Raw genomic sequence first — 288358 nt, 5'->3', positions numbered from 1 at the left:
TTTTTATTTTATTTACTCACCTTTTTATTGATAAGGTTTATATTTCTTTTCTTTTTTTTCCAATTATTTTTGGCTGAAGTTCTCATTGGACCTGTTAACTTTCTCACCCAAGCAGCTGAAATTACTCACCAAAATCTTGAATTGACAATTTTATTATATTCATCTGCCTAATGAATCTCTGGGGGTCACTGACTAGTCTCTTGTGGGATCACTCTCAGTATTGCTCAAAGTAAAAGCAGACAACCAGAACAACGCCACCAAGTCAAACTGGATTTAGAAACACAATTGCAATGGAGCCAATGAACCACCAGTGGGGGCGGGGAGTAGAAAGTAGAATAAATCGCGACATGGAAATTAGCAAAGGTGAAAGAACAGAGAAACAGAGTAAAGGTGGGGCCAGTAAGAGAAAGAAGCTGTGGTGTCAAATGAGAAGAAAAGGAATGAGAAGAACAACACGTTTAAAACATCAAATTACAAACTAATGAAAAATACGTAAATAAAATAATAGTAAGAGGAGAAAAAATATTAATACTAAAACATATTTTTTTTAAAAAAAATTAGGAGCTGGAGAGATGGCTCAGTGGTTGAGACCAAGTCTGCTCTTGCAGAGGACTCAGGTTTGACTACCAGGACCCACATGGTAGCTCACAACCGCCTGCAACTCCAGTTCCCAGGGATATGGTGCCCTCTTCTGGTTTCAGTTGGCTCCTACCTGCACATGGTACACATAAACTCATGAAGGCATACACATACGCCTTAAAGGTAAATAAATATTTTAAGGTTTGCTTTTTTTTTTTTTTTTTTTTTTTTTGGTTTTTCGAGATAGGATTTCTCTGTAGCTTCGGTGCCCATCCTGGAACTAGCTTTTGTAGACCAGGCTGGCCTCGAACTCCCAGAGATCCGCCTGCCTCTGCCTCCCGAGTGCTGGGATTAAAGGCGTGCGCCACCACCGCCCGGCAAGGTTTGCTTTTTTTTAAAGATTTAAGAGAAGCATCTTTCTGGGTCCTCTAACATTCTATTCTACCATATCTGGGATATAGTCAGTCGTAGCTGGAGTCTATTGTATTCTTCTCTGTCCCCACTATATAGACCGGGCCTGTTTATAGGCTGAGGGCTAGGTCTCGGTTATGTTGTCGGGGTTCTATTTACTTTAGAAGCTTCTCTTCCTTGCAAACCAGGAGCTACTGCAGACCTTAAGGAGCTTTAGTGCCTGCAGGCCAGGAGGGTTACCATTCACTGACGAGCACCCCCACCTCTATCTATGCACCCAGGAGTAGCAAATGTCCAAGTCAAATGTCCTGAGAAAATCATAACAGAAAAACATGTAGAACACTGAGTGCTACCCTGGAGGGGAGGACACAGGCACTCAGCCGGCTACTCTCATGCTTTCAGACCCTGGCCAGCGCGGCTTGCCGGAGGTATGAAGCTGTGCAAACGGAGTGACCCATTAGACCTGGGTTCTGTGCTCTAAAGCCCACCCAGCAACAAATTGTATTTGAAAAGAAGGGGCTCCATTCTCAAGGTGGTACCTGGCTAAGGCACTCTGAGACACCAAGAGCTGGCCTGCCACACAGGGCGTCATTGCCACCCCAAACCCTTCCATTGGATTTAAGACATGCAAGAACTGTGCATTTCTTCTGGATCTAGACTGGCTGGCTGTCGTCACCAGGGCTCACCTGGTGCTGTGACTTCAGCTTCCCTTCCCTGACAGGAGTCCTGGTTTAGAGCTGAAGTCTGTGATCTTAATGTTCTCGTTCACTCCTCCAAGTATCATGTATATTGTCACCCTGACTCTTTTTTTTGTTTTGTTTTGTTTTTCTTTTTTTATTTATTGATTTATTTATTAAAGATTTCTGCCTCCTCCCCGCCACCGCCTCCCATTTCCCTCCCCCTCCCCCAATCAAGTCTCCCTCCCTCGTCAGCCTGAAGAGTAATCAGGGTTCCCTGCCCTGTGGGAAGTCCAAGGACCACCCACCTTCATCCAGGTCTAGTAAGGTGAGCATCCAAACTGCCGAGGCTCCCACTGCCAGCACGTGCAGTAGGATCAAAACCCAGTTTTGAGACAGGGTTTCTCTGTAGCTTTGGAGCCTGTCCTGGAACTAGCTCTTGTAGACCAGGCTGACCTCGAACTCACAAAGATCCACCTGCCTCTGCCTCCCAAGTGCTGGGATTAAAGGCATGCGCCACCACTGCCCGGCTTACCCTGACTCTTCATTCATGGAATCATGCAGAGGAAGTTTCTAATCTGCCATCTTACCCTGGAAGTTAGATTCCAGCCTTTGAACAACATCACAACTATTAAGACTGAACACTTAGAAATAGACCAATTGTATTTTGCATTATGGGATGGCCATGAGGTAGAAGATGGTGGCACATGTCTGTTATTCCAAACTTAGGAGACAGAGGTAAGAAAAGACCAGGAGTTCAAGGCCATCCTCAACTACATGGCAAGATTAGAGGCCAGCCTAGACTATATAAGACTCTGTCACATAAACAACAGAAGAAATGGCCACAGTCTTTGGAGGCCAGGGGTAGACTATTACAAAATATCTTCCATAGGTTCATGTGCTGGATGCTGGGTGGCTAGCTGGTGGCACTGTTTTAGAAGGTTATAGAATGTTAGATGAGTCCTGACCAGAAGAAGTAGGGCACTGGAAGGGAAGGGGGGTACTTCTGAAGGTCATAGTGGAGGTCTCCGAAGGGAGGAAGGTACCCACTTCTTCCCTTCCTGTTCACCATGTGATGAAGGAAGAGCCTCCTCCATCACATACTCCTGCCACTTCTGTCTACTGTACAAGCAACCACAGCCTGAGCTCCGAAATCATGAGTCCAAATCAGCCCTTCCTCCTTGTAGCTGTCCTTTTGGGTATTTTGGTTACAGCTAAGCAAAGAAAACTGATTTGTAAACTGACTTCCGTCTCAGAAGCTTTTGTCCTCATCTTTGAGGATTCCTAAGACTTTAAAGACGACTTTCTTTTGAAGATAAAAGCTCTTTTTCCCATTGCTCTCTAATGGTTCATTCCTTTTGATTTTCCAAGAAAACATAGCACCAAGGACTTACCAAGTGCAAAGGATCATGGTAAACACGGGGATCACGCATAGTCTTTACCCTGGCAGTTACCGTACCCAGCAACCATAACACAAATTTTCATACTTAATCATTCGAAGAGGAAGAACAGACAGACTGTGAAAATACAAGACGACACACTGCCTATCCTAGTTTGAGGGACCAAGAGAGCTTCTGTGAGCAATTCACAGCTGAGAAAAATGTTGAAAAGGGGATAGGAATCGAGAAAGCCGTGACTTGGGTAAGGAGGTGGGAGGACCATTCTAAGCAGAGGAAACATCAGAAGTAAGGACTGTGAAGGACGATTCTAGGTTTGGAGTTTTTCCATTGTGTATGTGTGTTCCATACATCCATATGCGTATATTATTATATTTGTTTCTTTTTACTCTTCTATGTAGATTAGAACCATATGATTTTTCAAGACAGGGTTTCTCTGTGTAATCCTGAGTGTCCTGGAACTCACTCTGTAGACCAGACTGGACTCGAACTTGAACATTTGCCTACCTCTGCCTCCCAGGTACCGGGATTAAAAGCTTGTGCCATCACTGCCCAACTAAACCCAATGATTAATCCTAATTATTGGGGTGTAGGATCTGGAATGAATACCCTGAGGCCTGACATTTGGTTCAAGTTGAACCTTAACTGGACTATGTGTGCATACGAGTTTTTTGTTTATTTGCTTTGAATTGTTTTGTTTGAGGTTATGGTAGGGTTACATCATTTCCCTTCCTTTTCCTCCTTGAAAACCCTCTGTGTACTCTTCCTTGCTCTCTTGCAATTTCATGGCTTCTTTTTTCATTAATTGATGTTATATACATACATATACAACCTGCTCAGACTGTATAATTTACCTGTATGTATACATTTTCAGGGCTGACCACTTACTACTGAATAACCACGCGGTGTCCTCTTCTCGGAGGTAGACTATTTCTTCCGCCCAGCATGCCTTAAAATGTCTCTAGTTTTTTGTATAGGGTTGGGGTATCATGACGGTGTTTCCCCCATCCATATCAGCATGTCTGTTGTTTTCCTGGTTCAGCTCATGGTTAGGCAGTCACAATGGGGAGACTATGGGTGTAACTTCTGACATTCAAGTAACCTGAAGTCTGTCTCCCTGAGGACTAGCTTTCACGGTACCAGAAAGTACCACGCAGGCTTCAGAAGAAGGGAAGCAGATAGTGGTCCTGCCCAGCCAGGATGCCTGTGACCCACAGCAACAAGCAGGGCGCCATAACCCTAAGGGTGCAGCAGTGGCACTCATGCCTTGGCAGCAACCAATGGGTCTCTAACTGGACTTAAGACCCGCTCAACAAGAGGGAGACCATGCCTGGTACCAGAAACCTAGACCACTACCCAGGGCTAGTGAAGTCACGGCTCTTGGAGAAGAACCCACAACCATCACTTTATGAAACCAGTATCATCTATAAAATCAGGAGGAACTTACCTTTAGGGTGACTTTAAGGATCTCTCTGTAAGATTAATTGACATATGTTGGATGCTTGCCAGATTTTTCTGCATATGCTATGATTCTGGAGTGTTTCCCGCCCCCCAAACCACTGACTGACCTGTGGGAATTCTTGGTGGGAATCTGGTTGAAATTAAGACAATCAGCTTCTTGGATGTGGCAGATTACACGCTGTCTTTATGTGACCCAGTGAAAGACAGGAGACAGGAGTGTGTTTGTGTGTGTGTGTGTAAACACACATATCATATTTAATGTGTATATATTATACATATTATATACATATGTATTATATATGATATATATATGTTTAGCATTATTAGATGCTAAGAGACAGGAACAAAACAGATCTTCCCTCATTTGAACTTTTGACTTCCAAACCTGGAAGACAATCAAGTATTATAGTTTTAAGGCATCAATGAGGAGCACTTCTTTAGTAAACCGAGACATCCCCACACCATGAAGGCCTCCTGGGCACAGTGGGGACTATGCTGGCATCCCGTCAGGGTTGTGGTTTTATTTGGGTCAGAGCAGCTATCTCTAGCCATCTTCCACTCCACCCCTACACTCGCACAATTTGTTTTCATTTTGCTCTAAAGAAACTGGAGGCCTGGGTGGAAACTCTGATAGACCAGCCCAGTCAACACCTATGGAACTGAGCTCAGAGCCCAGTTGCCAGGGGACTCAGACATCCGAAGAAGACACTATTTGTGACTTGCTGTGAGAAAGGAAAAAAGGACACAATGACAGCCACACACTTTGGCAGAGCCTGCAGCAAGGCAGGCACTCAACATTTCTACGGTGTCTGGGCAGCGTGTGACAGCCATGCTGAGAACATGGGGACCGTCTTTCTTTCAGCCATCAACAGGACCTGGGAGGGCCAGCCCAGAGCACAGAAAGTGGGAGAGTGGAGGACATTCAGGAAGGGCAGCAAACAAACATACAAGTTTTTCCGGGGGTGGGGGGCTGTTTTTGTTTTTTGGTCCCCCAGAGAGCTGCACACAAGACAAGCCCCCAGCAAGGCTGTCTGGCCTTGCCAACAAGCTAATAGAAGACAGAGAAGATTGGCGCACTACCCACAGGGGCTAAGAGGCACCCATGCTGAGACCAATGCTGTCCAGCTGGAAATTGAGTCTCTGCGAGCTGCAGGAGAGGTCTGGGCGATGAGCTGGCAATTGTTCCCCAGCAGTCCTGCAGAGCTTCCCTTTGGTGAGACCGTGCACAGCCTCCTCACTAATCCCCCCAGCTCCAGCCTCCTGCCGAGAGGATGGAGAGGATCTGGACGCAGCCTCTGTCTCAGTGAGAGCAGCTGCTGGTTGCAAGTACAAGCCTCATCAGTGGACGAGCGTGCAGAAGGGAGGGAGCCGGAGTACCTTCCTCTGAGAAGTAACCCGAGGGCATGTCGGAACAACCAAGCAGCCTCCTTCTGCAGATGCTTGGCACTCCTGGATTTCCCAGCGTTCGGGGGGGGGGGGGGGGGGGGGTAGTTGAGATTACTGTTCAAGTGAGGCCAGCATCAAGAAGTGCACCAAAATGTAGTGCCCGCCTTTAGGAGAGCGGGGTTGGGATGACTGAGACTGCACAGGCCCCACTGAGTGGATTGGGGTCAGGCTGCTCTGTGCTCTATCAGGCTCCTTAGACCACCGGGCACCAGCAGCCACCATTCTCCCGGCTGCCTCAATCCTCTCACCCAGTCCTCATCAGACCCAGGGTCCAATCCATCCCCCACTCTCCTCACTCATCCCATAGTCTAAGCCATTGGCGTTTAAGAGCTGGACGTGGGAAAGATGGGCATGCTACCCCACAGGCTCATAACGCACCACGTTCTAGAACTTCAGACCATTCAGGAGCTCCGAGGCCCCCGGAGAGTCCTCCCTGTGAGGGGAAAGACATACAATTCTGGGTCTGGGATATTTGGCATGGGGGAACCATTGCTCTTAGTTTTGAATATGCCACTGAAGGGTGTGCAAAACCTGTTGTGGGTGAGGCAGAAGCCATACCCGTGCCCCTCCATAGCACACTTGTCACAATGGACGAGGGTCAGCAGCAGCTGCCAGAAAGACACTCACTTCTCTTGAGCATGGGAACAAGCTGGAGAAAAACTGCCCAGGCTGAGGAGACACGACCACCGGCTGGCTAGCTACAGGGTGTGTGGAAATGGCTAGAACAAAGCAGCCTGAAGAGATGGAGGCTGAGGCTGACCACAGGCACTCTGGGCACTTGACAGGCATCACCCTGCCACTGTCACGTGGGAAGTGCACTGCCGAGCCCGGCACTCCTGGTGACCAAGGTAGGCACAGTAGGCAGGGCCTTCCACAGCCCCTCAGAAAATCCCATCAATGAGAGAACAGTCCCCAGGACCCCAGAGACAAAGGCTGGTGTCTCAGACTAGAGGATTTGCAGCAGAAAGAGGAACTTCTCGCATAAAGATCTGTCATCAGGGCCGTGGAGACAGCTCATGGAAAAGGCAAATGGGGACCCGAGTTAAGATCTTCAGCACACAGCGTAAGGTAGGTATGTGTCTGCCACCTCGGCACTGGCAGGAAGAGAGAGGATCCCATGGGCTTTCTGGCCAGCCAGTCTAACTCAAATCACGAGTGCCAGATTCAGTGAGAGTCCCTGTGTGGTGGCTTGAATGAGGATGTCTTAGTTAGGATTTCTATTGCTGTGAAGAAACACCATGACCTTCAGAGTCTAGACTATTATTGCCATGGTGGGAACCATGGGGGCACACAGGCAGACAGGGTACCAGAAAAGAACAAAGAGTTCTACATCTGGATTGGTAGATAGCAGAAAAAGATAGAGAACCACTGAGCCTAGCTTGGACATTTTAATCCCAAAGCCCACCCCCAAATGACACACTTCCTCCAACAAGACCACACTCCCTAATGCCACTCCCTAAGCCTTCAAATACATGAGTCTATGGGGGCCATTTTTATTCAAACCAGCCCCCATAGGCTCACATATTTGAATACTAGTCCCAGTCAGTGACCTGTTTGGAAGGATTAGGGGTGTAGTCTTGGAGGAAGTGTGTCACTGAGAGTAGGCTTTGAGGTTTCAAAAGCCCATGTCATTACCAGGTCATTCTCTCTGCCTTGTGCTTGTGGACCAAACTGTAAGTTCCCAGATACTGCTTCGTTGCCATGCCTGCTTGCCTTCTTCCATACTCCCCGCCATGATGCTCATGGACTCTAACCCTTTAAACTGTAGCCCCCCCTCCAAGACATTCTTCTTTAAGTTGCCTTGGTCAGGGTGTGTAATAAGAGACCGCTAGTTCATTTCCTGACTGCCCAGCAGCTCAGACCCGAAATAATCACACAGAAACTGTATTTATTTATTTATTTATTTATTTATTTATTTATTTATTTATTTATTTATTTTAGGAGGCTGCTTGTTCATCCCGGCCACCCAGAACCAAAATAACTACACAGAAACTATATTATTTAAATCACTGCTTGACCCATTAGCTCTAGATTCTTATTGGCTAACGTTTACATCTTAATTTAACCCATTTCTATTCACCTGTGTATCGCCACGTGGCTGTGGCTTACCGGCAAGATTCCATCTGGCATCTGTCTCTGACAGGGTTACATGGCTTCTCACTGACTCTGCCTCCTTTCTCCGAGCATTCAGTTTAGTTTTCCCCACCTAGCTCTGATCTACCCTATCACAGGCCCAAAACAGCTTCTTTATTAACCAGTAGTATTCACAGCATGCAAAGGGGAATCCCACATCCAGGGTGTATCTTCTCAGCCACAGAAATGTAACCACGACACTCAGAAAATAAGGTGGAGTGCAGAACAGGAAGACATCTGATGTTGCCCTCTGGCCTCCATACACACGAGCACAGGCGTGTGCACTCCACTCCCCCACCCCGCCTATGCATATAATACACACGCATGCAGAACAAAGAAAAAGGAAATCCTTGTCATTAGGAAGGACGGATACACAGAGACTTAACTTGTTTGAACTACTGAAAGGAGCAGCCCGTGCCTCACCTGCTGAGACTGACTCAAAAGACAAGGCAGGGAGGAGCAACCACGCTCTCTCAGCTAGGAAGGAATATGACTAAGCCTCTATGATTTCTATTGCATTTTTTAAAAATATTTATTTATTTATTATGTATACAATATTCTTTCTGCGTGTATGCCTGAAAGCCAGAAGAGGGCACCAGACCTCATTACAGATGGTTGTGAGCCACCATGTGGTTGCTGGGAATTGAACTCAGGACCTTTGGAAGAGCAGGCAATGCTCTTAACCGCTGAGCCATCTCTCCAGTCCTCTATTGCATTTTTTTATCTTATTTTAATAACTGTAATTATTCTGTTGCTGTGTTTACATTTCTGTCTCCCCTGCGTACACCCCATGACTGGTCTAGTACCTTCTGTACAAGGATTTCTCCCCTGTTTCTGATCCCCAACCCATACCTTTTCCTCCGGCTCACACTTTACTTGCCATTTTCACCTCCTCCCATTTCCTCCTTATTTCACTAGGTAATTACCGACACCCTTCACTCTCAAGAGTTATGGACTGCATATCCCATCAGTACGCTGGTGCCACTGGCTCCGGATCACGACTGGGACACCAGTTCAGTCCGCAAATGGCTTCTACTGAAGGTTGACAGCCAGACTGGTGCCACATCGTTCAGTCTGAAATTTCAGTCAACTTCCCTCTAAACAGAACTGAAAAGAACTACCGATATACCCATTATATACTTCTGAGAAAAGACCCAAAGAACTCTCAGCCCCGCCACAGAGATCCATGCACATTCATATTTATACCATGTTATTAACAGCGTCTAGAAAAGGGAACCGGCCTAGATGACCACCAATGGAAGGATGAAGGAAAAATGATACACAAACCCAACAGTTTCTCATCCAGCCTTACAGAGAAAAAGAAGCGCTTTACAGGAAAATGGGCAGAATGGAAAAGTGCTGTATGAAGTGACATAGCTCAGATTTAGAAAAACACTTGCTTCTTGTTTTCTCTAGATATAGATCTCTCTTGATATAGATCTGAGCTCGCTCTCTCTCTCTCTCTCTCTCTCTCTCTCTCTCTCTCTCTCTCTGTGTGTGTGTGTGTGTGTGTGTGTGTGTGTGTGTGTGTGTGTGCATAGAAGATAGGTCATGAAACTAAAAAGGGGACCAAGAGTAGGGAGGAACCAATCTGGCAGGAACACACCAAACCACAGTAAGTAATGGAATGTATATGACCAAAAAAACAGAAATGGAGGGCAAGGAGTGTCTGAAAAAGGGGGCAAGGAGAAGAGGGGTGGGGAGTGAGAAAGGACAGCTAAAGTGCACATAAAATACCATACTGAAGCTCCTTACTCTATACACTAATTAAAAAAAATAACCAAAAGTATCCTCTCCACTATGACTTAGATTCTTAGCTGGCATCATTCTTGCATTTCCTGGGACTTTCCCTAGTACCTGGTTTCTCGCTAATCCCATGATGGCTCCCTCTTTCAAAGTGTCTCTTTCTTTGTTCTCCCTCTCTGTCCTTCACCCAACTCAACCTTCCCAATCCCCCATGTTCTCCCCCTCCCCACTCCCCTTCCCCACGCCCCTACTACCCTATATGGGAGTCAATTACATTGAAACTACCATGCCCAGATTGGCCTTGTGTTTGCAATCCCCCTGCCTCAGTCACCTGGTGCTGGGATTGCAGGCATAACATGGATTTGCACACTATTCATAACAGCAGTGGTTCTTGGCATTTGGATGGAAAATTCCACACAATACACATGGCCTATCCTGCACTCTGCCACACAGAATCCTGGCAAACAGAACAGACCATGTTCCACAGGGGACTAGAATGGCTGGCCCTCTCCTGTTCGCTTGAGTCCTCCTCCTTTTGCCAAAGCTATTTTTCATATTGTAATGAAGGTTCCTGCTATGCCTTCCCTTCTACCTGAGGGTATTTGCCATGTGTTCTTTCTCTCTTCTCAGGGAAAGGGGCGAGGCCCTCAGTGATTCATTCAGTTATCCTAGTCTGGGCTGTACAGGGGTTGGCTGAATCCTACACGCTCAACAGACAAAATTCAGGACTGAAAATAGCATCCACTTGGGCAGGAAAGAGCTCCAAGAGTGTACACACACACAGGAGTGACCGCTTCAAGAAGCACCCGTGTGAACTCTCCATTTTAGAGAACTCTCTTTGCTGGAGAGCCCATCCAGAGAACAGGCTAACAGCATTCACAACAAGAGCTCCTTTTACGTACAAAAGCATCTTTCCAGAAACCTACTCACAAGGCCCAAGCCCTCTTTCCCGTCCCCAGAAACCAGGTTGTTTGCCCTGAAAAGCCATATTCTTTCCAAGTTTGGTGGTACAGATCTGTCAACCCAGCTACTTAAGATGCAGAGACATGTTCAGAGCCTTCCTGGGTTACAGAGTAGGCTCAAAGACAGCCTGGACTTAAGAAGTCCCTGTCAGACACACGCACGCACACACATACAAGCATGCACACACGCGTGCACACACATGTACACATACACGCACATGCACTCACACACACAGAGGACTAGAGATGGAGTTCACTAGTAGAACACTTGCCCAGCACGCCCAGCTTTGTGTCTCAGTGACATGATAACATGGAACACACAAGTCAAGACTTCTCTAAAACACAGACATTTGAGGACTCAGAGTGACTTAGGTCAACCACAGACGTATAGTAGGCCTCCCTTTCTCCAGGGTTCCTTTCCCCAAGTATTTCTCCCTAACTTCTTTTGACCTCAGCTTGCCAAGGACTCAAAGTGGGCTCCAGGGGCACACTGATGAATAGTCAATGAGACTCTCAGAAAACTGGGGTCTTCGTAACAATCACACAATTGGAAAAAGAAAAGTCCCATCCTACACACACATCTGAATCTTCTAATTTCTGAAAGCCCAGACAAGGAGATATAGCTTGGGGCCTGATGGGGTAAGTAGCTATTGGTTTGAAACTCAGATAGGGTGGGGATAAAGCCTGGCTTTTCCACCTCAAGTCCCTCAGGCTGCTCAGTTTCTCAAAAACATTTCAGTCAAGAACGTGAGAGTTAAACTCATTGTGGTGACACATACCTGTAAATCTAGCACTAGGGAGCCTGAAGCTTGAAGACTATGAGTTCAAGGCCAGCCTGGGCTGCACAGTAAAACCTTGTCTCAAAAACAAAAGAAAAAATAAAATGTAACATTATTTATTTTTCTAAAACAATACTGTGCCAGGAACACCTAAATTTCCACCTTCAGAATAAAGCACTATGTGCCATCGTCTAGTTTTAGTATCTAATGCTGTGATAAAACACCATGACCAAAATCAAGTTGCAGAGGAAAGGGGTAATTTGATTTATACTTCTGCATTGTAGCCTGTTATTGGAGGAAGGGAGGACAGGAACTCAAACAGGGTTTGAAGCTGGAGGCAGGTCATGGAAGGGTGCTGCTGACTGGCCTGCTCAGCCTACTTTCCTATAGAACCCAGGACCATCAGCCCAGGGATGAAATGAAATGCTACCCTAATTAGTCTTAATAATAAAAACCTGGAGTCAGATATTGGGGTAAAAGCTGAAAGATCAGAGAAGCAGAGCAGCCACCACTAGAGTTCTTACCTCTACAAAATCCTCAGACCAAAGTGGGCTCCAGGAATCCTGACTGAATGCACTAAGCTCCTGTCTCCTCCCACACCTTATAGTCCTCTCTCCACCCAGTCACATTCCTTCCTGTCTGCACTTCCCAAGTACTGGGATTAAAGGTGTGAGCCACCACTCCCTGGCCTCTAAGGGTAACTAGTGGCTTAGTTCCCACACACTTTGTTTTTTATAGCATAAACAAAGTATCACCACAAAGGCTCATGAAATGAGTGCTTGAACTTCACTGCCTTTCGCAGTAGGGTTTGTTCATATCTTAATGGGTAAACTGAGGCTCAAAAAGACTCTGTGAAGTGCTCAAATGCAGGCCTCGGCTGTTAGATCCAATCTGACTCTTGGATTTGGCTGACTTCTTCTATTACATGATGTTTCATGAGGCACCAGACTGGCTCAGAAAGAAACATACTGACTTATGCTGTCTTAGAACTGCACACATAGTTTTCCTTCTGGGTAGAAATGGTTGTTCCTTACTGCTGTCTGGCAAAACGAAGAGGGAGCTTTAGATCTACCTGGCAGTCCTGAGCCAGCAAGGGCTTTCATTCTGTCTTACTGGCCGGAACACACAGAGCTTCACTGGGATGCCTGTAGGCCTCCTTTTTAACTCTGTCACCTTGTCACGGGGCAGTTTGACCTCAAGTTGCATGCAGGTGCCATAGCTTATATCCGGTCTGTTAGCTGAGCACATGCGAGGACTAGATGTAAAGATAAGCCCTGTGACTCATGTTGACATTAACCTGTTAGATGAAAAACTACTTGGAACATACACCGAGGACTGAACAGCCAAAAAATGATCCCAATCTCAGATCATTGCTTAATAAATGCTTTTTACACTGGTGTGGGGTGAGGCAGATGCTCTGTAGTTTCAGAAGAAACTAAGGGTCTGAAGGATGGCGAGGCAACCCAATCTCAGGAGCCAAAGGCTTCCCTCAAAATGACCTTTAAAAAAGGCTTAAACACCCCAAATATTAGAAGACATACCCAGCGCTTAATACTGTGAGTTAAAGATGGTAAGACAACTACCAGCATGGTGAATGCTACGTAAGGGGTCGAGGGCATCTGTGAAAACAGGGAGAAGAGGGTGTAGAGGAGCCAGGGCCTCTCCCAGGAACTGCTAAAACTGAGGAGGCCCAAAGAGAAGAGGGAAGGGCTCGGTTTAAATTCCTGAGCATCATCAAACAACACACTAAAATGCAGCCTCACTTCAAACCTCTACAACTTCATAGTTTTCCCTTTGCAAATTGACTGGGGGGGGGGGGGCAGACATTTAATTCCTTGACAATCAGTGTCCTTACAAATCCTGTGACCATGGTTTCCAAGGTTTTTTTTTTTTTATATTTTAATTTTTAAAGAAATGTTTTATGATTTAACTTTATTTTATGTGCATTGGTGTGAAGGTGTGAGAAACCCTGGAACTGGATTTACAGACGGTCGTGAGCTGTCATGTGGGCGTTGCGAATTGAGCCCAGGTCTTTCTGGAAGAACAGACAGTGCTCTTACGCACCAAGCCATCTCCAGGCTGCTTTCCAAGGATTTTTACAATTAAGCTGGAAAGCATTTATTTTGCTTTCTGGGTATTTAAGTATTTTTGCTCTTTGCAATTTGCCACCAGTATTACCCCCACCAACCACCATTTCCTGCCAACATTCTCTTAGTTATAAATCTTAGACATGATGCCTTCATTCCCCAGCGGGTAAAACAGCAGTGACCCACAGAGCTCAAGGCAGAGGGAAGCATGTGTCTGGGGAGGGAGTTCCAGGAACCAAACAGCCTCAAGTTGCTTGTCATAACCGAAGTTGGATCCCTTCACAAAGCAAGACAGGTAGTCACTGCAAAATCCATGGCCTCTAACATCCTTCCGTGAAGATTGACTGAGAGCTTCAGGATGGCGGGGCACACCCAGACACAGCAGCGGGAAACACAACTGCCCTTACTTTAAGACCAGCAAGCCACCCTGCTCCTCTGTCCTAGCCTTGGTGACCAGGTCATCAAGGGGACAGGTAAGAGCACCATGTGCTATCACTGGGCTGGGTACTTTCATGTTTAACAAGTACACCATTTCCTCCCAAACTGTAGCAGAGAAAAACTCACAATCTAACCAATCTTAATAGTTTTTGAATGTGAGGTTTCTTTGAAGGGCTGGAGTTTGTGGAGAGAGGAATAAAACCTATCCTGAGCCCTCCGGGAAGCCAATGTCTGAATCACCTAGGATGTTTTCCAACAAGTACAATCAGGACCTGTCCTCCAGGTTGGGTCAGACCGTCTTGACAAGCATAAGGCAAATATGACAAGGACCTAGAGCAGTCCTACACCCAGCACCCCGACAAAATGACAACTTCTGTTTGAGAAAGGAATGATGTGGCTTATCTGTCAGATGTCAAATACTGATAAATCATTCCGCTCAAAGGACTTCTTAGTTGTGGCCAACAACAGCACATAAAGGCCTGGCCTGCTTCCTGACATTGTCACTGTTAGTCACTTCTGAAGAACAGGCTGGGGTCACCTGAGTGTGTAGTTCTGACTAAGTCCTGGCCTCTGGTCGTTACCTGGATGAGTGGAAAACAATGGAGACGTAGGTTGGGCACAAAGACCATAGAGCTGAATCCCCGTTTCTCAGACCTGCTACAACCACATGCTAAATCCCCAAGTCTCCAACACAGAGGCAACTCTACATCTTCTCACATCCTTGATTAAAGCCCAGTAAATCCACGTATTCAGCCTACCCTGCTCCCTTCTCAGCCGGGTAAGTCATTCCTACTACATCACCAAAACTTCAGAATCCCTTTCTCCAGTGGACTCCAGTGACCTTCTGTACTTAAGAGTGGCCTATAATCTCAAAAGATAAACTCACTGCATAGCTTTGTGTCAACTTAACCAAGGCCAGGATAATCTAAGAAGCGCAAACTCCGAGTAAGAAAATCTCTTGGATTGATTGGCCTGCGGGCAAGTCTGTGGGGGCACTTTCTAGACTAAGGGCTCACATAGGAGGGTCCAGTTCACTGTGAGTAGGGCCACCCATGGGCAAGGTAGTTGGGAGTCCTGTAAGAAAGCAGGCTGAGCAGAGCCAGTAAGCAGCACTCCCCATGGTCTATCCTTCAGTGTCTGCCTCCAGGTTCCTGCTTGAGTTCCTGCCCTGACTTTATGACTAACAAAAACCCTTTCCTCCCCAAGCTGCCTTTGGTGACAGTGTTTTATCATAGCAATAGAAACCAAACATGATAGGCCAAGACAGCCAAATTCCCATCTGCCCAGACAGAATTCAAACACAGAACTAAGCACTTCCAAAACAACTCCTGGTGAGTAGAGCTAGACCAAGACCAGAGTGGACAGCAAGAGCCAAACGGCTCCAGACAGCAGCCGGCAGATGACTCCGGCTTTGAAGAAGGGCGCTGCTTTGAGAAACTGAAAAAGGACCAAGAATGGCTGTTTAAATAAACCCTGTGTTTGTGGGGGTGCAGCCTTGTGATCATCGTATTCCAGAAGCTGAGGCACTGCAGGTCTGGACTATTTACTAAGATCCTGTCCAAACTGGGGGGTGGGGAAGACCTTTCTTTTCAGTATTATATTCACCCCTGCTCCCAGATGTTCCAATTCCAGAAGTAGTTGTCACAGAGGGCTGGAACTCACCAGACACTCCAGTGTTTACAGACAGACATGTCCTCCCTGCTGCTTGCGACAATCTGCTCGGGCTCCTACCCACTCCCTGATACTGAGCAACAGTACTATTTCCAAAGCAATATGAAAAAACAGGAGGTCCCCATCGGAGAAAACCCGGCAGGTTCAAAGCAACATGGCTACTTTGTTCTGTTTGAGCAGGTCTGATTTAAAACAGTGATCTCAAAAATATACGGTAGACGCGATTCTAAGATGACCAAACACTAATTCAGAGTGTCATACTGCCTAACCATAGACAGGAGGGGTGCCCAGGTGGGGCTGCTGGACCACATACTGTTTCAAGCTAACGTTCTCTGATGGAGGAAGGTAATTGGTTAATTATAATAAACCAACTGCTTGGCCTCATAGCTTAGAACATAGGTGGGTGGAATAAACAGAATAGGATGCTGGGCGGAAGAGGAAGTGAGGTCAGACTCTGCTCTGCTCCCGGAGAGACCCAACAGCTCTGCTCTCTGGAGCAGAGACACCAGGATGGACAGAGGCTAGACTCTTCCCGGTAAGCGCACCTTAGGGTGCTTACACACATCATTAGAAATGGGCTAGTCCAGGTGCGAGAATTAGCCTGTAAGGGCTAGAGTTCATGGGCCAAGAAGTTCTTAAATGAATAGTTTGTGTGTTGTTATTTCGGGCATGAGCTAGCCAAGCGGCCGGGGTGTTGGGGACACAGCCCGCCGCTCCTATTTCAACAGTTCTCTCCAGCTGGTGTCCCGAGAGGAAGTCAGATGCAGCTTACATGTCAAGGATTTGACACAGCCTTGCAGGCTCGAAGACGAGGGGTCAAGAGAAAGCGAATGCTAGCAGAGCTCACAGGTTCGAGGTGTTGGCAGCAGCCAGAGGAGAAATGGACGTCAGTTCCACACCCTGAGATCTGCACTTTTCCCCAGAGCCTTCAAATGAGAGCCCGAGGGGCTGGCACTGTGACAAGCACCTTGTGAGATGTCCTGTAGGGACGCCAGCCGCACCTGCCACTCTGCTGACCTACCAACTCTGGGAGGGTGAGCGAGTATTGCTGTAAACCGTTATGCACCAACAGAACATGACTATAATAACATGGAAAAGTCTGGGCTCAGGGCCTCGCCCAGAATGTCCTGGTGGTGTTCCTCAAGGTCAGATCTGCAGCTCTGCGTCTTCAGTCAGCAGCAAAGGACACTGCCCTTTCAATGAAAAGGAAAGGGTCCTGAGAAAGAAGAGCGAGGCCAAGGCCACCCTGACTTCAGAAGCCTGTCCCAACAGGGAAAACGGCACTGGTCCCATATCGTGTACACATATAGAATCTACTGATGGGGGGGCAGGGATCTGCCATGGTCCTGGGACCCCTGCACATTCTCATTGGTCTCTGCCTAAGTCCCTTCTCAAAACTGTGCAGTAAGCAGTCTTGAGGGTTGAAAGTCTTTTCAGTGGAATAAAAGAACAGACCTGCTAAGAAAAAGAAGAGTCCTCAGCATCCGTGTTCCTTGCCTGTGATGCAAATTTTACTGCACACACACCTGCCCAAGCCCCTCTCCTTCTACAGCAGGATTTGGCAGTAGGAAACTTCAGATGAAATATATATGCTGCCTGTTATGCTATAAAGTTCTGTCTCTGACCCAGGACTTTGATAGCTAGGACTCTGCTGGCTTCCATGAAACAGGAATATTAGCTTAAAGTAGGAAAATCCCAGACCCTGCTTGTGATGTGATGTGGGAGTGTCATATATCAATCTGTTGATTTCATTGGTTAAGTTATAATAAACCAACTGCTTGGCCTCAGCTTGGAACATAGATGGGAGGAGTAAACAGAATAGAATTCTGGGCGGAAGAGGAAGTGAGGTCAGACTCTGCTCTGCTCCCAGAGAGACCCGACAGCTCTGCTGGAGCAGAGACGCCATGCTCAGCTCTCCCGGGTAGACGCGATAGCTCTGCTCTCTGAGGCACACGCGATGAAGATGGATGTAGGCTAGAATCTTCCCGGTAAGCGCACCTTGGGGTGCTTACACACATCATTAGAAATGGGTTAGTCCAGGTGCGAGAATTAGCCTGTAAGGGTTAGAGTTCATGGGCCAAGCAGTTCTTTAAATGAATACAGTTTGTGTGTTATTTCGGGCATGAGCTAGCCAAGCGGCCGGGGTGTTGGGGACGCAGCCCCGCCGCTCCTATTCCAACAGTGATGGCTTTAAACCAGATCTAAAGTTTTTGCATTATAAACATCAAATAAAAAATCCTTTTGAATTTTCTTATAGAAATAATTTACACTCTAGTGATATTAGAAGAATAAAAACAAAATTTATGCCATACCTGGGATACAGAAAACCTCTAAAGACACCCATAACTGTCCTCCCCCATCCCAACCTTGCAAACACAGTGTACCAGATGAAGTTCAGCATGTGCCCACACAACTTGTTCTCAAGATAAGAGATAAATGCCCCAGCCCCCGGCATCCTCAGGGTTTGTCACGATCAACAGAGGGCTTCCACACTCTCTGCAGCATTGATCCCGCACAAAACCACAGTCCAAAGACACAGGAGAGTTCTGGCTGCATGACTGCTTCCTGAGGCCCTCCTCCAGGTGAGCTGGGAGGCTCACAGCGTGGACCTCTAAGGAATGCCACTGTCACTGGAGAAGCAGCTGGAGGTCACATGGTAGAGATGTCTTTTATCTGCACATCAGTATTTTCAGTGGTAAATTAGTAATTCAGCCCTCAGCTTTACGAGGCTGTCCTGATCAGGATGGACACATCTGGACTTGTCCCTTTGGTCCTTCGCAGTTTCTGCTTCGTCCATACACAACGGAGCCTTATGCTGCAACAATGTCACTTGAGAGTCTTGCTGAGGTTAGAGAAGCCAATACCAACGCAGGTCATCAGCACTTTGTCCCCACCCTTGAGTTCTTCACCGCACGGCTTTGTTTCAATTTTAAACATAACCTGGAAAAAGCTCTTCAAGTGCCGCAAAAATTCTATCCTAAAAGAAAATAATGAAAACATTCATTTTAAAAGAAACTGCCCTCTTAAAAGCCAAAATTTTAATTTTTGAGAATAAGAAGACTGAAACTAAAAATATCTAATCAAAACTGCTTAAATATTCAAAGGCCGCCAGCTTCCCAAGAGGACTAGAGCAGCCTGCAGGGACACACGACCCAGCAAGGTTAAGTTGGCTGGAAACAGAGGCTAAAGGTCAGTGCAGACACCCAGCCGCTTGGTCCCACACGCTTGTTAGAGGGGACATAAATAGGGAGGTAACTTTGAGTGGTCCGCACAACATTTACCTCCACGAGTCACAGCTTCATAGGGTAAAAAAGATGAGCAGAGACTATTTCTGAGACTGAATTCCAGAACTGCCTTCCACTGTCTCGACGATATTTCCTGAGTGTCTCTATTAGCTACGGGCACTGGTACTAGGGCTCCTGCAGTCAAATGCAAGGATGAACAAAGAAATGCTTCCCCGTGACAGTTTCCATCTGCTGGCACACACTAGATAAGTAAGTTCAGTTTTAACAACAGTTACAGGATTTTAAATAAAGCAACAGAGGAGAAGGGAGGCTGTGGATGTGGCTTGTGGAAGAGCCCTCGCCTGGCAGAGGGAACAGCTGCATTTGTGCACAGTTAGCAGGAGACAAATGGAAAAGAAGGCACCAGGAAGGAGCTCACAGTGTACACTGTCAAAGATTCACGAGGCTTTCTTACCATTCCTGTAAGAGAAAGAACAGCGTTCCTGTCAAGGGGACCTGAGGCTGCAGTTTTTCAGGTGGGCTGCAGGACCTCAAACAGCAGCCCTGATAAGCTCAGTATGACCTGGCTCACCTGGAACATTCACCAAATACATAGGAGGTTCCTAGGAGTTGGAGGAAGTGTCCTCCTGGAAAAACCTAGACTCACAGCACACGCAAACACATGCTCTCCTCCGTCCTTTACTCTGTGCTGTCAGAGCAAAGGGCCAGGAATCTACTACTCCAAGCATCCCTGCTGGGTCTCATCAAGCAAGCTGAAGAAATACCGCTAAGAGAAACACCTGTTCATCTGCAATAAAGCAAAACGCCGCCTGTGGGGTGCTGCTTCCTGACCCAGCCAACCTCCCTAGCAGCCACACAGTTCTAAGTGCACATGGATTGCCCAAGGAACTTAAAAAAATACTGATTCTGGACGTGCACATCAGTGGAACAGAACTGAGGGTCAAGAAACAAACCCTCAAATTTAAGGCCAAGTTAACAGCTTGATCAGGAAAAAATTACACAAATGATATGGGAATCACTGATTATTCACAAGCAAAGAACTGTGCCTACCTCTTCCTCCCATCACACACAAAAATGAACTCAAGCACTTCAAAGGCCTCGGTAAGAGCTGAAACCATAGGGTAAACCTCATTACTGTTAGATACTGAGCAGTTTAACAACCGCTGCCAGAAACACCAAAATCACAGCAGTAAGAGAAAAGATAAAGAATCACTACATTTGAGGAAAGCAATTAAAACGACAGGCAAAAGATCCAAGTAGAATCCCCTTAAAGAAAAGTAAGCAGCAAGCACGTGAAATGAGGCTCTGGATCTCCTGCCATTCGGGAAATGAAAAGGCAAAACCGCTAGAAGAAACCACCTCATGCTCAGCTGGACGGCAGCGCTAAGAAAGCCACACGGTCACAAGCGTGGTGGAGCGGGAACAAAGTACTTCACAGGCTCTGAGAGCAATGTAAAGACCACTGCCCCTCAAAGTGAAGCAGGAGTTAGGTATGACCCACCACCTAGACACACGCCTGAGAGAGTGAACAGCCACACACACAAACATCTGTAACAGCACTGTTCATAAGAGTAGAAAGCCACCCACTGATGAGAGAATAAATGTGTTAAATTCAATGGGATGTTACCCAGCTTTCTATAAAGTGCTATGTTACGTAGATGCTACAACATGGACAAGATTTGAAAACCGTGCTAAGTCAAAGGTGGTCACTAAGTACCACATATTATATGACTTGTTTTCTATGAAATGATCAAAATAAAAACCCTATTTCTGCAGGGTTTAGTGGTACATGTCTTTAATTCCAGAACTTGGGAGGCAGCGGTGGGCGGATCTTTATGAGTTTGAGGCCACCCTGGTCTACAGAGATCCAGGACAGCAAGGGCTAAACAGAAAAACACTGTCTTGAGAAAGCAAAACAACAACAACAACAACAAGCCTCCATTACTGAGGCAGAGAGCTGGAAGAGTGGGCAGAGACCACAAATGTGTACAGGGTTTCTTTCCGGGTGATAAAAATGTTCTAAAATTAGACTGTGGTTATTCAACTCTATGAGCATACTAAAAACTGTTAAACTGTACACTGTAAATGGGTAGACTGTATGGCCATGTAAATTATACTAAGATATGGCTGTTTAAATAAATACAAATTTATGAGATTTTAAAAAAATGTACTGATCCTGGGTCTTAGCGCTTGTCAATTATGTACAAAAGTAAGGATAAAGCCTGCAGCGGTGAGTAATAAGCCTCCCCTGCTTCTGATCCCGTCACAGCAAGGGAAAGATACCAAGAGACTAGAGGGTGGCTGAACAACTCACCCCGTCTGAGCTACCTGGCATGTCACAAGAAAGGAACCAATCACTAAGCTACCTGGTAGAACCAGAGCTCAGGGAAAATCTACTTTGCTGTCCCTCCATCTAAAGACACAGGCTTCATTTTCATAATCCAAGCCCACTGTTAACTCTTCCATGGAGCCTTTCTCAGCAGTAACACCCATCTGTGTGATTTTTCCCTCCATGTGGACTTCAGTGTTCCCGGCTTACGAACTACTTGTTACTGTCACAACTGTGCCGACCCCTGCACACGTCACCTACGGTGCATACATGACGCTCTCTGTGCTACTGAAGGGACTGAATAACGAAGTACCAAAGAGAACTGAGGAGTTAGGTAGGAGTAACTGAGAAATGACTTCAACATTCTTGGTCACTAAAGGAAGTCAGTTCTCCCCCTGCTGGCTTTCTGGTCTTACTGACCATGGAAAACATTTTCTTTTTTTTTCTTTTTCCATCCCCTTTCTCTATCCATCGCACCACCTTCCTCTCTTAGAGGAAAAAGAAGACAAAGACATGACCCCCACAGATAAATAAGCCCCATCTGTGGCCAAACTTCCAGCTGGCAACAGCACAGAAAACAGCAGGCCCTCCCTCCTCTTCTGCACGCCAAGGGGAAACTTGTCCCTCACTGCTGTGGTGTACCAACACGGGCCTGAGGCAAGCATCCCTCTGGGTCTCTCCCAGCTACGTCACTCTGAATCATTCAACTGTGCTCAAAAAACCAGACGCCCTCACAAGCTGGCAGAACTCCTGAGGACTTCAGCTTGTTTGGTGTCTTGGAGGGTGGGCGGGATGCAGAACTGAGTGTGTGGGCCTGTGTGTGTGCAGCCCTGAGGGATTTGTAGCTTCTGGAACAGTTGAGAAAACAAAGGCTGTTTGGGCTTTCTACATGGTCTTCTGCCAACTGCTGAAGCTGTCTGAGGAAGGCTATACCAGATGGGATTGAGGTATGTATAAGAATGGCCTTCTCTCATCTCCAGCCTCCTCCCCACAGCTTCTGTAGCTGGGGTATTCAAAAGCAAAAATGAAGTTGAAAAATAACCAGGGATGGTATTAAATCCAAACAGCTTCCTTAACAAAGGGAAACCTGACCTTAGAGCAAGGAGCAGCTTTTCTTATAGTCAGCCAATCCGGGCAACTGTAGTTTTATACAACTTTTAAATGAAGAATCTTAATTCTTCACTTGACAACTGGATCTATGACTTGCAGTGTTATTTTTTTCCCCCAGAACTAAGTGATTCAGTGTCAAAACAAACAAGACTTTTCTATGAAAGACTCCAGTCTATCTGACAAGCAGGTTTCAGAGAATTCTGGAAACAGAGATAATTGTCTCTGTAGATTTCCAAAGGTTGGTTGTTCCCACTGCCACTGTCAACAGGTAAGGACCATCTGCCCAGAGAATCCCAACAAGCAGGACCGGACAGGTTCAGACACAGCCCCTCCAAGTGCCCTGGGAAGCACAAGGAGAGGGAGCAGTGACAGGTTGGCCACTCGCTAGAGACTCAGCAGAAAATCCTGCCTCCTGCTCCACCAATCCAGCTGGTTTCTCGAACCTGGATGGGGGTCAGAGTTAGCTTCAGCGACATGTTAGGTGTAAAGGTTCTCCCTGAGCCTGAGGGACAAGATCTGAGAGGAGGAAAGACTGCTTCCCATGGTCCCCTGCGGTCAGTACACGGAAGCTTCTGCGATCGGTGTGTCTGATGCCAACAACATTTAAGCTCTACTCAGAGAATGACGTTATTAAACTCGGTTAGAGGCAACAGGAAACAGAACCAGGCTGGCTGCACTGCTGGCACACAGGAACCCAGGCTGAGTTTAGCCAACCACTCTGCATAAGCAGGTGCCATTTTATTTTACTGTAATGCAAACACATCCTAAGGCTGAGATTTAAGAAGTATGCAGGACATTGCAGGGGCTCCCAGCAGGCAGCAACGCCAATAATCAGGAGACTGTCACACAGGTGTGCTTAGCCACACGCGCAAGAAGCCCTGAGCAGCTGAGGTTTAAAAAGGCTTTTGCACCTCAGCACTCCCACACGTAAAGGAAAGAAGTCATTATTACAGTTTAAAGGGGCATGGTCTAAGGTGTGGCAAAAGCTGGAGACAGTGGACGGGATCCCAGCTTTCATGAGCTAACAGTGGGAAGAGAAGCAGCACCCCCAATAGAACTGTCCCAGTCAGAACCCCACTTGCTTTCTGTGTGACCTCGGCAAGGGACATGTCTTATCATCTAAGACGATGCTCACAACGGCACCTTCCTTGTCACTCACACAGGGTTAGGCTGAAAACCACATGAGTTAAACGATGTAAAAGGACATCTTTCTGTCTAACACAAGAGAAACCATGCCTGGTCCTGGAAACCCACTCAACTATCCAGGGCTAATGAAGTTGTGGGTCTTGGAGGAGAGGCAATAACCACCACTTTCCTAAACCAGCATTAATTCCTAACTACATCCTAACTCAGAGATAAGTATAGTCCTCACACATCAAGGGAATTTCTCTTTGCAGCAGATGGAGACCATTACAGAAAACCATGACGAATCAAAGCGCAGAGTTGTGGAACCCAGTCCCAGCTGACAGATATGACTAAAATTCTAGTACCTAACGCTTGGGAAATGTTTTAGAGGTGGGTTGGGAGAGTAAAGATTTTAAGAGCCAAAGGAGGTTCTATCTTCTAGAAATGTCAGAAGCTACACCCATAGAGTCTCACCAACACGGCTGCCTAAGCATGAGCTGGACAAGGAGAACAGACACGGTAAAGTGGAAGAGCATGGGGAGGCCCCTAAGGCCTCAGCCCTGTACAAAGACTAAAGGTAACTATGGAACGCTGAGAACAGGAGAAATAGTCTTCCCCAGGGAAGGGTGCATCCAATACCAATACCAATTGTCAGCCCTGAAGACAGATATACAAGTAACATTATACAGACTGAACAGAGTACATTTATGTATTTAGGAATAGTGTGTACACATTTATGTATGTAACAATTCACGGAAAAAGAGGCCATGAATAAAGAGAGCAAAGAAGGGTATATGGGAGAGTTTGGAGGCAGGAAAGGGAAATGATGTAATTCTACTACAATCTCAAAAAAATAAAGGAAGTAAAGAAGTAGTTTTAAAAAAATTATCGGGAGGTTGAGGCTCTCTGGCTGAGTGGCAGAGCACTTGCTTGGCTGAACAGCATATAGTACCGGTAGGGTTTGCTCTCTAGTACCAGAAACAGAAAAGAATAAAAATAAAAACCAATCAAACAAGTGCTCTACTCACAGTAAACACTACGCCTGTTAAGCAAACATTCCCTGCACGATTCTGGGGAGGAATAAATAAGAACGCACAGTTTGCAAAGGAGTATGACTAGGAGTCAGCTGCAATCTTAAAATTAAAAGATTTAGAGACAGCTCGGTAGCTAATGGACAGCTGATTTTACCTCCTGGTGCCCAAAGTGCCATGATGGGGGACGAACTGGATAAGACAAGGGGGGTCCAGGCAGGATGAGCTCCTCAGGCAGTGCCATGAATGCTGCTAACACCAGACCATCCACGTTATTGACAGAGGTTGGGAGATGCTCAACATCAGCCTCCCTGGGGGCTGCATGGCACAGACAGAACTTAAGTCCAGACAGGTCGGACTCCAAGGCCTATGCACAGACTGCCGACGCCCAGCTCTGACCTTCTGCCTCGATTTCTGAGCGTTCTAAGACACCTGATGATTGATTGTTTATATATATATATATATATATATATATATATATATATATATATATACACACACACATATATATATTTGTTGATGTTACTTCAACTCCTAGATAAAGTATGATTTCTCCCTAAACTATAAACTAAGCTTGTGGGTACAGGGTAGAAATACTGTCACCAACTGGAAGCCAGCAATATTCAAATTCCAAAGAGATTTCCTTCACAAGTCTATTATATCCAATAATATTTATTCTACTGAGAAAAACTGTCTGGCCTCAAAAAGTTCAAACATCTAGACTTTTCAAACATGTAGACTATTTTCTCAAATAGTACAGAGAGATGGAAATAGCAACCTCCTCTAGCAATAGGGAGAACAGGGCAGGGAGGGACACAGCTCCCCTGACTTCACAACAAGGGCCTGAACACAGAGAAAACATTCTTAGTCCTGGTGCTCAGAAAACTCTCAACAGAGGAATCTAAAATGGCTGAAAGACACTTAAGGAAATGCTCAATATCCTTAGCCATCAGAGAAAGGCAAATCAAAACAACTCTGAGATTCCTGTAAGAATGGCCAAGATCAAAAACACTGATGACAACTTATGCTGGAGAGGTTGTGGGGAAAAGGAAACACTTCTACATTGCTGGTGGGAGTGCAAGCTGGTACAGTCCCTTTGGATATCAGTGTGATGATTTCTCAGAAAATTAGGAAACAACCTTCCTCAAGACCCAGTAATAATACTTTTGTGTATATATCCAAAGGATGCTCAATCGTGCCACAAGGAAATGTGCTCAACTATAGCATAGCTCAACACAGCAGCATTGTTTGTCACAGCCAGAATCTGGTAACAACCTAAATGCCCTTCAACCAAAGAATGGATAAGGAAAAATGTGGCACATTTACACAATGGAGTACTACACACCAGAAAAAAATAACGATGTCTTGAATTTTGCAGGCAAATGGATGGAGCTAGAAAACAGTAACCCAGAACCAGAAAGACAATTATCACATGTACTCACTCTTAAGTGGTTTTTAAACATAAAGCAAAGAAAACCAGCCCACAAAACACAATCCCAGAGAACCTAGACAACAATGAGGACCCTAAGAGAGACATACATGGCTGTAATCTACATGTGAAATAGAAAAAGACAAGATCTCCTGAGTAAACTGGGAGCATGGGGAGCTATGGGAGAGGGATGAAGGGGAGGGCAGAGGAAGGAAGGGGAGCAGAGAAAAATGTATAGCTCAATAAAATCAATATTTCTCAAGAAAAAAAAAAGATGTCACTTAAGACACTTCTACTGTGAATCAAACACACACAAACTGCCAGAAGAAATACATTTTTTTCCCCAAACGAATTCTCTTCTTTCTGCTTTCCTTGAGGAAAGCGAGGTTCAAAAACTGTATTACTATGACTTTAATGGCACAATAAAATGCACATGCTACTCCTCATCCCCACGATGAGTCATGGAGCCTGTCCCATTAACAGATACAGGCAATGATGCCTCTAAGGGCCCATACTCACCTTCATCTTTCTGAGATGCTAGAACTTCCCACAAGATTAAGGACAAAAGGGTCCTAAGCACAGAATGTCTTTTCTTAACATAACTCCCTTTCCTTTGTCTGTGCTTGCTTACACCTTAAGTGCTTGGGGCAGGTGGGGTATGTGTGGGGGGGAGGGTTTGTGGGGCACTTTCCCACCCTGTGAAAAGCCCCTGGGAGGAGCATGTGGCCATGCCCCAGGCCCAAATCTTCAGGCACAGATTGCTCCCATCTGGTCTACTCTTTTAAATCTCCACTCAGAGCAGACTACTGTTTTCCCAGGAGCTGCAGTAATTTTAGGTTTCTGGAAGAAGGAAGAAAATCTGAAGGATTATGTGGTGAAGGACATAGTGAGGAGGGAACAGTCACATCCTAGCTGTCTCCAGGGAGGCTGCAGACATTAAAAGATTACACAAGACCCCAGAGCCAAACTGAATCACTCCCCAGAAACAACTTCTTAAAAAAAACCTTCAATAAAACAAAAAGATAAAACATACATTCCATGTTCACATGATGTTCTGCCAAGGCCCAAGCCCTGGACCACATACATTGAGACAGTGCCTCTTGCTGTCTCCAGGAGAGCCACAAGGCCTCCACTGCCCTGGGGCAGAAGCTGAACACAGCACTGGCCAGCTAAGAAGCTGACAGCCCCGGGATGCTCACACAACCACCAGCTGCTTCATGCAGCCCCGATGGGAGGCGAATCCTGCACCGGGGTGCTGTGCTCGCCTCCTATCCCCTCTCTGAAGGCCCCAGCGCCATTCTCTTTGAGCAATGCTAACTACTAGAGTTAGAGTGCCACTCAGATTGCTCAACTCTAGGTTTCCTGGCCTGTGAAACACTTTACACACATTATCAGTGTGGCTTTTCAGGTCCTGCTCACCAGTCTCCCCTGCTGCTAAAACAGTGTATTCTCTCTCATCTTCTGTTCCAAAAAACTTACACTGCCAACTCGAAAAGTAAAAGAATCTCTTTCAAGCTTCCAGTTCCCAAAGCGCTGCCCCCAATGTGATGGCACCACCATTCTTCAGTTATCACAGTACTGTACCTTTCGGATATACAGCATCGGTACCATGATAACCGAAAAAGGACAGTTCAGTCTCAGATCTACCTGCACCCCCTCAATTTACCACCCTAGCTGACCACACACACACACACACACACACACACACACACACACACACACACACACACACACACACAGCCTGTTTCTAAACCTGATCATTTATTCCTGACTAGAAATGTTTCTTTCGCTTTGAGCTCTGTAAGTTGAGTCTTCTGGCTAGCTACTATTCTTGGAATGTGCAAATTTTTATATGTTAGCAGTTTATTTCTGCTAATATCCACCTGAAACTGCCTGAACTCACCTCTGTAACTTCCCAACTGGTTTGGTAACATTCCTACAAATTTATCTCTCCCAGCCAGCTAATATGTTATATCACTGGAAAAATAGCCCATCTGCCACAGTAAGAACGCTATCGAAAGATGGGACTGGAAAAACGTCAAGCTACATAAAAGTTTATCTCGAGAATATTAACGTAACATCAAGCACAGACACAAGACCTGCCCAATATATATCTGATACAGCTGTCACAGAAGGGCATGCCCAAACCCATGTGTGACTAAATAGACAGCAGCAGGCAAGCAGTCACAAGTGTGGCCGGTTAAAGATCAACACAAGCAGGCACACTGCTGTGGTCACAGGCTACACACTGCACACCTTGTCATTCTGTTGGTCAGAAAATCAAACTGAGGCCAAATGAAAAGAGCTTACGTGTAGGGGGAGAGTGGTCCCAGCAGCACTTTGGAAACGTCCTGCTGTCCAAGGGTCATGAGCAGCAGAACTAGACTTTGGTTGGTCGAGTCCACACATCCGCCCTGTAAACACAAACACCTAATGATTAATCATAGTACAAACCAGAAAAGGGGACCCAAGAGGTAGAGAGAGAGGAGCAGAGACACTCAGAATACCAGAGGTTCCAGAATAGTGGACTTAAAGTTCAAACACTCGTAGGTAGTTGGCCTTTTGAAAACCCATCCTGCTCAAGTTAATAAAGAACAAGAATCATTTTTCATTTCACTCAGGGAACTTTTAAGACAACAGCTCCTTTTCCATGCAAAACAGGAAATCTGATGAACAGAACTAATTGGTTCACGGCTCTTGTTCCATTTTCCTGAGCCTGACTAAAATTAAACTTTTCTCTTCCGCCTGCTTCCTAGACCGAGATGCTATTGCACCATCCTCAGCTGACTTGGATTAGGTACTGAAGAGATCTTAATACCGTAAATATGTCAGGGTCCATGTACAGGATACCATGGAAGGAGGGGTGGTGGTAGGCTACAAGATGTGAGGGCACAGACACAGGTGTTACTTGCCCAACAACAGAAGCAGGCATTTGAACCGGCCTGGAGGGATAGGCAGGCCTGGGAAAGAAGAGAAGAGCAGCATGGTGGAATGGCTCACAGCCAATGGGAAGCGGCCAGGCTCTACAGAGACACATGTACTCTCAGGATAAAGAGAGGTGCGCAGTACCTGAGGTGGGGCTTTTCTAACTGCTCACAAATACCACTGTATTCCGGGAAGGTAAGCAGTCAGAGTAGGGGCTCTGCTCACAGACAGAAAGAGACCAAGCCCAAGTTTGGAGGGAGAAACACAGACTCAGAGAGGGAGGCTGAGGAGGATGTGGGAAAGACCGCCCCTCTGAAGACAAGGAGAGCAGCTCCCACGGGAGTGCGAAGTGAGGTGAGGCGGAAAGAAAGCAGGGCAGTGGACAGGACAGAACCAGCAGGGCATGGTAACCCACAGGCAGAAGGAGCTGGGTCAGAGACTCACAATGCTGAATTTAAAAAAAAAAAAAAAAAAAAAGAGCATCTTCAGATGGGAGGGTTTTTATCACCCACATGTTACACCACAGACGTACAGAGAATTGGTCAAAAAAGCAGTGTATTTTCATCCTTTTACTAAAGACTAGAGACAGTCACACAAAGTTTTCTTAGTGACTAAAACAAATTTGGCTGAGGAACAATAATGGCTTTTAAAAGATCTCAATAAAAGATAAGAATCCAATATCTAATCCAGGATGTATGTTTTCCTCCTGGAACTGGTCGGCCATGTTTTTACTCCAGGGCTTGAGTCTGCTATTAATGAGATATGAAACCCAAACTCCAGCTGTGCCCATGGGCACCTGCTGAGCTTCTCTGGAACACAAGGTTTTTCATTCTCCCACACGGTCTACTAAAAAGGAACAGAAGTGTCCCCACAGTCAGAGAGGACAAATCAGCCACGAGGTCAGGAAATGAAGACCTATACAAGCCAACAAGTACTTTAAGAGACAGACAGACAGCTATCACCATACCTTTACCCAACCCAACATACAGACAGAACATTTAATGAAACCATGATTGAGTAACTGGTGAATCGGTGGCTCCATTACTTACCCACAAACATCTAATCATCACTTGTCTTTCAAAACCAATGCTGAAGCTGTCATCAAAAATGAGCTGATGTGGAAGAAAAAAAAAAAAAAAAAAACCCAAAGCCCTGCACCAGACCTGGCTACACAAGATTCCTGACAGGCCATGTCTTGAGGAGGCCCTCAACTTCCTGCCTCCCCTGCTCCCAGCAGCAAGCACAAGGCTATGCCATGCTCTTCAGGAGACACTCCCAGCTTTAATTAGGTTAGAAACAGCCACTAAGGACCAGTGCTTACTTAATTCTGAAGCAATTCAGTCCCCCTGATGCCACTGTGAGAATGCCGACATTCTGTCACATGACCACTGAGCAGGTTTCAATGCCAGGCTTGGCTCAGGTGAGCAACTGCAATGTTAAACAATCCTCTACTGTGTGGTCATTCTGGGGACTGTACCCATAACGTGCTCCCTTAGAAACAGATTTTCCTTTTCCAGCATCTTCTCTTCCCCCACAACCTCCTCCTTACTTTCAGTCACCTCAGACACGGCAGAGTGAAATGTGTGCTCACTTATGACTGTGTTTATTGTGCCTGTGATCAACAGTTTGTGGCCATGAAGAATGCAGTCAACCTGCGCTGCATCTACCCGGAGAACTGCAGATGCAAAATGGTAACTGGCTGAAGTCTCTCTTTCCCACTGCCCCGTTCTCACACAGCCTCCTCCATGCTGTGACGGCCTGGGTCTTCTCTAGATGGTCTTCAGTACTCTAGAAATACTGCAAATTATCCACGTACAAATCCAGATTTCTACCTTGATAAATCTGCAGGTGAGTCCATAAGAATGTTTGGTGCAGGCACAGGGGAAGGGGGAGCATAAAAAGAGAATGCCCCCAGGGCTAAAGAGGTGGCACGGTAATTAAGAACACTTGCTACTCTTGCAGAGAACCAAGATTAACCACAATACCCACACAGTGGCTGAGGGTCGTGTGTTACAGGGGCTCTGACAACCTCTTCTGGCCTCTGCAGGCACAGGTATGCATGTGGTACACATATATACATACAGGCACAGAAAATAAAAACAGATGAGGACAGAGAGAGGGAGAGAGAATGAGAAGCCGGTCTCCATCTCTCTTCACCTGCTTCTGTGTCCTGAACTTCACTCCCTTTCTCTCCTGTCTCCATTAAAACCTATTTGTTCTAGGTCCCAACAGATCTCTGCTCATGGACTAATTCAATGAACCCCTCAAACTAGTGCATTCTAAACACCTAGTGCACAAGCACAGGTTAGCTCGCTAGTGTACGTGCTTAGAAGGAATAGAGAAGGCTATAAAGACATCCGCTCCCTTCTTCAGACTGCTCCTTTCCCCGCATCTGCAGAGGCAGGGGCATACCCTGTAGATTTCTTCAAGCAGCAGCTTCGCACAGTTCCTGCCGAGGTCCTCAGGAAGAACTGCTGCTCCCTGGCCCTGGGGATTAGAGGCCAGTTCAGCGCTCAGGAAGGTACCGTTGGTAGTCTCTGCCACCAGTGACAGTCCAAAGCCTGGAGACCTAGTGATTCAAAGGCAGACACTGAGTAAGTAAAGGCACACATGGCAGCATACAGCGACGGGTATGCCTTCTTCATTAAAGAAATAAGACTACCGAGGCGCACAAAGCAGAACCAAGGCAAGAGACAAGTTTGCATTTCCAGTTAGTCTTCTAATCTCGTACTTTCTCTCTCCCTGCCCTTTGCAAAGACTCTCAATGTGTTTATAACGATCACAGAATATGATGTCAACAGGCTTCTAGGTACCGAGCATGCACCAGGGCTACTTCAGTCTTGTTGAGAAGTTACCACTGCCTTCATTTCACGAATGAGAATATGCTGGGAATAAGCAGCCTGAACCAGGTCCACTCTGTTCAAAAGTGACAAAGGTAAGTCTCAAATGCAGGCCCTACAGATTCCAGAGTCTAAGGAAGTTCTCCAGTGTCCATTCAACCCTGAACTACAGAGCCCATGCAGAACTTACTACAACCATCTGCCTTCAAGCCTGAGAAATACTAGATGTTTCCATAATGACAAGCATGAAACCAGAAAAGGCAAAGGAGTTCCACCTTTGCACTTTTGTCTGGAGACAGCACTAAAATGAGAATTTAACTAACTATGGTCAATGAGCTGGCATTGTGATCTCTGCCATGGTTTCTACAATATAACAGCTAAAACCTAATCGTCTTGTCCAGGACCACAGCTGGCTGACCACCCACTAAAGCCAAGGTTCCAGAGCATCTGACTCATATTTAACAAACATCACTCATCACTAGAGACACGTATAAAATTCTAGTGCGACATACAAGACGCCTCTGAGTCACGAGGCAAACCTGCACATCTAGCATGGAGGCAGTGCGCACACGGCATCACTGAGGATCGCACTGGCCGTTTGCAAAGCTCAGCTTCCCAACACAGAAAAAAATCATTTATTACTTCTTTTTTTTTTTTTTTAAAGTAATGACTGTGTAAGTCAAAATGTACCACACTGGGCCAATGTGCATGACGTTCTAAGTACTAACAGCTGTTACTAAGAGGTGCTGGCTCCCAGGGCTCCAGGTCTTGAACACCACATTGTAATGACCCTTCCTCCATGTGAGGCTCCATCACTTGATCAGATTGGGGCAATCCAGACATGATTTAACAATGATTTATGACCAGTAACTTGGAACTTAAAGACTAAACATAAATGAAAGTCGCATATTGCTTTTATACATAACTTTCTAAAGGACTTTGAAGCTAATGAACATCACATCCATACCCCGATCTATATGTATGGCCGCTACTCACAGAAACAGACATTATAGTGGGTCAGTGACACTAGAAAACACTATACTATAGTTGGTGGCAGGCAGCACGGCCTCCAGGCCTGCACTGTTTCCCTCCTGCCCACTCCAGTAAAGCGAGAGATCTGAGAACAGACTATCCTGGAACACTCAGCTTCGCTACCACTATCTTTCCACAGCCCTCCCAATGCCCTCCAAAATAGAACTGACCCATGGATTCCAGACCTACAGCTAAGGTAGAAGGCAGGAAGAAAAGGCCAACATTAGGAGTTACCATTTCTATCATATGCACTGAGTGCCAGACACATTGATAGACCACATACACTCTCTTTAAATATAATGTTTACAGTTATCCTGGGATACATCATTACACTCAATGAAGAATGTTCTGGTGGTTGAGTAACAAAAAGTATGGAAGTGTCAATGACCTTTCCACCCCCAGGGGGAAGGGCCAGCTCTGTGTACACATCCTTCCAGCCCTAACCTCTGACACCATCACTTTCCACTGGGCTGTGTGAAAGCCAGACTGCTCACTCATACTCATCCCCTTTCTTCACCTCAGACAGCTCTGAGGGGCTTGCCCTTAGAAGAAAAGCGACTTCTTAACCCAAGTAGATAATTGTAGAATCCAATGTTTTTATTTTCAGGAGAGAAACCTGAAAACTTTAGATTCAAACCAATAAAATGAGAAGTGAAAAAATAAATAAATAAAAACCAGAAGGGAGTGGTGCAGCCTTCTCCATTGGAAACCTCTTTTAAAGTGCACTCACTTGCCAGAGTTAACGCCTTTCATGTGGTCTGTGTAAATATAGATGTCGGGTATGAACTTGTTGAGGATGCTCCTGGCAGAGTCCACAATCCGGTTTGCCATCTGAGGGGATACGCGCACTGAGTACCTGAAGCCCAGGGTTAAGGAAGTCATGATACTTGGGTGACGGAGCAGAGGGAAGCAGGTTAGAAGGCTAGGGGGTTTATGTCATGCTGGGACTTATGATTCCACTGTCATCCAACTATTATTATTTAGCTTAATAGTTCCACATTCAATATTTCATTATTATAAAAAATGGTTAAAAGCCAAGATGAAAAAGAATCTAGACTCCTATAATGAAAAGTATAAAGTCAAGTCATATGGTGGTAGTGCACACCTTTGATTCCAGCACTCAGGAGGCAGAGGCAAGCGGATCTCTTGAGTTGAAAGCCAGTATGGTCTACAGAGTGAACTCCAGGACAGCCAGGATTACACAGAGAATCCTGTCTTGAATGTATCTGTTTGTTAAAAGCCAGCTCCCACAGCCCAACCCTGACTTCTGAACAACCCTTTCTCTGTAACTGTTCTACTCTACAGTGTGACGATGTCTGCTTCTTCAAACCACAGCCAGGCTCCCTGTGGAGACCAGAGGACACGCTGGTATCTTTGTGTAGCCAGACTGCTATAAGAAGCCTCTCTAGGAACATAAGGTCAGGCCAGATACCAGAGTGGGGTGGCCCTGGGTCAATCCCAGCCCACTGCCCAGGATGTCAACAGAGGGGACAGAGAGGCAGAAAGTCAAAGTCCAAGGAGTCTGCTGTTTGAAAGACCACAGGTTTTCCAATAAAATTTTCTATTACTTAAGAGTTAGTTACTGCATCTGTGAGGACAGAGGGGCCTCTACTTGCTGTTCTCTGGAGAAAACTACTACCCTGCTTCCTACAAGGAACCCCAGAAATGGAGGAAGAAATTAGCAGAAAGGGTCAGTGCTTGAGGATGTGGACCCATAACCCCAAATTAAAACTTTGTAACAGAGACAGACTCTCCCTGACCCTGCTTCCAAGTTGCAGTGTATCCTCTCTAGAGCTGATGTATAGATAGAGGTACAGGACTAAGCAATGAGAACAAAAACACGCTGTCTTCCCACCACCATGATAATCCATATGGACTCCAGCACAGTGTCATCTGCCCATTCCCATAAAGCTGTTCAATAATTACTATTAATAAGACACTCAATTTTCATTAGAACTAAGAAACAAATGCTGGCATGGGGCCTGGCCTGTCGCCAGCTCCTCTCCTTGTCTGGGTCCGAACACTGCTAAAGAGCAACCTCCTGGATCCTGCTGTCCAGCCTCCCCAGCCTGCTCACCCCCAACTGGAACTGCTGCCTATCTCCATCCACGCTGTCTTTACCTCAACTGCCTTCCGTCACTCTTCAGTCCACAGACGCCTCCTGAGCGCAGCCCTCCAGCCAGCACCTGACTTGAACGTACCACGTTTCCCTTCAGACACATCTTGTCCTTCATGAGGGCAGGGGCTTTACTGCTGTATCCCACACAACTCTCCACAGTTCCACTTTTGTACTCAGAAACACTCAATAAATATTTAACTTGACTCAAAGGACAAATCCAAAATGGGGAAAGAGCAGAAAAAGGGATTTTTCAGTACACAAAGAGCCCAGTTTCATCACCATGCTCTGTCCAGAATGCACTTTGGACAGTTTAGACAAACACTTTAGATCTCACAGTCTCTGGACTGAGAGGGTGCCATCTTTTTGGAATCTGAGCCTACCCACTCTCCCTAGGACAGCTCAGATGTCCCCACCCCGAGCCAACCCCAGAGCACTCACGGATCCCAAAGCTCTTTCACATACATTCTCCTTATTCTATGCTCAAGCCAACCCTGTGATGGGGCCTTACTACAGGGTACTTGGGATGTACAACCAAGAGAGACCCTTGCTCAGAGCTAAAGAGATCTGACTACAGAAAACCAAAAACAAATCAGTGTCCTCTTACCCCTCACAGGACAGGGAAAACAGAGGACAAGCGGAGGCTGTGTTTGGGCTGTACTGCATGTACATACATGTGTGAAAAAAAGACCAAAAGACTCAAAACTGGCTTCTCTACTGACAGGAGAAACAGTCAGATTGTGCCACAAATCCCAACCTCCCCGGCTCTGCCTGTCTTCCCAACCCAGCAGGCTCTCCTGCCTGCCCAGAGCTTCTGTACCTAACTCCTCCACACTGAACCATGAGCTCCGGATCAGCAGCATGAAAGAGAGAGCCAGTGGCCTCTCTCCTGTCAGGGTGGGCGGAAGGCAGCCAATAAAAGGGGACTACTCTGTAGTCACAGCTGCGGCCATCAGCAGCTCCTTCCCAGGACCTGTCTCCTTAGTCACGGACCTCAAAGAGGGAAAAGCAGCACTGGGGGTTGGGAGTAGGGGGATGAGGGGTACCAGTTAAAACCACAGATCTCCCAATGTGAGAACAAGGAGACGCTCAGTCCAAGCCAAACCAGCCCACAGAAGCAAAACCCACAGAATTAACTACAGCTTTTCCTCAGGCTCTGAAACAGGCAAGGTAGAGAAGCAAGCCTGCATTGCTTTGAGCGGCCTGGTAAATGACTGTTTGGATAACTGGGGGCTAAAGAGTTTGGTCTAGACAGGAATGTGACCCAGGGTGCCAGGAGTGCTTCCATGGGCAGATCTGTGCTAGGTTAGGAGTTCTGTCCGCTTCACTCAGGAGGAAGGGACATGGCACCTCACAAGTTATCTCCTGCCTCAGATTCCACATGGGGAAGGTTCAAAGGACATTAGTAGGGAAAGTCAGGGAGGACAAAGTTTCACCCTCAGCACTTCCCGAAACAAAACACCAACAGTTTTCTTCCATTCGATCCCTCATTCTTTAAAGCACACACACTTATGTCCGCCGGGCCTGACCTTCAATCTTGGGCTTCCAATCCCTTGACCTCTGCCTTCTCCAGAAAGTGTGGGTTCTGCCACCTTACTAAGTGATGCCCATCCTGGCAACTGCTTCATCCTGCCTCTCCACCTTCATCTTGCGCTACCCAAACCCCCTATGCCAGGTGCTCCATCCCTGGAGAAAACAGGCCCTCTTGCTCATCGGCATCTCCTGCCAGGCTGCCATCATGAAAAAAATCTCAACTTCACTGAACCCTTGCGGCTGTCACCTCCAGTCACCACCCCACACTGTGACAGCACACCTTTGCCATTCCTGTCACACCTTTATTCCAACCCCATCTCTTCCCACATCTCAATTTGAAAACTCATCCCAACCCTTCCTACCTACCTCCACAAAGTTCTACCTTGAACAAACCCTGCTGTGTGCTCGTAAATGTGAACATGCACTCTATGAACAAGAGAAGCTACCACCTACCAACGGCGTACCTACACCTGCAGTCCTTACACTGCACATGCCTACCTCAGTTAACTTCGTGACAGCCCATGTGGTAGACAGAACAGGTCTGGTGCATGAGTCAACCAACGAAAGGGTGAGCAGCAGCGAGCAGGAGAACCAGACTCCCCTCTCCTAAATTCACTTTTTCCAGCCTATAGAACGCTCAAATCACGAACAACCTTTCTAGTTTGTTTCTGCAGCAGTGCTCATGTGTGTACGTACATGTGGAGGCCAGAGGACAACCCCAGGAACACCACCACATTCCCCCTTTTACCTTAACCTGAAACTTATCCAACACTCCCTTCCAATCCCATCTATACCAGGAGCTGACCAGACTCATTAACCCTGGGCTACTTATTAGGACAGGCTGGCTGGCTAGCAAGCCCTGGGTACTGTGGAATATTATTTTAAGATGTGTTATATTTGTTCATGCTGTGGAACATTTGTTTTAGTGAAGCAAAGATGTGCTGCATTGTTTATGTTGCACTGGTCCAACTCTGTGAAGCTGTGTTACTTTGCCTGTCTAAAACACCAGGTTGTTCTAACAAAGAGCTGAACAGCCAGTACCTAGGCCAGAGAAAGGATGGGCGGGGCTGGCAGGGAGAGAGAATAAAAAGAAGGAGATATCAGGGAAGAGAGATCTAGGAGTGAGAAAAGACTTCAGGGACCAGTCATCAGCTACAGAGCAAGTCACAGAGTAAGACTCAATGTATTTATTTGTGAGCTGGGTGGTGGGCCTCCCGTAAGAGCAATGAGCCAATAAAGTGAAATAACCAACTACACCCAGTGATCCCGTGTCTGCTTTCCCAGTAGCAGAGCTATACACAGGCCACTACAACAGCTGGGGATCCAAACTCAGGTCATGTTTGCAAGGCGAGCGCTTTACAGCCCAAGCCATTTGCCTAGGCACAACCTGTCTTCAAAAGGAAGTGTATTCTGCATGCTCTCTTCACAGAGCCCTCCCCTCATCTTTCCAGTGGAGATTCTACACAGAACAACTCTAACTCAGCTGCTTCCCTGTCCCCCCCACAGCCCAGAACAGGTCATGTGTCTTCCACCTCCATCACCTCTAAAGAAAAGCTCTTTCCAGGCCTTCAGTTTTTCCCTGCCAAGACGGACTCCTCAGCGCCTTAGCGGGTGCTGGCTTGGGTTTCCAGGAGGTCCAGTCTTTACTTTCCAGTTCTGCAGGCCTCCTCTCTGCCTTCTTCATGACTGCTGACTTCAAAGCATTCACTTCTGGCCCTCATCGTGCCCCAGAGCTACAGACCCTCAATTCCAATGTCCTTCCTAGACTAGTTTCACTGGAGTCATCAAATCAGCATGTGTAACACGGAACTCACCCTCGCCCCTACTCCACCCTGCTGTAGCTACTGTCATAGCAACACCCCTACCTGCAAGCCTCGGTGTCTTCCGTGTGTGCCATGTGCTCTCCCTCTACGGCCTCTCAGTAGCAGCTCTCGCCCATCTTTGCTGGAGGGCACAATACTTCTGTCACCACTACCACTAAGTGGCTGCCATTAGGTGATGTTCCTCCACAACCATACTCTCCAAATATCCCACCCAAGTTCTTACATGACCACTGAAGGTGTCCTCCTAATATGCACAGTTGTTCTCCAGATGAAAATCACTTTTAAATAAAGACCAACTGCTGAAAATGGCCCTCAGTTCTTCACCGGCCCCTGCTCAATTCCTACCCCACTGTGTGCATCAACAGCCACTGATCACCCAAGTCCTGCTGGCCCGCATTACTAGCCTGCCCCAGAGTGCCACTTCCTCTACAAAGGCCCCCTTTATTGCCCTACCTTCTTCACAAGCCTCCATCCTCTAAGACTCTTTCAAATGTCCTTGCTTTTCTCCAGGAAAAAAATGTAGAGGTTAAAAGCCTGGGGTTACTGACAAGGTTTAAATCCCAGATGTGCCAATTAGCTAAATGACATTATTAGCAAAACAAAGCTTTTATACCACAGTTTCCCTTATCTGCAAAGCAGGATACAGTTAAGTGAAACATTCTGAAGTTTAACACTGAGGTGCATAAAGTGATCTTCCCCCAAAGGACACAGAAGAAGCACTTCACAACAGAACAGAGTGCTATGATTCCAGCCTCCCCACTGTCCACTCCATTGTCCTGGATCCCCAGCTTTTATGAGATTGTTGTCTTAAGATGCAAACAGTGGAAACAAGTAGAGTTGTTCACTCCACGAGGCAAGAAAAGACTTAGGATCCAACGGAAAGGATACGCCATCCCTCTGATTCGCTTGATTTTCCCTGGGTCTGTGAGCTGAACAGGCTTCAGGTCCTTCCTTACAGGGCATGAGAAAAGCACTTCACCTCCTCCGCCAGGAGGCATTCCCCGTCGCAAGATCTGCACAAAACAATTATTTATTATTGTTTAATAATTATTATTTATTAAAGGTCTCTCAGTTCAAGGTTCGAAGCATCACTCCTGTAAACCATCATGATATATGATGATTTGAAATGTGGCATGTTTCTTCCAAATAGTTAAATAAAAAAAAATATCTTAGGTATATACAGCCAGCCGCTCACACATTCTTACCTTTAGCTCAAATGACTCTCCATCAATCCCAAACTGTTTCAACAGAGGGAGTGCTGTTGCTTTAAGAACATCAACCTATAAGTTATTTCAAAGAAGAATTTTTAATTAAATTTTGAACGTGTACATAAGAATTCAAGAAGCAAACAAAACTCAAGAGACAGCTATGACTCACACAGAAAACAAACTGGGATCTCTGTTCATTTTCATAGGTATCACATGGCATTATTTATTAGTTTATTAATAAATATTATTGTAACATTAATACATTAATCTTTTCCCAATATTTATGTATACTCTTTTTAACACTTAGAGCCGTTGTCTCTCCAGGTCAGAGTGAACCAAATGAACTCCTCAATGTTGAGCTCTAAGAATTCTGATACAGGTGCTCACCGCACATGTGAGGGCTTAGGCGGAATATGAAGCCTAATTACAAAAGCACCGACAGTTTGCAGCAGGACTTTGCCAACTATTGTTATCTGATCCATATCCAAAGGGCCTGGGGAGGCTGCACTATGAGAGGAGGCAAGGGCGGTAGCAGAAGAAACCAGAAGCCCTAGTTCTGGTCCCAAGCTCAGTCTCTGATGAGCTACATGATCCCGGTCAAAAATATCACAGCAATTTAAATTCCCTTCCCTAAGACATGTGTCAAGCCTTGCTATCTCCACGACGCCACAGTCTAACAGGCTGATTCAATACAGTTATCCTCCAAGTGGTAAGAAGGAGAAAGATGTAGAAGGCCTAGCAACACATTTAGAATGGACCGGGTATACAGGGACAGAATCCAGCAAATTTATTAAAGGTTCGTTAATTTAATTAAATGTTAATGCTAAACACGTCCACAAATATAAGAGGCACGCATTACTTAACAAGGGAGACATCATAAGAAATGTGCTTGTGGGAAACTACATAGTGCCCTTATGCAAACCTAAACACCAGTCTCTTCCAGAGTTTCCCTAAAACCCAGTGACTGGTTTCCCTTCCTGTAGTAACTCTCCCTAATTGCCCTATCTTGACAGTCTCCTCCAAAACTTACGTTGAAATTTGTCATTGTAACACTTACAGGCCCTTTTAGACATGTTTAGTAAATCAGATGCAGCCTTCACTAACAGACAATGGTCAGTATCAGGAAAGTGGCTTATTTCTCTTTGAAACAAAGTTGTGATACAAGGTTAGGTTTGGTTCAATTTCTCACATGTCCCTCTACCACATTACAAAATGAGCCATCTCTTGAACTTCCCAGCTTCCAGAGAGAAGAAAGTTTTTAATTTACCGGCTACCTAGTCCCAGGTACTTTGTAGTAGCAAAGCCCATCGGAATGAGACAGACTCTCCACGCTGCACATCTCTGTCAGGGCCAGCTTCTGCCCTCCAGTTTCTAGCTACATACCCCAAGAGAATGAGGAAGAATTAATTACTCATGAAATCCATTCTTTGTGCAGAGAGCAGTGCCACAGGTGAAGAGAGTAGAGAAGATGCCTGAGGCTCCAGGCTGAAGAAGTTACTCTTCCCCCAAACCAGGCACCTCTGTTTTAGTCTAGTCAGGTAACAAGGTCATTATCATTATAGCTGGCAAAAATAAAGCATCCCCTACGAGAACAGATTTGCTTAAGCAGGCTGAGTAAAGGTTAAAGCACTGTTTCTGGGGAAATTAATTCATCAACTGATTGTTCTTGCTAATACATGAAGTGTTTTTTAAATCTTGTATAGATCAGTGTTTATGAGCATTAGCAGTTATAGAATGGGTATGAAACCGAGGGAGGGCACAGTGCGTTTACCATTACTTGAGACACTTTACCTACCTACACTCTAACAGTGCCAGTGCCTCCTGTCCTATTTAGCCAAGGGAACCATTTCCTAGACTTCCGGACAATGCGAGAGACAGGCAAGAAGCACTGACTTACAATTCTCCACAGGTGACAGAGCACCCTCACCCACAGCTGAAAACGGCAGATTGTGCCCTGTAGTCAGTGAAGAGTCCACGTAGCTGAGTTTCCAGGAACTGAGGAGTAAGTCCTCAACTGCCCAGAAACACATTACATAATGGGACCATAGTGGGAACCTGGGTAAGCATGAACAGTCACCATTAACTAACTGTTCCTTTCCAGTCAGGAGACTCGCAGCACCCTGCAGCTGCCCTCAGAAGACAGCGTGGCCTGTATCTACAGAGACGACAGATGCCTCTCGGTGACGACTGCATGCTGTCTGCTGTATGAAACCTCTTCCAGACAGCAAAGGGTCCTAAAGTGTGGACTCCTTCCCTCCCCACAAGCCATTAACACAATCTGTGTGACAACTGTGGTCAGCAAAATAAAAATTTGTTAGGTATTACACCACTTTCCTCCTATCTATGGGAAAATTAACATGTTTAGGGAGAAGCTTGCTATTTCCCACAACTACCAACACTCACACATTCCTCTGTCACCCTCATGTCCACTCTGCCTGAAACTTAAGTGAAAAGTCCTTGAGTTAATGGTCGAGGCCCAGATATTACAGGATTGTATGGTGGCAGAGCCCAGATGTCATTTCCTGCCCTCTAGCCTCAGTGCTCACATGGGCCTTACCCAGACTCCCACACTGCAGCCAGCGGAGCCATGCTTCATGTCAAGATGAGACAGCAAGCATCTGCTTTGCAGGTTCATAGACACAACAGAGAACGGCACCTGAATGTTAGCCATCATCTCTATCTTGATGATCACGGGTCTTGACCCAGCTGTGTCTTGGAGTAAATTAACCAACTCTGCATCTCAAGTCAAATGGCAAGAGAAATGCCCGCGAAAACAAAACTGTACTTACAAAAGACTTTCTTCTAAGAAACCGGGCTGTGACAACGGACAAAACAAAAATCACACTATGGTTTGACATCAATACTCACCGAAGGGTCAACCTGGTCATTGGTCACTCCTCGCAGGACGATTTTTAATGGGTGCTTCATAAATGGAGCCAGGCAAAGCAGAGCCTCAAGGTAATAGCCAATGCCACGGAGAACACTGCAGTCGTGCTCCACAGACCCACCATACAGGAGGCCAGGCTGGTAGTACAAGGTTGTTCCTTAAACCGAGAGGAAGAAAAGAACAAACGATGCAGCAGAAACAAAATTAATTATCAAGACAACAAACACAGTGACTTTCGAGGGGAATCTGATCAAGGCCTCCAGGAACCTCAAATGTCATTCCTGAGAGGCCACAGCTTATGTCAAGAGCTGACTCACCAGCACCTGGGCTCTGAACAATAATGAACTGTGGATACACTTTAATACCAGTAATATACAAACTCCTCCCTACACCATGTAAGCTGCCACAGTCACAGGGGAGCACAGCAGGCTCCTGACAGACACCACGCTTCCAGTACACTCAGATGCTGGCTGCATCCATCTGTGGATCAATGTCTCAGCGCACCAGTGGTCTACATCCTACACACACCCCTCAAATGAGGTCTGTCACTCACCCCGTTACCAAACACAATACGCACATAACCCAGGTTCTTGAGATATTGAATATCATTAGTGGTAGCTATTTTAATATTAGTTAGTAAAATATCTCAACTTATTTTGTCAGTGGACCCTCATCATTACTCTAGTTCAGTTTTTCACATATTCATGCAATCCAAAAATATTTGCACAGCATTTATCAAGGGAAGCACAGCTAGAAAGGGGCAGGTGGACATATCATCCTGGGCCTGTTCTCCATTAGGTGTGGCTGAATGCAGACAGAGGTCAGCACATCTACATGGTACAGTGACACCTGTGACTCCAAATTTGCCTTCTTCCTTAAGAGAGTGAGCATCCAGGAAAGGTTAAGAAGCCTTTATGGAATGTAGGTGGATAGTTCTTGGTGTCAACCAGTGTCTGCCCTACTTCCTACTCAATGTGGATAATGGTTCTAGAAACAAAAAAGGAAAAACCATCAAGGAACTCAAATGCAATCAAGAGGGGATAGTTAAATAATGACTACCCATCTATACAATAAAGTACTAAACCATAGCCCACAATAACACAGAGAGCCCAGCACAGGACAACACAACAGCAAAAGCACAGTCCCGCTGAACTGTGACATGACTACTGATGCGGGATGTCCTTCTGTATCTGTGTTGCTTTTATTGGATAATGAATAAAGCTGTTTCAGCCAATGAGTTAGCAGAGTACTAAATTCAAAATGCTTAAATATATGGCAAGTATATGCAAAACTGAATGCTCGCTTTTGTCTGAAATAGTTACTTGTCCATTACTCTAAATCAAGTGTATTTCCCTTATTTCTTTTCTTCCAGTGTTAAGAATTGGACCTAGGACCTTAAGCAAGGTAGGCATGCACTGTACCACTAACCTACAGCCTTAGTTCTATTATGCCTCTTAAGAATTGGGAGATTTCATACATTTATGCTTATATTTATGATATAATTGTATGTGTATACATATATATGTATGTATGTATATAAGTATACCACAAACATGCTGGGTCTTTCCATTTGAAACTAATATATTAATGATTCAGCATAATGAACTTTTCTTACAATCTCCACTTAGCACTCTCTTGGGTTAGTTTCAAAGGTCCTCTCTAAACATTCATGGTGATGATAATGGAAAATGGTTAGTAAAGTGGTTTCAACATAATCCAGCACTTATACCATTCAAAAGAGAAGCAGAGGAATGCCTATGTAGTACACGTAAGGGCTTTTAGGAACAGAGGGAAGACGCTTACCTGTTTGGTTGATTTCAATTCGAGAACCATTGGTTAATTTGTCCAACAGTCTTATAAAGCTTGCTTCAAAATCTGTGAGGGGAAAAAAAAAGATAAAATCTTCCATCAGGCACCATTTCTAGAGAACACGTCTCATCCAGGTCCTGAGAAGAGAGCCTTTGTTTCTGGCGTCACATCTGAGTTCCTTCTGGAACTGGCTGACATGGATTGAGGGACCTGAGGCATGAAAGGGCACTGACGAGAACAATTCAGCTCTCACATCCAACAGCAAATATGGGTGTATATATATACACACCCAGCACTCTATCAATCTAATAGGATGCTCATTTTATCCACGTAGAACCTATAAAAAAAAAAAAAAAAAAGCCTGGTATGACAGCACACAACTTTAACCCCTGCACTTGAGAGGCTAAGACAAGAGGATCAGAGTTCAAGGCCAGCTTTATCCACACAGTGAGCTCCAAGGCAACATATAGTGAGACTCCGCCTCAAAACTATCCAACCTGTAAAGAACCTTAAGGGGGCACACCAAATGTGGTGGTTTGAATGAGAAATGTCCCTCATATCCATACTCTTGGGCATTTGGACATTTGGACACTTATAGTCCTTTTTGGCAAGGTTTAAGAGGTTTGGCCATGTTGGAGGAAATACATCACTGGAGAAGGGCTTTAAGGGTTCAAATACTTGTACCATTTCTAGTTCATGCTCTCTACTTCCAGCTCAGTTCAGCGTGTGAGCTCTCAGCTTTCTGCCCTAGTCACCATGTCTGCTGCATGCTGCCATGCCTCCCATGACAAGAGGCTCTCACCGCTCTGGAACTGTTAAGCCCAAACACTCTGAATTGCTCTGGCCACACTGTTTTATCATGACGGTTGAAAAGTAATTAGTGCACCAAAGAAGAAAGAGCAGAAAGCACAGAATGTCTTAAAACCATGTTGTCCTTTCTCCAGAATGTCTAGGAAGAGATTAAGTAGAGGCCACCTTCAGTTTCACAGATGAGGAATTCCCCTTTTCCCCTCTCCCTTTCTGATCTACAGCTATCTGGATAGTTGAGTTTGGGGGAGTTGTTGTTGTTTTGTTTTTTTACTGAAGATATTTGAAGGTCTGGAGAGGTGGCTCAGTAGGTGAAGTGCTTGCTCTAGCAAGCACCGGGTTCAGGTCTGTTTGTGCAAATGGTGAGAACCCACCTGTAATCCCAGAGTGTGCAAGATAGAAACAGGTCACCAGAGCAAGCAAACTAGAATAGCCAAAACAGCTCTGGATTCAACTAAGAGCTCTGCCTCTATCTATATGTAAGGGGAAGAGTGAGCCAGGAAGACTCCTAATGTCAACCACTGGCCTTCACATGCAAACAAATGTACACCCATACATTGCAAAACTAAGTAATTCTTTAAAATTGTACTTGAACATAAAGTATTATTACCATCTATTTTCAAATACATAAAAGAATGTTAATGAATGGATTTCTATTGATAAAAGTGGGTAGAATTTAATTTTATATAAAATGTTTACATTTTATGCTCAAATTTTCTTTCTTTCTAAACATTTATTTTTATTTCATGTGTATGTGTGACTTTGACAGCATGTATGTACATGAACCAGGTTTGTGTTGCATCCCCTTGGAGCCAGAAGAGGATGTCAGATCACCTGGAACTAGAGTTAAAGTCAGTTGTGAGCCGCCATGTGGGTGCTCAGAACTAAACACCATTCTCTGTAAGAGCAGCAAGTCCCCTTAACTGCTGATCCGTCAGCCTAGCATCTCAATTTTGCTTGTATTATCTAAAACCAAGTAACTTGTCAAAAGCCAGGCACGGCGAGTTCACACCTGCAATTCCAGCACTTGGCAGGCTGAGGCAGGAGGACTGCTGTGAGGTTGGAGTCAGCCTAGGTGCAGAGTAAGTTCCAGGCCAGCCAACTCCTCGGTGAGACCAAACAAAGCCACCATCAGAGTGGAAGACAGGAAGAACTTTCTCCCTGACTCTCCTCTAATTTAACCTCCTACACAGACTCCACCCCTATAACGAAACAGCATCCCAGAAGTCACATGAACTGATCCCAAAAGGAGAGCAGGTCATCAATCTCAGCAGCTCCCATCGCCCTGTCCTGCTACTCCACGTGGCCCCACAGCGCCTCACATAGCAGATTCTGCAATTATACAAAGAGCACCAAACCAAAAGTCAGAAAGACACCATTAAATCTTAAAACAAACAAAAATGGTGAACACAACTTACTGGTATTACTGGAGGTTTACTTTCAACCATACATTGCCATTTAATCTTCATTATCACAAGGCAATGGCGTCATTACCACTTCAAAGAAAAAAATAGGCTGAAACCCAAGACTGCCAACTAGCCTAACCTGTTCAAATGACAGCAACCACAGAGCCAGGATTTGAGCCTGTCTGTCTGCCAAAGACTATGTCCTTAACCACATCATGACAAGGCTGCCTCTCCACTTAACACCTGACAACCAAGCCTTTCCCCTAGGAAACCTGAACTTGTACTTTAGAAGGAAGGATTCTGCAAGCAGTTGAATGGTCTCAGTCAGCACTCCCTTTCAGTAAGAACAGAATGGACTAGAGAAGACCCCAACCAACCAGTGGTTTAAGTTTCCAGTTTTTGTTTTTCAAGACAGGGTTTCTTTGTGTGACTCTAGCTGTCCCGTTGAGCAGGCTGGCCTTGAACTGGAACTTCCAAGTGCTGGGATTAAAGGAGTGTGCCACCACGCCAGCTTAATTTTCCAGTTTTATTACTACCAGTCAGGCCTGTGAAATCTCAGAAGATAAAGGCAATGCCACCAAGGCTGATAACTTGAGCTTGATCCCTGGGCCCCACCCACATGGTAGAGGGAGAGGACCAACAAGTTGTCCTCTGACCGCCACATGCACACATACAAAATAATTTTTTTTATTTTAAGTTTTTAAATATTACTACCAGTCAATGACAGTGAAATTATTAAATGGAAAGGTCTAGAAAAATCCCACATTTCTCTAGCATAGGAAGCCATATTGTCTACCTACCCACTGGTATAGTAAGTCACCTCAGCTATCATTACATCCACAGCTGCAGTACCATAGCACTTTGTTCAAGGCTTCCCTATCTTAACCAACGATGACCCTGAAGCACAAGGACAGTGATGCTAGCAATGTGCTTATGCCTAGGGGAAGCACATGCATACCACAGAAATCATGCATAGAGAAAAAATATTTAGCAAGGGATGTGGTGCATGCAGAACTAGAGAGATTGAGGCAGGAGGATCAAGAGTTCGAGTTCAGTGTGGAATACACAACAAACACCCTGAGCTACACAGTGAGACCCTGTCTAAAATAAGAACAAAACTATGCAAAACTAGAATTCAATACTACATGTGTGGGTCAGGCATCAACTGGGATGGGGAGCTTGGCGGGGAATGGGGCATATCTTAAAACAAATGTCTCAAGGAGAATTCAAGAATCTTTCGATTCAGTTTTATATGTATATGCAATAAGTTCTTCTACAGGTAGCATCACAAAAACTTGAAAGTGAAGGATGGAATTGGTTACTTCTATAGAACACTCTATTTCTAAAAACAGGTGCAATTTGTATTACAATGCCACTTCCTAGTTAGGTTTATAGTAAATGCAAAGTACTTCAAAAATAAGTAAGCATTTGATTTGCCCAAGCTTTCTAGAGAAGAGGCTTTCACGAATGAAGCCTAAAATTAAAACTTCCTTAGATCTTATAGATTAAGAAAAAGAAGGAAGAGAAGGAAAAAAATAGAGTGGCGGGGGGAGGGGGAGGAAGGGAGGGACTTGAAAATCATTTTGTTTTGCAATCCACGGGTGCCCTTAACCATGACCTCAGTCAGAAGCGATCACTTGGCAGGAACATGAGTAGGAAGAGAATGGCACCTCAAAAGACCTCCAGGCAGGATCATCCCAGGTCACTGCAAACACGCTTCAGAAAGCCAGACTCGAGCTAGTTTCAGTCTTCCCAGCAGTGAAGATACAGCTCCATCATCTGGTGCAGAAGATCAAATTCCCTAACAGCAGAGTCAATTCCCCAGGCACATAAGCAGATGCGCCCAGGAGTGTTCCCCATTCACCTCCCTGCCTGCAATCTTCCCTTTGGACCACTTCTTGATGTCTAAAACTTTAGGTGGCTGAAAACCTTAGAGGAAACATTTCAAATCCAAGCACAATGCCACTGCACTGTGTGGGAATATACAGCGTAACTCAGGGCAAGATGTGGTCACCATCAGAGACACACCAGTGCACAGATACTGACTAGGTTCTACTTCTTTATCTGGGTGGGGGTCACACGGTTCATGGTATAATCTCTTAAGCACTCTTTTATGTCTTAAAGTATTTCTCGGGTTCTTTTAAATGTTTTAAATTTACCACGTGTGTGTGCATGTACACCCTGGTGTGTGAAGAGCAGAGGAAACTGTTGAGTCGGGTCTCTCCATACCTTTATGAGTATTCTAGGGAGAGGGCTTGGGTCGCCAGGCTTGCTCCACAAACAGTTCTGCCCACTGAGCCATCTTGAAGACCCAGATTTACACTTTATAAACCAGGGTCATGCACATCCTCATCTGCGGCTGAAGGACTAGGACTTTAAGACTAATCTGAGATACACTGACAATCCTTGTCTCAAAAAATAAAATAAACAAAAGGTAAAAAGAAGGAGCTAATTCCCCCAGTCCCTTTCTGTTTTTCTCCAGACAGTGTCTCAATGTATATACACACAGACCCTAGCTACTATGGAATTTGCCGTGTAGACCAGGCTGGCCTCAAACGCGGAGATCCACCTGAAAGGAGCACTTGTCAATGAACTGTACTCAACAGCTTCAATTCAAAGGTATTCGAACCCAAGTGTCTGCAGAGAGCAGGCTGGCTAGCTCACAGCATGTTCACAGCACACTGCAGCCTGGGAATCAAAGACACCTCTGCTATACTCTACTAGCATGAGTCACCTCCGAGGTACAAAAAGGAAAGCCCTAAACCATGCAGATGGCTATGTAGAAGGGGGGGAGGGGTAGAGATTAGGAGACAGACTCTATTCCTTTCTTCTCCCTAAACTTTGAACCATGTGCATGGTTTTTTGTTTTTTGGTTTTTTTTTTTTTTTGATTTTTCGAGACAGGGTTTCTCCGTAGCTTTTTGGTTCCTGTCCTGGAACTAGCTGTAGATCAGGCTGGCCTCGAACTCACAGAGATCCGCCTGCCTCTGCTTCCCCCACCACCACCCGGCTATGCGTGTTTTTTTTTTAATGCATAAAATTTCACATAAAATCCAAATACTTTTTCACATAATTTAAAAGTTTAAAAATTATTTCATCCAATTTTTCAGTTATGAAGAATGTTTTAAAGCCTCACCTGCAGGATGTTATTATAATCTCTGAACTCAGGAGGCTGAGGCAGGAAGAAGAGTTCCAAGTCAGCCTGGGCTACACGATAAAGACTTTCTTTTAAAAATGGGAAGAGAAGAAAATAAGGTTTAAAGGAATATTCAAATGCACCAAGAAATCTTCAAACTATATTAAAAGAAGGGTTAAAAGGAACATATTCAATGTGATTTCAAGTTCTTTAGAAAATAACAGGAAAACAAGACAATAAATGGTTAAGTAAAGTTAGGAAGAAACTACAAACACACACTTAATTCTCAGTTAAGAGATGTATATAATTACTTAGAAAAAATATTTCCTTTATACATGAGATAACATTTTATAATTTCTTGACCTGCAAAATTCTTAAAGAAAATGACATTTTCCCTAGATTGTAAACAGGCAAAGGAAAAGCTACAGAACAGAACAGAATGTCCTCAACAGAGACACAAATCAGGAAAGTAGATGGAGTGTTTGCTATAGCAAAAGTTACCACTCGAAAATTTTATAAATTAGAAGAAGGAAAAGCAAGAAACAAGATGAACTGAGAGCTCTGAAATGGGAAAGAAGAGCTGGAGAGATGGCTCAACAGTTAAGAGCACGGACTGCTCCCACAGAGGACCTGGGTTCAATTCCCAACCCCACCTGGCAGCTCATAGCTGTCTATGACTCCAGTTCCAGGGAATCCAATGCCCTCTTCTGGCCTCCCTAGGTAGCAGGCATGCATACAAAACAACCATAATACACTCAGGAAAAAAAAGAAACATTTTCAACATCAACAACAAAAAGAAATGGTTAAGAATTATCGAAAAATCTGGGAAATGGGGGATGTTCTGTGGTCTACGAATTAAGGTGTGCAATCTACACCAATTATTTACATTTTGACCAATAAGAATAATTTCCCCAAAGTACTATTACTTTTATAACATAAAGATGAAACCACAACTTTTGTCTCACACATGCAAATTTTGTGTGTATTTTTATTTTCTTATATGAAAACCAAAGAAATAAAATAAAGAAAAGCCAGATAAATAAAATAAGATAAAATGAAAGAACTAAACCCAACAGCCCTGGTTCTGGATGCTGGGGATCACACTCATGCTCACAAGCACTTCACCAGGAAGCCAGCGCCAAGCTCCCCGAGGACTGAGAGCTTTTACAACAAACCAGTCTCTATCACTACACTTCTAATGAAGCTAGCACCCAAAACAAAACAGAAGACATAAAAAGATACAAAGCAAAGAGAAGGAGAAAATGTACCGATATTGAAAAACAGTGGTGAAGGCCTTGGACACTTTTCAACACTCAAAGAAAAATAAATTGGCAAATTGCATCTTCCAAAGTACAAAAAAGAACATATAAGAGGGCTTCAGCAAGACAATAACAAACATTAATTTTCAAAAATAAGTTAAAATATAAGCTAATCTCATTTAATGAAAGCAGATCAAACCCCCCAAATAACACCTAAGTAAAGAGATGCACAAACATCATCTGTATTTTTTAAGTTACCTATTGGGACTAAGGATGCATCTTAGTCAGCTTGGTGGGAAATGTCTCTTTTCTAGTAGAAAGAAACGCTGTCGATGAAACACAAGAACGTCTAGGTCACCACAGCACTGATCACACAAATAGCCTAGTGTGAAAAGAACCTGACAAAATTCAGATCTATTCATTCCGTTTTGAAAGGTATGGTGAGTTTACTAATTTTAACAAAAGGGTTATTTCTAAAATAGAAGCCTTAGTTCAACAACAGAGAAATCTTCCACAGCCATGGGGAAATCAGTGTAAAAACACCTAGGCGGTGCTGAGTTCTGAATGTAATAGATTTTTCCTCTATATATTATATATATCTATATTTAGTTTGCAAATTAAGTAAGAAACCAACAATAATGACTCATAAAACAATGATTTCAAGAAAATACTGAGGGCTGGAGAGATGGCTCAGTGGTTAAGATTATTGCCTGCTCTTCCAAAGGTCCTGAGTTCAATTCCCAGCAACCACGTGGTGGCTCACAACCATCTGTAATGAGGTCTGGTGCCCTCTTCTGGCCTGCAGACATACATGCTGACAGAATATTGTATACATAATAAATAAAAAAAAAAAAAGAAAATACTGAAAGTTCCATGAATGTGCTATCTCTCAAAATGTCTTCCCGTACCCTTCCCTCTCTGACGGTGCAGTGCTCACGTGGTATGGCCGTGGAGTGGCACAGGTCTGGGCTGGAAGGGGTACCTGGACACAAGTATTATGATACCTTTGTCATTGAATGTGGGAGCGGGGTCACAGTTGTTACCCAAGTCAAGTCCACCCACCCATCCTCAATAAGCCACTTAAAAGAGCCAAATTAGCCAGGTGGTTGTAGTGCACACCTTTAATGCCAGCACTTGGGGAGGCAGAGGCAGGTGGATCTCTGTGAGTCTGAGACCAACCCTTTCTAACGTGAGTTTCAGCACAGCCAGGGCTACACAGAGAAACCCTGCCTCAAAAAACAAAACTGAGCAAAAAGAGTCAAATTAAAAGGGACAGCAGAAAAGGAGATTTATTCACATGGCTACATTGGGAAAAGGGGTAAAATGAGATCAAAATTTAGAGGGCCAAGGCTATGCACAGCTAAGCATGCCTGGTCAAGGTGTGTCCCAACTAACACTGACCTACCACTGTATAGACTCTTATCAACAGAAAGTCTACCAACAACAGCAGAATATACATTTGTTCTAAGTGACCACAAAAGTAATACCAAAAGAGACTTAAAATTCAACAAATTTAAGAGTTGAAATCATAGCGATATCCTCATACCATAATAAAGTCAAAATCAGTATCACAAAGAAAGCAAGAAATAATCCAAACACTAGGAAATCCATAGGTCAAAGGAAGTTTCAAAGGAAAAATTTTAAAATCACACTAAACTGAAAGAAAACAAAAATATAACATACCAAAATGTGTGGGATACAGCTAAAGTACTATTGTATGGTACATTTTTTGTGTACTACATGCTTTTATTAGAAAAAAAGACATCTTTCTCAAAACTCCACCTCAAGAAGCTAGGGGGGAAAAAGCAAAACAAACCCAAAACTGGAGAATGAAATAAAAATACAAGCAGAAATTACATTAAAAGCAAGAGAAACTCACTGAAATTAAGACCTAGTCCACCCCCTCCCCCGTTTCTACAACCATAGATGCGGGGAGGGGGCGGGGTGAGTGTTGAAGACCAGAACCTCAAATATTCAGGGCAAATGCTCCATAACTGAGGTATATCCAGAAATCTCAAGAATACACACAAACAATTATATTTTAAAATGGGCAATGGCATGAAAAGACATTTCACAGAAAATATTAGGGATATGGTGGCATATGCAAATTAATACAATGAAAAATGACTACATAATAAGCATGGCCCATAATGACTAAAATAAAAGCATTTCAATTGCCAGTGAGAAACATTGCTGATGAGAATATAAAATGGTGCCCAGACTGAAAGAACCCGGCATCGCCTTAAAAGAATGAAAGAGGCAACTAGCATGCAAGCAGAAAACAGAAGACTGAGTCTTCATAAAATCTAGTCTACATGGGACTAGAGCGACGGCTCAGTGGTTAACAGCACTGGCTGCTCTTCCGGGGACTTTGGTTCAATTCCTAGCACCTACATAAATATTCACAACCATTTGTAACTCCAGTTCCAGATCTGATGCCCTTTTCTGCCCTCCGAGGGCACCAGGCATGCATGCAATACACAGACATACATGCAGAAAAGAAAAATACCCACATGTGAGAACAACAACAAAAAAAAAAAACCCTACCATCTTTCAACTGTGTAGAATAGTTCAAAATTAGGAGTGAGCCAGATGTTCTTCAAAAGTAATTTTAAAATGAGAACAAGAGAGGAATACTTTCATTTCATTTTTGTACTCAGGAATTTCTGTTTGGTTTTCTGTTTTTCAAGACAGGGTTTTTCTGTAAAACAGTCCTGCTATCCTGGAATTTGCTCTTGTAGACCTGGCTGGCCTTGAACTCAAGAGATCAAGCCTGCCTCTGCTCCAGAAGTGCTAGGATTAAAGGTGCGCCCCTACCACTGCCCATTTTAGGAATTTTTTTAAAAAAGTATCAAACTTGATTAAAATACTTAATGGTCATGCTACAATCCACAAGCTGTATGCTGCCAAGGATAATGAATACAACCCAACAAACTCATAAGCATCATGGTTTTTGTTTTAGATTTCAATTAGATTTTTTTAGATTTGATTTAGATTTCCATTCTAATAAAGTTCTAAGATATGAACTTTGCATATAACACTGTTGTATCAAAAAGAAACCCCTGAGAGGTTGTTGCTGAATGAAGTATGTACCCTGTATACTCTATAATTTCATTCATAAACCTTTTTTATATATTTTATTTTTTTGGTTTTTCAAGACAGACTTTCTCTGTTTCTGGAATTGCTTTGTAGACCAGGCTGGCCTTGAACTCACAAGAGTCCTACCTCCTGAGTTTTGGGACTAAAGGCTGAGTTTTGGGACCACACCAGTTTATATAACAGTTCTGAATGACGAAACTGGGAAGAGAGAATAGAGTAGAAGGAATGAGAGAAGGGAGACAAATAGATGTGAGCACAAAGGGGCAACCAGCAACTTCCCTTTCCCTCTGATCTGTCAGTTTCCTGGGGGAGGGGCAGCATGATGACCGGTCAGGTAGGTAAGGAGAATATACGCAAGGACGCAGTATAGTGAACTGGGAGCCAGGAGGATAAATCTCATGAGGAAGGATGTGGGTATCATTCAAGGCAGTAAAAATATTCTTTGTAAGAAGCCGAAGGAGTCTCAGTGGCTTCAGGGGAAGGCAGGATTGTCTTCTCAAACGGTTTCACAGCACTCAAGTGTGGAGAAGGGAGAATGGTAGCCATTCCACTGACTGGGAATTGCCTACCTCGTGTAGATTTTATCAGCGAGGCAGGGCTGCGGAGGCAGAGGTTTGATTACCAAGTACTGCATAGCAGCTAGGCCTCAGACCCTTCCATCTATACCAATGACTACACTGGCAAGGGCCCCCTGGGGCAGAGAAACATCTCAAGGCCGGTCATCTTCTGCGAACAGTCTGTTGAGATCAAAGCTTCTGTGTGACAAGTCAGCTTCACTTTGTACAGGAGGTGCTGTAGGCCATGGTGCTGCCCTGGTGCTGCCAAGTCCCACGGCAGAAGTTCAGCTAGCTGCCACCATGAACCTCAGGTGTGACGGCCACTGGGCAGCTTCTGACCAAACCAAAGCCATCCAGGTGACTGTCCCACCATTTGTCATGATGTTCTTTGGTTCCAAGTCTCAGTGAACCATGTAATCGGCATGAAGAAATCTAAGTCTTTTAAAAACTGGGGCGTTATTAGCTCCTTGATGGGTCTCAGCTGGCAAGACTGATGGGGTTCCTAGACCAGTCAACTATGCCTCAGATCTTGGTCTATGTGCCTCAGAAACCCCACCTCATGAACAGTACAGGGGTGGGGGCTGGGTGGGAGGAAGTCCCCTCTAGTTCTCATCCATTAAGAATTCTCATAACTCCCCCCACCCTTTTTTAATTGGTGGTAGTAGAGAATCTCACACTCTTGAGGTCCACAAAGTAGCTACTGTGTGAATGACTGGCCTGTCCCACAAGCTCTGGTACAAATTCAGACCCTGGTTCATATGAAGGGGTGTCATTCTCATACCAGGCCAAAAGCTCTGGGGTGGTCTGTATGGACATAGGAAAACCAGGTAATATGAGGAAGTTTTACAGCCGTGAAGACATTCTATAGCTCCCCATGTCAGTGCGCATACCCTGGTTGTGATACTATCGGTATGACGGTTTGAACAGATGGTCCCATTAGGAAAGTAGTACAAGAATCTTCTATTTATTACAATTGTTAATGAACCTACAATGATCTCAAAAAGAAAGATTTAGTTAAAAAAAAAAAAACAAGATGGTGCATACTCCCAACCAAATACAGTTCTTATAGCATCTAAGCAAGAATAGAAAACAGGCCGTTCAGATTCTTGACATGTTTGGTATGTCTTGTTTGGGGCAGCCAAAGATCACCACCTAGGAGCACATATTAACAACCAACAGAAGCACTAATTAACAGGACAACATGCAACCTCTACATGTCATTATCTGTCATCCGGCTCACTCCAATCCTGTTGTCTATTAACAATTCCAATTACCAAATCATAATGAAAAGAAATATATAGGTTCGCATTCCTTTTAGAAGATCTCATTTACAAGCAGCTATCCCCTAAATGTGTCCACTAATCAAAAACTGTTTTCCTTCTCCAAGAACCGCATGTAGCATTTCCTCGGCACATCTTAAAGGGTTCTTTTGATTAAAACTGTTTAACCTTCCCACTTCAGAATGTCTGCTCAAGCCATGTATAGCATTCCCACTGGCCCAAGTAACTCTTCTAACTTTCCAGAAGAGGACTCCGAAGCCGAACATATGATCAGCCTGGTAACAACAATCTTATCAGACCTACACTTATCAATTTTACCCAAACCAAGTGCGTCGTTTGGGAGATTCGACAATTACCTTTCATGAGGCTTTCTCTACTTAGCCCCCACATCACACAGAACTCATTAGACCAACTCGTTAAGCTCTTGTGAGATCCAGAGGTAAAGACCCCTGGACAAGCCGGACGTAATGGTATACATAGTAATTCCAGCGTTCAGAGGCAGAGGCAGGCAGATCTCCCTTAGTTTGAGCCCAGCCTGGTCTACAAAGTGACTTCCAGGACAGCCAGGGCTATACAGAGAAACGCTGTTGGGGGGGGGGGGGGTAGTTAGCTGTAACAGGTACTGTATCGTGCCAATGAAGAACATCCAAGTGTAGAACAGGAAAAGAAGCCCCTCAGGCTGGCTGGAGCTGGCTGAACACTTAAACCCATCACCTCACTTAACTATCCTGGCTATCTTACTTTCAATAAAATGACAGAAACAACAACAGAAATATTACTTCTTCTTTGACACGAAGAATACAATGAGACAGTGTAACTGGTTGTGTTCAAAAGTGAAATATAAGTTGAGTATAGTTATACTTTCATTGCTTTTGCTTTTTTGGTATTTTTAGACAAGTTCCAGCTACTTCGCTTAACTCAGTGGTTGTCAACCTTCCTAATGCTGCGACCCTTTACAGTTCCACATGTTGTGGTGACCCCCAACCATAAAATTATTTTCGTTGCTACTTCATGACAGTAATTTTGCTAGTTATGAACCATAATGTAAATATCTGTGCTTTCCAATAGTTTTAGGCAACCCCTGTGAAAGGGACGTTTGACCCCTACCTCCATGAAGTTTCCACCTACAGGTTGAGAAACGTTGGCCTAACTGACCTAAAATTCACCAAGAAACCCAGGCTGGTCTTTGACCCCACTAACCTCCTGGCTCCATTTCTGAGTGCCACCATACCAGGTGTATCTGAAGAGTTAACTGGAACCATTCCAGAACCACCTTTCTTTGGAGGCCAATTTCTTCTCATTATTTAAACTTCTATGCACAGAAAAAGGGCAATTTTATTTAACATATCAACTTCTCTGTCTGAAGTCCCAGGGCTTGGCATGACTCAAGTCTCATCTACTTCTGAAACCCAGGGTTTTCCTCTGCAGTCTTCTCTATGATAGGTTACAGAGATAAATACTGCCATGTCTAATTCCTTAGGCAGTTCTAATAATACCTGCTGTTACTCTTAAGAATTTGCAATATAACGCAAAAGCTTTAATTATTAATGTCTCAGAGTTTTTAAAACCCCAGTACTGACATTTCAGTAGAATTGCTACTAATATACAGAATAATTCTTGACTGTGAGGTCCATCCTGTACATTATTGTAGGGTATTAGCAGTTTCTTGGGCTCTCCTATTTGGAAATTCCCCTAGTGATACCCAAAAATGTCTCTAAATACTGCCAACATCGTAGAGGGCAAAGCTACCAACAGTCTGCAAATATGTAGAACTGATCACCTAAAAGAGAACTTCAAAGGAACAACATACTTCTCCTGAAATATTCGGAGTTTCCAATGTTGAGAGAAAGGCTTGGTACACCAGAGAGCACAGCTTTACCCACCGTCGTCCAGTAGAATCAGCACAATAAACCGATCAGCATCTGTTCCTCCTGCTCACTGGACCCTGCTCATGACAACCAAGTCTTAGTCCCCATAAGAATCCCACAAAGCAGGACTATTTGAGTCCACTTTACCGATAAAAACCCCGAGGCTCAGAAGTGGATCTTGCTTTAACATTTGTTTTATGTATGTGTGTACAGGGTGGGTATGTATATATGACCGCATGCTAACAGAGGTCAGAGGACAATCTGACAATCTGAGAGAGCACTGTGGCACACTCTTAGACACAGACAAATACAGAATGTTAAAAAAATAAACTGCTTAAGAGAACTGTTTCTTTCACCTATAATGATCCCCATAGCTACCGTTTCCACTATCACAATAGAAGGACATCCAGAATGTGTGTCCTCTTTACAACTTGGGCTCCAACAAGTCCCTCCACCTCACTAGACCCTTGCTACTTCATGCTACTCCACTCAAGTCCCTCCTGTAGAGAACAAGCTCCCTGAGCGACCAACTCCTACCTACATCTATACTCTGCTACCGCAAAGCCGTGCACATGAGGCTCAGTAACCTTCTGAATGGTTCCGAGGCATGCCTCCTCCAAAATGCACTCCTTTTGAAATGTTTAAGCAAGCATCTTTGCATTTCAGCTGGAGACTATATTGGTTATTCTCGAGTTATTTTCCAAATTCCATAATCCGAGTCAAGAAGAGGCAGACAGAGATAGATGAAGCTCCCATGGATTTGACTACCAAAACCATGTGTCTGAGGCTACATACATGTTTATGTTTATGTGTATATTATGCACACTTAATCTGTCTACGTACCAACATTCATGTTACGTCTACAAATAAAAGTAGAGGTATGTATCTGGGTCCCTCTGTAAGCAACCAGACAGACAAGTGTTATAGGATGTTTTACTCTTTTGGCTTTTTTGGGGGGTGGGCACCACCCAGCTCCCAAATAAATCACATATGGAGGCTTATTCTTAATTAGGAATGCGTGGCCTTTGCTTGGCTTATTTCTTGCCAGCTTTTCTTAACTTAAAGTATCCTGACTATCTTTTGTGTCTAAGCTTTTCTCTTTCTGTTTACCTTTACTTCTTTCTCCATGGCTTGCAGGGTAGCTATGTGGCTGGCCCCTGGTGTCCTCCTTTCCTTGTTCTCTCATTTGCTCCTTGCTCTCTCCTCCCAGAGTTCTCCTTCTATTTATACTCTCTGCTTGCCAGTCCCACCTATCCTTGTTCCTGCCTCGCTATTGGCCTTTTATTTCTTTATTAGGACCATCAGTTTTAGACAGGCACAGTAACAGCTTCACAGCGTTAAACAAATGTAGTGTAAACAAAAGTCACACACCTGAAAATAATATTCCCCAACAGACAAGCATCTAGCTAGAAGGTTCCTAAGCCCTTAAATCAGCACAAGGTCTTAGGTGGCGGTCTCTATTATACTAGTACATTGAGGAGGTGGCTGGTTAGGTTTTTCTGTCAATTCGACACAAACCAGTGTCACCTGAGAAGACGGGGCTCTGAATTCGGAAAGTGCACCCAACACATCGGCTGGCCTATCTATCAGTAAGCTTGTGGGACATCTACCTGATTGATGATAAATGTAGGTGGCAACCTCACTGTGGGTGATGCCACCCCTGGGTAGGTAGTCCTGTGGTGTGCAAGAAAGCAAACTGGGCAAGCCAGTAAGCAGCATTCTTCCTTGGTCTCTGGTTTGAGTTCCTGCCCTGGCTTCCCCTCCTGATAGACTACAACTTAAATTGTAATAAACCCTTTCCTCCCTGTGTTCCTTTCAGACATAGTCTTTTTATTACAACAGAACCCTAAGACGTGAGGTAAAGAGAACAATAGTCTACAGTGGCGCATCCCATAAAATAACCACCTCCCCAGGTACCAGATCCCCTACCCTTTCAGAAAAATGCCAGGGTCAAGTCCTGTTTTTGAAAGAAACGGGCTCCTATGCGAGTTCCATTCAAGTTTGTGGGAACATGAACACTGTACTGGGGCATAAGATACAACTCGGAATTTTATCTTATGAGCATTATATCTGTGAAAGAAAGCCCACCTGGGCTAAATTCTGTGCCCAATGGTCATGGTAGAAACAAGGTCTCCAGGCTAATCTGGTATTGAAAACACAGCAAAGCAGACCAAGCAATAACTTTTCCCAAGGACCAAATTTAAAACTGGGGGTGGCGAGAGATTTGAGGGAAAGAGCACTAACTCTTCAGTGCCTCCACCTCAACTTTGAGGGTTTTTTTTTTTAATTGTTTGCTTTCAGTTTTTGTTTGTTAATGTTTTTTTTGTTGTTGTTGTTGTTCGGTTTTTTTTTTTTCTTTCTTTAAACAGGGTCTATGTAGCCCTGGTTAGCCTGGAATTCACTGTGTAGACCAGGCTAGCCTCTTAACTCACAGAGACCCACTTGCCTCTGCCTTCCAGTTTTTGTTCGGAGACAAAGACTCACCTGTGCTGGCCTTGAACTTGTGATCATCCTGCCCCTCAACCTCCTGAGTGCTGGGATTATAGGTGTGGGTTTCCGAGCCCAGTGTTTTCTCCAGCAACATAGGGAGGACAGGAACTTAACCCTGACCTTACCAAGCCTTCTAGTGTCTTCCTTTCTAGCCTTCCGTTTCCATCACAAAACTTCAAGAGTGGCAGAAACAAAACTATCAAAAAAACAGATTCAGACAGATGATGAAATTGGTCTAGCCATCTATTACAAGAGGCTCTGCGAAGTTAAACACATCAGCCTGACCCAGAAAGTCTCCTGAACCAACTCCAGGCCCTCTCTACCTTCAGGATACAGGAAGGTTTTGATTCAATTGTCTTAATGTGTCTCTTAAGATTAAAGAGACGCTTTTGAACGTGTACCTAAATAGTAGGGGAACAGCTGAAAACCAAAGCCATTTAATGAGATGTGGGTCCAAATGACAGGTTTAACCCATCTACCTTTGTGGAGCAAATAAAGAAAGAAAAGAGATTGAAGCCTATAGCTTACTGTTTGGTGTTCCTTTTCCTGAAGTCAAGACAATTAGATTTATGAATTAAAATTTTCTCAGCTGAGCGAAATGTAGCAGGCCTGTAATCCCAGCACTCGGGAGGTGGAGGTAGAAGGAATAGGAGTTGAAGGTCAACCTCAACTCCACAAGTTTGAGCCCAGCCTGGGCAGCATGAGACAACGTTTTAAAAACAAAACAAAAACCCATCTCAAAGCTCCTCTACTGCGCACATCAGTCACCAATAGAAACAAGCACATCATTTAAAAATAAAATCTTGTAATCCACTCCCGAAGAGATGTGGGGGGCCGAGAAACAAAGGCGACAAGAACTGGTGTCCAAGGGGGGCAGTGGTTTCAGAGACCTGCTTTGGACGAGAACGGGGAACCAGCCAGGGATACTTTCCTCCCCAAACGTCTGTCCGTCCACTCACTCACTACTATATGTCGGTCCAATAAACTATTTTTTTCTCCTTTGAGAGGTTTGTGGCGAAAGCAAGAGTCTCAAGAGAGGGAAGTGCGTGGGTGACGCCTACGATTTGTAGCAACACGCCAGCCAGGAAAACGTGTAGCTGTTTACTACCCGCGTCCGGGAGCCGCAGGGAATCGTTCCACGCGTGGCGCAGCTCCGACCAGACCCGCCTCTCGCTCCGCCCGACCCCCAACCCTCCCACGCGCCCCGCGACGGCTCGAGACGGCGACCCGGGAACCACGCCCTCCACGCCCCCCTCCCCAATCACCTCGAAGGCCCGGGTTGTCGTCCCTGGCCCGAATCCTCCGGATCTTGACCGGGCGCCCGCTCAGGGTGGACAGGACCAGCCGCTGGCGCAAGAAGTTGCACCCCGCGTAGCTGAGGGAGTGCGCCTGGGTCGCCATGTGCGCGCAGTCCGTGGAGGGCCGGGAGGGAGCTGGGAACGCGACAGGGACCACGGCGGCCCCCGACGCGTCCACGTGGTTTGGAACAGGAAGACAGAGCGACTAGACACCGGGTCAGAGGGGAGCGGGGCGGAGCTAGCGACCGCCTGCCCGCCTCCTCGCCTGGCTGGGGCGGCCCGGGCGCCGGGGCACACTGCCATTGGTCCGTAGGGGAGCAGGGCGTTGCCCCTCCTGCGCCACCATTGGCCCGCTCTGTAGTTGGGCGGTGCTCTGGCCCCTCCGCCATTGGCCGGTAGTGAAAGAGGGCGGTGCCCGAGCCCCAGCAACAGCGCGCGGCAGCAGGACGCGTAGCGCTGCGGGAAAGCCCGGCGCCCAGACGGCGGTGGGGTCTGTCTGTCTGTGTGCAGCTTCCCGGGAGGGCCTAAGAGCTAGAGAAAGCAGTGGCTCCGCTTGGGTGCCCGCAGCTGCCTGGTACTTAGCATCACATCTGCGGCAGCCTCTGGGCGAGGATGCTAGCCGCTCCCGCGTTTTCCCAATGCATCCATGAGAGAACAGGGTTGGCGCGCTTACCCTGTTGTTCTTGCAGTCTGGGGCTGAGCAGTAATCCCGGGAGGTGCAGCCTACAATGTTTTTTTTTACAATCTTGCATTTACGGGAAAATGCAAAGCTGTCAGAGGCTGCCTGAACTAGGACCCAAGCCTTTAGACTAGAGGTCACTGCTTATTTTGTAATGAGGTGCCTCGCTTTGTCCCTTTCTTATCTGCCCATTCGTTTAACAGTCTTCGAGTTTGGTGTCAAGACTAATCCTTCACCTCGCGTGTCTCAAAATGGACAGTTGCGGCAACTTCAAGACATACATGAGCATGCATGCGTAGGGGGAGGGGTAGTCTTGCTTTTTCCATCTTTCCTGTCATCCAAGCCTGAGCTCCAAAACCTTCCTAAATATTGAGTTATTTTCACTCCTCTATTAAAAACTACCAAATGACAAACAATTTCGGAACCCAGTATCTTAATGTTGGGTTTGCAACCGTTTGTGGGCGGTAACACCAGAACTTGAGTCCCAGAAGGCACAGTGGAGGATGGGAAAGGGAGCTGAAGAGAGTGACCATCCTAAGCGGGTGAGAGTGATGAGGAAACCCCGGAGGAGCCGCCTCTGAAGGGTGGCAGTGAGAGCAAAGACACAGAGTTTAGGGATCAGCCCTGAAGTCTGCGGTGGCGGCTAACCGGCTTGTGGTAATGCCGTTCTGTGAGACTGCCTTAGGCAGATAGCGGTCTGGTGGGCAGCTAGGAAAAGCTCCAGGACCCCCTCCGGGGGTTCCTCTAAATGCTGTTATGTGGACTACTAAAGCATCGGGAGTGCGTTCGCACCAGGAATGGAGGTTTTTCTTTCTTTTTTAACGTTATCTCGTTTAATTATTCAATAATCTTAAGAAAACCACTATTATTCAATGAAGAATGTTCACATTCGTTCAGACCTCACTGCTTTCCTTGCAAACCTACTCAGTTTTGGTCCATCAGCACCTCATCTCTGCTTCCAGATTTTCTCAAGTCCACCTCGAATTTGCTGTCTTTAAGCAATGACTGACTAGAGTCGACAGGGAAATTATACCCAGGCGCCCTTTACTCTTCAACACAGCTGGAAAATACAACCAACGTCACATGGAGAGAAGATTGCTAGCTGTCCCTGTTGCCAGACAGGGTCTCCAGTAAGTCCTCAGATGATTTCATTTGTCACCTACCCTCTGACTGGTCTTTGGAGCCACCCTAACTAATGCCATCTGGGGCACAGATGAGCTGTTCCACTGAGCCCTGCCTAAATTGCATAGCCACAAACGAAGTATTGCCACTGTTTTAGGCTATGGGCTTGGGAAGTTTTGTTACACAATAATAAATGACTGAAAATGATTTACTGTGGTGGAAATGTGTTGTTTCAATTTACACATCCCTGAGCATTAGGGGGTTAGCAAGCCATAACAAATACTCCTATGATATTGCTGAGTGCATGCCCGCAGCCAATTTCCACAAGAAGAGTCTTGCATATGGGATCTGATTTTGTCTTCACACCAAGCTAGCTGGCAAGTTGGACTATGCATAGGCAGAAGCATATGACACAACTCTGCTGAATTTTGCCTCTATTTACATTGTCACGTACAGTTTATTAATCTGTTCACAGATCCTTCTGCCTAAGTAAAGGACAAATGGCACAAATCTCTCACTCTGTGGCCACTTCTATGCCAATAAGGACAGAACCTACCGGACTCCGTCATAGGGCGTTGGGCTTAGGAGCCAGGGTAGAAGTAAATTCTTCCTACTACACAAAAAAAAGTTGCTCAAAAACCATACTTCCACACCCACCCTGCTTTCTCATCATCTCCTTTCCTCAAGTCGTCATGGATCCCAGGGCTTCTTCTCTGCCTCTGTCTGGAACTAATGCTTATTCTATTCCAGTTTTAGGGTGAGTTTCTGTGTGCAGTCCTCCTCAAGCCCTTACAATGACTAGTTAAACTCTGTTTGGGCATATACTCTATAGCCCTTTATTATCACTTGGCCATGCCAGGCTCTCTAACACACTTTGCAGCCAGGGAAGGCACATCCTGGATTTTCTTACAATGAGACAGTTTACCATGACAAGAAGAAGGTCAATATTTTTCATTGTATTCTCAAAGCTTAGCACCTAGTAGTAGTTTAATGTCAGTATAGCTTGACTAGAATTGTAATATAATCAGTTGATTTAAAGAAAGGTAAATGAGTAAAATAGAAAGCATCAAAATCATTGATTCCTAAACTTTGGCCTTCGTCAATTTGCCTTGAAGGGAGAGCTGGTAAGAGGGCTCACCAGGGAAGTCTGGTGACCTGAGTGCACTTAATCCCTGGAACCCGTCTAAAGGTGGAAGGAGAGAAACAACTCAAAATTGTCCTCCGACTTCCTCATGCATGCTGCGGCATTTGTGCCTATGACACATATATCATGCACACACGCACGTGCACAGACACAGACACACAAGAAAATATATGCTTAAAATTTGCTTGAGGAGTTTTGTGTAAAAACAAAACAGGTTGTCTCATAACCAGTGGCTCTTCAGGATGTCTGAGTAGGGCCTGAGAATTTGTATTTACCAGGAGATATTGATGTTTCTGGCCTCTGGACTTTGCTTTGAGAAGTGTAAAAGAAATGAGGATTTATTAGGTGTCTTAAAATTCTAAACATTCCAACTTACACTTGAATGGAGTTGGGAGAGGGAAGTCAGGGAAAACGGAATAGCAAATGTATAAAGAAATCTGGGCAATGGCTTCCAATTTTGATTAAATACACGAATCTAAGAAGCTCAGCCAATTTCAAGTAGAATATACTCAGAGATGTGTGTCAAGATGTAATATCACCAAACTATAGAAAGAGAAAGAACCTTGAGGGTGGCAAAAGAAAAGATACTCACTGCTCACAGGTGGTCTTCAGTGGAACGAACAGCTGATTTCTTACTGGAACCATCAAGGTCAACCACAAAGGAGAAAGCTTTCAAAGTACTTAGAGGAAAAAATGTCAATTAAATTTATGTTCAGGACTGGAGAGATGGTGCAACATTGCTGAAAGGACTATAAAGTAGTGTGGCCACTGTAGGAATTAGTCTGGTATTTCTTTAAAAAGCTAAACACAGCCAGATGATGTAGTGCATGCCTTTAATCTCAGAATATGGGGACAGAGGCAGGTGGATCTCTGTAAATTCAGGGCCAGCCTGATCTATATAGCAGGCTCCAGGACATCCACAACTACATAATAGACACTTAAAAAAAAAAAAAACCCAAGCCACATACAGCAGGATACAGTGGCATATGCTCATCATCCAGCACTTAGAAGACTGAGGCAGGAAAATCATGAGTTGAAAGCTAGCCTGAGCTACAGTGTGAGACACTGTCTCAAAAAACCAAGAGCTGGGTCTTGGCTCATTGGAAGAGCAACTGTATGTATGCCAGGCCCTGGGTTCAGTCTCCAACACCATACACATGCACATTTGGTGTCTTTCTATATGTTTGGGACTTTTTGTTTGTTTGTTTCCTCTTTTTTAAAGTTTATTCTTCTCTCATGCAATACATCCAACTGAAATTTCCCCTCCTCCCGCTCCTCCACTCCTCACATTCCTCCCCCACCTCTCCTCTCCTCCAGGTCCATGCCTCATCCTTTTTCCTTTAGAAAAAGAGAAAGCCACCCAGGGATTTCAGCCAAACACCACATAACAAGATACAATAAGACTAGACACAAACCCTCATATCAGGGCTGGACGAGGCAACCCACTAGGAGGAAAGGGGTCCTGAGAGCAGGCAAAAGAGTCAGGGACACCCTCACTCCCAATGTAAGGAGTACCACAAAAACAACAAGTTACACAACCTTAACTATATGCAGAGGATCTAGCACAGATCCACGCAGGCTCCATGGTCACCAGTTCAGTCTCTGTGAGCCCCTATGAGTCCTACTTAATCGATGTCTGTAGACCATGTTCTCCCGGTGTCCTCTGGCTCCTACAAATCTTCCTCCCTTCTTCCATTGGGATTCCCAGAGCCTGAGGGGGAGGAACCTGAAGAAGCTCTCCAATGGGCTACCTCTCACGGCATAGACCTCGAATTAAACCAGTCATTCATTGGTTGGTCACTCCGAAGTTCTGCACCTACATTGCCTTAGCTCGTCTTTTAGGCAAGAGAGATTGTAAGTTGAAGGTTTTGTGTTTGGGTTGATATCCCCATCCTACTACTGTAAGTCGCCTGGTTACAGAAGATGGCCATTCAGGCTCCAGTACCCTCCCTTACCAGAAATCCTCACTAGGGTCACCCCTGTAAAATCCTGGGAGTTTATACTGCTAGGTTCCCACACCACTCCCCAAATGCCAGTTCCAGTTGTCTCTCCCTATATTCTCTCTCTCCATCCCCCTCCCCCTGTCCCATACACCTGATATGCAAGGGCCTAGGTTCAACCTCCATTACCACACTCTCATTTGTAAAAACCAAAACTTAGAAGCAACTCAAATGTTCATTGGCTGGTGAACAGACAGAATGGTGTTTCCACATAATGATAAAGGAATATCTATAGTAGAGATGAATCTAGAAAACATTAGGCTAAACAAAAGAAGCGAGACACAAAAGGTTACAAGATTTATGATTCCATGTATATGAAAGGTACAAAACAGAAAAAATACGGAAAGAAAGTAAAGTAGTGGTAGTAGTGCACAGGGGATGAAAGTTGAGAAAGATGGGAGGTGTGAGGTTCTAATCTGGGGTGACAGAATGCTCTGGAATTAAAAAAAACATAAATGTGATACAACATTGGGAATATACATTTTTAAAGCCAGGGACCACATGTGTACTTTGAAATTTTAAAAACGGGGAGTTGTATATGATGTGGCTTTAATCTCAATAAAGTGTGTGACTTGTGAGTTAGACATAAAGAAAATACTGACAACCATAGTCTAATAGTAGAAACCTGACAATTGGCACAACAACCTTGCTGATTAAGTCAGTAAGCCCTAAAGCACATTGGCATTGCCAAGGGCAGGAATCCTCCAGAAGCTGCGGCATTTGGTATTGACAAAGACATCCTGGACTCGGCTAGTATTTATGTGGTGTTGAGTCACATTAATTAGGCCATGTTTATTATTGTCTTATGATAAAAATGAAAAGAAGAACAGTTCTTCCTGTAAGTGGCCTGAGGTGATCTGAGAGGAATGTTCTCGCTACTCTCTTGACCCAGAAAACCCTATAAAATCATGCAGATAAAGACATTCAAATCTTTGTCCTCGCTTTAAGAAACCCATGAAACTGTTCGAGCCATCAAGCACATGCATATCCAAAAACTCACCAAGTGTTTCTTTTCTTTTCTTTTCTTTTTTTCCAACACAAGGTTTTTCTGTGTAGCATTCGCTCTGTAGACCAGGCTGGTTTCAAACTCAAAGATCCACCTGCTTCCGCTTCTGAGTGCTGGGATTAAAGGTGTGTGCCACCACTGCCCAACTAAAAGATTTGTTTTTGTCTTACATGTATGAGTGCTTGCCTGTGCGTGTGTGCACCACATGAGCTCTTGGTGCCTTTGGAGGTCAGAAGCAGACAAGGGGCTGTCACATGGGTGCTGGAACAGAACTCTAGTGCTCTTAACCACTGAGCCGTCTTTCCAGCCCTGAAAAAGTGTCTCTTTAAAGAAGCAATGTGTGCTGGCGATAGGATGGTGGAGTCGGTAGGTGTGTACATGCTAAACTGTGGGGCTGGACACAGGGTTGGTGGCCCAAAATAGAGTGCTGAATTTCTGTTGCACATGCTTTAAAATTCAGAAATGTAGATTCTCCAGTCTTTGAAGGTAGCCAGGTGAACAAATCATTCAAAATTTGTCATTGAACTTCCAGAGCTCATGACTGGATTAACCCACACATGAGCCACACTGAGCTGATCCTCGCTGAAAAGAACACATTGTTCCAAAGCTAGAAGAGGAGACTGTGAAAAAGGTATCCCTGAAGACACAAAAATGGGAATAAATTCATCATAAAATAAATGCAAATGAAAGTAAAAAGGATAGGAAGGAAGGAAAGAAGGAAGGAAGGAAGGAAGGAAGGAAGGAAGGAAGGAAGGAAGGAAGGAAGGAAGGAAGGAAGGAAGAGAAAGGCACAGTTGCCACATGCCCTTTGGATCAGAAGGCGCCAACACACTCCCACTGACAGAGAGAGCAACCACTATTAAAGCTGTCTATGGACATGGCTGGAGAGGTGGCTCAGTGGTTTAAGGTGCTTGCTGCTCCTGCAGAGGACCTGAGTTCAGTTCCCAGCACCCAAGTTAGATGGCACACAGCTACCTGGAACTCCAGCTCTAGGAGATCTCCATGGGCATCCACATACATGTGGCATACACTCACACACACACACACATTTGAAAGAAAAGAGATTGTCTATGGCTCTGCTTTTGTACACAGCCTTTTTTGCTTTTTTTCTGAAGCATCTTTTTATTAGATTGACAATCAGAAGTGCAACACAATTTAAATATTTGTGAGTTGGCTTGATAAGAGATGCAAAATATTTAGACTATGACTGTTACGTATTCATATAGTCATTCATCAGATCTTATCCTAATACATAACATTATTTATTAATTAAACAGAGCCCAAATCAGCTGGATGTGGTGGCTCACACCTGTAATTTTGGAATTTTGGAGGCTGCAATAGGAAGATTGCTGTGAATTCAAGGTCAGGCCAGTCTATGGGGAAAGGTTTAAGTCAGCCTTGGCTAGAGCACTCAAGAGGTACAGGCAGGTAGGTCTCTGTGTTTGAGGCCAACCTGGTCAACATAGAGAGTTCCATCCAGAATTACATAGTAAGATCCTGTCTCAAAAACAACACAAAACAAAAAGAAAAGGAAAACATACCACTAGTAGGCAGAGGCAGGTGGATTTCTGAGTTTGGGGCCAGCCTGATCTATAGAGGGAGTTCCAGGACAGCCAGGGCTACCCAAAGCAACCCTTGTCTCAAAAACACCAGAGAGAGAGAGAGAGAGAGAGAGAGAGAGAGAGAGAGAGAGAGAGAGAGAGAGAGAGAGAGAGAGAGAGAGAGAGANAGAGAGAGAGAGAGAGAGAGAGAGAGAGAGAGAGAGAGAGAGAGAGAGAGAGAGAGGCAGAGAGGCAGAGATAGAGACAGAGAAAGGGAGGAAAGGAGGAAGAGAGGGAGGGAGAAAAAAGGAAGGGAGGAAGAGAGAGAAAAGAAAGGAAGGAGGGAAGTAAGGGAGGAAGGAAGAAAGGAAGGGAAGGAGAGAGGGAAAAGAAAGTGCAGTGGTTTGAACAAAACTGTTCCCCAGAAGGAGTCACACTATTAGGAGGTGTGACTTTTTTGGAGGAAGTGTGTCACTGGGAGCAGGCCTTGAGGTCTCAGATGTTCAAGCCAGGTCAGTGGCTCACTGTCTGTTCCTGATACCTGTCCATCCAAATATAGAACTCTCAGCTACCTCTCCAGCACCGTGTCTGCCTCTGATCCACCACGCTTCCTGCCACGACAATAATGGACTAAACCTCATGACGATAATGGATTAAAACACCCCTAATTAAATGTTTCCTTCCTAAGAGATGTCGTGGTCATGATGTCTCATCAGAGCAATAGAAACCCTAACTAAGACAGAAAGGAAAAGAAAAGGTTAGGGGGAAAAAAAATAACCAAAGCTCTACAAAGCAAGGCATTGAATTTAGAGAAAATTCTAAGAAAACACATGACATAAAATGTTGAGTAGGATTGACCATTATTACACATGCAAAGCTCCCACTTAGTCATGATTCTGATGTTAATATGTTCCTAATGGATTTTGTAGAATTTGATCTGCTGGGTGCTATAGATAAAACCTGAGCACAGTTAGAGACTCGTCTCTTTAACATGTGGCTTCCCTAATTCTCCCAAAGTCAAACTGAACCTTCTTCCAATACAGCGTCCCAAAGAACTGCCCCGGGCCGGAAATGACGAAGGTCAGGCATGAGACCATCCAGACACAGGCACTTTATTTATGAATTTGATTCCTGCCCTATTTCTTTTACCTCAAGGTTTTCTGTGTCCAGCACACACGACACAAGAGCTCCCGTCTTCTCAGATACAAATTCGTCATTTGTACAAAAGGAAACGTGTTAACAGAGTCCTGCGTTCTTAGCAAATACCACAAATGGCAGCTCTCAGCTAAGAAGGGGTCTTGTTTTTGGCTGTTTCAACAATTAGGGTTGAGGTTACTCTCTCACGTGATTATTGCCTTGCTTAGGGTTTCTATTACTGTGAAGAGACACCGTGAGCATGGCAACTCTTACAAGGAAAACATTAAATTGGGGTGGCTAACAGTTTCAGAGGTTCAGTCCATTATCATCCTGGTCGGGCATGGTGCTGTGCTGGCAGACCTGGTGCTGGAGAAGAAGCTAGGAGTTCTACACCTGGATCCACAGGTAGCAGGAAGTGAACTGTGGCACTGGAGTAGGTGAGCACAGGAGAACGCAAAACCCACCCCCACAGTGACACATTTTCTCCTTTAAGGCTGCTCCTAATCTAACAAGGCCACGCCTCCTAATGGTGTTCCTCCCCATGGGAGCCATTTTCTTTCAAATCACTACAACTATCATATTTACTTTCACAAACATGAAACTGTGTTTTTCTAACAGGGCCCCAGACCTTGGTAGTCCCTTAGATCCTAGCACAACAGTCGGGCTGTAAAACTCAGCATGTAGACAGCACTACCTGCCAAAACTAAAACAAAGGTTTTATTCATCAAAGCCCATATAGTTCTGGAAAAGTGTCAAAATGTACTAACCTTGCCTTTTAGCTTCCCTAGTTCTAATTCTGACAAACCATTCTTGCTAACTGAAATATGTCAATTCAGAACGTGGTTTTTGGCTTAAACATTGATCCTGAGAAAGGCTCTGGGCTACACTGGGATCCCAAGCACCCAGTTTAGTTGCCAGCTCGCTAGAAAAGACTTACTATTGGCTTAAACCCATGTCCGAGATGAATACACCATGCCATTCCTAGAGACCCCAGTGAATTTCCAAATGTCTCCAAACCTTTTCAACCATTTGCCAAGGAAACAAAAGACAAAAGGGGCTTTAAACAACCTTTGGGGCCATGAAACAACCCGTGACATACCTGTCCAAACTACCAGACCCTGTCACCATAGGATGACCCACTGTCTAAGAGCTGTGGTAAAACAAGCTGACTCTGGATCAAGATCTCATACTCAAACACCCTCCAAAGAGCACCCATACACTGGCTGTCCAGTGACTGTGCATCCCAGCACCAGGCCCTATTCGAGTCCAGCTTGAGAAACCCTCCGCCATCCCTTCAGCTGCCCTCTTGCCCAATGACGCAGGAGCTCCAGCATGACTGTCAGGAAATGAAAACTGAAACCAGCTACGTGGGAGCTGCAATAATTGCTTTAACCGAAACCATTTGGGCCCAAACCAGGTACCTCATCCCAGAAGTCAGCCTGATCTGACCCAAGCTTTCAGACGGGGAAGAGGCAAGTCCACCACCATATACACGGACAGTTACTATTCTTTTACTACGGGGCGTGTCCACAGTGTGATCTATAGAGAAAGAGACTTCTCATCACTGGGCAAAAAGATATTTAAAAAACCTTGGCCCTCCTAGGAGCTATTAGACAAATGGCTGTCTTCTGCTAGGCTTCTGACCTGGCTGCCGGACAAATGGCCCTAAGATCAATGCCGTCTGTTGACATTCTGATATTCTGATAGCACACCATGACCCAGTGCTACCTGAGACTCCATGATTAAAAAAAAAAATGGACAACTCAAATCCACAGGTTGATGGAGAACACCAAAGAGAAAGATCTTTCTCCCAGAAACACCTGGCAGGACTCTGGGAATTGACCTTCACCAGGCTACTCATCTGGGGTTCACAAAACTTTCTGAGTTGCTCAGACCAAAGTATGCTACCCCTAGACTGGACAACCTAGCATGGGATGCCTCAGCCAGATGCCAGGTTTGTGCTCAAGTGAATCCAGAGAGTGCTTACTCAGGAAGGGGTCAAAATGAGAGATCAACACCCCAGCAAACTCTGCCAAAACTGGCTTCCCAGAGATCTGGCCTGCTGCGGCATGATGAAAATGCTTTGGTAGTTTTTATAGATTCCTCTTCCTGGTAGAAAGAAGCATTCCCACTGAAACTGCTCAAACAATAGCTAAGAAGCTCCTCCAGGAACTGGTCCCATGATTTGGTCTCCCCGTAGCATGGGGTCCAACAATGGCCTGGGTCTCATGACCAAAAACCTCTCAATTAATAGCTAAAGCTTTAGACAGAGACTAAGAACTCTATTGTGCAGAACTCAAAGCTCTGGTCAAGCAAAACAAAAACAAAACAAAAACAAAAAACCTCTAACAAAACTCTCATCAGCGTCCAACAAAGGATGGATAGACCTCCTTTTGGAGGACCTCCCTCACTGCTTCCCAGGCTCAGAAGCCAGCAGTTGGCAGAACTCTCTAACCAACCGTTGCTTTCTCAAGTCACTACAGCCCCTCCAGCCCTCCAGAAAGGCTATTCATCAAACAATCCGAGAGACCAGCTGACATCAGAGTCCATCACCAGTTTCCTCTTGCTCCGGTCCAGTGACACTGTCTGGGTCAGGCAGGTAGTCACAGGGGCACTGAAACCAACCTGGGAAATACTCTACATGATGATACTCCCCACTCCCACGGCTGTAAAGGGAGCTGGTATTACACAATGGATCCACCACACCCCGGTCAAGAGAGTGGAAGCCACAGACGCGGCTGGCAACTGGATGATCTCCTGACTATGGACCCATTGAAATTAAGGTTTCATTGGGCCTCAGGCCCTTTCACTCTCTGCCCTTCCCCAACCTCCTGAGACTTGTGTTTGGTATGAATACAGTGTTATGGTGCAGCCCCCACCACCCTCAGACCTGGACTGGAAAAAGAACACAGATACAGGGAAGGTATTAACTAATGTGACTACAGACCAGCAGCCCCATTCCATCTGCCCTTTACTTTTTGATACCAACTTTAAGTGTTTGTTACATAGAAAAAAAGAAAAAATATGGAAATCTATCCTTTAAGATAGAAATACAGAGTTTACAATTCTATGCATGCCTTGTGGGTAGGCCCCCTAGTTGTCAGACACAAGGGGGTTTCCCTTAAACAAAAATTGGGGTTGTAAAATTGAGGCTTCCAGAAAAATTCCTTGAAAAAGATTCTGGCCTTGGGAAACAAGAAAAACTGGGGGAATCAGACTCTACACCACAGGAAGGGACCCTGGGGATAAAGTTAATCATTCTCAGCCAAAAGTCAGCCAGGATGCTGGTTGTGCTTAGCCACCTGGACCCCATCCTACATAGTGATATGAACCAACCAGCCTGTTAGCCGACGGACTGACAAAACTCACTGTAACTGGGGGCAACCCAAATTAACGTTAGAGATTTTGTGAGGAGCTAAAACTTGTCTAATATCCAAAACCTTTAACTTCTTACTTGATATCTGCAAGTATGCCTTATGGGTTAATTCATCGGGATAACAGCAATTTTACTGAGCCCCTAAGACAACTTGGGGGGCATGTACTGATGGTTCTGACGCTTTGCAAACTAAGTAGACAGGTTGATCAGAACATAGAGGTATTAAAATTTTCCATTTCTAAATCAGGACGACAGATTTCCTTGCAAAAATGACCCTACAAAATCAGAGAGGCTTAGACTTGCTTCTCATGAGATAAAGGAAAGTTGGCTTTGAGAGAAACCTGTTGTTTCTATGCTAATTAATCAGGAGTAATTAGAAAAAAATCTTGCCATGCTTAAAAAAATTAATTGATAGCCGTCTCTGGTCTCTTGGTCCCCCTGGCTAACTGCTCTGCTGTCAAGGCTGACTAGGCCTTTCTCATTCTGATTGGATTAACAGCAGGACCCTGTGCCTTAAACTTAAGCAGGATGAGCCCATGATTTGACTCACTCAGTAAGACCAGTGGGGAATGTGTCCCAGCCCCAGACCTTAGCACAACTGACTCCATGATGGAACTGCCATTTAGGCTATAAAACTCAGCATGTAGGCTGCACCACCTGCCAAACCAGAACAAAGGCCTAATCCATCAAAGTCCATAGTTCTGGTAAAGTCTCAAAACGTTCGTTTTTTTTTTTTTTTTTTGCTTCTGGAGTTCTGCTTCTGGCTAACCGTTCTTGTTAACTCAAGTGTGTCAACCTAGAACATGGCTTTTGTGTTTCACCCTGAGAAAGGCTCGAGGCTACACTGGGTTCCCAAACACCCAGTGTAGTTGCCGGCTTGCTAATGAAGACTTTGTACTGGCTTACACCCATGTCAAGTGGTCTTCTCCGGTGGATTCCCCCACAACCCTTTTGTCTTGTTTCATTAGGAGAGGAAAGTGGGAAGGGGAGACTCCTGGAGGAGAGGTACAGAGCCAAACAGAGGACAGAGCACTGGCTCTCAGACTGGGTTGGGGTCACTTTCCCCGCATGGTTATTTTCTAAACAAGGCTATATAGTAAAAGATTTTGCTAAATCTTGAAGCTGGAGACATGGTTCCATTTGCTCTTGTAGAGAACCTAGATTCAAGTCCCAGAACCCACATGGGGGTTGAAACCATCTCAACTCCAGTTCCAGGGAATCTGATCCTCTCTTCCCACCTCCTTGAGCACTGCTCATACACTGTGCACAGATACACACCCAGGCAAAATACATACATATGAAATAAATAAAGAAATCTTTTAAAAGTGTTTGAATTTTTAAAAGATAATGAGAAGGCTATATATCAAAGCAAGTCAGACGAAGCATCTGCTTTCGAGTTCATAAAGACTTCTAACTCTACAATCTCCGCATTTACTTAGGTTTGGAGATGAACATAACACAGACTGGATTAAGTCTCTTGCCATGTAATAAATTTCACTCAGGTCTGACACTATCTCCGTTCATCTTTAACGAAACCATAAAGATACTGTAATTTTAAAAATCTATCCAAGTTTTAATGAAAAAAAAAGAGCAGTAACTCCTCCAAAATACAGGGAGAAAAGTCAATCTTCTTTTTTGCTTTTTGCTTTGTTCGAAAAACAATAGAATATCCAAGAACTTAACTTTAATAAATCGTGGGGTTTCCTTCCTCCAGTTCCACTTACTATCTAACATCAGCTGTGTTTGGTCAACATTCAGAATCTAGAGTAACAAACTCTGGGGTCTGGGCTATAAAATCACCTATGGTCTTCCATGGTGATTGGAAGCTGGGAGTTGGTGGCATCCACAGGGTATAAGAACACTTCAATCAAATCAACTCCACGCTTAAACATCAATGTCCTGTTGTTGTCTTACATGTTTATGGTGATTTGAAATGCATGCCACTTTTTCCTTTTCTGTATCGAATTTCTAGTACAATTTGGTCTTGAAGTGAAGAATCAGTGTGTTCATTCAAGCAGAGGAGTAATGTTCATCATTGTATTGATAAGATGCACTAAAACTCTAGATAAACAGAATTAAAGTTTCCATTGAGTGTATTTTGTTGTGTGCTACCTAGGAGGACTGGATAAAACAAATCCCCTGCTTCTGTGAAGTACTTTGCTGGTGAGAGGCAAAAAAGAGTCTTAGATCCTGTATACATGTACATGTGTATGTGTGTATGTGTATGTATGTGTGTTATATGAATGCATATACTCCTATTCATGCATATGTGAAGGCCAAAAGTAACCTTAAACACATATACACATGCGCACATGCACACATGTACACACACACGCACATATGCACAGAGCCTAAAACACATGATGTGTCTTTAATTGCTTTTCCACAGTTTTTGAACCATTGCCTTCATGTTAACCCCTGCCTTCGGGTGTCTGCCCTGCTTGAGTTCCTGCCATGATTTCCTTCAATGATGGATTATGATCTGAAAGTATAAGCCAAATAAACCCTTTCCTTCCTGTCTTAGTTTATGGTTTCTATTGCTGTGATGAAACACCATGACCAAAAGACAAGGTGGGGAGGACAGGGTGTATTTGGCTTACAGATCCATTTTGCTGTTCATCACCGAAGGAAGTTCCTCTTTTCCACTGAGGAAGGCCTTTTACAGGGCAGGCACCTGGAGGCAGGAGACGATGTGGAGGCCATGCAGGGATGCTGTGTTGTCAGATTTTTATTTGGGCTACCAGCTTACAAGTAATGACACAGACACTTATTATGAATTATTAAAGCTTTGCCTTAGCTTAGGCTTGTTCCTAAATAGTTCTCATAACTTAAATGAACCTTTAAAAAAAAAAAACCCTACATTCTTTAAGAGGCTCATTACCTCATCTCTGTGCTACCCATCCTGTTTCCTTGCCTTCTTCCCTCCAGAGTCCTCTCTGTCCCTTGAAGTCCCGCCCAACTTTTTCCATGAACAACTTAAGCCTTTATGTTTCCCAACCTTATATACTTTACACTTCTTATGTAAGTTTCTTTTCTAAATTTGGTGACAAGGAAAACTGTAAAACTATCTAGTCTTCAACTCCATCAAAGACCCAAGGAGGATCTAATATTTTTTGAGTAAACAGGAAGTGCAGAGCAAACAACTTCCAAACGACAAAGACAACTGTCTGCCTGGACAGCCACCCAAGGTTCCTCTGAAACATTCAGCCATCCATCTTTGACCTACAGGCCTAGAATATCTGACAGACTTTTTTGTGAAGCAGGAAAATTTGTGAAGGACTGTCCTACCTTGTCTTGGCAAACTTCAGCAGTCAACTACTTTTGTGTCCTGGTTGTCCATATTGTCCAATTTGTACAGCATATTGTCAGCAAGGCAAGGGAAGTTTATTGCCCAAGTGGCTAGCTTTGCCACATTGAAAGCAAACTCCACTCTTCTGTGTCCTGCTTGTCCAATTGGGACAACATACCATCAGAAGTCAAGACAAGGGCATTTTCTTGCCTAGTGGCTTACTTTTGCCACAAAGAAAGTAAACTCTTTGTGGAGTTTTTATGATGCCCATTATCTTCTCTGAAGTAGATTGGTACTTCCAGGAACAGACATTTCTCATTGTCATAAAAAGAAAAAGAACCTATGCTATTAAAAAAATCTTAAAAGCCATGTTCTGTAAATCTCTGAAGTGTTTGAAGATAACTTGCCTATCTAAAGCACATCTTTGCTTGACCTTGAAAACATATCTAATATGACTACAAGCTCCATTATAATAAGTGGCTAATTGCTAACCTGCATGTTCTTATTATCCTAAATAACGAGTAATAATGACTTTCAAGGGCTATAAATTTTGCATTACATTGCTAAATGATTTGCATAGGTACCATACTTGAACAAGATTAAAATATATGTATAGTATGCTCTAATAAAAATAATTTCAACTTTGTATCAATATATAAAAAGTCCACACTAATATCAAATATTTAAAACTAGTAGTTCTTTTTTTTGGCTTAAAAATATATTCAATAATATACCTTTTAATCCTATTTTATATCTATATCACCCCTTTTTAAAAATAAGAACTCTGAATCTAATCCCCTTTGTTTAGCTTTCTTCCCAACCATAACCAATAATAATATGTAATCATATGATATGACAAATATTTATAACCTGTTGAATGACCAAAAACCAGCCACCCCACCTCTTGGGAATGTAGGTGTTGTATTCTTAAATTTACTTCCTGCTGTCCTGGAAGATGTACCTGTATCATTTGTTGTCCAGTCTCTGTGTAATAAGAAAGCAGGGCTTGTCTCTAGTCCTGGCTAGAGTAGTCTGTTAGGCTGGATTATCTCAGCTAGCCATGTCAAAATTACCCTGAGAAATTCAAGTATGTACCCCTCATATTTCATACATTTTCAGAAAAGGTATTTCAAATCCTCAGGGAACAGGTATCTGTTACTACTGCATCAAATCTGCCTAGTCAGTGTTCCATCCTCCTAGCTTTCTGGACTTGTATAATGTGAGTAGTTGGTCGGCCGTGGGCCTTTCCCATGTATCCCTATTTCAAAATGCAGGCTAGAGAGGCATACCCTGTTTGAACACAGCTGGACAGCACAGGGCAAGCTTCTACTCAAACTAAATCTAAAAATAAGTAAAATTAAAAAAAAATCCCCCATCTAGGACACATGGCTTCTTGTTAGTTTCCCCCTCTGAAGTTTGCTTTTTCCTAGCCATAAATATTAAGTTAAGAGTCCACCTTCCCCTGGGATTATAACATCCTGTCCACCAACTGAAATAATGTTGAAATTACTTGAGAGAACAAAGGACAAATTGTTCCAAAGACCAGTGAACTGTTTCAAAAGTTCTTTTCATGAGGTTTTGAAATTTTATTTTTATTTTATATGTATGAGTGTTCCTTCTGCATCTCTGCGTGTGCATCGTATGTGTAGTTTATGTGTATGAGTGTTCCTTCTGCATCTTGGCATGTGCATGGTATGTGTATTTTTTATGTGTATGAGTGTTCCTTCTGCATCTCCGTGTGTACATCGTATGTGTATCCCAAATCATGACACAGAGATTTCTTATTAGTTATGAACGTTTGGCCTACCTTAGGCTCATTTCTGGCTAGCTCTTTTAACTTAAATTAACCCCTTTCTTTTTAGATACCTTTTGCCTCAGAGCCTTTTACTTTTCTTTCCTTCTGTATGTTTTACTTTCACTGTTTCTTGTGTCTGGCTAATTTCTTGCCTTGGGCCTTCTTACTCCATCATCCTCTTCCTTCTTCTCTCATTCCTCTTAAATTTATTCTCTCTACTTGCCAGCCCCACCTATCTGCCTAACTAACCCTGTCTTGCCTAGCTATTGGCTGATCAGCTTTTTTTTTTTTTTTAGACCAATCAAGTGCCTTAAGCAGGCAAGGTGAAACAACAACACATCTGCAAACAGAGACTACACTTTCATTTCCTAGCTGCTCAGACCTGGATAATCACACAGAAGCTATATTAATTATAACACTGCTTGGCCAATGGCTCAGGAATATTTCTAGCTAGCTCTTACACCTCAAGTTAATCCATTTCTATTGTTTTATATTTTACCACGAGGCTCATGGTTTACTAGTAAGGTCCTGACATGACTACATGGCATCTGACTGACTCCACCTTCTTTCTCCCTGCAATCAGTTTGGTTTTTTTTTCTTTTATACTTATATCGTGCTCTGCCATAGGGCAACGCAACTTCTTCATTAACCAATGGTAATAAAACGTATTCATAGCAGACAGAGGGGGGTTACATCATCACACATCTTTTCATAATTAAACAGCCAGCAGAAACAAATGTAACACATCTTTACACAGTTAAAGTAACATTCCACAGCATAAGCAAATATAGCATGTCTTTGCACGGTTAAATATTTCACAATAAAGACCCATCATAAATCTGGGGTGGCAATATTCAACCTAAATCTGTGTCATACCTTCTGATCGCAATTCCTTATTCTCCACCACCTATTCCCAACTCCACTGCCTTCCAAGATGGGATTTGGTGGGACGGAGCCCCTGACACAGTAATGCAGAGATCGTAAAAGGCATTTCGAGGTGACAGTCCTCCATGTCAGATGAGAACCCAGAAGAAGGAATAGTAGTTAAGCCTGGATCTGAAACAATAACCAGAAGAAAAAAATCACCAACATTTGCCTTTAGGGAGTATTGGAAAAATGGGCTGGTTTATTGTATGATTTTCAGCTGGGTGATTTTTGGGACAACCAAGACAGTCTGAAGGGCAAACAGCTGTGGTGAATTCCAGGAAATGTTAAAATGCACGTTTGTTGAAGGCTGTGTAAGATTTCTGAGAACAGTGGTAATTTCTGTGCTTATATATGTTTAGTGTATATAAGGCAACGTACTTGTCCCAAAGGTATTCACTCAGAACTACACACAAAAAAAAAATGAGTTTAGTTTTTGAAGTGTTCCAATGACATATGGCATCATAGAAAATTACTTAGAATTGGTATGGTGTGGCACGCCTGCAATCCTAACACTCAGGAGGCTGGGGGATTACCACAAATTCAAGGATACTTTGAGGTATACGGTGAGTGCCAAGTTAACTAGCAAGAGCCTGTCTTAAAAACTTAAAAAGAGCTGGGCAATGGTGGCGCACACCTTTAATCCCAGCACTCAGAACGCATAGGCAGGTGGATCTTTGTGAGTTCGGAGCCAACCTGGTCTATAGCGTGAATTCCAGGACAGCCAGGGCTATGCAGAGAAACCCTATCTTAGAAAAACTAAAAAGAAAAAGAAAAACCCAAAAAAGGAAAAAGAAAAAAAAAAGAGAAGTAGTTGGGAAACACAAGCCAGAAGGATCTCTGTGAGTACAAGATCCCCCTGTTCCTGAAACAGAGTGAGACCTGTTTTAAGGGGAAAAACAACAACAACCAATAACTTTTTTGAAAAAAAAAAAAAAAAAAACAGGGGAGGGGGGCAGAAATTTTAAAATGGCAAGACTTCTTAAATAACACACCTATTAGTGTTCATATTTAATTTTAAAATTTGTAATTCAAAACTCCTTTGGCTCTGTCCTTAAATTTTATTTAGCAGGCTTTAGAATTTTCAGAGCTTCAGGGCTCTCCTCTCTGGTGAACTTGAGGGGCTCATTTCCACTCGTTTGCTTTGGGACAAGGACATTACAGATAGGATGTGTAATCATCAGGGTCTTGCGAACTGCTGCGAGTGTTTCTACTTCCCTCTTTCAGTGGTCCACAGCAAACGCCTGAGTCACTCAAATTCAAAGTGTCTAAAAATGGAGCCCATCTTCAAACGCCAGGATCCTCCTTGTCGTGCCGTCTTTATCTAGAGAAGACACAGCACCTGTTCTGGTCTACCAAACTTAATCATGTCATTGTCAGTCTCTCTTCTCAACACGGTCAAGAAGATGGACGTCTGGGGCCAAAGGCATGGCTCCAGGGCCAAGCCCCAGATCCAAGGATGTGTGTGAGGCCCTAAATGCAACGTCCAGCAGCACACATATGGTATAAAAAGGTAGAAACTCTGGATTCTTCTTTGAACTGCCCTCTGTAGGATCCCATCCTGACTTCTAGAACTCTATGTCACCTGGAGAGTCATCAGTGAACGGAGACCAAAATGAATGTTCATTCAGCCTCCCTTTTCTCGATGTGTGACAGTTTCCTTAGCCTAATATAGAACAAAAACTAAAATAAATAAATAAACCTATCTATTAAGGTTGGTGGTACACAAACTTAATCCTAGCATTTAGAGGCTGAGGCGGGAGGATCTCTATGAGTTCAAGGCCAGCCTGGCCTACGTAGAGAGCTGCAGAGCAGATACAACTACATAAAGGGATCCTATGCAAAAGACCAAACCAAAATAAAATTTAAAAAAAAAAAACAAAACTTATTTATTTACCTATTCTGGTAGGCCAGAAAGATTGAAAGGTGAACAACTACGAATCCACATCCCACTGGGGCAGTCAGAGAACTAGGTGAATAATGACAGTAAAATAAATATATAAGTGCCCCGAAGAGGAGCAGAGGACTGTGGTTAGGATCATAGAGAAAGTCTACTTTGGCTCCTGGATGAAGTGTAGATCGGAAAAGGCAGAGAAACAGCTTGGGGAGCAGCAGAAAAAGGCTGTCCCAACTGTCTAGGCAGCAGCCCCTGGTAACGAGGACTATACGGAATTGGGAGCAGGGAAGGGTCGTAGTGAAGGTAGGGCCGCGAAGCAGACGTGACTGGACTCGCTGATGGACTCCGGGAGACTGAATGGCAAATGGAAAGGCTGGGCCAAAGACCGTGCCCGCTTTCCCAGTGTCTACAAAAGGCTCAAACAGTAGCACCAGTTACCGAGATAAGGAAAACTAGAGAAGAGCCACTTGGGAACCAAAATCAAGGGCTCCTTTGTTGTACTTAGTAAGGAAGGGACAATCCCGACTCCCTGAAGCCACAGTCTCCCGGAGTTGGCAGATAGCCTTTGAGGCCTACAGCTATCTACTCAAGCTTGCTGTAACCGCCTGCTTAGCAGTCCCACCAAGACATTTGAAAAGGGCCTTGATTTACATATGATTTTGTTCTTTATTCTGTTACTCTAAAAAAAAAAAAATTATGAAACTGCTTCCGTGTTGGAACAAGGAATTTGGGGAGACCTGAGTCGGTATTCCCAGGTCCTCGTCATTCACAGTTGGCACCAGAACAAACTCTATTTCCTTTGAGGTGAGGGTTGTGTTGATGTCAACACTCCTGCAATGGAGAAGATAGCAGCCACACACTGCGGTGATGCAGTTCTGTTCCGTTCCGGTTTCCTCCACTCTTTTTATCCTAGCCTCACAGGCTCGGTGCCAGTTCAGGAGCACGTAGTACATGTATCCAGGAGCACATAGTACATGGATCCAGGAGCACATAGTACATGTATTCAGAAGCACATAGTACATGTATGCAGGAGCACGTAGTACATGTATTCAGGAGCACGTAGTACATGTATGCAGGAGCACGTAGTACATGTATCCAGGAGCATGTAGTACATGTATTTGTTGTGCGTCTTTGCGTCTCCTCCAATCCTGGAAAGTCCTTGATATTTTTTTCTGTTTTTTTCATGACTTTGGTCATTTTGGAACCACAGTTTGACGTTTCCTCACGGTTAGACTCAGGGGCTGTATCTTTCTGTGGCTGAAGTACTAACATAGCCATGTTGTGCTCCTTGGCACCCATAGTTGCGCATGGCAGACCACTAAACTTTGCACTTCACTTACGTCATGAAGGTGGTATTTATTTATGTCGCCATATAAATGTGGATTTATGGATTATGAAATCGTTATTTTGATGTTCAGATTATCCCAACTTTGGCCAGCAGGAATATTTGAGGCTGGTTTAAGTGCCCTTCTCTCGGCACTTTCTTACTTTTTGGCATAAAACTTTTTAGACTCATCTATAGCTTATTTATGGTACTGGTGATCTATTTATTTTTACCATGCTGGGTCTTGAACCAAGGGCTTCATGTATGCTTGACAACCTCTCTACCACTGAACCAGACCCCTGGCCCTTGTTTTATTTTTTTGAGACCTGCTGTAGACCTGAAAGTCCTTGACCTTGCAATCCTCCTGCCGCGGTTCCTGAGTAGCCAGGCGCAGCTACTTTTCTCAGCCTTACCGCCAGTCATGACTCCTGTCTAAGGGATCTTGATCCTTTTAACGTTTCTGTTTAGAAACCAGGACATAGCAGTGCTGCTCTCCTTCCCTTCTCAGTGCACAAAACTAGGGACCTACGGATGTGAGCACGCAACCACGCATGTGTGTACCCGTAGGGCCCTCTAGATCTGTCACATGCACGCACATTGTACTTGATGTGTCTCATTTCAACCCCATGCTGCTTTCGTGGTAGTTTTCCCTCTAGTTACGTCTTAAACTTGTCAGTAAATAAGAAACTTTGCTCCCATTAGCCCCAACACATCTGTATGCACGGCCTCAGAGCTGTCCCTCTCTCCCCCACGTGGACTGTAAAACCCCACATGAAACTGTTTCTTTGTGGGGACACCCTTATCCCACCTGGGCTCTGAGGCTAATACCAGACGCCCCCCAATGTATGCCTCCCTGTGAATCAGTTTGGACAGTCACACTGGCTCTTGGCTGCCTGTCTTGCTTGACCCCTGCCTAACTACATCAGATTATTCAAGGAAGGGAAAGAGTAACTGCAGCTACTCTCCTGTTATTTAAAATGGTTTATTTTTAAAATTAGCATACAAGGTAGTAGTCATTATGGCTTTTTTTTTTTTTTTTTTTTTTTTTTTGAGACAGGGTTTCTCTGTGTAACAATCCTGGCTGTCCTGACACTCCCTTTGTAGACCAGGCTGGCCTCCAACTCACAGAGATCCGCCTGCCTCTGCCTCTTGAGTGCTGGGATTAAAGGCGTGCACCACCACTGCCTTACCATTACAGGATTTTTTTTTTTTTTAAAAAAAAGTGTGTTTTAATAGCTTCTCTTATCTCCTCCCCTCCCCTCCCCTTTCTCCCCCTTTTCCCTCTCCTCTCCCCCAACAAAATGCAAGTTCTGGTCCTCCCTTGTAAGTCCCTCACTAGTCTCTTCTAAACTTCCCTGTCCGTTTATTCCTGACCATCGCGAAGTTGATAGTTATTTCTGCCACGTGTGTCCCCCTAAACTGTTGACCCCCTTGAACTGTGCCCTACGCTGGGTCTGTGCTTTAGACTCCTGGCTTCCACCTTCAAGTCATCGCTATTTCTGCCTTTGGCTTGGAGCCTGGGAAGACCGCAAGTGCCTCAGGATGGTTCCTCCTTGAGCGTCCCGCTGAAGGTTTGCTTGCAGAAGAAAACGTTCAGCTGCGGCCATGGCCTTGCCTGATAGTGGCTCTTGGCCCAGAGCGGCCCTATCAGTCCATTGCACGCAGATGCCCTTTGGGGGAAGGGAAGGAGGCGTTGGCTTGAGGCCCCAGCCCTTCACTCCGCGGTGCCTTACAACATCTCCAAAGACAGCGCTCAGCCAAGACAGGCCTTCAGAAGGCTTTGGGACGAAAATGGTTTTTAAAAGGGTAGTCAAATTTAACGCCCATAAAGGAAACAGTAGATGACTAACAGAAATTACAGGCTAGCTGCCCTCTCTTGCTGAAATGGCAGATTCATTTGTGTCTTTGAGTAATTTCACAACAGGCACTGCTTGCTCACGGACGATGGAAGCGGGGACAATTAGGAATGTCTGTCAGCCCCTTCCTTACCTGCTCAGGCCTCTCAGAAACCAGCTTTATTCATACGAGTGAGAGTCGTAGACAAAAATAAGTACGAAAAAATTAAAATTCTATCCTGCTGCATTTGAGACTTCAATTCCAGTAAAGCGGTTCCTGGGAAAGCATTTACATTTACTCAGCGCCACCTGCCGGCCATCGGAATCCTAGCAACTGAGTGTTCCTTGGCTTGGCGCCGCCACCAGGATGGGGTGGGGTGTGATGGGGGTGGGGTGGGGCGGGGCGGGGCGGCTCATTTCACCCATTCATTCTGAACGCGTTGATCAAGTGCCAGGCACTGTCCTCGGTGGTGCCGTACAAGAAATATCACTACCTTGTCTACCGTCGTACTTCTTAGACTCGGCACAAGTTGGAGTCATCTCGGGATGAAATTCAGACTTCCAGGCTCTGCTCTGCAAAGCCTGTAGTTAATGGATTAGCGTAGATCCTGGGAGCTAGGTGATTCTGGGGAAACAGGAACTCCACGAGGGACAGTTTGAGGGGGAAAGTAAAAGTCAAGGAAAGCTGGAAAAGCTGCAAAGGCGACGGGGACTGTCTCTGCCGGTAGCGTGAGGACGCAGCGGTACCCACTCTCGAGACAGAGGGCCTGGAATACAAAGACTAACTAACTCTGTCTCCAAAGCACCGGTGATCATAGAAACTTTTTACACAAGAGAGTGACTCAACCAAGATTCCACGGGCAGCAAGGCCTACAGCAGGAGAAAGAAGGGTCAGCGTCCTGAGTGGAGTGAGGGCGACCTGTGAGGAGAAGCAGGCAGAAGTCAGTGACGGGTAAACGGGTCAGCGACCTCAGAGCACGGCTACAGGTGACCTGGCTTGTGCGGCTAGAGGACAGTGGGAGGGGACAGGACAGGAGGAGGAGGGACACAAAAGAAAAGTGAAAGTCCATAATGCGACTTTATAATTGCCAATGCTGTCCTGTGTCGTTTACTGCGTGATTTGGGATTTTCCTTTCACCTGCTGTGCCTTGGTTATCATCAAACTGCAATATTATCCCCCTCACAGTATTGCTCTGAGAATTAAATGAGTTCATTTATTCCAAGTATGTTTTTAAAGAGCCTGGCACATAAATATTAGTTGCCATTTCATTACTTCGTTATATTATTTATAATAAATTAGAAATATACTTTTAAACTCTGAATAATTAGGCATAATGTAATGATTATATAACCGCACGCTATATATTACATGATCTATAATTATAGGGCCTACCTTTATAATACATTATTTATAAAGCTATTAATTGACGTTTCTTTCACTAGCTGCATACGTCACCATCCAACTCTTTCACCCCCTACATGTTATGGACTGTTGCTCCCATGACTCTCTCCCAAGCCTTGCCCTAGCACAGCCAGAATACCTTCCTTAACACAGGAACACTCCATGGCTGCTGCTGGCCAGAATCATGTTCGTGGAGGTGACGTGGGATGAGGCCTTGAGCGTGCCAAGAAGGCGTGGCTAAGGTGCTTTTGCGCGTGACGTTCATCAGTGATGCCCTTGTCTAGGCCTAGACTGAACAGGTCTGCAAAGCAAGCCTAGCTGGACCTGCGGCCTGGGCGCAGAGAGGGCCCCTCCGGACGCCTAGGCTCGGTCGCCTGGAAACAGACGTTTGGTTGTGTGCTGCTAAGATAAGGGTTGCTGCCGCACAGCACTCCTGACAGTTGCTGGTGTTCAGGTCCAGAAACACAGACGGGAGCCTAGCCCCAGGGCCAAACGAGGTGTTCTTATTAGGACGTCTAGGTGGGAGATGCAGTCGCCGCCCCCCCCCCCCCACCAAGTCAGGGAGTGGCTTCCTGAAGAACGGCAGCTATCGCGTGAAGAGAGCTCCAGAAGGTTCCCACTTAGGTCCTCTGTGCGCCGGGGCAGTGGTTCTCTCCCTCCCTCCCGAACAGGGATTTGCTTTCTGCTGTTGTTTTGCTTTGTTTATTTGGGATAGGTTCTCACTATGTAGCCTCCGCTCATCCAGAACTCTTTATGTAGTCCAGGCTAGCCTGAACCTGGCCTCCCTTCTGTCTCATTTCATTCCGAGCTCCTCTATTGCTCCAAGTGTTCAGATGTTGCTGCTGGAGCTAATTAGGCTAACCCTACCAGGTTATCTCGAGGTGTTAATCTCTGAAAGTGCTGACGGAGAGTTCTCTAAATGATCATCTTTAACCCCTGATTCAAAGGTCAAGAGAGGAATGGAGGGCGGAGGGGGAAGAATTCTCAGTGGAGCGCACATTTGCCTGAGGTCCGTCCGAGCGGTCCCCCAGTCACAGAGTGGCAGGAGTGTCCGTGTGATGCGGCTGGACAGCCACGGTCTCTGACTTACTCTTGAGAGAATGGAGGCCCAGATGTGGTCAGCGCTTGCCCCGCCTGACAAGCAAGTTATTCATTGAACCAGGACTTGCCAGACTCAGCCTTTTCGTTTTGCACTGTGTCTTTGCACCTCACGTAGCTTGAGGGAATCTTGGATGTAGTGGAGGCTGGAATTATGGGGCTTAAAAGAGTTGCTGGTATTTGAAATACCTGCCCACGGAGTTTATTTTCCATCTCACACCCCCCCCCCATTTCCTTTCTCATAGCCCTCATTATTTCACTGAAGGAGAAGAAGGTAAGGAAAGGGAGGGACGAGAAGGACTCCAGGACCTAGGACAGAAGGGGTGCCTGGTATATGTTTAGCATTTTACATACAAGCCCTGTGCAAGCCTCCCAATGGCTCCATCAGCCCTTACCCCACTTCGCTGCATAGACCTGAAGACTGAAGCTCAAAGAGCGGCCTTGTCCTGCTCCAGGCCTCCCGGCTCGTCCTCAATGATCTAGGAATTTGAATTTCAAAAAACATTCCCTCAGAGGAATACATGGGATCCCCTCTTGGGAATCAGGACCTTGAGGTTATGTTTGGAACATTTTAAGAAATAAAATATTGTACGATTAACCAAACTTACTTAAAGATCAAAACATAGGGCTGGTGAGATGATTCTGTCCATCAGTGTAAAGACCCTAGTTTTTATCCCCACAACCCACGTAAGAAAAGCGACCATGGCGGTGCATGGTTGCAATCCCAGTGCCAGTGCTGGGAAAGTGGAGATGGGTGGATCCCTGGGGTCTGCTAGCTTCCAACTTAGGGAGTTTCAGGCCAACGAGAGACCCTGTCCCTCCCTCCAAAACCTGGGTAGTTCCTGAAGAACACCTGAGGTTGTCTTCTGGCCTTCATGTAAACATACTCCTTCTCAGAAACACACACACACACACACACACACACACACACACACACACACACACGCACGCACGCACACTCAGGCAAAGAGATCAAGGAAGTTAGGTTCAAACCTGTGCCTCATTTCTGTTCTCTCCTCTCCTGTCCTAAGCCACGTTTCGGGGGTGACTTCTGTCGTGGTCCAGCCACGACAGGTTCACACATTCCAGGGTAGGAGCCTGAGGATTAGAAGCGTTAGTTATGAGAAACAGAGACGTGAAAGAAACACAGAGACATAGGATAGAACCAGGAGGGCAACTCAGTGTATACTGAATACTGAATTCACCTGTGTTTAATTTCCATACGCTTTTATACCCCAATACAAAAGGGGGGTGAGAAGGCAAAAGACTGCTTTAACGTGACCCAAAGGATAATCAGAACAGTTACTTGCTTCAGTACTTGAGACACCAAGCCATCGTTTCCTGAGTAAAGGTATTTGAAGTTGGGGGTAGGAATATGCAGTGAACACTCCCTAGACCAAGTCTCCTGTAGGCAGCCACTCCCTATGTCAAACCTCCTATCTTAAAAGAAGGATCAGGAATAGAGTGGATCCACCTCTGTGGCCATCTTAATGACCAAAACACCAAGTCACCACACCCTAGGTCAGGGTTTCTAGTTTTAGCCACACCCCTATTGTCAGCAACTTCCAGAGAGCAAAAACAAGCTCAGAGTCTCTGACCTCCAGTCAAGGTGGAACAGGCTCACATCTGTGGGTCCCCACACTCCCAGGCACCAAGCTCTAATTTTGTCCTATTTTTATTTTTAAAGATTTGTTTATTTTTTTATCTTATGTGTATAAGTGCTTTACATGCATGTATGTCTGTGTTCTACTTGTGTGCCCGGGGGCCAAAGACCCCCGGAACTGGAGTTACATTTGTCTTTGAGCCACCATTTGGGTGCTGGGAATTGAACCCAAAAGAGCAGCCAGTGCTCTCCGTTCTGTCTCCTATCCATCCAGCTCCTATTTCACTTTAACTTTGGTCCTGGAGATTGAACCTAGGGCCTCACACAGGCTAGGCATTTGCTCTGTTCTTGAGCTCTGTTCCCACCATCTAACCCTACTTTTAAAATGATAATTTACAGGGATAGCTCAGTTGATTAAGGGCTGCTCTTGGGGCATGGAGACCTGAGTTCACATAACCAGAACCCACATTTTAAAAAACAGGGTGTGGTGGCAAGCACTGTAATCTGAGCACCGAGCAAAGGACCGGTTGAGCCCAGCCGACCAACTTACCTGGTTAGCTCCAGGCCTTTGAGAACCCTGTTTCAAAGAACAAAGTAGATGGATCCCTAAGAACAACCCTCGAGGTTAATTCTGCCCTCCACACAAGTGCATGTGCTCCCTTTCAGACATGCACCATATGCACATCACACACATCACACACACACACACACACACACACACACACACACACACCAAAACACAAAACAAACCAACAACCCCCAGATGCAGCTCAGCTGCGGAGAGTTTCCCAGTCAAGCGGACAGGGGTACCTCCTCCACCCCACGTGATTCGTGCTTCACCCTGTTTCACTTACCTTGGGGACCAGATGTAGAGAATTTCAAAACAGTAGTCCCACACTAGCTCAGAATGGAGTATAATAAAAGGTTCTTTATTTAGGGATAGACTCACAGATCACAGTCCTCTGCGTGACCGGAGAACAGGAGCGGAATCCAGCAGCCAAGAAAGGGTGCTCACGTTTCTACATCTGTTTTCATAGTACCCAAGACCACACCCAAAGTGGTCCAGCATCTCAAAAGTCATTGGCTGAAGGAGTTCCCACAGCAATCCCCCAAATAACCCAAAAACCACTTTCCTTTTTTGATACATGGTCTCATTCTGTATTCCAGGATGACCTCAAATTCATAATGATCCTCCTCTCTCAGTTTCCCAAGTGCCAGGATCCTAGGAATATGATCCCATCCCTCTAAATATTCTTATAAAGTAATAGCAGATACCTAGGCTATGAAAATGAGACCAAATGTGATTGTGCACCTAATCATGTTTATAAATAAGCCACGGAGTGCTAGCCGCAATGAGAAGCAAAGGGCAAACAAATTATCCCAATCTTGAGTGCTTCACGGAGCATCAATTCAAGCAATCACTTAAGTGCTTTTAAGATTTTTATAATAACATTTGCCCTTTTACTTATTGGGGTGGAGAGTATCATAGCCTGTGTGTAGTCGGTTCTCTCCTTCTACCAAGTGGGTCCTGGGGATTGAGCCCCGGTCACCAGTGCTGGCCTCAAGCTCCTTAATCCACTCGCCACCCACGTCTCTGGCCCTCTAAGTCCTTTCCTTTTGTATTTGATTTGGTTTTGTACTGCTGGGAATGCACCCACACTAAGCAAGAGCTCTCCCACTGAGCCCCAGCCCCAGCATTTCTTTGTGTGACCTTACTCTGCCCACATCTGATCTGGAATTGCTTTTACTTCTGTGTGATGGTCTCCACAGATGTATGTCCTCCACTGCTGTTGGGGGTCATGAACAGACTTCTTTTTTTTTTTTAATTTTTTTTAAAGATGTATTTATTTATTATGTATACAACATTCTGCCTCGATGTATGCCTGCACGCCAGAGGAGGGCGCCAGATCTCAGTACAGATGGTTGTGAGCCACCATGTGGTTGCTGGGAATTGAACTCAGGACGTCTGGAAGAGCAGCCAGTGCTCTTAACCTCTGAGCCATCTCTCCAGCCCCATGAACAGACTTCTTCTGGATGTCCGCTGTTAGTCCCTAAGCGGCATGGAGAAACTTCCTACCTCACGCTCCTGTTGTTATAAAACACAGTTCTTGCTACATACAGAATAGATAGTCTATTCTGGAGCCAAATGGGAGTAGCCACAGGTCAAGAACTTGGGTCCAGGTTGTCCAGAAAGAAACATTGCTAAAATCTGGGGCCCTGTTACAAGGGTGACCGAGAGCTCTACTAAGGCTAGAAGAAAGCCGGGTACTATGTATGTCCCGTGCACTGGGAGAATTGACACCTCCACCTCCAACACACACAGTATCTCAGAGATTATCAGCCCCCTACATTCACCGTGCCCAAACTCTTGTGGGCAGAATGACGGGTTCCCAGCTAAAGGCAGTGCCAGGATTCTGCTCTGGGTCTCCTGGATCAGCTGGGGCTAGTGTAGCCCTAGCCACAACTGAGGAAGGTGCACATGACAAACTTCTGTGGCCACTTGGCGCCACTTCTGCAAACTCACAGGTTTCAAGGGCTGTGAAGGCTTTCTCCCATTTCCCACTCTTTAGAGTGGGACTTGTTTCTCTCCTTTCACCACGTGGGTCTCAGGGACTGAACTCAGCTTGTCAAACTCGGCAGTAAGAACCTTTACCTGCTGAGCCACCTTGCTGCCCCCACCCCCAAAAAAGAATTTCAATATGAGTCAGCATGAAGCAGAGTTGGATTTCTTAAGCAACGATAGCATACACTTTAAAGTATCGGCATTTAGTGAGAAACGTCTAGGTGTCTAACTAAGTATGTGTATGTATAGATGTACATGAATATGATCTAGTGGCTTTTGAAGTGACATTGCTCAAAAGATGCAATTTATAAACAGTTTACAACAAGGTTCAAAGATTTAGCAGTATTAAAATTTAGCGCAGCTTTAAAATTAAGGTAGGAAATGAACTGCCTTATGCATTTCTGTATTTTAAAGAATCCCTCATGTACATGCACTCCTAAGGTGGTGTATGGGGTGTACTCCCAGGTTTAAAGAATCCCTCATGTACATGCACTCCTAAGGCGGTGTACGGGGTGTACTCCCAGGTTTAAAGAATCCCTCATGTACATGCACTCCTAAGGTGGTGTACTCCCAGGTTTAAAGAATCCCTCAAGTACGTGCACTCCTAAGGGGGTGTACTCCCAGGTTTAAGGATCAGAGAGGAGTGCTGATAAAGTTAAACTTCAAGGTCACGGACAGTCTAGGCTTTAGACCATGATGGGGGCGTTTGTTTTGCTGAACGTTCTTGGAGATTTCGCTGAGAAAAAGCCTGGCTGTCTCTGTGGGCAATCTTCCCTGATTTTATCAGCTGTGTGGATGTTCTTGACTCTTGGCCGGTGAGAAAAGTAGACCAGATTCTAGAGGGAGGAGCTTTGGGTCCTTCTCATGGCCCCATAATTCCTTTTTGTCTTTCCTTCTTGCCTCGATTAGGAGAACTCTTAGTGGAATCATGGAATTAGACTACCTCGAAGATCCCAGAACTCCAGAACCACCAGTGGGCAAGGACTGCCCAAAACAGCCAAGTCGGGACTCCACCTATTTGAGGTGAGCTGTACCCCAAAACAGCATTGTCTCATGGTGGGACAGTGGGACCTGGAGTCAATGTTTATTCTTAGGCCTTGAGATCTCATGTGGCTTGTCCTGGGGGGCTTTGGGTTTGCTTGGGACCTGTTACCCCTTTCTTGCTTTCTGTTTTTCCTTCTGAAATGAGAATGTCTTACTCACCCCTGTCTCAACACATCACTTTGAAAGCATGTAACTTGTCTGATTTCACAGGTTTGAAGATGGAGGGAAAGTCAAAGTGGAAATGAGTTAAGACTTTTGAAGCTACTTAGGTGGGATGAATGTGTTTTGCATTTAAGAGAGACAGGAATTTTCAAAAGGGTGCAGGGGCAGAGTTCTATGGTTTGAACAGTTCTCCCAAACTCATGTTGAAATTTAATTTCCACTGTCATGGTGTTGGGAATTGATTCGGTTGTGGGACTCCCCCCCTCCCCAGGCAAATGTAAAGCCTTACAAAAGGGCAGGTGGTGTGTGGGCCAGCAGTCCTCTACCAGAGCAAGGCATAAAAGGAAGGCACTTGCCAGACGCTAACATCTTGCTTTTGAAGCTCCCAAACTCCAGAACTGTGAGACAACAAACACCTTCTCATTATCAACAACCTAGTTTCAAGAAGTATGTTATAGCAGCACAAAATGGGGCCAGATGTGTCAATATTGCCTTATTTTATAGAATTTCTAATGTTCATAACTCCCTTTCACTTTTTTATAGTTTAGGATTGCCTATATAGTTTTCCTTATTTATCCGTGTTCCCTTCCTACTTTTATGTCTTCTTTAAAAAAACAAAATAACCTACTAAGTCTGATCAGTGCTGCCCAAATGTACCTGGGTGTTGGGTCATCCACGAGAGTATGGACAACCTACCAGAATACCCTCCACCCTTGCCCAGGACACTCCTTCCCTCAGATGCCACTAACTGTCCATAGCTCCTTAGTTGGGTTGGAGATTTATGACCTCTCCTCCCAGCTCATGCTCATTGGCTGGCTTATTCTTGCACAGGTCTTGTGCAAATAACCACAGCTTCTATGAATTCATGAGTGCAGTGGTCATTTCATGTCCAGAGGACACTGCACAGCACCGCTCCCCATCCTCCAGCTCTACATTCTTTCTTCCCCCTCTTCCACCATGTTTCTTGAGACTTGGGGAGGCTGATAGAGATGTCCCATTTAGAGCTGAACACACAACTCACCTTTCCTCAAGCACTGTTAACTAGTTATGAGTCTCGGCATGAACTGTTGCCCACGGCACAAAGAAGCCTCTTTGACCAAGGTGGAGAGCACCATTGATCTGTGAGTGCAAACATACTTAGAAGGCAGTTTGAGGACATGTCCACTTATCAGAACAACAGCAGTAGCTTCCTCTCCAATAGGGCCTATAACCTCCCCAGCCATAGGCTTTTCACCAGGTTTATAGTACCAAGCATGAATCACTTCTTATGGAGTTGGTCTCAAACCCAAGCAGGAAGTAGTTGGTTACTCCCATAACAATCATTCCATTATTGCCCCATGAGTGCATCTTGTCTGGCAGGATCTCATTGTGTAGTCCTGGCTGGGCTGGAACTCACGGAGATCTGCCAGCCCCTGTTTCCCAAGAGCTGGGATTAAAGGCACGTGCCTCAGCTGCCCAGCCCTATTCTCTTTATATAGCAGCTGCAGCTCTATCCTAACTCTGCTCTCCTTTTCCTTCTATAGTCTTCCTTGTTGCATCTCAAAACGCCTGCCACTGTATATATTTTTGGGTTTGTGTCCGTCTTCTCTCCCCAGTGGAATGTTAGCTCAAGAGAACAAGAAAATGTACTTCCCTTGCTCAGGTTTGTGTGTTTGTCTGTCGTGTTGCTGGGAGTCCTGGCCAGGTCTTTATCCTCATCAGGGAAGCTCTCTATCACTCCCCACCCCTTTTTACAGTATGGAAACGCCTCTCTCTGGCCATTGGTCACCGAAGACTGAGATTTACCAATAGCAACATCAGGGGGCTTGGAGGCGAATCCTTCCTGGATTACGGCTGGAGAAGACGGCCCCAGTCAGTATTGTAGCTCTAGCATTTTATGAGACCCTAAGCCAGAGGCACCTGTGCAGTGCCTGTGTTAGCATCCCTGACGTGTGGCAGCTATGAGACGATCGTTAGCATTGTTTTTTTTTTGTTGATGTTTATTTGTTTTCTGTTTTTTGTTTTGTTTTGTTTTGTTTTAGTTTTTCCGAGACAGAATTTCGCTGTGTAGTCCTGGCTGTCGTGAAATTCGCTCTGCAGACCAGGCTAACCTCAAACTCAGAGATCCCCCTGCCTCTGCCTCCCAAGTGCTGGGATTATAGGCATGCACCACCACTGCCCAGCTAGCCATCATTGCTTTAAGTTACTAAGTTTTGAGATAATTGGTTAAGTTGTAATAAATAATTAGAGTCTCTGAGCCAGATTATTTTCTCATGAATGGTTTCTGTTCTCCGCGTGTGTGTGTGCGCGCGCACGCACACACACACACACACACACACACACACACACACACACACTGACTTGGCCATGGGACTTACTTTGGCCAATGAAGACTGAGGCAGCAAGAGATTTAAGAAGATTTCATCAGCACACTCCCCTGCCAGGAACCCAGACTCCATAGGCTCTGCAGACCAGGAAACTGATCAGCAGATGGACAAACACTTCAGGCTTTTCCAGCCCAGTGGGAAAGTCACGAGGAACCAGTGTGAAAACCTAAACCATGCTGTGCTAAGCCTGCAAAGGCTGGGGTGGCTTCCATCACGATAGGAGCCAGACACACCCGTCTCTTCCAGCTTCTTTTCCGTCTCAGTTGTGGCTTCCCAGACACTGAACCTGTCTATCCTCCATTGTCACTCACCTAACTCATGCTGGGACAATGCGCTCATATTTCTGGAACAAACAGATCCATTTCCTAGGTCTGCCAGAGCAAATTGCCGGGAACTGTGGAGTTTACAGGAAAGCGATGCTTTCTCTCACAGTTTGGGAGATTTTGAGCCAAAAGCAAAGTATCAGCAGGGGTTGGGAGTTCTCGCAAGGCCTCTAAGGAAACAGTCCCACGTCTTCCTCTAGGCACTGGTGTTGCCAATGCTCTTTGGTGTTCCTTGGCTTGCAGCCCTTAACTCTAGTCTCCTGCCTGTTACCCCATGCTGTCTGGTAAAGAAAATGACTGAGCACCCGATGTGATCTCCCTAACTATTCTCTTATAGCTCTGATCCAAACAGGCCACATTCTAAGGTACTGGGACACAGTACCAACCACACTTCCACATTTGGGGACATAGAGTTGCGCCTATGACACATACCTGTAGTCCCTGCTCCACTCTGTACATTCTAGAGCTTTAAAATCTCCCAGTCCTTGATGGGACAAAGCAGTAATCCTTAGCATTTCTTCAGCAGACATGTATCGAATGCCTACGACACGCAGGATGCTCACCTGAGCTTCCTTCAATACAAATGAATCTGTATGACCATTTGGCCACATGTGGTTTGGGCACCCTTGCTAGATTTTAAATTTACATTAGGACCCATATTAATTTTTAATTCTTTCGTTACCAGTGGTATGAGTTAAACAGGGAGACAAAGCCTCCCATAAACAAATGCCTGTGTGTGGCGAAATGACTGCCCTGTGCCTGGTTGCCAGGAGACTTCCCAGTTTGGCAGCCTCTTACTCCCCTGTAATCAACAGCCTTGAGCGAAGCCCAAACTGGCAGGCTTCTGTGGGCCTCTTAACGGGAGCGCAGACTCTGCTCTCTATCTCCAAACACCTGACATCTTATATCGTCCCGTGTTTGCTTCCATCTACCCCCAGTAGAATGCTAGCTCCAAGAGAAGTAACATATGACTTTTGTTCAGGTTTGTGTGTTCGTTGTGGTGCTGGGTGACCCTTGGCTGTCCACCCCGATTGTTTGAACACTTTCCCCCTTGTAACCCAAATTTCCAAAGATTTATTTTCAAGTGTCTCCGAGGGCTGACACCACAAATGTTCCCAACTTTGGAGATTAGAAATGCTTTCCTCCATCGTCAGGATTCCTGGGTCTGGTGTTGCATAACCTGCTCCCGCCAGGACCTTCCCGTTCTTGCCTGTTATTCCCCACTCCCTTCCTTTGCTTTCCTTGGGCGGCTCGCAGGCTCCTTTCCTAACCCCACACACAGGCACTGGCTGTTTCTTTATCTTTGTTCTTTCTCTGCAGTAATAGCCGGGGAAGTTATTACACTCACGCTCTTTCGAAGTACAGGGCGGCCTGCCTCCCCTTGCCCCCAGACCATGTCCTCTCTCTGAGCAAGTAAACCTCCCTTGCCACTTTTTCCCCCAGAAGTAATTTCTACTTGGAAACTGAAGCAGCCCTTTGGCAGCCTCTGAGGGGGACACACAGTTTCCTTTTAGCGACTCCTTTCTGTCTCCCCTGTGCCTCGCATAAAGAAACCATACAACATGGACAGCGGGCAACCTTCACTGAGCACTTGCTGGGTACCCCTCATTGCACAGGCAACTCATACACATTTTGACTACTCCACACTAATCTGTGTCCATTTTATAGAGGAAATACTACTCGGTCCCTTCTCTTAGCATGCCAGCCTGGGCCGCTGGGCCTTGCCAGGCCTGTGCCACTCTCCCTGTGTGATCGAATCTGTTTTTGTATATTCAGCCAAGGCAAGTTCCTCACAGCATCGCTGCAACTTGTTCAGAAGCAGCTCCCTCCTGCTCTCCCGCCCGCCTACACCTTCTGTTGTTGTTGTTCTTTGGTTTGGTTTTTTTGCTGTTGGTTTCATGATAGGGTTTCATTGTGTTGTCCTGGCTGTCCCTGACCGCTGTAGACCAAGCTGGCCTCGAACTCACAGAGATCTGCCTGCCTCTGCATCTTCCTCCCTAGGGATTAAAGACGAGTGCCGCCTGCTGTTTTTTTTGTTTTGTTTTCCCTCCACAGCACTGTTTTCAATGGTCTCACTCATTTGCTAGGCCACTGAGGTTTTAAAAACACCAGCAGCAGAAACTCAGTTTTGTTCAGCACAGCTTTCTGGGAGGCCCTTAAGAACGGTGGCAAACAATAGGTACTGGGTAAATACTCCAGAAATGAACACACTTCTGAAGGAACTAGGACTTTTGACCTCTGCAAAGTAACCAGCTTAGCAGTTACTTTTGGTTCTGAAAGAGGTTCTGGGAGATAAGACACACCTTTCACCACCTGTTCTTTGCTTGCTGAGTACAAGGGTTCAAGGTCACTTCTGGGAGGAAAAAGAAGTAGGGTGAAGAGAGGGAGGAGGTGAGGGAGGACTACCATGAAAAGGTGGGGGGCGGTTTTCGGAAGCCAGGGGAGCAGAGGAGATGCAAAACAGGGCACCTTGCTTCCTGTTGGGACTGAGCAGGGCACGGCCTGACTAAGGGTTAAAAAAAAATGCACACAGAGAAAATGAAATCCAGCCACCCAGAGGTGCCAAGGGGAGACTAGAATTAGAAGTGGCGCGGGCGGGGGAGGGCGCTCAGAAGTTGCCCACTGGGGAGAATGCAGTCAGGCGCAGCCTACAGGTTGGGACCAGGCAGCACAGGGCAAGAGGGGTCTGGCCCCAGAGGCGTGGGGTGGAGCCGAGGGGAGTGGGGTGCAGGGGCGCGAGGGGCGGTGCAGCAGCAGGCGGGGCGGCCCGGTGGCCAGCGCTCACTTCCGGGAGAGCCGAGCGCCCTGGCCACCGCCCGCTCGCAGCTGCCAGCTCGCTGGAGCCGCTGAGCCTGTGAGCGCGCAGGCCAGGCCGCTGCTCGGCGTCTGCGCAGCTCGGTCCACCGTCCGTCACCATGGGGGCCTCGGGGAGGCTGCTGCGCGCCGTGATCATGGGGGCCCCGGGCTCCGGCAAGGGCACCGTGTCGTCGCGCATCACCAAACATTTCGAGCTGAAGCACCTCTCCAGCGGGGACCTGCTCCGCCAGAACATGCTGCAGGGCACAGGTGGGAGCTGAGACCGAGGGCTGGCAGCGTGCGATCGTCCCGGAGGGGCTTTGCGGGCAGGGGTCGAGGGTCCTGCGAAGCGGGTGCAGCGCCCCCGACCTCGCCTGGGGAAAGAGCCTCTGGCCTCCGTGGGCCGCTTCGGGTAAATTGTGGGGGTGGGGGTGGGTCTAGGAAGTTCAAAGACCGAAGGAAAGTCCTCGGCTTTGTTCGAGGCACAACATCCGACTCGGCTGGCAGCAACTGCAGGGGTTCAGCCTGAGGAACTGTACCCCGCTCTCCACGTGTCCCTGTACACGGAAGGCAGGCTTGTCTCCCTCTGTCAGGGTTAGCTTTCTTTTCTACTTTCCCCTCTCCCCTCCCACCCTTGGTACTCCGTGGGATCTTGTAGTTCTGACCTTTCTCTCTTCAAGGTCAAGTATTACTTGTTCTCTTGGCAGTCGCAAAATTGGCTTAGATTTTGATGCCCCCAAACATTTCTAAGGCACGAAAGTTATCCCGGTGTACGGTTACATAAACAATTGTTGTGTTTCACTTGCCAAATTCTTCCAACTCAGCACAAATCTAGTCAGCAAACTACTCTTTACAATGGATGGGTTAATTCTATTTTAAGAACGCATTTTAACTTTTTTTTGAGACGTCATTTGACGTAGCCAAGGTCAACTTTAGCTTAAATTTGAGATCCTCCTGTCTCAGCCTCTCTAGTGAGTGCTGGGATTACAAATTCCAGCCAACTAACTGCTGCAGGCTGTTTTTAAAAGTTAACTCCAGGTGTTTTCTTCACGACAGTGTTGACCTTCAATTCCAAACTAGTGCCTATTTTGAAATTCATTTGAACTTATTTACATAGAAATAGTACCTGTTCAAGGTGAAAGAAAAAAATGGAAGAAGTAAGTAAAGCTTCTGGAGAGAAGGGGGGGGGGGGGTGACAGAAAGGAACAAAGTAAAAAACAAAGTTTTCTTAGTCCTGCCCCTACCCTGTTCTTCAGAGAGAAACAATGCATTTCCTTCTGGAAGTGTCTCTTTATGCACAAGCGCGCCTGTGTATACCCTCTGTGTATCCTGTTACCATAGTTTTATTCAGACTCCGTGGTTTCACACTCTGATCTAGTCTGACCTCCCGTACGTCTGTTACCCTGTTTGTTTAGCCACGTTTGTTAGCCTTGGTAGATTTGCTGAATCTACCACGATTTACTTAAGCTCTCCCCTCCCCTCCAATGGGTCTATAACTAATTTCCTGGAAAGGCCGCTTTTTGTTGTTGTTGTTTAAAAGACCCTGACATTCAACTAGGGGAGAAAAAAAATCACCCCACTGTTTCAGTTTCTTTGGTTGGCTCCTCAGCACCCCCGGAGCGTGTTTTCGCTCTCTTCTAATGTTGACCTTAAGAAATAATAAAGGTTGCAGTGAATTAAACTTTATCAAAAGGTTGTTTGACTCTTGCTAAATGTTTCTTAGTGCAACAGATTGCGGTTTTATTTAGAGCAAACAGTCCTGAGTCCTTTGGTTTGTTGCTATCCAAAGTACAGCAGAAGGCTTTGGGGATGATCTGCAGGCCGACTCAGCGCTCAGCTGACTGGGTGGCAAAGAGTGCTCACCGACTAGGAAAACACAGACCATTTTAAGGGTGAATGAAAGGGAATTCGAGGGTTGGAGAGAAGACTCAGCAGTTAAAGAACACAGTGGACCTGGGTTTAGTTCCCAGCACCCACAGGAAGCCCACAACTGTCTAACTCCAAGATCTGAAACCGTCACAGAGACATACATGCAGGCAGAACACCAATGCACATAAAATATAAATAAATAAAAAATATATACGTACATTATAATAATATATAATACATATATAATGTATATCCATTTTTGTAGTATATGTATGTATACACACACACATGATATGAAAGGGTATTTGAATAAAGAAACAACACTCCTTGCTTCACTTTGATACCTGTGAGAGTCAGGTATTGCAACTCTGTACCATGGAAGAAGGGCACAGAGATGTTCAGCACCTCATTCTGTAGGCAGTTTTTTTTTTCTTTTTAAAGACACAGAAGGACAAATACTTTCTTAAAATCTTGAAGATTCATCATCAGAAGTAGGTTTTTTTTTTTTTTTTTTTTTTTTTTACAGGGTCCCATACAGTAGCTCTGGCTGGTCTCGAACTTGTAGCAATCCTCCTGCCTCAATTTCATGAGTGTGGGGATTGCAGACTCACCAGACTCAGCTGGAAGAATTAAGGTTTGTGAGAGAAGTCTTTGCAGGTCAAAGTTCAAGGTACACACGGGGTTGGTCTCTGTTCAGTTGGGAAAAGTTACAGATCTCAGAGGGAAGCCTGGGCCAGGCCCTTCGGATGGTTTCCTGGAGTCTGGCTCATCTAGCCGATGCCTGAAATTCAGAACTGGCTGGGTCACTGCTCTGCAAAGAAGTATAGACAACTCCATAGCAAGAATAGAAGACGGAGCTCGGGAGGTGGCATGAGATTGTTTTCACAGATGTTAATAGTTAATACTTTGTTATACAGAACATTTTTCACTCTGAATGGTATCCAGCAGGTTCCGTAGGTCAGGACTGAGGATATATTCCCAATAAATATTTGTGAAAGGATTGAATATTTCCCACAGACACAACCAAAGGAGAAGTAATCTTAAAAAAAATAAATGTAGCAAGGGCCTGAGAATTCAGAAGAGGAAACTGACATCCTGTAAGTTGGCCTCCCCAGGAGACGGGATTGATTGGCCCTGTGGTGTGTTTGTGTTTTCTCCTTCTTTTCTTGTTGCATTTGTGTGCAGCTGGACAGTTGTTATTAGATGCTTTGTATTCTCATTTGTTGTGAGCATGTTCATACAGTATCAAGTCTCAGCCTTAATTTCAGGAAGATTGGACAATTAATTTAACCTTTGTCCCTGGTTATTAGCTATTGATTCTTTTTCGGTGCCAGAAACGGAATCTGCATGCTAAGCTAGCACTTTGCCCCAGAGCGGGGTCTCCAGACCCCTGTTGACTGGACATCTGTGTTGTTAGCCATTTTCTGATGTAATAAATGCCGCCGGGTACCTGAACAGTTGGCTGCAGCTTTGCTTACTTTCCTTTGAGTAAATTCCCAGGGTGGCATTTCTAGGAACTCGCCATCGTTTCACGGAAGTGCTGCTTTGTAACATCCGACTATATAATCTGAAATGCGTTTGGTGGCGGTGGGAGGATCTGGTCCTTCCAGCAGTAATCACTTCACCCTTACCCATTTTCGGACCTAGACCCCTTCCTCGGCTCTGTTTAACTTAAATACACACTGGGGATAGTATTCGTTAAAGCAAAAAGGTGCATGTGAGAGAAACGGCTCAAGAGAGACAGTCATGGCTCCGGAAACACGAGGTGACCTGGTGAGACCCCAGCGCACCAGCCGGGACAGCGAACTCGGAAGGTTTGGGGCTGAGACTTACACCGTTGCTGTTATCCTCTCATTCCTTTCCTGAGAAAACTGAGTGCCACCGACGTTGGAGAATTCCCTCAGTGATAAACAGCCTTTCTGTACTCACCTGGGCAGCACCACTTATCCAGGTTGCTAGGATACGGAATCCATTAGTACAGGGCCAAGATAAGGGTGAGATTCCCATTCATGAACTAACCTTCAAATGAAAATAATCAGCCTTTTCTGGGGTCCCAGGGTGGAAACCCAGGCCAACAATGCAGTTCTTCCCAAACTGAGGTTCATGAAATCATTTTAGATAGACTTTATTTATTTATTTCAAGGTGTATTTGCAAAAAAGAACTTATTACTGTGAACGTTTTAGCTGATTTAAAACGTGTGCGGTTTTAAAGGACACAGTAATGATTTGGATGTGGCAGGCATTGTAAGGTAAGACATTGAGTATGTGAGTGGCAGAGTCTGGCCTGGCTCACTGATGGGTGCTTCATCTCTGGTGCCGGGCTAGAGGGCTGACCCTTTAAATCTCATCTGCTATCATCTGTAGGTTGGAAGACTCTAACTCAGTAGAGAATCTCAGGCCCCCAAGTGTCCACATGGCCAAGCATCGTTGTGTAGACCCATGAAACATACTGTGCATAACTAGACTTAGACTGGTGGTAGAACAGGTTATTTTTATAATGGTAATTTGGAATAGTCAATACATTTACATGGTTTGGCATTCCAAAACAAAACAAAAAACATCTGAACAAATATGTAGCGATGAGAGCCTTGTGAGGTATTTCACCCACACGTGACTTGACGCCAGCCTGTCTTCGTCAGTGTTTTTGTTGCCCGTGAGTGGGAGCATGGGTCCATAAGGTATAGGGCCTTCAGCAGTCAACAGTGAGCTTCCCAGGAGTGTTTCATACCCCCCCCCCCCCCCCAGCATTGCCTCACTGAGCTGATTCCCTGCCACCCAACTTCAGCATTTAAAGTGTGTATCACTGCCATGTAACTTCAGCATTTAAAGTGTATGTGTGTACCACTGCCATGTAACTTCAGCATTTAAAACATGTGCATGTAAAATCCAGTGGCCTTAGTATGTCATAGAGTTGGCTGTCACCACAACAGGTTTCAGAACATTTTTATTACCCACAAAAAAGAAACCCTTATACCTATGAGTCACTCCCATCCGCACCCACCCCACCCAGGCTTCTGGCAACACGACTGTATCTTTCAAATCTCATGTTTGGGGCACGTCCCAGAAGTGAAATGGTGTCTGTGGGCTTTTCTTCATGGCTTCTTTCACTTAGCGTATTGTTTTTCTTAATTGTATTTCTTTCACTTAGAGTGTAGTGTACTTGTGTATGTGTGTGCCATGGTCTGTGTGTGGAGGTCAGAGGACAACATGGGAGTGGGTGGACTGTCACTTGCTGTCATTTGGGTCCAGGAATCCAGCTCAGGGTGTAAGGCTCAGTGGCAAGCTTCTTTGACCTCTGAGCTGTGCCTGCTGGTTTGAGACTGTCTTGCTGTGTTGCCCAGGCTAGAGGTATGAACTCCGTGCTCAAGTGACCTTCTTATCTCAGCCTCTTGGGTAGCTGAAACTCAGGGTGCACTGTACCCAGCTTCACCTGGGCTTTTTCTTTTTTTTTTTTTTTCTCTGTGTAGCTTTGGAGACTGTCGTGGAACTAGCTCTTGTAGACCAAGCTGCCAGGCTGACCTAGAACTCACAGAGATCTGCCTGCCTCTGCCTCCCAAGTGCTGGGATCAAAGGCGTGCGCCACCACTGCCCAGCTTGACTTGGGCGTTTAAAGATCCCCTCATGCTATAATATTAGGACTTGGTTACTTTTTATTGTATTATATGGATGTTTTACGTTTTGTTTAGTCGATAATTTGAATTAGCTTTCTTTTCTTCATTATTTTGTATCTAAGTAATTCAGAGCAATCTTAAAAAAAGAGACATTGGTTTAGGATTATAAACTGCTCAATTTTTTTTTTCATTTTTGTTGATGCTCTCATGCATAAGTGTTGTTGTATTTTGTTCTCATTTGTTCCCCTGCCTGAATTCATAGATTAATTATTTAATAAAACACCATAGCTAGGAACTCGGAAGAATCCTCACCCTCGTCTGTGCCCACATGCCGATCCATCTACCCAGAGAGCTGCGGGTCCATTAGGAGTGTGGGGATTTATGTCACTGAAGGTGCTCACAGCCAGGGTGTGGGTTTGGGGTCAGGCGGGCACACAGATGTGTGTATTAGTCATAGACGCTGCCGTAATAGCACACCACAGACTGGTGGCTCAGATGGCAGAACTGTTCTTGGAGCCTAGAGGTCCAAGATCAAGACCCTAGAAGGGCTGGTTTCCGGTGTGGCTTGCCGTTCTGGCAGGTAACCAGCCACCTTCTCACTTTGTGGCCTTTCTTCTGTGCCCAGGCATTCCCGCCGTCTCCCCCTCAGTGTTTACACTTTATATCAGAGTGAGGCCCAACCCCTATGACCTCATTCAACCTCAATTACCATCTTAAAAGTAAATACGGTGTAAATATAGTCACAGTAGGGTTTAGGTTAGGGTTTTAGTATATGGACTTGGGACTGCTCAGTCCATAGCAGGATTAGTCAGGTGGCTTCAGTTACTGGGATCGGAGGTGCCAAGATCTGGTGGCTGCAGCTGGCAAGGGCTGTGTTGGGATATCCCATGCAGGTGAGCGGAAGAGCGAGTGGGTGCTTGAAGAAGAGGGAAACCACAGTGAGCACTTGCCCAGGACCCACTCCCAGAGCATCGTCATCTCTTCATGAGGGTGGACTCCGGACCCAAATGCCTCTCAAAGAGTCACCTCTCAACAGTGTTTCTCTGGGCACCAGACTTTATAACGAGTTCTGGCTCATGAGTGTCTGGCCACCCTAACACATATCTCTATCTTCTGATTCGCTTATTTTGGTAAGCCACATCCAAAACCTGAGTCCGATGATCTATCAAAAGAAGGAGCAAGAAGCTTCTGCCGAAGCTAGGAGGTCTCCCAGTAGGGGTGTGCCCGGAAAGTAGGGGTGTGCCCGGAAAGTAGGGGTGTGCCCGGAAAGTAGGGGTGTGCCCGGAAAGTAGGGGTGTGCCCGGAAAGTAGGGGTGTGCCCGGAGGGAAAAGGGCAAGTGGGGAAGGGAAGAGGAAGGGTGAAGGCAGACAGCAAGGACCACGTGCATGCTAGGCAAGCGATGTGCCCCTGCCAGACCTGTGGAACTGGCCTGAAATTCTGTCCCACGATGAGGAGGGAGGGAGCAGGAGACAGGTCTGGAAGAAGAAGCCTTTCAAGCTGTTTTGCTGGAGAGGGGCGAGGGCACAGAGTAGCTGGAGGGAGAGACGATGGCTGAGGGAGATTTTGGTGTTCAATGTTTTTTTTTTTTTTTTTTTTTATTTTTCGAGACAGGGTTTCTCTGTAGCTTTTTGGTTCCTGTCCTGGAACTAGCTCTTGTAGACCGGGCTGGCCTCGAACTCACAGAGATCCGCCTGCCTCTGCCTCCCCAGTGCTGGGATTAAAGGCGTGCGCCACCACCGCCCGGCCAATGTTTTTGTTTTAAAATGTAGTTCTTGTGAAATATTCAGTACCTGAAAGTTTTAACTCTGTAGGGTAGAAGAAGAATTAAAAGACTGTTCAGGGGCTGGAGAGACGGCTCAGTCGGTAAGAGAACTGCTGTGTACCAGAGGACCAGGTTTGATTCCCAGCACCCACATGGCAGCTCACAACCATCTTTAACTCCACTCCCAGGGGATCTGATGCCTTCTTCTGGCCTTTTTGGGAACCAGACATATATGTAGACAAAAACACCCTCACGCATCATTTTTAAAAAAGAAGTGGTCAAAAGAAACAAATGAAGTCTACATATATTAAGTACATGGGACTTTCCAACTGCTATTTTATTTAGTTACTTTTACACATTCTTTTGTTTTTATTAGAGTGTGTGTGTGTGTGTGTGTGTGTGTGTATGTACATGCTGGTGCAGTGCTAATGGGGGCCAGAAGAGGGCGTTGAATCCCCTGGAGCTGGAGTTAGAGGGTTTTTTTTTTCTTTCTGCCACTCAGTGTGGGTGCTGGGAACAAAACTCACTACTCTGAAAGAGCAGCAGGTGCTCTGAACAGCAGATCCACACCTCCAGCTCCTCCAAAACTACTTTAATGAGTTTGGCAAACACTCTCGCAGAACCCAGGTCTTCTCCTGGACATTGTAAACTTGGTGGTTTGCTTGTCCAATGGCAGCTTGTTTAGTAATGATAATCTCTTGGTTAGAATTCATGGGTTAGGTATTATCCACCTTTTTCTGTGGGACAAGGCCTCTCACTAGCCTGGAACCTGCCAAGTACCGTAGGCTCTCTGGCCGGCAGACCCAGGGAGCCGCCTGTTTCTGCTACCTCCCTGCCATATTCCAAGCCCACAGCAGCTTGTGTCTTGTGCACATTCTGGTGACTGAACTGAGGTCCTCACACTTCCAAAGGAACATTTACTGACTGAGCTACCATCCTCTGATAGACTAGGTTGGGGCTGAACTTGGGGAAGTCTCAGTGGCTTCGCTTCCCTTTGGTTGCTTGTTTTTAGACAGGGCACTCTGTAGCACAAACTGGCTTTGAGCCCGCGTAAGTACTTGGGGCTGGCCTTGAACTCGGCATCCTCCTTCCTGTTGGTACTACAAGTGTGTGCCAATGTGTAAAGTATCACCTCTGCTTGTAGCAGAGAAGCTGTTGATAATGCACTGTCTTACGGGCCTGACGTCTGGAAGTATCCTGTAGAAAACGAATTCCTGAGATCTGGAATAGGATAAAGCAAATACACTTACCGCCTTTTCCCTCTGCCGTAGAAATTGGTGTGTTGGCCAAGACTTTCATTGACCAAGGGAAGCTCATCCCGGATGATGTCATGACACGGCTGGCCCTTCACGAGCTGAAAAACCTCACCCAGTGTAGCTGGCTGTTGGACGGTAAGTGCAAATACTCAGGGCCCAGAGTATCTCTGCCCCCTGAAGTAATGAGTTCCGGCAGAATGAGCATCTGGGACTAGGGACCATCATCAGGAGGGCAGTCAGTCACCTTTGAGTCTAATTTTAAAATTTAATTAGTGAACTGATTAACTTGTTTTGGGACAAAGTCTTATGTATCCCTTACTGGCCTCCAGTTTTCTATGAGCTACAACTTTTGATCCTCTTGTCTTTGCCTCCCAGTTGCTAGGGTTACAGGAATGGGTGGTCAAGGATGATCAAACTCAGGGCTGCCGGCATGCTAGGCCGGTATGCTACCAGCTGAGCTATATCCCAAGCTCAGGTGTCTGGTTTTTTATTTGAAAGGAAAGCGGGTGTGGGCAGCATGGTTTCTAGTCTGCTTTCGATGCAACTTTAGTTCCTTCCCCACACTAAAGAATATCCTTTGACTTTTTAAACTTCTGTTGTTTGGCTTTTTGAGACAAGGTCTTACAACACACCCCAGGCTGGCCTTGAACTGTGAACCCCCTGCCTCACAATTCCAGGCCTGCAGCACCACACCCAGCTGAGAATATTTTGTGCTAAGGATCTGCAAGAACGCCAGTTAGACTGAAGAGTGACTTCCATTACACTGTAGACTTTTCCCAGCCAGAACCCAGGCAGAGTCTCAGGGCAGGGTGGCTTGTATACTCTGCTTACTTGTAAGAAGGACACGACACACAAGACAGGCCTTTAAACATGGGACACTTGCCTTCAAGATCCAAGTTCTAATTGCCGTCTTGGAAGGGATATGCTAACCTCTCTTCTACTTAGCCCCGTCCTCCACCTTCACACCCAAGTCCTCAGTGCTGCTCACTGAGCCCTGCAGCCCAGCTTGCCGTCGCCCGGCTTGTCTTCGCCTGGCTTGCTAGCAGCCAGAGAAAGTATCCTAATCCCTAACTGTAAAAAGGTTCTAGAAGATTCAGAAAGGTGAGGTAGAGAATGAACAAAGGAAGAGGCAGGGTAGAATTCCTTACTCTGGTTTATTAGAGTTAGTATCAAGGAAAAAAAAAAAAACAACTTACGCTTGCTTATAAGTCTGCCAATATGTGCACAGAATCTTGAGGACTTAAATTTTTTTTGAAACATGTATAGAAGGGCTTTGGTGTGTAGCCACCATGCTGAAGACCAGTGGCTGTGTATATCAGGCTGCGTATATTTATTAATGACATAAATGTTGACTGAGTGCCTTCTAGGTACACAAAGCTGTTCTGGGCACCGAACCTAAACAAGAACAAAATCCTTGCCTTCGTGGACAGTATATCTTCTTGTAAAAAAGTTTGGATGAGCCCAGATTCTGCGTTGCTGTGAGTGGAGAGCCCAGAGCAGGCGGATGCTTGCTTCCTGACAGGAAATATGGACACTTGAGTCAACGTTTTATTCCCAGGTTTCACGACGCCTTGCTTCTGTGAGATGCTGGGATTTAGAAGTCCTGGCGACAGACAGCCTATGCGGGTCTCTTTAGCTGACGGAATGGGGCACGTGAAGGTTGAGCGTAGATGTTGCCCCGCACAGGGAAGTGGCACATTTCCCAAGAGACCTGCGCGTGGCCGTCAGTGGAGCACATCTTGGGATTAGGCTCAAGACAGGGCAACAGCAGAAGGGCTTGGGATGTGGAATATTTGTTTTTATTTCTTTACTGTTGTCCTGTAGCGATGCCTTTTCCTTTACAAAAACTAAAGCAGATTAAAAATGTGTAAGAGGAACAGAGTCCTCAGTGATCACCCTACTACACACACACAGCAACTACATTCTTTAGTTCAAACAGGCATTCTCTCCAGTAATAATAATAATAAAAAAGTCCACATTTATTTGGGCTTCTGGTTTCGGAGGTTTCGGTCCATGCTGCTGGCCATGCTGTTTTGGGGCCGTGTGGAAAGCGTGACTGAATTGAGGCTCTCTTCACGGCGTCATTGGCTGTACCTATCATCGGTGGTGCACAGCCATCTCCCAGTGATTGGGTCAGCCGGCTGGGGACCAAGACTTCAACACATAAGCTTTTGAGGCATACAACTTATTATCCAAACTGTAGCATCCACACAGGGATACGCGCTGTGGTGGCTGTTCTTGGTTGTCAGCTTGACTACATTTGGAATTAGCTGAAACCCAAGCAGCTGTGTACACCTGGGAAGGATTTTTTTCTCCCTTAAATCATTTAATGTGGGAAGACCCACCAGATCTTTTGAGGTTGGAAGATCCACCTTTAATCTGGGCCATGCCTTCTGCTGGCAGCCTGTGTAAAAGGCGTAAAAGGCATGGAAGAAGGATTTTAAGGGTGTGGGATAATGGTGGAAGGAACTGGCTGCATTTATTGATATAGGCCCTCTGTGTGGAGATTCTAGGTTAAATATGGAAGCTCACACAGTTGAAAAGGGTCCTAAAAGTTTGTTTGAAAGGTTGGCTGAAGTGTTTGAAAAGATGGCCTACTGAAAGGAGTTAGAGGTGCTTGGTGTCCCTTGGCTTAGTGTTGATGAACGGATTTTAGGGCTCAGGGAAACTGCAGTGTTAAGAGTGGGTACACTGTGTAAAACCTAATCCACAATGGGAAGGCCCGGAATACATCATTATTAATCCTCTAAGACACAAAATGGTAAGGGGGCACCAGCACATTTGAAGACCCTTGTTTCACCCCTTTCCTTGTGCCAGACCTTAGGGCTGGAGATGCTGCTTCTCTCGTGGATGGATTAATGCAGTGGGTTTAGTTGGGCCCCAGAGTAGCAGGGGCCAGGTGGTAGTACTGAATCACCAAAGGTAAGGTGATCGCAGTTATCGTAATGAGGAGCATAGGCAAAGCAATGCCCATGATGACCTGACCTTCATGGGCAGCACAGGCAAAGTGATTTTTCTGGTGGCACGACTCATATGGACCTTTGGTACTGGCTAATCAGTCACAATGTTTCCAGGCATGAAACAGATAAGAAGCCTACTGCCTTTTTGTTTGATCTGTATAAGTGGAAAAATTCTCAAGCGAATGAAAAATCTACATTAGATTGTGACAAAAGGGAATCTTGGCCCATGAACCAATTTCCAGACTTGAGGCAGTTTGCAGACTCAGAGCCACTCGAATGAAAGGATGGGCCAAGTTCTCCTGAGAGAGGACCTTGACAAAACACGAGTATTATTGTTAGCCTTTCTCCAGTTCTTCCCCCCAAGGGACCTGAGGCCTGTTACAAGGTTAACTGGGAGAAAGGAAACAGTCAGGCATTCCAGGGTCTATTGGATACTGGTTCTGAATTAACGGTGATTTGGGGAGATCCCAAATAACACGTGGCCCTCCAGTTAAAGAAGGGGCTTATGGAGGTGAGGTGATTAGTGGAGTTTTGATTGATGTCCAACTCAACAGTAGGTCCAGTGGGTTCCTGAATTCATCCTGCAGTTATTTTCCCCGGTTCCAGAATATATAACTGGGACACACGTACTTAGAAGTTAACAGAATTCTCACACTGGTTCCCACCTGTGGACTGAGGAATATTCTGGTTGGAAAGGGTAAACGAAGTCTTTCGAGTTGCCTCCGCCAGGGGAAATAGTGAATCAAAAACAGCGTCACATCCCTGGAGGAACTGCAGACATTAGTGCCACCACCAGGGACTTGAAGGATGCAGGGGTGGAGGCTCCTAACACATCTCCCTTTAACCCTTCTGTCCGGCCAGTGCAGAAGGCAGATGGGCGTGGAGAATGACAGTGGACTATCAAAAACTCAGTCAATAGTGACTCCAACTGCAGCTGTTGTACCAGATGTGGTGTCCTTACCTAAGCAGGTCAACACATTTGGTACACGGTCTGCAGCTATTGATCTAGCAAATGCCTTTTTCCTGGTATCTGTTCCTAAGGGCTCCTAGAAGACATTTGCTGAGGCCAGCAGTACCCACCTTTACAGTTTTACCTTGAGGGTGTATGAACTCTCCAGTCCTGTATTATAACTTAGAAGGTATCTTGATCAGATGCCTCTTCCATAAAATATCACACAGGTACACTATATTGATGACATGCTGATTGGACCAAGTGAGCAGAAGGTAGCAACCACTTTGAACTCATTGGTAACATATGTGTATACCAGGGGATGGGAAATAAATCCAACCAAGATTCAAGGGTCTTCTACCTCAGTGAATTCTTATGAGTCCAGTGGTGCGGGGCACGCAGAGATATTCCTTCTAAGGTGAAGGATAAGTTATTGCGCCTGGCCCCTCCCACCACCAAGAACGAAGCACAACATTTAGTGGGCCCATTTGGATTCAGGAGACAGAACATTCCCTACATGGGTGTGTTACTCTGGCCCATATCCCAAGTGACTCAGAAAGCTGCTAGGTTTATGTGGGCCCTGGAGCAGGAGAAGGCTCTTCAACAAGTCTAGGCTGCTGTGCAGGCTGGTTTATCATAGGATCCAGCAGAACTGATGGTACTTGAGCTGTCGGTGGCAGATATGGGTGCTGTTTGGAGCCTTTGGCAGGTGCCCTGATAGATGAATCACAGAAGATGCCTTTGGGTTTTGGAGCAAGGTTCTACCATCATTTGCAGACAACTGTTCTCCCTTTGAGAGACAGCTCTTGGCCTGCTATTGGGCCTTAGTGGAAATTGAACATTTGACCTGAACTGCCCACCGTGAGCTGGGTGTTATCTGACCCAGCAAGTCAGAAAGTAAGGTGTGCATAGCAGCGATCCATTGTCAAATGGAAGTGGTATATATGTGACCAGGTCTAAGTAGGTCCCAAAGGCACAAGCAAGTTACATGGAGACGTTGCCTATGGTTTCTACTCCCATTACAATGCCATCTTCTGCCAAGCATGCACCTGCAGCCTCATGTGGTGCTCCCTGTGACTGGGTGACTGAGGAAGAGAAGACTAGGACCTGGTTTCCTGATGGTTCTGCACATTATACCGGCACCACTTCTTACAACCTGTTTCTGGGACAACCCTGAAAGATACTGCCAAAGGGAAATCATCACAGCCCGCAGAACTTAGGGCAGTGCACATGGTCATACATTTTATTTGGGAGGCGTGGGCCAAACATGTGACTGTTCACTGATTTATGGGCTGTAGCCAATGGGTTGGCTGGATGGTCAGGGCCCGGAAAGAGCATGATTGGAAGATTGATGAGAAAGACGACTGGGGAAGATTATGTAGAGAGATCTCCGCCAATGGGAGAAGGATGTGAAGATACTGGTGTCCCGTGTAAATGCTCATCAGGGGATGACTTCGGCAGAGGAGGAGCTCAGTAACCTAATATATAGGATGACCTATTCTGTGGACAGTCAGCCTCTTTGCCACACCTTCCCTGTCATTGCCCAGTGACACATAAAGTGGCCATGGTGGCAGAAATGAAGGTTATGCATGGGTTCCACAAATGGACTGCTACTCACCAAGACTGCCCTGGCTACAGCTGGTACTGAGGGCCAGATCTGCCAACAGCAGAGACCAACAGAGCCTTCCGTGGAATGAGCCGTTATACTCTATTAGTCTCATTAAAGATATTACAATTGCTTCTCTCAGGATGACTTTCTTCATTACAAATTTTATAGTAAATGCTTGTTTTTTTTTCCAGCTTGGGGCTTTATAAAGTGTTACGGGTTGAACTTTTTGCCATTAGCTTTCTTCTTCTTTTTTATAAAAACGATTTATTATGTATACAGCATTCTGCCTGCATGTATGCCTGCACACCAGAAGAGGGCACCAGATCTCATTACAGATGGTTGTGAGCCACCACATGGTTGCTGGGAATTGAACTCAGGACCTCTGGAAGAGCAGCCATCTCTCCAGCCCCGCCATTAGCTTTCTTTGGAGGCTGTTTTCCCTCGATCCAGGTTCCTCAACAGTCATTTTATCGCAGTGTAAGGAAGGACTAAGTCATAAGCAACATTTTCCATGTCCCAGCATTAGCGAGATGTGTTTTTAGCTCTAGCAAATCATTGCATATGCATTTTAGCCTTTGTCACCTTTGGGAAATTTATTATTTCTATCAATTTTAGCTTCCCCATGTGTTCTGGACAGAATGTTCCTCGTCATAACATTGTAAAGTAAACCACTTGGGATCAGAATACTATTTCAAATTCCCCAGTGTACTCGTGTCTATTCTGGGACTCAGTAATCAGTGCTGGTTGCTTTCTCTGTATTTTTGAACCACATTGTTTAAACTATTTTAGTTGCACTGGCTGCGTATCCCGTTTTTCAGATGCCTGAGGCCACATGTTTCCTATTTCAGAGTTTTGTACTTTCAGCTGTGTAGACTACAGCTGAGCATTCCTGAACACACTAAGTCCCAAACTGGACACTTTCATTACTGGATCTAGATTTCTGCAACAGGGATGTTCAGACTACAAAAATTGTTTTTCATGTGAGGGTTTGTGCCTCTGTTTTGCTTTCTGTCATATTCCAAACACAGCTTTCTGAGATTTTTGAGTGAAGATAAGTCCCCCCCCCCCCTTTTTCTTAAGATAGAGTCTCACAGTGTAGCCCTGGTTAGCTTGGAGTTCACTATGTAGACCAGGCTGGCCTTGAATTCAGCCTTCCTCTCTCCATTTCTGTCTTATTTTTAAAAGTGTGTGTGTGTGTGTGTGTGTGTGTGTGTGTGTGTGTGTGTGGTGGTGGTGGTAGCCTGAAGCTGTCAGATTCTTTGGAGCTGGAGTTACAAGGTGGTGTGAGCCACTGGATGAGAGTACTTTGTGTTTGGCTGTTTTTTTTTTTTTTTTGGAGGTCTTTTGCTTTGTCTTTTTTTAATTTCTGTTTAGTTTAGAGAACCGTGGTGACTTACACTTGTTTCGTTTAAGATCATTTGAGAGTGTTCTGCTTGCATGTCATGTATGTGTACCATGTGCATGCCTGGTGCCCATGGAGGCCAGAGACTAAAATTCAAACCCCTACGGCTGGAGTCATGGATGGCTTTGAGCTACCATGTGGGTGCTGGGGACTGAACCTGGGTCCTGCACAACAGCAGCAAGTGCTTTAAACCACTGAGCCACCTCTCCAGTCCCTTGTTTACTTTTAAGACAGAGTCCATGTAGCCAAGACTTTGAACTCCAGATCCTCCTGCCTCCACTCCCCAAGAGCTGGGATGACAGGCGTGCCGTCACACCTGACGGATCCAGTGTCGCTGGTAAGCACGGTGGCAGGCAGCCAGTTCTCCATTACTTTTCTCTGCACCGGCTTCCAGCTGTTTCACCAAGGCTTACCCACCCCGGAAGGACAATGTGCCATGTTACACAGAAACACCATCACAGGCACACTCAGAACGTGCACGCTACAGTCAAGCAGACACCACAAAATTCAATCACAGTTGTGTTACAGTTCTGGCCCACCTACCTGCCTGGTTTCATTCCTTGGATTCAGTTTGCCTAAAACTAGTGTTTTTTTTTTTTCTTCTTCTCCTCCTCCCTCCTCACCTAAAGGTTTTCCAAGGACGCTTCCACAGGCAGAAGCCCTGGATAAAGCTTACCAGATAGACACAGTGATCAACCTCAACGTGCCCTTTGAGGTCATTAAACAACGCCTCACTGCTCGCTGGATTCATCCTGCCAGTGGCCGAGTGTACAACATTGAATTCAACCCTCCCAAAACTGTGGTGAGTAACTGCAGTGGGGGCTGACACACAGCCGAATGTCCCCCCGAGCTCTCCTACCCTGGCAGGCATGGCTCTGTAAACCTGGACCAGGACTACTGCAGGGTATTACTAGATGAGTCTACTCCACTCAAGCCTGGTAGTAAAGACGCATTCCTCTGCAGCGGATCGGCTACCCACTTAGAAGTCCTGTACTTTAACCATGAAATGTCCCCTATGGGCTCACTGTGCTGACTGCTTGGTCCCCAACTGGTGGTGTAAGTTTTGAGGTGGAGCACACTCGGAAGAAGTAGGTCACTGGGGCAGTGCCTCGCAGATCATGCCTGATCTGTGTCCCTTCCCCCTCTCTGCTTCTTGTGCATCCTATGAAGGAAGCCACATACACACCCACACCCCCCACATACACATATAGACATACAGAAACACAGACACACACACATGCACACATGTATATGCAGACACATATAGACACAGAGACATATACACACACACACTTATATGCAGACATACACACATAGTCACAAAAACACAGACACACAGACACACAGACACACGCGCGTGCGCACACACACCGTGATATTCTGAAGTCCGAGCAGTGAAGATCTGAACCCTCTGGAAACTATGTGCCCAAATAAACAGCTCGTCCCTTCCACTTGTTTTTCTCAGGTGTTAGTTACAGCAATGAGAAACCTGACACCGAAAAAAAACTATTGATCTTCTTACTCCGTGCCAGGGTGTGAGTGAAGGGCAGAGGCAGTGGGGATTTGCAACGCTGGCTTACAGCTGGAATTTCTCCCACCTCCCAGTAGCCCACACCTGGGAACCAAGACTTGAGGACCTGGGCCTGAGGATAGAGAGGCGGGGCTTCCACATCCAAACCGTACAGCACCCTAGGGCTTCTCACAGCTGCACTAGGGCTTCTGCCCTAGTTTGGATCCAGTTTACTAAAATGTTAGCCCATTTTTGTGATTGGTGCTAGAATACAGAGGCTGTCTGCTCAGAGATACCATATTGCTGAGCTGACGTCCTTCCAACGCTGTCTTAGGGCATCGATGACCTGACAGGAGAGCCTCTGATTCAGCGTGAGGACGACAAACCAGAGACGGTGATCAAGAGACTAAAGGCGTATGAAGCCCAGACAGAGCCAGTCCTGCAGTATTACCAGTGAGTTCCTGCTTTTCTCAGCTTCTCTCGTACAATCAGCTTTGATTTTCCATATGTTACAGCTGCAATATTAAGCTCCCAGAAGCCTCAATTCCAGCTGGCTTGAGCAATGAAGAGATTTCTAGGCGGTTGAAACAAAGTAGGCGGGGCCTCAGCCTCCAGCTTTCCTCTGTTTTGCCCTTCTCTTAGTTTCTCCGGCTTCTGTGTTCTGACTTTGCTTTGTCCCTCCTGCATGGTTGCTGGTATTTGCCAGAAAGGCCACGCCTTCCTCTTTCCCGAAAGGCTGAGGAGCAAACCTTTATTTAGTGAACCAAAGCTCCAAGCATCACTCAGATGAAACACTACAGCCCCTGGTCAGGAAACTTCATCCTTACTGTGGGAAGCCTGGGTTACTGCCAGCTCCAGAATCAGTAATTGGGCTCTGGAGGGCTGACACAGGCTAGTCCACATCCAAGGTTTGCAGGCTCCTTTCAGTCCACATTCTGCCGGGTAGTGGAGGGCAGGAACCAGTGCTGGGGCAATGAGCCCTGGAGAGCCCACCAAGTGTGCCAAGAGAGGCCACTTAAGCATAGCATATCAAATGACCGCCAACTGTCAGAATCATATGTGGTCAACAGTATTTGAAAGCTCCCTCTCACACGTTTTTATGTGTTCTTCGAGTCAGTATCATACACGGAATATGAGAATTACCCGTCGCAGGCCAAGAAGCAGTCTGGCTTCCTTCCTCAGCCCTTCCTTCCGTCTTCCGGGGATGAGTGCTGCTCTTTGCTTTCACTGCGTCCTGTGAATGATCGGGGCCAAAGCAGTACATGTCCCAGAGTCAGAAGGCCCAAGTTCAAAGCCCAGCTCGCTATTCAGTTAACATGGCCCTCACCTCTCGCTTAAAGTCCTGGTTTCTCTTCCGCAAAACGTGGATGAGGTTAGAGGCTTGAAAAGGAGTTAACATGCAGACCTCATCACACTGTCCCGGACGCACAGGAAGCGCTGGACATGCATCAGCTGCTACTGTGGTGGCCACTGCTGCTACATTAGTGCTACATAAGTGTGCAGGGAAACCGGAACCAGTCTCGGGATTTCTGATAATTAATTTCCGGAGGGCGAAATTACGAGAGTTGGCGATTCCCTTTTTACAGCAGCCATTACTTTAAGCTTGTGTTTGTATACTGAGCCTGGCTCTATTACCCTGGTAAGGCATTTCTCCTCTGCGCCACTGACTCCATGTTTACGGTCAGTCAGTGTTAAATACCGGCTTTATAGAATTCTCATAAAGGGGACTGGAGCGAGAGAATTGCTGCAGAGGCTTAGTGTGGTCCTCAGCTATGGAGTCAGTCACTGTTGAGGACTCTGCTGGCACTGTGCCCGGCCCTTGTCTAAGCCGACAATTAGACCCAGTTCCTACAAGCCTTCTAGAAAGTCACCTTGATTGGAAAGACAGGAAAAGTGTGCAAACACCATGTATTGTGCAATGAGATACAACGCGGCTTATCATCAGATATCATCCACCCTGGCTTAAGCAAACCAGGGTGTGTGTGTGGGGGGGGGTTAGTCCTATACTCAAGAAGTCCCAGTACAGATGGCCGGCCCAGAGGCTTAAGGAATGTCATCAAAACTCGGCCCTTCCAGCTCCATTTTCTGTGCTGGCTTCAGTCCAGGTGGCCGCAGTGTCTTCTGACTTTAGCTCAGCTCCTGCCAGCTCTGCTAACTCAGCAGAAAAGAACCATCGCCCCCTCCCACCCCAGCTAAATTCGTATGATTGATGGCAATTGGCTTCAGCCATGCCTTGTTAAAGAGAGGGTGTGGGAGCAATCTCACGAGTACTGAGTATGAGCTCTTGACTGTCTGTCCGCAGGACTCACAATAGAGAAAGAAGGCCTTGTGCCTGGGCAGACAGTAAAACTCCCAAGAGGCCGGGTGGAGGAATGCCTAGAAGGATTAGTTCTGATACAGGGTGGAGGTTGGGGAACGCTACAGAAATTAGTGATTTGGAGGTCTTTCTTCCTGGGCTCCTAATGCTTCTTGACATAAATTCACGCTTTTCCGCCTAAGATCAAAGCGTGGACTTATGGCTTACACGCTCTTTATTCCCGGGGAATGCTCATCTGCCTAGAAACGCGGTGTTCTTACTCTTCGGAAGACTGATTTTTGTAGCCAGAACCATCTCATTACAGAGAAATTACAATGGCAAATGTTCACGTACAGTACAGCGTAGGAGGAATGGGTTCCTGTAGTTCTGCCCCAGTAATAACGTCACTCCTGGCACCGCAGCTGATACTGACGTGTCTCCAGGAAGCTTTCCCGTCCAAAGCTTGCTCTCCTGAGTGCTCTACCTGCCCAAGGATATAGATGCTTAAGGGCTTCTCCTGTGCACATACTCCCTTTGCATCAGTGTCTTCGTAGCAGACGCTTTCACCCAGAAAACAGCTGCCGTTATTTAAGTTAACCACAACAAATGTGAGTTGTCAACAAGGGGTCATTTCGTCCCAGCGACAGCCTAGTGAGGTCAGCTGCAGAGCTATAGCAGCTGTTTCTGGAAAGTAACAGATCAAGTTATATATCTGCTCTGGGGTGCAAACCAATGTGCACACCCAAGAAACGTGTGTGGGTCTGGGAGTTCAGAAGCTTACGGTGGTCCGCGTGGTGTGAGAAGCAAACCCCAGGATTCTGAGCCCACACTTCATCCTCTCTCTCCCCTCCTCAACATTGGAGTAAAGTCACTCTTCGATGGCTGGTGTGTCATCATGACAAGCCAGACAACCTGCAGGGATAAACCTGCAAGGAAGATTCAGAAAGGTAGACTAGAAGGGAAAGGAACTTGGCAGAAAGGAGAGAGGACTGTTAGAAAAGTTTCAGACTTCAGTGGGCAAAGCGGTACTGAATGCTGGGATGGTGTCCGTTTCTAACCTGCCAACCCGAGGACTGAGGCCCGAGTCCCTTCCCAGAAGGCATCTGTAAGTAGGGTAGTCTGGGCTTCACAACAGTGAAGCCCAAGTGTAGGCTTACCCAGCCATCCAGGCTCAGTCTGACGGCTGACATCTCTTTAAAGAGCCCCTTCCTTTATGCCAGAGGACAAAACCCAAACTAGAACCTAACCTCACAGACTTCTAAACTCACATGAATTTTACAAATTCCTCTGAAAAGGCTCATTACCTATCTACCTACCTATTTATTTTGTTTTTCATCTTTAGGAAAAAGGGGGTCCTGGAAACATTCTCTGGAACGGAAACCAACAAGATCTGGCCCCATGTATATTCTTTCCTACAGACGAAAGTTCCAGAAACTACCCAGAAAGCCTCAGTTACTCCCTGAGGAGGGCGTTAATTAGCAGGGGAAGCAGGGCCTCCTCGCCTGGCCTGTTTTTCGAAGCTCTTTTCCTAAGACTTCTCTGAAAATTATGACTTACTCCTAATGGCTTTCTTTTGGATGTTACTAAGGCTGTGCCAAATGAGTCAGACACTAAGACTGATCTGTTAAAATAACCTCGTGTGTTTAATCTAGTTGTCTTCTGTGGATGTGCAATTAGAAAACATCAGAGATGCTGAAACTCAAAAAAGAAAATCAAAAAAGAGCAACTGGTAATTGTCCGCCCCCTGTTAAGTCAGTGGCTGATCATTTTCATGTTTTTCTGGAAAAGTTTAAAAATTTACAAATCACTTGAGGCAGATAAATATCTCATTAAAGGCTTTTGCATAAGCCAACCCCCCCCCCAATGTCTTCTAGCCCCATGGGATGTGGTGTTTGGGGGGACTGTCTATAGATTCCAGAAAGAAAGCATCTGTCTTTATTTACACATGTTGCCAGATGCAAACTCTGCTGCCTTTGCAGGAAAAGCAAGGGCATAGGTTACCCTGCAGTGTCCTCCAATTTGCTGTACAGAAGCAGCCATGGCAGTTAAGAACATGACTTTGATATGGCTTGTTTTCTTTTCCAAACTTGTATGTACCGAGGGATATGTGTTGAAGTTCTCGAAGGAGCACTGGCAAGCGACAATCTCACACGTCACTCAGGACCTACCTGTTGGTTTCTTTCTTTCATACAAATGGACTGTCTGCCTGGATGAGCAGTGATATAGAGAGAGGGGTAAGAGAACACCCATGGCAGTTTGCCACTTAAGTAGATCGTATGCTGGGACAGCCCCTTGACAGAAAGACCAATCAACTAGCTAGCCAACACATACAGCAACAAAAGGCATTTGCAGCAGGGGTTCAAAGGCACCGTAACTGAGTTCCCTCAAGGACGTGTATATGGCTATCAAAGTCCTTGATTTCAAGAGCCTCATGGCTCAGCCTCTCAAGTGCTACCAGTTGTCACCCGACTTCCCTGGGAACACTTCTGGTTCCATCTAAGCAACCTCCTCTTCCACCTGCAGCACTGTGGCTCCAACTCAGCCTTGTGTGCTGGGCGAGCACCTTGCCACTGCCGCATCTCCAGCCCTTAGTCTTTTTTTTTTTTTTTTTTTTTGAGACAGGATCTCATTATGTAGTTCTGGCTGTCGCAGAACTATGTAGACAAGGCTGGCTTCAAACTCACAGAGATCCGCCTGCCTCTGCCTTCCAAGTGTTGGGATTAAAGGTATGGACACCTGACCCCAGCCCTTACTTTTTGAGACAGGGTCTCACTATGTAGCACAGGCTAACTTGAAATGATGTAGTCCAAGCCGGCCTCATGTTCATGATCCTGTTTCAACCTCCTGAGTACTTAAATTACAGGTATATACCACTAAGCCAAGCCTGAGAAACCAACCATTTTAAAACTTCAGCCACTTTAGATTCCTTAGTGGGGCAAGGACATGTCCTTAATATTGTGGCCAAATGTAAGAAGATATGAGAAATGGAAGAAAAAACAACTCTACCTTCGAGAAAGATGTACTCTGTATTTTACTTGGTGCTAAATCAAAGAATCAAGCCCTTGTACAAGCCTTTGAAACTTTGGCCTATTTTATTTCAGAAACTTAAGTACAAATGCCACCAGTGGTTCTTATACATCTGGGAGTGGGGAAGGGATCTTTTGATTTCTAAATTTCATTGTTGAATTTTCAAAATGGACACACCTTTAAATAGGATTACAACGAACATCTTGTCTTTTGTGTTTCTATATGCCTTATCTGAATGTTGGTTAACTGGGTTCTAACAATGTTGTGAACTTCCTTAACTTGGGAATGATCAGCAGGTCCTGTTACACGTGGTGATTTCAGCACTGTGGTGTTGCCCTTGGCTGCTCGGGCCCCCAACCCCTCTCCTGTCTGCTGCTGTGGCTTCTCACTGGCTTCTCTCTAATAAAGTCTTCACACAATGCATTTTATGACATTATCTCCTGCTGTATTAATACAGTCCCACTAGTTTCCATGACTGGAGATGCTGAGGTCAAGAGGTTGGAGAACATGAAGTGACAAACTTTTTCTTCCTTTGACCAGAACAACCAAGATTTTGTATGTACATCCATTTGGGAACCGTGTGGCTTCTATTGGAACAGGCAAAGACCAGTTTTCTGCTGGATAGGTTAATGTCAGACAACTGATAAAGCTATCATTGCTGGGGCTGGACAAATGGCTCAGCAGTTAGGTACAATGGCTACTCTACCAGAGGACCTGAGTTTGATTCCCAGCATCCACATGGCAGATCATATAACTCCAGTTCCAGGGCATCCAATGCCCTCTTCTGGCCTGCAAGGGCATCACACACACACACATTGCACAAACATACATACAGGTAAACACCCATACACATAAAAAGAAAAAAATCATTACTGAATACATCCTGCTAAAAATGCTGTGATGTCCAGTGCAGGAGCTTCTACTTTTGTGCCACATGGAACAGGCATGGAGCTGAATGCCCTGGGCAAGAGCACTGTGTCTTCTCGTTCTTAGAATCTCTTCATTAATAACTAGAGCTGGCACCTAAAGATTTTCAATCTGTAAGTTAGGATTAATTTTTTTTAAGATGAGTTTCTTTTATTAAAGATTTCTGTCTCCTCCCTGTCACCGTTTCCCATTTCCCTCCCCCTCCCCCAATCAACTCCCCCTCTCATCAGCCCGAAGAGCAGTCAGGATTCTCTGGCCTGTGGGGAGTCCAAGGACCTCCCACCTCCTTCCAGGTATAGTAGGGTGAACATCCAAACAGCATAGGCTAGTACGTGCAATAGGATCAAGACCCAGTGCCATTGTTCTTGACTTCTCAGCAGTCCTCATTATCCACTATGTTCAGTGAGTCCGTTTTTTTTTTCCTTTTCCTTTTTTTTTAATTTATTTATTTATTAAAGATTTCTGTCTCTTCCCCATCACCGCCTCCCCTTTCCCTCCTGCTCCCCCAATCAAGTCCCCCTCCCTCGTCAGCCTAAAGAGCAATCAGGGNNNNCTCCCTCGTCAGCCCAAAGAGCAATCAGGGTTCCCTGCCCTGTGGGAAGTCCAAGGACCACCCACCTCCATCCAGGTCTAGTAAGGTGAGCATCCACGAAACTGCCTAGGCTCCCACGAAACCAATAGGTACAGTAGGATCAAAAACCCATTGCCATTGTTCTTGCGGTCTCAGTAGTCCTCATTGTCCGTTATGTTCAGCGAGACCTGTTTTAACCCAGGCTTTTTTTAACAGAATAGTCTAACTGGGCTCAAAAGCACTGGTAAAAAGCCAGTAAGGTTTCTGAATCTGTGGCATTCTCCTGCAATATTTTCTTAAAGATTTCATTTAGTGTGTATGTGCATATGTGTGCGGGTACCTGCAGAGGCTACAAGAGGATGTCAGATCTTCCTGAACTGGAGTCACAGGAGCTTGTGGAGCGCCAGACATGGGTGTTGGAAGTCAAACTGGCCCTTTGCAAAAGCAAGTGCTCTTAACCAAAAACTCACCCCTCTAGCCCCAGTTTTTTTTTTTTTTATTTATTATGTATACAGTATTCTCAGTATTCTGTCTGCATGTATGCCTACAGTCCAGAAGAAGGCACCAGATCTCACTACAGATGGTTGTGAGCCACCATGTGGTTGCTGGGAATTGAACTCAGGACCTTTGGAAGAGCGGGCAGTGCTCTTAACCACTGAGCCATCTCTCCAGCCCCCCTAGCCCCAGTTTTTAAAGGTCTCTAAAAACCGTAAGTTTTTCTATGTACAGCATCAAATAGTGTCATGTCATGCCAAGTGTAGATTGGCCCAGCAGCTTCCTATTTCCCCAAGGGATTCCAAGTGTCGCAAACCCATACCAGGTGAATCAGCTTCCTGGACAACCTATGAAATAGTACAAACATCCCCACGCATGTGGGTACTGCAGGCTGCAGGATCTAAGGCTCTTCTGGCTAAATGAATGGTATGCTGGGAAATGGGAATGGGAAACCCAACTCGGACAAGCACCACCATTTCCACATCAATTTAAGAACTGAAATCTGACTTGTTCTGAGAATAGTAAGGTGGTTTTTGTTTTTCTCTGAAATACCCCAGGATTAACTTGAGAATCACCTTGCCTATACTTCTATACTGTCATGAAAACCACTTAGTAATGGAGATATGTGTGCTCATTGGGAAGCATGTTAATTCACTTAAAAATTTTAAAAATAAACTTAAAATTTACAGTAATTGTGTGCGTATGTGTTCTTCTGTCCATGTATGACGGTCTGATGAACTTAAGGAGTTGGTTCTCCTGCCACCATTTAGTCCCAGATACTCAACTCAGGTACTCGGGCTTTGCAGCAAAATCTTTTACTCAAGTGAGCCATTTTAACCGCCTTTACTCACTTTAAAATAATATGAATGCTAGTCTGAAAAAAGCCTAATATTTCTGAAGAGAAATTATATCCTAAGTTTATGTGGCACTGGGGATACAATCGAGGGCTTCATGCACCCTGTGACATCTTAAGTCACAGATGTTTCATTAAAATATTTTATTAAATAACACATAAAATTTACTAAGTAAAACAATAGTCTTTGTTGATTATTTTGATGTCAAGTATTTTTCTGCTGCTCAGTTTGAACATAGATTCCATAGATTAGGGAAAAATTTTCTAACCTAAATATGAATTATCTATTTGCTAAATATTACTATTCTTTACTACTACTTAAGAAAACAAGAGAGGAATTTGTATTTTTTGTAAAAATTTGTACCAATTATTTTGGTAAGAGATAGCCAGCTCTCAATACTAAGGACATTTTCAAAGTGAAGGAAATAAAAGGACTCAAAAATACTGTCATTTTGTTTTGGTTTTTTTTTTTTTGAGACAGGGACTCTCTATGTAGACTAGACTGTCCTCTAACTCAGAGATCCACTCCCCTCTGCCTCCCAAGTGCTGGGATTAAAGGCATGTGCTACCACACCCAGCCCAATATACTGCTGTAATACTAAAGACCTGCCAATGACTAAGTTACCATCCTTAAGTGAAAATTATGACACTCATTGGTGGTTCCCCCAAACAAACCAATCACACTTTTTTCCTTTGGGAAAAAAAAAATTCTAGTCAAATGTGAAAAGTTTTTTTTTTCTTAACCAATTTTTGTCTTAAAAAACAAATCCAGAATAAACTTTAACTATATACTCACTTTGTTATTACTGTTTTGTCACCTGTTTTGGGCATTAAGAGTTTAAATTATAGAAGGCAGAAATGAAAGTCACAACCATTTGACTGAACACAGAGAGGCAGACAAGTGTGGGCGGGCAGAAGTGAAGTCGACGTGGAAACCTGTCAGCCCGGTAGCACTTGGATTCGTTCTGTCTGTCTGTCCGTTTGGTGTGAAGAGGGTAGCTGAGACCATGCTCAGACAAGAAGAAAAAAGAAGAGAATACAACATCAAAATACAACAGAAACAAAAAAATCTTCCATGATTAGGTCACTGATTAAAAAAATTACAAGCCCAGTGAGCACTACCATATAAATTAGTCAAACATTTTATTATAGAGTATATATTTTTATATCAAAAGCACAAAAAGACTTTTATTCTGGGAACCAGGAAGATTGACATTACAGGAATATGATTCAACGATTCCAGTCCATTTCCACAAGTACTGGGCGCCCCATCACCTAAGTCAGCCTCACTGGCTGAAAAGGCAGATGGAGCTGAGGTCACAGCTGTGACCCCTGCAGCAGCTCAGCATGATTTCCTTACTCAAACTGAGACCTGCATTCCCAACCCCAAACACCCACTTTCCAAATATTTGCTACAAATTGAAGTGGGTACTGAGCCAAAGATTACACTCAACTATAATGCTCCTGTAAGTCGGAAGATTAATCCTCAAATAATAAGGATATCATAATTGGCACTGTCATCTAATTCTAAATAAAAAGAATCATCAAACATCCTGGTGGATCTGCAGTGACTTACATAGGAAGAAGTAAAGCTCAGAAGCATCGGAACTGAGCTAGAAGCGAGTAACAGCTGGAGTGACACCCACCACACCGAGGGTGACTGTTACCAAATTCTCAGACATGGTCGGCTGCTCAAGGCAGCTTAGCTCCATTTCTCCAGGCTTCACCAGAGGGAAACACACCAATAACGGTGACTTAACAATGACCTTACTCCTGTTTGTTCTCACAGGCCGTTACTATTCTTCAAAACTTACTCCCTGAGAGGTCCCAGACTATGTCAAGTAAAGAAGTCAGAGAAAGCTTGCAGTTCATCTTGTTGGAAAACAGAAAACTGTATCGCTCTCTACACATGCTACACTCCTTAATAGTTAACAGTCATTAGGACAAAGTCAACTCACTTCTCAACAGTTCTGAAACTATTTGAGGGATAAATGTCATGTTTTTAATATCGAATTTATAGTCAAGGAGTTAACTGGTGGTGTCGAAAATACAAATGTAAATATTACCTTAAAACAATAATTTGTGTCATCCAGTTTACTGATTAGTAAAGTAGGTTACCACTACCGATTTATTGCTTTTAATGTGATGAACACCAGATGTGACAGCTGAACTTTGCAGTGGGACACAAGCACACTGTTCTCTTTAATTCTCGTATCCGCGTTACAACTCCGTAGCAGATGCCTCCTCGGTCAACCAGTCTTGTAAACATTGCATTGTGCAGATTTTCATACTTTGATTCCAAAATTAACAACAGTTAAAGGCAAATTTAGTAACTGAGGGGTGGGGGAAGAGTCCAGTTTGACTTCCTGCAACATACGGTACCGCTCCTCCCTTCAGAAACAAAACAAAACAACAAAAATCCTAGCAGCACATAAAAAAAGTCGCAAAACATTTCAGTATTCTTTTCCCTCCCATCAAAAATTGAACAAAAATAAAGTGCAGCACCCATAAAAGTGTCAAGAAAATAGCCAAGCTCTTCCTTCTTGTAACAAAATAGTCCTTGGCCTCAGCAGTCCTAACTGAATCACACAGTGTCCATCATTCTGTCCTCGTCTTCTTTCTGTGCCTCTGAGGTTAAACTGCAGAGGGCTGTGCTGACAGAACACTCAAGATAATCTGGATTCTGGGGAGAAAGGAGAAGGAGGACACCTGGTGAGCAGCTCCACACCTGCGCATTGCCTCTGCATCTGGGTTCACGTTCTCTAGTCTGCTGCAGCTCAGCAGATAGGAAAGAAAATGGATTTATTGAGTCTACTTGGGCTGAAACCCAAGGAACTAAGGGTAGGATAATATTATTTAATCCAAAGAGATGTGATAAAGACAGAGTGGACATATGCGAACAAAATGTAATGCTACCTTTTTAGCCCTTTCAACAAAACTAAGTGTAATTCTTTAACCATACAAGGACAAATTTCCCCATAAGCATATATTTTCATAAATATGGCTTCTAGGGGTTTGGAGAGATGACTCAATAGTTAAGAGCACCTGTTCTTCCATAGGACCAGGGTTTGGTTCCCAGCATCTACATGGTAGCTCACAACCACTTGAAGCTCTAGTTCCAGAGGTTCCAATGCCCTTTTCTGACTCTGTGGACACTGCACACACATGGTGCACACACATGTATTTAGGGAAAACATCCATATATATATAAAATAATAAAATTTTTTATTCTGTTAAAATAAAGTTTTTAAGTCAGAAAGTGGTGGCACATGCCTTTAATATAAAAATCGATATTCTTGTTATATTACCATATTTCCACAAAGTAGTGCTAGGTTTTTGCAGACATCCACTTCAGATTCCAGAGCCCTTCAAGACCAAACTTACAGTAACTCTAGCTTGATACTCAGGATTAAAGCCATCAATATCCCTAAGCTAAGCAACACTGGAATCCCACTATTGCCCCTGGGTCAGTCTGTCAGCATTTTCACTTGTCTCAGCACTCATCCTCCCAAGAGCACAGGACTCCGTGCAGTGCAGGACTCCTAACTGGGGAAGGACGCATCAGCCCTACCACGTACTCTGCTGACTTTAGGCAAACTAATTAACCTCTGTAGTTTTCAATTTACTTATGTGCAAAATGATTTTAAATAATTACAGCATTTTTAAGATTAAATAATACATTTCAACATATTGTACAACCCATGAAGTGACATAAAAATGGTAAACCATTATTACAGCAAGATTCTTTTCAGACTTCAAGATTGTCAGCTTGGTCCCTTGGGTGCCTCCTTCTTCCATTTCCTTCATCCAGCCCCTTATCCAGCATCTTATGCGACTAACAACAATTTGGGCAGTACTCCTCTCCCTGAGGCTGTCTAGGTCAGGGTGCCTAAATTCTCACCCTGTAAGGAGCAACTAGTCTATTAACCCAGAGTATTTAAGTATGAAGGTTCCTGATAAGAATTCAAATGATAAAATTACACAGCTCCAGCCTTTTCTACACAAGTGACAGTGGAGGCCTAGCCACTGGTATCAGCTGTAACTGCTACGTATGAGAATGACTTACTTCTCTCCAACCGGGCGCATCTTCTTGGTAATACAGATTGCTTAGATTTTAATATGTGTAAAGAACCAACGACATCCTTTAAGTCTCTTTTTCCTCTGCATGCATTAGGTGACTAAGTTTATCTACTGCCTTTGACATCATAAAACCCCTTGGAAAAAACCTGCTTTCTCACGTGCTACTTCTCAATATTGTAAGTGACATTAAAGAAGTGATCTGGGGGCTGGAGATGGCTCAGCAGTTTAGAGCACTTCCCCCCTTGCAGAGGTTCAGGGTTCACTTCCCAGTACCCATGAAGTGGCTCACAACCATGTGTAACAAACAGTTCCAAGAGATTCAAAGTCCTCTTCGGCCTCCCTGTTTGGGCACCAGGCACATGTGTTGTACACATATATACAAGCAGGTAAAATATTTTCATACATATAAAATAAAGCAAATCTTAAGAAATTAAAAATAAAGAAATGATCTGTAGGCATTCTTTAGGGGCCTACTCCTGACATGTCTAATTAAAGGAGAACACTAGTGATTATTTAAAGTCAGAATGCCAATATTGACATATTACATTACATTGAAAATGGTTTTGGTTGAAATAAGTATAACCAATTGCTTTCCTTACATTAGGTTAAAGTGCTAATGTGAAATTTAACAGCTCTTTAAAATACATGTTACTAAAATGGTAAAATTATAGTGCCATAAGGTCAAGAAATGGAAAATCTCAATTTTTACCATTATATGAGGCTTAGAGATAAATACAGGACTCTCCTCATATTGTCTTCTGAATGACACTTTCCATGTCCCCATGCAGACAACAGAATAAACTGGCTAAAGCTGGTCTTAAAATCTTGGAGCCTGGAAATGAGAGATAACTCGGCTCTATTAAGCTGCTAACTCTAAAATCACCATGGGCAGGGGCTGTCTGACACTACCTTAGGGCTCTATCAACTTTACCAGTGATCTGCTCTCCTCTCTCCACTGATGACTTTGTCACGTTGACAGCCTAGCCTTTATCTCTATCTAACACCAGACTCTGAAGGGTCAAACAGTCGTATACTATTACTGGGTATATAACATACAAAAAGTGCTACTAAACACGGCATTAATCACATAAAGCCATGTAAAAAATAGCTGTAGCTTCCACTCACATGTCTGCTTTCAACCTAATTTCATCCTTTAAAAAATTGTAAGAGTGTATTTTACTCAGAAGATGTTGTGAGGAGCCTGAGTTTATGACTGAGATAACCAACAGGCAGTGACAATGGGCATAAAAATGTTTAGCCACAGCTCATCTTTTCCACATTAAAATGAGACAGAAATTGGTATCTCTAAGAGGCAGAAGAAACTCAATGCCAAAGCATGGAATGAAATGAGACTAGGGGTTGTTGTTTGTTCGTTCGTTCATTCATTCATTCACTCATTCATTTCGGAGACAAGGTCTCTCAACATACCCCTCACTGGCCTGGAGCTCAACACGACCATCAGGCTTCACACTCAGAGAGATACACCCGCCTCTGCTTCCTGAGGGCTTGAATTAAAGGCAGGAACTACTACAGCAACACTAAGGGTTATTGTTTGAGGCAAGAGAATTTTAAGTGGTCATACCTACATTATGCATGCGTGTGCTAAAGAACAAAATTATGGACATTATGAAATGAGTGTTCCCTTTCCCTGCTTACCTGTGATAAGGAGTCTAAGGAGCCTACGCATCCAACACTAGAATGGGGAACATGATTCTGAACTGTCGTAGATTGAAAGCTCTGTGATTGGGCATAAAGTCTTACTCTTGACTTGAAAGCTTCAAGTTCATTTTTGAATGCTTCAAAATAACCTTCTTCCTCTGCCTACAACATAAACACAAACAAACCAAAAAGGCTGTTTCTGAATGACTAAACCACAGAGTAAATTTCAAAAGCACATAATAGAGTTAGAGTAGAGGCAGTAAAGAAAAAATATGTCAAAATGCAGAAACCAGCACAGTCTCCTGGCATATTTGTGAGCAGTTTCTTTTATAGGCACATTTACAAATAGTTGGTCTGCTCTATGTTTAATTTTGCATCAGCAAAATTAACTAACAGCAGACAACACTCCTACACATATACATGGAGTAGGAGTGGCCTGGTGGTGCAGCTTTTAAGACCAGCTCCTCAGGAGGCTAAGGCAGGAGGATGGCAAGTTCAAGATCTGGTAGGCAAAAGAGTGAATTTACCATGAACAGAGTAACTTAGTGAGAACCTCAGGCAGATCTCTATGAGTTCAAGGCCAGCCTGGTCTACAGCCAGAGCTACACAGAAACCCTGTCTCAAAAAAAAGAAAAAGCAAAAATAAGTTATTTTTTATAGCTTTTATTTTGAGATAGGGAGGGGCACTTGCTTGGCACTTGCTTGGCATGCACAGAGCTCTAGGCTCAATCCCTACAACTGCAAACAAACTGTATCAACCTCTCATGTTCACTTTCTCCTCACTTCACTGGGGAGAGACCCCGTAACCTCTCTAGTACATCTCTATCCTGGCAAGTCTCTATTTGTAAACGTTATAGAAGACAGACTCAGCAGTCAACTTAATTATTGTAAGGATATTTTAAGTTTTGTAGCTTAGCAAGAGTCTGTTTGGCATCTGGAAATAAACAAGCACGGTAACAGGCTGAGGGAAGGGACTCGCTGTGGCATCCAATGATATAGGCGTTCTCCATGAAAAGCCCCTTTCTACTGACAGAGGCCTCTTTTTAAACATTTCTTCTATGTGTACCTGGCAGGGTGTGTGCCCCAGGCTAACAACATGCTGCCTTTAAGTTCAAGGGGTAGAAGACTTTGTCAATGGAGTTTAGACTGCAGAATTTGGTTGAGATTGTACATTAGTTCCGGGTTAAATAATGGAAATTATGTTCTGGGAGGATATCCTGTCTTTTTAAATAATTTCCTTAGTTAAACTTAACATCTTACTGTAGTAACAGCTAGACAGAACTTGAGCAGACCTATGCTGTCCAATGCTTGTATCCAAAGGTAACTGCTATTAAAGGCAAACAGAATATCCGCTGACTCTCCTGTAATCCTAAGGCTCAGAGCTTAAATCAAGAAACCCGACTCTGTTTAATGAAGTAAGCTATAAGACATTGTCTATTTTCTTTATGTCAGTCTCCTCCCTTACAAAATATGAGTAAGAATCTTCATAAAATGCAGAAGGATATAATAAGTTAACACATGCAAAATGCTTAAAACAGTGCCTGTCATGACTCACTTTGTAAGTACTTACTGCCTAGTTTTTAATATTAAAACTGGTAAGGCTGAAGATTTGAGTTTTCAGTTCTGTTTTATCAAAGAAGAAAATTTATAAGTAGTGTGACAATGTCCCATGACGAAATTAAGTATCAGTTGAAACATATTAAGGTATCACCAAAAAGTATGGTTTTTATTAAAGCTTCTTCTGTGAGTCAAGTAAAAATTTATTTACCATAAGCCTAGCTAAGATTCCAACCTAGTCGTCATCTGGTCATTAAGTCTACTGTAAGATGCTTTAAGATCATAGGAAACCGCAGGCATACACTGCACTTCAGAGTTTATAGCACTTAAGGTAGGACTATTGTCATTTGGTGTTTTTTTTTTTTTTTCACATTTAAAAATACAATTAGTTTTGTTGTTTGTTTCTAACAGGAAGTGTTCATAGCAGTAGATCATAAAGAAAATGAAAATAATAATTCTATCTCTTAGGCATAATCAAAGTTAAACTTCTGGTATATTTCCTTTTAACTTCTAACTACAGATAATGAAATATGCAAAAAACCATATAAACATATGTGTGGTGCCCACAAAACATGCATGTGCAGTTTACTGGGCAAAAATCCCACCATGTACCCACAGAAATTCGGAACCAGATCATCATCAGTACCTCAGAAAGCAGTTCCCACGGTTCTCCTCCTCCCCCGTGCCTCAGTCATTTCTTTGCTTTACTTTTCCTGTTCACACATGGGGCTCTCAAAAACATACCATTTAGTTCTGCCTTTATAAGCACTGTATAAAATACTTAAAACTACGAGCTTTACAAACTATGTCTTCAAAACTGACACTGGCTACACAACTAGCTTGTTTCATTCATTCCTATCGTTTGTCATTTCCATCTATACTGATAAGGAATTCTATTAATCAATACACCCAATTTATTCTTAGGATTATGAGCAAAAGTGGCCAGGCTTTTGCTGTCCTAAGCAGATCTAGAAGCAGCACAGCACTGGGACAGTCATTCTCAACCTCACAGCTCTCCTACACTAAAAACGCACGGCTTCTCCTTGTGTTTACATCAGTCAGTACTTAGAAGACCCAGGAACAAACTTATTACATGCTGCCACTAGCAGTGCACTTTTATTTTACCCAACTGTGTTTTTCAAGAGCTAAATGTATGATGATGACCATGTATTTCTACTTGAGACTAGGAAAGGGTGACAAGTTTGGGCAGCGTGACATCTACTCTAAAGCATGGGAACCTAAGTTTGGATACTCAACTCCCATGCAAAATCCCGGCATGATGGCACACATTTGGAACCCAGCACTGAAGAGGGGGAAGGGGAGCTGACAAAGACAAGCAGATCCTGAGGATTTGCTGGCCTAGCCAAAATGGCAAGCTTGTCTTGGAAAATGGGATGGAGCTGACAGAGGAAGATAACATGTTGTGACTTCCGGCCCCCACACTGTGCAGAGTAAACTTGCACACACCCAATATGTAATAGCTAAAGACAAAAACTGTCTGTAAAGCACCCTCCCCTCAAAGTAAGAATAGTAAAATCTGCTTTTCATCTTCTCAAGTCTCTCATGTCTGGCTCTATCATCTGCTTCAGCACCGAGTGCACGCTCATGAGTGAACAAGAGTGAAAGCAGTCACTAACACACAGCAGCCTTATGGAAACCACTGTTCCCGGGGGCCTCCTGACGGTCAGGGCCCCTGACACATGCTGAGAACCTGCTCTCGATGGTGCACTCCTCAGAATGGCTTTGCTATTCAGATGTGCCCCTGCTCAGTTCCACCAGCCGTACTTCAAAGGGGCTGTGCTAATGGACACTTCCCACTGCTACTAGCAGTCAACTCAGTTCTCACTGCTTTGTTTCTTAGGAAACTTGTAATTACTGATCCAGTAAACACAAACCAGTAATCTTCCTGTAAATACCTATTTTCTTTAGTAGGGCCAACATTATGTTTCCATAAACCAACTCTTTAAACATTTTCTTAGATTATTAACAATGTTCCATATATATGTAATAGCTGCCGAATATTCTATGTACACTGTACTTTCTGAAAGTTGTCCTTAAATGTGACGTGCTTAGGTAGCTGGCCTGCTTCCTTCTTCCTCCCTTTCCTGTCTCCTCTACTGTCTCTCAACAGGATATTACTAGTTCAGCCTGTGCTGACTGCCAAATCATAATTCTCTTGCCTCAGCTTCCCAAGTGTATATTTTTCATTACAAATTTGGTTTCTTGAACAGCGAGTTCTACATGTGGAGGATGCTCTATCTTTTTTGCTTACACTGCATTTGAAACGGCTTTGCTTTCCATCAGTAAATACTCCATACACTATGTGGGTAAATGCTGAAGTACTCAGAAGAGTCACATTAATTTGCAGGGGTTTCAAAAATGAGTTTTAAATATATGGTCTACTGCAGCCTCTTACTCATTTTTTAAGTCTCAATCAGCACAAAAATTGAAATACTGTATTGTACTATAAACGCTAACTTATACTGTATAACCACTAGACTAGTTTATATATACTAGTACAGACACCATACATTTCTTGTCACTAGAAAACCTACAGCACTTAGCAGCTGTACCTATTGCCTAGACAGCTTCCTGATCTGCACAGGACAAAGAGAGCTCAGCTACAGTCCAATCTTCTATTAACAACACCAAATAACTACTTACTTTGGCTTTCTGGAAAAACAAACGAAAACAGCCTCTTGGATCCACATTACAGTTTTTGGCCATTTCCATGATAAACTGCATTACCACAGCTTGATGTGCTATTTGTTCCATTAAAGCACCTTTCTGAAAAAGACATACACCAGGGTTAAAGAAAATACTTCTGGAAAGATAATGAACTGGTACAAGGCAAATTTTGAATTTGAGAGTACTTCTGATTTTATTCCTTATGGTTAAATAAAGCACTACACAAACATAAACTGTCTTACTGCCGTTACGTGGGCCAGAATAACTATATGCGTTTGTCCGGGTCACATTAAGATGACTTTCCACTCGGGAGAAAAGGAAGAGCGACTGCAGTGCATGGGAGTGAGCAGAGGGCAGCAGAGCCAGCACACTGGACACCACAGGAACAACACGTTATAATCCCTTTGAGTAACCTTCCTGCTTTCTTTTCTTCTTCCAGGCAGGGTTTCTCTGTACAGCCCTGCCTGTTCTGGAACTCACTTTGTAGACCAGGCTGGCCTTGAACTCAGAGATCTATCTGCCTCTGCCTCTGCCTCTGCCTCTGGAGTGCTAGGATTAAAGGTGTGCGCCTACACTGCCCAATCCCCTTCTTTCGTTTAAAGTAAATAATGAAAAAAAGAAAGAGTAAAAACTTATAATTCTAGTAAGGTTTCTAGCCACTGAAGGTTCATAAATACCTGCTCAGCTTCCAGGTGAAAACACCATAAAATAAGATATTTAGCAGTTTCTTCGCATACAAGGTATGGGTGGTCAGACAGAAATCTCTGACTATCGTCCCACCGACTCAACATACCTGTAAAAGAGAATTGAACCACAGATGTCAATTATCTCCTTTCTTCCTGTGAGGCCAGAAGTGGATTTTAAATGTTTCTCTTTAAAGACAGTTCCCAGTACCAGAGAAGTGTGTTATGTGATAGGGCAAGCCAAGAGCACTGATACCCCTCAATAATATCTAGTAGGCTGGAATCTCAGCAAGTTTCATTTCAGATAATGAGTCTGATTTAAGAAGAGTGACCAGGTGAAGTCCCCTGCTTATGGGAATGCCTGAAATCCCATATACACTTGCAACACTTGGTCTTCCCTTAAGGTTCAAGAGAGAGCAAATGATTGAGATACTCAGTATCATTTACTAAGAGAACAGAATACTTTTTCTTAGAAAGATGGTTAAAAATTTGTTACTGAGTGGCTGCAACAAATGGTCACAGAGCCTGTTCAAGGACAGCCTGAGCAACTTTGCAAGACCTTGTCTCAAAAAAGAGAGAGGCAGGGTGGCATGGTTCAATGACAAAAGTATTTGACTATTAATGATGCATGAGGCCTGAGGCTCAATTTCTAGTCCAAAAATTTTTCAAAAACCAAGACTTCAAAAACACTGTATTTAGCAAATTTAAGAGCTTACTAAAAATTCAGAATACTCTACTATTTCCAATTTATTTTTAGAATGTTCAGGATATGGTAAAATGGAGACATTTATCAATTTAGGAAACTTTTATCAACTGGTTAACAAGTAAGTCAGTATAGCACTAACTAATATACTACAATTATTTTAGTCACATTAGCCAATTACTAAAGCTGTCTGTTCAGTGTATACAGAAAACAATTACTTTTTTTAAAAAAATCAGTTGAACATATATGAAAGGCTACCATTTCATTTCAATATATTAAACGAATCCAAAGTAGTACTTAGCATGCACCTGCATCTTTACCTAACTTAACAAAGTCACTATGACCAAGTAACACGGAACCTGGAATGTGCTAGTTAGGGTTACACTTGAATGAACTGAGTATCACAATGTCAGAAACCGTAGACTTGAGATCCATACAGAGCAGCAAAAGCAGTGTGGCTATCACTAAGCTATCATCAAAGTCTCACGGGACTGTCTGGAGAGTATGACAACGAACTTTCGCTCTGAACAGAATGAATTCCTACACACTAAATTTCACATGAGAACATAAGATTGAAACCAAAGGCAAACACCTTACACAGCAAAATGTGGGGAACCAACTGAAACTACACTATCTTAGAACCAAGTTAGGGGCAATTCAGCATTTTGTTTGTTTGGTTGAGGAAAAAGGGGTGAGGGGAAGATCAGGGTCTTCTACATAACTCAAGAATCTCTCAACCTTTAAGCTGTTTGCCTCTGCCCCCAGTGCCAGGATTACTGACAACTGGGTCATTTACGATTCTGAGACACAGAATGAATCTGCGAATTTACTTAAAACCACTTCCCCAGGAATTAATGCTGGGCTGGCGAAAGCACAATCCTTATTTCTTATACCCAAAGACGTAAAGGGATCCTATGGCAGTGTCTGCCCTCCCCCTCCCCCCATGCTCTCTTTTGAGAGAGTCTCACGGAACCCAGCTGACTTTGAACTTGCCACCATGCTTCTCTTCCTCTCTCCTGAAACCTAGGGCTCCAGACATATTGGTCATGCACTCTACCAAATGAGCTAAATTCCCAGTCCCTTTGCTAGCCTGCTTATACTTCTACAGAAGTAATACTTTCTATTTTATCTACAATCATCTTCAATTTCCTCAACATGGCAGCATTATGACTTTATTAACAAAACCCTGTCTGTTTGGATTCTGAATTAAAGACAGTATGAAAAGGACTGGCAACATTTGTTACCAATCTGTTACATGCTGAAGTTTTTATTTTTTTAATACCTAAGACAATTGAGACTGAACAAAGATTTTCTGTATGTAAGTAAATCAGAACTTGAATTAGTATGAAATTGAGATGTTACAAGTAGTCCATACAGGTCTTAAAGAAAAAAGGTGTGGAATTTATAACAATTTAAAGAGAATCCATAGTTACAGGAACAGAACATATCTAAAGTTACTGTTATTTTGAAATCTGTAAACAGTAACACAATCTAGGATGATGGACAAGGAAACAGATGTTAGAGCTAAACAACTTTTGTTTTGAACCTCGGCTTCACCTTGGGCAAGGTCCTTTATATACCTCTATATCTTCCCATGTAGAGTGGGGGCTAAAACAGTACCTGACATGAAGGATTTTTTTATGAATTAAAGCTGTTAATTAATAAAAAGCACTTAGAACAGTGCCTCAGATTGTAAATACTCAATAGGAAGTATTAACACAATAGTGACTAATTCACTCACATAGCAAATATTTATTAAGACAATCTTTTGGTTAAGGATAAGCCAGCCACTCAAACTAACCAGTCAATTTCTCTGAATTCTTAGAATAGCTTACTTTGGCAAATTAAAACAAGCTAATTACACATTTCAAACCATATGTCTTCTGATGAACATCTAAATGTGATCAGTTCTCAGTAGTCATTTGATTCTTAAAACTGCTCCCAATAGAGACACCCTGCATTCTATTTACAGGATACACTTAACACTTTATACCATTTATCGTAACTGCTTGATAAACTCCCCTAGCTAAGAGGCAAGCCCCTTGAGATTATGACTGCTTTTACTGCCTGAACCCTCCCTGTGTTTTTCATCATCTATCACCAGACAACGGTTTTTCACTTCCATGCCTATGCACAGTCATGGTAGTTAAAACCAAATCCATCCTTCTCTCTGCCACCCTACAATACTCTGAGGTTCCAGGTTATCCCCTCAGGTATTCTACAAACTCCTCTGACTTTTAATTTCTCTAGCATCAAACTGACCATGAAGATAAGCAGTTATACTATTAGATGCTCAATACATTTTTAAAAATATTAAACCATACCAAAATTTTAGAATAAGACCTTAAAATATATTTCAGGCAATAAAAATGAAGTATATTTGTTGTAAAAAGTTTGAAAAGTCCCCAAATTAAAAAAATTGTATGCAACTGTATTACAGAGACAATTTAAATCCTTTAATAATTATGATTTTAATTAATTTCACTTATATTTTATTCAAGTACCTCATAGCATGTTTTTCAAAAACAGGATATTAACATATTTTTAAAAGTAAACCACAAGTAAATACAATGAAGATATTATAAATGAAAAAAGGTTTTATATAAATATTTATGATTTTTGATAAAATTTCCAGTGACCACATTCTACACAGATTCAGAAAACGCTGAATTGAAGCTAACTATGCCTGGAAGGAAAATGGTGTGCTCTGAAAAACTACTGCACAATCCAAAATGTGTCTCTGAGGACAACAAAGGCAGTGAAGTTAAAGGTCCAAACAACTGGAAACTGCTGTGAATTTGAAGAGTAGACGAGCTCTGTATCTATGTCAGCATTTTGTATTTCTAAAGCACAAGTCAACCAATAAATAAAAATGTAAAGGAAAATCAGATTTCAATCATCTGTAACACTACAATAATGGTACCATTTACCACTACTTGGTAAATTGTACTTAAGTATAAGGGTAAAAGCAACAGGAGAACGAGAGTCATCAAACAGCATAAAGGAGACTCAGGAAGAACTCTGAAGAACACAGCACAAATGAGAAAAGAACACAGGTGGGAAGAAGTCCCTGCTGTCCCACACAGACAGCTCCCGGATTCACCAGACCCTCTTTTTCAAGAGTCTACAATGGAATCCAACTTTGGAAAGCCTTCACTTGGAAGCTTTAATTACAGCTACCATTCCAGATTGGTTTTTCTTCCTCCCTCTCTCTCTCTCTCTCTCTCTCTCTCTCTCTGGAGTTCATCAATATACTTATCTGTAGCATAAATCTAACTGGTTTTAGTAATAAAAACCTGGAGTCAGATATAAGGGGGTGAAAGCTGAAAGATCAGAGAAGCAGAGTAGCCACTAGTTCTTAACTCTACGAAAACCTCAGAACCAAGGGGGCAAGAACCTGTCTCTATGAATCCTCATACTGAATGCTGTCTGCGAAATCTCAGACTGAATCCTGAACTCCTGTCTCTTCCTGCCTTATATTACTCTGCCTGCCTAGATATATCACTTCCCATCTCCACCTCTTAGTGTTCGGATTAAAGGTGTGAGCCACCACCACTTGGCTGTTTCTCTTTAAGACCGATTCAGTCTTGTGTAGACCAGTGTGGCTTTAATCTCACAGAGATTTGTCTGTCTTTGTCTCCCAAGAGCTGGGATTAAAGGCGTGTGCAGCCACTGCCTGGCCTCTATAGCTAACTACTGAGGCTAGCTCTGAACTCTGATCTTCAGGAAAGTTTATCTGTTAAAGCACAATCACCACACCTGACTATCAGCCAGGCAAATGCTTTTTTCTTTACTAATAAGCATGCACTAGCAAGTACTCACTTTCTCAAGGTGAACAGCATCAAGCCCTCCAACTCCTGTCTCAGGCCTCTATCAACTGTGCTATCACTTTGTAAATGTGGACTTTGTTATCTCGTCACCTCATGTAACTGTAAATTTAATCCATTCTATGCTGATGGAACTTGGTGAGCAGAAGGAGCAGATGCCCAAGATGCCTATTTATATATAAGATACACAGATGCCAGAGAGTGGACAGTTAAACACATGGAAAGTTTGGGAGCCTACTACCTTAGGAACATTTCTGTGGATCCAATGTGCTGCAGCAAGTAGGAGATCTCCTCCAAGTGAAAAGCCAATGTGCATTTCCACTAAGAAACGAGTACAGTGTGAATCTGGGAGTGGCTATCAGTCTGGTTGGATTTGAAGACAGCAAGGGTCTGGTTAGTATTACAAGATGAGATGCTGGAAGCTCACAACATGCAATGGTAAAACAAATGCTTATTAATCATCTGCGGAGGCCACGCCAGCCTTTTCTCCTGTCCCTCTTATTAAACACACAGTAGTTACATAAACTAAGGGGGGGGTCATGTCTTAGGTGGGCATAGGGGGAGGTAATGCAGACACTCAAGAGCACGGATTCTTCTCATCAAGGATGTTTCAGTAACCTAGCCCAGTAGAATCAATGAATACCAAACTTTTCAGGAGCAAAAATTCATACAAAACCCACAATATGGCACCATATTCTATAGAATTAATTATCCAGTAATAAAGTAGGAGCTTGAGTTTTTGATCCAATTTCTTCTTGAAGGGATCAATAATCCCTCATATGAATATGCCTGTTCTAGAACTGGAAATAGCCTCTCTTTATTATACTTCAACAGGAATTACATTTGGGAGTGTGCTAGATGGACTGGTTACTATACGACATTATTTTTGATTCATTTTCTGCCAAAATAAATGATGAACATGAACTCATGAAGTTCACTGGTCTTACCATGGACTAGTCAGAAACAGCCCGTTTTATACAGGGAGGAAAGGGTCTACTGAAGATGGAGTCTCAGTGTCAGGCGATTACAACACCTTGTGAAACTGGATGTTTTCCCACTCAGAACTGCATTGAACTGAGGCACTCAATCTACAACAAAGGAGGCACTATCTCTCACTTACTAGGTGACATGGCTTTAAAGCAGCAGCCATGTGTTTCCCGAAAGAAGCACGTGTTTTCCTGCAGCAGAGCACATGGGTCCTGGTAGCAAGGACTGTAGGTAGGATGACAACGACCACACAGGACTCCTTTGCAAGTTCCTGTCTTCTATCCCTGTGATTCAAGACCCTGTTAGTTTAAAGATGTTAATACCTATCCGAGAGAGGGCTGCTTATTCCTATTATATGAAATGGCACAATAATATATGTAGAAAAGTGAACTTGTGTTTAGCTCCTCAGATACTAGCCTTTTCTTTCTTGTTTTTGTTTGTTTTTGGCTATTTGTGACGATCTCATAGTCCAGGCTAGCCCGGAACTTGTTATCGCCCGCTCCAGCCTCTTCAGTGCTGGGATTACAAGCATGTGTCGTCATGCCCAGCTGTCTTCAGGTACTAACTATTCTTATATTAATGCAGTTTTTTATTTCTGAAGCACAAGTAATACTTTAAGGGGGTACAAATGAAAAAAGATTTCAACACACGCCAAAACACAAACAAGAACCATGTCTGTTAATTCACACAATACTCACTGAAAATATAGTCTGAAACTCAACTCCTCCCAGTTCCCAGCAGCATTTTCAGGCTAGCATCTTCACACTGCTCTAAGTCTCAGAGCACACCACACTTATTTTCTGCATTTCTAATGCTGTGGCCTGATCTCCATGGGAAATCCTTATCTCCCTTCCTTAAGAAACCCAGATGATACCTCCTCCAGGAGCCCTTCATTTACTTCACCCCCAACTGCAATAGAAAATGCCAGTTCTGGGACTAGAGAGACTTCAACCATTAGGACTGATTCCTGCTTTTCTAGAACCTGAGTTCAGATGCCAGCACCCATGTTGGTGGCTCACAACCACCCATAGCTTCTGCTCCAGGGGATCTGATGTTCTCTTGCAGTCTCCATCGGCTCCCGACACATGTGGCATATACTTACATAGACACAAACACATACACATAAATAAAGATTAAAAAATAGTTGTACCCTAAATCTGTGTGTGTGTGTGTGTGTGTGTGTGTGTGCGCGCGCACACACAGGAATGCATTTTTATCCTATTATCTGAGCAACATGTCAAGGAACTATGACTTACATAACATCATATCCAAACATGCAGAAAGAAAAAAAGTGTTGGAGCTGGTGGGATGACTCAGTGAGGAAGAGTACTTGCCACCAAATCTAATGACCAAAGGTCAATCCCTCAGAACTCACACAGTGGAAAAGAACTGATTCTGTTAAGTTGGACTCTGACCTCTTCGCATGCGCTGTGGCATGCCCCGACCCCTCCCTACAAGTCTATGAAAAAAATACACAAAATGTTTAAATGAATGCTAATCTTTTAATGTTAAGAAAAACTATCAAAAGAAAAAAGAAAAAGAAAAACATCCTAGCAGTCAAGAAATGCAAAGCAGTGGCACCATCACAGAAAGCAGCAGTAGCGGACTGAACTGGGCTTCTCTTTACAACGGTTTAAGACACAAGCAAGGTGAAGCAGCTCTGATGACCCTGCCATAAGCAACAACACGAGTGGACTTGGCCATAGTTTTTCAGACCTTATTTTCAGAAGCTCAATTTTATACACACCAATGATATCAAACACAATAAAGAAGGAAGCTTAAGTAGTAGACTCACCAAAATGTCGAATTTTTTGCTCATATTTCTGCATAAATGATTGCGATTTATCTTCATCTTCTGTTTTTCTTTTATCTTGATTAATAAAACTCTGAAAAAATAGTAATTAAAATCAGTATTGTAACTAAATCTCTTCAGATGCTAAATGCTTAGCAAACTTTCGTAAAGACATGATGTAATAAAAAAAATATGGATAATACTATATACATCATTAAACTAATTTGTTAAACTTGTCATTCAAAAATTAAAGTCTCATATGGTAGTTCCATTTGCTTTGTTTTAAGTTATAAATTTATCTAGTGATCACACAGGAGAAAAGTTGAGTCTTTTCATTATACAGATTACCCTATCAAAGACATGAATGGAAAGATTCTTTATATGTGTTATTCATTTCCAATAAATATTTGCAACTCCAGTCCAATCTTTGGGTTTCTTGCTAGAAGTAAACTCAGCAATCCAAAGCGCAGAGTCAAAGATACTTACTATAAATTCTTGGAGAGGAGGCAGAACAAAGAATAAACCTCGACTGCATTTCTATAAATAGTTTAACTCTTTAAGTACACACTTCTACTGAGGAAGCATTTATATTTGTTAAGTAAGGCATGGAACAGAACACGTTTCTCATCTTACCAGCAAAACTAGCACAACAGTTTCCCAGAGTATTCTGTGATATACCTTATGCCCTGATACTATCACTGCAAATTGAAAAGCACAAGTTAGCTCCGTGCCAGCTTGTATTTCAAAATAAAAGCACCTTTTAATGTTTTGTTATCTAGACCAATACTGTCCTAGTCACAAATACACCTTAAAATTTTCTACTAGCTCTATTAAAAAGCAGAAATAAACAAACATTCATAACCTAATGTACTCAACATATTATCATTTCAACATGGAAGAAACACCAAAAAGTTATTAACAAAGTATTTCACTTCTGGTGTTTTGGTATTTAGTAATAGAATCTGATGTATATTTTACAATTAGAGCACATCCCAATTTGGATGAACCACATTTCAAATGCTTAGAGCTGGTGAGGTGGCCAGGCAGGTCAAGGGACTAACTTCACATTATGGAAAGAGAAGATCAACTCCAGTAACTTATCCTCTGACCCTCACACACACCCCCTGGTAAGCCTGCTCTTGTGCACACACCTGTTCTCTCCCCATCCCCGTTACACACACACACACACACACACACACTTAAAAAAAGCAACCTAAAAATGAAACAAAAACTACTAACTTTGCCAGTTAGTGGCCCCATCACTCACAAGCTAAGAAAGAGGGTTTGTTTATTTTGTTATGCTATTTTTTATTTTGCTTTGTTTTTTGAGACAGGGTCACTCTATGGAGACAAAACTGTCCTGGAAGTTGTGAACCACACTGGTCGCAAATTATAGACGCCCACCTGCCTCTGGCTGGGTTTGCAGGCATGTAGCACAATGCCCTGCTGATTGAGTTTGGAATGAGACATAGATCCATGGAAGATCCAGTCTCAAGACTGGGTATAGTACCACATGTCTTTTTGGAGGGTGGGGAGAAGCCAAGGCAGGTAGATCTCTGAGTTTAAGGCCTGCCTGGGGTACAGACCAAGTTTTTGATGGGCTAGGGTCTGAAAATGAGACCCTGCCTAAAAAAAAGTAATACAAAACAAAACAAACTGATTATGCCTAAAAAACAAAACAAAAACCTTATTAATTTAGCCAAAATACTATTCTATTTAAGAGACTGAACTATCTAGATTAATTTTAAAGGACTGTTTCAATGTTTCAATACTAATACTTAAGATAAGTCAACACTGGCACCTAAAACAAGACAGGGTGCCTAATTCTTCGACTCTTATTCAATATGGTGCTTGATGACTTACAGCAGTAAGATAAAAGACTAGGAAAGGAAGAAATAAATGTGATCTTATTTGTAAATAATATAGTTCTATTGGTCAGAGACCCTAATGACTACATCAGAACTGTCTTTAATTTGATATACTTTCAGTAAAATGGTAGGATACAAAACTAACATAAAAATCAGTAGCTTATAGACTAATAACAAGCTAAAAAATAAACCAGAAAAAAAATCGTATTCACAATTGCATTAAATACAGACAAAAATAAAAGACCTTGGAATAAATCTAATTCTCTCTCTCTTTTTTTTTTTTTTTTTGGATTTTCAAGACAGGGTTTCTCTGTAGTTTTTGGTGCTTGTCCTGGAACTACCCCTTGTAGAGCAGGCTGGCCTCGAACTCACAGAGATCTGCCTGCCTCTGCCTCCCGAGTGCTGGGATTAAAGGCGTGCGCCACCACCGCCCAGCTGAAATAAATCTAATTCTAAAAGAAAGCATCTATGGTGAAAACCTAAAACACTGAGGAAAGAAATTTGAAAAAAATGGAAAGGTCCTATTTTGATGGATTAGAAGATTTAATATTATGAAAATGGCTATCATACCAAAAGCATTTACAGATTCAATGCAACCTCCATCAAAATCTCAATGTGTTTCTTCACAGTAAGAGGGGAAAAAAAATCCAAAAAAAAAAAAAAAATCAAATGAAAGCACGAAAGACCACAGACAGCTTAAACACTGCTAAAAGAAAGCACTAGAGGTTTCACTGTGCTCGACTTCAGCTGTACTAGAGCCACGGTAGCAAATCAGCTTGCTACCGTGCAGCCACAGGTGGAAATTGCAAAAATAAATTAACATATCAGAGAAAAGGCAGACTCTTCAAGTGATGATGGCAAAATGGGATATCCACATGGAAGAATCTAGATCCTTCTCTCTCATCCAAATGGATAAAAGACCTTAATGTGAGACCAGAAACTTTAAGAGAACAGGCAAGACTCTGAATAGGACTTCAGTCACTCAAGAAATAACACCAGCAATTAACCAGAGACTTACTGAGTTTCTATGTAGAAAAACAAAGCGGGGACTAGAGAAATGGCTCAGCACTTAGGAGGACTGCTGCTCGTCCAGAGGTCCTGGGTTCAATTCCCAACGACCACATGGTGCCTCACAACAGAATATGTGGGGCCATCATAAGACTATTTCCAAGTGTTTCTCCCTTCACCATGTGGTCCTAAAGCTCAGACTCGGGTCATTAGACTTGGTGGCAAGTATGCTTACCTGCGGAACCATCTCCCAGTCCCTAGTGTCTTTTGTTAGAGTAGACAAAGAACCAAAATACTAAATAACAAGAAATCAAACAGCCCAATCAATTAATGGGCTAATGAAATGAGTACACAATTCTCAAAAGATAAAACACAAATGGCTAATATATGAAAAAATTTCAACACCACCAGTCATCCAAGAAATGCCAATCAAAACTATATTGAGAGTCTGTCTCACCCCAACCAAAATAGTAGTCATTACAAAAGCAAGTAACAACAAATGCTGGCAAGGTTACAGACAAAAAGGAGCATTTACACACAATAGGAATGTATTAGAGCCCAGCTACTATGGAAGTTAGAAAGTAGGCTTCTCAAGAAACTAAATATACTTCTGCCATACGGCCCAGCTATATTACTCTTGTATATTTACTGAAAGAGTGTCAACATACCAGAGATACTTGCACATCAAACTTTGCTGCAGCATTATTTTATTAGTAAGGACAATAGCTAAGTATGGGACTAACAAGGGTGTCTAACAGCTGAATAAATAAAATGAGATTAAACATACACCAAACGTACACACACATATAAACACATTACTTTATAGCCATAGAAAAAGAATGAGGTTATGTGATTTGCAGGAAAATATATTGCACCTGGATATAATCATATTGCCTGTTTTCTCTCCTGTGTGGGCCCTAGATTTTCTATAAATGCACAAAATCCCTAAAGTACAAACAATGTGAAACCATTTAGGGGCACAAAGGCAACTACAGGAATGGCAATGGGTGAGAAAAGGGAGAACGGAAGGGTAGAGAGCTGGGTATGCCAAAGTGCACTGTATACCGGCATGAAAATGGCTTTATGTAACCCAGCATAATGAAATTTAAATTAAAATAACAGAAACTGAGAGATTACTCGAGCTTACTAAACCTGTGCTGGTAAGCTGAATGGCTTTCTCTCTAAGTCCAGGAACTATGTGTGTTACAGAACTGACGGAAGCTGACAGTAAGCAACAGCAGGAGTGCCCACGTTAGGGAGACATTACCTGACGAGTCTTCCCAGCTACCCTACATGTTGAGGAAAGCAAGGCTTGGAGATGTTTGCTGTTTAATGAACTCTGCTGCTTTGCTAACAGTTATTTACAGAACTATCTGATTTTTCTTCTGCATTATCTGTGGAGCTGGGAATGGAACCCAGGGCCTCTTGTATGTGTTACCTATGAGCTACATACCCAGCTCCTTTTCTTCTTCTTTTTTTTGTGGTCCAACAAAAGTTCATACCTTATTAAAAACATCTTTGCTAACGGCATCCATGTTCCTCTCTCTTTGGACCAGAGCCTCCTCTTTCTGTCGCCATTCTTCTTCTCGCTGCCTCAGTTCTGACACTGCGGTCTGTGCTGTGGCATGTTCCTGATCCAAGGACTCAGAGTTATGCAGTGCTAAGCTGCCAAGTTTCTGCTGGGCTTCAGCAAGATTCCATTTGCACGCCACAGAGCTCTTCACAAATTCTTTCTGCCTTTGGCAAGCCAGCTCAATCCCATCGCTATACATCTAAATAAAAAGTAACAACAGCAGTATTAGTGAGGAATGAAGGTGGCAGCAATGACACAGTGCATGGTTTTTCAACCCAAAGGATCTGTGAATGGTGTTTCTGGAGCACAGCATATCTGTATTCTTTGTCTACAATTACATTTTACATTCATCAATTAGACTCTGAGCTTCTTTGTTCATCTACGCCCCTCCCCTGACAACTAACAACACAAAGCCTGGCAACTGTCTGTAACTTGCATACAGCTGGCCCACAGCAAGCATCAGATGTGCAGGCTCCAGAATCCTTCACCAGAAGGAAAGCAAAGCTCATGTCCAAGTTCATCAGTTACTTATGATTCCTCATCTTGAAAACCAGACCTTTAGAGCTTTAACCTGCAGGTTCTTCCTGCAATGAGCATCCTTCTACTTCAAAGCAATCACTACTTTATTTCTGTGTTATCACAATTTGTGATGTGAGAGTTTGTAATAGAAAATTCTACTTATAAATGATTACATCATATAGACATACATTAACTTAATCCAAATCAAAAAGGAAAAGAGTAAATTAGGAAGTGCAACTAATCTATCCTGCTAACTCTGATCTATCAGGAATAATTACTTTTAATATTTGCATAATCACTTAAGTAAATGCAATAGGTGTTTATATCCCTTGTTTCAACAACAGAAGATGAGGGCTTTTTTTTTCTTTTAGGATTTCTAGGCTAAAAGCACAACTTTATATTACTGAAAAGCACTGTTCTCAATCTGTTCCCACACGTGTTTCAGTATTCAAGCCTTTATAACTTTATATGTGCAAACATAATCCTACTCTTTAAGTCTTCACCAGCCATTCTCTACCAGGGTCATCCTTCAAAGGGGGGGGGGCACAGGTTATTTACCAGAGTCCATTATTTAAGAGCTATTATTATTATTAATTAAAGACTCCTCAGTTCCAGTTACCTTTACCTCCTGGCTTTTTCTTCCTACCCTCTGGACCCTGTTTTCCTTTCCACTGACAACCCTCTGTCCGCACCTGCCCAATTCTTAAGCCATTTCTTATCCATTCTCTCCAAACCCAAGTTATATACATTTCCATAATAGGCTTTTTGTTTTGGTTTGGCTTTTGGTTTTTTTGAGACAGGGTTTCTCTGTGTAGCCCTGGCTATGCTGAAACCCACCTTGTAGATCAGGCTGGCCTCAAACTCACAGATCCAACAGCCTCTGCCTCCTGAGTGCTGGAATTAAAAACGTGTCCCACCACTGTCCAGCAGTGGTATTTATTTTATTTTTAACATGATATATACTTATTTCTTCTCCATGACTACCAGTTAAGGAGTCAGAATTTAATAACTGCTGGATGAATAATCTAATCTTTATTTCTTGGACAAACTGTTCTGAGGCAGGTAGAAACAAGGCTGTCCTACTTCCTGAGTTCTCCGGCACAGTCACGACTTCTACCGTATGTGTATGTGGATTGTGGCTGTTTATGTGGACACTTGTTATCCTGGTTCCTTATTTAGTCATCAAGGCTTAAAGCCCAGATAACAGCATGTCTCTAAACAACCAAGTAAAACACTTATTTTTACTTTTTGATTCACTAGAAAAATTATGGGGTTAGAGAGTTGGCTTGGTGGTTAAGAGCACAGGACCTGGGTTCGATTTCTCCTACTATGACTCCCAACTATCTGTAACTCCAGAGCATCCTGCACCCTCTTCTGACCTTGGCAGGCATCCAGAATGCGTGGGGTACACACACACTCATGCAAGCAAAAACACTTACATACATGAAATAATAAAATAATTTTTTAAAAAGAAAATATATATATATATATATAAATAAAACTATACTTTAACATGGAGCCCAAAAAGAAGGAAAACGAAGCTGTAAAACTTAACTGTAAAAGACAAAGCTATACAAATAAAAGCAATTATGAATAAATGGGGTATCTTCACTTTCTAATTACACAGAAACAAATATTTCTCAAATCAAACCAAACACAAGAACGATTTATATTTACATTATCACAGACTACCCATATATCATTTGGTTATACTACCCAACGTGCATTGAGATGGCTAAGTATAATATAGAGTATTTAAAAGAGAATGCAATACAGAAAATTTAACCCAAGTTAGGTCAAGAACTCTCTGCTGAGCTACATTCCCAGCCCATATTAGGTCTTATTTTAATCAGTTATCAAATAAAATTTTAGGAGGACATAATTTAATGCACAAAAACTCTGCAAGGGGACTGTTATTATTAGAGTCTACCAGTGCGCCTTTACATCAAAAGCTCTCAAATCACATGTCAGACAGGGCCCCAGCACTGAGAGGAGTAAGTGGGCATGGGCTCCACCTTAATCAAGAAGCACCGTACAACTGGTAACTGCTGGAGAAGAGACAATCACTGGGTACCACCAACCATACTCCAGGGCAGGCCCTATGCTAAGGAGTGGTTGACCAAAACAAGTTTTGTGGACATTTTGTTTCATTTTAGCATTTTAAAATAATTTTATGTATTTATTTATTCTTACTGGTCTTTTGTTTATTTTGATTTTCACGGGTGGTGGTTTTGTTTTTTGTTTTTGTTCTTAAGAGAAAGAACATAAAGGTGGGTGGATAGTGAGGTGGGGAGGATCTGGGAGAAGTGGAAAAATATGATCAAAACATGTATTAATTCAGTAAAAGATACATTCTTTTTTTTAAAGTTCTCAAATAGGACCTCTCTCTCTCATATTTGATAAAAAAAAAAAAAAAAAAAAAAAAAAAAAAAAAAAAAAAAAAAAAAAAAAAAAAAAACCCAACAACTAAGCCAGTCATTTCATATGGATTTTAAAAGCCTGTTGATTGATTAAACATTTTGTTTTTAAATATTCTAACTCCCATATTAAGTCCTAAAGCTAACAAAAAATATAAGTAGGCTTGCAATTACTCTATGTCCTTAGGAATAATGACTTGGCAGATTTTGTCACCATTTAAAGGCCTTCTCATACAAATAAAATTTCACAGTACTTCTCCAGACATGATGTGCAGAAGTAGGCTGGAAAAAACACTGGACTAGAAGTTAGGAGTTCAAATCGGGAGTCTGCCACTTAACTAACCGGAAGACCTCAGGGATCTCTTTTAATGAGGGAAATAAAAGCCTCCTTACTTTTAAGCCCCCACCACCTAGACAAATGCACTGGTAAAATGTGTTTTAAAATATTGCATTTCTTGGGTTACTTCTTCGATCCAACCACAGTGCGCTGAAATTCCTGAGATCATTTTTCCCTCGCCACATCTGTTCAAACCGACACTAGCAATTGTTCACTTTCTCCCTCTGTCATACTATGTATACACAGATGACACCAGCGAGCCATAATTAGTAGGTGACTACTGACCCATCACTCATCTTGCCTCACTTTCCCTGTGGCTAGCTGGATGAACATAGTCTGTGGTTATGAAACAGCATATTGTTGCGTGAGCCCCGTTAACTCAGCTGGCTGACATAACGTCAGTATCCTACACTTGCTGGCAGACAGTTTAAACCGGTCATCTTTATTTTCAAAACCGCTATTAATTCTGTTACAACACTGCACTGCGTTTTTTGCAAAAAAACGCCTAGGGGGAAAAAACATCCTACAATCAATTTCATTCAACAGATTCGTGTTTTGTCTGTGCCCTCGAAATCTAGTTCAAAACACACCCAGGTGAGGAGAGATGTCAGGGCAAGGTGATGGGTGTAAGCACTCCCAGAAAAACTATAAATGACATGTTTTCTAAGGCAGAAAAGCAGTGATGAAAACCACAAGGAACATCAGGAACCTGGGATAGAAGTCTGAAAGAACAGCCAACCTATGGCTGTTATGTTTTCACTGGAGACTGAAGCCGAGTGAAACTATTTTTCCAGGAGGGGACCAATGACTGCGCGAAAGGGAGGTGTGTGCCAGCGTCCAAAGTGAGGTTTACAGAATCTGCGGAGATGCCAGCGTGGGAAAGAGCACGTGAGATGTTTATGTCGGGACTCGGTGTACTCTCATAGAAGTACAATCACTCACTGTCCCCATCAACTGCACAAAGTCGCTGGGGCTGGTAATAAAGGCTCGGTGGAAGCACGCACCAGGGGACAAAGGGTCAATCTTCTACAGCTGGAGCCGCCCCCCATCTCCGCACCGACACGCGAGCGAGAGGAGGAACTTCTAGCAAAGGTGAGGGGACGAGTGTGCGCTGACGTGGGGGTCGGGGGATGAGCGCGTGGCCACCTCCTCTCCCGCGGAAGATGCTGCCACAGCTGGGGGTGGCCATCGGGCCCCCCCCCCGCGATGCCCGTGGACGGTTCCCCTCCCCCCCAAGAATGCAGGCTGCTCTCACCTGGGCGCCGCCGCCAGGCACCGGCGGGTAGTGGGACGAAGAGGGAGACACGTCCAAGTCGCTCTCCTCCTCGGCCTGCCCGTCAGTCCTCGGGAAGCTCCAGGGGCCCGGCGGCGGCCACGGCTGCTCCATGTCCCGCTGCTCCGGGCCCGACAACCGCCACCGCCAACTGCTCCGGCGTGAGTAGAACCTGCTGGGCGGAGCCAGCCGCCCGGCTGGCCACGGTCGTTACCCAGAATTCCTCTGCCGCCGGCAGAGCCGACGCACGCCGGGAGAAGGCCTGGGCCGTGCCGCCGGCCGACTGCGGAAGAAGTAGCCGGCCTGGGCGTCATTTCCGGCGGGCGAGACGGGGCGTGGCCTCGCCTGAGCGGCGGGGTGAGGTTTGCCGCGAAGGTCCAGGGAGGCTAGGGCTTTTAAGGGTTCGGATCCCGGTGATCAAAGGGCGGTTTTGGCTTGCTCCTCCTCTCGTGTTTCAAAACTGCAGCTCTTTCGTGTACAGCAGTCTAAGTCGGCGTCGGAGGGGGAGCGTTTTAGGAGGCACAGCCAACTTTGCTTTAACTTCGAGTTAGCCATGACAAGACAGTTCTGTAAACCCTGGTACCGCGGGGAAGGACACTAAAAATAAAACACTGGAGCAAACACGTTTGTGAAGACTTGAGACAAGTAGTAGACATATCGGAGGGCTTCCTGCCCCTCGTATCTTGTTGTAGAATCGTGAAGATCCGTGTTCTCTCTCTCTCTCTCTCTCTCTCTCTCTCTCTCTCCCCATAGGCAGGTGGATCTCTGTTGCAAAACACAGAGAGGGGGCGGGAGGGAGGGAGGGAGGGAGGGAGGGAGGGAGACCATGGTGAGACCCAGGGAAAGGCCTGGGAATGGAACTTGGTGGTAAGGTCCTTGCCTAGCACAGGCAAGGCCCTAATTTCAACTTCTAGGACCAGAGAGAGAAAGAGACAGCTAGGATTCAGGGAGTCTAACTTCACAACCTGCGTGTTTAACAACCAGGCCTGTTGTCTACTCACAGTCAGACTAGACAACAGAACATCAATAGTTGAGTGTTTGATTGGCAAACTTTCACAGGAGTAGGCTTGGGGAACTCCCAGGCAAGCCCCATGATCTATGTCACAGAGGCTTTTTACATGATTGTTGGGGATTTGAACTCAGGTCCTCCTGCTTGCACACCTAGCGTTCTTACCCACTGAGCCATCTGCACCTCGCAAGAGTTGGTTGACAAACTCTTTTAAGGTTGGTTAATCCTAATGGTTGGCCACTGCATGAGAAAAATGCAGTCAGAAATGCTGTGTGATGACCTCTAGGGAAAAGGACTAACGTGAGAGGCATGTGTGTTTTTCGTGACCAGGAAAATACCCAACAATATTCTTACGGCAGTAGCCAAAGATTTATCCACAAAGATGTTTTGGGGTGATAAAAGAGCGCTAAAAATAGCTAACTAGAAGCAGTGGAGTTGCTCACAAATGAAGAGAAAAGTAGATCTTGTGTGCTGATATGGAAATATCTCTGCAGTGAACTAATGTGGTGGTGCATGTCTGTAACCCTGAGAAAGGCTGGGGCGTGAGGAGGATCAAGTTCACTGCCACCCTAGGCTACACAGACAGGGCACCGAGTTAAGGAAATCTATATAGAATGAGAGTGTATTTATTTTTAAAGGTGTGTGTGTGTGTGTAAAGTTCTTGGAAGGTATAGAAGAAATGTAATTGTTTCCTTGGTGGGTAAGGCCAGGAATCAAGTTTCTGAGGATCGTACTTCCATTGTTAGCATTTCTGTATTGTGCTGATTGATCTTCCTACAAGTATAGAACTTTATAATCATAAATGAAAGTTGAAAAGCATTTTACTCGACCTCTGTTGAGGTCAGGCTTAAAAAGCCACAGGGGAAAGTGTGACAGGCGAGAGAAAAGGAAAAAAACTTTTTTCCCTCTTCATTTGAAACCGCAAAGTGCTTTGAGCGGTGCCTGGCAAAGAAACCAGCTCTCTGTCGGTGCAGAGTTCACTGTAGGTTCTAAGTTGCTCTCCTTGATTCCCTTCTCCTCTGCCTGGCCTCTAATTTTAGAACTCCTCAGATTTTTATGTGGGGGAGGATCTCGTCAATGACCATAGCTTTAAATAACGTCTGGGTATTGATCGTTCCCAAACTGGAACCTAAGTCTTGACTTTCACCCCAGCACCTCAGCCTCATATTGTGTATCTGCAGTTTGGACATCCCCATTGAAATGGATGATGCGCATTTAAAATTTAACGTGTCCAAATATGAGCTATTTCCTTATAATTTAAACATTCCCCTCTCTCCCCGCAAAAGGAGGGCTGTTCTAAGACCCAGAAAGTCACAAGTCCAGCCTCCCAAAGTTATAAAAGCAGGAAACACTGAGAAAAGCCACCGTCTGTTCCCTCCCCCACCCCGCCTCTCTGCTTCTCCTATGAGGCTAGCCTAGTCACTAAGCCTAAATCGGGTTCTTACTCCCTTTCTAACCTGTAACCCTTCATCTTACCACTTTGTGTAGTTTTCCTTGCTGTTCATGGTACTATGTTTTCCGGTTCTTATTTGTTATTTCTTCCTTCACTAGAATGTAAGCACCGCATGGTTGCAGGCTGCATCTCATTCACACTTGCAATACTCCGGACTGCGCCACATGCGTAGTAATGATCACTACAGACACGATGAATGGATGGATGGGACACGACAAAGGATGGATGGAAACGGGATTAAATCAAGGCGAACGAGGGCAGATGAGGGGCATGAAGAAGTTTATTTTTTTGACAGATGACTTTATTACTTTTCTGATCTGTTATAAAATACCCAACAGAAGCATCTCAACGAAGAAGGGGTTTATTTTGGCTCACAGTTTCAGAGGCAACAAGTCCATCATGTTGGACCAGCACCACGGTGGTGGGCACAGGAGGTTTCAGTTGCTCGCATCTTGGCAGATCAGGAAGCATACGGCTTGGCCTGGGAACAGACACACACGTAACCTTCAGGGTCCACTCCCAGAAATCCAATTCTCTTAGCTAGTCCATATGGTCCAGAGGTTCCACAGCCTTCTAAAACACTGGGACCAGCTGGTATTTCAGGTGTTTAAACACATGAACCTGTCAGGGGACATCTCATATTCAAATCATAAATGATGAAGAGAGATGAATATGACACCATGAGAAGCCTCATTGTGAACCACTGTTAACTTCAGGACATAAAGCCTGTGCCTTACTATTACACATTATTACTGCGTGTGTGTGTGTGTGTGTGTGTGTGTGTGTGTGTGTGTGTGTGTGTGCTTGCCAAGGTGTGCAAGCATGGAGGTCAAAGGTAGAATGTATGCTCTCCTTCCACCTTTCCAGGGAGGTTCCATTGATTGAACTCAGGCTGCTAGGTTCACATAGCAAGTACTTTGACCAGAGATTCATCTCACTACTCCTAATACTTAAAATAACAACAGTAATAAAACAAATTTTGGAACTTCATCATACCCCTTTATCTTCTTATGTTTTTAGAAATTGATTTATATTGTAATATGCCTACTAATCAGAAAGCTCGCCTTTCTCAAGGAAATGACTTTCCAACTGCAGAGTACATAGGACAAATTCCTAGAAGCCGTCCGTCCCCTAGGAAGGGTTTGTGTGTCATCGTTGTCACTATTGAGCCCACAAATGCCACTGAGTTCAGCTCAAGCCAGGGTGTAGCACTAGTCTGGCTCATAAATGCTAATGCCATTATAAAAAATAGATCCCATGTGTAGGCTCAGATCCATGACAACTTCAAGATGGTTACAGGCCTTTTGGTTCTAATTTGGTTTTTCTTTGGAAACATTCCCAAAACTAAGGGAAAATTCTGGAGCACAGAGTATTTGTTTTTTCTTTGTTTGTTTGGTTAGTTGGTTTTATTTATTTATTTATTTATTTTTTTTTTGAGACAGGCCTCTCTCATAGCCCTGGCTGAGAGCTATGTATTCATTAAGAAATATGAAAATTGCTAGTTTGTGCTTGGTAGTAAGGAAGTATATGGCTTGGCCATATACTTAAAGTTCTTAAAGTGCAGGGCCGCAGTCTTCTTTCCATGGTGTTCCTTCTGAAATGATTGCAAGATATTAATTATACTGTATAGCACTTATCTTGTCTGCATCTTCATTGAATTTACTACCATATTTTCCTTTTATATGCATATGATCTGGCTAGGAAAGGAGATGTAAGGCTGATGCCCGCAGTCCTTTTAATGGGCTAGTGTAGGATGGAGGTCCATGTAAGCAGGTGGTAGCTTTTCCTATTTAAGCACATGTTACAGATCGAAAGGCATGTATTTTGAACACACAAATGTTTAGACTATAGAAATCTCATGTCACCATCCCACAACTCAGTCATTGTCAGGATTTTGCTATGTTTGCTTTATTCCTTTTCTTCATTTCGTGGAATACTTGAAAGGAAAAATCTCAGCTTTCTGTAATTTTACTGCCACATGCCTGTGATGATCAGTCTTTGTTGACCCACACTTGAAGGTGGGTGACCCCATCCAATGGACTGCTGGGGATGAATCTTTAAGTTTCATGCTGGCAAGGCAAGCAGGCTGCCAGTGGAGCCTGACAGGTTCTGGAGCAAGCGAAGAAGCAGCATCCATCTTACTTACTTCCCTGACTGTGGACCCAAGAAAAGTGAACAGCCGCTTCAGTCTCCTGTGGCTGCATCCTACCCACCATGATGGACTACTCTCCAACTTCGAGCCAAAAGAAAACCTCCCTTGAATTGCTTTTGTCAGGCATGTTTGCAGAGTAACAAAAGGACAATGCAATCCCTTAATGTGTGACTCTAAACCAAGTTAATGCGTCTGCGCAAAGACACAAAGGCTTTATCATACCTATCAAAATTAATCACTGGGTATTGTATAACTCCAAATAAAATCAACATTGCCTGGAATTCCCAAACACCGTTTGAGTTGGTTTGTTAAAATTCAGGGTGCAAAAATGGCACACATACAATATTTGGTTATTGAGAGTTTGAAAATCTATACCACTTACTGCCAACACTTCCTTTGCTCTAACAATGCCATTGACTGTTTTAGTTGCTGAGGAGATGGCTCAACATTCTACATGTGACTTATAGGATGGCTTCTTTGGGAGGCCATTAATGTGGTTTTTAGCTGGCCATGTTACTCAGTGGTGGAGTACTTGCCTGCTGTGCACAAAGCCTTAGGTTTTACCCCGACACTGTGAAACAAAATGAGAAAATATTTCCCTTCTACCTCTCCTTTAAGAGCAGTTAAGTCTAGAAAAATACTGCACACTAGAACAGTCTTTGCTGATGGAAACGATCTCTTTGCGTCGTCACTGGGAATGTGACTGGTGCCACTGAGGAACTCAACGTTACTTTGTTTTAGCTAACTTAGTTATATGTCACCACCATATTGATAATGTGGCACTAGCAGCCTGATTCAACTTAGTGCACATGCTTTCTATAGATCCATCCTTTTAATAAAATAGGTAGGTATGTAGTGTTACCATAGTGACAGAATTAGTTAACAGCCTGACCCTTCTTGGAGAGTTCCCTAAAGGATGCAGTTTAAATATTTTTTTTTTAAATAGAAACTTCTGCTTTACAGTTTGTTAAAACTGGAAAGAGCCAGGTGCAGTTCATTTTTATTCATAGTAAAAGAAAGGTAAAATTTCTTCTTGACATATTGAGAAAGCTAAATTGTTAAAAAACGTTTTAAGGAAAGACTTTGGGGGGAGGGTGGATATAAGAGGTAGGTTTTTCTATCTGAAGGCTTCATTCGTGCACAGGAACAAAATTAGTGCCCTGGGAATGTGTTGTTGCTGAGATAATCCGGACTGTCCACAAACTTGGTTATTGTTTTTCAGCAGGCATTTCTCACAAATAACTCACTTTGGAAATCAATCTTCTGGTGTTATTCATGCCTGCTGAAGGACAGTTCGCTGGCATGGAAGACGGGAGAGCCTAATAAATGCATTAGGACAGGACTTTAAAGGCCTTTCAGTCATGTACTATGGAGCACGGCCGCCCGCCTTCAGAGAGACACTAGCTGTAATAAGATGGCATAAAGGTGACTAAGAGGCGGCCTCCCTCCTGATGGGCGCTGTGTCAGATAACCCAGGTGGCCTCTCCACGGGAGCTCAGCAAGCATTCAGCAGCAATCCTTTGACCTGATGTGACCAGCAGTCCTTTGAAACTCTGTTTCTTCTAGAACAATCTATGTCTAAACATGCAGGGAATGTCTCCTACTAGTTCAGGGTGTGAGATTCCTGAAACACCTGTGGATCAGAGAATACAATCCCTTGCCCTGGAAGTAAAAGTGGCAGATACCTGCTCATGGGTGTTTTGTGACATGTGATATGCAGGCTTTGGCTCCCACCATTGGAGAAGAGTGGGCTCTTGCTCTTCCTATGCTTTTAGGCTTCTTTTTTCTGTTTTTGTTTTTTTAATTGTTTAATTTTTCCATTTTTGAATTCAGTAATAGAGGTTGTTGGGAATAATATTCTTTAACAGCACCAAAGAGTATTAAGTGAAAAGCAAGGTTCCCTTCAATCACTCTATCTGAGTCTCTTTCCTGTTGGGTGAAGCCACTTGTTCATTTTCCAGCCGCCCAGACTCCCGAAATAATCACACAGAAACTTTATTATTTAAATCACTGATTCGCCAATCATAAGTATTGCTAGCTTACTCTTATATCTTAAATTAACCCGTTTCTATTATATTTTACCACAGGCTCATGGCCTACCAGCATGATTCAGGCTGGCAGCTCATGTCTTTCTCCTCTGGAGGCTCCATGGCTTCTCCTGACTCCGCCTTCTTTTCCCCAGTCATTCAGTTTAGTCCAGTCACTCCCTACACACAGCTCTACTCTGCCCTATCACAGGCCAAGGCAGCTTCTTTATTCATTAACCAATAAAAGCAACACATAAACAGAAGGGACTCTCACATCACTTTCCAAACGTGCAGCTTTATTAAGTCTGTAGTGATTCCGTGCTGTCCTGCCCCAGAAACACTTTAAGCATAATTATACATTGTATTGCCTTCTATTTGAATAGCAGTGTCCTAAATGTAATTTTTGTGTCATGCATTTATTTTCCTCATAGAGATTCTTTACTGTTGAAATCCACAGCTCTGCTTCATTCTTTCTTCATGCTTTTTAATAACCATCAGCTTTAATATGACTCTACTTAGTGAACTTTGCTTGATTCTTATTTTTTTTAATCTTAATGATGAGGCATATATCGCCATGGTTTTTTCTTTTGTGTGTGTGTGTGTGTGTGTGTGTGTGTGTGTGTGTGTGTATGTGAAAGTATATCCACAGAATAAATTCCTAGCAGCTGAAATAGATCTTCGGTAAGAATTGGTCCCCCCTTTTGTTTTACCTCTGGAAACTTAACTATAAATTTGTTTGGCACAGTGTTAGTGTTATCCGTTGGTGGTATCCCTGTGACATCACAGGTCTTGTGCCAGTTAGCTGTCATGACATATCTGTGCTCTGGGCATCCAGAGAGCTGGGCACCCATCTCTATACGTCTTTGGGGAGAAAGAGAGGAGAGGAGAGAGAGAGAGAGAGAGAGAGAGAGAGAGAGAGAGAGAGAGAGAGAGAGAACACTAGGAGTTGGGTATAGACGTAAGGCTTCATTCTTCACCACTGAGTTTTTTTCTTTCAGAGATATGAACTACTAAAGCTACTGAAGTGAACATCTTCAGCGGTATCTTTTTAGGGATATCTTCTTGCGCCGTTTCCAATTGCATAGATCTCAATGTAAAGTATTAATAATAAATTATAAGATAATGTCTTTAAAATTCTGTCTTATTGAGGCAGGGTCTCATGTAGTCCAGGATGGCCTCAAACTCATTATCTATTCCAGGCTAATAATGAATTTCTGATTCTCTTAACCATGCTAAGAGTAAAACATCGATTAAAGACAGATTTATGTAGTTCTGGTGACCACTAGACTGGGCAAACACTACTAACCGAACCACATGGCCCAGCCCTAATTTTTAAGAATATTATGTATTTACTTATTTAACCTTTTGAGACATTGGCCTTCAGTGAAATTTTGAATCTGCTAAAAACTGCCATATTCTCCTCCTGTCCACTATTGTTGTTTTAAAAATCACATAAAATGGATAAAAAAAAAAAACCTGTCATTTCATTGCTGCTTGAGAAATCATACTCTCTGCTCCTGCCACCTGACGGATCTCCTCTGGGAGATGCTCCAAGTCAATGCCTGCCTTAAATTACTCGGAAAGGCTGAACTGTTCAGTGAAGAGGGAAGTCAGTATTGTTTCTTGACATGAGATTCCTAACTTATCTCTTTAGAAATGACCTATTTCTAGTTAGTACATTGATTTCTTATCGTCAGTGAGCGTGTTTTCTGAGGCAAAAGGAGACAAGACATTTAATGAGGGAGTCCCCTAGGGAATGGGCAACTATGCTAAATAGACATTGTCACAGGAATCTGAGTGTCTGGGGTCTCAACAGCCACTAAAAACGATTACACAATAGAGCTATGATCTCATTCCACTTTGGGGATGGAAACTGGTAAACATTTGAACACAGTAACTGGGGGGTCAACAAGCGTCCAGGAAAAGACTGCAGAAGTTCCTAGCTTCAGCAGACAGGTTCCCAAGGCCCTTAAGGCAGTTACTGGCCAGGCCACCGCTAGGACGCTGAGAACAACTCCGGTTCCCAGCAGAGCATTAGCGCGCATGCGCCTAAACCTGCTAGTGTTCCAGGGGAGAAGGTTGAGCGTTGAGTGTCCATGGCAACCCGACGCTTCAGCCTTCTGGAAGTTTACAATCTATAGCTTGTGAGATACCCGTCCTGGTGGGAGGGACCTGGGCTTGGGGGACTGATGGGGGAACAAAAGGGTGGGGGTGGGGGCTAGGGAAGCTGGGAAACATTTGCCTTGACGTAAACTAAGAAATAATTGGTTCAAGGCTCAGCACAAAAGGATCTTGTCTTTCCGGTGCTTTCGCCCACACAGGGAAGGATGCCTCTGGAGGTGGTGGTGGAACTCCAAATCCGGGCGGTAAGAGATCGGCGAGCCTGCACTGCTAACCCCACATTCCCCTCCACTGTCTCCACACACACCACTTTTGGGACACACTGCACTTCTGTCCCTAGGATTCTGCACGTTTGTCATCCGTGGACCTCTTAGACTTTAATTCAGCCCAATCTGTCCCGAGTTTTATTTTTCTTTGCAAGACCAACGTGTTTCTTGGCTTCTTTAAAACGAAGAACGTTTGCTCCAAGGATAAAGGATTTAACTTTGTTTCTTTAAGTAATCAGAGAACATAGAATTTTAAAAGCTCCACTCTTGACCAATGTGCCACCTCCAAGAGGCAAAGCGCGTTCCCTCGGCTTTGGGTTGGTAATTTCAACAGGACACTCAGTCTAACAATAAACATTTTCTAATTACCCACCAACTTCTCCTTCAGCTGGAGCCCAGAGACGATGTTCCCATTTTGGAGTCAGTCCTTTTGTATCATTCTCCCATCTATAGCAACAAGACTGGCATGGAGCTTGGCTTCCTGATTTATAAGAGGCTTCACTACTGGCCATAGTTACAGGGGATGCTAACAGGACCCTGCATGGAAATTCAGCTAGATGCCATACAACAGCAAACTCTAGGGTTTCATGGAGCTTGTTGACCTTAAAGGGCCCTGGTTTGGTTCCATTTTACTGACATTATCGGTCGTGCTGTATCAGTTTCAAGTGCTCAGAAAGAGGAAGGAATCCCCACAAGGCCGAGAGAACTCTCTTACAGCAAGACAAATTAAGATTTCATCCCATGTCATTCAACAGTACTGGTTAATTTATTTTGTTTTTAAAAAGGCAAGTAATCAGTGTGCAAGTAATTAACAAAAAAAAATCAGTTTTTTACTCGAGAGAATTTAGAATGAGCCATGAAGTCAGGTAACCTGATCCGTTCTGTGCTTTAGAAAGCTGGCAAATTCAGGCCCCGGCAAACAAAACATGAAATTCCAGAAGTGTAACTAGAAACCAGAAGATAGGCCCTCAGTAATCAGACCCAGGGACACAGTAAGAGAAAACACTGTCCTTCAAATGCCTGGCCTGAATGCTACAATTAGGAATGATCTTCGAAGCTGGGTGGTGGTGGTACACGCTTTTAATCCCAGCATGTGGGAGGCAGAGGCAGACAGATCTCTGTGAGTTCAAGGCCAGCCTGGTTGGTCTACAGAGCGAGTTCCAGGACAGCCAGGGCTACACAAATAAACCCTGTCCTGAAAACCAAACCAAACCAAACCAAACCAAAATCTGAAAATCTAAACCACACACTCAGACCACTTAGAACCTCACAGCTTGGCAGAGTCGGTAAGCAACGAGGTAGTTAGTGTTCAGGGTGTTGTGGAAATGCAATGACTTGTTTTATTCAGAGAAAGAGCTGATCCTATTGGTGTGCCTATCCCCCACTCTCTATGGTCCTGCCTCCTCCCAGTGAGAACCGTTCAGCACAGCCATTCTGCACAGTCTGGTCCATATCCTTGCGTATTGGATCACATCCAACAATCCGTTCTATTTATAAATAAACGCCAGAACAATTGGTCACTAAGATTACCTGACGACCCCACTGCCACGGGTGATTTAAAGGTTTCCTTTCCCGCCAGAGCAGCATTACAGATTCATATAGCACATACTCCCTTTGGTCTTTCCAGGTCAGACAGGAATCAGAAACCTATCACATTATTTGGTCATCTTTGGTCTAATGATTGGGGGAGGCGCGTGGACGAACAGCTTTCCGTGTAAACAGAAATTTAGGAGTTTTACCAGGTGCTCATGTAGGGCAACAGGCTCTCCTGAAGAATTTCAAGTTAAGTACTGTTATCGAAAACGTGCTGGATACAGCAAAGTGGAGCTGATACGAAAATGGATAGCATACAGTCATCTCTGTGATATACACAAGGAAGCTATGCAGCACACTGAACACCACAACTCTTTTTCATTTTTCCCCCTTAATAGAGAATCCTATGCTCTATTCCTTAGAGATGAAGGGGAGCAGGGCTTCATCTCCTGCCCCTGGTCATTGACATCTGTGGTCTGTCTGTTTCCAGACCCTCAGTCTCCCCAGCAGCTCAGCTTCTTGGCCCCCTGCTATGCATGGCTACTGATTGTCAACAGGAATGAACAGTAGTCTCATACTTACATTTCTGTGGGACCCTTAGACATGCCCACTTTTTCAGTGTGTCTTCTTTAACATCCTGGCTTGTTCTATGAATGCTAAAAGACATTATTAGAGAGCAGTGGAAAGCAAACACCTCAAGACCTTTTGAGAGCAATAGGAAGAAAGGCAAGTGCTGTGTGTGACCTCTTCTGATGACCTAATCCACCAAGGTGGGAGAGCTTCTTAAGCAACCAGGATACAGAAAAAGCTCCAATTGTGGCCACCGATGTTCAGAGAGTAAACTGGGAAAATCTGCCTTAAATTTTAAAAATACTGTTTAAAATCTACCACAGGGGAAGGGCTGGGAATAAGCACATGGTTTATCTGGAAGCGCATGTCTCTTAATATTCAATTTACAAGTAGTAACATTGTTTTTTGGGGGATTACTAATTAACACTAATCTGTCAACTTTAAAGAAACAGCAATTGTATAATCAGCCAGCTTGATTTCTTTGCATCTGTCTTGGAGATAAACAGCTGTTGAATACATACACAATAGACATTCTTTCTCTAGTATGCCTGTGTTCAGTAAGAGCCAGCACGTGCTCCCGCCTAGGAACAGGTCAAGACAGTGTGATCCCAGAATTCCCAAAGGTGTTTGAAATGGCTGAGGGGACAACTGGATGGCTCTGGCTTAGGTCAGATTCTTCGAAGGTGGAAACCTTTGGACTTCCTGAGGCCAACAATCAATGAGATGGTGTCACTGATGATTCCATAACACGAAGAGAACAGGAACATTGTGAGGTGACAGCCAGCAATAATCCACAATGCTGTACAGCATGTAGCCCAGAAAAAAGCCGAAAGCTACATCTGTGACGTTGTGCCGCCCAAGCATGACCCTGGAGAGCCCCAAGACGAAGGCCCAGAGCACCACCAGCACCCGCAGTGGAATGGCCAGCACCAGGTGCTTCAGGATGAATCGCGACACCAGGGCGGCCCTCGTGGCGTGGCCCGAGGGAAAGGAGTACTTGTCCACTGAGACGGTGAAAAACATGTCCATCTGATTGTGCGCTGGTCGGCGCCTGCGGACCAGTCCTTTAATCACAGCCACCAGCAGCAGGTCCAACAACAGGGCGAAGAGCAGGTTCATCAGCACTTCGCGCCCGGCCCAGCTGTCGCTCCGAAGCATGCAGTAGAGGGTGCCCAGCAGCCAGGGGATGCCGTGCCCCGAGATCTCCAGCAGCTTCATCAGGGGCCGCACGCTGCCCCAGGCCGAGCTCTCCCCGGCACACACTCCCAGCTTCTTGGACAGCCACAGGTCGATGGCCAGCAGGGAGCGCAGGGCGATGCCCAGGAAGGACGGGTTCAAGTTCATGCGGTCCTCTTCAGGCGGCAGGGTCGGGGCTGCTTGTGCGGGGCCCGCGGAAGCCAGCGGGAAGGAGCCGCGCCGGTGCACCGGGCTATCGGACGCGCGCAGCCGGGCGCAGGCTGAATCCGTGCCCGGGCGGCAGCTCAGCAGCGACTGGAATTCGAACCTGCCACCGCTTGCTCCGTGGGCCGGGCTGCCCGGGACGCTGCTCCCGCCGGAGGAGCCCAGCGGCCGTCCCTCGATGGTTCTCCTGGGGCTCGGCATCGCGGCGGGCGGCTGGTCCCGGGGACCCGGCCAGACCGGAGAGAGGCTTCCCGGCCCCGCAGCCTCTTCCGCTTCCGCACTGCCATCCTGGAGGGCGGGCCGAGGAGCGGCAGAGCGCGATTGTGACACCTGGCGGAGATGTGGGAGGGGACCGGGTTATCCAGCTAGAGGAAGAGCCCGGAGGATGCTGAGGCTGGGAGGTACAGGTGAAGGATGCAATGATGGGGTCATTTCAGAGGCTGTGGGAGTTGAGGAGATACACGGCCCTGTTGCACAAAAACAAATACTGATTGCCCTCCTCTTCTTTTTAAGATTTCTTGCCCGGGGGTGTTCCTGCCGTACAAGGAAGGTGTGTACCTTGGAGTCTACCTCCTGAATCAGTACCTGGAGACAAACTGCTTTCCTTCTGTGTTCCCTATTGCGATCCAACAGAACATGATATTTGAAAAGGTGATCTTGACTTCTCAATGAGTTTGGCTGTCTGAAGTCAGCGGAATACTTTTTATAAAGAATAGCGGTTTTGTACATTTTTTTTTCCTTTTTAAAAAAGTGACCCTAAGGCGATTCAGTATAGTTTAAAAGTACAGGCGGCTTTGGGGCAAAAGCATAGGTTTAGAAGATTGCTTTTGCTGTGCAGGTCCGAGCCAAGTTCTATCAATCGAGTGCTGAACACCCTGGTGGATGCTTTCTATTCTTGGCGCTCCCTTGGCATTTTCTAACTGGAGCAGGGAGCGTTTCTGAATGTTCTTTGAGGTGTTAGAGACAGTTGCATCACATTTATGAGAAAGGCTATTAATAAACCGTAGACCTTAAGAAAAACTTTCTTAAACCCAGAAAACTAATTTAAAACTCTAACTAAATCAGTTAAATCTTGTGGCTGAAATCTTGTAACTAAACACAAGAAAGCTGTTTCTATGTTGTGAGTAACCTTAAGTGTATCATGTAGCAGTAAGTAGTAAGGGCTAGATTCCACTCCAATGAATGCAATCATGATTCAAAAAAATACAGCCAAACCCTAGTCAGGGCTTCTCATTACACTATGCTGGAGAATATTCGTTCCGTTTCATTAATCTGTAACCACCAACTGTCCCCTCAGGTTTTGGATTTGGAGATGAAATCGGAGTTATCTTTAGTAAGCCTAATGACTTTGCCCCGACAGTGTCACTGAGAGGGGAGGGGTTGGGGGCCCAGGGAAGGCACCACATCGCCTTCAAAGGCCCGGAAGATGGTGCCCAGAAACCCGCCTATCTCTTTTGACCCAAAGATGGGAGAAAATATGAAGATTATCTGAGTATTTTTTAAAAAAGTACAGCCTATTCACTTAAAAATATGTCAAGCTGGTTGGGTAAAAGAGCAAATGGTTATTATCCTGGGAAATGCAGTCGGAATCCAGACAGTCCTTCTGGCCACATGTGGGCCATGGGCATGATGTGGAAGTAGGTGGTGGCGAGAAGTGTTTTCCTTCCCAGCATTTCCTCCTCTTACCAGTTTCGGTAGACCTGTAGAACATTTCTAAGATGCAGCAGTAAGAATCTCATAGATAGAAAATTGTGAAAGCACAGAACGACACATCCATCCATCATCTTGGGGACTTACCCAGTCCAATCTCATTTGTTTTTCAAAAGGAGAATAGAATGTCTGAGACTCAGACTTTAGATGCTTCTCTGCTGCCGTGTAGAATCGCTGTTGTCTTGAGATTACGAGTGAGACATACCTCAGGACCATTTTTCCTTTTTCTGAAACGAAGTTGTTTAGGTTCATATTCTAGTTTCTTCTAGTTCCAGGTCTCGTGCGCTGTCTCATTCTTTAGCTGAAAATACTTTTATAGCAAGTAGCAAAAGCAGTTTCTTTCCCCACAGCCTCTTTGCATGACTCAAATTTGAATATTTAAAAGCATCTGGGTAAACAAATTCTTCATAAAAATTTATAGGCCATTGTATTTGAATGGACCAAGCTGCTCCACCAAGCGCCCCACGATCACACGTGAGAAAACCCTTTCATGAGACATATTAGACCCTTAGAGCTGGCATACTGAAGTAACCCGTGGGCAGCAAACTTGCTGTGGCAGTACTGGGATCTAGAAGTCAGAGCAGAATATTGTCGGGGCCCTGGTACTTCCCAAGGCATAAGGGAAGGACCACAGCTTCAGTATATACACCATGTAACCATTTCTTCTCTATAGTTCACGGAGTTAAAAAAACATTCTGAGCATTAGACCAGACAGACTCCAGCTCTTTAAGTCAAAAGAATATATGTGTGTGTAGTAAAATAACAGCAGAGTCTTCATGGATGAGAAATGTCAGGTGATCTAGGCTCGGTCTGTCCGCTCTAACCAATCAACTGCATTTGCTTTCTCTGCTTTGCATGCCCGAGTAGAAAACTGTGCCCGTTTGTAATAGTGGCTCCTCTGAGCACTGTCTGGTTCATGAATTTCTCTCTGCTCAAGTACATTCATGAATTTGTTTTAGTTTTCTTTTTAATTTTAAAAACGTGAATTTTTGTGCTCAAATACTTACTTAAATAAAAAAAATCTTGTGTTAGGTGCTCAACCTACTCCAATATGACATCATTCAAATTTAAACTAAGCGCATCTATATTGACTGTATTTGGAAATAAGGTTATATTCTGGGATCCTGGGGTTAGATGTCAACCTGTGAATTTTGACAGGGACACAATTCAACTGATAACAGTTGAAATGAAAAGATGGAATTATCAAAATAGTTTAGGCAAAAATAATGTTGTCCACATTTACTACATAAATGCAAGCAGCAAAACAGTGTCTTCATTTGCCCTTAAAAGAGACCTGACTTTGAAACCTCAGACAGAATTTTACCATGCTTATCTTTAAACATCATTTAAGTCAGAAGTCTAAAGGCTAAGTGTACTACCGAAAAGCTACTGAAAATCTCTTGTTTTCAAAAGGTCATTGGAGGCCTGTTCTGTTTCAGTGATGCCTCTGAACCTTTTATTTCAAGAATGAAATATGCAGATCTGACAGTGTTAAAGTGATATAGTAATGTTTTCCTGGGGTTTCCCCCACCCCCTGCCGCCACTTGGTTAAAATTTCTATTTGCCTTCCTGTTTAGTGTAACCACTTTCGTGGGCAGAGGAATCACCTAGCTAACACTAGATGAGTATTCTATGCACTCAAGACTCAGGCTGATGCAAGATGTGTTTGCTTGTACAGTAGGTCAAACTGATGGCCATCTAAGCATGCGATAGAGTTAGCTAACTCAAATTTCTTTGTACTTGCCATTCAGATCATTTTAATTCTCCTATGCTACAATCATTTGTTGTACTTTTACCACACACCTCCCAAAAATGTTCCTGTTGAAACCTAAAATATTATATGGCTTGGTTCTCTATATGCTGATTACTTGAAAGAACATAAACTATGGTTTCTAGAAATGCCTTTTACTAAAACCTTGAAAATGTCTCTTCCTTGTTTTCTGTAGGTATTTGAAAATGCAATAGATCCTGGAGCTGTTGCAGAAATTTTAGAAAGTAGGTACTTAAGAGAAAAAAAAAACTCATATTAATTCCCAGGTACAGAATTCTGCCGCTTCTGAAGTGTGATATTTCTGTGTTTCATCAATATTTAAATTTAGGGAAACTCTAGGGTGAAATTTTGTTCATGATTTATTTGTTGTTTGTTTGGCTTTTAGAGAAATAATCTTGCTATGTAGTCTAGACTGGCCTTGAACTCCCACCTGTCCCCACTATCCGGGGTCCTGGGATTATAGGCCTATGTCATCACAATAACCTTTAAATTTTAAAATTTATTATTGTTATTTTGTGTGTGTGTGCACACGCAAATGTGAATATGGGTATGAGTGTGCCATGTGTACTCAAGACAGAGGACTCTGTTGGTGAGTTGGTTCCCTCCCTTCGTCGTGAGTTCTTGAGATGGAACTCAGGTCATTGGGCTTCTGTGCTTTTACTCACTGGGTCATCTCCCACCCATCACATGAGGGGCAGGGCCTGATTCCCCATTCTCATGCCCTCAGGGAAAGTTCGCCCAAGCCCCTGCAAACAGGATCAACGCTATAGCGTTGCCAGGATTAGATGTAGGACCCATTCTTCTGAGTGCTGTTACTGATGAGGGTCAGGACCAGTTCTCCTTAGTGATGCAGCCAGTAAGGGGTGGGGCCAACTCTGAGTAGCCCTATCCTCTTGGCCTTTGGTGGTAGGTAACAGGAGCCATGAACCACACAGGGTAACAGGGCCACAGACCCAAACATGGCCCTTGGCAGCAGCCCAGGCCTGTATGTCACCATGGCCCTGGGTATTAAGGAAGCCACCCACCTCAGCTTGCTCCTCACTGCCTTCACGCCTTTAGATCTGCCTCTCTCCACAGGACATGAACTATCCTGTCTCTCTCATACCTACCATGTGTTTGCTCACCATGATAGAGTCTGACCCAGCATCTTGCTTCCCCAGGCAGGCTGCCCCAGAGAGGTGTGTGGGTCTCCTTCTGATCAGTTGTAATGTGCTTTAACTATCGTGTGTGTGTGTGTGTGTGTGTGTGTGTGTGTGTGTGGCTTCCCTTTAAATAGTTCAGTGAGAATGTCACTGAAATTTTAATGGCAATTGAGCTGAATCAGTAGATCACATTTTGTTACAGTAATTTTTATTATAGCCTATCAATCCATGTGAGCATGGGTGGTTTTTTTTTCATCTTCTGGTTTCTTCTTCAGTTTTTCCCGGTATTTAAAATCTGTTATTATTAGTATATGTGTGTGATACATGTATGTGCACATGACAGTGTGTGCATGCATGTGCTATGTGAGTGTGGGTATGTATGTAAATCTCAAAGGATAACTTTAGGAGTTTTTTATCTGCTGCTTCTGTGGGTTCTGGGGATTTGTCACCAGGTTTGAGTGACACATGCTTTAATCTGTTGAGTCATCCCTCCTGGCCCAAGATTTAAATTTCAGTCATGTCTTTATAGACAGTACAGATAGCCTCTTTAAAAATAGTTAAATCTCAACCTCATAGAAGAGAAAGTGGGAAGTATACTTGAATGCATTGGCACAGGAGACCACTTCCTAAATATAACCCCAATAGCACAGACACTGAGAGAAAAAAATTAATAAATGGGACCTCCTGAAACTGAAAAGCTTCTGTAAAAATATTTAAATCTCATAGGAGCATAGTAAGATACATTTTTATGACATATCTGTATGGTCAGACAGCATGGTTTTTAGGCACGCTGAACTTTTTCATTAATGGGTAACTTGGCTTTTCAAGCTTAAAATGAAAAGTATGTTGCTATTTTAGTACTCTATGAATATAAATGCTTTTATTTATGTTTTTCTGTGTGCCATGTGTGTGCATAGGTGCCCACAAAGGCTGGAGAGGGGATTCGATCTTGTGGAGCTGGCGTCACAGGCAGTCGTTAGCCGCCTGACGTAGGTGCTGGGAATAGAACTTGGGTCCTCTGCAAGAGCTGTGTGCTCTCTTGACTCTGAGCCTTCTTTCCAGCTCTGAATACACCTTCAAGAGACAAGATATACTATACTTTCCAGGAAGTAAAAAGCTAATTTTGTAGCACGCTCATCTTTTCTCCACCCCCTCATTTTATGAAAATCTGTTTCATTGTTGCTGTGGCACTTAATTTAAATTATAGTTGTTCTTTGATGCCTTGGGACAATGGTTCCAGGACCTCCCACACATACCAAAGTACATTAGTGCCCAAGGACCGTAAGTAAAATGATGTAGAATTTGCTTGTAACCTATGCATGAATATGTGTAGGTGCATGTATGCATGTGTGTGTATCCCACATAATTTGGATTATCTCTGTATTGTATACTGTAATGTTGTATGACCGCTGTGTTCTGCATTGTTCAGAGAATAAAGAGAAAAAAGTGCGCGTTCGTACAGATGCGAGCACTTTGTAAATGTTTTCTGTTTATAGTTGGTTAAAAGATTGAAACTGTACATAGGGAGCCTGTGGATATAGAGGGTCAATACTGTTGTTATCAGAGTGTAAAATAGATACAATAATTTTAGTTTAGCATATATTAAGAAACAGGCAAATTTTCTGAAATATTAAAATCTCATTTTTTTTCTCTTTTTTCTTTTTTAGGCTTCCTAACCAGGTTTGAATTGATACAGCTAGTGTCTCCAGGTAATATGCCTGTAAACGTAGCGGTAAACATATTCCTAAACTAACAATTCACTTTGAAGTATTTTAACATGAAAGGAGGACAGGATTTTAGTGTTCTTTATGAGTCATTTCTAATCATCTACTCTAGACCATCATCGTTGATAGGTATAAAGAGTTTCTAATTTACATGTGTGTATGAATGTGTGTGTTTCTGAGGACTGAACCCGGGCCATCGTACATGTTAGGTAAGCATTGTACCATTGAGCTATACTCTTAGTCTTTTAGAAAATGGTTTTAATTTTGAGGCAAAGTCTCATTGAATCACTTAGGCTAACTATGAGCTTATAACCTTCCTGCCTCCGTCTCCTAAGTAGCTGGGATTACAAGCATGCACTCCTGTCTAGCTACTTGTGTGTCTTTATAGACTATGAACAATGTGATTATATTGTATTTTGGGCTTTTTTTCTTAACCTTGTTACCAGAATTGATGTATTTGTCATTTTTAATAGCTATCTATTTCCATAGTATTATTATCCTTAATTGTTATATTTTCTTTGTCTTTCATGTAACCATGAAAATTCTTTTTCTTTCTTCTCTTAATATATTCACAGAGTAGAATTCCCAGACTGAACTGTGCCTTGTGAGCCTGGGACAAACTGGTTTCCAGTGGAATATGCCTGCTCCTCATTTCTTGGCTAAGCTGGGCATTATCATTTGAATTTATTACTTTTGAATTGTACATTAGTTTTGATATATTATGCCATATTTTTATGATCCCCCCTTTTTTTTAGATATGATGTGTAATCCTAAATTTTTTCCTTCTTCAAAGTTTCAAGTTTTCCCATAGTATGATTTGTTTTTTCCTTCTGGTCATTGTTATTGATTACCTACAGAATGAGGTCTGGATGGGTAGTGATATTTCATTTGTATTTTAATAAATAAAGGTTGCCTGAAGATCAGAAAGTAAAGCAGCCACTTTAGTCAGCCTGTATATACCAGCAGTGGTGGCACACTCCTTTAATCCCAGTAACCACACTCGTTAGCTATGGAGGCCAGGCAGTGGGGGTGCATGCCTTTAATCCCAGCACTAGAGAGGAAAATAGAATGGGAGGAGACAGCTCTCAGTCTCAGTCTCAGGATTCCTGGAGGCAGGATCGTCATTTTCATCTGAGGAAGAAGTAAGAGCCGGTGGCTGGCTGCTTTCCTTTTCTGATGTTCAGGTTGAACCCCAATATCTGTCTCTAGGTTTTTATTATTTGTGCTATATGATGTAAGCACTTCCTTTTTCTATAAATTTATATTTTTATTGAAGTCTTAGATCAGTTAAGATAAGAATGAATGCATTTCTCATTTTCATTGTGCCATTTTGATGTTTTCTCAAGTGATCTTACTTTTTTCCTGTGAGAATTACTGAGAAAAGAGTACTGACCTGGATAGAAGATGTCTCAGCTAAAGCTGGGGGAGGGGACTGTGATTGAGTAGAGGATTTTTAATGAAGGTTGTAGATCTACCCATAATTGGATACCTGGGGCAGGTAAGGGGCCCAAGAGAGGGTGTAGAGCTAGGCACATGATCCTTGGTTCTTTAGCAAAAGTAGCTCTGGAAACAGGTAAAAACTCTAGGCTCTGAGAATATAGGGGCAGACCCTCAAATTATTGCAGTGTGAATCTAGTAATAGACAACTGGCTATTACGGTATGATCTAGGGATAGGCACTCAAATATTTTGGTCTGAATCTATAGATAGATGTTTGACTGTTATCGTGTGAATGTAGGGATAAATGCTCTGAACGTGGACACAGATGTTGCAGTCTGAATCTAGGTATAGCTATTAAGATACTAGTGTGAATCCAGAGAAAAATTCTTAAATTTGTTGTGTAAATACATTGATGGGCACGCAAATGTTACCTTCTAAATCTAGGGACAAACATCTGAATGTTACGGTGTCAGCCTAGGGATAAACAAGACACTCAGATACTACAGTGTTAATTTGTAGACTATGGTGTGAATCTAGGGATAGATTCTTAAATATTGTAGTATGAGTCTATCCATTCAGGAATTACTTGTTTTGGTAGATAATACAGAGAAATGCCTCCTATCTGCTATTCAGAAATTTTCACTGAATGGCTTTTTTTTTAGACAAAAAAATATGACAAGCTAAAACCAGGCCATTGAGTTTTTTTCCATAACTTTTTTCTTGTTTGACCCAATTTTATGTTCAAACATACAACCCTGTGAACTGGCAAGTTAGATTTTATGTTAACAGAATAGGAGCATGCTTATTTTGGTCTTACTTAATTTTGTACTATTTAAAATAAAAACACTCAGTATAAAACCACCCAATGCAAAAATTTCAACTAAGACATGATTATATAGACTAAAAATAAAAAGAACCCATTCATGAGCAATTCTTGACAGATACTTTAATTGGCAATTTGCTGTGGATTTTTTTAGACTTTAAAAAAATGTACTAATAAATATATGATGTATTGGCGTGTATACCTAACTTTAAAGTAACACACACAGCACCTACCTATATCTAATTATCTGTCCTATACATAGGATACTGTGTGTAAATATATTGAATATAAACATTTGTAACGTACTTTTTAGAATTTATGTGTTAAACATTATTGCATTTTTTTTTTTTAGTCAAGCCCGTGGTGGCTTTGAACCTGTGATCCTCCTGTCTCACCCTAGATTTACAAGTCTTTCATATGACCACATATCTGTCTGTGAGGTTATAAGAATAGTTGCTTGGACATGAAGACTGGGGGATATTCAAACTGACAGCATGCGTACTGTTTATAACTCCCAAGTTAACTGTATGCAGAATGGGAGCCTTGTTGTGCATGCTTGCTTTTCGTCCACAGCCCTCCAATTTCAGCCTGTGATTTCAGTGGCACGCAATTTGAATTATTGAAAACAGCAATTTCACTCAGTGTCAGGTACTGTGCATATTAATCAGTTAATTACTTCAGCACGGCATATGCCAGCAGCCGTGGTTCTTGGTACTAACTAGGTAAAATAAATTCGCTTAAGGTCTCATGTAGGGTCATATGGGCCCTTTTTGAATTCTTAGACACTAGTTCTTTTACTAGCCTATCAGCCAATAATCCATTACCTTTGTTTTGCTGTAGATACTGTATTTTTTTTTTTCATTTTGTTTTGTTTGTTTTTGTTTTTGGAGACAGGATTTCTCTTGTAGCCCTGGCTGTTCTGGAACTAGCTGTACACTGTAGTCTGGGCTGGTCTTGAACTCACAGAGAGTCACCTGCCTCTGCTTCCCAAGTGCTGGGATTAAAGGTGTGCACCAACCACTGCCCAGCTTAGACAGTGTATTCTTGTGTGATAGGTTTTGCAGCATCTTCAGACACACAGGCAGAGGGCGTTTGACCATCAGATCAGGGACACAGTAGTGATGCTCAGATCTGTTTGTAGCTTACTGGAGTGACTAAAGAGACACAGTGACTTTGCTCCCAATCAAAGGAGACCAGCCTCCGGCTGTTATTTACAAAGGTGTGAGAAAGTGACAGACACAGGGGGGCAGTGTAATACTGTCTGACCATCAGCTTGGTGCTTGCTTTTTATTAAGCTCCTAAGCTAATGCGTTCTCTTTGGCAGATCATACCTAGTCAGTATAACTGTACTGTAAACCCCTCTTTCCTGGGCACCTGTGTGCTTAGTCAGAGCTCAGTTTTCCACCGTGGTTAGTAATGGTCACTAGAAGGCAGCAAGGGAAGATGACCTGCAGACATGGCTTTGAGTTCCTCCTTTGCCACGCGCGGCACAATGACAACAGCTTTGTTAAACCCTCGGTCTCTAAGAGAGCCCAGTGAGGAGCTCTGTCTGGAAGTATGGTGTTCACTGTTGTATGCTCTAGAAATGCAAGATGGTTTTCAAACTGGTGCTGCTACTATATTTCTTTTCTTATAGACTCATTCATTTCCTTCTTTCACTGATGGTACCGATGACATCACTGTCTAAGTCATCAGCCCATTGAGAACACCGAGGGCTTTCAGCCACTTTACTTGGCCTATAAGATTAGGCAGTCAGAGCCCTGACATTATTTATTGCCTCGGCTCAGAAACATCTCAGTATGTGCTGATGTTTCCATGTTGGCTATGATTTGGGTTACTAAAAAATGACCACACTCGGGAAACGGCTTTAAGACACTTGCTAGCTTTCTCACTAGTTTTTCTAACCCCGTTTCAGTCTAATTCAGTTACTTTTCTGCTGTAATAAAATCTCTAACAAAAACAACCCAGGAAAGAATGACTGTTAGAGCCTATCACTGAAGGGAAGTCATGGGGTCAGCTGGTCACATTTCATCTATAGTCAAGAAGCAGAGGGTGATAAGTGTTTGTGTTCAACTAGATTTCCTCTTTTTATATAGTCCAGTATCCCAGCCCAGGGAATGGTGCCACCCACAGCAGACTAGGTCTTTCCACATGGATTAGCCCAATCCAGATAACACCCTATGCATGCCCAGACATTAGTCTCCCATATAATTCTGTGTCTCAGTAAGCTGACAATGAAGATTAACCATCACAACCCCCCTCCAGTCAACTTGATACACAAACACATCACTTAAAAAAAAGTTTGTTTATGTATCTTATGGATATGAGTGCTTTAACTGCATATATGCCTATACAACAGAAGAGGGCATTGGATTTCATTGTAGATGGTTGAGGAGCCACCATGTGGTTGCTGGGAATTGAGCTCAGGATCTCAAGAAGAGCAGAGTAAGCAGTGCTCTTAACCACTGAGCTATCTCTCCAGTTCTCCAAAGGCATCACTTAAAAAATTATTTTTGTACATATTTATCTGTGTAAATATAGGCTATGGATGTGTGTGCGGGTACTTGTGAAGGCTAGAAGATGGTCTTATCCTCTCGAGCTGGAGTTATAGGCAGTTGTGAGACATCTAACATTAGTGTTGGGAATTAAACTGGGGTCCTCTGGAAAAGTAGGAAGCCATTTTAACCACTGAGTCTCTTCAGGTCCACCCCAAAATACTACTTTGAATCATAATCTTCCATCCCTTGTCTCCAAAGTCTCAAGTTCATCTCAGAATGCAACACAATCTATCTTCAAAAGTTCCCTTGGTCTTTAATAGTTCCAGCGCTTTAAAAGTCCAAAGTGTATGTTTGAGACTCAAGGCAATCTCTTAACTATCAGTCCCTATAAAATAATAAAAACCCTGCACACTTCCAACATAGAATGACATAAAATAAATATTCCCATTCCAAAAGTGAAAGAATCAGAGCATGGGAAGGAATGGTCAAAGTCAGACCAAAGTTCAACAGGGAAAACATCAGGCCCTGCAGCTCCATTTCCAGAATCTGGGCACACGATGAAACTGGTTGTGCTCCATCCCTCCAGATATGCCACCTGTAGCACACGTAACTTCTCTGCTGGTTTGATTCCACTCCATGCCCACAGACACCCTGGATGGGTATCCTACAGTCACGACCTCTCCGGTGTCCTGGGATCTGCATTGGAGCCTGGCCTACCTTCACAGCTTGATCCAGTGGCCTCTCAAGGCCTCCTTACAAGGGACTCTGATCCTAGAAGACATTTACTGGTCTCAGTTACTCTCGGAAACTATGGAACAAAATATCAGGACACCTTCAGCCCTGCATCTTTCATGACTCTAAAACCATGTCATGTGGATGACTTTTCCAAGTATTACAGCCAGCTCAAGATGAAACCTGGCTCCCTTGGACTAAAACTGTGTCAACTTAAACATAGTAACCCTTGGAAACATTCCTCCAGGTAGACGCTTTCAAGGAGTTAGAAGCCTTTTCAGTTTAGGCTTTCTTCCCTCGATTATGTCTGCATCTTCATAAGACAAATCTTCTAGTGTGTGGGGTTTTGCCCTTAGGGCATCCTTCCTGTTGTCTCAGTGAAGTGATCACAAGTGCTTTCTCACCGCCAACCTGAATCTTCCCGTCTTGACATTTCCTCCACAAATCTAATTAGTCCTTACCTTTAAATACAACTTCACTTCAAGTTCACAGGATAAGGGCAGAATGAAACTAGCTTCTTGTCCAAAATGTCACATGAGTGACCGTCTTCCAGTTCCAATGTATTGAGTGCTTCATGAATTGGGCCTCTACTGTTCGCATTTCTTTAAGCATTTTTGGCATCAAATCTTGCACTATAATGGTCCATTAGGCTATGCGTATAGTATTGGAGGACTTTCTAGCCCAAAGTTCCAAACTCTTCTGCATCCATCCTGCAAATTAGTTTCAAATACCCAGGAACCACAGATTAGGTTTATGATATAACAGTCCCACTCTGGTACCAATGCCCTGTCTTACTTTTCTGTTTCTGGGATAATATTCTAACAAAGGCAACCTAAGGAAGGAAGGCAACTGGTCACATTACATTCACAGTCAAGAAGCAAAGGCTGTGTGGTTATTTGGATGAAAATGACCTCCATAGGTTCATAGGAAATGGCACTAGTTGGAGATGTGGCCTTGTTGGAAGAGGTGTGACCTTGTTGGAGTAGGTTGGCCTTGTTGGAGGAGGTGTGGCCTTGTTGGAGGAGGTGTGGCCTGGCTGGAGGAGGTGTGTCTCTGGGGGTGGGATTTGAGGTTTCAAATGCTCAAGCTAGGCCTAGCAGCTCTCTTCCTGCTACCTGCTGAGATGTAGCACTCATAGCTACTTCTCCAAAGCTGTGTCTACCTGCATGACCCCATGCTTCTCACTATGATGATAATGGACTAAGCCTCTGAATGCAAACCAACCCAATGCTTTATGTAACAGTTGCTGTAGTTACCGTGTCTCTTCACAGCAATGGAACTTTGACTAAGACAGGGTGATTTATTCATGCTCTTGCTCAGTTCCTTTTTTTTTTTTTTTTTTTTTTTTTTACTTATATAACCCAGCATCCCATCTAGGGAATAGAGTCATTCATAGTGGATGGATCTTTCTTCCTCAATTAAGGAAACTAAAACAATTCTACCCATGAAGAAACAGAGGCCTATTTTCCAGGTGATTCTGGAATCTGAGAATTGGTAATTAATTTCATAAGTCTGTTCTTGTTATTCTAGAGACAGTGAATTAGTTTGTCTATACTTACTTGGCTTCTTGTTTTTGTTTATTTAAATTCTTTTTAAATTTAAATTCTTGGTAAATAAATGAATAATAATTGAGTAGCTATAATATTTACATGCAGTGACAAGAACCTAAAACCCATGAAAGGAAAAGGGAACATAGGAGAAGCCTAATGTGCAGTGAGTGCAATATGCCACGGGCCTGGCGTGTGTTCCTGCAGAAATGTAGCGATGCTAATGTAGACCATTGTTAGAATGGTATAATGGAACAACCATGATGATGGCAGAAAATGACTTATATTCTCTTGGCTATTTTTCATGCAATAGCCCAAGGGGCTATGTTTTAGTTTGGGTTTCTATTGCTATGATAAAATACCAAGCCCAAAAGCAATTTGGGGAGGAAATGGCATTTTATTTTACTTCCAGGTAACAGGCCATCATGAAGGGAAGTCAGGGCAGGAACTCAAGGCAGGAACCTGGAAGCAGGAACTGATGCAGAGGCCGTGAAAGAGTCCTATTTACTGGCTTGTTCCTCATGGCTTGCTCAACCTGCTTTCTTATAGCCCCCAGGACCACAAGCCCAGGGTACTGTCTACAGTGATCTGGGCCCTCTAACTTCAATCACCAATCAAGGAAATGCACACAGGCTTACCCACAGGCCAGTGTAGCACTCTGGGCATGCAGTGAGTTCTCAATGATTGTTTCTCGAATGCGTGAATGCAAAGAAATCATTGAGGAGTGAATGGTGAGCAAGAGTTAAAAAGATTTTAGAGAGCGTTTGGTCTTTGTAACTTGTTTTAATGTGAAAAATGAATTTCAAAAAGAGTGATTGTTTTAAGAGTGACTGATACAAGTAGGTACTTAAGTTATCTCAATTTCACAAACATGTTTCTTCATGAGTGGAGATAAGAATTGTGTTTACAGAGTCTCCGTTATGTGCATACTTACACGGGTTTGGGAGCAGCATTTAGGGAGCACATTTAAATCAAGGCTATACAGGAGGTAGAGGCATCAGGTCAGGAGTTCAAGGCTATCCTTGACTGTGTAGCCAATTCAACGCCTGTCTGGACTTCATAAGGCTGGCCCTGTCTCAAGAAAAGCAACCAACTAAACAAAGAAATAAACCCCAAAACTCTAGAGGTGACTTTGATATGTTTACAGTCTGGCAAGAATGGCATCGGGGATGAAATGAAGTAATTAGGAGATAGGTCATTAATGAAGTAGCAGCAATGATTAAAGGACTGATTTATATAAAAATCTTGAAGGCCAATTGAGGCAATAGGTTGTATCTTACTAGTGTTTTGTTTTGTTTTGTTTTGTTTTGAGAGTAGGTCTCAGTGTAGTCCTGGAATTTGCTATGTAGATCAGGCTGTCTTGAACTCACAGAGATCTGCCTGACTCTGCCTCCGGAGTGCTGGTATTAAAACTGTTCATCCCCATGCCGAGTGGTACATGGGTTTTAGTCTGATATGCAGAGAATTCTAATGGAAGATTTTAAGTTGATTGTAGAGGGAAACTTGAAAGAACAGGATCTCCACCAAGAGAAAAGCCCAGCTCAAGCTGTGGAAGTGCTGTGTGGAGAAGGGAAGACATCCTCTTCGGTCTACTGTGGTGAAGCTTGTCTGCTAGGCAGGAGTGCAAAGAAATGACATAGGAACAAAAACAGAGAATACCGTATTTTGTGTTTTACAATACACTGACTTTTCTAGAAAAGTATGGGTATTCCATAAATAAAAGAACAATTTTGCTTTTTCATTGTTTGGCCTTCTACTGAGACCTATTGAGAAATTTGAAAATCCCAGCACATCTAAACACATCATTATTGCCAGTACTTAACATTCTAAAATGAATCCTGTTTCATTATAAGCCACTTTCCTTTTAGTATTATAAAATCATACAGCCGTTCTTTGAAATATAATTTTAGGCTCAGATAACCATTAGGTTATTTTTAGCCTAAAGAAATGTCTAGTAGGACATTAGAAAGTCATGCATGATAGAGAAAGTATGCCGGGGTGTCTTGAGCTCCCCAGGACACTGGAGCATTACTGGCCCCTTCTCATAAATGATCTCAACAAATGTCTAGAGCATCTCTGGGTTGATAACATTCTCTCCAAGAACTTCAAGTCTACTTGCTCTCTGGGCCATTGGCACCCTTGTAGCCAAGCAAACATGCAGAGCCCACTCCAACTATAAACTTTGTGTGAGCAGGATTGTGTCTGTCTCATTCCTGTCTGCCTTCAGGGTCTGGCTCAAAATTTGTCTTTGGTAAATATTTGGTGAAGCAAAGGATGGATGGGTGGAAAGATGAAGAGATTTATTTCATTTTGTTCAATTTTGTGTAACACCCTTCCTTTTTTTCAAGAAGACTAAATTATTCACAAGATAAAAAGTAATAGAAATTAATTTATTTTGAATAACAAATACTAGGTTTAAAATGTCTTGTTTGACCTAAGTGCCCTCCCTGATACCATTGGTCTTAGGGTTACTGTGGCTATGATGAAACTCCATGACCAAAGCAACTTGCAGAAGAAAGGGTTTATTTTGGCTTACATTTCCACATCATTGTTCATCATAAAGGGAAGTCAGAACAGGAACCTGGTGGAGGCAGGAGCTAATAGAGGCCATGGAGAAGTGATGTTTATTGACTTTCTCTCCGTAGCTTGCTCAGCCTCCTTTCTTATACTTAAAGAACCCAGGACCACCAACCCAGGAGTGGTACAACCCACAATGAGCTAGGTCCTCCCACATCAACATCCCCTACAGGCTTACCTATAGCACAACCTCAAGGAGGCATTTTCTCAGCTGATGCTCCCTCCTCTCAAATGACTATAGATTGTGTCAGGTTGGCATAGAGCTAACCAGCACACCATCTGAACATCCATTTTGTTAAAGTTGAGGCATGTAGAATACATATGCTTATGATTTTTCTTCGTTCCTTCTAGCATGGGAAGAGCTGGCCTACTATGAAGAAAACACACGAGATTTTCTGTTCCCCGAGCCCAGGCTGACATCGTCACACCTTGGCATGTATAGGGAGGTGCTCATGAAGACTCCAATAGGTTTTCCAGTGAGTGACCCTTCACACCTTGGCATGTATAGGGAGGTGCTCATGAAGACTCCAATAGGTTTTCCAGTGAGTGACCCTTCATACCTTGGCATGTATAGGGAGGAGCTCATGAAGACTCCAATAGGTTTTCCAGGGAGTGACCCTCCATGGGCTTCTACAGGGAAAGAACTTCTTGGGCCCTGAATATTTTAGGGTTGACGGGCAGGTAGCTTTGTCTTGCTTAGTTACCTCAGTTCTGTTTTCATCCATGGTCAGATGCCCAGCTCATGACACCAAACTATACTGATTTCCACTATTGATCCCAAAGCTGAAAGTTTCATTATCTAACTAAACGGTATCATTGCAATAGTCAGTTGTCTCACAATGTCCCAAAAGGTTCCTCTTCCAACTTACTGCAGATTTCAGAAGATCTGTTCGATCATAGCTTTTTTCACTAAATAGGCTAATGACAGAAATGATATTATCTTACATTTGTTTTATGCCCTTCAACCTTCTATATTTTTAGTCATTCTCTACCTAATAATTTACAAATTCCTCAAGGCTGGTATTGTTGAGCAGGTTCCCTTTGGCAGAGGGGCACTGATAGAGGTGGATGCTATTGAGGAGCAATGCATGGTGCAGCAGATTGGCAGCTGATAGTCTCGAGGCATTTGTCTGAACCCAAATTCAAGACATTCATTTTGATATTATGGTCCATGATTATTTCTGTCTCCTTTTCTTTTCTTTTTTCTTTTCTTTTCTTCCTCCTCCTCTTCCTCCTCCTCCTCCCTCCTCCTCCTCCTCCTTCTTCTGTGGATTTTTATGTCTTTGGATGACCTCTTCTTTAAGGGCCAAGTGCTTGTGAATTATTAAAGGCATCTCTGCACTGGTCTTCCTTCCTTCCTTCCTTCCTTCCTTCCTTCCTTCCTTCCTTCCTTCCTTCCTTCCTTCCTTTCTTCCTTCCTTCCTTTCTTCCTTTCTTTCTTTTTTGCTCTTTTATTGTGTAGTGAAGTTATGGTTCCCACCCTGCTGAGAATCTTCAGAGGGTGTGATTGTTCCTTCAGTGCTACTGATGACTGATACACCAGGCACAAACATTCATCCAAAGTGGTCCCAATCAGAATTCTGAGTGCCTATAACTTTAAGCCCTGCCTGTTATCTTTCAGGGTCTGGCAAATATTTCTAAAATCACTTATTTTCTTTTTCTGACATCATCTTCATGTATTTAAGTCCATGGCACCTGTGAGATGCTCCCCTTTATTACTTCATGTTATTGGCATATTGCCCTTCAGAATTGAAAAGGGCGTTAAAGTGGATGGGAACCGGCCTGAGGAAATGCTCAGAATTCCCAGTTAAATAAGAGTCATCTTCAAAATCAAAACAAGGAGAAACACTTAATTTTTCTTCCAATGCCACTAGCCTGTTGAATGTTCTGGGCACGAATAGAAAGACTAACCTATATGAAGTTGTATTTATAGTTGTTTATAGATGGAGGGGATTGTCAGGAAAAAAGCTTTAAAATGTATTGAAATGCCTTCAGGACTCAGCATCATTTCTTGTAATTCAGTTTATCAAGCTCTATGAACAATTTGATAGATAGACAAAAAGAGAGAGTGGTTCAATTCCTCCAGAACATTTCACAAATCAAAATCAAACCACTTGCCAGGGCTTCAGGAGCAGTTGATGCCCGTGGTGTGTGCCGAGCTACGTGGCTGGCGTGTGCCGAGGTCACAGCATGGATCCTCTTGTTCTGTCATCCTGGGGGGAGACTGTGATTCCTTTCTCCATCGCATTGCATCAGACACGTACTTGGACCGACAGAATTTACAGTCTTAGACCCAAACACGATGCTACTTCTCTTGCATTTATTTCTGTTCTCTCTTCTCAGTGCTCATTGCGACTGTGGAAAATGAGAAGGATGACCTGAATGGGTCAGGCACACCAGTCACCTGCTAGCGGTGTCTTATCAGTTCCTTAACAATTAGATTGGTTTTTCCAATGGTAGTGGGATTTTTCTTTGTATTCCCATACATTGTGGTTTTACTTCACTTTATACCTCAGCAGTCATTTGGATGATAAAACACCACACCGAATAAAACAGTTTGAGAATAGGCCTGATGAGTATAAATGTTTGATAGAAGACGAAAGCCAAGTTTTCCAAGGCAAGTAGGCAGGGAAGGAGACCTGCCCCTCCCCCTTACTAATCTCATTTTCCTGTTCCTGTATTTCAGATAGAGTAGTTAGCAGCATGGGCGTTGGAGTGCAGATGCCTAGGTCCAATGACCAGTTCTGCCACTGTCAGCCCGACAAGCTACATAAACTGTCTGAGCTCATTCAAGTCCAAATGAAAATTTTATTAGGACCCACTTCACAGGGTTATGTTAGGAGTTATGAGTGTGTATTCCAAGTTGTTTAGGCCTCGACTTAGTATAGCTGACACATGATATACATGTTCAGCTCTTTTTACTCTGTACATTTTATAAAAGGTTTCTGATTATGCTGAGTACAGAAGGACATCTGGGTTCTTAGTGGATTTCCAATGAAGAAGAGATGGGCAAGAGAATTGTTTCCAGTAATTTTATTTGCTTCTCTTTATGTTGTCTTATTTTTTAGGGCATTGCTCCCAAACTAGAATTTTCTACAAGGACAGCCATCCGAGAATGTGTGTTCCCACACAGAAACAGATTTTTTGTAAGTACAATGAAAAGGGCAATGACAGAAATGACAAGAGCCCTCGCCCCCAATTTAAAGACTCTTGGCCTGAGCTCAGTTTGCTGAGTTTACATGAAACTGAACATAGTAACCTGGGCAGTTTTTTGCTAGGGTTAATTTCTGTATTCAAACCATTTGCGCAGGCTGTCCCATTAGAGTGCATTTGCTGTGTGTTCAGTGGTGCTGTTGAAGAGAATGATGGTTAGTGATGGCGTCAATCAGAATGGGAGACCGTTAGCTCCTCCTTACCCTCACCCTGGACCCATCATATACACACCAAACAGAAGGGGGGACCATTAGCTCCTCCTCACCCCCACTCCCGGCCCATCACAGACACACCAAACAGAATGGGAAACCTTTTGCTCCTCCTTATCCCCACCCTGGACCCATCACAGACACACCAAACAGAATGGGAGACCGTTAGCTCCTCCCCTTCACACCCTCGACCCGACCCATCACCAAGCAGAACAATTGGAAGAACAAAAAGAAGCCCGGCAGAGTCTTTGCTACAGTGTCATTGAGCTGAGGTGGGATTTCAGCTAAGATGGTTGTTTATTCACAGAGATATTTTTAAATCCATTTTAAGCTGGCCATGGTGACACACATCTGTAATTTTAGCCCTTGGGATACTGATGTGGGAGCTTGCTCCTGTTGAAGGGCCGTCTAGGCTCCATGGTGAAACTCTGACTCTAAGACACAATGCCTTCAGTTCTGTGCACAGAGCAACACTAATTACCTTTAATACACTCCTTGAAGTGAAACGGTTGGGTCCACCTGTACATGCCATTCATGCTTCTCGGTGTCTATGGTCTACCTGGGCTTGGAGTGTACCTGTGTGCGTCTGCCTTCTCAAACTTTCCCCAGCACAAATAAACCTCACTGTTTTACTTAAACTGTGTGATTTTAGTGAGTTACACATACTGATTATGTTAAATGGTAGATTAGGTAAATGAATGCCTTTCTTTAAAGGTTTCTTCTATAAATCTGAGGCAGTCTTCTTAGTTTTTAAATGTTCAATTAATTATTATAGTCTTGATTGAATTATCTTTTTTTCCCCAATAATATTTTTGGCTGGAAGTAGAGCTCACGGGCAGAGTCCCTTCCAAGCATGGTCAAGACCTAACGAGAAGAAACAGCGTGACAAATCTGTTTGTTTGTTTTCTGCTCTCAGGGGGAGAACTGTAAATCCCAAATGCCTTTACCGAAATCACACGGGCAAAGAACTCCCACAAATAACAGAAAGACGAAGCAGAAGGAGAAAAGCCCTGACCGACTTCCCAAAGGCACACAGGCCCGGGTCCCCTCCCCGTCTTCCCCTAGACGTCTCGTCCAGCACCAGCCGACTCAGCAGAACCTTGGAAAGAGCTTCAGGCTCCCTGAAGCAAGAAAGCCTCCATTTGTGGTTAGACATGTGAGCTTGAAGCGATTTCTCAGAGTAACTTGCTGCAGTGAGGATGCTGATAGGAGCGGGTGGAAGAAGCGTTGAGCCACGCCAACACGTGGCGATAGTGACTACCGAGGGAATTCAAGTGAATAATAGCTGCCATTAAATGATGTTCATTTCCCAGCGTCATTCTTAGGCAATGTCTATAAAGGCATCTCGGAGGGAATTTGCTCAATCGCCCCATTTTTAATTTTAGAACATTATTAATCGAGTATGATGTCCGTAGATAGCTCACCATTACTCAGAGGCACCTGTGAACTGCCAGGAACTGAAGATGTCAATCAAAGGCTGGCTGATAAGGTGCCTCAATTCAAAGTGAAGGTCCAGCCCTTTATAAGAAACAGTTTTCCTCTTCTCCATGAGACTGATGCTCAGTAGCCAAATGCTGAGCAGGGCAAGATGTCAGTGGGGGGAAAAAGCAAGGGTGGGCCTCACTCAAAGAACCTTCTGAATCTTAGTCACCAGAAGCAGTGGGCATGGTTAGTCACTGTAGTCCTTGTGGCTATCTTGAAAATTTGCTTTTAATTACTGTATTATAAAATAGACATTGGCTCATCAGTGTAATAAAAGGGATATCTAAAGCCAGGTGTTGCGATATACCCTGATAATCCCAGCACTTAGGAGGCTAAGGCAGGAGGATAAACATGAGTTTGAGGCTAGCCTGGGCTGCATAACCTGTTTCAGGAAAATTTGAGCTACTGAGTTACATACACACACACACACACAACCACAAATCATTAATTTGATTATTTTCTTCAGTTTTTGTATTTATAGCCTTTATGTTTTCCATGAAACTGTCTGTAATTATAGTAAACGGAGGTTTATCTGTCCTGCCTTGTTCCATAGCCACTTCTAAATAATCACTCAAAGGCTTAATATTAATTACAGAATGTTTGGCCTATAGTTTAGACTTATTACTAACTAGCTCTTACATTTAAATTAACCCGTTTCTATTAACCTATGTATTACCACATTTCTGTGGCTTTTACCAGTCTGCTGGCATCTTATTTCTTGGGCAACTGGCTCCAGTCTCTCTCGACTTTGCTCTTCCTTCTCCATGTATTCAATTTGGCTTTCCCACCTAGATATATTCTGCCTTGCTATAGGTCAAATTGGGTTTATTATCAACCAATGAGAGCAACATATATTCACAATATACAGAAGGATTATCCCATAGCAATATATAGATACATTCAAATTAACGTTTTTGTTATTTCATACCCTCCATGAACTCTATCACACCTTCCAGTTAGTGACTATCTTCAGAATGTTAATGATGGGTAAATTGTTGACATTTTCACTTAAAGTCACTAGAAATTATGATCGTGCGTCTGACACAGGTTGTGAGATGGGGTAAATCTCAGTCAAGGCACTGTTGAGATTGTTGTGTGTAATTTGTTTCTAGGTAGAATTGAGCTTTCTGGCTAGAAAACACGAACTAGCTAATCTCCAAATAAGAACTATTCATAGACACAGAAATACTAAATGGCTGTTTTCTTTTTATTGATCTTGGTAAAGATGCCTGGCAAAAAATGTAGTAACCTATCATTAAATATGGCTCTGTAGATGTGCTTGCATCTATTTTGGACAGTGTGACTTATTCTATTCCATACTCATGCTTATCAAATGCAGTCTCTGCCACTGTGGAGTAATTCATCTTGTAAAAACAATGGTTAGATTTCTGAGGGAGTGAAAATTTCCGTTTCTACTGTTTAACAAATCATTACAGTTTTGACTGTATGCTCAGCTCTCTTATAGGTCATCATACATACTTGATTAGCCAGATTTTCTGATCATGTGTGAGACATCCTTAATAGAAGCATTAAAATTTAGAGAACTTGTGTCTGGAGAGGTGGCTCAGCAGTTAAGAGCATTGGCTGTTCTTCCAGAGGACCCAGGTTCAATTCCCAGCACCCACACAGCAGTTCCTGTTGGTAACTCCAGATCCAAGGCATCTGATGCCCCCTTCTGGCCTCTGTGGACACCAGCACACATGTAGTACATGGACATACATGCAAACAAAACACTCATATACATTAAAAAGTTTAAGTTAAAAATAAAAAAAAAACATAATCAGTCTGTTTCTTGACTTTCAATAAACACTAGCATTGTAGTCTGCTTTGCTGAAAAAAATAAAAATTTCAAAGCCCATTTCAGAAATTTAAAATTTATGCTGTAGAAGAATCTCTTTTTCAAGCATTTGACCTGCTTCTACAGGTCATGTTGGCCAGTTTTGTCTTAGGAAGCCTGGCCTGTCACTTGAAGTAAGAGAGTAGTCACTGCTATTGTGGGCTTTCTTGGTTCGCTTTGGTTTTGAGACAGGGTTTCTCTCTGTAGCCCTGGCTATCCTGGAACTTGTTCTGTAGACCAGGCTGGCTTTGAACCTCAATCTGCCTGCCTCTGCTGGGATCAAAGGTGTGTGCCACAACTGCCCAGCTCTACTGTGTTTTAAAAGAATCTAGATTGGAGGAGAATCTGAATGGTGATTCTCTTGTTTTGGAATACTCTATGTGGTCCAAAGGATTCTGGGCCAGGCGTGGCAGCTCACACCTTTATCCCAGCTCTCAGCAGGTGAAAACTCAGTGCTGCCTTTTATCAACCTTCAGTTCTCTGTGCTCACATTTGACACTCACCCTCAGATCTGGCCTCACTGGAGATGGTGGGCATAAAATGTACCATAGTCTGAGACCGTGAATTAGGCTACTTTTCAAGTGTCTCTCTGAATGGGGGTAGGGGAGGCATTGTAGGCAGTGAGAAGGTAGTCCAAGCTACTGCAGGAAGAGTCTTAACATGTCTCCTTCACTTTCAGGTGGACAGTGTAAACCCCTTTGGTGAAAGCAGTTTGGAACATCACTTACCGAAGTCCAGAAGAAAATCGAAGTTTTTAGACGTTGCTCTTCCAATGAGAAGAGGTACTCGAGTTTCTCGTTACTAACATCCCTTTACTGAGCACGAGTGCATTCCACTGGGCATCCTTCGTTCTGAGGAACTACAGGCTAGGTTGGAAACTGTGGACCTGTCTCTCTGGGTCTCTCTAGCCGAGACATTCCCATGGGCAGAGGCCACTAAGAAGCAGCTTACTTTCAAGACGCCCTCAGTACTCGCAGGGGACTGAGCTGGGTGGTGTGACTGTTCGCACGTGGCCACAACCCAGGGCTAGGCCGGCAAACAGGCAGCACTTCCTCCCGGCGTGAACTCTTTGCGAAGGCATGGCTGACAGGTTAGCAAACACGTTGTTTGTTTTTGCCGTTTTTCCGAGGGCGAAGGAGCAAGACACTGATGGTGGTCATGACACTTGCTGACGGATTCCGCGTTAGTTAGTGAGGAGGGAGCCAGCTCTCGCAGCATTTGGGATCCCTTTGCGAACGATGTTGAGGACCTGAAAGGGCTTTGATTGACATGGATGATGGCTAGCCACATGTAGCACGCTAGAAATGGAAACTGAGTGACTAAAATGTAACACAGCAGCAAGAAAGTCGCTGGCCATTAGGGTAATACTGTTACAGTGCGCTGTGCTGGCGTTTGTTACACTGTGGGAGGACGGGAGGAACGCATCCTGTCTTCGTGTAATTGTGAATGCAGGTTTTAACCTGGAGGTTTCATCAGGACCCCCACCCCCATTAAGATTCCTGGACTTTACATTACTAATTGACAGTGTCTGGGGTAAGGCACTCCTGGGGGGGCTTTGACCTCGGGAGAAATGTGTGAGTCTGTCCCCAGTGAAGGTCATGGCAGCTTGCCTGGAGTTCTTAGTCTGGACAGGGCTGGTGACGATCCCTTCTGTTACCCTGTGGTGGGACTAGACGTGGGATAGCTTTACAGTGGAGTTCCCTGTGTTCGGCTCGACGGTTTGTACTTTGAAAGGACTGCAGAGTGTTGTGGAGGTAACTCAGACCAGACAGAGTGACTGATGACCGCTGACCCGGACAGCGTGGGGCTGGGAGGAGGAAGCACTTCATCACCTCTGACATTTAATTTAAGTGCTGCGATTGAAAATCACTGGTGCAGCCCGTAAAAGCAGGGCCATCTTCCCTGTCACAGCAAAAGCAACAGCAAATGTCCTTTCCTGGAAGGACAGTGGGGCTTCCTTGGTGCTCGTTTGCCTCCAATGGTGGCATACACCATGCTTCTTTTGCTCCTGGTGGGTGAGGACGTTTCCCGGGGTTATGGGTATGAGTCTTACACCGAGCTGTTAGCAGAGCTACAACCTCTGGATGTTCAGCTCTCTGGACTGAGGTCCTGGAATCCCTGGGACTCCAGGCCATCTCTATGCTTAGGTCACCCCCAGATCTATGGGAGAATAAAGCCACCCCTTTAAGACTCCATGTGCCTCTGAGCCAGTTAGGGCTCCTGTTGAACTGCACAATCTTGATAAAGTGCTGGCATGGGGCTTGGGTACTTTTCTCACAAGCTTCCAGGGGGTCCTTGTGCTGCTGGGCCCTGGATTGCCCCTTGAGAAAAAAGGGCCAGCAGCAGAACAGATGTTAATGCAGTTCTGATCTCGTTGCAAGGGAGAGCCCAGGGAGTCCCTAGTCTGGATTAGTTGCAGCTACTTGGCATCGCTGATTCCCTGTCCATTTTAGTGTGGTGGTGGTTGCGGCTTTTCCAGAACCATGTGTACACACACAGATAAGTGTGCCCAGATAGGAACGGTGTCAGGCTGTAAAAAAATCTCTGTTCTTCCTTATTGCATCTGGTGGTGTAAGGGGACGATAAATCTGGAGAGCGTTTTGTCGTTAAACTTAAGGAAAAAATCCACTTGCTTGGCAGTTTTTTTAAATGTGTATTTGTTACTTTTGGAGTTTTTTTTTTAGTACTGCAATATTTTGTTTTATTTTAGAGTTAGGGCCTTGTATGTGTTAGGCTATTGCTTTGCTTTCTGGTCGTCCTTGTCACTCACTAGTATGGGATCTACTTACCTCTCATAGACATTTAGGGCGATGACGATGATTTGTGGTTTGGATGCGCTGGGTTTCTCTGTGTTCTTAGGTATTACTGGCTTGATGTCACAGCCATGTTTGCCTCAGACAAGTATACTCAAAAGCTCCTATGTTAACTGATCTTAAGAAACCAACCAGGACTCACACAGCAGAGCATAGGAGCTTTATATTAGATCCATAGGGTCTTTTTCCAGGCTCTGAGCATCTGGACAGATAGGTTTTCTCTGTTTAAGGCTGTAAGGGTGCTGACCTTCTACTCCATGGCATGTTTGTTGCCCCCAGCCCCTTTCCAACTGGGCTGTCCTTGAAAATAGAACCTGACTGTGGACCCCAAGAAGACAGAAAGTTCTCTAGAATTGCAGTGCCCCAAGAGAGACTCAGTTGCGAACTTGTATTTTACAAGGGAACCTTTGTCCCTTTGTCATTCATTTATTGTCTAAAATCTTGCTTCTTCTATGGGGTAAATGTGCCAGCCATTATATGGCTAACTGGTAACAACCAGCTCCTCACACTCCTCTTCCTCTCTCTTCTAGCATCTTCTCTTGAAAGCCTCGAAACAAACATAAAGGTAATTGTAGCAGTAACGTCTGTAAAATTATTTGTTTCCAGTGTCTAGGTCAAGCCCTGTGCAGTTAGTGGGGAGAATATGTTCCCAGCTGTGCAGCTCACGGGCCAACAAGGGTTCGGTAGGGTTTCTGCAGACCAGTGCTCAGGCTTCACTGTCTGCTTCACTGTGGGGTTCATTGGCTTGCTCCCCTTTTTTTGTTGCCAAGGGAGAGTTTATATAGGCCGATTATTATCTTATCACCAGTGACTTAAGTTGCCTGTCTCCAATCAGATCCCTCTCTACAGCGAGGTGCTAATCATGTCCTCAAACTTGACCAGTTTGCCCAACTGAGAGCCGCAGCTTTTATGCTACAAACTGAGAGGGGCACGGGAAGGAAGTGAACTGTATACTGCATTGCCTATGTACAGGACAGTCACACTTTGTTGAAAAATTCCATCTTCCCCAGAACCAAAAAGCCAGTGTCCTCAGAAATCAAAGCTCTAGTTGGGCAGTGGTGGCACACACTGTTAATTCTAGCACCTTGGAGGCAGATGCTGGCCGCTCTCAATGAGTTTGAGGCCAGCTTGGTCTATAAAATGTGTTCTAGAACAGCCAGGATTGTTAGAGAAACCCTATCTTGAAAAACCAGAAAAAAAAGAAAGAAACAAAGTTCTAAGTGTGAGTTTACCTTGGCTTATTAATGTTGCCAAACACAGAGCCTTTTGACTGTGTTTTCCTGACCCATATTCCTGAGGCTTCTGTACCATGGTCCCCTCTTTTATTTGTGGGTAATCTCTGGCTGCGTGTTCTGTCATCTGACCTCAATTTCGCTTCCTTGTCCTAGCCTGCCCCTACCTCTGAATTAGGCAAATCAAAACCCAAACTACGAGTCAAGAGTAACTCACATTGTCACTCAGGTCACCAGAGAGCCTGACGAGCGCATTGTCTTAAGGAGTCAGACGTCGCCACCTTTAGATCCGAGGAAGTCCGGACAACCCTCGCCCAATCACGTAAGGGATGTAGAGCTCCTGCTGGACACTCCACTCCCTACCTCCCAGCATTCCAGATCTCCCAGCCCTCTGGATGAGCCTCTCCTCGGAGAAAGGTCAGCAGCTGGTGCCTATCCCCTTGCCTGATGAGCCTTGTGCTCTGTCAGGAAGAAAGTCTGGATGCCCTGTCTGTTTGCTTTGCTGGGCTATTCAGACGGTGACCGTGACCGTTCCTTTTCAAACCTATACAAAACGTACTGTTAACTTCTTTTTCCTCGGGAAAGTGTTTGAGGGTACCTGGTGTAGGTTTAGTGTGTAACTCAATGGTATAGCATTTGTCTAGCACGCATGAGGCCCTAGTACCGCCAAAAAGAAAAACCAAACCAAACCATCACGGCAAACAACGGAAAAACAGGCGGGAGCTGGACCCAGTGAGTGAAAGTGCGTGCACTCTTGATGCTCAGGCATGAAGGCCTGAGCCCAGAATCCCAGCACCCACATAAAGCAGCCAGGTGTAGTCCTGAGGGCAGGGGTGAGTTGGGTTGAAGACAGAGCTTCGGTGAGAGAACCTGTCTCAAGGGAATCTAGACTGAGTGACGGGGGCACCCTACATCTCCCGCCTTTCACTACACACACATACATACACATACATGTACGCACACACACATACACATACATGAATGCACACATGTACACATACCCATTTTTTTCTTCTGTCACAAATTTTAAAACTCAAATTTTTGGTTTTAACTATGAAGAGGTTCACTAGACATTTTAGAAGCTATATACCATCAAAAAGGAGTTGAGGGAAAAATCACCCATGGCCCACCAATCCACAATAAACACCATTAATGTGCATATATTTTTTTTGCATAGACATAGTTTCTTGGTTTGTTTACATTATTGTAAGTAGTGAAAACATTTGCATAAGACTCTGTCCAAAAAGATGAAGTGGGGATTCTATATTCACCAGTCAGCATCTCAAGTAAGTTGAATAGCCATTTGGTCTGCTTAAGTCTGCCAGGGTTAGCCAAAGCTTACTCAGGCACACCAGCAGAAGGGATTGGTCACTTACTCCATGGAAAGACCACGAAAATAATGAGAAAGCAGCTTTGACAGAGAGGAATGCCAGTCGTCTTTTCTCTTCACTGTTAGTGATGAGAGTCAGGCATTCCCTGCCCCAGAAGACACAATTGCTACGCCCAGAGCGACCCACTTTAGACTGTCCCCGAACCTACATGGCCCTGGAAATTTAACAAGAATTGTACTTGAATTTGAGGTACTGTAAGAAAATAGTAATCTATTTTTTAGTATTTTTCAGAAATGATAAAATTCAAAAATTATTAAAATGTTAAATATTTGGGGAAATTACATAAAATATATTAATAAGATAATAATGTAATGCCAATTCTTGATTATTCACCGTATTGGAAATGGTGTAACAGATTAAAAAGCCCCAGGTTTGCCAGGGTCAGATGATCAGAGTCACAGTTGTTCCGGCCGTGGGACTCATCTCCTTTCCCCTGGCTTGTGCTTTCCCTGAGTTGGTGAGGAGAGTGTTATTCAGTATTCAAAGACCTGGAACACGGGAACTGGTGCTGACCTAGAGATGCAGGCTTGTCTTTAAGTGGCATGTGATCTTAGCAGTATTTATTTTGATGATGACTGCGATGACCAAAGGCCCATCTGTAGTTTTTTTTTTTTTTTTTCTTCTTATCCACTGCTGTTTGGGAGGTCCTGTCACCCAGCTCCCAAATAATCACACAGAGACTTACTCTTTGTTATGAACACCCAGCCTCAATTTGGCTTATTTCTAGCCAGTTTTTCTTAAGCTAGCCTGTCTACCTTTTGCCTCTGCACTTTTTCCTCTTTCTATTTCTGTATATCTTTTCTTTCCTTCTTATTCCATGTCTTATTCCGTGGGACTGAGTGACTGGCCCCTGACATCCTCTTCTCCTTTTTTTCTTGCTCCTCCTTTTTCTTTTTTCTCCTTCTATTTATTATCTCTGCCTGGCAGCCTTGCTTATCCCTCTTCTGCCTTCCTATTGGCCATTCAGCTTTTTACTAGCTAGCCTTACATATAAACTAACCCATTTCTATTAATCTGTGTATCACCACATGGCCCGTGGCTTACAGGTAATGCTCTTGCATCTTACTTCTCTAGGGGCTGCTAGTGTCTCTTTTGAGTCTGTCTTCTTTCTCCCTCTATTCATTTTGGCTTTCCCACCTAGCTATATTTTGCCTGCCATAGGTCAAAGCAGCTTTATTCATCAACCAGTAAAAGCATCACATATTCACAGCATACAGCAGATTCCACATCAGCTGCTTACTGGCTTCCTTCTCATGGCTTGCTCAGCCTGCTTTTTCATAGAACCCAGGACCACTAGCCCAGGGATGACACCTCCTACAATGGGCTGGGCCTTCCTCCACCAATCACTAATTAAGAAAATGATTTACAGGCGTGCCTGCAGCCTAATCTTATAGAGGCATTTTCTTACCTGAAGATCCCTCATCTCAGATGACTCTAACTTATGCCAAGTTGCCATAAAACTATTCACTGTAGTTTCCTTTCTAGTTTTATGGTGTACACATATGAGAGAACACATACAGTATTTGTCTTTGTGAGTCTGTCTTTATTTGCTTTCCAGTTCCGTCCATTTTCATTTAGATGTCAGCGGTGTGTGTGTGTGTGTGTGTGTGTGTGTGTGTGTGAGTGTGTGTGTGTGAATAAAATCCCATTGTGAATATTTTTTATCACATTGTCTTTATCCATTCATCTATTGATGGGAATATAGGCTGGTCCCATTTCCTACTATTGTAAATACCATAGCAATGAACATGGATGTGCAGATATCTTTGTGATATGTTGACTCTGAAAACTCCAGATATATGCCCAGGAGTGGGATAGTTGGGTTATATGGTAGCTCTACTTTTATTTTTGAGAAACTTTGCACTGATTTCCATAGCGGCTGTCTCAGTTTATACTCCACCAGTAAATGAAGAGCTCCTCCTTCCCCTCATTCCTGCCAGCACATGTAGTCTTTTTTTTTTTTTTTCCAAGACAGGGTTTTTCTGTGTAACAGCCATGGCTGTCCTGGAACTCACTCTGCAGACCAGGTTGGCCTCGAACTCACAGAGATCCGCCTACCTCTGCCTCCTAAGTGCTGGGATTAAAGGCGTGCGCCACCACCGCTCGGCCTGGCATATGTATTCTTCTTAGGAAATGGTATTATAGCTATTCTTATGAAATGCTAGGATGGGCTCTCAAAGCAATTTTATTTGCATTTCCCTGATAGCTAAGGATGCTGGACATTTTTTCAATTAGTTATTATTAAATAAATAATTAATAACAATTGTTAAACATTTGTGTTTCTTTGACGACTGCATTTAGTTTATCAGTTTATTGATTAACCACAGGCTTTAGTTTTTGGTGCTTTTTTTTGCTGTTCTTTATGTATTCTAGATGTTAATCACCTGTTTGATATATTGTTGGCAAAAATTTCTCCCATTCTCTAGTCAGTCCAATATTTTAAAAATTAATTAACTTTTTATGTTTTTTTAATGTAATTCATCACTGTCTCCCGTCGCTCTCCTCCCTCCAACCCCTTCTTGTGTCCTTCCCACTCTCCAGTTGATAGCCTCTTTTTTTTTATTGTTACACACACACACATACACACACATGTATGCACACACAACACATGCAGGCACACAGATAAATAAATATACAGGTATAACCTGCAGAGTCCATTTTTATTATATATATATATTTTTTTTTCACACACACATTGGTTTCAGGACTGACTACTTTGTATTGAATAACCAGTCATGTGCTCATTCCTGGGAGGGGCAAGTCCTCCCTTTCTCAGAAGCCACCAGTTGCCTACAGTTCTTTGTTTAGGGGTGGGGCCTGTGAGATTTTTACCCCTTTCATGTTAGTATGTCTATTGATATTTTCCATTGTTCAGTTCCTGTTTATACAACAATTTCTAGGGAAGGCAGCCACACAACAACAGACTTCTTCATAGTTCGGCTCTTTCAAGCTTCCCACCCTCTTCCAAAATGTTCCCTGAGCCATTGAGAGAGGAGCTATGCTACACATGTAACCACTGGGGCTGGGCTCCCTACAACCCACTGGTGTTTTCACTACGTCAGTTGTAGGGTTTTTTTTTTTTTTTTTTTTTTTTTTTTGCCATGGTATCTCTTTGTTGTAGAGAGGGCTCTCTTTTATAAGGGTTTTTATAAGCTAGACTTATCTGTGGGTATAAGGTTAAGATGCAGTTAAAGAATTGTGCTCGTGTAGTAAAGTGGCAATAGAAGATTCTCTTCTAAGATTTATAACCTCATTAGCCCTAGGTAGTAGGCTAGGTTCTAGTACTAGGCATGGCGTCTCTCCTGTTGAGTAGACTCTTAGACAGCTGTCGATCTCTACAAATGTGAGTGTCACTAGTGCACCTGTGTGGAGATCTTGCTACTTTAGCCATTGTTGTGGTTCATAGGTGTTACAGCTGGATAGGACTAGTAACTGCTTCCCTCCCTTGGCAGCTGGCACAGTAGTTTATGATACTATGTAAACTAGACTGCAGGGAGGAAGCTTTTATGTTAAATCCAGTTCAAATAATCCATGCCCTGTGTCCTAAGTGTTCAATGCCTTCAGCAATAGGGCCTGAACACTAACCTCTGAGAGGCATCCCAGGGAAGTATCAGTAGCCCATATTGTCTGGGGACTCATTCGGACTACCTCGACCAACCACTCAAAAGGAGGTTTCTCATGCCTGGTACTGTTGCTATGTTGTTCTTGCATGGAGCATTGTGAGCCCAAGTGGCACAACTTCATTTAAGATGCACACACACACACACACACACACACACACACACACGCACGCACGCACACACGCACACACACACTGTGTATAATTTTAGGTAAATATAAAATGATTCCTTGGGGCTTTATCTGACAACCTTGGTGTTATTTATACTTCTTCCCATTTTTCTCTTTTCCCCTGAGTATCACTTGTATCTCATTCCCCGCTCAACTCCCCACCTCCCACAGTGCATTATAATTTGCTGGTTTCTGTGGTTACTCATGTTGTGTACGCACATCTGGAGATTTGGGGGTAGGAGCCTCTGATAAGAGAGAACATGTGGCTTTTGTTTTTCTGGGTTCAGGAAAACATTCAACACGATCTTTCCTAGTTCTCTCCACTTACCTGAACATTTCATAATTTCATTGTTCTTCACAACTGACTAGCATTCCATAGTGTATATGTAGCGCATTTTCCCTATCTATTCACCAGCTGAAGGATATGTAGCTTGCTTCCGTTTCATAGCGATTACAAATAGGGTACGACTAAACATGGCTGAGCAAGTGTCTGTGGAGTAGGATACGAAGTGCTTTGAGCCTTGCCAAGGAGTGGTGTTGCTGGGTCGTGTGGTAGACCTAATTTTAGGCTTTTCAGTCCAAGATTTTAATGGAAGGTAGACAAAGCCTTTTGAATACCAGAATGAAGAATGTAGTCCCCAAGGAAAGAGCCTCCGCTTCCATCCCCCACATCTGCAGCTTGCTCTTGTGTGTTCAGACAAGGAGAATCACAGAGAATTCTGGCATTAGGCAGCTCTGTTCCTTGTATGCAGCTGTAGCATCTTCACGGCCTATGTGTCCCGCTGGTGGCTAGTTTTAAAGTCTTGCTGTATTTCTCATAAGATTCTCAGGGAGAGCAGTAGTTATGAGTATAATGTTTTCTTAAACACAGTAGAGCATTGAGGTTGCAGCCATTTGCTGCCTATTGTTTTCCTAGGTTGGTAATTGTAGGAGGAGGGGGCTGCTTGTTCGTCCCGGCTACCCAGAACCAAAATAACCACACAGAAACTGTATTCATTAAATTGCTGCTTGGCCCATTAGCTCTAACTTCTTATTGGCTACCTCTTACATCTTAGCATCTTAGTTTAACCCATTTCTAGTAATCTATATCACCACCAGGTCATGGCCTACCAGCAAAGATTCAGCACATCTGTCTCTGGCGGTGGCTCTATGGCGTCTCTCGAGTCCACCCTTCTTTCTCACAGCATTCAGTCCAGTCCTCCCCGCCTACCTAACTTCTGCCCTATTAACAGGCCAAGGCAGTTTTTTTTTTTTTTATTCATTCATGGCAATCACAGCACACAGAGGAGACTCTCACATCAGATAACAGATGTGTAGACTCAGTCCTACTCGGGGCCTTATGTTCTTGCTCCAGAGAAGGGTGTGATGGGAGGTCAATGGGCATGAACCAAGAATGGGGGAGCTGCAGGGGGTCAGCGGCATAGTGGCCCTAACAACCACCCCAGACTTCCATTGTCTGCTCATGAACAGTTCTCGATATGTCCTTGATGCCGTCCTGTTGACATCTCAAATACGTGTGCCACTCTAGCGTTCCTCACACATCGACAGAATGACTTACCTGGATTGCTGAGACTCTTTGAGCATCTCAAGGAATCAGGATCAGAACTTTTCATCATCACATTTCTGTGTGCACCTTCAGCTTCGCGATACCTCAGAATTTAGGACCTGATACCCAGATACAGAATGAATGAATTCACTACTCAGTATTGGTTTTTAATGACTTATTTTGTGGACTGAGTGTATATCCAGGTGTCATGCATGTGCTCATTCCCGTGGAGACTGGGAGTGGATGCCCTGGCACTGGAGTTAAAGGCAGTTGTGAGGCAGAAGATGGAGTGTTGGGAACTGAACGTAGGTCCCTGGTCAGAGCCACGAATGCTCACTCCTCCAAGCCCTCAAACAACAACTCCAGCCCCCACTGTGGTATTCATTACCTACTGTGACCTGTCTTTTGTATAACCAGGCTACCCTCAAACTCCAGATCCTTCCACCTCAGTCTCCTTAGGGCGAGGACCACAGGTGTATGTAGTTTGGAGTGGGATATTAACCAGAGCCTCCATCTGGGTCTCAGTCGAGGGGACACTTTAACCGGACGGGGCCAGTGTCCACTGTCAGAAGCGTTGTGAAATGAACAACACGTGGACCAGCTGACCTCTGGGGGCAGGGAGGGGGGAGAGGGGCAGCCTCGGGAAGGACTCCCGGAGAAGAGTGCTGGGAGTTAGTGAGGGCAGGGGCTTGCGGGGGAAGGCGGCAGTATTCTGCACAGAGGCGTCTGCGGAAGAGAGAAAGCAACAGTGTGTGGGTGGCCTACACTGGATGAGATGTAAAATAAAGCCCTTGTGGCAGAAAACAATTGAGGTTAAGTTTTTAAAATACAATTTGGGATTGAAAAAACAGGATTTTTCTCATTCGCAAATTCCCCGAAAACCAGAACGTCCAAAGAAGAACACCAAGCTCATAGGCGGACACCAAGCACAGCTTGTTTTTACCATGCTGGTGGTATGTATTCCCGTGATCCTGGCATGTAGATTTGATGCCAGCATTAAGATCATAGGTGTACCATTTTGCATCCTGACACTTTAGCTTATGGTTAAGTTTCAACCCATGTTTAAGTACTCTAAGTCAGCATCCTTTTCAGCAGCTGCATAATGCTTCCCCTGTTTTCTCTGTCGGGCAGGTTCCATCCTCGCTCCCAGTCCACGTGGAGGAAGATCCATGAGAGGGTGTGCAGCCTCCTGACATCCCACAGAGCTCACTCGAAGGTTAGGGCTTCTGGTGAGACCAGACCCTTGCTGGTAAATGTGGGACCTGGAATTCGCAGTCCAGTGAGGGAAGCAGACATTAGTGAAATGACCGTAGAAACCCTGTGACATTGTGACATTCACCCGGTAGAGAACGCGGTGTCCTAAGCCTGACCGTGCAGGTATCTGCATGGTTGGGAGTCAGGGCAGGCTTCCAGAGGAAGAGACACGGAGGAGGAGGAGGTTCATGCGGGCAGTTCACGGCACAACGTTCACCAGGCAGAGGTCCTGGTGCGCTCCAGTGGACCACGCAGGCTCTCTCACCCTCTCTGCTCACAGAAGTTTCAGCACAGAGAAGAAAACATTTATGTGAGGGTCCCTATAGGGTCACAATTGGGAAGAAGTGGCTTCTATAGTTTAATAAGCTGTTTTGGTTGCTTGATGTTTTCTGTAGGCTTAGGGAGGGTTTCTGACCTATGGTAAATATACCCAGTTCTTGATGTTTCCTGCAAGCACGCAGCTTCTGTGATCTGGACCTGAATTTAAAGGTAGTCCAGTGAAGTGTCAAAAGAGTTCTCAGTTTTTAGAGCTGATCATGCCACACAATCTAGCTTATGCCAGACTGGCAGGATGACATTTGTCATTGGGTATTGGTCATGGTACTCATGGGAAAGGTCATTTTCTTTGCTCCCTCTCTAACTTAATCTTATTTCTCAATCTAAAGGAAATGAATCTCCATAAGCTGGAGAGAAGGAAGGACACACACACATACATACATACACACATGACCCCATTTATATGACACACAGGGGAGGCACAGACCTCTTCACACCAAAAGCCACATGTCTGGGTGTTACCCGTCCTTATTACATCCTGGGTGATGCAATGGCTGGATGTGTTTTGTTACAGGAAGATTTTATCCCTGAAACAAATTATATCTGCGAAAGACCAAGCTACCCCCTGAAGAAACTCCCACTGCATGGACAGAGATATTTTTAACTCCTGTCTCCTGTAAGTAAGCAGCTTAAGCACTGTTCTTTATTGTGACTTGCTAAAAACAGTTTCCGCCTGTCTCCTGCTGGCTCTGAAGCAGCTAGGAAATGTGGAGGAGGTGGGGAGGAGCTCTCAGAGCTCCCCAATCCCCCAACCCATCCCCCCTCAGGGAAATGCCAGGTCTCACATCTCTTCCTCAGGCACCTCCCTCCCACTTTATGTACAGGACACTTGAGCTGCTTTTCAGTTCCTTGACCACAGCCTCTGTCCCGCGTGGGGGCCTCTCTACGTGTTACCTGGGCTACTATTTCCTGACTCGAATGGAGTACCTTCCGTTGATCCTTTGGTCTGTGACTCTCCGTTAGCACCCTGCCGGTTTCTTTCCAAAGCAGAAACAATGTATTATTGGTGCTTAAAAATCCATCTTTTATCCTAGACAGAAACAGACACCCAGCATTTAGCTCAGTGCAAGGAAACCCAATCACGCACCCTGGGCTGGGGTCCTGAGCAACATCCTCCCTTCCCACACTCACCCTCCTACTGCCCTTACATCTGTCCACCCTCCAGCGTGGCCCTTAGCAAGCGCGCTTCTGCATGGATGCTGAGGTGGGTCTGGAATGCTGATGTGTGGTCAGGTACTTGGCCAGAGGGTGGCGGCTCACCACTTCTTAGTTTTCCTCCTTAATCCATGCCCCAAATAATAATTGCATAGTCTTCGAAAGTGGCACGGTGGGCAGTTGCAGGTTGGATTTCTGGAATGGGAGGGAGGCTGGGGAACGTGGGTTCTGCCATCATGATGACAGCTCTCCGCTCTTCCTTACATTATTTCCAACATAGGGTCAAGAGCGGGCCAGGTTCGTCCCATGAACTAAATGAATTAATGTCTAATTCTTACAGCCCTATGAGAGGAGTGCTTCTACTAAGTTGAAGGCAGAGAGACTGAGGTACAGAGAGCTCAAAGTGACGTGGCTAGTCAGTGGCAGGACCGAGACTGTGATTGACGGGACTCCTTGGCACACAGTTAGCCTCAGAGACCGTGCTCTGAATTGCCATATTCTTTCCAAAGCTAGAGGATGACAACAGAATGAGGAGGGGTAGATGCGTGTGTAAATGACAGCCCTTTGTCCCCACCCCGCAGTCGGAGGGGGCGGGGCTGGCTTTGAACATTTCCCTCTAGGAGTAATCGTGTTCTATCTTACGGCCATCAGACAGAAAGGAGCAGGAGGTTTTAGGCAACAAAAGAGAATAATGGGGTGACCTGCTGGAGGTCCCCAGTCAGGCACCCAAAAGTCTGGCTTGAGGGTAATTTATGCTTCACCCTTGCCCAGGGGGCTGGCAGGGCTCTCTGCCTCCAGCACCAAGCAAGGAGGACATCTTGATAATTGCCCATTCCGTGGGCTTTACATCAGAACGTTCTGCTTGATAGATTAGAGGGCGGATTCTAGGACGCACTTAATCTCTTGTTGCAAGAGTCGCTAGGCTTTCATTGGGCTGTTACATGGATCACAGCACACAGAGTGACCAAATGCCAAATTACATTCAGTTTCTACGTGGGTAAAATCAAGTTGCAGCAAGCTGATATCTGGGCACTGGTGTGAGGGGGCTAGGAAGGAAGTAGTTTAGACTCCCACCCCATTGCCAATTCTGCCTTGGAAAATGGGTTTCTTTCACAACAGGATGTTCATAGACCTTTCCCAGCTGTGAGGATGGGAAATTCACAAGACCCAGCCATCACCCAGTTCCAAACTCGACCCCCTTCCACGCTCAGCAATTGCACTACTGAACAGCAGATTGGAACGTGCTTAACACTCTCACTTTATACCATCCAGTAGGCGCGGGCACACTTGCCACGAATCGAGGGCTTCCTTAACTCTGCACATAGCCCTGGGAGGAAGATGCTCAGAGTGCCTTCACTCTGCTCTTATACAAAGAGATCAAATCCTTTGCCTTATTCTGAACCAGAGACATAGGGAAGGGACTCGGAGAACAGGCAGTTCTGAGGCTGAGCTGGATCTAAGGCTAGGATAGTTCATGTTTTTCTCCTTGGTCGTGCCAAATATTCACCCTTTTCTCAATACCACATGTAGATGTGATCTTTAAATTTTACAGGGGAACATGAATGAAAACCAAAGAAAGATGAAGGGCCCAGTCGTCGAGACACTGACACATTCCTGGAGAAATGAACATTTTTTTTTTTGTTGGCTGGGTTGAGTTACTGGTGCCTGGCCCCCATTAAATCAAAGTTTATACTCAGTCTTTTGTGCCCAAGGTAAGATTTGTTGATTAAATTCTGTTTGGGGCTCCCATTCACGCTCATCGCCTGGAGAATTTGTGTTTATTTTAAGCATGAAAAATAGGAAACATAATAGAAGTCTGTCAGATGAAAGTGAGATATTTGTATGCTGTGTGAAGATATATTACTGTGATTGGTTTGATAAGGAGTTGAACAGCCAATAGCTAGGCAAGAGGTATAGTTGGGACTTCGGGGCAGAGAGAGGAAGTAGGAGGAGATAATCAAGGTACAGACAGACGCCAATGAGACATGGAGGGAGTCGTGTATATAGAATGAAAGAAAGGTAAAAAGCCACATGGTAAAACGTAGATTAGTAGAAATGGGCTAATGTAAGTTATAAGAGCTAGTTAGGAACAAGCCTAAGCTAAGGCCAAGCTTTCATAATTAATAGTAAGTCTCTGTGTCATTATGTGGGAACTGACTGGTGAGACAGAGAAAGACTCAGTACAATTTTTTTTTCAAAACAAGGTTTCTCTGTAGCTTTGGAGCCTGTCCTGGAACTAGCTCTTGTAGACCAGGCTGGCCTCGAACTCACAGAGATCCGCCTGCTTCTGCCTCCTGAGTTCTGGGATTAAAGGCATGTGCCACCACTGCCTGCCTACAAAAGAATTTTAAAAATTCTAACAAAATTGTCTTACATGAAACAGGGAGTTGGTTATTTAAGGAAACAACCTGATAAAACAACTGGGAAAAGACCAACAACCTCATTGTTTCTTTTTGATAAATCTGATTTTTGTGTTTCATTTGTGTGCTCATTTTTATATGAAGCCCCCCCCCCGTTTTTGTTTTTCTCAACAAATTATGACCCTTTCACATTTTATGATCTGCTAATTTTAAAAAATTATTTTAATTTTTTATTTTTCAAGAACTATGAAGCTTTGAGGAGTCCTACAGAGGCAAGGTTTGAAGTTCAGGTATCTTACTTTTGGAGTCTATGATAGCACAGATAATTTTGTGATGGTTGGGGTTTTGGTTTGCTATGGGGAGAACTGTGTCATTGTGGTGGTCTGAATGCTCCCCATAGGGTCATATATTTGAATGCATAGTCACTAGGGAATAACACTATTTGAAAGGATTAGGAGTGTTAAGAGGTGTGGCCAACCCCAGAGACTCAGCCTGTGAATCAGGTTGTAGCTCTCAGCTACTGCCCTAGCTCATTGTGTGTTGATGCTTCCACCATGATGGTAATGGACAAAAACCTCTGAAATTGTAAGCAAGCCCCCAAATTAAATTAAATGCTTTCTTTTATAAGAGTTGCCTTGGTTATGGTGTCTCTTCACAGCAATAAAAGAGTGACTAGAACGTTAAACATAATGAAAAAGAATTTCTATCTGTCATATTTTGCTTTATAATTTCTTTCTTGACTTTCAAAGTTGCAGATCTGACAAATCCAGGACAATATTTTATAAGTGCATCTCATGGTGTTTGGGTTTGCGTACACTCCTGGGACAGCATCCTTTGTTGATCCCGTTCCTTCTAAGAATAGTCTGTCTACAGCAAGACCGTTTCTCTCTGCTCAACAGACTGGATGAAGCCAGTAGGCTCTGAATTATAACAAGGATAAAAAGGAGAGAATGAAGGATAATATCTGACCTTTAGGTGCTAAGTGGAGAAGCTTGATGAGTTACCTGTGTAAGGTCAGCTTAGTCCCTGGATGTTGGGGACCCTTCTCCGTGTGCCTATGCCCTAAGCCAGGCTCCTCCAAGGGACTTGCTGTGATTCAAACAGGACATGCCTTCAGTCCATGCTGTGACCCACAAATCTGCTAGCACTGCCAGATGGGACTGTTCTCCTTCTTGATTAGGGGACCCATTCCAACACCACTTTCAGGTTTTCAGGTCTTGTAGGAGCCTTCTCTCCTTTCATGAGAAGAACTGTGGCCTCTACTCTCTTGGTCTGGGACCCTTCTTCCATCCACACTGGCTCTGGAGATCCCAAATTATGGTGGTAAAATTACTTCATCAAAGGAAAGAATCTGTGCTTGGTTTCACCTTCAGAAGTAGGGAATTGGGTCCAAATGAGTTCACATGTGTGCCAAATGGGTCTTTTTTTTTTTTTTTTTTTTTTTTTTTTAGGATGGATGCCTTGACAGAACCTCTCACAGAGTGAGTGGGTCCAATCACAGAGATTTCCACCTTGTGATTCTGTATCTTTTAGAATGTTCCATCAACCTCTCTAAGTCCATATTTTTCTTTGTTTTCTAACAGCTCTGGGAACTGAACATAGGGCCTTGTTCACAGTAGGCAAGTATTCAACCACATCTCCTGCTCTTAGTTTTTGAAGCAGACTCTCCCTGTTCATGTAGGATGGTCATGACCCTTCTCCCTCTGCCACCCACCTACTACTATTGCAGGTATAATATCCTACCTGATTTTCTTATGTTTGTGTATGTGGCACAAATTCTAATTCATCTTAATAATAAAAATCCAGAGCCGGAGATAGGGGTTAATTCAGAAGAAGCAGAGCAGCCATTCATTAGAGAGTTCTTACCTCTACCAATTCTCAGACTAAAGGGGTCATCCTGTCTCTACAAATCCTTAGACTGCTGCTGTCTCTATGAAACCTCAGACTGCCCCATCTCTATGAAACCTCAGACTCATCCTCAGACTATCTCTGAACTCCTGTCTTCTCCCGCCTTATATTCCTTTCTCTGCCCAGTCATATCACTCCTGTCTCCACCTCCCTAGTACTGGGATCAAAGGTGTGGAATCCCAAGCTGGGATCTCCTTTGTGTGAGTTCTGTTTCTCTTTGAGACAGATTCAATTTCGTGTAGCTCAGGATGGCCTTTAACTCACAGAGATCCATCTGTCTCTGACTCCTAAGTGCTGGGATTAAAGGTGTGTGACACCACTGCCTGGCCTTTATGTCTAACTGGTGGTTCATATCATCACTGATCTCCAAGCAAGCTTTTGTTAGATTATAAACAAAGTATCACTACATATGTGTGATATGTATGATATGGTGCATGCATGGAGTGTGGCATTCTGTACATATGTAAGTGCTTACTCAGAAACCAGAGCAGGACATCAAATGTCTGCCTCTATTACTTTCTTGTCTTGAGGAAATGTCTCTTATTGAACCCAAAGCAAATCATTTTGATGGGCTCTGAGGAGTTGAACTTAGGAATTCATGCTGGTAAATAAACAATGATAACCCACTGAACCATCTGAACGAAAAGAAAATGGAAATAAAAAAGGAAGGACGTGACTGGTCTTAGGTATGGTGGAGGAGAAAGTTTATTGTAGCTAAAAGGGAGAGCATAGCCAAGGCAGAGACATCTGGAGAGTCCAGAGTGAACAGGAGCTGGGCCAGTTGAGAAGAGGGGGGAGTGGAGAGAAGAGAGCCAGACCTCAGGAAGGTAAAGGGTAGATGGAAAGGACCAAGCAACCAAAATGGTGGGTTATATAGAGAGGGCAGCTGGGCTGAAGAAGTTTAGGGTAGGGGTGGGGTATGCCAGCCAAACCCTATAACAGTAGGAACTGAGGGATACTGGGAGAGCCTGGTGGCCAGGTCCACTTGGATATGTTAAATATGTACTTTAGTTATGTGCCCCAAGTTTGAGAACTAACACCATCGCTCTATTCCTTGTCTTTATTTTTAAAATGCCTTGAAGCCCATAGTCAAGTACCACCCCTCCTTGTCTATACCCAGGAAATCCCCTGCTGGGGCACAGTCACAATCAATAGCTTTCTTTGGTCACCACTCATCTTTGCCTCTCATTCAGCCTGTGCAGCCACAAGACAGCACAGGTCATGCAGTGCCAGGTTTGCCTTACATGACTGAAGAGTTGGGGGGGGGTGTCTTATCATCACCTTGACAATACCAAGAACTCTGCAGTGACAACACTGAGGGGTCCCCATGGATGCCCCAGAAATAGTGATCAGGATTCTGGAGCTTGTTGGCCCCCAAGACACACCTAGGTTTCAAAGAAAAGGTAGGCTGGGAATCTAGCTTAGTGGTAGAGTATCTGCCTTACAAGCTCAAAGTCCTGAGTTCTAAGCCCAGCGCTGCTCTTGGAGAGAGGGAGAGGTCCTCTAGCAGTGAAGAGAGTTTACTCTAAACTGAGAGAGTTGAAATACAGTCTGTAGGGGAGATGGGTGAGTGGATTTTAGACCTTTGCTTGTCATTGTTTGGCAGATATTTTTGAACCAGGCAGGATGTGTGTCATCGTATGTCCTAAGTGGACATTTTACATTCTTCCACAGGAAGGGGCCAGGAAAAGGACAACTTTGGGGTAATTTGGAGAGACGTGTATTTTAGAGACCTCATTATCTGCTTTGGTGATTACTGAGTTGGGGGGGGGGACCTGAAAGGCCATAAACATAGACGAAGGGTCTTTCTTCTTCCCCTTTGCATGCCGCTTGTCTGCTCTCATCCACCCATCCCTCTGCCAAGTGCCTGTAGCCAGCACTTTTCAGGAGCGCATCAACCTAGGTCTGAAGATTGAGAACCTGGTTTTAGAACCATCCAGGGCAAGGACCTTGGACAGATTCTATAACCTCTTTGTCCCTCAGTGTCCTTACGTTTGCAATGGAGGCCGTGATACTATCTGCCTCAGAACATTGAAATGTGGATGACTCACTTAAAAAGCATGTCATGTTAGTGCCCGGCATAAATGCAGAACCCAGAAAGTATTAGCCATTATTATTTCTATCTCTGATGCTCATTCAAGGAAAAGTTCATTTCCTCCCAGTTTCTTGCTAAGGCCATCAAGGCTCAGAAAACCAAATGTCAGAGCCAGTTTTCCAACTCTGGAATCTTGTTTCCAAACCACGTGGTTTATCTGTTTCCTTTTGCTTCTTGGTTGGTTGTCGCATGCCTTGTTGACCCCAAGGCTGAGATTCCTGGGAATTGCACCTGAGAGCTTGAAGACCATGTACCCATCATTTATCTCAGAGAGGCAGGGTAGCTCAGGTCTCCTGGCAGTCTTAAGAATGAGGTCGGTGACCTCTTGGGTCAACAAGAGGCGCTTTCTGTTATTTCCTGTCCTTGAAATGTTGTGTTTGTGAACAACGTTTTTTAGGAAGTTCTCCTCCCCCCTCCCCTTCAAAAATAAGCCTCCCAGTTCCTTTTCCTTCAGGAACTGACACTTAGATCAATGCTCTGGACTGAGATAAATATCACACCTGTTTGAGTGGGCTGACTTCCAGGGACAGAATGTCAGCGCTAGGTGCTATTGGTGGAAGGGCTTGACTCACGGGGGAAACTCGTCCTGTAAGATCATCTGACTTTGCGTAAGGGAAGTTCGACCCAGGCATACGATGGCATCCTCTGTGCACTGGGTCAGGCTGTGTCTGAGCTCTGACAACTGACCCCCTCCACAGCCTTGTGGGGATCCACCACTTTTCACGAACCAAGTGGAAAAAGGTTCCTACACTGTGCTCAGTAGAGAACTCAGTCCTGTGGGGAGGGAGGAGAGAGGTCAAGTTAGGGTGCAAAATACGACTGGTCTTCTATTGGAGTTTCCATCCTTACTAGGGAACAGGATGTTCTAAGTGTGCTTCTCAGAAAGTATTGCAAGCTCTGTGGGTGGATTTGTGACTGTCAGCCACAGCAGTTTGAAATAATGGTGGCTAGGAACTGGAGTGAGATGGATCATGTAACACCCCCTCCAGTCTCCTGTGAGATGCTCAGATTCTCCAAATGCAAATCTAAAACAACAGAAGACTCCATGGTGGCACTTAGTAGTAGAAAATAATGATATCGATTAAAGTGAGGCTTGGCCTTGGCCTTTTTCCTTTGCTACCAGAGGCGAAGGCTGTATTGTGAGAACCACATATGAAATATTGGGTCACCAAGTAACTAAAAGCACCTTTCCAAAAATGCAAGCTGAGGCCTGTTCCTCTGCTTATTAGTTCCTTTCCCATAGAAAACATGTGTGCTATTCATACAACTTTGCGTAAATAAAATCACTGTGTTGCTGTTGCACAACAGACCGAGTAAACAGAGTTTCTTATTCACAGGACTCTTTTGTCTCAGACTTTTATTTGTGGCCATTTAGATGTCAGCTACTTTTTTAAAATGACAAATGAAAGTACTTTACACAGAATAAAGTGAGGCTTGTACACTCAATTGCATTACTTTTTAACCAGGTTTCATATTAACTTAATAAAACAATGCAATATCTGAGCATGTGACAAAATGCTATTATTTCTCTGTGTTCCAGGAGGTAAGAAACACTGGACAAATCAGAAAGAAATTAGGGAGAAGGCATTTGTAAAGGACAATGGCTTATGTACGGAGGAGAAATTGTCCCCTGGGGGCACCTTCTAATGGGTCCTCGATATTAGCCCTAAAGACTTTAGACTTTGTGCCATGGGCACTAAGGTTTATGGGTGAAAAAGTCAAGTACTTTCTAATGAGCTTGCTTCGAGTTTGGAAGTGGCCAGTTAAGCTTGGAGGTGGGAGGAAATCAAGAGGCCAATTATCCTAGTGGTGTTTCAAAGCATATGGGTGTGTGGTGGGGGCCCAGATCCGAATTCTCCAAGGGAACAGTGGGTCTGGTGGCCTCGGCTGGACTGTAAGGCCAGCGTGAAGTGTGTAATAGAAGCGAAGCATTGGCCAGGAGACCAACCCCTTGTCGGTAGATTTCAGGACACGGGCTCCTTCATCTCCTAACTCTCTGTTCTCCGTAAGGCAAGATGCACTCAGAGACGAAGAGGTCAAGTAAAGTCTTTTGGAAAAGGATTTTTTTTTCTTTTTCTTTTTGTAGTCTCTCTTTCAGCAGGGAAGCTAGAATAGGAAATACTCAGAATACTCGGGGCCGGGGTACTGAGAAGAGAACAGGGTTCATATGCCCTGGAGGGCTGGCCTTTTTTTTTTTAAATTGTTTTGAATCGCATTCTCATTATGAAGGTTTTGTTGTTGTAAACAAGATTTAGAGGATTTTCAGGTTCTACTATTTGTGTCTAAAGGGCAAAAAATCCTGGGCTGCAACTTCAGAATCAACATGGTCCACCCAGGGGCTCCCACTGAAGCCCCCAGCAGCAGGACTCAAGTGACCGCACTAACACAAAGGTGTACAACTCAGGTCTGTTGATGTCAAAGGCAGGAAGACCCATCACCACCCTATGACGGGGGCGGGGGGATGGTTCAGGAGAGACTTCTGGAAAAGGTCCTGAGGTTGGCGTGGAATAAGTTCAGTTTCAAAGCCCAGTAGAGGTTGGAAATGGGAGCTGAAGTTTGGCTGTGAGGCCAGGGCAGGCGGCGGCTGCTTATATCATGTGGTCATAGAGTCTTGGTCGTCAGCTGAAGAGTGAGGGCAGGGGTGGGGGACAGTTTTCTGGGGGAATGGCACAGAGAGACGCCAGAATGATACAGAGCTTGTTCACTCAGCCCTCGGTATTTAAGGGCCCGATGCATTTGGTAGAAGCGGAGACCATAAATCAAAAGCAGAAGGAGGGAAGCTTAGGAAGGAAGGTGTCAGGAAGTGCGGAGGAGGGGGACAGCTAGCTAGACAGACATAGGCTCATCAGTGGTGATGAGTATTGCAGAAGACGAGGCCGAAGGCTGATGACCAGGCAAGCACGTGCTTGGATTTTGCTAACAGGGCCCTGGTTACCTTGGAGGTTTAGGAGAGCCGTGTGGGTGTAAGGCAGACTGCAGGGGATTAGGGCTTTAACCAGTGGGAGGAAACACAGAAAAAAGTGTGGAAGAAAAGAAAAAAAAGGAACCAGGCTCCAGTTTCTGTTCTGGTATCTGCCTGCCCGCCTCTGATTTTGTAACAGATAGCCCTTCTGGATAAATTTGATTGAAGGACTTAAAGGGGATTCGGGTGGAGGGATATGGTATTGATGACATCAAGTCAGCCCTAAGGAGGGCAGGCCAAGCCATTAGCAAAAGGAGGCCATAGATACATAAGTGACTCACAGCCAGAATGGGAAAGCAGAGATGGAAGAAGATTTGAATAAGGAAATTTGTTTGGAGCAAATTAAATGACATTAGAAAGCACAAACAACACTGAAAGAAGAAGCTGGATGCTGTCCTGCGCCCTGCCTCGGCTTTGCGGGCATCTCATCTTGAAGCTCTGTAACTGGATAGCCGGGAGAAGACTTGGAATCATGGGTGTATCCTGGAGGGGCAACCTTGGGCGACTACCTTTGGTAGGCCAATTTCCTGGTTTGGAAAATGGCAATAGGAATGTTAAAAAAAAATAAGATAATACATGTAAAAGACTTGGTGTTAGCAAGGCTCTTATTAATGTATTTAAATCACTTTATTCGGGCGTGATTGTCAGGCAGAAAGCTGTTGCTATTCAATGTGTAGAACTTGAGGCTATACACCTGTACAGTCATTTCTGTCACCATCTCCAAAGCAAGCTTCCCTCTCTTCTTCCCTCCCTCCTCTTCCCTCCCTCCTTTCTTCCATGCTAAGAACCCTCTTAGCAGAACTGTAAGTATTGCAATGCAATATTTTAAATTACAGACATTATGCTATAAAGCAGATCTCAACAATGATTCTTAAATGTCTTGAAATATCTGGGTCACCCAAGACTTAAGTTAAAATGAATCATCTGCCCCACCCCTGTTCCTTATGTGACCTTGGGAAATTGTCTTAATCTTTTGTGCTGAATTTGTTTGTTTGTTTGGAGAGGGCAAGCATCTTGGGAATGTCCCCACCCCCACACTGTACTCAAGACTCTGTCCTATATTCCTGTGCCTAAAGCAACTGGCATTCTTACGCTGTGCTTCTTCAGTGGGGCCCAGGAATCTGTCTATTCCTTTGACATCTGTCACACAAATGAGTCCTGTTCTGCAGAACTTGCTCATAACTGGGGTACTCAGGTAGGAGCATGCCATCCCATTCAAGGGCACTTCAAATCCCGCCACTCGTCATTGGTAATCCCATCTCAGAGAGCAGGATTGGCTCGTCAGTGAACCAAGTCGTCAGGCTCTTTGAGATATGGCTGGCTGTCTTCCAGGATAGCAGTTTCTAGCAAATTTCTATTTTCATTTCAGTCCACAAAATATGAGCTCAACTGTCATAATGGGCCTGTCTTTCAGCCTTGCAATCCTCACTGGTAAGCACGAAGGATCGGTATGTTTTCCTCAAGTCCTGACCTGTCATGCTCAGGTGATAAAAGGTTTTCAAACCAATCTTCTGTGGGCTTAAAGCCAATAACGATAGAGCTTCTTGCATTAGCCGGCATTTCCCCTTCCCACACCTACTCAGGTAAATGAAAGACTAGATAAGAGGCCGGAAGATACGGGGACAAAGTGTGAGAAATGTTTATTGAGAAGGAAACGGAACATGTCCTCTTTCATGAGCACAGTGTGTTAAGTGGCTGGTTACAAGGGTGACCCCAGTGAATTTGGGAACAGCTCTGCCAACTCTAGTGTCACTAATGAGAACCACCTGATAAGAGCCATTAACTCCTAAATAAAGTATTCATTCAACTTCATTTAGATTTACGTCCTATAAAGAATACCGACATTTGTACTTCCAATTTCAGAGTCATTGGCCACTGTGATGTTTAGCCGGTAATTTACTGTCCGTTTCTGGCAGCTTTCAGGTGCAAGTGGCCAACAGCAAGCATTCATTTACGCCCCTGCTATCTTTGGCACAATTTCTGACTTCGTAAATATAAAAGCACAGGTTTAAGGTGGCTAATGATACTATTGAAACACTATTGATAAGAATCTATCTCTGTGTGAACTACAAGTTTTTGTTGAGCTTGATTTACAAGATGGGGGCAGAAGTGTAGACTTTTAATAAGCTATCTTCAGAAATGAGCAGGAGAAAGACAGGCAGAGGATTCGAAGCAGCAAGGCCAAGATTCTCCGAACGATCCTTTCCGAAGGAGGAGGCTGAAGGAAATGGAAGCGTTTTCCCTAAACCACTGGTACCAGTGGCTCACGGCCTGGGTTTATTCTGTAGGAATACATAGAGAGCTGGGCATGATGGCACACACCTTTCAGCCCCATACTAGGGAGGCAGAGGCAGGAGGATCTCTATGAGTTGGGCCAATCTAATCTACATCGCGAGTTCCATGACAGCCAGTCCTATGTAGAGACCCTGTCTCAAAAAAAAAAAAAAAAAAAAAAAAAACAGTAACATATATACAATGTGACTTACTCCATGTAGGCAGCCCATTTTGAAACACAACTTGATGGTGGCTGGCCAATGTTGTTTCTGCCCTGGTGGGCAGAGAGAACCAAGGGCAGTGAGGTGGCAGTCTCGTGAAGTGGGCCTGAGTGTACTTGAAGAAGGAAGTCTTGAAGCCTTCTGTTTGGATCTGGGCACATCCTGCCTTTGGGAGAGCTGCCTTCGTCAATGCATTTATTCAGTGCCTACAGGGGGCGCCTCCCCCGGAGGGAGCTTGAACCCGGAAGTTGTAAATGATGGGCTGTGCCACCATAGAGCTTCACCATGATACATTTCTGTTTTAGGGCTGAAACCTAGTAACCCAACAGCTTGAGTTCTTATTCCAGAGCTCCTGACAACGTTCTGGTGAACTCCCAAGTACACCTCAGCTGGAATTGCAGGGTTTGTTTGTTTGGGTGGTTGGTTGTTTTTTTTTTTTTTTTTTTTTGAGACAGTTTCTCTGCGTAACAGTCCTGGTTGTCCTAGAACTCTCTTTGTGGGCAAGGCTGGCCTTGAACTCACAGAGATCCGCTCGTCTCTGTTTCCCCGAGTGCTGGGATGAAAGGTGTGCACCACGCTGCCTGGCTTGGAATTGCAGTTTTGATTCAAGTACAAGGAGGACATCTTATTTCACATTGATAGTTCATTACTGATCTCTGTCTTGCAAATTATATGAAAATAATAAATATACACACATATACATATAGTTCTATACCGAACACTGGCTAGACAGCTACCAGCATCCCAATACAGTACATGGAATAAAAAACCCTCTCCCTTCCCCTAAACCCCACAGCTATCTTCAAACTATTATTGCAGAACTATGCTGATCCTTTTTTTTTTTTAAGAGTAGGTTAAAAGTGGCTGAAGATGAGGTCAAAATGGAAAATTTGGCACTTTGATTCGGTGGGTCTGTTGAGATGCATCGTCATCTATAAAAAGGGAGACGGCAGAGGAAGTCACACCAATAGAAAGCCTGAGTAAAAATTTGTAGCCAATAATAATATTGTTTAAAAACCCCAAACACTGGTCTATGTACGAGTGTTTCTCTCCCAGGTCCATTACCTAGTGCCAACCGTTAACTACTTCATATACTTCCAAACTTTGTTTTATAGAATTAGAAAATCCAGATAACACAAATCTTCTTCATTTGCTTTCATTCTACCCCGCCCCAAATCCCCGAACCCAGAGAACAAAGGCTCTAAACGCCAAATATAGAAAATAATCTGGAGGTCTGTTTATCAAACTAAATGTACAGTTGACTCTTAGTGTTTCTCTCATTCCTTGATGTTGGAGTTTGCTAAGAGGTGGCTCCCGTGGAGGTGTCTGTCCTCATCCCAGCCATCTGAAGCTGGCCTCTAGAACTGTGAGGTCTGGGTGAATGAGATGGTATCGGATTTGTCCACTGCAAAACCACCGTTGACATAGGACTTCTTGGTGTCTGAGTCTTCGTTATCGAGGATGGAGGATTCCAAGGCGAAGGGGTTTACGATGTTGACTTCAGATGAAACATCCATCTGCTCCAGCTCCTTCTTGGAGAGCTTCTCCACGATGCCAGTTCCAAATGCATCACCCAGAACATTCACCATAGTCCTGAACCGGTCCCTGGCAAAGAGACAGGAGAGTCAGAATGGGCCCAGATTTCATCTTTCTTCACTGATGTATGGAGCAAGAAAAGGTTCCGATGAGTTCAGTTAAGATTTAAGTCAATGCAGAATGCTGTCCTCCTGGCTGGCCAAATGCCTCACTGGCTTGGGGGCAGAGGTGGCTCCCAAAGGAACAGAATTAGAAAATGGGCTCTACTTGGTCCATGCTGCCAGACAACAGCAATGACCTCTCAGTTTCCAGAAATTCCCTCCTTTCTTCCCAAATAAGAATGGGGTCTCCAGAGATACACGGAGGACAGAAGTCAGGCTTTGAGCTCTGACTTCTGTTTGGTGGCTTTTCTTGGTATCATGCACTGGAATTATGGGCTCTCTCTTGACTAAGGTAAGGGAATCCAAATATTTGGTTGGGGTGTATGGTATCAAATATGTGGGCCTCAGGTGTCCCTGGTGTACTCCTATCTTTATCAAATAAAGTCACTCCATGAACAACCCGGCAAAGACATGGAAGAACATGGCATCCAAAATATATAAGCCAGTCCAGAAATAGATTCCTTTCTGATACACACTCTGTTTGTCTTAATCCCTGGTAGACCAGAGAAGAGGCCCTAACCTTGAGTGTCACCAGATACACCATGAACTAATGGAGCTCACTGGCTTTTGAGAAGCCCTGCCGAAGTGATGAAGAGTTAAGTTTAAGCATGCTATCAGATGGTTTCACCAAAAGGAAATGAAAGCAGCGACAGATGGCTCATTAGGCAATGTCAGGAGGAAAGCAGGGCACACAAAGTGTCTGCGTGGCTAGGATGCCACCGGCCCAACCAGCCGAGGCAGGGATATTCAGTCCAACTCACAGGAGCCAGTCCACAGCGATGATGAGGGTGACATCCTCCGCAGGTAGGCCTACCGCACTCAGCACGATCACCATGGTCACCATGCCAGCCTGGGGCACGCCAGCAGCTCCAATGCTGGCAGCGGTAGCTGTGATACTGTAGCCAAAACACAATGGCAGGAAAGGGTTAGATCTTTCTTTCTCCCAGCAAGGCCTCAGGCCTGACACAGGCTCTGTGGCTGTTACTGTTCTGCTCCTATAGTGGACAGCTACCACTTACTTGTTAACCAGTTCCGACTCATGTGTATCTATTTATCTGCCTACAATCCATCCATCATATTTATAATCTCATTGTATATATATGCATATATATATAAAAATACAACACATATATACATATATATCATATGATGGGGCTTAAGAGGAGCAGGATGTCATGGCAGCAGGAGAACATTTGGCAGATCACCCTAAAGCAAGGAAGTATAGAATCACAGCCAGTGACATCAAAACCGTGGCAGACTAATTCAGGGTAGTCGGAATTTACCTACAGGAGCTTTTGTGCAAGGCTTTATCTACCTATCCAATGCCCCCATCCTAAGCGTCAGATCCCTCTCACTGGTGGCCTTCCTTCTTCAGTCTCCACTGCTCGATCATTCTGCTGCCTGGAAAGGGGAGTAGAGGGACCCTGGAGTATCTGATGGTCCAGGATGTCTGGGGTGATGGCAGAGGATAGAGCCGTGGTTAAGCAGCTTTTATGTAATTTTCTGATACCACAAGACTCTCGCCTTCTCCAAGAACACCTGTTCGGGGCATTGAATTGAGACACTGTGTGACTCCATCCAAGGTACAAACATTACTGAAGACATTCCAGCAGATGCACTTTGTGCAAAAGGAGAACTCTAGACTCCAGGGTAGGTAGCCAGAGAAGCTTCACTACCACGTATTGGACAAGCTCCCCCCTGAGCACGCAGAATAAGGCACAGGGATTTTTTCTCCTGGCAATGTACAGTCTCTCACCAGCAGTATGTTTATTTGAATTGGGTCATTCTGGAGAGATGAAGGCTCCCAGGGCCCCGAAAGGACTTTGAACTGAATGAGCAGGCGGACACCCACAGTGGTTTCTGGAACTGTGACCTCACCCTCAGGCTAAAGTGCCATTCCCGGATGTGGGTGGGCTGAAAACTAATGATCTTTAACTACCTGAAGCCTGGATCTAGCAGCAAATACATTTTCCTCTGGCTCCCAAAGGTCTCCGAATTCTCAGAAAACAGATTCTGCTGCCCGTTCATCTGCCTGGTGCTGTGTTCTAGAGGCTGCTCATGGGCCAAATGCTAGCCAGGATTTTTGCTAAGTATGTGTTCCTTTAGTGGCCATGGCTACCGGTTTACAGTGACTTAAAGAGTTTGAGAGCTGTACCAAAATCTCTACGAGGTTTAGGCTTACATCATCCATCAGGGCTGTCCTTCCTAAGTCCTCTTTGGAAAATCCAACTTTATTTCAATGCTGGTTGAAAAAAAAATTCAACAATGCATCAGTGAGTTTTCTTTGTCAGAATAGATAAGTGCCCAGGCTCATTGATCCCCACTGGGAGCCTCAACATGTCATGGTTAGCCATGTCCTTACAAGCTTGAAGCTGGGCTTCAGAATCCATTCAGCCTGCCCTTGAGTCTTGACCTTGCTCACAAAACTTCTGTCATTTGATGGCCTTTGGTGTGACCTTCAAAACATTGTATCTTCAGATAAGGGGAAATATATGAAAACCTATTCATCTGATCCGACATATCCTGCCTCAGCAAAAGGCTTTTCAGCTTCTACATACAAGGTTCTCTCCTAGCCTGCAGGCACAGTGGGATTGGCGCTGGGCTGTGATGTAGTGTGGACACAGGTTTTGGAGTTAGACACAGCTGGCTACGTTCCTGGTCCGGCCCATTTATGATGAACGTTTTCTTCAGCAAGGGGTTTCTCTGAATCTCAATTCCTTGCCTGGATTTGGGAGGCTGGATGTCTGCAGGGCTTTTATGTAGACGAAGCTCTGTAATGATCAGGATGGTACCTGGGCAGCGAACTGAAAATACTTTTGCTTTTCTGCTAGAATCAGTACACATGGCACTCTGAGTGCAGCAGCCACTACTCAGGGCTGGTTGAGCATCCTGAGGGACCAGGAGTCCAGAAAGCCGCCTGGTGGGCATACAGCAAAGTGCTGGGTTGATTGAGGTGCTACAAATGTGCTTTCCCATAAACATTTAAAATGACTGGCTCCCTTCTCCCTCTTTAAGAAAAAGACTTGACGTCTGTGCTGCAGGAAGGGACATCTGCTATTGACTTTTAAATAAAGGGAGGGACTCTGATGGTGGGAACCAGTTAGCTTTTTCTTTCTTTGTCTGAATTACCCAGTCCATGGCAACAGCCCAAACCAGCCAATCCTGAGGGAGAGAGGGAACTAATCCCACCCTCAAACAGGTGAAAGTTTTGGCTCTGCTAGGAAAACTCAGATTCTGACTTCTGGATCCTCTCTCCTACTGGGGGGTGGGGGGGCTGTCTCTTTGTGTGCTGTGGTGTGTAGTGTGTGTGTGTGTGTGTTTGTTTTCAATAAAGCCTGGCTGAGTGCTGAGACCTTGCCCTCAGTTTCCTCTTCTCTACAAACTCTTCCTGAATAATGTCACCTATTCCTAACAGGTGGGGACTCACCGTGAAGCCATCAAGACCTCATAAACATCCTCTTGGCATGTTTGAATAAATCGTAGGCAGTATTACTTCCTTCACTTACAGATGAGAAAACAGTGCTTGGAGAACTCAGACAGCTTGCCCAGGGTTATAATTATAACTGTCACAGCGTTACTGATTCAGACACAGACTCCTGACTTGTCACCTACTGGTCCTATGGCTACTGTTAAGTGGCTGACCCTGACTTTTGGTCTATATTCTCAATCATATCTACATTTGAAATTAAAAAAATCTAATGTTTTAAATTTTTATTTACTTTTTGGTTCTTTGAGACAGGGTTTCCCTATATAGCTCTGGCTGTCCTAAAACTTCCTCTGTAGACCAGGCTGGCCTCAAACTCAGAGATCCACCTGCCTCTGCCTCCTGAATGCTGGGATTAGAGGCAAGCACCACCACTGCCTGGTTTAATTAATTTCTATTATCATTGTGTGTATGTGTGTTTGCAGGTACACATGTGAATAATTGCATATGAGTATAGGCATCTATGAAGGGCAGAGACACTGGATGCCCTAGAACTAAATTTCTAGCAGTCTTGAGCTACTAACTTCTTGGGTCCTCTAGAAGGGCAGTTCTCTTAACTACTGAGTTTTCACTCCAGTCACCTAGAATTCTTTTTTATTTTTCATTATTTATTTATGTTTGCTTGATTTTTTTGAGACACGGTTTCTCTGTCCTGAAACTAGCCCGAATCTAAATGGTGGCCCTTTGGTAGTCAAACTCAGAGGTGTGCCCCGTGTATGTCTTGATATAGGATGTTTAGCTCCCTATCCAAGCTTCCCATCATACTACTAATTATCTCTTTAAAATGCAAATCTATTCATCATATGATAAACTGGTATACTAGATCCTCCACACAAGGCTCTTATGGCCAAAGAATCTGGACTCTGCTTAAGCTGTGAGATACTTCTGATGTTCTGAGCTCTTAGCTTTTGTCTTTTTCCCCATCTAAGATTCACTTGTACTTCCCGACCCTCTAGGAATCCTTATCTTTTTTTTTCCCAGGTACAGTTGATCCTTTCCTTACTGGGGCTACCCATGACCCCCAGTCAATTTTCCATGAGAGTCCTACCACAGATCCAATTTTTATTTGGGTATCTTCTAACCCTCACCCACCAGGGACTTCTGTTAGAACAGGAGCAGATAATTATTTAACCTTGAGTCTTGGGTGTCTAGTCTGTGCCTGGCACTGTCTGGTACCTACTGGTCACACTAAGCTGAACAGAGAGATGCTTCAGCTTCCCAAATCCTGAAGCAGGAATTGCGTGTCCCATGAGTGTACCCCTTGTCTTCAAGATGAAACTTATAAACCAATAGAACACCCCATCTTGGGTTCTTCTTGCTTTGTCTTCCCGGAGCATGTTTACTTGAGGCAGTCCAAGTAGCAATGATGCAAGCCAGAGTCAGACCATGCCTCACCTGATGGTGATGATTTGCCCAACGCTCAAGTCCAAGCCATTCAGCTGTGCAATGAACACAGCCGCCACGGCTTCATAGAGTGCAGTGCCGTCCATGTTGATGGTGGCACCAACAGGCAGCACGAATCTTGTGATCCTCTTGTCCACGTGGTTCTTCTCCTCTGCACAGCGGAAAGTAACCGGTAGGGTTGCTGAACTGTGGGATCAAGGGAAAAGAATTTAGGTCTAAGAATGCCAGACCTCAGTCTCCACCCAAAAAGAATCCCTAAAAAGTGAATCAAGAGCCCCAAAGCATGCTGGTAATTAAAAAAAATTATTCTTATTTTTATGTGTATGGGTGTTTTGCCTAAATGCATGTCTTTGTGTCTGGTGCCCTTGTAGGCCGGAAGAAGGTCTTGAAACTCCTGGAATTGGAGCTACAGATATTTGTGAGCCACTCTGTGGATATTGGGACTTGAACCCAGGTCCTCACCAGCCTTTATGCTGGTACTTTTGGCCAGTCCAGGAATCGGAAGGTGCTGTGCCTATCACTACCTCTAGTTACACTAGAATATTTCCTGGGTATCAGGCCACCGCAAGAGTGTAGGAAGTATTCAAAGGGGTGGAGAAATACATTCAAGGAGATGGACAGAGAATACAGGCGCCATCTCTCAAAGGGGTCTATCCAAACCAGAAGCTGGAGTCATCTTCACCAAGTGATAAAAGCTGACGAAGCATCGTCTGGAGGCTTCTCCAAGACACTCTTCTAGTTACCTGGAAGATATCATGAGAGCTGTCAGGAGAGCCTGTGCCATGCCCAGCGCAAATCGGAAAGGGTTCTTCCGCACGATTATGAAATAGATCAGAGGCAGTACTACAATGCAATGGATTGCAAGCCTGCAGACAAGAGGGAGAAAGTCTTAGTGCCACTTCCTCAGACTTGAGCCCGGTTTTCAATCAGATTTTAAAATGATGACATCTTTAAAACTTTCATAAAGACCCAACGAGATGGGGATGCTGACCGCGAAACCATGGCCCCATTCCACAGCTGGGGATGTCAAGGCTTGATCAGCAAATGAGACCCCTTGTCACAGTTGTCAGTGAATCATATAGCTGAACAGATTTCCAAGTTCACCGAGGATCAAATCATCTCCATCTCTGTAATCAACAATTCCTGCTCGGTGTGCAATGATGTTCCTCTCTGCTGCCTTCCACAGAATTCAATCTTCCTTCTTTCTCTGTTTCTCCCCTATGGAATTTTTAAGCCCCCTTTAAATCTCAGGTAATTGTCCCTCCTTTCCACACCTTCCCTGGCTGAGCTGATCCTCCCTTCAAGGTCACATTTGTCCCCAACCTTGCTACCTCATTATAGCTCATCACAGCCCACCCCATCCTGTGCTCTGGACTAGGCTCGGGAATGGTGTCTACTATCTAAGAGGGAAGTCAGAGTTGCAATAAAGAGAAACTTATACTTTAGGTCTGGCCCTCATTTCTTTGCTATTCCTGCCTTCCCAAAGTGCCTCACATAAGAATCTACAGGTTAAACGGGGCTGACTAAACAAGACCCGCCAGCAGATGGTGTGAACATGCAAGTGGCAAGCTGGCAGTTCGGTTAGACAAGATCGAATCATAAGCAGTGATTCCTACAAACAGGAACCCTGAGGGTCTGACGAGAGAGTCCTCTTAGTCCGGAGAATCATGAGATCTTAGCTATAACGTTTAGTTGTCTGTTAGAAACATAAATAGAGCAAGAGATGAGAACTCAACAGAACCCCGTTATGAAAGGACTTATTATCCCAGACCTCGGCCACATCACTGCGCATCCCACCCCGTGGTATTGTCTGTCTCAGCAGCTCCCGTGCAGGGCTGTAGAAGGTAGAAGCCCCACCTCTCTGATCTCTGTGGTCTAGCAGTTCAACTCTGACCCTTCCCACGGTAGGACCAGGCTGCTGCTGTCCGGTTGAAAAGCTGTGTTTCCGGCACACTGGGTTACCAACTAATACTGTGTTGTGGGAACTAGGCAGTGTAGCCAGGGTCTGAGAGGGAAGCTGATGGCTCGGGCTGGGGGTTTTAGCCCATGGAAAGCAAAGCAATGTCAGTTGCTCATTCTCTTGCTCCACATGTCTCAGTAGGCAGGACCATTCTGTCCCTGGCAGGGTGTTTAGTGGCACCATTCATAACCTATGATACCTCTTCTGAAGGAGCCGACAGCTGCGTTGTGAGAAATAGGTAAGGGACTCAACCCTGTCACCTTCCTATTTGTTTGATGGCTTCTGAAAGGTCTCAAACACTTACTAAACAGCCTGATAACCCTGGCGACACAAATCACAGAAGTAGCTACCGGGCCCAGCAAGAACATCAGAACCAAAACCAGTCCTACACGCTCATGATGGAATTTATTTAGGTCCTTCTAATTTCTTTCAGCCTTGGGGTATGTGGGAGGCATTCTTTCCTGCTTGATTAGTTTACATTCTAAAGGAAGGAGAAAATAGGAGCCAGCCCCAAGAGCCTACAAATGAGTTCTCTTGTTTTAAACCCAACCAACAGAGACAATGGCAAAGTCTGGTCCAGGCTGTTCTGCCAGGAGCTGGCAATTAGCACAGCACGATCCACCTACGGTACAGCTGTTAAAGGGCAACCTTGATGCTCTCTTAGCTCCAAACCCCATCTTTCTCCCCTGCACATGCGAGAAAAGCCATCTAACCAGCTACACCCTGGCCTTTCTACAGCAGCCCCGGTGCATCTGCAGGGAATTCTGTTTCTTCTCTTCAGTCGGACGTACCCACTCAGGACAGTGGCCATGTAAAGGCCCAACTTGCGGAATATTTCCCAGTCTTCAACTTCAATGATCTTCCCAGCAATTAGGAACAAAATGCCAATGGGCATGTAACTAGAAAGCAAGCACAAGAAAGACACAACTGAGTCTTCGGAGCGTTTCTCGGACAGGTTGCTGGGGAGGGAAGAAGACAGTGCGCATGCTCACGCCACTGGGAAGCTGACAAGAGGAAGCCAAGCGTTCAGCTTCAAACCCAGCATGCACTGCTGTCCCCAGTGTCTGCGTGCTCCACCCCCAATGAAGGGCAGCCGGTCAGAAAGTGTACCCTATTGACGATCATATTTGCTCATTGCATATGAGCGAAATCTCCCCAGCTATGATCTTCTTGCTTCTCAGGTGTCATCAGTAGAGGCAATAGCAGCAGTAGTGGTGTGACCACAATGGCTCCGTGTGGAGCTCTATCTAGCTAGGTCTTATGCCTGGGAAGCTTTTTACTGGCATTATTCCCCTAGCCCTGGGGTAGGTTTTACTCTCTTTATCTAACAGGAAAGGAAGCTGAGATTTCAGTGGGATTAAGTGACTTCCTTGGCTGTTATCACCAGATATTTTACTTTCACTTTCTATTATTTGGATTATAAAATGCTGAACCAATGCCACACAAGCTAGGACAGGGAACAGTGGCCCAGGAAAGCTGAACTTTGGGGCATCTCAGAGACAGGACAGACAGGTGGTGTCACTGGATGCTGGAAGACAGTTTTCTTGTACCGATGGGGTGATACCCAAGCTAGCACACTTGTGATATTTTGAATTTCATTTCTGCACAGGGCCTAAAAAGAAAAGCACCTTGTTTTCATACACCCCAAGAACTTTCTCAGATCCCTTCCAACAGGAATACTGGGTAGCTCCAGGCCTCTGAGGGAAGAGACAATGGCTGACAGACTTTGGGCCTGACAATTCCCGAGGGAGGTGTGAAATTAGCTAAGACGCCAATCTTGATCTTAAATGTCTGCCTTCTCTAGCAAGGGCTGGCTGAGGAAGGGAAGCCTCTTCCTCCCAACTCTGAGAAGGTATTATCAGGGGAAGCAAACCCGAGTCAGTCGGCGCTGCTCACCACATGATGATCTGGACGATTTTCATGGTCGCGTCATTCAACGCGTTGAAGAAATCCACCAGAATCTGCCCCCTTTCTCCCATCTTTCCAATGACAAGTCCGAAGACGAGGCAAAAGATAATCAAGCCGAGGACATTGATGCCATCTGAGTACTGGCCCACGATTTTGTATTCCTTTGTCTGGTTCTGTGGATCAAAACAATGAGAATCCACTGAAGCATTCTGGGAACCAGAGGTATAATGACAACGGGGGAAGCCTACACGTGAAGCACTCCGTCCCCGCCACTGAATTTTATGGGGTCGTTGTTTCTTTCTTTTTTAACAAACCCATCTGTGAACATGTCTTTTGAAAAATTCCAGCGCTGAATGTTGTGGATTTTTATGAATTTTATGATCAGGGCATTTTCCAGGGCTAACCACCAACTACATTTGGAGACTTCTTTTTAAAAGGAAGAAATTAATAATGCAAGAACTACACGGTGTTTACCAGCATGAACATTTGGAGGACGTTATACCATCTGCTCCTTCCTGAGAACGAAGCTGAGGGACATTCATCACTGCCTTCAGTCTGAGGTGACAGGTGGGATTTTAAAGACATAAAAACTAGCCAGACGTCTGATGCTATGAATCACTTCTTTATTCTGAGCAAAAGATAGCATGCGGTTTACTAACAGACAACATAATCTGTGTGGGGCAGAGCAGGACTATAAAGAATTGTGCTGATGAGCCACCAGGGTACCTGTCATTTCTTATTCACGACAGAACAAATGTTTATGGTGCCGCTAGAGTGTTCCAACGGCACAGGCTACAGTGCAAGGTCTTAAAATGTCGCTGGAGACACAGGATGAGCTGTGAGAAACCTGAGCCAACACTGAGATGGTGTTGGTATCTTAACCGCACAGCCATAGCAAATTCGCATGAGAGTAGGTGGGGTTCTTACGGAGGACAGAACAGAGAAGTTAATGGCGGTGACTGAGCAAAGTGCCGGAGAAGTATATGAATACCAAAAATTACAGCTGTTACTGTGCAAAGGCAGGAGGAAAAGCATGCACCCTGGGGAACTAGCACAAGGGCAGAATGTTTGGCACGCAGGAGACCCTAGGTTCAATCCCCAGTATGCCTAACCACCATGATAAAGAGTGAAAGAGATCCTCAGTGTAATACAGGACAAAGTAAAATAAATAAACAGACCACGAAATCACCAGGAAAATGCATGCTAGGTAAATAAAAGTGGGATAAGACATATACCAACGTGGATGTTTGTGTATTAAATGAAAACCAAAATGACAAGATAGAGTAGCCTCATCCAACCTCAGTTCGAACTCAGGTACTGTGGGTAACGCAGTTTTGCGCCACTCTTGGGGACTGCAAAATGTTCCAGGGCTACAGATACATTAGGAGAAGAGAAAAACTCAGAAACGTGGATTCTCTGCGTAATAAAACTGAATTCTTAAAAAAAAAAAAAAAAAAAAACTCAACACCTTTTCTCTCCTGCCACTCAAGACTGGTACATGCATGCCGGGGAAGGGTAGGGCGGCAGATGGTACCTTAGATATTGTTGTCATGGCGGTGGTAACAGACACCTCTGTCGCGTTCCCCCCAGGATCACTGACAGGCTTCACTTCTTCACGTGTGGTTTTGTACTGCATGTTGGAGAAAAGCAAGTGCACACAAAGTAAAACGACTTTGTTCTTTTAAAAAGCATTCAATTGGGGCTATGTCACAGGGATGTTATTTTGGCCAAATATCTGTCACCTAAGGGTTCTACTGATGGTACATCTGCTGCGTCTAGGTTTTGATGATCCTTCCCAGGAGGCACTGGGACTAAAAATGGGATCTGAAAACCTAAATCCCAATAATACCAGAATGTTCTCCCCCTTTTATGATAGGGGAATGTGAAAAGAAAAAGGAAGCAGGTTTTATCTGTAGGGACTTTCACAGACAGGGAGAGTCCTGTCAATCATTTTTGTTTTTTATAAACTGATCATCTTTAATCTGGAAAAATAACCTTAGCACTTTGATAAGAAATAGTCGTGGTGACTAATAAGTTCCGAGAAAGGTGTAACTGGGTAGTTGTGTCCAAGTCAACAGTTCCTCCAGGGCTGTGCTGTCGGTGAGATTCCTGTCGAATTTCTCCCTTCAGCCAGCCCTGTTTTGGTTCTGTGAGGCTTCAATCATGGTGGCCTGTGAAAAAGCTACGACAATTATGCTGCTAAGAAGAATTGTCCCCCAGGCAGAATCTCTGCCAACTCCAAACCCTCCAAAGAACCACTGGAGCTGAGCTGCAAAGGCACCCCTTAAACAGAGGTGGTTCTGTTCCTGACGGGGACTGCAGGATTGCAATGCAATCGCCACTTTTGTTGGTATACATAGAGGTCTCTGTTCATGTAATTTATGTAAATGAATACAGCAGTTTGTGATCGACTCAGCTGTCTTTAAGGAGCCCAGATAAACAGAAAGGGATTTTCAGTGGGGTGAAGACAGTGGTAAATATTCATGAGAAAAAAAAAAATCTCAAACACCATGACTTTGCTGCAGAACTCCAGCAACAGGCACCTAATGATGTTCAGAAAAAGTCCCAGTTCTGGGTGGACTGGCCACCATGGTGTGGGTTAGACACCGATGGTCATCATGCCAAGGATGGAAAGGAAGTGATGGACAGCTATTCTGTCCATTGCCCTGCATCTGCAGGAAGACCAAGTTCTTTACAAGTATAACATGGCTTTCCAAAATACAGACAAGTAAAATAGACCATGTCAGCAAACGCTTGCTTTTCTCTGTGAGGGGAAGAGCATACACGAGAAGAGAGCTGTCAATCACAACATGTATTTGACATGGTCCCAAAGACAGGAATCACCTAAAATCCCACCATCCACAGGTGAGCTTTCTGCTCCCAAATTTTGATGGGCTAATTTCATTTCTTGTGTCGTTGGAGAAAATGAAGTCCCAGTGGGTCATGGGGACAGAGGGGTAACTCAAAAACAAACCCATGGGTGTTACCTGCTGAAAACAGGCTTGAACCAGGTTCTCAGGGAACATGTTCCTGTTGGAGACACGGAGAACACGATTACATCAGGGAAACAGATATTTTTGGTCGTTGAACTGTACGTCAACAGCATAGGCTGGATAATCCGGTTTCTCTTCTGGGCTCTGCTTTGCAGGGTGCCCCCTTGCTGAGTGTCTCCTAGCCAACCACCACTTAACAGATTCTTTAAGTGACACCCTTGCTGTTCTTGGGGAAATGCTGTACAGGTAGATGGATACAGAGCTAAGGCAGCTGTTTGATTTTCAGTATCTTTCCATTTTTTATAACAATCTGTTGTATTTGCCAGTTGCAAATTCTGTCATAGTTACTGAATTAAATACATAAACCAATGAAATACGGGTGTGAAAAAACCTGTATGGATCCTATAAACAGCTATGTTTCATGCCTTGGAGACTCAGGAAATCCAAGTGACTATTTTCTCAGATGAGTTAGGCATGGTTGGACAATTGAAACATAAAGAGAAAACTAAGGACTTAAGTACTTGGCTTTCTTGGCAATTTCTCAGGATTTGGCTGTTCCACTCTATGAACAGAACCTGGTGATTCTAACAATGGATTTATAAGTTAGCAAATTCAGCAGAAATCATATGAAATTACAGTAAATGGTCACAAGTAGAGACAATCATGATCCTACATCGTCAAACTGCTCAACATGGACATATTCTGTAACTTCTACATTTGTTCTGCTTGAGCTGGTACTTTCAATTCATTAGTTTGTTTGTGGCACTGACCATTTTAGAAAAGAGAGTTTCTCTGTGCAATTAAAACCACAAGTTTTCTCCAAGTAACCCCCAGAACTGACCATCCAGTTCTTCACAGCATCTTTATGTAACAAGGATATTTCCTGCATATCTGTCCATGCTAAGTCCTCAGACAGAGGCCCGTTCTATCCATTGCTTTCTGAACCATGCTTGGCAAGTAGAAATTTACAGAAAAACAAAGAAGCATATTAATTTAAAATTATGAAAAATGTTAAAATATTGAATTGGGGGATGGTTTAGTGGGTAAAGTACTTGCTGCGTGAGCATAAGGATCTGAGTTCAAATCCCCAGAACTCATGTAAAGCTTGGCACGGTAGTACATATTTATAATCTCAGTGCTTATACGGTAAAAATGGAGGCAGGTACAGGGGAATCTGCAGAAGTTCAAGGGCTAGCTGTCCCAGCATGTACAACACAGAAGCCAACAAAAAGACCCTCACTCAAATAAGGCAGAGAGAGAGGGTCAACCATTGATGTTGTCTTCTGACCTCCACACATGTGCACCATTTAATATACACCTAAAAATGTTAAGACATCAGAGCAGTCAATCACTCATAGGGCCTTGTGCAACTCTACAGACGACCCGCCGAGGAAATCACCCATCTGGCAAGACTCACCTGATCAGGTCCAACATGGCATCCACTGTGCTGACTTCAGCGCTTTCGCCCGTCCTGTCGATTTCACTCACTTTTTGAGTGACACCAGGCTTGATGCTCACAACCAGCACGATACCTATAGCCAAGGACAGTATTCACACAGAATTAAAACCTTCCAGGGCAGCTGGTATCCTGGGGCAGCCTTTAGAGAACCAGGCGACATGGTGGTGGTCAAGGCAATACTGTGACACGGAGGGACCCAAGTTCCCAAGGAAATGCTAAGCCCTAATTACCACTCCCCCACCCCAGAAGCCAGTGAGTGCATGCAGAAAAGAAGTCTTCTTGAGCTGCTTTTGGATACACTAGCTCCAGTCTTCCTTCTGTTCTCCAGTCTATGATATCAGCCACAGAAGGCTTTGAAGCAAAGGCACACCATTTGTTTGATGTCTTTCTGTTATTTCTACCTGCAGATACATGGCAACCTTTCCGGAACGGTCTTCTAGTAATGTTCTATTACTTCTAGTAATGATAATTAACTCCAGGTTAATTATCTGGCCTAAAATTATATAGACTCTTAGCCTTACTTCTTTCTCCCCAGTGATACTGACAGAGGACAGAAATGTCACTTCCTCTCTGTTTTTATCAGAGACTTTGATACCAAGAACCACAGTCAAAATTCTGTCTGCAGTACACTTTGTTTACAGAAAAGGTGTTATGCAGACTTGAAGGCAGCAACAGCCCGGGATAATTTTGTACAATATTGATTTCTGGCTAAAATGTGCACTTTAAGAAGCCAAATTACTTTGAACACAAAGTTACAAATACATAGGTGGTGTAGGAGGGTCTTCTTTCTATGTGCTGTTTTCATTGGTCAAATAAATTGCCTAGGCCTTTTGATAGGGCAGAACTTAGGCGGAGTAGACAGAACAGAATGCTGGGAGGAAGAAGCCAGTATGGCAGATGCCATGGCTCTCCTCTCCGAGACAGACGCTGGTTAGACTCATGCTGGTAAGCTACAGTCAAGTGGCAATACAGATTATTAGAAATGGGTTAGATCAATATGTGAGAGTTAGCCAATAAGGGGTTAGAGATAATGGGCCTGGCAGTAATTTAATTAATACAGTTTGGTGTGGTTATTTCGGGTATAAACTAGCTGGGTGGTGGGGACGCAGCCCGCTGCTCCTTTTACTACACACAGGAGGAAGAGGGAGTCAGAAAGAAGCATCACCGAGAATCACAGCAATGAGGGTGGTGCAGAAGTAATACACAACAGCACGCAGACCAATCTTTCCAGATACGTTGGAATCCAGGGCAGCGACACCTAGAGGGAGAAGGAGAAAGGTCACGCTACAGCTAAATGGTGGATTTCCAGCACTAGGGCCTCAGTAGAGCAATGGTGTGCACCTCACAGTTTATAAGACATAGCAAACATTTTAAGATTGCAAATGAAGAATTCAGGAGTGGAAGCCGGGGGGGGGGGTGACAGATTCTCCACACTGCCCACTTCCATGGCCATGGCCTCTGGTTTTCTTGGGGTTGGTTATAAAATAGAAGACCCCTTCTGTAGGCAACATACAGACACTGTCAGAACACATATGTAATATCACTCAATAGCAGAGATAAGCTCCCGCTGAAATTCAGTATTGAGGAACCATTTATCTTGAACCAAGTTAATGATCTTATTGTAACTGACACCAGGCAAATCACAGTTCCACTGGTCTCTCTGTCTTTTCTGTCAGAAGGATCAACTAAGAAGATAATATCGGCCTATAATTATTAAAGTAATAGCTATTAATCACCCCTGCCCACAAACACACTTCATCTCACCAACCATAGTTATCATTCTACTAAATTTTCTTCTCAGTTTTGTAAACATAGATAATTTTATAGTTAACATAAAAGTATTAGTCCTGGGGGCTGGAGAGATGGCTCAGAGGTTAAGAGTACTGACTGCTCTTCCAGAGGTCCTGACTTCAATTCCCAGCAACCACATGGTGGCTCACAACCATCTGTAATGAGATCTGGTGCCTTCTGGCCTTCAGGCATACATGGAGGTTGAACACTGTGTACATAATAAATAAATAAATCTTTTTTTTTAAAAAAAGTATTAGTCTTCACTGTCACAAACATACCCTAAAGGTAATTTTAATTCATACACAATTGTCTTGACACATGGCTGAGTTATAATGTGCTGTTTGGTCCCTTGTTGTTGGATCTTCGGATTGTCTCTGAACCTAATACAATCATAAACCATGGTAATTTCATTATCTACCCTAGCATATGTCCCAGCTCTTTTCATGACTCCAAAATTATTCCTAGGTGAACAAATGTATTATACATGTTTGTCACTATGAGATACCTCAAAAATATAAGGCTGGAAGGACATGAATAATTTCAAGAGACATGATGGCCACATTGTTAGGTCTACTTTCAACTAGTCTTAGCTACCAATAAATGACTGAATGTTGCCTAGGCCTGAGAGGTTTGTCTGAAGGGATGGCTGTGTTACAGGCACGAGGCATCTGTCTCTGCTAGAAGCATTTTCCCCAGGGATGCTTGTACAAGTCGAGTTGACTGATGTTCTCTGAGTTTCTGGGAGAGAGATGGGACAGCTTGAGAAACTTTGCAGCAGGCTGTCGTTTAGAGATTTCAAATTCTACATGGCCTGATTTCCAAGCTGAGAATCCTATTTTAAGCCAAAGTGTCACCATAGAGAATGATTTTTCATTTTGACCTGAGATGCCCCACCACTGTGTGCAAAGCCTGGAGTTCAGGGCAGCAGGGGGAAGGGAAGAGGTTGTCACTAGACAACAGCAAAGGGAAGCCATCGGAGCTGAAGGGCTAGCAGCATGCATGGGTGGCTGCCAGGGGCATTCCTCACACCATAAAATCCTGTCCATCTTCTGAAGTGACTGGAGGACTGCCATCCTCATAGCTCCTGGTGCATGTCTGAAGGACAGGAGAACTCTAGGAGGATGTCATTGCTGTTGGAACATGACAGAACAAGTCACTTCTCATCCTAAACACCGTTCTTTGACCCGTGGACTGCCTGTCTAGAAGGTAGTATTTGGAGAGAAGGTCTCTGGCCTTCAGTACTCACCCAAGATATTAAGCGTCCATTTACCAACTTCCAGGACAAGACTGGAATCTAGCCTTTTCTTTCTTTCTTTCTTTCTTTCTTTCTTTCTTTCTTTCTTTCTTTCTTTCTTTCTTTCTCTTCCTTTCTCTTTCTTTCTTTCTTCCTTCCTTTCTTTCTCTTTCTTTCTTTCTTTCTTTCTTTTTTTTGGTGGGGAAAAAATAGTTTGGTGTGCTGAGGAGAACTTATTTTCCTGACAATAAGGCATTCAAAAGTAGCAGTTGCAATAGTAGAAACAACCAAAACACTCAAGAGAGCTGAAGGTCACAGTTCAAAAATGAATGAGCTTGTCGTTATGGAAGATGTCACATGTACTTTACAAGAGTTTTGATATAGTCATGCCTTAAGACTTGTTGTGTCCAAGGGATTGAGTTAATTATTACCAGGAAAATTTCCCCCCAAATTGTGCTGTGCTTAAATATACCTAAAATAAATAACTCTGATTCAGACTCTCCATGTTTGAAGTAGAATCAGCCACTGAGTCATACTGAGCCAAATTTCCTTCTTAGCCCCTGGAACTGACACTCCCTGGACCTACTCTCCCTGGAACCAATTCTCCCTAGACTGATACTCCCTGGACTGACACCCCCTAAACCTACTCTCCCTGGACCTACTCTCCCTGGACCGACTCTCCCTGGATGGACACTCCCTGGAAGCGACACTCTGCTGGCCATGGTGTTTACAGAGAGCCCCACGTGGAGCAAGTTCATCTCTGGTTCCTCCCCCTTTCTCTCTGTTTCTTCTTCTCAGGAAATGAAATACCTCTCACCACCATGAATTCAGTGCCTCAGCCTCAACTTAAGGACTCAGCTGGCAACAAAAGGCTTCTAAAAACAGGATTCTTGGTGGAAATATCTTAAATCAACATATCTGAGTAGTTGCAGTGCCTGTCTCGGGCTCACCCTTAGGAAGAGCTTTGTTCCCATTTTTTCCCCATCTGCCTTGGTCATTCATGTTTCCCAGCCAAACAAAAATTTTCCTAAAATCAACAATCATACTTCTCTATATTATCTACTCTCTATCCCATTGTATTCATAAAAATGAGAGGGTACCACAGCCCCCAAGCCTGGGCTTTTGGAAGACTTACAATGTACCATGGTGGGAGGGTGTTGATGACTACTACAGAGAAGGATAATAGGGAATACAGCTATATCCTCAAAACTATTACAGAGACAAAGACAGAATTCAGTGATTATGAAACACCTGTCTGGATAATATAAATACCCCATATCTGTGGAAGATGCTGCTGATGGCAACCGACATTGTCTTGAGCCATGACTGCACATTGATCACAGATATCCTTTAATCCTATTTTAATTCAGTGAGGTAGGCATTATTAGCCCATTTTTAGAGAGGATAAATCTTAGGCTCAGATGGGCTTTGCAGCATGCCACCAAGCTGGGAAAGCAGGCAGTGGAGCCAGGCTCTCAATGCAGGTTTGACCCCAAAGACCACATTCTCATGCACCATGCACGACATATCAACTTCCTCCGTGTGCCAGGGAACTCCAAAGCAGCCCTGCCCAGCAGGCCTTCCTGTGCTGTAGAAACTGTGTTTACATCATCCACTAAAGTAGCCTCAAGCTACATAGGGCTAGAGAGCATTTGCCAGGTGTCTAAGAGACTGAAGCACCGAATTATAATTTTACTTAATTGAAATGAATCTCTATTCAAATAGCCATAAGTGACCATATGGACAACACAGCACAGTCTCCACACCTTTCCAGACTGTTCAGCATGAAGTGGGCACTCAACTGTGTCAAAGGAACACACTTAGACTCAACGCTATCAAGGAAACTCCTTGAACCCTGTCCACCTTCTCATCACAGAGGCAGGAGAGAGGATTACACAGTAAGGTGCATTCTCTTGCATGCGGTCCCCTGCTACTTCCACTCCCGAGCCTTATTCTTCACTAGATCATCAGTGTGGTAAGTAAAGTACTCTGAATGTCTGTACTCCAGGCTTTCCACGTGACAGGAAGAGTCACAGTTTTATAGGTTATCCCCTACCTACTATAAGTCCACTGTGTCAGCTGAGCAGAGCGAAGCAGGCAGTCTCCTCAGAAAGCTCCTACACACAGTGTCCCTCAAGTTATTTGCTTGTTTCTTTGTGTTTCAATTTAGGGTTTCTCTGTGTAGCCCTGGTTGTCCTGGAACTTGCTCTGTAGCCCAGGCTGGCTTTGAACTTACAGAGATCTACTTACTTCTACCTCCCGAGTGCTGAGATTAAAGGCAGGTGCCACCACTGCTTGGTTCCTCGACTTTTTTTTTCATTACTGTGCCCCCACTTCCTCAGAGTTGAGACATTTATTTTATAATTCCCACTTCCATGAAGTTTATTTATGGATTATTGTTTAGAGAGGCCAGCTAGATCCGTGGCACGTTAGAAAGTTCTCCATACTAATTCATAATGAGATACTTCATGAAGTCCTGGAGCAGGGTCCTCTCAGGAGCACGAGGTGTCACCAGGCAGAGGAGACCAGGACAGACATGATGGAATCAGATGGAAAATGCCTAGAGCAAGATCGCCATTCATAACCTGGGGCAGTTTTGAGGCGGGGCTGTGGCCTGGAAACAGGGAGAGAGCTCAGGGTTGTCCTTCGACATTCATGGCACCTGCTGGCTCTTTATTTACCACAGGAGGAGGCTCTGAGGAGTGAGCAGGGATGTTGGCGCAGGGCCAGTGGGATAATCACCTGCGCTTTTTATAACAACACTACAAAGGAAACAGGGTGGGCTAAACAATAGCAGACTTTAAAAATAAATATCCGAGGGCCAGAGATGCCTCAGAGCGCTCTTTGATGAAGCTCCCGCCCACCTGAGCATGAAGTTTTCGTGACAGTTTCTGTACCTTCCAGTCAAGGTGTCAAGACGAACTCTGACACTGGAGTCAGGCATTTGCTAGGGCTCCGGAGGTCTGAGTGGACATAACATCCAAGCTCAGGCTGAGACAGGAGTTAAACCACCGCATGGGTGACTCCAGCTTTGTCACCAGCAGAGAAGTCAGTTGCGCAAAGAGAAAAAGAAGCCTGGGTTTTATTCCCAAACTCGATTTACTCATGGACACGGTCATCTTTAAAAGCCTGCGTATCTCCTTCAGGTTGGTTGCAAGGAGCAAGCTGAACAACCTCAGCTTGCACAGCCTGTGAAGATTAGAGCTGCCGTCTACACCTATGGCATCAGTGGTCAGTGATGTGTGTCCCTGAGCAACAGAGCACACTTGATAAACATCCTCCTATCCATTTCCCATCCCCCATCCTTCGCTGCACAGCCATTCAGTAATGCTTTTAAAGCGGCAAAAACTTTCACGCTCCAGTGTAATCCTCCAGGGGCACTGAGGTTAAAATAAAGCCTCACGCTGAGGGATGAGACCCCACGGACATCTCTCCAGCCCGCATGCGTACCTGCTGGACACAGCACATCACCCAGCCTTCTTTTCTGTGGGACCAAGCCCCTCTTCAAAGTCCTTCCTCTCCAGCTGTTATTCCCCACTCCTCACCTGGCTTTTAAGTCCTTTCCTTAAGACAGTTGTCTGAGCCCCAGGGGGCCGTGTGCTCCGCTTTGAAATAAGAATCAATGAACTGATTAACATTTGCTGCGGCACGAATAGTAAAAACTAAGAGACTGGGGTTCAAGCTGAAAAATCAGAGAAGCAAAGTAGCCAAGTGACTAGAGAGCTTTTGCCTCTACGAAACCTTCAGACTGCAAGAGAGCAAGTTCCTGTCTCATCCGGTCTTATATTCCCCTCTAGAGCTCGGCCTCTTTGGCTAACTAGTGTGGCCACTGGGATAAAAGGTGTGTGCCACCACTGCCTGCCTGACCTGTATGGCTGACTAGTGTGGCTGCTTTGCAGTCTGATTTTCAGGCAAGCTTCATTTATTAAAACACAAATAAAGTATCACTTTAATTTCACTAGACTGTAAGAGCCTCATAGTCTCTCTCTCTCTCTCTCTCTCTCTCTCTCTCTCTCTCTCTCTCTCTCTCTCTCACACACACACACACACACACACACACACACATACACACACACAATTTAGCATATTCATGTGTGGTTGTCTACCCCAGCCTTCTGGGAAGCAGAATGTTCTGTCCCAGGTGCTACCCTGTGATTTATGTGATCTCGGGGAAAGTGGCTTAATCTTGTTCCAACCTCCGGTTTCCTTATCTCTACAGATGGAGACAAGACCCCGCCCACTTGACTACTTCTTAGGGTTGCAACAAGGAGTAAACAAACATGTTTCCATTTTTAAAACTGTGAAATGTTTTCTTTTCATTCTCCAGGGGAAAAACAAGGCTGGGCATAATCTCATTGTGTTAATCTAGGGTACTGGAAATCTCAGCTGTCAGGATGAATACTTCTGGGATGGCAAAGGCAGAGGGAGCCTGCAGAATGTATTCTCTGTCTGCATGCTTCACCTGTGGCATATGTGTTTCTTAAAGACACTCACACAATTGTAGAGCTCCCTTTAAAAAGGGCTGTATCACAACTCTACACCTCTCTGTGAAGTTAGCAAAATAAACTCGTCCTCAGGTAGATTATAGAAGAGTCACGTCGTAGTCGCTGTCATCTGGCCCAGGTTTTGCCTCAAAGTCGATCAAGAAACAGTGAGTGTGGCTGGGGAGATGGCTCAGTGGCTAAAGGGCTTGCTATCCAAGCACGAGGATTGGGGTTTGGATCCTCATCACCCACAAGAAAAGCTGGGGCAGAGGTGGGGGTAGTAGTTTTCAACCCAGCATCATGAGGGGGAGACTGGGGGCCCTGGGAACCTGCTAGCCAGCCAGCCTAGATAAAACGGCAAGTTCCTGGTTCAGTAGCAGACTCTGTTTCCAAAAACAAATGTAGAAGAACGATAGAGGAAGACATTGACCTGTGGGCTCCCCATATGCACAGGTGTGCACACCCCTATAACACCCCCCACTGACTGCAGCATGTGCATGCACGCACGTGCATGGTTCTTTGGCTGTTTGGGTTTCTCCTGTATCACAGAAGGTTGGAGCCATTGGTGTTTGGGGGTCAGTTGTTCAGAAGATTCCGCAAGCTCTTTGCAAGGCTTGTTATCCAATGAATGCATTCAATACAGTATAAAGCATTGGTTCTTAACCTGTGGGTCACGACCCCTTTGGGGATTGATTGAACAAGTTGCCTAAGACCACTGGAAAATAGATATCTGCATTATAATTCATAACCATAGCAAAATTAAGAGTTATGAAATAGCAACGAAAATAACTGTATGGCTGGGGTCACCACAACATGAGGAACTGTATTAAAGGGTCGCAGCATTAGGAAGGTTGAGAACCACGGCTCTAGGGGATCTTAGTGACTCAACTGTTCTCTCCCAAAGTCCACACGAATGTTTTTACAGCCACAGTTAGCACAGGGCTCAGGGAGATGATTTTTGTTTCGTAACACAACTGTATTTATCCTCCTGTGCAGATCCCAATTCTACACATTTGGTAGCTGAGGCTTCTAGGTAGAACTAGTGAATGTTACAGGCTGTGGACAGAGTCTTTTAATATTGGCTGCGTTTCTTGAATGACAGCTTTCGCGCCTTCACACGTGTTTTACTGAATCCTAATATCAACCATTGCAACTCTTGGTGCCAATTCAGAGACCTTCTGGAAACCTCTGACAGCTGACAAAAAAGCACTAAGAGACAGTTTTTTACAGTTGAGTGCCAGTGATGTATCTGGGGTTCACAGTGAATGGCAGAATCAGTGTTGAAAGTCAGGCAGCGTGGCTCCCAGGTCTGGCTCTCCTGTTTAGTTGTGATAGGTCCTTCTCCATGAGGAGTGTCCTTAAGGTGTCTATTTGTAAAGAATGGCCCAGGTGAATGTCACTGTGTAATCCTCTTCCTGAGTGTGCAGGCTTGTCGGAGCCCTAAGTGAGTTGTATGAAGTCTTATGTGCATCCTCCCATCTTATGTTCAAGTTTCTAGGACTCTGGTTGGTTGAAGTCTTACTTCTGACCTGAGATGCTATGGCTTCTTCCATTCCCTTCTGTATTGAATTCCCTTCCCTTCTCTCTCTTGATTTCTATCCTTTCCTCAAAATTCCTTCTTATGTTGCCTTATTCCTAGAAAACATTGCAATATTCTCTTTCTCATTAGGATAGGCCTTAACTTTATAAATTGTGGATATACCACTGAGCCTGGCTCACTGAAGATGGAATGAATTAATGGTATCCTAGGATCTATACTTTTAGAACGCTGGAGAGTCACTAAAATCTCTACAGTATTCCACTCTCCCTTGGGGGTGGGGGAAAGTTTCTTACAGTCAACGGAACCTCCTGGTACCAGTTCTAGCAGAAGGCACGCCCACTCACGGTTGATACTCTGGGACTCCGTGTCTTGGGAAGAGGCTGAATTGGGCTCTTTTTATCAGCCATTTTTCATTCTGTTTCTGTGCAGACAGCACATTCATGGGAAGGCTACTGCTTCCACAGCTCCCTTGGGTGACGAGCATTCTAGAACCAAGTTAATATAGTCAATCTGCCAGCTTCAGAGCTACGTCCCTGAGGGTCTCCAGAAGATGCTTAAGTCATCTTCATAAAGATACCCAGGCTCATTTCCAATTCCCAAACAAGGCGAGGAGAAGGAAAGGGGGCACTTAAAATGCAGGATGAGCCCACTGGTTCTAGATGCCACATCTTTGCCTTCTTCAACACAGGGCTCTCAGTCTCTAAACCATCTTGAAATGGTAATTTCATTTTTTAAAAAACGGAGTGAATAATAAACTACTGAAGTTTCAGGAGAGCCCTGCATGCTTTCTTTCTGATATCCACCTGCAAGCTGTCAGCCACCTGTGTTTACCAACAGGTGACTTCCAGCAGATGCCAAGTTGTGCAATTAAGTGATACGTGCATCTTCAAGTCTTCCTGTCCAGATGCGAACACCCATCTTGGCTCTCAGAGGACCTTAGTTCCATGGACAGGTGGGCGGCTGGAATTCACCCTCTTAGAAGTGTGTTTATTTTCCTGTTAGTTTTCATGTAGTTGTGGTTAATAAGCATTTATTAATAAAACTGAATGACGCCATCTGAGCGAGGTGCATAGCATGGCTCTTTTGCTGGGTATGGGACTGTTTCCGGCATACAGAAGACCATGAGTAAAGGAATATGGATAGCCTTAAAAGAATGTAGACTTTGAATCTGCTTTAGTTTGGTGTGTGATGCTTTTTTTTAATTTCAATGTTTTTTTTAAATAATAAAGCTTATATATAAAAAAGAATGCCTTCATCAGTCAAGACAACCTGATGAGTTGTGCAAGACTCAATGTAAAGGGTAAAATACTTCTGATTCTTCAAACCACTTCACTTTCTTCTCCACCTGCATTCTATAGCACCTTCTGAAGACATTGATTAATATATTTTTTTCTATCAGGGTCTTACGTAGCTCGAATTAGGTTCAAACTCACCATGTTACTATGCAGCCAAGGCTGGCCTTAAATTTCTGATCCTCCTATCTCCACCTCCCACATGCTAGGATTACAGGCTTGAGTTACTACACCTGCCTTAAAACCATAAGGTCATAAAAGGCCTCAGTTTTTCTTGGTTAAGAAGTAAGTGGAAAAGAGAAGTTTCCTTTTATGGTATAAGGCAAACCTGAAACATTTTGCAACCCTAATGTAGGAGTTAGAGTAACAATCACTTTCTAATCTGTGGTAATATTCTAATCTTCTGAATGCAAAGTCAGAATACCTTGGAGATCTATGCAGATATACGCCCAATCATTCAACCAGCGCTATCTTGGCACTGTTGTTTTTGATAGATGGAGGGCAGCGTTTGTACTGATATCTAGTGTTTGGTGATGTGCCCTGCTCAGGAAATGGACTCAGTTCTGGTATTCACACACTTGGCCTCGGAGAGACAAGGAGCAAAAGAAGGGTGTTTTCTCAGCTTGGCATAAACTTGGAATGCCCTGAGCCATTCACAAGGGACATTTCCCGACTTGCTCCACACACCCTTGTATGCTGTAGGCATTTGCAGGAAACAGTTAAACACGAGCTTCTTCCTGATCTGGGGAAGAAATACACACTGAAGCCAACATCGATCTGATTCACCCTGACCTGGACACTCTCCAGGATCTACTGGCTTGGTGGAGATCCAACAACCCAGCAGGTACTAGGGTTAAGTACTTCAATGGGCTTTAAAGGCAAAGACCAATCCTTCAAGACAGCAAAGGAGGTTTTCTCTAAGGTGGATTGTCTCCAATGGCACATGTTACAGAGGACGCACTTCCTGGGACAGGAAGCCTGGGTGGTGATGGAGCCTTTCCTCATTAGAATCAGGTGTTGGGCCTGAGGTGAACCATGTTGGAACACTCTGGTGTGGAGGCAGATGCTTCTCTACCATCTTCAAAGCAAAGTGGCTAAGAAGAGGGGAGCCCTCTTGAGGAGCACAGACCCTGAAGAGCCCTTTCTGGGAGTGACTGAATGCTGGTGTCTTAGCTGCTTTTGATTATGCCTCAGTCCTTGGCAACACTCGGTCCTCATCCACTCTGTGGAGAATTGCTGAGCCCCTTGAGATGGAGGAGTGAAGAGGAACCTTGTCAGGACAGAGGCTGGATGGCAGCCACAACAGACAGCAGGGTGCTACGAGCTGCCAGGAAGATGTGCCTTGGCATCCCGGAACGGGATGAGAAGGGCTGATCTTTTCTTGTGCTGGTGGTAGGAGGCTCCAGCCATCAGACTGAAGAAATGTGACCCAGATAAAAGCTCATGAGTCGTGGTGACCTATTCCTGGGTTTTCACAGAGCCACAGTTTTCAGGCAGCTCCATCATTTCCCCCCATGATTTCTCTAGAGGTTTGCTAGAACTTAGCTTAGAAACCGAAACTTTCAAAGGGCATACACACACATCTCCATCACGGCAGGAAGGTACTCTTGCTTCGGGATGTAAATCATGGTGAGAATTCTGGCTTTCTATGACATCCTGTCTATGGAAATGCTGCCACTATACCATGTCCCCCCTCCTGCAGAGGGCTATGGGGGTATACAGCAGGTGACAACTAGTGTTCAGCAAGCCGACCCACTGGATGAGTGAGCCCTAATGGGGGGCCCCACCAGGCAAAGCCGTGGTGTTACCCGGTAAGCCACAGCCTCATAGCAATACACAAATTAATGGTGACGGGATAATTTAAGATATGAGTTAGCCAGAAATACGCTTAAGCTATTGGGAAAACAGTATTGCAAATAATATGATTTCTGTGTGATTATTTTGGGAGTCTGGGTGTCCAGGAAACTAACAAGTGGGGTCTTACAACATCATCCTACACCATTTTCTCTCAAGTCTAAATTCAAATTTCCCAGATAAACATGATTTCCTAATCACACGTCTCCAAGGATATTTGATGTTAAAAAAAAAAAAAAACAGCTGTAGCCAGGCAGTGGTAGCAACACACCTTTAATCCCAGCACTCAGGAGGCAGAGGCAGGTGGATCTCTGTGAATTCAAGGCCAGCCTGTTCTACAAGAGCTAGTTCCAGGACAGGCTCCAAAGCTACAGAGAAATCCCATCTTGACATGGTAATAAAAAAGATATAAATGAGTCCTCTTCCCCACATTCCTGCCGACTCTCCCCGACTAACCAGACGATTACACACACACAGGTGACATTGCCCTCCCAGCCTGTTTCTACTCACGTCCCTCAAACCTTTGACCTTTCATTGTTTTATATCAAAAGAATAAGGTGTGTGTTGGCTTTGGCTCCCAGCAATTGGCGAAAGGGAAGCGAAGAGCTGTGGGCTACTGTTGGGATAGAGGAGCTGGGCTACCGATGGAATCTGAGAGCTGTACATTATTTCCTTACATAATTTGCAAGGTCAACCTACACAAGAAAACCTCCAGCCTGCAAATCTGGAAGAGTTATGTACTGCCGAGAACGATACTGTCCAAACACACACCATTATAGAAGTAGTATATTCATACACATATTTTTTTTTTACCCTTTCTTCTAAACTTTGGCTTTCTATATGAATTCTGGTCTATTCTGGGTTGGGTTTTGTTTGTTTGTTTGTTTTTTAATCAAACCATGTCATACATCACATAGCTTATAAGCTTTGTATTAGATACATGCAAAATATTCTCTATATGTACAAATGTGAATACTTTTCTTTTTAAAGAAGATTTATGTATTTGTTTTATGTATACGAGTGCTCTATCTGCATGGATGGATGCACACCAGAAGACTGCATCAGATCGCGCTACAGGTTGTGAGCCACCATGTGACTGCTGGGACTTGAACTCAGGACCTATGGAAGGGAAGCCAGTGCTCTTAACCTCTGAGCCATCCCTCCAGCCTGTGAATATTTTTCTTGAGAGAGAAGCCCAAGACTTCATATTGTCTAAAAGAGTACACAAACTGATTTAAGGATCTTCAACATGGAGAAAATTCTAAGTTATACCTGCAATGCTTACAGGAGCCAGGCAGGCAATGAGAGAGCAGAGAATATGGAATGGTGGTTGGTGACTTGGGTGTCCTCAAATGCATTTGTGCCAGCTAAATCAAACACTATTGATATGGTGAAACATGGGCCCTGTTTGCAGATTTGATTTTTTTTTAATGCCAGAAATCTGGGTATTTATAAGAAATATTCCAAACTTCAAATGCTTTCGATAATTTTAATAAGCAAACATTATATGAGACGAATAATGGATCTTCTGTTTCCCTCACCCCGACCCCTCAGGCTACTAGGCTTGAAAGAAACGGGGAATTTTTAACCATAACTAAACCCATAAGTAAAAGTAATTAAATGCTCTCTTTAGGTTTCTAATAAGCCAAGAACAGCAAGGTCACTTAAGAAAAATGATCCCATGGGGCTCTGGTCTGCCTGGACTTTGGCACCTGGGAATCGGCAAATGTGACAGCTTTTCAGAGAACGTAGTGAATGACGTCAGTGCCGACGCTCTCCCTGCCTCCTCTAATGTCAGACTCCACAGACAGAGCCTTTGCCATGACACTGGGAGAGAGTTCCGGAAGGAGGACACGTCAAGGCTCCTAAGTGCATAGTTACATAAAGCCTTGCGTTTTCGATTTCGATCATGTTTCCATCTGATGCCATCTTCTGGTGTGCATCCATCCATGCAGATAGAGCACTTGTATACATAAAACAAACACATAAATCTTTAAAAAGAAAAGTATTCACATTTGCAATATAGAGAATATTTTGCATGTATCTATACAAGGCTTATAAGCTATGTGATGTAGGACATGGTTTGATTAACAAACAAACAAAACCCAACCCAGAATAGACCAGAATTCATATAGAAAGCCAAAGTTTAGAAGAAAGGGTAAAAAAAAATATGTGTATGAGTATACTACTTCTATAATGGTGTGTGTTTGGACAGTATCGTTCTCGGCAATAAATAACTCTTCCATAACACTAGTGAGAGACACCATGTCACGTTTTATCAAGTGCTAGAATGAAAGTCAGTGTAAGAAGCACAGAAGGTGCACAGCAGCGTACCAACTCCAGATAAATGTCATTAAAAAATATGTCAATCTGTACATAAGAATGCTTGGTGCAGTTTGAAGGAACTCTGCCGTGTCTCATTTGGCCATAATGACCCAAAGGAGAAATACACGTCCAAATCCAGCTGTGTTGTGAGTGCAGATTTAAAAATACTAGCCTTTTAGACTAGGATGCAAACTCTAATTAAACCTTCTCCATAGCTCCTGGCTGCTGACACCACGGCAGGCTGGCAGGGCAGGTACCTAGAGCTAGTGCTGAGGAAATGGGTGACGAGCCAGGAGGAGAGGCACCCTCAGGACAGCTGCCCAGAAGTTAGTGGGCCGGAGAGCTAAAGCTGGGAACCAAAGGAGCCAGCTCCTGGAAACATGATTGAAATCGACAACTGCGTTTTTCCCGAGGACATAAGCTGACATTTCCATGGCCAAATACTCATTTCCCCATTCTGTGCCCTAGATAGAATTTTATACATAATATGTTTAAAAATGGCATCTTGCTCACAAGACATCACATGCTGAACAAATGAAGGGTTGAGCTGGGGTCAACAGTGCCAGCGGGGCAGTGACACAATGAAGCAATGCCACTTTAAGAATTCCACTACACTTCAAGTCAAGGGAATGTGCTTTGCAAATGAGCTCTCTCTCTCTCTCTCTCTCTCTCTCTCTCTCTCTCTCTCTCTCTGTGTGTGTGTGTGTGTGTGTTGTGTGTGATCTGTATGCATGCCTGTATGATGCACCTAATGCATTTTTATTTTTCCATATTTAGTAAAGAACAGCCAAGGTTCTCATGGGCTCCTTAAATAATCAGAGAACACAAAGTACCTGTGATCATGCTGGATATGATCAGTGGCAAAATGACAAGCTTCAGCATCCTCATTAGAATTTCTCCGGGAAAAGCAAAGTAGAATTTATCCAGATTTGAGAGCTCACTGTGTCCACGAACCAAGACTCCTATGACAATGCCTAAGGAAAACGGGGAAGACAGAGAAAACACTTTTAGATCTCTTGCATATAATTTAATGACAAAGTACCACAGAATGCAAATTTCAATGGCAAGAAAAGCTGTTTAGACCATCTCTTGCAAATCTACAAAGTTTAGAGTTGCAAAATCCAGAAGGTAGTGGATAGGAAGCACGCATTAAGAAAATGTAAAAAAAAAATATCCTTCACATGAAAGATTTTGCTTTGATTTCCTCCTCATCGGGTCTCTCTATTGTAACAAGACATCATCAAAGATGACTACGGGAAAGAAAAGATTCCTCATCAGAAGCTCCTTGCTCTCCTTGCCTCTCTTCATCTCTCTCTCTCCTTTTCCCTCTGTAGTACCTAAAAGCAAGTCCAGGTTTCAGGTAGTGATATTTTGTTTGTGTTTTAACAAGTAAAGATCGCCTGAAGATCAGAGTGCAGAGCTAAGCCACTAGAGGCTAGAGAGTGGTGGCACAAACCTTTCATCCCAGGACTCAGAAGACAGAGGCAGAGGAATCTCTGTTAGTTCAAGCTACCTCGGGCTACACAAGAGGAAGTCTGTCTAAAACAGAAACAGAGTTCACACTAAGGTGATTACCGCACTTGGGATCCCAGGCCTTTAATCTCATCATAGGGAGGTGGAGACAGGAGCGATGCTGGGTGCAGAGAGGAATATAAGATGGGAGAAGACAGGAGCTCTGTCAGCTTGAGGAGTAGTGCAGTCTGAAGATGACGTCTGGGGTGCAGTCAGAGGACACAGTCTGGGGTCAGGCTCGCCCCTTCGATCTGAGCATTGGTTGAGGTGATAGCTCTCTAGTGGCTGGCCACTCTGCTTCTCTGATCTCTCAGCTTTCACCCTTTAATATCCAACTCGGGGTTTTTATTATTAAGACAAACTAAAATTTGTGCTACAGTTTTGTGTATGCTCAGTAAGTGCTCTAACACTAAAATACATCCACATTCCCCAAATTTGCAACCCGCTATAACTCTTCCCACAGGCCACCTTATACTTTATCCATAGCAAAGACCTGCTATGTATTTTGTAGGTCGTTTATAGTTGTATTTTTCTCACAAGTGCTTTTTACAAAATAAATTTTGGGGACTAGAGAGATGGTTCAATGGTTAAGAACACTTGCTGCTCTTACAGAGGATGCTGGTTCAGTTCTTAGTACCCACATGGAGAGTTTCACAACCACCTGAAACTTCGGATTCAAGGGAGCTGACTTCATCTCAGCATTTCAGACACCTCCACGCATGTGGTGAATACACACACACACACACGAGTAAATAAATAAATAAATCTTTTAGAAGATAAATTTTTATAATAAATTTACCTGCTTATTCATCTTTTATAATTTTAATGAAAAAATAATTTCTGTTTGGTTTTTAGACAAGTCTCTCTATATATTGCAGGTGGTTTCGATCTTGAAATCCTCCTGTTTGAGTGTTGAGATTTGGGTATGCGGTCCGCATCTAACTAATTTACTATCACTTTGACAGGTACCACATTTTAGAGCACCAATATTATCTAATGCTTTTCATTCATTATTCCAGCATGCTTAACTCTACCAAATCAAGAGTCTTAAAAAAAAAAAGACTGTATTTTATTTTTAATTATGTAAATATGTGGGGGGGGGGAGGTGTTGCACACATGACTGCAGTGTCTGTAGAGGCCAGAAGAGGGCATCAGATCTCAGTAGCTGGAGTTACAAGCTGTTGTAAGCATCCCCAGGTAGGTGTTGAGAATTGAACTTGGGTCCTCTGGAAAAGCACTAAGTGTCCTTAACCTCTGGGCCATCTCCCCAGCCTCAAGAGTCCTTTTATGAAGTTTATGATCCCAATTTCCTTATATTTGAACTTTGTAATTATGCAAACAGAAGGATGTTTTCATTATTAAAAAACTCTACAGGTCCCTAGGTTAAGTGAAGCCTCACGAAACTGCTCTACTTTAGACATCAATCATAAGCCCTAGACAGTCTGGGTTTCTGGCTGAACTTCTCCAAATCACAGTTCCTACGGCCCTGCCTTTGGGTTCGATTAGTTTGCTAGAACAGATTACAAAACTGAACTAAACCTAGAGATATTACAAAGCACAGGGATGAAAGGTCAGGGGAGCTGACACACTGACACACAAGCCCATGAATGGGAGAAAGGGTACAGAACATCCCTGCCCTGTGGCATGCCACTTTCCAAAAGCTCAATTTGTTCATTTATCTAGAAGTGTTAAAACTTAAGCCTGCTATAAAAGTTTCGTTATACAGACATGATTGGTTACATTATTGACTACCGGTTTATAAACTTTTTCCCCCTTGTGGAGGCCCAAAAATGTGAGCCTATTTTCCCTTTGACCAAAGGTCAGAGAGTTGGAACTTACCTCTAGTTCCTTCAAGGTTATCATACCTCTCTACCTCAAAGGTCCCACCTAGATATAGATCAGAGAGTTCTGCTCTCTCCAAGTTATTGTCAACAGGTGTGGCTAATAGCAAGCCCTTGTATTCCAAGAAAAGAGAAGTTGATTGCTCCAATCTCAAACAAAAGTCCAAGGATCCAACTAAGTTCTAGTTCCCTTATGGAGATAACTGGATTCCACCCAGGGAGTGGTTTGCTTACCCAATGTTTTGGTCTAGGGTGTGAGCATGACTTATTTTGTTCTAGCAACAGAATGTTTAACTATGGATGTGGCTGGCAATCTTCAGTTGGTCTGTTCATTTCCTTGTATCATGTTAATGCAGTGTTTTTTCTTACTTCTAATTTTTGGGGTCAGAGGTATTTAAAGCAATTGGAAATTAAATGTGGGTGAATTCCCTCCCGATACTATCCTATATGTTTCTGTTTTATTATTTTCCTTTGCATCTTCATATTCTTTACTATATTTCTAAATCCCCATGCCTTTACCCTGGCAAGAGGTACTTCTGTATAGGCTGGTCCCCAACACCCCCTCCGTTAGAAATACCTTGAATCACAAGGTTGGTTGGTTCCCCTGGCAACCAAACACATCCTCTGGCTAGGAGGGTCCCTCATTAATCTCAATAATACAAGGATTTTACAGGTCCAGTAGCTGTGGACCTCTACCTTATGTACTGTAGTTCCAATAATCTACACGAATCTCACTCATTCTTAAAATACCGCATGGAAAACTCCAGAAATAAATCACAGGTTATTTATAAATAATTTTTAAAGAAGAAAAAGAAACAAGAAATATTGATTCTCTGAAATCTTGCCTTAATATGTCTATGTGAAAACCACCTGCTGTATGGAAGTTCAACTTAATGCTTTGATCACTAAAACTCATAAAATATTAAGATTTTCGTATTATCTTGTTCTAACTACTTCAAATAACGTCTAGCCACTCTGTCTTGCCTTCCCCTCAACATACACACCTTTTTTTTTAAATCAAGAAATAAATGAGTTAGATGAATATCCATATCTTTCTTCCTGGGTGACATGTTAGCCTGATGAGTGACATGCTAGCTGGGAGGGGGAAATGACTAAAATCACAGGAAGATTCAAAGAGGATATCGCTGAATCTGCAAATCCAGAAACTCAAATAGTTTAAGAAAACTCCAGAGTCATTTGAGTACAATTAGTCACCACAGGGCAATGAATGACAAGGGAACTCAACTATAACAGACTAAAGATAACCTTCACTCAAATGCAGCTATCCATCCTTCACCGACTTCTAGTCCAAGTGGATGAAACTCACAAGTTTCATTTTTAAGTACCTTAGTCTTTACCTAAATTCTGCTCTTCTTTATATTTTGCCTTGACACAGTTTGATATGTAGATAGTTCCCAAAGTGTAGCTACAGAACAGAAGAGCTGTAATTCAACCCAATGTAGTCCCTATGTTAAAATCCAGAGTTAGAGATTCATAAACAGTTAAGATATCAAGTATTCAAACTATTTTAAATAAATTTGAAAGGCATGACACCCTCATGTCTTGCTTTGTGAACTGCCTGTGTTTAACTGTTTCACAGAATACCAACCGGTTGCTTCAGGAAAATTTTGTGCTTTTATGTAAAAGGAATCTTGGTATATAAAAATAAAGGTGTCTGTATGTACTCAAAACCAATAACACCAGCAGCCCCAGAATCGCTACACTGAGCAGTGGACCCTACGTGTCCAACCTTCGTATGTACACTAATAATGAACAAGAACTATGCCTGTAATCATCTCCAACCCAATGCAGGCTAGCTAGGAAAAACTGTATTCTTTCTTCTTTTCAGACTTTAGCCAGATATGTAATTTTATGGGAGAAACAAAAGAGCTGCTTTGTGGAATGGCTGAGAGTCATGCATGAGGAATAAATAGAGCACTATGTTTGGTAATGATGATTTCTATCAAGCTCTTTGAAGTTGAACGCCACACGACCCTCACAGCTCTCCTTTCATTGCAGAAATGTCACCCAAGCTCTGAGGAAGCAATCGGAGGTTCGCAGCTGGCACCCTGGCACCCTGACCTAAAATGGTGAGTGTGCTTTACTTTAGCTTCCAGAAAATTTGGAAACATCAGATTCGGGACAGATTCGGGAGAGCGGCAGCAACTCAAGCACCCCACAAGGCCCTACAGACATCTGCTCAAGGCAGCAATGGCAGCTGGGAGGGAAACTCAGCAAGCCCTGGGACAACTTGATTCTGACAGTCCGTGAAGTATAAAGTCCATGAAGTATAAAGCCAGGGTGTTAGTGAATAAGCAGAAAGGCATCTTCTGAATGCATGTCTACGACTAATGGAATGTTCTAGACTCACACGAGCAAATGCAATGCTTACCTCCTCCTTTGTTTACTAAACAACCTGTTCAACTCTCTGGTCCTCACTGGCTCCCAGCTGCTTAGGAGCAATAGTTTCAGTGAAGCATTGCCTATCTTGTTTGCAATGTTTGGCTTGTTTCTTACTTACTGTTTCCATGCCAACAAGTGAAGTGGAATAAATCTTCTGTACACCGTGAATATGTATTACCCTCATTAGTTAATAAAGAAGCTGATTGGCTTATATAGCAATGCAAGATAACGTTGCGGGGGGGACAATCAAACTGAGGATACTAGGATGAAGAAGAAAGGCGTTAGAGCATCACTGGCAGATGCAGAGAGCAAGATGGGCATGCCATACTGAGAAAAGGTACCAAGGCATGAGGCAAAGCATAGATAAAACAGTCTGGGTTAATTTAAGTGTAAGGGCTGGTAACAAGCCTGAGCTATTAGCCAAGCATTTGTAATTAATATTGAGTCTCCATGTTGGTTATTTGCAAAGTGGCTGTGGCACAGAAAACCTCTACTACAAACAAGTGTCCACATCTGGTATCAGGAACCCTGGGCCGGGTAAAGGTGTACAAAGTCTCCAAAGCCAGAGGGTGCTGTGAAGAATTGCTGACCTGGAGGTGACAGCCAAGTTCACTAGGGAGGGACAGTTCCCCAGCTAGGGAGGGGGAAGATCAATGACCTCGCTAAGGAAAGAGAACTTTGGCCAGGTCAACAGAAATCCTCAAAGCTGTAGTCATCAACTAGCAACAAGTTGCTTTAGAAATGGACAAAGACCTTATTCTGGGACTTCCTTCCCAAGCATCAATCAGCTCGGCGACCCTAAGCAGGTCCAGAGGGAGACTAGGAAGAATACTGGTAGTAGCTGAAAGAGTTCAAATCTGGTTGTACTGATTGGGAATTTTAACTTTTTTTTTTTTTTTTTAACTTAACTCCTTGCTTAGGCTGGGGCAATATTCTATTAGTTGACCCCAGAGAGCCCTTCTACTGCCCAGGAGGCTGGAGCAAACTCTAGCCTTGGTTCTCTCAGCTTAGAATAGGAACACAGAATGTCAGCTGAAACCTACATATGCCCTCTCCAGCTCTTCTGCTAGCGCGCACGCGCGCGCACACACACACACACACACACACACACACACACACACACACACACTTGTTATAGGTAAGAAACAAGAAACATGGGAAGAAACCAACCAAGACCTCAGCTAAGGAGGTAAGAACGGAATTACACTGGGCTCAGACTTATTCCTGGGGGGGGGGGATTTAACAAAAAGATTCTAACCACATGCCTGCCCATACCTGAAACAGATGGTAATAGTTCACTACATCTTAAATTATAGCTCACTAGTACATAAATTAATGTGAACTTGAAATATACATTACTGACAAAGAAAACTATCACCAGAATACTTGCTGGGCCATGTCCTCACACTGGGCATTAATATAATAAGCCTTTTTGGCCTCCTGGAGCTGTTCTGAGCTTATGTTGGATGCACAGGGCCAGCTCTCTGTCTGGCCTTATACCACAATGTAGCTGTACCTTTCCCCATCTTTCTGGCTCCTAAAGCTCATTGTAGGAATTTTATCCTAGAAACCAAATGCATGAATTTGTAAAGCTTTTTTTTTTTCTTTCATTTTCAAGTCCTTAAGATCAAAACCACTGTTCTACCCATATTGGTAAAGATACACTGTAAATAAAGTAAATCCAAAAATTCACCCACAGACTCACCACCTTTAATATACAAAAGGTGAGGCTGTCTTTGTTTTCCTATCACCTACCACTGCAGCTACCCAGGTACTCTGTGGTAGTCAGCCTTACAAGAGATGCCATCTCTTGTTATTTTAATGGGTATATAACTGTAGAATACTTTAGGGGTGTGAGTTGTTTATGGATATTTGTATGCGGGGTTCATGTATCTATGTAGGTGTGTATGGGGGCAGGCACATGTGTGTGGGGGTTTACATGTATGTGCACATGTGAGAAACTGGGCAGCCTTCATCTTAGGTTTTTCAAAATATTCTTAGGATAAAACTCAATTATAAGATTTATTTATTAAAGCTGGACTATATATAAATTAGTAGATATATATGTTTACTAAAGATCCTTGTGTTAAATCTCCTTTTCATGGAGAGGACTACAAGAAATACAATCCCAACAAATAATAACATTAAAACTATTGGTTTATAAACTCTATCTCATTTATGATTACACACATGTGATTATGGTTTTGTCATTGTTTTATATAATGTACTTAGTGCCAAATTTGCTTATAAATAAATGTTTGAGTTGTTAACTTGGCATAGCTTCCTCTTGGCTCTGTGTCCAAATCCTGGTCTCACCACCTTATGAGCTATGTTATCGTGGCCAAAAATATCTTATCCTGCTGCCTGCACCTTACCTGGACCAATTGGGCATGATTGGATTGTCAACCTTAGAAAGTCATTAGTGGCCTAAAACCAAGACCATGTGTAATGAATGAAAAGTAATGTAACTCAATGAAAAGTACGTGGCTCACACAGTAAGTGGAGATAACTAATATTGACTAGTATTGATTTATGCATTTTTCAGAGAACTTCTCATGAGATCTTCAAACAATTATGGCTCTGATAGGTGTCATGGCCACAGACCTCAAAAGCAACAGAACTAGGGTTGAGAGAAGTTAATGTAAAATATTATCAGTGTGTCTAAATTCACAAGGTCATTTCCTCAATCTAGCCCAGTTATTTGAACAGAGAAACATTTACTTACATCAAAACCAAACTAAACCAAAACAAAACAAAAATCAAACAAACAAACCAAACAAAAACCCCAGAATTGAAATTAGGATACATAAAAGATCTAAGAAGTTCATTGGTTCATTGAGTGTGACATCAATTTCTATACCACTACCACTGGCTGTCCCTGAGATAAAATTCTCAGAATCTTGCTGGGAACAGAAGAAAAGCCATTTGCTGTATTTTTAGTGTCTTCTGAAATATTTTCCTTTGTAGTTCAATGACCAAACTAAATCCTGTCACTATTTACTGCATATAAGGATCTGTTTTAGACCTAGGCATGGGTTTAAAGACACCAGCACTGTTGACACATACCCTCTCTGGTGTGGGAGAATTGTCTGTATTATGTCAATCATGTTTTTTAAAAAACGCTGATTGGCCAGGCGGAAAAACCAGACAGGAAGTATAAATGATGCAATGAGAACAGGTAAATTCTGTAAAGGAGGAAGTTGATTCCTCCCAGTTCTGAGCAGACTACCAAGAAAGCAGGATGTGACCTGCCAGCTGAAAAAGGTACTGAGCCATATAGCAAAAATAGATCAGAATAATGGGGTAATATAAGCTGCAAGAGCAAATAAGTATCCTGAGCTAATGGGCCAATCAGCTTTTATAACTTATAGAGATCTTTGTGTGATTTTCTTTGGGGCTTGCCCACTGTGGGACAGAAAGCCCGGGTGGGACAGAAAACCCCAACAAGCCAGCCCCCTCATGTTACACCCCTCCTTCAAGGAGCTCCTGCCGCTGAGGACCAATCACAGCTGCAAACCAGAGAGTGCCATTCTTATGGAACTGTGGACAAACCCAAGAGAACTCCATGCCAGTTGACTGAAATTAATTTTACTTGCCCAGCAATGAAGAGAATCTAGAGTCAGAATTAAGATGGCACCAAGGGTATACTAGAGAACATCAGTAGAAGCTATGAAAAATGATGAAGACTGACTCAGAAGCTAATGGCTGAACCATGTGACGTGCACAGAAGGAGAGCGAATACAGCTATGCACACGCATGAAGACTTGAGTTCAGAGCCTAGCTCCTGCATTAAAAGCTGGGTGTGGCCACATGAGCCTGTAATGCCCTTGCAGTGATTCACCTCTCAGCCTGGTCCAGATTCAGTGAGAAGCCTTATTTCAAAGGAATATGACGAAAAGTGATACAGCAAGACACCTGATGTCCTCCTCTGCCTCTGTCCAGGTACCATCACCTCCCCCCCGCCTCTCTCTCTCACACACACAAATCTATTGCTCAAACTTCGATATGCATATAAACCTCCTGGGGATCTTGTTAACAAGAAGGTCCAAATTTATCAGAACCAAGGCTGGAGTAGCAGACATACGTGAGCCTAGCTAGCACCTCCACAAGGGTCATCCTTGCCAGTACTGACAAAAACCTACACCAGCAGAAGAGAAAGCTCCCGCTGCAGGCAAGGGGACAGGGAATATGGCTTAGTCCAAGTGCAAAGAAGTTCACTTGTCCCTCTATAAAGGTCTCGAGGACAGTAGTATTTTTGCCCACTCTTCTTCCCTTCTCGGCTTCCATCATCAGTTGCGGTCTGTCCTTCATCAGCTGCAGTCCGTCTTTCCCTGTTTTGCCTCTGTGTGGGGCTTCTCTGCCTGATGTAGTGTTGAGATGACCATGGAAAGTGGATGAAGGGTGGCCACAGCTAGCTATGTCAAGGCTTCTCGTCACAGCACCTCCAACAGGCAAGTTTGTATCCACAAGAACTGTCCTATAAACATCCTTCCTGGCAATTCTGAAGCAGAAACAATGTCTCCCTCTCACACTACCTAAAAGTGTGATAAACTAAGTGGACCTGGTTTGACCTACAGCAGCCATCTTAAGCTGTGACCGTCATGATGTGCCTGGCTCATCCCAGTTAGCTTTCTAGTTTCTGGAATTTCACACCAGACTCCGCAGTTACCAGAGAATGTGCCAGGAATGTGCCTGGCTTCACTGATAGCAGCCTGAGACAATTCAGCAACATTCAGCTCAGATGAAGTCAATTTACAACTCAATTAGCAAGAATCTTTTCCTGCCGTGCCCTTAACTAGGTTTCTGTAAGCGAGTCTCCAGGAACCTGCAATGCCGAGTCTTCCAGTCTTAATCGCTCTCAAGACACCTAAGGCTGGATCTCAGCACACACTAGGACCAGGTTTTGCCGGACTAGGAACTCACAAGCCACAGCATGCCTGTTCAGCATCGACGCCACCTTACACCATGGGAGAGGGAAATGAAGCCTTCTTCACGGTGGTGGTGGTGGGAAAGATTGGCGCGAGACCTCCACAGTAAAACCCTCCACAAGTGTGGATCTTCCTGCTTGTCCCCATTCCTATTTTCAAGCATGAATTTGATTGGCCTTCCAAAAATTAGCAGGTAAAGACACGGTAGGACTTAGCTTCACATGGCGGCAAAACAGGAACATTCTGCAAAGTTTTATATTTTTAACTAACTCAGCAAAGGCAGATATGCAAATCATGGACCTGATAAAGGTTTAGCAGTGTTAAAAAAAAATCTCTAAAAGTCAGAAATAAAAAGACAACCGCATTTCTCTGGGGCCTGCAGCAGCTGCTCCAGTCACAAGGGATGGGCAGCAGTTATTCACCTACGTGGCTTGCGGTGTTGGTTATTCATGATGAGTTTAGCCCCAGCTTTTGCTCAATGGACAGGAAAGCCACTGATAAAGCTTAAATGGGAAACAGAATGTAAGGACCACCTGGTAGATGGCTACCTGAAAGTGCAGCTGGTAGATACCAAAGACTCCATGGATGGGACATTGTCTGGACTTCTGGGTGGAGCTTTACTAGGATATAATAACGTCCTTTATACCAGGGGTATTTAAGAAGATGAAGGAATGAGAGAACAGCTCTGTTTGTTAGGGATTTTTAAATACATATGTATTTCTACACAATAAATATCTGTTTGCTTTTTAAAAAGAAGATAATCCTAGCCAGGTGGTGGTGGCGCACACCTTTAATCGCAGCACTTGGGGAGGCAGAAGCAGGTAGATCTCTGTGAGTTTGAGGATCACCTGATCTACAAGAGCTAGTTCCAGGACAGCTAGGACTGTTACACAGAGAAACCCTGTCTCGAAAAACAAAAACAAAAAAAGACAATCCACTTCAAAACAAGCAAAGATTTTGAATTGGTATTTCTCCATGTAAGATATACAGTGGCCAATGGGTACGTGAAAAGAAAGGATTAGTTATGAGTAAACCAAAGTCACAAGATACTATTTTATACTCATTGGGTTGGTCCTATTAACACAACAACAATAACAAACTCAAGTTAGAAAATGGGTAAGGATGTGGGGAAGCTGGAATCCTTCCATACTGTGGGTGGGAATGTGGTGTGGTACAGACCCTGAGGAACACTGGCGACTCATCATCAGTTACCACAGAACCCAGCGGATCCACTCCTAGGTGTGTAAGCTGTACACCCAGGAAACACAACCCACCCACACAGAAACCCACAGGAAATAATCACAACAACAGTGGTAATAATGTCCGAAAAGGGGAAGCCATCTGAATGTCCATCAACTTCTAAACAAAGTAAGGCATGTTTCCACAGGGCAACGCTATTCGGCTGTAAGAAGTCGTAAAGCACCGACTGGCACACAGTCCAGCCTGGCTGAGTCCTGAAAACCTTAGATAAAGAAAGACAGCAAACGCATAACGCTATTACTATGCGACTTCGTCAATGTAAAAAGTCCAGAATAGACAAATCACACAGGCAGATAGTCAAACGCCCATTGTGAGGAGAGGGCTGGCACTGACCGCAGCCACAGGTTTTCTTCTGAGAGCATGACTGGAAATAGGAAATCAGAGAAGGATGATGGCCGTACTAAATAAACCTCACACAGCAAAAACCGTTGAATTGTATATGGAAGTGGTAACTGATGTGACTCACATTCAATGAAAAGGATACATCACACAGGTAAATGAAGCTTTCATAAAAGGCTTAGGTTTGAACACTTCTAGATAAATGAGCAAATTGATTAAAATGGGAAAAGGAGCCAGGAGGTCCCAGCACTCCAGAGGCAGAGGCAGGTGGATCCCTGTGATTTTGAGGCCAGCCTGGTCTACAAAGTGAGTTACAAGACAGCCAGGGCTACACAGAAAAACCCTGTCTCAAAAAAGGGGGCGTGGGGAAGCAGATACTAACATTGAGTGTGATCCATTTACATTTTGATTGGTTAACAATTTGATGGCTTTTCCTGGGGTGGGAGCATGGCAGCCACATAAGGAAACGTGTTTATTCTTTTCATCATCATATTAACGGCACAATGACTGCCGAAGCTGTGGCATTTTGTTCCACTTGGTAGGCTGCATGAGAGCTTATCAGATCTGGATGTCTCACCATCTGGAAATAATAGCTTGAAACCCCGATTGGAGCCAGACATGTTTACTAACAGCTTAAAAAGAGACTCGTTGGTTTCCAAAAAGTTGTGATTGCAGATTGTGGTCCATAGCCTGCAAGGGGAGCGTTGGAGGGATTCATTCTCTCTCCCACAGTATAAAAACGAATCACAATGACCAATAGAAATCCAAGATGATTGTGAGGAGAATGTTAGCTGTGAAATACTGGGAGACAAACAATCGACACAAATGATGTAAAAAAAAAAAAAAAACCCACCATCTGTCTTTAGTGAAAGAACAACCTGTATGCTTGCTACTTGCAATCTTCCTGCTAAGCTTTGTGGAGACTACCGGTCCTGGTTCCCACATGGCTTACAGTCTCAGCGGGTCTGATGTATTCTAGTTTATGTTCATTCTGCATGCATAGAGGTGTACCGCATGTATACCTGGTGCTCACAGAGGCCAGAAGAGGATGTTAGATTCCCCCAGCACTGGAGTTGTGAGCTGCCACGTAGGTGCTAAGAACCGAACCTGGATCCCCTGCAAGAGCAGCCAGTGCTCTTAGTCACTGAATCATTTCTCTAGCCTCCCCAATTTCTTGCAAGGAATTTCCAGGGATTTTCAGTCCTGGAGCTGAGTCCTCCCTTTCAGTTTCTAGTGGTGTGACTGTAAGCTACTTAACGTCAGTGAGCCATAGCATCCTTACCAGTTAAAGGAGTCACGTCACCTGTCTGTTGTGAGCACCAAATGGCATTAATGAAGGCAAGACTCGACCCTTCCCCTGGCCCAGAGGAGAGCTCAATCCGTATTTGCTATGACTGAATAGTGACAGGACGCGACAATATTAACAGCAAAAGTAGACAGTACAGCATTTCCCAAATACTATAGTCCTTGGTACAAATATAAACAGAGCCAGATAATGGGAAGGGAATCTAGGGTCTGGGTTTTAATTCCAATTGTATAGCCAAGCTTTGTCATTAATCCTTTTGTTTTGGTTGCTTTCAGCTGAAAACTTCACGAAGTTATTTAGGAAAGACGAAAACAGAAGGAGAAAATCCACACAAGAAGCACTTTGCGTTCCAAGTCAATATTGTCCACTATTCATATTTCAGAACATACAGATCTTTTACGGTTATTCTTACTTCCCAGAAAACCACTCAAATTATAGAGATATTTTGGGTGTAAAATTAGGAGGCCTAAGACATTTCCCAGTGGATGGCAGAACAAAATTTTCCATCGAGAACAGGAAGGAACCCAACTTCTGTTTATTTCAGCTCTGCTCACAACATTCTGCAGACTAACAAGCATCTGTGCGAGGACCAGGCTTAGAGACGAGCCAGGAAGATGCTGAAGACCCCACAGCAGGCAGGAAAGCGGGCAAACATGTACAAGGGCACACGAGGTGGCCCAAATGCCACTAAACCCGTATTTCCTAGCTTCAGGCAGAAGGCAAATGGCAGCCTTCTTACATCTTTCTCATGCCATGGGACGGGAAGGAGTGAGCCTGACTCTGAGAGAGGTTGAGTGCAGAAGTTGGTAAGACATGGAGTCAGGAACCTCCCCTCTGTCTTCCCTGTCGCACTGGTCCTTCTCTTCAGGGACAGTAGAAAGCCATGCTGGAAGTGACAACAGAAGCCAAGTTACCTGACAGCTCATGATGGCCCCTCCATCTGAAAGAAGCCACAGGCGCGACATTGGCAGATGGCTGGAGCTGGAAGGGCTGAGGTCTCCTCCACAACAGACTCTAAGCCAAGCGGCCTGCAGATGGCTGTCTCAGAGACAGTATACAAGTAACAGCAGAACCTTCATGTTGCTCCAGAAAATCCCACTCAGAAAGGCTATCAAAATGACGCCTATATATTAACACGCCACGGTGAAACCCCAGACAGAAAACAAAAACACTTGTACACTGTTGGTAAGAAAGTAAATTGGTGCAGCCACTCTGGAAACCGGTAACAAAAAGGTCCTTCAAAAAGCTGAAAATAGAGCAGCTTCTTGATTCAGCCACATCACTCCTTGGTACATGCCTGAACGAACCATGCTTAACTTAGCCCTGCTAATCACAACCCATTCCCAATGGTCACATTGTGAAATCGACCCTCATGCCTGTCAGTGGATGAATGGACAGTGCTGTATGCATTCACCCAGTGGAGCTACGAAGGAGGCTTATGCCATTTGCAGGAAAACAGACAGAGGTGGAAGTTAACATGTTAGGCAAAATAAGTCAGACTCAAACAGGTATTGCATGTTTTCTTTTATATGCAAAAACTAGGAAAAAAAACCCTCAAAGACATGTAAGTGAAAAGTGAAGTCTCTGGAAGAGGTAGGGGACCAGGGAAGGAGGAGGGGATGATACGGACGAAAGTGGTCCAATGCCATGTGCATGAACTGAGTTGCCAAGATGAAATCCATTATCTTGTATAATTAATATATACTCTGAAAACAGGAAATGTAAAACAACAAAACCAGCAGAGCTCCTCTCAGTCAGCTCCAGGGGCAGCCAGTCCCGCAGCTCCTAGAGAAAAGTGTGGGGGAGCAGGGTGGGATGAAGGCCTGACCCCCAGTCCCGCAGCTCCTGGAGAAGTTGGGGGAACAGGGTGGGATGAAGACCTGACTCCATCTGGACAGCTCTCTTTGTCTCAGGACTTAGTTGAGGAATGAGTCTATGATTTAACTAGGGTTGCGGGAGCCTGGGATATGTTGTCTGAACCTACAGGAATCAGAACGTCTCGTGCAGAGCAGGGAAAGGAGAGCGCTGAATAATGGGAACTGACTTGCTAGCCAGAGGAGCCGTGTGCTCACTGAAAACAGCACAGGGATGCAGACATGCAGGAAAGAAGGGGTCCAGATGCCATGGTGTCAATCCAGGGATCCAATCACACCTGAAGCTAGGTTCTATATTTTTGGATGCTTAAGTTACGAGGGTCATAAATTCTCTCACTCTCTTCTCTTTTTGAACTGGATTTCCTGGCCCCTGCAATTAAGAGTCCTAAATTACAGGTGGGAGCAGGTGTGAAGGTGTCTTTGGTACCCTGAGTAACCCCTCCACCAAACACATATGCCCCAGTTGCAATGAAGAGAGGCCAGTGATGTGGGTGTGAGGTCTTTCAGATATGGTGCCAAGACGTTTGTGGGTCAGGTCATGTTGGCACTGAGCTACAGGAGGGTGGAAGCCATTAGTATTACCTCCCCTCCCACAGTGGCCATTTAGGGACAGCCTCTAATTATCACCAGTATTCTGGAAATAGATTCCTGGCCACTCATGGACCTTCTATCTCTTTTCAATGCTTATTTCTCTTTGATAATGGTATCCTGAAAATGCTTCAGCATGGCATCCGGTCCCACTTGCTTCTTCTTTTTTTTTCTATAAAATATTCTCATATTTTTTAATTTATTTATTTCTTTTTTTATTGAGAATAGGAAAAAAAAGTTTCCGCCTCCTCCCAGCCTCCCATTTCCCTTCCCCTCCCCCCACTCTTCTCCCCCTCCCCCCACTCCTCTCCCCCTCCCTCTCCAATCCAAAGAGCAGTCATGGTTCCCTGCCCTGTGGAAAGTCCAAGGTCCTCCCCCCTCCGTCCATGTCTAGGAAGGTGAACATCCAAACTGGCTAGGCTCCCACCAAGCCTGAACATGAAGTAGGATCAAAACCCCTTGCCATTGACCTTGGCTTCTCATCAGTCCTCATTGTTCACCATGATCAGAGAGTCCGGTTTTATCCCATGCTGTTTCAGTCACAGTCCAGCTGGCTGTGGCTTAGTGTACACTTGCCTTGCAGCTACACTCTCTGACCCTCTGCTCTGTCCTGCTCCGTGTGCTGGCCAACTAACCCAGGGTTCCTGGCCCCCTGGTTTCTGCTGGATGTAGTCAAGGAGCAATACTAGCTGTAGATTATGATGGCGGAACCAGGAAAAGGAATTTATTTTCTCCATTCCTTCCTTCTTTGTTAGGGTTCTGGCAGCAGCTTTCACACACACACACACACACACACACACACACTTGGTTTTTTGACACAGAGTTTCTCTGTATAACAACAGCTCTGACTGTCCTGGAAGTGGCTTTGTAGATCAAGCGACTTCGTTCCTTGAGAGCTGTAAAAGTTCTGTCATTCGGTCGCTCTGTCATAGCCATGGTAGCCTCAGCCCTTCTAAGACAGTGCTAATGCCTCCTGCTCAGGCCCCTGGGGAGATGACAGCTTGCCACAGCTGTTGGTCCCTCGGCTCCCAGCCTTCCTAGTTCCTGCAACTCCACCTGACTCTATGATAGCCATCACAGGATTCTGTTTGGTGAAACCTGTCTGAGTAAGTGCCGTTAGTTTCTTGCCGGGTCCCTAACTTTGCAGCCCACCTTTCCAACCTCAGTCTCCACATTTCCAGTCACCACAAACTCCCGGATGCCCCTTGAAGAGATGCTCTGCAGAATTCTGCTTCCACACACCTGTTCGCACACATGCTCCTCTTTGGAAAACTTCTATCCTATCTCTGCCTTGAGCCATTTTCTCATTCCTACTTAAACTGCTACCTTCCCCATGAAGCCTTTCCCAGGCCTGACTCTGAACTGTAGTGTCGCTGGTCCCTACTGAGTCTGATCTGCATCTGTTCCCCCCTCTGAACAGCCCCTGTCTCCCTATTCCAAACTAGATGCTGTAGCACTCTGTGCCCAGCCCTGAACCCCACCACCCGGCACTGAGCATCACATACGGTACATCTCTGGCCCCTGCTACACTGAACCGAACCAGCGATGCTTTATAACCACGACTTAATGCGTATGTCCAGGCAACCACTGCATCGCCCACTTTGCACACATCACACCGGATCAGACAGGCTGGGAAGAGGCCACTGGAAGAAATCTAGGCGCGAGAACAAGCATGGGGATAAATTCTGCCATTTTCCCATGGAAATCACACTCTTAAATGTGACCGGCACAGTGATCCTGACTCATGAACCAGTTCTCCCTTGACTCTGGCTAAGGAGCTGCGAGCATGAAGCTCAGGGATTGGTTCCTACACCTGGGGGCTTCTCCCAGGCTTCTGGGGACCCTGGAGTCTGGCGAGCCTCCTGTATTCAAAGGAAAGTGAAACTGGCTGGGGAAAGCCAGCTAACAAGGAATCCTGCCTCTAGAGCTGGCACCCCACTGGTTGTGGTGACTGCCTCTCTCTCTCCTGTGTAAGCCTGTCAGTGCTACACATGCTTAGGTTAGTTTCTGAGAAATTCATCTATGGCCTGAATAATGGCTTCTAAACTTGTGTATTTCCTGTCTGGGGCTGTCTATTCTATTCCTCTCATTCCTCTCTCCTTAGAATTGTCCCTATCTGCTCATCTCAAGGCCAAGCCTAACAATCACGTTTTACACATTCTGATAAAAATACCTTCGTCTACCTTGCGGCCACATTTCTTTTTCTTTCTTTCTTTTTTTTTTTTTTTTTGTTTTCTTTTGTTTTTCGAGACAGGGTTTCTCTGTGGTTTTGGTGCCTGTCCTGGAACTAGCTCTTGTAGACCAGGCTGGTCTCGAACTCACAGAGATCCGCCTGCCTCTGCCTCCCGAGTGCTGGGATTAAAGGTGTGCGCCACCACCGCCTTTTCTTCTCTATTCAGTGACTGTTTAGGCACTAATCACACTTGTATGACCTTGGGATGCTCTGGGGTCCTCGGTTTGCAGGGTATAACTTTTCCTCAAGTGAAACAGGACTCCCAGGTCGACACATAGTCCGTTTCGCAACCGCTGTAAAACACCATGGCTCATTACACAATCTAAAGAAGCCTTTTCTCAGCCTGTAAATAAAACCCAACTCCGCCTCCAGCAGCAGAGTTTCCTTAGGAACCATCTGAGACTGAATTGGCTGCAGGGGAGGAAGAAACAAACCGTGCTTGGACTTTCTGGAACTGCCACACTTCTAGGATTCCTTGCTCTGATGGACTTCAAATTCCAATGTTTGAGTCTAGCTATCTGAGACTCCCTCACTCTGCTCCCACCTTCGCCTGTGAGAGAGTATCTTGTACAGACACCTTGTATCACCTTGAACTCTGTTCAGCCAGCTGGCCAAGTTTATCCTCAAGACTCCTAACCTGAGCGAAGCTGTATTTCTATCCTTCTGCACTCCATTAGGAGCCCGGAAACATTCACTTTTATTTTCAAGTGAGTTAATATACATTTCAAACATTTGAGATGAAGGCGCCCACCCAACCCCTGCCCCAAATGTTGAAAGGCTAGACTAAGAATCATCGGCAATACCCTATAATCCTCACTGGAAGAACGGCACAGGCACTTCGGTTTAAATGGTGATCGGCCAACCCTTCCCCCTTAGTGCATAGGGCCCTGAGCTGGACCTAGGTAACTGTAAGAGTCAGGAATGAGCATGGCTTAAGCAAATCCAGAGTTCTAGATATGGGATGAAGCCAATGCTGAGGCTACTGACTTAAGAGGTTAAGAAGAACAACCAGACCTAACAATCATGACCACTCTGACCAACGTAAATTATAAGTGAATTGGGGGATTATTGGAAAATATTAATGTTCAATGTAGGCAACAAACATCTCAGGAAATTCTCCATCAGTGGTGGTGGTGCACACCTTTAATCCTAGGACCATGAGGCAGAGGCAGGTGGATTTCAGTTCTGTGAGTTTGAGGACAGCATGGATTACCCAGTGAGTTCTAGGACAGTCAAGGCTACATGGTGAGACCCTATCTCAAAAAGAGCAAGATAAAAGAAAGGAATCCAGGGAAGGAAGCAGAAGGCCGTTACATCTCCTGGTCAGTAATCACCTTATACCAATAACAAAACAAAACCCTTCAATCCTTAGTCTTTAATGCAGTGGTTCTCAAACTTCCTAATCTGCAACTGTTTAATACAGTTCTTCATGTTGTAGTGACACCAACCATAAAATTATTTTGTTGGTATTTTATAACTATCATTTTGCTACTGTTATTATGAGCCACAATATAAATATCTGATATGCAACCCCAAGGGTCGCAGTTGAGAAACACTGCTTTGATGACTAAGTCTCGTGTTTTAACAGGTTGCTCAAGGTCAGCTGTAACAGCAGCCCAGACAGGCAAATTAACCTATTATCATAGAAATTGTCTCCAGACTGAGAGGAAGTAGAAGAGGAAGGACTCTTGGAGGAGGAGAACCTAGACAGAAATTCTGCTAAGGTGCAGAAGCAGCTAAACCTCACCTTTGAAAATTCTCTACGCATCAGCAGCTGTGCCAGCCCTAAGTTGAGATCCAATTATTGAAACAATCCGGTTTTCTCTAGAGAGCAGGCTGGTTCTTGCTCTGATTTCATCTCGTGGGGTATGGGGGGCAGGTGTGGGGCTTGCACACTGACATGGAGTCTTCCATGAGTACCAATCCCACCCCATGGCAGACATCACTAAATGATGACAATGCTCTTTACTACTGAGCTCTGCCATGGCCCTAGCATCCTGGAAACTGTGCTGCCGACAGCTTGGGCCATGTTGAGCTTTCACCACAGTGCCTGTGGAACTGTTCGTAATCAGGATCAAATTTTCCATGGTACTTTTAAACTGGGACCTAGAAAACTAGAACTTAGATAACAGTGTCCTCCACTGCTCTCAAAATCTCATTCAAGTGTGTGGGTAATAAAGGACCAATGGAATAGACTCATTAAGGGCTTACATATTTTATTCTTTGATAAAGGTTGTTATTTTGGAGCATTACACCTGACTTTTCAATGGAGACAATGAAAGCCAGGAGGTCTTGGTCAAGAGTTATTCAGACATTAAGAGACCACATATGCCATCCCAGACTATTATACCCAGAAAAACTTTCAATCACCATAGGACAAAACAAGATATTCCATGACAAAACCAGATTTAACCAATACCTAGTCACAAACCCAGTCCTACACAATATACTAGAAGGAAAACTCCAATCCAAGGAAGTTGGCAACATCAACAAAAACACAGACAATTGATGATCTCACAGCAGCAAATCCCAAAGAAGGGAAAATCACACAAATTAACATCACCAACAACAAAAACTAAATTGATAGGAGATAGCAATCACTGGTCATTAATATCCTTTAATATAAATGGACTCAACTCACCTATAAAAAGACACAGGCTAACAGATTGTATACAAAAACAGAATCTATCCCTCTGTTGAATACAAGAAACACACTTCAACCTCAAAGGCAGACATCACCATAGAGTAAAGGGTTGGGAAAAAAAATTCCAATCAAATGGACCTAAGAAACAAGTTGCTGTAGCTATCCTAATATCTAACAAAATAGACTTCAAGCTAAAATCAGTCAAAAGAGACAAAGAAGGACATTTCATATCAGTCACAGGAAAAATCCATCAAGAGGAAATCTCAATACTGAACATCTATGCCACAAATACAAGGGCACCTTCATATGTAAAAGAAACACTTCTAAAGCCTAAACTATACATTAAACCCCACACACTAATAGTGGAAGGCTTCAACAGTCCACTCTGGACAGGTCAGACAAAACATTAACAGAGTAATAAGGAACTCACAGATGTTATGACTCAAATGGACTCAACAGACATCTATAGAATATTCCATCTAAACATAAAAGAATATACCTTCTTCTCAGCACCTCATGGAACCTTCTCAAAAATTGACCACATACTAGGTAACAAAACAAAACTCAACAGATACAAAAAAATTGGAATAATCCCATGTATCTTATTGATCACCATGGCTTAAAACTAGAATTCAACATCAACACTAATTTCAGAAGGCCCACAAACACATGGAAATTAAACAATGTTCATCTGAATCAACAATGGGTCAAGGAAGAAATAAAGGGAAAAATTAAAGACTTCCTAAAATTTAATGAAAATGACCACACAACATATCCAAATTTACGGGACACAATGAAAGCAGTGTTAAGAGGAAAGTTCATAGCACTAAATGCCTACATAAAGAAGCTGGATACAACCGAATAGAAGACCCAGATATCAATCCACACATCTTTGAACACCTGATCTTTGATTAAGAAGCAAAAAATATCAAATGGAAAAAAGAAAGCATATTTAACAAGTAGTGCTGGCATAACTGGATATCAACATGTAGAAGAATGAAAATAGACCCATATCTATCACCATGCACAAAATTCAAGTCCAAATGGATCAAAGACTTCAACATAAAGCCAGCCACACTGAACCTTACAGAAGAGAAAGTGGGAAGTACACTTGAATGCATTAGCACAGGAGACCACTTCCTAAATACAACCCCAGTAGCACAGGCACTGATAGAAACAATTAATAAATGTGACTTCCCGAAACTGAAAAGCTTCTATAAAGCAAAGGACACGGTCAACAAGACAAAATAGCAGCCTAAAGATGGGAAAAGATCTTTACTAACCCCACATCAGACAGAGGTTTGATCTCCAAAATATACAAAGAATTCAAGAAATTAGTCATCAAAAGAACAAATAATCCAATAAAAATAAATGGAGTACAGACCTAATCAGAGAACTCTCAACAGAGGAATCTAAAATGGCTAAAAGACACTTAAGGAAATGCTCAACATCCTTAGTCATCAGAGAAATGCAAATCAAAACAACTCTGAGATTCCATCTTACACCTGGAAGAATGGCCAAGGTCAAAAACAGTGATGACAACTTATGCTGGAGAGGTTGTGGGGGTAAAGGGAACACTCCTGCATTGCTGGTGGAAGTGCAAGCTGGTATAGCCCATTTGGATGTCATTGTGGTGATTTCTCAGAAAATTAGGAAACAACCTTCTTCAAGACCCAGCAATACCACTTTTGGGTATATATCCAAAGGATGCTCAATCACTCCACAAGGACATGCGCTCAACGATGTTCAAAGCAGCATTGTTCAATAAATAGCTCAATAAGATAAAATAAAATGTTAAATGGACAATAGCAAGGCAGGATTTTTGGTGCAGTGAGAATGCTGGGAAGGGAAAGGAAGGAGTTGGGAGGAAATGCCAAGGATACAGAGGAAAGCAGCAAGGGCAGTACAGAGTAAAGATAATAAGTCACAAGGCACACAGTAAATGAATAGAAATGGCTTAATTTAAGTTATAAGAGCTGGTTAGTAGCAAGCCTAAGCTATTGACGAAGCTTTTATAATTAATAAAGGTCTCTGTGTGGTTATTTGGGAGCAGGCAGGTGGAACAGAAAAATCCACCTAACAGAGAAAGGACTGAGCAGTGTGGAATACTCCAAATTAGAGGACAAGGTGAAGAAGAGCCCAGGGACATCACAGGGAGAAACCCAGAGAAAGTCCAAGTGCCTTTAGCTCCCTTGTAAGAAAAGAGTTCTGTTATAGTGTTCTTAACTCCCAATTAGCCATATCAGGGCTTCCTCAAAGGAAAGAAGCCTTGCTTAATGACTAACTTAAACTTTAGAAGCAGACAGTCCCGTGTTTGCACCTCTGTTCTTACCCCCATGACCCAAGATCCAAGTTTCTGTTTCCTCATCACAAATTGGACCCTCAGCTTACTAACTATACTGGTGGCAAATGAAATCCACAGGACCCCTCCCCCCAGTAAATATGAGCATTGCTTTGCTCAGCTACAGACAAGAACTTCTCTAAGGAGATGTCTCTGAAAGTCTCACAGGAATCCTATAGGAGACCCGCAGGTTGCCTATGTGTCTCAGAACATAATTAGATGAGACGCACATAGAAAGTTTTCTAGGAGGGTGGACAGGCTTCCTGCAGTTGGATGTTTCCGGTGAGGGTACCTTGGCCATCACTCTTGGCTAGAGATCTGCTGAATTATAAGTAACCAAATAACTTCCAGGCAGTTAGTTGCACAGTAAAGAAAAATAATTGGACTCCCCTAAGCTCTCTCCCCTGAGGATTTTCCCCTTGACTGAATACATGCTATAGTTTTAAGTACCTAAACACTGAAACCAGATGGCTCTCTCAGCAGTCATAAGAACATACAGTGCACCATCTCTGGGGTGGTTTCCCAGCTCCACTCCCCACAGTGACCATTTTATGCCAACCTGCAGGCCAAGATCACAAGAAGATAGTGCCAAGACCCTTACTTGACTCACAGAGCTCTGTGATGAACGCTGCCATGCCTCTGGACCTGGGGACTATGGGTATAAGAAGGGGCTCAGAAACCACAGTCTCAGGCTAAGCAGAGTGCCCTTGGAGGGTCTTACACCTCAGTGCTGGCTCTGGTGAAATGAGGTCCACTGTTCCTAACTGGGCTGAGTGGCGATGGCTCCCTGGAGCTCACACAGCCGGGGCTGGGACTGGGAGGAACCATTCAGGACAGGCTGTGTGAAGAAGCATCTGCAAGCTAGGACAATGGTTCACTCCTTCTGGGATATGCAGGAGTGTTGCTGGCAGGATGGATCCTACCTGAGGTAATGGGGAGGCAGTTGGCAGGTCTTGAATCAAGGGGCAGCATGTCTGGGAATGAGTGAACGCAGAAACAATTCCTTCCTAATGGAGGTGGCACTGTTCAGTGTGTGGATGACAACAGAGCCCTCTGTGGCACCTAAGGCTGTTCCCCCAGCAAGTTGAATGAACACACTCCTTCGAAGGCTACCGTGCCTTGCTAAACTCTGAGCTCTGAAGAGAATTGTGGGTTCATAGTAACTCTCTTCAATGCTGTCTTCTATTACGTGCCTGTTGGCGTGCAAAATCCAAAAGGCATCTAAAGCATTTGCTGCTTTAACAGACACCGCTGCAGGGGGTCAAATGGTCACTCCACGCTGTCTCTAACCAGTACATTTCCTTCTGAGCGCTATGGTCCCCACAGTCAAAGCAGCCCTCGGTCTCCAGTGACATTGGGAAAATTTGCAGCTCCTCAGGCAAACTCTGCTTCTCTGGCACCCGGCCAGTATGGTGCTACTCTCTAGGACAGCTATTATCAGTCTCAGCTCTGTTAAAGGTAATCACAGTTTCTCACAAGTAATTAATATGGAACACATTATCTGTATGTGGATAATGTGTACACACGTGTACACATTACATGTACACGTGTATACACACACACTCACTCACATATGCTCCATAGCTGATTCCTTTGTGTGTGTGTGTTTTCTATCTTTCTGTGGCTTGTTTTTTTTTTTAATTTTTTCCATTCAAAAATTTACACTTCCTCCCCTCCTCCCATTCCTCTCCTGCTCCCCCACTAACCCTCCTCCCTCCCCCTCCCTCCTAAGAGAGGGCAGGGAACCCTGCCCTGTGGGAAGTCCAAGGCCCTCCCCCCCCCATATCCAGGCCTAGGAAGCTTTGCATCCAAATAGACTAGGGTCCCAAAAAGCCAGTACATGCACTAGAAACAAGTCCCAATGCCTTTATCAATGGCTTCTCAGTCAGCCCCCATTGTCAGTCACATTCAGACAGTTCGGTTTAATGGGAGCTCACTAAATCCAGCTGAACCAGGGCTGAATGAGCATGCGATCCACAGCTGATTCCTAACCCTACTTCTTCCACCTCCCTAGGCATTTCACCCACCTTAGCTATTCTCTGAGTGTCAGCATACTCTAAATCAATATGTAGAATTTTCTACACAGCATATCTCCACTTGGAGCTTCCTTTATTTGTTATGCCCGGTACTCAAGGTTTTGAAAGGCAGGTAACTTTGATTCTATAGTTTTGCTAAATCAAAACAAAACCAAACCACCAACAAACTGCTGTGCTTTAGAAGAAACAGCATTTGGGAAGATATTCAATGTATGTCAACCGTTAGCAATTTACATTGACAACGTTCTCAAAAGGCAGCCATCCAGATGAAAAGGACACGTAGAGTTGCAGAATCTGGTATGTGAAATCATTCATGAGAATCACTCTCTAATTTTTGCCCAGATAATTTGTTTTGGGTTTTGATCTAGTAGGTTTGAGGTACAGAAGAACATTCAAGAATTAGAATCTTTCCAGAGGTTTTACCAATCCCGCATGATCTGGCTTAATTTCAAATTGGAAGCAGTCACAGACATGGAAAGCCCACTTGTTCTTTCCTGTTTAAAGTTTCTTTTTAAGGTTAGCACGCAAACTAAGGCGTTCCATTGCTGCGTCTTCATAGCTGCATCTCATTGCTTGTTCTCAGTCATTACCCCCCCCCACTACCCCTCCCCCAGGTGTTCTCCTCTACAGTTTGTTCCCTTCTGCTTTCTCAGCACAAGTATTCCATTGCCCTCTCTGTGGCCACGTCTCTGGAGATCTCGTACACATTTTTCACGATCTAGCCTCTACTTTTGTGACTTACACAAACATACATATACAGAGTCTTAAATCTAGGTTCCACACGTAGGAGAAAAAAAAAATGTTTTTCTGAGCCTAGCTTATTCTGCTTAACGTAATGATTTCTTGTTTCATTAATTTTCCTGCAAATGTCGTAACTCCCTTTTTCTTTACGCCTAAATAAAATTCCACCGCACGTCTGTGTTACATTTTCTTCACTTATTCTTCTGTTAGTGAACAGCTAGGCTGACTCTATTTCTCAGCTATGTTCAATAGTGCCGCAACAAGCCAGTTCACTGCCTTCTGCCTCTGCAGACCAAGCTGTAGGACTCTCAGTTCTTCTCCAGCACCATGTCTGCCTGCATGTCAGCATGCTTTTCGCCAGGATGATAATGGACTAAATCTCTGAACTGTAAGCCAAATCCAGCTACATGTTCTCCTTTAGGAGAGTTGCCATGGGCATCATGTCTCTTCACAGCAATAGAAGCCCTAACTAGGCAGAAGGATAGAGAAGCTACTGGACTTCTGTTGTTTGTTTAAATTTGATTTTTATATCATACTTCTTTGGTCAAAGTGCTTATTAGTTCAAAGCATTTTTCTGAGAGTCTTTGGAGTATTTTAAGCATAGTATCGATCTCATCATCTGTAAGTACAATAATTTGACTTCTTCATTTCCCATGTGTACCCCTCTATTCCTACTTCTTATCTGACGGCTCTAGATAAGACTCTGAATGCTAAATTGAATGAGTGGAGAGAGTGGCATCCTTGTCTCGGTTCAGATGTTAAACCAAATGCTCTCATTTCCTCATCATTTATTATATATAATGTTGGGCACCAGTTTGTTGTAATAGCCTTTATTATATTGGTGGATGTTCCTTTTACTCCTAGTTTCTTCACGGCTTTTATCATGAAGAAATGCTAATGTTTTTCAAGGGCTTTTTTTTTTTCTGGCATCAATTGAAATGGCCATGTAATTTCTACCCCTAATTTGTACCGCATGCATCGACTGTGCACATGTTAGACATCTCTAATCCCTGGAAATAAAGCCAACTTGGTCATGGTGCATGATCTTATTACGGTTTTGAATTTGGTTTGCAAGGCTTTCCTCGCCCCCGACTTTTATTTATCCTCGTCAGGGAGACTGGTTTATAGCTTTCTTTCTTGATTTTCTGGTGTGGTATAGGGGAGCTGGCTGTGTAGAAAGGGTACCATCATGCCTTCCCCTTTCTGTTTTATGGTGGCTGTTTGAGGTCAAAAAGCCCATCTTCTTGTTTCAGCTCTTCAGTGTGTGGAACTTAGACCAAGACTCTTGGGTACTGCTGAAGCAGATATTGAGGACAGATGAGGACAGATGTTATATAGGTAAGTACTCAGGAAGGGATAACATAAGAAGTACTTCTTTAACATGTAAGAATATGTGCATACGTACTTAGCCATCTATATATGAGACAAACGTAAGCAACAAACTATCAACCTCGAACTTCCAGAAAAGTATCACAAAAACCCACTGCCATAACCATTTCTTTTTGCCACTGTCATATCTCCAGCAAGATGTAGATTAATTATGCTATTGCAAGTAAAATGTGCTCCTAAATTGGCATTTTCTTCCCTCCCGTTTCTAGAAATACGTAAACATTCTATTCATCATCAAAAGCTCAAATCCTAATATAGATATCCCTTATTACAAACGAGAGGTTATGCCTTTTGCTTTCCCGTCATCAAGTTATTTATCATAGGTCACAGAAATAAGTGATTTTGAAGACACAGGGCCCAAGTTATTCCTATCACTTTAAAGAAAGATCGCACGATACCTTTTTTTTGTTGTTTGTTTGTAAATTGGAATAGTCTGTTTCTGTAATATTTTAAACTAGAAATACATCAAGGCCAAATGCCTGTGTTTATCCGACCTCCGATGACCGCTGGAACGCATATAACACTGGCACATCACCCCGGTAAGTAGCCTCACGTGTGACTAGTATTATTTTCTCTACGTCACAGGACAGTCGATGGGACGTCAAGGTCACGCCGTCCTCATGCAGTACCCCTAGGGCTTCCTTGGCACTCTACGTGGGAGCCCCGCTAGTTCCTGGCAGTGAACTAAGGAGTGCCCGTATGACCATGGAGCTACAAGGATCCTCAGAGGTTTCCTAATCCAGGAACAAGTACGTATGTAGCACGCCTATTACTATGTCCAGCTCTTGAGTCCTTAGAGGACATCAATAATTCGTTTCAGAACTTTCACTTTCAATTCTTTCTCAACAAACACTGCGCCAGGTCAGACAAGCCTACTACCTATAAACAAATTAACATGTGAATGAAACCATTTTTTTTTTCTCCTTTAGATAATATAAACCCTTTTCGACATGAAACAAAGGCCCCCCCCCAACATAACACTAGCTATATATTTTTTTTCTTCATGTGGATTTTTAAGAGTCAGTTGCAGTCTTTTATAATCTCATTCTGTATCTGAGTACCTGTAGGTATTATAAGAGCATCCCAAGGGGTGTGGAATCTAGTTTGAAGAAAGAAAACTGAGTATGCCTGGTGTATATGCAGACTAATTAAGCGTTAAACTGAGCTGCTTACACAGATCAGAGAGGACTGGAGCAAGATGATAAGAATCAATGGAGGACATGAAATTTGGTGTAAACAAACAAGGGCCATGCTTCTGGGTCCCAATACCCTGGGCCATAAATTGCTCAGCAATTCAACAAATCTACAAAACCTATAACTCAGTGAGACAGTGCTGTGGGCAGAGTCCTCCATCGGGGGCTTGTGGTTAGTGGGGAGGCAGAGAAATCCGAAGACAGAGTTACAAACGCGCAGCGTGTATGGGCTTTGTATATCAGAGAGCACAGTGGACAGTAGCAGAATCTGTAGGGGCCAAACAAGCAGGGTTTGAACCACAGCTCTGCTCTAGATCCGTGCATGACCGTGGGCAAGTTTCCTGTCAGTGCCTCAGTTTCCTGGAAGTGTGCTTGCTGGAACGATAAGAAAGGTTGAAGTACACACACAGCCCTTCTGATGTGACACCAAGTCCTAGATCTTATCAAAGGCAAAACAGGAAGGGAGGCTGCTTTGTAGCTCTCAGAAGGAGATGCAGTACTCTAGATGTGGGGAGCTGTCTGCTGAAGAATGGGGCTGCGGGATGGATGTAGACCACAGGGAGGTTTGGGATGCCACGCTAGAGAGATGGCCTATCTACCCTAGGGGAGAGAATCTGATCTGCTTCTAAGCAAGGTCTCTTGGGCAGCATTCTCAGCTCTTCCCTTAGTAGAGGCCTCCAAATGGACAGGCCAGGCCTTAGTCTCCAGAACCTATGAACAGCATCCTCTACAGTATGATGCCAGTTAGCTAAGGATCTGGGGAGAAGCGAGACTCAGGCTCTGGCAACCAGAAAAGGCAGATCAAACATACAACCCTGCGCCTTGCTCAGGGCAAGCCCTCACCAGGTCCCTCTACCCTGTGGGCAAACATCCAGTTCTCCTGGGCCTTGTTCTACTCTGAATAATTCATACACAGTCACTCTTCATAACCCCCTCTCTTTCCCCATCCCTCTCTACTCTCCCTCTCCTTTTCCCTCCGTTCCTTTCTCCTCCCCTCTCTCCTCTACCTTTCTCTTCTCCCTCTCCCTTTCCCTCCGTCTCTTCCTCTTCCCCTCTTTCATCTCCACCTTCAAGATTGCTTCCTTTTGAGCAGCCTCAAAAACCAAAATGAAACAAAACAAAACGAGCAAAGGTTCTCTGGCCGCAACACTTAATCACCACTTTCTCCTAACCCCTTCACACTCCAGTGCCTCCAAAGAAAGTCTCCCAGGGTTACCTGGCCTCCTCCCCTCACAGCGCACTACTGAGTATTCTCCCCGGCACGGTTTACTTCTTAACTCCGCTGGTTTCTGGCCAGCAGCTCCTGTCTGCACGCCTCAGCTCTGGGTCTTTTCACCTCCCTGTTCAAATGGGTTCATTTGTCCCAGAGCTTTTAGCCTCTTCCTGAGTCTAATATGGTCTACCTAACACTTACAACCTGTGTGGAGGCTCAAGACTCCCTGTTTGCTGCCTAGTTTCACCCAAAGTAACCTTTGGGTGATTTTTAACTGTATTTTCCCTCCCTAGCTATATCTCAAAAAAAAATCAGACCTTAAATAAAAGTTCGAGTGCACACGCATACACACGCACAGTCTCCTATAGCTCAGCAGCTCAGTACAGCCTCAAACTCATTACCTAGCTGAGGCTGACCTTGAACTCCTGATCTTTGAGTCTACCTCCTGATCCCTGATAACAGGCTTGTGCCACCTTGTCTGGAGGTTCTTCACCTCAGTTTGTCCACACTCATCCCTTTTCTGGACTTCCTGATCCTGATAAAGACAGTTATTCTCACTCTGACTAAATTCCACCAGGCCCTAGTGCATTAATTTGATGGCCTCATTACCTTGCACTTCCACTGCCTGGATGAAATCTTTTCTCTCCTTGCTTGGACATGAGCCTGGCCTGCCCTGTTGCCCAGTTCCTTTGTCACCACCATCTCAACCTTCCAGTCCACCCAAACCCCAACCTTTCCCTGCTATGTATCCAAGGAGCCAGGATGCCCCCACATATCCGTGCAACTTGTTTCCTGGCTGGTCTCCTCACACACTCACAGAGATCTAAATGCCTCTGCCTCTTAAGCGCTGGGATTCAAGGCACGTGCCCCCACACCAGGCAGATACACTCTTAAATCCTGCTGTACCAATGCCAGTGGGATGAAGAGCTGGCTCTGGAATCATCAATAGAAGAATGAAAAGCAAAGCCTAGGTCCAAATGAACACTGTCAGGCAGACCCAGAGCCAGTCCAGGGCAGAAGACACAAGACTGAAGAGGGCGTTACTCAGAACTTGGAGTGATTAGCTCAGAGTTTTACAATAGAGATGACTGCTTCCTTGGAGATCATAGGGACGGCTTTACAATGAACAAGTTTGACAGCTCCCTGGTGCAAGCAGTATCTGTGGCCTTTTGTGAAAGCCCCCAAGTGGAGCACTGCAGATTTCTCCACTCAAAGCCTGGAGGGTGGGGGGGATGATGATACTGCCCATGGTGAGTGTGATGGGGAACCCTCGAGCATCTCTCCCCGTACTACAAGCTTCCCTAGCCTTGGTGGCCAAATTCTCACACACAGGAATCCTGCTTGGACATTCTTCCTGCTGACTTTCTGCCTGTTAAGCAAGTTGAGAATTAGTCCGCAGGGTAAAAAACAAAGTCATTAACTTTTTCTATTGCCTCTTTTTAAAGTGACTAATGCTAGGGAGCTCGGCATTGCTTCGATAGAGTGTGCCATCAAATGACATTACAACCACTACTATGGACATTAGGCAGAACAGAGGCTCAATTTCAAAACAATGTATTAATTTTCTCCTATTTAAGTTCAGACTTTGTTCAATGTAGCATTTATTGAATGTCCATTGTATGGCATCCACAAACTGGGTGATTCCACAGTATCTTAATCAACTCTGGTCACACATGTTCCCGTTTTTTAAGATGAGAAAACTGAGGATCCCAGAGACTGAGCAATGAATCTAGATAGCAGCAGGCAGAATCCGGGGCTCTAGCAGGGCTCCTGACTGTAGGCAACTATGCTTATTCTGCTGTACTTTGGGAACACGGAACCCAAATAAAATGATCATCTCAGATGAAAATACTATTTTCAGGATCTTGTAGGGTTTCACAAAAATTATCAAAGACAGTCACCTACTTGATACCAACTTTGCAAATAAGGGCTTGTCAAGCATTTATCTCAAAGACTCTCCTTGGCCATTAAAAACCAAGCTAACATCACAGTAATGAAAGTGATCTTTAACTGTGTTTTCCCTCCCTAGCTATATCTCAGAAAATCAGACTTTAAATAGGAGTTCGAGTGCACACGCATACACACGCACAGTCTCCTATAGCTCCGTAGCTCAGTGCAGACTCAAACTCACTAGGTAGCTGAGGCTGATCTTGAACTCCTGATCTTCCTATCTACCTCCTGATCCCTGATAACAGGCTTGTGCCACCTTGTCTGGCAAAAAGAAAACTTTGCCCTTAGTTTCACTAACCAAAACAGTTTACATAGTAATAGCTGCTGGCTTATTTGGATGGATGTGTTCAGCAGATTTCACAAAGGAACGAACGGCATTTAACATTTCCTCCTTTTTAAAGGTCTACCTGCCCCAAAACTCCCCAAAACAGGCTTCCTGAGAGTGCTGGTAATTTTGCTGGATCAATTAAGGCATCTATTAAAACAAAAACAAACTTGGCTATCACAATCTGGAAAGGGCTCATAGAGTCTCAGGACAAGTGGCTGGGATTTCACTGTTTACTAAACTGGCAAGCCAGTGTAGACTGAACCAAGGAGGTTTGAGTTTTCACTCTTACCAAGGGGCTCTGAGTGGTAAAGAGGAGGACCCCCAGCAAGGGCCTGCTTGGGCACCCCGATGGGATTCTAATACCAGATGGCAACATGCCTGAGTCTGTCCTCACTTCTCAGAAAGAGCAACTGATTGGGAAGACCTCAGCTGGGCACTTGCAATTTTAAACGCTGGATTTATGGCTAAAACAAAATACCTGACCCAAGTTCCTCGTGTGGCTCACCCACACTCAAACTGGGAAAAGGGGTCCACCTGAGACCACAGGCCATGCCTGTGAAATTGGAGGGAACCCTTTTTTTGGCCGGAGGATGTTGCTTATGCTGCTGGTTCAAAGGCCAGCGAGTAATGGCTGGGCTTCCTTTCTAGAGTGGCCTCTGTTGAGCTGGTATGTGGACTGCAGGGTACCAACGCTCATGCCAACTGCTGGGCTGGAAACATCTGGTGACCAAGTGGAATCTCTGGAGTGCCCAGGGTTACAGACGCACACCCAGAACTGGAAAGGAGACACAAGCTTTAGTCACCTCCGAGGCTTTCTTTCAAAATGAATTTAAAAATAAATTCTGTACTCATCATTGGGAAAACAAACAAGGCATGTCCTCAAATCCATCCACTTTCTCGGTAAGGCCTGTTATTTAATTGTGGTGACGCGAGATAAGCCTTCCTCCCAAACGCCCCAAACCACTTGGCACCGGGGAAAGTGAACACTAATGGTTCTACTCACCCCCCTTTCCTCCCACAAACTCCTCTGGTAAGGCGATTTCAGGATGTTATTTATTTACTAGCCCGACTTGCTTTTGCATAAGGTTCCAGAGGAGCCCACATGGTCCCAAAGAGTCCATTAACTTCCAAAGGCATTTTATTTCTGGCGGGGAAGACCTTGGAGAGCAGGCAACACCAAGTATTCTCAGCCTCAAGAGCAGTGTACGACACCCAGGGAGAAGACCCTTTGGCGGCCCCAATCCTTTTCCAGCAGAGGCAGCTGCAATTTCCAGACAGAGGGTGGAGGCTGCCTGGGAATCCACTTTCTCTCTAGGTGCACCTGCCGGCACCTGCTGGGCGGCCCCACCTGGGATTTAAAGACCCACAGGGCTCCCACCCTAAACTACATTTATGGAGCTCAAGTTAGATAGACAACCTAGTCAGAAAATGAGATTCTAAACATGAGTAACTCAAACCTCTGAGCAATGGCTCAGACATATGTCAGGCGTGGGTCACTTAAATACACGCGAGTGTGAACACGGATGAAGAGGCTTATATTATTTTTAATAGAAAAACGTGGTGAGCAGGTAGCCCAAGAGGAAGAAGGGGGCTGAGATCTCTTAGCGCTGGTTTCCTGTGGTCTCCCTGGAGCCACAACTGCTAGATGGGAATTCAGGCATGAATCCGATTGAAGGGGAATCCTGTCAGGGGGCACCTACCCCCTGCCAGGGGTTTCAACATTCCCGGGGTCTCCACCATCCCGCAGGCCCAGATGTCTATTCAAATCCGACGGAGAACTGTAATTTATACAGTCTCCGTCGGGCACGAAGGTGGTGGTGGTGGTGGTGGTGGTGTTGGTGGTGGTGGTGGTGGTGATGGTGGTGGTGGTGGTGATGGTGGTGGTGGTGGTGATGTGGTGGTGGTGGTGTGTGCCTGTGTGGAAACAGTTAAGGATGAAGATCAAATTAAACCCTGCTTGTTTTCAAATGACCCCATCCACCTTCCAAGCCCCTTTGATCATTTTGGAGAAAGCAGGGGTAGCAGTTCGCGGAGCGCCCGAATGGGGCTTCCCTATGAGCATTGTCTTCTCCCCCACCCCCAGTGTGAAAGCAAAGCCCTCGGGTTGTCCCCCAAGCTTGGGGGCCCAGGAGGGGAGGACGTGGGCAGCACGCGCTATGCCAAGCCCACCCAACCCCTCACGCGGCCTGTCCCCGGGCGCGCGCCTCGCCCCCCGCGCGGCTCACCTAGCACCACGGCGGCCACGGTGGAGAGCAGCAGCCAGTGATTCCGCAGGAAGCGGCGCCAGTCGCACCCAGAGCTCGTGGGCTTCCCCATGGTGGGCACTAGCGCTAGCGGGGACTCGGAGAGCGTGGCGAATGCAGGATGCGGGAGGCTAGGCGCCGCGGGGACCCAGCGCACGGGCTGCTGTCAGTGCTGCCACAGCCGCTGGGGACCGAGCACCGTGGTTTTGCGTGGCGGGCGCGCCCGGCTCCTCCCGCCGCCGCTCTCTGCAGCGCCGCGGCCAACCAGCGAGGCCGAGGGCGGAGCGTCCCGGTGCGGGGGCGCGCGTGGGGCAATCCGGTCCCCCTCTGTTCCGTGTTGAAGGCTTCCCACCAGCGAAGCGTCTGACCCACTGCTATTCCACACCAGCCTCCTTGGGGACACTCAGCCCTGGCCCGGTGCGAAGGGATTCAGTATGCGGACGCGTTTCTGCCTTGGTCCGTCCATAGGGGAGTCTCAAGGAGAAGGGGCACGGTGTGACTTTAGAGGAGGTTTGGAGAATTTTCCCATCGGATCTTTGATATTCCTCGCGGCTCAAACAGGATCCACCAGGACCCAGGCTTGGTCCTACACCTCGCTTGAGGTGGTGATCAACTTAACAATTGCACTCCTAGGTGCCTTGCACAATTTAGCAACTGCACCCCTAGGACTCTCTCTGTGGTCATCACTTGGTAATTAGGGCTGAGAACCAGGCCTGACTGGTGTGGGAAGGTGGGCGGGCTCATCCCAACCCCAAGGCCAAATACCTTACTGGCTGTAGTTGGAGAATCTGGGTTAGTGTGAATTTCTCTTTGTTTCCACTGGCATTTAAGCATACTCTTTTTTTTTTTTTTTGTTCTAAGCATAACACTACCGTAACTAAGTGAGCCCTCTACCTTTTGGCATTATGGAGTTTACTCTCTAACTGGGTGTCAGGGGAATCCCCTTGTCTAGATTACTTGATCACTAGAACCCCACAGATAGAGACATCCTTTGGTTTAAAGTGATTTTTAAAAACCCTTCAAGATATAGTAGATTAGGCTTTATTAGCTGTGCACATTATAGTATGAAAGATCACCTTCTTTCCAGGGACTGAACTCTCCAAAAAGTCAGGAGAGAGGGAACCCAAGATCATTGGGTGGCCTGCCTGGAGCTGGAAATAAAAATGTCTGAAAAAGGCAAACTATCAAGAAAAAGAATCATTCTACAGAAAGAAAAAAAAAAGGACAAACTCAAATGTTCAACATGAGAAGAAAATCGAATTAAATGTATTATGGAACTTCATGCAGTCATATGCAGTCTACAGGAAGGAAGGTACTAATGGAGTCCCTTAGTACCAGAGGGTAAGAAAAAAAAGAGTTAAAAACTGTATGTGTAATTTGATCATATGTATACAAAAATAAATCTATAAAGCAGAGCCACGGGCTTAGAAAAGACTCAGTGAAATAAACCGGGATTCCCCAGTGGTGTATGACATTTTCGTGCCTCCTCTTCCCAGTGTCCTGTGAACTGGAGTGTCTACCATAGCTGTGTTCCACGGTGCTCTACTGTATTTATAGAGCTAACACACCCTGGAGATGGACCTTGTCTACCTCACAGCCTTTGCACTCTGTGGGGAGGAACTCACTTTCTTCAGTGCCCGCCCACACTGCTTACTACTGAGGTAGCTTGGACCTGTTGCTTAATGCTGATGTTTCAATTTACCTGTGACACGGGTGCTCAGATCACTCCTGGGGTTTGTGGGAGCTGTGAGACTCAAACAAGATGCTTGCCTTCCCTTCATCATGTTGGCGGGCAAACCTAGGCACAACCAAGTTAAAAACTGCAAAATTTTCTGTGTTGAGAGGAAGAGGAGGAACAAGGATTGAAGTGAGAAGCCTGCCTCCGTACCTGGTCATTGAACTACTTCCTCCGGGGGGGGGGGCACACACAGAGCTCTGATGAAGAGGTTGCTCTTGAGTCACTGGTTTGCTTGACTTAAGGTCCTTAAGGATACATCCTGTCCACTTGCAGGAGAGTCTGAATGAGCTGAACTCAAGCCAACAGCAAATCCATTTTATGGGAGTAGGGAGTGAACTTCTGAATTCACAGTCACTGTGGCTGGCATCTCATACTTTGGGATTTCTCAGCCTAAACCAAGAAATGGTGGGACCAAGCCCTATTCTAGAGAGAGAAGTTAGAGATCCCTAATTTGTGCTCACTATCTATCTTATCCTCACTAACCATCCATCCGTTTATCTGTCCATTCATCTGTCTGTCCGTTTGTCCGTCCATCCATCTATCTATCTACCTATCTATCTATCTATCTATCTATCTATCTATCTATCTATCTACCTACCTACCTATCTATCTATCTATCCATCCATCTATGCATCCATTTATCTATCCATCCATCCATCCATCCATCCATCCATCCATCTATGCATCCGTTTATCTATCTGTCTGTCCATCCGTTCACCCACCCACCTATCATCTATCTATCTATCTATCTATCTATCTATCTATCTATCTATCTATCTCATTACCATGTCTTCTTATCTTGTAGTCACGAATACAATAATGTCAGAAGGGGTGAGATTGGAAGGCCATTTCCCCTGTGTGTGTCACACCTGTTTCTGGAAGAGGACTTTTTTTTTTGTGTGTGTTAAGAGCCTGAAGCCAAGGAGAAAGAACCATTAGAGCTGTTTTTCTACAATAAATATGAACGTCTCCCTTTTATTCCTAAGTCTGTCAAATTCCTTTCTCCAGAGGAACCTTTGTCTGGTTTCATTCATTAACTTTCTCTAATGTGACAACACCTCCTCCTCCTTCTAAGAAACTGGTGTTCCTTATTGTTACTGTTTTTCCTTTTTTCTTTTAAATGTTGACTCAGGGAATAACTAGTTAACAATTAAAGAAAAGGGACTTTGACTTTGTCACACAACCTGGCCTTTTATATCAACAGAGATAGAAATGAAGAAGACACTCAGAAGCCAAAGGCCAACTCTCGCTGGCCAACTCTTTGGAAGTGACTTGATGGCTGCAGTTCCCCCATCACAAGGCAAATATGATTGCACAGAGTCCCACAGCAGTGAGGGAGGAGGAGGCCACAGGCACACAAGTGACCTTCAGCTTCTCAGGTAGCCTCCCTGACAGTAGGACCTGAGGTGTGTCAGATGCCCTTTGATGTGGGTCCTTCTTTATCTTCTAATCTTGGTCTGGACCCAAGTTATCTTGGAATTACAAGCCAAAGACATGGAATGTCCCAGTAATTCTCCAAATAGTAGTTTGCCAAGTTGATTTGGCTGAAAGGAACTTAGTTTCATTAGATGCCCTTGAAATCTGGACTTCAACAGAGCTCTTCCATGTTGGCTTTATTGCTTACTGGGGAAAACTGAAGAACAATTTTATTTTGTTTAGGAGATGAAAAACAAATTTTTAAATTTACTTAATACAAGCAAATTTGAGCAACTTACTTAACCTCCTTTATCTTCTTTTTACTTCTCTCAAGACTCCACATAAGGCAATATCTGTAAAGGACATTTTCCCATCTTCTTTCCCTTCCTTCCTTCCTTCCTTCCTTCCTTCCTTCCTTCCTTCCTTCCTTCTTTCCTTCCTTTCTCTCTCCCTTTCTATCTATCTACCTATCTATCTATCTATCATCTGTCTACCTATTATCTATTTATCATCTATCTACCTGTCTATCTATGATCTGTCTACCTATTATCTATTTATCATCTATCTATCTACCTATCTTTCTATTATCTATCTATCTATCCATCTATCTATCTACCAACCTATCCATCTATCTACTTATCTATCATCTATGAATCTGTTGTGGTTTGAAAAAAATGGTCCCCAAAGGGAGTGCCACTATTATGAGGTGTGGCCTTGTTGGAGTAAGTGTGGCCTTGTTAAAGGAGACTGGATGACACACCTTTAATCCAGACCTTGAGACTGGAGGGCGCACCTTTAATTTGTACAACACCGTCTGTTGGAAGTGTGTCACTGTGGGGGCAGGCTTTGAGGTCTTTTCTCAAGCTTCACTCAGTTGTGACAGTTGACTTCCTGTTGCCTGCAAGATATAGGACTGTAGGGTCATATATTATTCAGGCCCATATGTCTACATTGTATGGTGGCCAGACTTTCAGGTCAGTTCGCACCTGACCGCACAGAAGGTGGTCACCTGGCTTTCCAGACCTAAACAAAGGATCAGGATATGTCAGTATTGTTCTGCTGTCCTAAACAAAGCATAGGGATATGCTAATATCGTTCTGCTGTTTTTGTAATTATAGACATCGCCTGGGAAGAGGTGTTAATCCAGGCTACCTGACAGAGCAACCATAGTTGCGGACATGACTTTAGTCCTGCTACCTAGGAAACAGAATGCTAATGAATTTCCCCCTCCGTTTACATTTTGGTATAAAAACTAGCTGTTTGGAGAATAAACGTGGGAGAATTTTCAGGATGTGGACTCAGAATTTCATGAGGGATCACTGAGAACCCTGATAAAGCCATGGAAGTTGTGTCTTTGTTCCCATGCCTCCCCGCTGGTCCAGAGAAATAATTTATGGTCTGGGCTGGCACTGGACCATGACCTAGGACACTTTGCTATTTCTCCAGCACCATGCCTGCCTGTATGCCACTAAGCTCCCTGCCATGATGGACTGAACCTCTAAACTATAAGCGAGCCGCCACAATAAACTGTTTCCTTTAAAAGAGTTGCCGTGGTCATGGTGTCTCTTCACAGCGATAGCAACACTAAGATTCTATCTATCTATCTATCTATCTATCTATCTATCTATCTATCTATCTATCTATCTATCATCCACATCATCTACCATCTATCTACCTAGCCATCATCTTCTATTTATCATCCATCCAGTTAGCTAGATATCACCATCATCATTACCTATCATTCATCTATAACTACCGTCATCTATCCCCTATCTATTGATCTCTCTGTCTAAAACGAAAAAGTTTCAATTTTATTAGAAGTCAAAGAAATGCAAATTTAGCCCCAACTTGTTTATCTAATGGACAAAAGTCTGAGGATAAAATACATAGTTAGATTTTGTATAATTTTAATGTTTGTCATTTAGTATTTAGGAGAAGGTACAAAATACATCTTCACAGCCACAGGTTTCAGCCTTGCTACAGGGCAAGTCTGCCAGAGCCATGGAGAATGACAAAATGGATGTCAGACTCTAGATAAATCCATACATTACTTTCATTAGTCAATATTTTTTATCCTACTTAACTTTTTGAGGAAAGCTCTTACGTAGCATAAGCTGGCCTCAAACTCGCTAAAGACGACCTTGCACTCCTGATTCTTCTGTCTGCAGTTTCCAAGGGCTGGGGTTACAGGTGTGTGCTGCCACGTCGGGCTCCTTAATTTTTCAAGGTCTCTTTTACTGCAACCGTTCTTGGTTTCATCTACTTGTTAAAGAGACCAGGTTATCTGTTCCGCACAATTCCCCATATTCTGTACTGCTGCATGGTGACAGCCTGTTTGATTCTCGGTCCTCCGTGTGTTCCGCAGGTGGGTAAGTCAGAGGTCGGGGCAATCTGCAGTTTAACACGTGAACGCTGGGGTCAGCTGGCTCACCTGTGACACGGTCCCCCCATGACTTTCCTCAGTGTTTGAGCATCTTCGGTGATGATGGAGGCTATTCAATTTAATTCATCTTGATTTTATCATTCCCCTTCATGCATAGTGCCAAGGATTTTATATGTGCCCCCACTTTCTCGGTCTCTGTCTCCCTTTATCAGGTACTAGTACAACTGGCCTCAATTAGAGATCCCCAAACAGTCTCCCAGGTGAGTGCTGGGATCACAGTTCCTTTGCTACCTCACTTGGTTCTTGCCTTCACTCTGAATACATTTTCTGAAATCAACTATTTGGTGGTAGGCCTGAAGTAGATTTCCTACAGAAATGATGGGACCGTTTCGTTTTCTCAGGAACAAACGGGTGCACTAGCAACTTCGGATGGGGACTGCCGGGAGCTTTCTCAACGTACCATTGTGAATATGTGGACTTAACGTGTTACATGTAGACAACTGTGTTCTAGTCACATGCACAGACTGCCCCATGTTTAACCAATAGGAGCCCTCACATTTTATTTTCAGAGTCTCAGATGAGCATTTGTCTACAACTACACTCTTGGGGACAGGGTTCTTGGGGACCATGCTATCCATGTTTCCTGACTTTTTCAGGAGAAACAGGCCTTTTACCTCCCCATCCCCGGTGCTGGAACCACAGGTGGACATTGTCATGCCTACCTTTCTTATGTGGCAGCTGGAGGCTTGAACTGAGGTCCTGATACTTGTGCAACAGACACCTGACCCACTGAGACAGTGCCCCTTGCCCACAGTTTTTAGTTTTCTTAAGTCTTATTAGTTCTATTAACAAGCCCACTGACTGAAACTTGATGTCCTGGTGGTTCCTGTGGCTCCAAGACCTGGGCCTTGGGGGATACATAGTCAACGTGAGCAGTTAGGAGTCATTCCACACAAGTCTTCAGTGTAATTGTGCCCTTGGTCTGACACCCACTTAGGATTATGGTTTCCTATTTGCTTTTTAAATTTTAGCTATTCATTTCTAAAAGGTTAAACAAACACTTTAAGAAGACATTTATTTGTTTTTCTGTTTATCTTAGGGGCGCGTGCACGCCACAGAGTACTTGTGGGTCTCAGAGAGTCTGAGGGAGTCCTCTCCTTCCACCTTGTGGGACCAGGGATTGAGCTCAGGAGGTCAGGCCTGGAATTAAGGTAAAGGCTTAACCTTTAGCTGCTAAGCCATCTTCTCGGCCCTCAATAAGTTTTAAATGATGTTAAAAAAAAAAGAACAATAATAATAAAAACAATAACAAAAACCCTCCACATAACTCACCAAAACTCTGGAAGAACACAGCCAGAAAGGTTTTCTTCTTCTCACCCCCCCCCCCAGTCCTTCCCTCCCAGGGCAGGTAGCCATTAGTTTAGTTTGTGTGAGGCTTTGGTTGGGCCTGTCTTCTGTCTTAGAAAATACAGACAGGCCCTTCCATTGACACCCCCTCTGGTGATTCCACACAGGTGGCATTTTAGGAGCCCTGCCCTGGGCTTGCCTTTCTTCTTGAACAATGCAGCTTAGTGCCCGCTCACAGTGGAGAATTCTTCCTCATTCCTTCTTCTGCTTATCCCTGCTCAGTGCAGTCCTTGTTCTGGAGGTCTCTTCCTCGTTCCTTCCCATGCCTGTAGACTCCAACAGTGTGTGGCTGTCCCTGGGGTTTATTTAACACTCTCCCTGATGATGGACATTTGGCTTCCTCCCAGCATGTCTGTCTTACAAACATTGTCTTGAGGGGTAGCATTCAGCCCTCTGAGTGCTACTGTGGTACAAATGTTTGCCAGCAAGCTCTCTGGAGGGAAGAAAGAAAGGAAGGACGGAAGGAAGAAAGGAAAGGAGGGAGGGAAGGAGGGAGGGAGGGAGGGATAGAGGGAGGATAGAACAAAAATGGCCTTGATACATCCTCTCTGATAAATACCCCATTAATTGCTACCTCCCGGTTTGGACTTGAGTCAGCAGCATCAGGTCAGGGAATGTGGCATCAGGAAGAGATGTTCAATCTCAGGTTTTATCTAGTTGTTTTCTGGGAAAACAGGGCAAATGGAAATCATTCCAAGGGCATGCAACCTGTAGTCTTTATTAATATTGTTTAAATATAACTTATTTAATATATAAAATGTATTTACTATATATGTATATATATATACATGTATAGATATAGATATGTTGTTTTTTTTGAGGAAACTTTTCACTGTGAAGCCCTGGCTGTCCTGGAACTCGCTCTGTAGACCAGGCTGGCCTTGAACTGGAATGCAGAAATATGCCTATCTCTGCCTCCCAAGTACTGGGATTAAAGGTGTGGGCCACCACTGTCTGGCTTATAATTTTATTTTATTTAGTTGTGTGTGTGTGTGTTTATGTGTCTACATGGGAAGGCCAGAGGTCAGTGTGTTAGTCGCCACCCTCAGTTACCCTCCTCCTTGTTATTTTGAGACAGGGTCTCTCATGGACCCTGGAGCTCACCTATTCGGCTTGGTGGTCTGACCAACAAGCCCCCCAGGTCCTCCTATCTCTCCTTCCTCAGTATTGGGTCTACAAATGTACGCTATCATGCCCAGCTTACTTGGCTCTCATGGCTTGGCTTAAGTCAACATATCGTTTTATCTGTTTTAATAGCAGGACAGGAAGTTAAATTTTTTTGGCCTAGGTTAGCTAGCACTAACATCATTTGAATAGCTGTGAGTACACAGGTTCTATTTTTCTCTGAGGAAAAGAAGTTTAAAGACAAGCAGCCTGGGGTCTACATAGAAGCTTTCTGCCAACATCCCCAACTTTCTTTCTGCTCTACCACTGAGGTGAGCAGCCCTTGTGGCTGAAAGCGGATGACAGGATGCCAGACGTCATGTCCATAATTCAGAAAATAGAAATGGAGATGCAATGTCCAGACAAGTCTGCTGTCTTCCTGGGACCCTGTGCAGCGTTGTGCTTATAATTGGCTAGACACCAGCGATGTGGTCAGACCTAACTGTGAGAATGAATGGAGTCAACCACACACATCTCAAATAAAACCGGGGCTTTTATTTGTTCATCTTTACCTTACTAACTAAAAAATAGACAAGTATTAGGTGGGAAACAAGGAGACTGCATCTTTCTGCCTATATCTTTCAAGCTCACCCCCCCCCACACACCCCGCAAAGATGTATCTGGTCACATACAGTTCTCTGGCTCACGGCATTGATGCTTCAGGGATGGTCTTGCGTACAACATCACATAAAAGCTTCTTATGCCATTATATGATGTTCCATGTATGTGCTGGGCTTCCATGTTCTAATTCCTTTGTATTCGTGCACATTTATGAAACAGAGCACAAGACTTGTACTTTGCATGTCTTTCTTGCTTCTCTTATAGCTTACAAGGGAATTGTGACAAAACAGTCAGCTCAGTAACACAGCACTCTTACTGGGGAAAGAGAAAAACAAGGCACATGGAAGACTGAAAGCTGTGGGGTGCTCCACTGGTTACATCTCTCTCCTCTCTATCTCCCCATCATTTCTCTTATCTGTTTTTCTTTCCTCCAGTAAAATGTAAAAAGGAGGGGCTGGAGAGATGGCTCAGAGGTTAAGAGCATTGCCTTCTCTTCCAAAAGTCCTGAGTTCAATTCCCGGCAACCACATGGTGGCTCAACCATCTGTAATGGGGTCTGGTGCCCTCTTCTGGCCTGCAGGCATACAGACAGACAGAATATTGTATACATAATAAATTAAGTAAACATTTTTTATAAAAATGTAAACAGGAGACCGAGGAAGGTGGGATGGGAACCTCTCTCTTTGCTGAGTCAATGCTATGGGCACGTCACTTGATGTCTTTTGCAGTTACCAGTAGTATCTTGTGGGGGTTTGAACTTCCTGTTCTAGGCATGTGGCCGAATAACCCTATGGGTACATTCCCATTTTCCTACTCATTATTAACATATATTATTTTTTCTATGCTTGGTTTTGACTTCTTTCAATCGATAAATATATATGAGTAATTTATCTATGTTGTCCTCATGCGTCATGAGTTTCCATTGTATAAACAAGCTGCAATTTATGTCCCCTTATGCAGCAGACAAACCTTTGCATTGTTTCTGGTAGCTGCTAACTATTGTAATTGGGTCTGCCCAAGCGATCTTACACATACCATTGTTGTATATATGTGTTGGATATATATGGGACTGTGCTCCCCAACACCCAGAGCTCCCTGCTTCTACAGCTTCCTCAGTGCTTTATGAGCAGATGGTGTTGTGGGACACTTCTCGTAAACCCTTGCCTGAGAATGAAGGGCCTCGCTCACGTTCACTGAGTCGGGGATCTTTCTTGGCTGACAGCTGTGTGCTAAGGCTCCCTCTGACAATCACGTTCACACAGATAATGCCCCTACCTGCCTCAGGCAGGCCCTGTGCTGACTCACCTGTGGTGGTGGTGGGGAGGATGACATTGGCTGTGATGGCGCGGGCACATAATAAATCACCATGAATAGTGGTGGCTTCTGCCACTCCATTTCCAGGCTCTTTGGCAGAAAAGTTGATGCTTTGGGAGCATGATTATTCCTTTTGCCTCTGGCATCCCCACACCTCTAAATGGCTTCTCAAGAGAATTTTGGAAAGCAGAATAAGCCTTCCCAAGTACACACTGGAAGGCATCAGTCTGTTCCCACCAGGACCTGACCTAGTTCTGTATTCTCCGACTTTAGAAGATTAGCTGGGGGGCTGCGGAAATGGATCAGTTAGTAGACTGCTTTTACAAACACGTGAGGTCAGAGTTCTCTCCCTAGCACCCATGTAAGACACCGGACATGGTAGCGTATACTTGGCCTTTTGTTGTTGCTGTTATTTTTAGTTTTTGACATTTATTTTTTTATTGATTCTTTGGGAAATTCACATCATGCACCCCAATCCCACTCACTTCCCAGTCCCTCCATATCTTCCCTTCACCCTTGTAGCAACCCCCACCCAAAGGAAAACTAAAAGAGAAATAATAAAGATAAAGTAAAAATAAGAATAATAATTAAAAACAAAGAACAAAAACAAACAACAAAAAAATCCACTTTGCTCCATCTTTCTCGCCTCTCCATTGCCTCTTCATTTGTCTTGGTGGCACTGGGAGCTGCTCTGTACCATGCAGTGGATCCTTTGGTTCAGACAGCTTTATCTGCAGATGTTCACTGTGTAATGTGTTGTTGGTCAGTTTCAGGGTCTGTGGCTTCCGATACACCAATGATACTGGGCCCGCACCGAGGCTCCTCTCAGATATTCTGCCATTGTGACAGTTATGGAGATCCTGTGGCTGTGGTTCTGTGGGACCAGAACCTTCAGCCCTACAGCGGGTCAGAGATAAGGTAGATGTTGGGGAGCATCATCTCAAAGCCCTGTACGTGTGTTTGGGTGCTAGCTGAGCTGGTCAGTTGGGTCACTGGGACCAACCAGCTTTTCCAAGTGCTGGGGTGGGGGTGTAGGGAAGAGTGTTGGGGGGCAGTTCTCCTATTAGGAAGAGGGCCAGCTCTTCCTTGCTGGGGGTCAGGGATCTGGCTACCTTAGGGCCAGCAAGGGGCAAAGTCAGCTCTGTAGTCCCAATGCTGGGAGGCAGAGACACAAGGATCTCTGGGACCCCTTGGTCAGTAACCTAGTCTAATTGGTGAGCTCCAAGCCAAAGGAGAAACCCTGTCTCAAAGGAGGTGGACAATATTCCTGAGATGACACCTAAGGTTGTCCTCTGGCCTCCCCGTGCATGTGCACATGGGAACAAACAAATGTGCACACACATCCTCACACACTTTTGTCCATGCATACATAACATACATGTGTTTAAAAAAATAGCTGGCCCTGTGGTGGGGAAATGATGGTATGCTGTGTGCTTTTAATGTCCATTTCCCACACTCTCAAGAAGCTAAGCCTGCTCCACACCATGGAATGGACATTTGGACTTCATGACTGCCCAAGCCCACCCCCACCTGCCTTTCAGTCAACTTGTTCTCTTCTTCCTATGACACAAATCCTTTATTACATTTCCATATTTATCCTTTCTTCCCCTGGCTTGTCTTTTACTCTTCTAATGATTTCTACAGATTTTCTGAATTAATAAATTATGGTATTTTCCAATTTAAGTTTGGAGAACCAAGGATTTTTTGCTTAAGAAATGCTTGTCTACTACAAAGACATGAATATATTATATGCCTTGTTCTAGAAGTTTTATTTTCTTTCTCTAACTTTTGGTTTAAAATTCATCTAATCCATTTTTCTCTGTGTAAAAATGAATCTAACAGCAATTTATAAAAGACAAATCATCATTGTTCTCACAGCTAGGGCTGGGAGCCTGTTCCTGAGAAGGGTTTTGTTTCATTGATATATACTTTGTGTCTCTCCCAATTCCTATTCAAAACTGTTACTGTAAGTCAATTATTTAAGCTAGTGAGCTTGGACCTTACAAACCCATTTTCCCAAATTGCCTTGCTTAGTGCCAAGGCCCCTGGCTTCCACTCGAAACAACTTTCGAATGCACATAGAAAGATTTTTCTATGGTTTTGTTTGACTCTGTAGATGAATCTGGGGGAGATGACATCATTCCAATATTTTACCTCCTGGGTTTTGTTTCCTAATACACTATCCTGGTATCTTTCTTTATTTGGATTTTCCTTAGCTGTAGATATATTTTGTAGTTTCTGTGTAGAGGCTTCGTGAGTCTCTTCCTAAAGTTTTTTTCTCTTGATATTTGATGTGCTTTGATATTTTGATGCATTTCAATGCAAATGGTATATTTTTGAATGTTGAAGACATTTGTTTTATGTGTATGGTGTTTTGCTAACATGTTTGTTTGTGAACTCTGTACATGCTTGGAGCCTGTCGAGGGCATTAGAACTGGAATTATGGGAGCTCAGAATTGAACCCAGGTGCTCTTCAAGAACAATTAGTTCTCTTCACTACTGCTCCTTCTCTCCAGCTGTAAGATAAAAGAGTCCCCTTCCTCTTCAAACTGCTTTCGCCATGGTGTTTTATCATAGAAATAAACACCCTACTTAAGACATGCTGCAAGTTTATATCTATGTTATAATGTAACATAATTTTATTTTCTCCTTATGACTTTGCCTGGTTTTAGAATCAGAGAAATTATGGTCTCCCCTAGACATGAAGTTTCTCTGTGGGAGATTGTTTTCTAAGAATTTATGTATTTGTTTGTTCGATACAGGGTCTTGCTATGTAGCGTAGGGTGGACTTGAATTTACTTCACAGCCCAAACTGACCTCAAACTCAGTCCCTCCTACCTCAGCTTTCCAACCACCGGAATTAATAGTAGGCACCACAATGCCTGGCTCTGAATTTAATTCCTTTAATTAGTATTGATCATTCAAGTTTTGTTTCTTCTTGAATCAATTTTTGTAATTCATATATTAGTGGGTTTATTCATATTGTCTAAGCTGTGACACTGTTATAAAGTGGTTCATAACACTCTCATGTGTCCATGTCTTCTAAGCCCACAGTGAAGTCTTACTGTTCACTCCCAATGTGGTGTAGATGTTGGCATCGTGTTTGCTAGCAGTGAGAGCAGAAACACTGACCTGCCCCCTGTCATTCATTGGTGCCTGCAGCAATCCAGGAGAGCTCACCTTGTATGCCAGTGCGAAGGAATTCTGGGTTCAAGATTTTCTCTGGTACTGGTGCTGCTATTACAGTCTGGGGCAGGTCCCACCACTCAGCGAAGTATCAGTTTCCGTCTGGAAGGTCTTACAACGTTTCGGTAGGAACTAAGTCATTCAAGTGAAATTGCTTCATGAGCTATGACAAATTTCATAGGCAATGCACAGTTCAGGTCTGCTTTCCACATCTGTGGATGCCTTGCAGGAAGAGAGCGGCTCTTTCTATGTTTCTGTAATACCTACCTAGCACAGTTCCCAGGACACTGATTTAATAAATATTTGTTGAACTCAACGTTTTATACATCAGTAGAAACAATTCTCATACCTTGACTCCAAAGTATTATTATATGCCCAAGTATTGATGACCTCTGCATTAACCAAGATCATACTGTTGTATTTTATTATCATTATTTATACTAAAATGCACATCATATTGTATGTAAATTTCCCGGTGTCTTACAGGAATAGCCTTTTCTTACATAACTAGAAACTATGTCTAACAATCGGTAAAGCACTGCCTCAGCCAGGATGCTGAGAGGGAAATGCCCAGACTTTGGCAATCCAGTAGGCAGGGTGGGCAGAGTCGGTAAGCAGTTTCCTAAGAGATGTGTCACTGGAGTTTGCAAACTCCGCAGGTGGCCACGCCCCTTTGTTCTGCTGCAGATCTGTCTGTGCAGAGTTCGGTCCACCAGAGACAGGTCTGGACCTCCTCTTTACACCCCTCTGGCTTTCCCTTGTCCATGCATGCTCCCCTCCCATATCTGGTTTAAGTTCAGGTGTGAGCTTCATGCAGGTTTTATCAGCGTTTCCCAACCTCAGTATTTGGCAGAGAACTCTCTGACGTCTTTGCTGCACTTAGTTGCTCCAGTCATGTGCAGATCGT

At 44.2% G+C, this 288358-nt stretch overlaps 6 protein-coding genes and 1 long non-coding RNA gene across 10 annotated transcripts; 3 read left to right on the top strand and 4 right to left on the bottom strand.

Annotated features, from left to right (window-relative positions):
- Positions 1 to 18065: 18065 nt before the first annotated feature.
- On the bottom strand, positions 18066 to 61637 carry Rcl1 (RNA terminal phosphate cyclase like 1). Its single transcript, XM_050158544.1, has 9 exons — positions 61396 to 61637; positions 44224 to 44295; positions 42402 to 42577; positions 39531 to 39605; positions 39214 to 39338; positions 33584 to 33709; positions 31394 to 31550; positions 28367 to 28470; positions 18066 to 18764 (listed from the first exon to the last, which is right to left on the bottom strand). Exons 1-9 carry the CDS (start codon positions 61529 to 61531, stop codon positions 18614 to 18616), a joined length of 1122 nt encoding a protein of 373 aa, XP_050014501.1. The 5' UTR covers positions 61532 to 61637; the 3' UTR covers positions 18066 to 18613.
- A 23715-nt stretch (positions 61638 to 85352) lies between these two features.
- Positions 85353 to 94523, top strand: LOC126511841 (uncharacterized). Its single transcript, XR_007594794.1, has 3 exons — positions 85353 to 85484; positions 92073 to 92186; positions 94106 to 94523. It is a non-coding gene; the product is annotated as an uncharacterized lncRNA (long non-coding RNA).
- Positions 94524 to 97834: 3311 nt separating this feature from the next.
- Positions 97835 to 122791, top strand: Ak3 (adenylate kinase 3). The gene is made up of 5 exons (XM_050160947.1): positions 97835 to 98124; positions 106369 to 106488; positions 113903 to 114075; positions 115118 to 115236; positions 118422 to 122791. The coding sequence occupies exons 1-5, from the start codon at positions 97974 to 97976 to the stop codon at positions 118540 to 118542; spliced, it is 684 nt and encodes a 227-aa protein (XP_050016904.1). The 5' UTR covers positions 97835 to 97973; the 3' UTR covers positions 118543 to 122791.
- Cdc37l1 (cell division cycle 37 like 1, HSP90 cochaperone) lies at positions 121403 to 150220 on the bottom strand. Of its 3 annotated transcripts, XR_007595172.1 has the most exons (8): positions 149906 to 150220; positions 145307 to 145576; positions 140932 to 141022; positions 133614 to 133729; positions 132913 to 133035; positions 128689 to 128853; positions 127742 to 127864; positions 121403 to 125635 (listed from the first exon to the last, which is right to left on the bottom strand). XR_007595172.1 is itself a non-coding variant. In XM_050160931.1 (7 exons), the coding sequence occupies exons 1-7, from the start codon at positions 150035 to 150037 to the stop codon at positions 125257 to 125259; spliced, it is 984 nt and encodes a 327-aa protein (XP_050016888.1). In that variant the 5' UTR covers positions 150038 to 150220; the 3' UTR covers positions 121403 to 125256. The 3 variants fall into 3 exon arrangements, 2 of the variants coding, with proteins under 2 accessions (XP_050016888.1, XP_050016878.1); XM_050160931.1 differs by lacking the exon at positions 127742 to 127864 and having other exon boundaries at positions 121403 to 125343; XM_050160921.1 differs by lacking the exon at positions 127742 to 127864 and having other exon boundaries at positions 149906 to 150219.
- Positions 150221 to 156506: 6286 nt separating this feature from the next.
- Positions 156507 to 201582, top strand: Spata6l (spermatogenesis associated 6 like). Of its 2 annotated transcripts, none has more exons than XM_050159885.1 (13): positions 156507 to 158930; positions 162969 to 163106; positions 166112 to 166160; positions 168746 to 168787; positions 178770 to 178894; positions 181487 to 181564; positions 182757 to 182987; positions 185839 to 185941; positions 188503 to 188537; positions 189434 to 189621; positions 197062 to 197146; positions 198035 to 198136; positions 200228 to 201582. In XM_050159885.1, exons 1-12 carry the CDS (start codon positions 158892 to 158894, stop codon positions 198122 to 198124), a joined length of 1203 nt encoding a protein of 400 aa, XP_050015842.1. In that variant the 5' UTR covers positions 156507 to 158891; the 3' UTR covers positions 198125 to 198136; positions 200228 to 201582. The 2 variants fall into 2 exon arrangements, with proteins under 2 accessions (XP_050015842.1, XP_050015836.1); XM_050159879.1 differs by having other exon boundaries at positions 182757 to 182996.
- Positions 159699 to 162748, bottom strand: Plpp6 (phospholipid phosphatase 6). Its single transcript, XM_050159896.1, has one exon. It carries the CDS (start codon positions 162654 to 162656, stop codon positions 161784 to 161786), a length of 873 nt encoding a protein of 290 aa, XP_050015853.1. The 5' UTR covers positions 162657 to 162748; the 3' UTR covers positions 159699 to 161783.
- Positions 201583 to 209615: 8033 nt separating the features above from the next.
- Slc1a1 (solute carrier family 1 member 1) lies at positions 209616 to 274508 on the bottom strand. The gene is made up of 12 exons (XM_050159033.1): positions 274265 to 274508; positions 240754 to 240894; positions 226566 to 226658; positions 225359 to 225473; positions 223936 to 223978; positions 222483 to 222578; positions 220937 to 221121; positions 219832 to 219939; positions 217824 to 217946; positions 217072 to 217266; positions 212954 to 213088; positions 209616 to 212100 (listed from the first exon to the last, which is right to left on the bottom strand). Exons 1-12 carry the CDS (start codon positions 274353 to 274355, stop codon positions 211854 to 211856), a joined length of 1572 nt encoding a protein of 523 aa, XP_050014990.1. The 5' UTR covers positions 274356 to 274508; the 3' UTR covers positions 209616 to 211853.
- Between the last annotated feature and the right edge of the window lie 13850 nt (positions 274509 to 288358).

Source organism: Alexandromys fortis, unplaced genomic scaffold, assembly GCF_014885135.2.
Source record: "Alexandromys fortis isolate MF-2015 unplaced genomic scaffold, M_Fortis_MF-2015_v1.1 scaffold_10, whole genome shotgun sequence".
NCBI classification, from domain to species: Eukaryota; Metazoa; Chordata; class Mammalia; order Rodentia; family Cricetidae; genus Alexandromys; species Alexandromys fortis.
Note: the sequence above shows the minus strand (reverse complement) of the source record. Positions and strands in the feature narration are given on the sequence as shown.

Bases quoted from the DNA above. Each gene is read 5' to 3' on its own strand.
- Ak3 (XM_050160947.1), top strand. From the start codon at position 97,974: ATGGGGGCCTCGGGGAGGCTGCTGCGCGCCGTGATCATGGGGGCCCCG. The intron at 106,489-113,902 runs GTAAGTGCAAAT...CCTCACCTAAAG, and splicing joins GTGTAGCTGGCTGTTGGACG to GTTTTCCAAGGACGCTTCCA. The intron at 115,237-118,421 runs GTGAGTTCCTGC...TTTCATCTTTAG, and splicing joins CCAGTCCTGCAGTATTACCA to GAAAAAGGGGGTCCTGGAAA.
- Spata6l (XM_050159879.1), top strand. From the start codon at position 158,892: ATGCCTCTGGAGGTGGTGGTGGAACTCCAAATCCGGGCG. The intron at 168,788-178,769 runs GTAATATGCCTG...CGTTCCTTCTAG, and splicing joins GATACAGCTAGTGTCTCCAG to CATGGGAAGAGCTGGCCTAC. The intron at 182,997-185,838 runs GTGAGCTTGAAG...CTTCACTTTCAG, and splicing joins CTCCATTTGTGGTTAGACAT to GTGGACAGTGTAAACCCCTT.
- Slc1a1 (XM_050159033.1), bottom strand. From the start codon at position 274,355: ATGGGGAAGCCCACGAGCTCTGGGTGCGACTGGCGCCGCTTCCTGCGG. The intron at 222,579-223,935 runs GTAACACCCATG...TCCAACATGCAG, and splicing joins TTCAAGCCTGTTTTCAGCAG to TACAAAACCACACGTGAAGA. The intron at 217,947-219,831 runs GTACGTCCGACT...TCTTGTCTGCAG, and splicing joins ATGGCCACTGTCCTGAGTGG to GCTTGCAATCCATTGCATTG.
- Rcl1 (XM_050158544.1), bottom strand. From the start codon at position 61,531: ATGGCGACCCAGGCGCACTCCCTCAGCTACGCGGGGTGCAACTTCTTG. The intron at 39,606-42,401 runs GTGAGTATTGAT...AATAACTTATAG, and splicing joins ATGACCAGGTTGACCCTTCG to GTTGATGTTCTTAAAGCAAC. The intron at 39,339-39,530 runs GTAAGAATGTGT...TGTTTTGTGCAG, and splicing joins GAGAGTCATTTGAGCTAAAG to ATCTTGCGACGGGGAATGCC.
- Plpp6 (XM_050159896.1), bottom strand. From the start codon at position 162,656: ATGCCGAGCCCCAGGAGAACCATCGAGGGACGGCCGCTGGGCTCCTCC.
- Cdc37l1 (XM_050160921.1), bottom strand. From the start codon at position 150,037: ATGGAGCAGCCGTGGCCGCCGCCGGGCCCCTGGAGCTTCCCGAGGACT. The intron at 133,036-133,613 runs GTATTTATGAAC...TGTCTTTTTCAG, and splicing joins TTCACCTGGAAGCTGAGCAG to AAAGGTGCTTTAATGGAACA. The intron at 128,854-132,912 runs GTAAGTAGTTAT...TTTATGTTGTAG, and splicing joins TGTTTTTCCAGAAAGCCAAA to GCAGAGGAAGAAGGTTATTT.